We start from the raw sequence: 283,981 nt of genomic DNA on the forward strand, positions 1-283,981 counted from the left end.
CCACACGATGGACCCGATTTCCTTTGAAATCAGGTCCATTTTGCCGGCAAAGGTACAATATCGGGGGCATCGCGTCGGTCGGGACCATTAACATTGGTCACGACGCGACCGACGCGATGCCCCCGATTTTTCCATAGGCTTCAATGTTAAAATATTTTTTAACATTGAAATCGTGAGGATCGTGTCGGCAAAGGTACAATATCGGGGGCATCGCGTCGGTCGGGACCATTAACATTGGTCCCGACGCGACCGACGCGATGCCCCCGATTTTGCCATAGGCTTAAATGTTAAAATATTTTTTAACATTGAAATCGTGAGAAAATGTGAAAAATGTGAAATGGGCCAATATGACCCATTTCACATTATAGATGTCCCCGTCGTCACCCCACGATAGACGCCAACCCGAAGCGTGGCGAGCGCAGCGAGCCCGCGAGGGGCGGCGGTGCGCGTCCTCCGACCTTTTCATTCCCCTACTATCCACGTCGGCGTGGAGTGGAGAATAGAATAGTGTGGAGAGCGCAGCGAGCCACCGAGCCCGAAGCGTGGCGAGCGCAGCGAGCCCCGCGAGGGGACGCGTATAACTTCACAGGTATACGCGTCCCCACGCTTCAGGCTCGGTGGCTCGCTGCGCTCGCCACACTATTCTATTCTCAACTCCACGCGGACGTGGATAGTAGGGGAATGAAAAGGTCGGAGGACGCGCACCGCCGCCACTCGCGGGCTCGCTGCGCTCGCCACGCTTCGGGTTGGCGTCTATCGTGGGGTGGGGTTTACGTAGTTAAATTTGGGGGTGTAGGGAATATTTTACATTGAATCCAATGTAAAATCGGGTCCCAGGGACCCGATTTACATTTCATTCAATCAAAAAATCGGGTCGGTCGCGTTGATCGCATCGCATGCGACCAAATCGCATGCGATGCGATCGATGCGATTTTTCCGACACGACCACCCCGATGTAAATCGGTGTGGCCGTGCTAGGAAACAAGTACCGATCTTTTTTTACTAGGTCGTAGAAGATCCCAATGTTGTTACCTTTCGATTCAATTGGATAATATTTGGAGACTGGTTTTAACCCAGATTTTGATCTACTTTCATAGTTTTGTATAGTGGCATTCTCATTCTTAGCGAAATGTCTTTTCAAAGTCAATTTTCTTACAAATTTATTCAGGTCGATGTAGGTCTCGAATTTATTCATGCCCTCTGTTGGGGCGAAGGATAGTCCTCTATTCAGAAGGGTGGTTTCTGCTTTAGATAGTATGTGTTTGGAGAGATTGAAGATTCCTTTTGGTTGTACATCTATTGGATCGTTCTTTTTTGGGGGTCTCTCCCTCCTACCGCCCCTTTTCCCTCTTCCTCTATGAACCTTCTTTTCAGAGGGGATGCTATTTTGACGTCTTCCTTCACATTTATTCTTACGGTTTCGCGTATTCTCGTCGCTGTGTCCGTGGATAAAAAACCATCATTTCCTGTTGATTTGAGTCTTTGAAGTGGTGTGTATCGGTTGAACGTTCTCCAGTGCGGTGTTCCGGGAGAGTCGTTATTTCTGTTGTCGGAATGTTTACTTTTATTTCTTGTTGTATGGTTGGATAGCCTTTGGTAGTTTCTTTGCTGATACGGTGCGTTGATGAATCTACTCCAGTTTTTTTTATTTTTCCTTGTTCATAATCTTGCTTATCCCTTGCAAATTTCTTCTCCTTGTTTTTGATAATAAGAAGCAGCCTTTCTAATGAAAAAACCCCAACAAAATGGCCGTCGGCATTCACTCCTGAGGACACATCCACAAGAGCGATGCGAAAGAACCTCTGACAGTCCTACGACTCTCCGGCGCATGCGCACACGGCGGAGAAGGTCACAGCTCCGTCTGATCAGTGAAAAGCCGGGCATGCGCACTAGCTCTTTTTGGACGCCGGAAACGTGGCGGAAGTGCCGCGTTTCCGTACATTCTGCTTTAGATGAACTTTCCAGCCACTTAAAAATGTTGTAAATTTAGCGTTCTGCATATATGTCTTTTAATCTATCCCTGAGCATGTGTCCAGCCCCCCTTTATAGTAAAGTCACAAATCTAGCCGGAGTAATTGATTAATGAACAGGAAATTACGTCATAGCTCACACTCACAGGCACATAGGTATAAATACAGGTTTGGGCTCATTCATCTCCCACCCCTTGAAGAAGTCACACCAGACGAAACGCGTTGGGATACCTACCTCCTATCACCTCAAAAAAGTTAAGAACTTTTTATTAACACCTTTCTTTATACATAACCTTTTTTATATACAAAAATTGTATTTATTTTTTTAATTAATTTTTTCTTTCCTCTTTCTTATATATAAAACTTTTATATATATCCCCACCCCATCTCTTACCCAAACACAGTATTTTACACCTATATACCTCTGAAACCAGTTTTTATTGTGCAATATATGTCCATTGGTGTACAAATGTGTTTTTACTTTTATATTTTACTGTCATCTCATTAAATATTTGTATTATCATATTCACAATAATTAGTCGCCGATATCTTTTTCCATTGCTACCTGTAAACCCGTGAGTAAACATACCATTACTCTTACTGAAAGATAGGCTGACACCCTCTATATACAAAGGGAATATTTTTGTTTTTGGGAAAAATAACCTATCCAGCACAAGTGGCGCCCCCTATTCAGAACTAACAGACATTTTCCAGGTATTTCTTAGGAGGCTGCCTGGTGCAACCTAAGCTCCGCCAAGAACTATGTTCAGAGCTAATGAGCGCACCAACAAAAGGAATGACACTGAACCAGAAAACCCATGTGGTTTAGATGTCAAGTTTTGGACAATCGAAAGACTACTGGCCAAGGAAATGAAAACTTGGTGGGATATAAAAGGTCTTGAACAGTACATCTCAGTAGATAGAGTCCCAAGAGGTTTAAGACTGACCAAGCAACCAACTTTCGGTAACACAGACACCGAATTCATTAAAAAATGGGATACAATCTTACATGATTGCTCAATCAACCTAATGAGACTGATAGTCAGTGAGAAAAAGGAATCCTTAAAAACACTGGAAGAGGAAATCAAGAATAAGGAAATTGATCTTAAACCCTTCAATGACAAGGAGGACTACAAGGTTAACGATAAAGTGTTAAACAAAAAACTAGAAAGAATGGAGGAGGAAGTTATCAAAAACAAGGAGAAGAAATTTGCAAGGGATAAGCAAGATTATGAACAAGGAAAAAAAAAAAAAACTGGAGTAGATTCATCAACGCACCGTATCAGCAAAGAAACTACCAAAGGCCATCCAACCATACAACAAGAAATAAAAGTAAAAATTCCGACAACAGAAATAACGACTCTCCCGGAACACCGCACTGGAGAACGTTCAACCGATACACACCACTTCAAAGACTCAAATCGACAGGAGATGATGGTTTTTTATCCACGGACACAGCGACGAGAATACGCGAAACCGTAAGAATAAATGTGACGGAAGACGTCAAAATAGCATCCCCTCTGAAAAGAAGGTTCATAGAGGAAGAGGAAAAAGGGGCGGTAGGAGGGAGAGACCCCAAAAAAAGAACGATCCAATAGATGTACAACCAAAAGGAATCTTCAATCTCTCCAAACACATACTATCTAAAGCAGAAACCACCCGTCTGAATAGAGGTCTATCCTTCGCCCCAACAGAGGGCATGAATAAATTCGAGACCTACATCGACCTGAATAAATTTGTAAGAAAATTGACTTTGAAAAGACATTTCGCTAAGAATGAGAATGCCACTATACAAAACTACGAAAGTAGATCAAAATCTGGGTTAAAACCAGTCTCCAAATATTATCCAATTGATTTGAAAGGTAACAACATTGGGATCTTCTACGACCTAGTAAAAAAAGATCTGTGTGAGAAAGAATTGGAACCAATTGCACATAAAAATTTGTCTAACGCAGAAAGGGAAGCTCTAAAAAATTTGAAAGACAATCCAGAAATAATCCTAAAACAAGCGGATAAAGGGGGAGGTTTGGTGATTATGGACCGTGATGCATACGTATGTGAGGCTAACAGACTGTTGGGTGACGAAATTTCCTATGTAGCCCTGAACAAAGATCCTAAGGAGGAATTCATAGAAGATTTAAGACTACTACTCCTCCAAGGATTGCGAGATCAAATAATCACCAAGGAAGAATATCAGTTTTTAATGAGGTCCAATCCCATCACCCCTATATTTTACTTTTTACCCAAGATACATAAGTCTTTGCAAAATCCACCGGGACGTCCCATAGTGGCAGGAATCGATTCCCTGACCTCAAATTTATCAGAATATGTGGACATCTTTTTACGCAAATATGTAACGAATCTGCCAACCTATTTAAAAGACACCACCACGGTTTTGAATCTTTTAAAAGATTTTAAATGGAAAGACTCTTTTTATTGGGCCACGATTGATGTCCAGTCGCTGTACACCTGCATAGAGCACCAGCAGGGGGTAGAAGCATGCAAAGAATTCATGGAAGATGATGTAACACTCACCCCACAACACAAGACTTTTATTTGTGATATCATGAGTTTTATCTTAAGTCACAATTATTTTAAATTTCTGGACCAATTTTATCTCCAAAAATGTGGCACAGCAATGGGCACAATCTTTGCCCCGAGTTTTGCAAATCTTTTTATGGGAAGTTGGGAGAAACGTTTTATACACTCAGACCATGCTTTTAAAGACAATGTCAGGTTTTACAAGAGGTATATTGATGATATTTTAATTATATGGGAAGGTGATGAAGAACTTTTTAAAGAATTTTTAAAGTATATTGAAGACAATCAAATGAACCTGAGGTTCACATCCAAAATCAGTAAGCCAGTTCCTGGATCTGGTACTGACAGGAGAAGACTCTCAAGTGAACACAAAGAATTACATTAAACAAGTTGACACAAACAGTTATCTTCACTTCAAAAGTAATCACTTGCGCAAGTGGAAAGAAAATATTCCATACTCACAGTTTAACCGCATCAAAAGAAACTGCAGTAAAGACAGTGAATGCGAAATCCAACTGGAGCTATACAACAAAAGATTTGAAGAAAAGGAATACCCCACACATATCCTCCAAAACGCAAGGATTAAAGTAAACAACATCAGAAGAGAAAATCTGCTTGAGTACAACACAAAAAGAGAGAAAAAAGAACAAATAGCCTTCATCACCACGTACAACCAACATGAACTAACAATCAAACAGAGCCTAAAGAAACACTGGAATCTGCTACTCATGGACCCCATATTGAAGGAGCTTCTACCATCCAACCCAGAAATAATCTTTAGAAAATCCAAGAATCTGAAAGAAATTCTTGCACCGAGTCTACTGACATCAGAAAATACCCAAACTCACCCTAGTCAAAAATGCACAGGATCCTACAAGTGTGGAAAATGTAACATCTGCAGATTCGTCCACCCTATCAGAAAGAAATTCACCAACCACAACAAATTGAATTGCAACACCACATCCGTGATATACCTTCTGGAGTGCCCCTGCCATCTGAAGTATGTGGGCAAAACAAAAAGACAGCTTAAACTAAGAATACAGGAACACAGTCGGAACATAAAGAACAAAGTCGACAGCCATGCCATATACAAACATTTCCAGAATCGCCATAATGCCAACCCCGAGGGATTGACTTTTAAAGCTATCGAATGGTTTAAATTAGGACCAAGAGGTGGCGATCTGGCGAACAAACTGTCCCAGCGGGAAATGTACTGGATTTTTGAATTAAACACTCTACATCCCCTGGGCTTCAACGACAATTACGAGATCGCGCCATTTTTATAAGGTCGAATCTAATTCTTTATTCTTTTTTATCCCACCAGGGTAAACTAACATTATATTTCGTAAATATGAAACACTATTTCTCTTTTGATCAGTCTTTCACTACCCTTTCTCTTGTCTTCGTGTATTTCATTATTCACGCTTAAATGATGCAGCATATTGTACGAACCCAATAAAGTACTAAAAATCTCCAGGTGTCGCTGTATTTTCCTACAGTCAAACCACACTTGTTACGCCCAATCTCGTCCGATCTTGGAAGCTAAGCAGTGTTGGGCCAGGCAAGTACCAAGATGGGAGACCTCTTGGGAAAACCTGGTGCTGTAGTACCCAATAAGAAGCATGATATATACCGGAGTAGTATTAAGGTTCAAGCAATTTTTAGCACTTAGCACTTTAGCACTTTCCATTCTGACACACACTAATTAACTAAATAATTTACCTAATTAGTATCAAGGTTTTAAGTAACCTCTAGCACTTAGCACTTTAGCACTCTCTTGCCTTTCAGGCATATATCATAAGCAACACTATTATGTAAATCAATAATAACATTATTTTGGGTCAATTACCACAGAGCACTAAGCTGTGCACTTTATTTATAGCGATATACAGTCCTTAATAATATCTCAATGGTAACACCAGTTTTGATTTCTGTTGTCACTTCGAATTAGCCACGCAATGTATTAAATCATGTGGGCATAATATATATTCAAGCAGTCATGCACAATTGTATTTACAATCTTCTCTCTTATATTTCTATGTATGGTTTAACATGGGCGCAATGAAATAGCTACAAGACGCAATAGAAGCAGCCTTTCTAATGAAAAAACCCCAACAAAATGGCCATCGGCATTCACTCCTGAGAACACATTCACAAGAGCCATGCGAAAGAACCTCTCACAGTCCTACGACTCTCCGGCGCATGCGCACATGACGGAGAAGGTCACAGCTCCGTCTGATCAGTGAAAAGCCGGGCATGCGCACTAGCGCTTTTTGGACGCCGGAAACGTGGCGGAAGTGCCGCGTTTCCGTACATTCTGCTTTAGATGAACTTTCCAGCCACTTAAAAATGTTGTAAATTTAGCGTTCTGCATATATGTCTTTTAATCTATCCCTGAGCATGTGTCCAGCCCCCCTTTATAGTAAAGTCAAAAATCTAGCCGGAGTAATTGATTAATGAACAGGAAATGACGTCATAGCTCACACTCACAGGCACATAGGTATAAATACAGGTTTGGGCTCATTCATCTCCCACCCCTTGAAGAAGTCACACCAGACGAAACGCGTTGGGCTACCTACCTCCTATCACATCAAAAAAGTTAAGAACTTTTTATTAACACCTTTCTTTATACATAACCTTTTTTATATACAAAAATTTTATTTATTTTTTTAATTAATTTTTTCTTTCCTCTTTTTTAATATATAAAACTCTTTTATATATATCCCCACCCCATCTCTTACCCAAACACAGTATTTCACACCTATATACCTCTGAAACCAGTTTTTATTGTGCAATATATGTCCATTGGTGTACAAATGTATTTTTACTTTTATATTTTACTGTCATCTCATTAAATATTTTTATTATCATATTCACAATAATTAGTCGCCGATATCTTTTTACATTGCTACATATATATATATATATATATATATATATATATACACACATACAGAGTACCACAACACTCGCCATCCCTGCGAATGGGGTGCAAACAGCACTCGCCATTCCCAGGTTGGGGTGAAAGTGGCCTGTGACCACATGCTCTAATACATACAAATACAGGGACTCAACACTCTCCATAATGAACTAACTCACCTTAGTATACAATTAATCAAATAAATAATGGGGTTTTAGTTCATGAATTGATCAATGCATTTAAGCTTGCAGCCCATCGCCAAGGGACCCCATTTCACTGCAAGTCCTACACTAGCATTTGTTTCTCAAGAGCCTGCCAACTGCTGACACATCATAGCTAAAGTCGACATGTGCTTTTTCCTGGTTTAAAGCTCACCTGCCAAGTGCCTTATGGCTTTTAAAGATGAGGCAGTCACCTAACACAACACCTGACTTAGAATTAAAGGGGCAGCTGTAACAGGTTACAGATAAATTAGCTCATCTGGGGTGAAAGAGAAAGCTATGATCACAGTAACAAAGGTTAATAAAAATTAACCCACATATATACACACATACAGAGTACCACAACACTCGCCATCCCTGCGAATGGGGTGCAAACAGCACTCGCCATTCCCAGGTTGGGGTGAAAGTGGCCTGTGACCACATGCTCTAATATATACAAATACAGGGACTCAACACTCTCCATAATGAACTAACTCACCTTAGTATACAATTAATCAAATAAATAATGGGGTTTTAGTTCATGAATTGATCAATGCATTTAAGCTTGCAGCCCATCGCCAAGGGACCCCATTTCACTGCAAGTCCTACACTAGCATTTGTTTCTCAAGAGCCTGCCAACTGCTGACACATCATAGCTAAAGTCGACATGTGCTTTTTCCTGGTTTAAAGCTCACCTGCCAAGTGCCTTATGGCTTTTAAAGATGAGGCAGTCACCTAACACAACACCTGACTTAGAATTAAAGGGGCAGCTGTAACAGGTTACAGATAAATTAGCTCATCTGGGGTGAAAGAGAAAGCTATGATCACAGTAACAAAGGTTAATAAAAATTAACCCACATATATACACACATACAGAGTACCACAACACTCGCCATCCCTGCGAATGGGGTGCAAACAGTACTCGCCATTCCCAGGTTGGGGTGAAAGTGGCCTGTGACCACATGCTCTAATACATACAAATACAGGGACTCAACACTCTCCATAATGAACTAACTCACCTTAGTATACAATTAATCAAATAAATAATGGGGTTTTAGTTCATGAATTGATCAATGCATTTAAGCTTGCAGCCCATCGCCAAGGGACCCCATTTCACTGCAAGTCCTACACTAGCATTTGTTTCTCAAGAGCCTGCCAACTGCTGACACATCATAGCTAAAGTCGACATGTGCTTTTTCCTGGTTTAAAGCTCACCTGCCAAGTGCCTTATGGCTTTTAAAGATGAGGCAGTCACCTAACACAACACCTGACTTAGAATTAAAGGGGCAGCTGTAACAGGTTACAGATAAATTAGCTCATCTGGGGTGAAAGAGAAAGCTATGATCACAGTAACAAAGGTTAATAAAAATTAACCCACATATATACACACATACAGAGTACCACAACACTCGCCATCCCTGCGAATGGGGTGCAAACAGCACTCGCCATTCCCAGGTTGGGGTGAAAGTGGCCTGTGACCACATGCTCTAATACATACAAATACAGGGACTCAATATATATATTTATTTATTTATTTATTTTCAAATATATTTGAAGTAGGAGCCAGGCAGGCAGGCACAGGCAGGCATGCAACTTAGGTGTATAATGTGTCCAATATAATGGTCAGGAGAACTGCACGTATGTCTATGTGTTTTTTTTTATAAATGTACGCATACACATAAATGCATACAGTAAGTAATGCGAAGTACAGCTATGCGATGCCAAGCTATAGCAAGCGTTGTTTGGCGGTGCGATGTTTTAGCCGATTCTTGTAGCGCATACACACTGTGCATGTCAAAATGAATAATAAAGTTAATACCAAATACTACACTTAACAACCAATCACAGGACATGAATATTTGTCATGTGCCAGTGCTAAAATGGCGACATACCAGTGCGCAGCACCCTTTACTACTGCGGAGCTGCTGGCATTAGTCTCCGTTATGGAGCGGAGGCTGGGGCAGGCAGGTCCCTATATTTCCAATAGGGACAAGCGCCGGGCCTACGTTGCAGCCCGGCGCCGAATATTCGCCCACACAAATGTGCGGAGGACCGTCGCCCAGCTGGAGAGGCGATGGTCCGACCTGCGTCGGCAGCAGCCGGATATACTCCAGCTTTTGAGGCGGCGTCTTGAACGCTGTAAGTATTGACGCAAAACACACATAATTAACAGTGAATGTTTTCATTTTCACATTATTAAATAATTATATTACATGAGGACAATTGGGTGTTGATGATTTAGAAATGGCATATACTATATGTGTGATACTTCCTCTTTCACATGCAGTAATGTGGATATGATATGTAATTGTAATAGAAATTTGACTTTAAAATGACACTCATCCATTTTGTTTTTTAAACCCACAGCGCGGGAGAGAGCCAGACAGGCCCGTGAGGAGGCCCGTGAGGAGGCCCAGGAGGAGGCCCAGCTGGAGGCCCAGGAGGAGGCCCAGGAGGTGGTGGCCCAGGAGGTGGTGGCCCAGGAGGTGGAGGTCCAGGAGGTGGAGGCCCAGGTGGAGGTGGAGGAGGAGGAGGCGGGCCAGGTGGAGATGGAGGAGGAGGAGGCGGACCAGGTGGAGATGGAGGAGGAGGAGGAGGACTGCCATGAGGCGGAACACTTCAACTCCACTCCCCCTACACACACCCCTCCCCCTAGCCACTCACCAACCTCCTCATTCTCCCTTCCTTCCCCACCCATCTACCCTGGTCAGGATGACCCAGCCCTACCCCTACCCAACTACCCACCACCCAGCAACGTGGAGCCTGAAATGGGTGTGGAGCTGGCAGGCAGTGGTAAGTAGACGTAATGCCTCATTACTGACTTATTTAGGTACAGTTTGTTATGTCGCACAGCTGATTACATTTTGCTTTAATATAGTAAATACCAGCGGTGTAGCTAGGTGCCATGGTGCCTGGAGCAAGGGCATATTTCGCGCCCCCCCCCCCTCCTCCCGGTAATGAATTGGGGGCGTGGCTAACATGTGTTGGCATGTTACATTTGAAATATATAAGACACTGTAACGGAATCTGCCGCGCTATATAAGACACTGTAACAGAATCTGCTGCACTATATAAGACACTGTAATGGAATCTGCTGCGCTATATAAGACACTGTAACGGAATCTGCTGCGCTATATAAGATCCTGTAATGGAATCTACTGCGCTATATAAGACGCTGTAACGGAATCTGCTGCGCTATATAAGACGCTGTAAAGGAATCTGCTGCGATATATAAGACACTGTAACATCCCCCCCTCCCCCTGGCCCCACGAATCCCCCAAACCTCAAGTTTATTACTCTCTTCCAGGCAGTGGCGTAACTACAACTTTGTGGGCCCCATAGCATAATTTATTATGCCCCCCCCCATTATGCGCACACCACAATGCCATTACACATTATGCGACACACCATAATGCCCTTACACAATGTGACACACCCAGGGGCGAATTTAGGGGTCAGGCCGCCCCTAGGCACAACATTTTTGCCCCCCCTCTATTTTAATATAATCATTATTAAGGTATAAGTCTATATTATAAGGGCACGTTCGTGCCCTTATATTAAGGCTGAATCCTACGAACGAATTTTTCCCATAGGGAACTTTTCGGATGGGGGCATGGTGTTTGAGGGACTGCACCTCAAAAGTGACTGGGCGTACTGAGCTGAAATTTGGCATGTACGCGTAGAATCGTCAACCGGTGCTGCGTACCAAATTTCAGGGCGAAATATTAAAAATTGACCAATTGGGAGTGATCTAAACTTCTAACTGCCAGTTTTTTCCTGAGACTCGCGAAATGACACTATGTCACCCATGTTAGTCTATGAGGTTTTTTTTGGGAAGGCATAACTCGGGGTAGGGGAACAATTGAGACTTGGGGTTTGTTTTATTAGGTAGATATTGTCCCAGTATAGTGCCTTTTGGGGTTTAGGCTTTTCAGACAGGTACAGTTTTTTTTATAATTTAGTGAAACATGCCCCATTATAGAGATAGGGATTATCAACTTGTTGCGCATGCGCTGTGTCCACCTGCAGGGGGAGTACTCGGATAGGCTTCACTTAGGTGCACACACATGGCTGACCTGCCCGAGTAGCTGTTTTGTTCTGTGAGCAGAGGGCAATTACGATTGTTTGTGTTATGCAGGGGGCTAAGGAGTGTTATGGGGTTAAGAGGGACAGACTGTGTGATTAATAGCACTGACACCACTTTATTTAATTAGATTGATAAGCTCCGTGCAGTGCCAGAGGCGACAGGAGAATAAGTGATGTCAGTGAACTGGGCGGGATATTCAAAAGTGCTTTACCAGCACTGCCTGTCCATGTCCTCTGCGTGCAGGCTGACCATCAGCTCCATGCCTTCTCTCCCTCCAATGAGTTACAGCCTCCCTATCCTTCCTCCTGCCCGTAGCACCAGCAAGCTTTGAGTCCCCCTACCACGTCCTCCCCACTGCAGCCTCAGTAGGTGGTCTACCCCTTCCTACTTCTCCCCTCCGCCAGCTTCCTCCATCCCACTGCTGACAGCCTCCCCAGCCAGCTCCCTCTCATTTTTAAACAGTAGGTGCCGACAGGACACTGCCGATAGTGCCGAGAGATAGCCAACTATGAGCAGGGGGCGGCAGTAGCGCACGCAGGGGGGGGGGTTCTTAGTACCCAGAAACCCCCCCAGGAATCTGAGGGCCCTAGCTGAGGGTCCCCTCTTTCCATGGGTACAAGAATTTTAAAAATCGGCCCTGGGGAACCCGAGATATCTGACTTCAAAGCAGTGGTCCCCATCCAAGCCTGTTAATTGCTCTTCCCAGTCAGATATTTCAGGTTCTTTCTGACTTAGAGTTTGTCTGAGGGTATATTCCAAAAGCTGGGACTCTCTCCCTTTGATGGACACTAGTAGCTTGTCTCTACTTTTCCCAGAACCAGAGATATTAGCCTTCCAGCAGCTGGTTACTGCTCCAGCTCCACACACCTGGTATGTAGTTTTATATACTCGTTGGCAGATTGCTCTGCCTCCTGAACTCTGATCCTCTAGTCCCTAGTACCATTTGGTAGGTGGGATTCTCTAGTTTTTAATTTCATTAAAATCTAAGAAATCTATTTCCGGCAACTGTAGATATCTGCAGTCAAGCAAGCTGTCCTCCCACCAGAAAATTATGAATAATAAGCCCACTCCACTATACATCCCTCCTCTGCGTATTAAACATCCTCTACCACCCTGGAAGTTATGGATTAGGGCCTCTTCATTCAGCCCAATGCCCCCTTCTCCCACCTCATCTCCCACCATCTGTGCAGTAAAGGGGTAATTAGTGGAAATTACATTGCTATGCTCATGGGTCTACACTGCTGTTATATATATATATATATATATATATATATATATATATATATATATATATGTATATATATATATATATATATATATTATTTATATTATTTATATACATTTGGTCTATCTATAATACTTTAACTGACCTGGCATATACTGGGTCACCTAAGTGTCCATCTCCGTGCTTTGCTCCGCCCCTCTGGAAACCCCCTTCTGAAAATCCTGCGTTTGCCAGTGGGCGGGGCTACACGGGACCGGAGGGGGGGTGTCTTTCCACACCGATGCCACTCTTTTTCTTTCTATCTGTGCCAATGCATCCCAGTCTATTAGTGATACTCTGTCCCCCCTCCATCCATGCTGCTCTGCCCTTCTCGTCCATGCCACAGTTTCCTTCCATCTGTACTGCTGTCTCTCTCCTATCTGGTCCACTCTGTCTTTCCTCCAACTGCTTCACTGTTTCCCACCCAATCGCATCACTCTGTCTTACCTCCCCCAATCTGTGCCACTGTTTTCCACCCATCCGCATTTGTGAGTCTACCATCAGTGCTGCTTAGCCTTTCCACCATCTACGCATTTCTATTCCTCCTCAACTGCACCGCACTGTCTCCTCCCCCAATCAACACCACTTTTACCCCATCCTCTCGGCTCTGTTTACTGTTTAGACCTTCAGTTGCATAGACTGCATGTGTGTATTCCAATGAGCACACAAATCTGTGAATTAGCAGCTCCACCATTGTGTGAGTAACAGCAATCTCACTCTGTGAGAGTGCTGAATCTGCACTTACCCACAGGCTGTGATGGCGTACCATATCTGTATTGCGCAAGGAACACGTCCATTAAGGCGTCAGCCTTAATGATCAGAATTTCATTGCTGTTTGAGTGAAAGAGTTACAACAGGTTTCTGAAATGCCAGATCATGTGTAAGAAGCCTTAATGGGGCATGTGAAACCGTAAGGTTTTTTGTCTTTGGAATATATATATATATATAGCATGCAGTCCTGTTACCGGGGCTTTACAGTTTACAGGCACAAACCAGCAGATGACTGAATCTATGAAAAGCCTATATTAAAGATATTAGGTAGAGCTGCTGTAAGCTCACTGTGATGGACACTGCTTCTCATGCATCAAAGCTTTGATATAAGTATGGTTCTAAAAATAAGTATAGTTTACCAAAGAGTTTATGCTACTTGTAGGTAATGGTGCATGATGCTGGAACAGGTTCATGCAGGTAATCCCTGGGATTTCTCAAGCAGGAGAGATCTGTCTCCTGCCACATCACCTCCACAAAGTCTCTCAAAGCATATTTCCAAGCATGACCCATTCCAGCATGGCCATAATGCTCTATTCCTGGAATTCACACATAATTTACAATTACTATTTTTTGAACATGAATGGTATGTGAACACAGGTGATGGTAATCATAAATTAAGAGGGATGTCCAGAAATAGTGCATTCTGTCCCTCATGGAGATGTTCATATTGGGAGGAATGCCCAAAGTACGCAAATAGGATCTACAGCTATCTACAGTCACATACCTGACAGTACATCAGACTGGGGGGGTTATTCTAGTCCATTCTTTCTGACAAAATCCTTCTTAGATGGACAAAACCATGTGCACTGCGGGTGGGGCAGATGTAACTTGTGCTGAGAGAATTAGATTTGGGTGGGGTTTTTCTTCAAAGTGAGATCTATATTGAAGTGTAAAATCATGCAGTCAGTATTTTCCCTGCACAGAAACAAAATAACTCACCCAAATCTAATTCTCTCTGCACATGTTACATCTGCCCCCCTGCAGTGCACATGGTTTTGTCCATCTAAGAAGGATTTTGTCAGAAAGAATGAACTAGAATAAACCCCCCAGTGACAGATTGTCCTTGGTCCTAATGACCTGTATATACAGTATGCATCAGGCAAATAAAAACCACACAATGCTGGGTTAGTTATGCTCATGTTTTATAGATCATATTATCAGAAGGAAATATTTCCTGATATGTTATAGAACAATCATATACAAATGTATGTATATCATTACTAAAAATGGCAGGTTTTATTTAACCAACTTTACTTTTAAATAAAGCAAAAGCTTTGCCCAGAAGTTCAGGTATTCCCCTCTCATCCCTCATTTCTCCATTGTCAGCATTGTCCTGCTGTATCTCCCTTTCATGAGTCTCATGGTTGCTTTCATCCTTCCTACACCAGGAAGAAAAATGATAATATCAGCAACTACAATAGTAGTAATTCAAAATGTAAACCACGATTAGTGATATCAGAGTGAAACTAGTTTTTAGTGATGAGGCACTTTTCCGACAGCCGGAGCAGCCGCGGGCTGTCAGAAATGGAAACAGATTGTCAAAAACAAAGAGGTTTTGACAATCTAGTATCCATTTTTGACAATGCAGATTTGACTTTTTCAAAAAGTAGAATCTGCATGGCTGCAATGTGGATGAAAACGGCAGCATCTAATTGGTATGTACAATATGTAAAACCATCTGAAATATTGCCACACACTGAATAACCCCTTTAGATTTTTAAAGTTACACATTTGATGATAAGCATTGACCACCCTACTCGCACAGCACTACGGTATAAATTCACAGTCATATCCAGCACCAACAAAAAAATGATTTATGTTCAGACCCATTTCTTAGGTGTGGCTCATTAGGTTGACAATGTCTATGTAAACAATACTTATGTCAACATGAAAAGAAATACATGTAAATGATTGACGCTAGAGATCAACACAAGTAACATGTGGACATATGTCAATGTCGACACCTGAGTGCATGGACCCCCAATTAGTGTACAGCATCACCTATCATGACATTTCAGTTGCCATGCTCCAGGACCGATGCCTCACTTCACTATTGCTGCTCTTGGCACTCTTTTCTGTAACTTATAATTGTTCACATGGATGGTAAAGTGTGAAAGAGTTCAAGAAAATAAAGAAAATCGTAAAGGAATCCTGTGAAACTATTCATGTGTTGACCATTGCCGTTCCGCCATTTGGCAATGTTGACTAATGCAGATGTAGCCATGCTTATCGTGGCTATGATGCGGCCATGTTGACCCATCTGTTATGCCTAGTTGCAGCCATGACTCAGCCAACTAGGCTGCGGCAAACTGTAATGTATATGGCCATGGGTGTGACAAATATGCATGTTATGCTGGTGTTTACATGCATCTCAGCACACATGTCGCACCTTTGCAATGTCGGAATATTTTCCAATCCATACTTGAAATGTTGCCTAAAATATAGTCTGAATGATAATTATGTTTTTCAAGTAACATTTCCTCCATATATTATATTCCTAGAATATAGTTAAAGTTACATTGTGAATGGAATCTTGCATAATGACTAACACTGAAAAGGCCTGGATTTCCCATTAGGTGCCTGCCTAGGACCCAGTGGGTCCCAAGTGGGTCCCAAGTGGCACTTTAAAAATCTGTCCCATCCATGAACCATAACAGAGGCTGTCTTCTATGTAAATGTTTTACAAGGCTCAGTAATGTGGCTCATACCAGTATTAATATCACATACTGTATACTGGCACTGAGCTCCATTACTGTGCCTCTGCAAAACATCCCCATTAAAGTGCTGAGTTTAAATGCGATCTGAGTTTAAATGCAAATAGATTAAATTTTTATAAATATATAATTTAGTAATTTGTTGACTTACTTTTCTGCTTTTCCAAGTTGTACAAGACAGACAAGGGCCACAGCTGTCACCAGTATCACAAATTTGGGCATCATCTTGGCAGTCTAAGAAGCTGTTTAATAACATACATTGCAGTTACTATGTGATGTAATTTCATGAAAGAATACTCCTTTGTGGACTTTGAAAATATGAACAGAAACCAAACCTTACATACACTGGGCTGGATGCAGTAAGCATAGGATTTTGCTTGTGATGCATCGGCCACCCTCTGTACAGCATTAACTAACACTGTATGCATTAAGTACATTTTAAAAAGACATCTCTTGTGTTAAGTACTATACTTTGTGATGATTGGAATTCTAGTTTTATGTCCTGGAATCTTATTTGCAACATTGCAGCTTACCAAGTGCCTGAGATGCCACCCGCCACATGACCGAATACCGACACCCCCAACACCTAATCCCCTCAGTACAATGCAATGTTGTGTGTACTGGAACACATACACTCGCTTGCCTCCACTAGAATGAGAAATCATTCCATGGTCACCGACCATGGGATGATTTCTCCTGCCTTTGCAAATAAAAGTCAGTCAAATGACTTTTATTTATGAGTTCTAGGACGGAAACGGGGCAGGCAGCTTACATCCTGTAATGTCAGCTATCCGCCCCAGGCAGGCATCGACCCACCTGCGTACCCATAGGAATGACCAGCATATTCATGGGGACACCCTTAAATTGCTGGCCGTTTCCATGGGTGAGACCATTTTTTCCCCCTGTCTGCCCCCTGCACTTTCTCCCCACAGTGAGTGGACCTGCAAGTGTGTAACTCACTGAAGCCTGATTGAAGGATATTTAACAGAGGGTCATAGTGAATGGAGTGCAGTTGCAAGAGGGAAAGTTTACCCAAGGGGTCAGTATATTGTTTCGGGACAAATGGTATCAATATGTACTTGTACTAAACTGTCTTGTACTGTAATTTGTTATGTGTTTTTGATCATAACTATGCTATGTAAAGCGCTGCAAAATCTGTGTGCGCTATATAAGAAACTGTTAATAAATAAATAAATATGCCTTTTTTACAGAGGAATGGTCAAGAACATGCCAATTACACTATAATTCCACCGCTCTGGCAGCCGTCAATTCCAGTGGTGGGATCCGGCTGCAACCAGGCAGCCGGGCTGTGGCCGTCCCGTGTGAATGGACACAATTGTGACCATTATTAACCACTGTGTGTGGCACGGCTTTTGGCCGTGTGGGGTTTAGCTGCCCGGCTGGAGCCGAAGCATGTGAAATAGCCCTAACAAAGCAATGAGGAAGGCAAGTCATATGCTTGGTTTCATAGGGAGAAGAAACAGTAGCAGGGAAAAAAAAATAATTATAAAGGTAATGTATAGGCCACTGGTATGGCCTCAACTAGAATATCTTGACCAGTTCCAGAGGACATATCTCTAAAATGTGGTGCAAGACTTACTTGCACTACAAAACTTACCAGGAAATATCATATTATGTACAGTTTATAATAGAGATGTGCAGACTCGGATTCCAGAGATCCGAGCCCCCACGGACGTCATCATTCCGAGCCCGGTTCCGAGCAGCGCTCAGAGATTCCCGCCTGACTCGGGTCCGTCCGCGTGGTCAGAACGTCATCTCCCGGCGCCGGATTTCGCAAGGCTTTAAAAGCGGCTGCTGCGCCTGCCATCTTCACTCCAGTCTAGTAGTGGGTTGGGAGAGGGTGTGTTGGTGCTGCTGCTGGGGCTTAAACTTGAGCTTGACCTTGACCTTGAACGCAATATTTTTTAATCGCTGGGGCTGTCTCTCAGTGCTGCTGTGTAGTCTAACTGTGTACTTGTAGTACTACTGTCTCCTCTGTGCGGTCTACCTCTGGTGTGCTGTGCTGTAATTAATTATTTTATTCGCTGGGGCTGTCTCCCTCAGTGCTGCTGTGTGCTCTGTTCTCCTCTCTGCTTAGGAGAACAGTCTAACTGTGTACCTGTAGTACTACTGTCTCCTCTGTGCTGGGGCCTACCTCTGGTGCTGTGCTGTGCCTGTAATATTATATTATATATTAATAATTAATTAATTATATTATATATATATATAGTCCACTGGTGCTGCCTGCACTGAATCTGCCAGTATTATTTAGTTACTCAGTACACTGTTGCCACTGGCAGTGCTACTGCCTACCTAGTGTACCTACCTAGTACATACTAGGCTGCTATATCTAATTTAATTAAAAAATAATACTTGTGCTGTGTGGGACTGTAAAAAATAATTCCATGCTGCTGGTGCACTGACGTTTGCCACTGAGTGCCACTGCCAAGCAGTACCTAATATAAAATTAATTATTATATAAATTCTGCTGGTGCACTGCATAAAGCTACTGGTGGTGTGTAATATAATAACTACCTTTTGTGGTGACCACTGGCAGTGCTACTGCCTACCTGCCTACCTTCCTAGTAGCTAGTAGTTTATTTTCTCTACCTACTAGGCTGCTATATTTCTAATAATTAATTGAATTATATATAGTCCACTGGTGCTGCCTACCTGCACTGAATACTGTGAATAGAGGTTGCCAGTATTATTTACTCAGTCCACTGTTGCCACTGGCAGTGTTACTGCCTAAGTGTACCTACCTAGTAGTACAAGTACATACTAGGCTGCTATATCTAATTTAATGAAAAAATAATAATACTTGTGCTCTGTGGGACTGTAAAAAATAATTCCATGCTGTTTGTGCACTGACGTGTGCCACTGAGTGCCACTTCCAAGCAGTACCTAATATAAAATTAATTATTATAAATTCTGCTGGTGCACAATACTAGTATTGCTGTCTTGTGCCTAGTACTGTCTTATCTACCTGTCTGGTGCCTAGTACTACCGTATCTACCTGTCTGGTGCCTAGTACTGCCGTACCTACCGCTGCAGTGCAACGCTTACATGAGCAATGTGTTTGTGCCGCACACTTGTGTGGCTTAGCATAGTTATCCAGCTACCTCGGTGCAACCTTTTGCTCTAAAAACAATATTGTGAGGTATGAGGTGTTCAGAATAGACGGGAAATGAGTGGAAATAAATGTTATTGAGGTTGATATAGCGTAGGAGCAAAAAAAAAAAACCCAAATTCTGCGATTTTAGCAGTTTTTATGCTTTTTTAACAAAAAAATCAGAACCCAAAACCCAAAAAATCCAAACACAAAACACTTAGGAGGTCTTTTGCCAAAACCCATTAGAACCCAAAACCTCAAGGTAATCAGAACCCAAAACCCGAAAAGTGGCCGGTGCACATCCCTTGTTTATAACAGAGAAGGGAAAGGAGGACACAATGGAGATTTTCAAATTTATCAATGATTTTAAAAAGTAAAGGATGGAGACTTTCATCAAAGCAAAATAAATGTTAACACACGAGGAGACATGCTGAAACCGTAAGGAGGGAGGTTCAATGGACCTCCTCTACTTTTTTTCTATATAAAATAGCGTCTCTGCTATCTCTTTGATGTCACAGAGCTTTCTTAAACGTAGCATATCTAAGACAGACCTCATAATCTTTCCACCCTCCTGCATAACCTCAACTCCCACAATATCATTATCTGTAGATGACACAACTATCTCACCTAGCCCACAGGTGCATTGCCTTGAAGTTATCATTGACTCCTCCCTCTCAGTACCTCTCACAATCTGTATCTATCCATCTCAAACATATTAACAGGCTCAAAACCTTTCTCAATCATAATCCCAGTTAGACTCACTCACTGGTCATGTCTAGATTGTTACATCTATTCCGTAAATTGAAGTTGTGAAGATTATAAATGTCTTTTTTGCCTGAGAAATCAGCAAATTTAGAGTTCTTAGGATATTTATTCTCCGAAAGTGAAATCATACATATTAGGCAGCCAAAAATGGCTGACCCTGAAACATTGAATGGATCAGTAAGGTCCATATGATGCTTCTTTGTGTAAATGTATAAAATAGGTAAGCATAAAAGAAATAGCGTGGGTCTCTTACCCATGAGCATAGCCAGCCCCAGGGTCTTTAAACCGATCTTGGTTTCCAAAATATGGGACAAATTACATAGATGTTTCCCCATACTTCATAAACCAGCACTAGGCTCTTGGACTGGTCCTGGTTCCCAAATATGGGAACAAAATAATTAGGGGTCCCCAGTATTTTTTTAAAAAACAGCACCGGGCTCCAACATCCAGCAGGGCAATACCACAGCTGGGGGAAACTTTCTACACAAGGACCCGTGGTCAAAGCTTTTTCTCTGGGGGAATGGGGACCCCCCCCCCCCGATAAAGTTGTCCTCCCCAGGCCACCCAAGGCCAGGCTGAAGCCCCTGGATGGTGGGTGCCTGGTTAATAGCAGTATATAGGTTATTCTTGCCAATATGCACAGCAAAGTGACAGTAGTCTATCCATCATAGGCCACATTTGGGTATATATGTAGAGTGCTGCCGTGTGGCTTGGTCAATCTGCTAAGCATCTTGGAAAAACTAAAGCAGCTTTGATAAATAAAACTTTTAGCACATGGGTAAATGCATTTCATTTTGGAGGTTGTCTCTAATCTGTTATGGTCGACCACACTTAGTCTAACGCATCTAGTTATACGGTCAATTGGTCTACAGCATGTTGGTCTACAAGCATTAGGTCGACATGGATATAGGTCAACATGGGTCAAGGTCAACATGGATATAGGTCAACATGGGTCAAGGTCAACATGGATATAGGTCAACATGGGTCAAGGTCGACATGGATCTAGGTCGACATAGGGTTAGGCCGACGGGTCATTAGGTCGACATAATCATTAGGTTGACAGTGTCAAGGTCGATGGTCAAAAGGTTGACATGGGGTTTTTCACTGTTTTTTTAGCTGACATGTGCCGGCAGGTGGTATTTCATGCCCTACCATCCACAAGGGCGTGGTGGGAGAATAAAGTAATACCTTGCCTGGAGCAATGCGAGCGAAGCAAGCGATGCGAGGGGATGCGGTGCACTTTAAAATGTGTCTATGTCGACAGTGTTGACATTCGGGTCAAAAACAGTGAAAAACCCCATGCTGACCTTTAGACTGGTGACCTAGACACCGTCAACCTAACCCCATGTCAACCTAGTTCCATGTCGACCTTGACCCATGTCGACCTATATCCATGTCAACTTTCCCCATGTCAACCTATTGGTGTCGACCTAATGCATGTCGACCAACTTGCTGTAGACCAAATGATCCCAACCCTCTAGTTAGATGCTTAAAGATAGTCAACAGCGTCTAGATTGACAATAATGAAATTTAGACACAAGCGTTAGGTTGAATGGAACGTGCTCAACAGACACATGGTCGACATTAGTTTTTCACAATTTTTCACCAAAAAAATTAAAAACTCATGTCGATCTTGTTCCAGTCGATAATGTTTCCATCAACACTTGCGTCTAACTTTCATGAATTGTCAATCTAGATGCCGTTTACTACCTTTAGGCATCTAACTAGACAGGTTCTACTAAGAACACTGTTGATATGCTATACCATAACCCTTTGTTTAGTAATGATATCTATAAATATATATACACACACACATATATATATATATATATATATATGTGTGTATATATATATATATATATATATATATACATATATATATATTTCTGCATTATTACTGCATTATACTATTAATTTAATCAAGAAAGTAGTGTTTACTGTAATATAAAATAATTGTAGAAGAATAAATGGAATTCCCAGTATATGAAAAACAAAGTTCAGTAAGAACATGAGCCATACTCACTTGTCCTTGTTGAAGTTAGCACAAGCTTTTTTTCCAAGAGTGACCAATATCCATCATTTCTGCTTTTTATATTGTAGAGCTGAGAGTTATTCAACCTTTAGCTATTTGAGATAAACATGGCATACACATCACAAGCAGCTGGTGTGACACCAACACTGTAACATAAGCTTGTGATTTAAGTCATGGTGAGAACCTGAGCCCCATCCGGTTCTCACAGGATATTGTTGAATACTGTTGAATATTGTTGAAAAAAGACTTAGGGGGAATTTTACTAAAGTGCCAAAATAAGGCCGATCCTGGTTACGAACTTATACAACCGGCATTAGTCATATTTTCAGTAAAATATGAATCGTGATCAGGGAAAATTCACTAATCTGCCATATTCACTGCATTTGTATTTTCCAATGTGGTATCCATTCGTATTCATCTTCGGTGGCCATATTTATGGCTGCCAAATACCTGCAAAGTGGAAACATCACAGGAATTGGAAGCACAGCCTGGAAGCACAGCCTGGCTTCTTCAATGCAGGACGCCGGCGGCAAATTAAAATGCTGCACCGGCTTTTGAGCCAATCAGAGATTGTTTACCGTTAGCCAATCAGAGCAGCTTCTGGTACATGAGCTCTGATTGGCTCATCAGCCAGTGTTGCATTTTAATTGGCAACCAGCGTCCTGCATTGAAGAAGCCTGGCCGTGCTTCTGGACCTGCTGAATTGGGAGGTAAGTAAAAGGAGGAGGGAGATGGGGGTCTGCATGCACAAGCACTACAAACTGTGAGATACAGTATGTACAAATAAATCTACCTCCCACACTGACAGCTCATCCACCATGGGCAACTCCACAGTGCCCGGCATGGGGGGGAGGCCCAAACTGGAAATCAATTCCGGGCCCCAAAATCCCTGGTGGCAGCCCTGTAGGAAAAGACATGCATTAACTTGCACCTCCAGATACGTTGTGCACTTGCTGTCTTTCCCATGTTGTTTACACATGGGCAAGACAGTTTAGGGACCCATGGCCTAACATACTGTATGGTTGCAATCAGAGCGCCCTTGCCACAGGCTCTAGTGAACAAGCCGTGGTAATAAATTTTGCTGAAGCACAACATAACATAGCTACGTTTAGGTAACGCATTATAGATTACGTTCCCTCATGATACGAGGTGATGATAGAGATAAACATAATTTCCAGGTAGACTGTAAATGGATACTAACTTTTAATACAATCAGTCTAGGAGGCCTCAATAAGTTTCTAAATTTGAGTTGTTTACTTTAGTCAGTGTATAGTTTGTTTTATTGCATTTGGTTTGTTTTTTGTCACATGATTATACTAGAAATGGAGCGACAGCTCCGCATAAATTTAATAAGGAAATTTTATATTTTTCAACAAGCATATGAGTCCCTAGGAGTGCTACATGTCCCTGCCGGCTTGCACATGGTGACCAGAAAACTTTGTACCTGATGCAGGCACCCAGGGCAATATCTTTGATGCTACAGTGAGAGCCGGACACACCTGTGTTTTTTATTATTTTTTATTTATTACCAGTTTCTTATATAGTGCACGCATATTCTGCAGTACTTTAAAGATAATTTTCGAACACTCACATCAGTCTCTGAGCCAGTGGAGCTTACAATCTATATTCTCTACCGTATGTACATGCACACACAGACATTCTAGGGTTATTTTTGATTGGTGCCAATTAACCTACCAGTATATTTTTGGATTGTGGGAGGAAACCGGAGTACCTGGGGGAAACCGATGCAAGTACGAGGAGAATATACTGTACAAACTCCGCACAGTTAGGCACATGGTGGTACTCGATCCCATGACCTTAGTGCTGTGAGGCAGTAATTCTATCCATTGCACCATCCATACTGCCCTAATATGTAATAGTAATGTACTGAATAATGTGCTGTATGTATACTGTAATAATATGTACTGTATATACACTAAGTGTAGTAGATATAATTTACAGCAATCACTTAACTGGGAGCAGCCGGACCTGTCTCTGATGCCCCCACCCCTGGACTTTTATCCGCAAGGTGACCTTTATCCACATCCTGAGGCAGCCCACCCCCCAAGCAGCTGACCCACCCAAAGCGACCTCCTCAGCACCAGGCATACCGCCACCATCTTTCTCGGCCATATACACGCATATATTTACATATATATATATATATATGAGTTAAAGCTTTTATATATATATATATATATATATATATATATATATATATATATATATATATATATATACATATATATATAAACGTTTTCAGATATTGCCAATATTATAAATTTAGGAAATGGTTCAAAGGAAACAATATAACCCCAGGTTTTCATTAAGTCCCCTAGGGGATATCGTATCCAACCAAAAGATCCATCTACATTCAAGTTGTAGAAGCATACGACCCCTGTCACCTCCCCATTTAAGTGGGGCAATGTGATCGATAATATTTGATCTGAGGCTTGCCGCAGAGTGTCCGGCTGCCAACCAGTTTTTGGCTACCAGCTGTTCAGCCACCCCCTTAGAGAGAGCCTGACGGATGGCCAATCGATGATTGGCCATCCTCTCCCTAAAGGTGGTTTCTGTTTTGCCTACATATACCAAGGCACATGGGCACATTAACAAATAGAGAACAAACTTCAATGTGCACATCAATACATGTTGAATCTTATATTGTTTCCCTAAATGTGGGTGAGAGAATGTGTTGCCCATTGTAAGGGAATTGCAGGTTGTACACCCTGTACAATCGATAGCAACCAGTTTTCCTTTGTAAAAAGTGACCTGTATTAGTCCCAGGGTTTAAGTTTGTTATGTCCACTTTGACGAGTTTTTGCTTTAAATTACTACCTTGTGAGTATGCTGGCATAATCTGAGTATCATATAATGCCGGGAAGTCCTTGTCGGTATTTATGATGGGCCACAGTTTTTTAATCTCATGATTGGCGTTCTGGCAATCGTGAGATTAAAAAACTATGGCCCATCATAATCACCGACAAGGATACTACAGTATATATTATTGATGTGAGTAGAGGTACGCCCCTCTGAATCCAGTAGCGCACGCAGGGGGGGTTTCTGAGTACCCAGAAACACCCCCCAGGAGTCTAATGACACTAAGCTGAAAGCTGAGGGCCCCCTCTTTCCATGGGTACAAGGATTTTAAAAATCGGCCCTTGGAAACCGGAGATATCTGACTTCGAAGCAGTGGTCCCCATCCAAGCATGTTAATTGCTTTTCCCAGTCAGATATTTCAGATTCTGTCTGACGTAGAGTTTTTCTGAGGGTATATTCCAAAAGCTGGGACTCTGCCCCTTTGAAGGACACTAGTAGCTTGTCTCTACTGTTCTCAGAACTAGAGATATCAGCCTTTCAGCAGCTGGTCACTGCTCCAGCTCCACACACCTGGTATGTAGTTTTATATACAGTACTCGGCAGATTGCTCTGCCTCCGGAAGTCTGATCCCCTAGTCCCCAATACCAGTTGGTAGGTGGGATTCTCTAGTTTTTAATTCCATTAAAATCTAAGAAATCTATTTTCGGAAACTTTAGATATCTGCAGTCAAGAAAGCTGTCCTCCCACCAGAAAATTATGAATAATAAGCCCACTCCACTATATATATATATTTATTATTATTATTATTATTATTATTATTATTATTATTTATATACATTTGGTCTATCTATAATACTTTAACTGACCCGGCTCTGCTTCGCCTCTCTGGAAACCCCCTTCTGAAAATCCTGCGTTTGCCCCTGGAATCAGACCAATTCACAATTTAAAAGAAGCCTTTTGATATAATATTTGCATCCAATTTGTGTGAGTGGGGTAAAGAAACAGAGAAAACCGTTTGATTGGAATTCACTTTATTATATACTTTACTACGTTGCAGGGAAGGGTGTATGGATCCGCACAGACTTTGACTATCACTTAGAGCATTCTAAATATACCATCTATTGAACCAATATCTTGGACTACCTTTATACAATTATTGTAGTCTTGGATTGGTGGTGCGCCCAACACATTCAGTAATTGTGACTGAATACAAGGGGGTTTGTTTGCAAGGAGCAAACAGAAAGACAAATGTGCCTTTTTGGGCGCACTCTTTTGTATGTTAATTGTATGATATGATTGTTTAGCTTAAAACATAACTTTTAATGAACTCATCATGTAAAAATTAGGGAGCACTTATCATTGATTCTCGAACAGTGAGTTACGCATTATATCTTGACTGTCATTCTAATGACCATGTAAACTTTGTATCTTGCCTTGGCATATCACATACTTTACTACACATTGTGTTTTTTCAGATTTATTTATACAATATCTGAAACTTTCACTGAAAACCCCGGACTTCGCGCTGTGAGGAAACTTTTTCTCCATTCAAAAAAGAATTGAAGGATTAACCCTTTCCTCTGATAGGATACATATGAGGGAAGTATCCTCTGTTTTTTGTGCTCCTTTGATTTATATATTGCACATTTTTTCATGTTTTTTGCACTACAGATGGGGCAGGTCCCATCTTTGCAGGGGATGGCGATGGCGACGGCAGCCACAATCCCCCGCCAGCGCCATATCTATAGCGAGAAGGGGACGCGCGCGCACGAGAGGCGCGCGTGTCCCCTTCCGACGGTGCTTCCAGCGCTTCCCCCGGGTCACCGCCGGCTTGTCGGTGGTGACCCGGGGTCCCCGCTGCCTGCCCGCACCCCCCTAACCCTGTCAGTCTCCCTGAAGCAGAGACGGACAGAGTTCCCATCGCCCACCAACGGAGATTGAGACGCGCGTGCGCGTGAGACGCACACGTTTCTCAGTCAGATGGCGAGCCAGGCTGCTAGCGGATTGGCAGCGGTGACGTTATGGCAATCTGCCAGCAAAGAAGAGGCCTGCCCCATCTGTATTTCTTTATTATCAGCACTGTGGACTGTGGTTGCAACTCCCAATGCGGGAACCACTTGTGGCCAGCGTGTAACCCCATCTGCGCAGAATAACGTCACTGACATAATTATAAAAGTCCCATATCAAAAGACAGGTATTTGTAGCGCTGAACAGTGAACCTGAAAGAAAAAACTGTGTATCATATAAAAGTGGGACCGACATGTACACTGGCAGGGGCGGGGGTTAGACAGACAAGGAGAAAGATCAAATGTATAAGCAGACATGGAAATGCAAACCAGGTAATAAGACATGATCTACAACACATAGGCAAAGTTCTGGATGTGCTGATTGAGATGGATGTCAGCACATAGGCAATATAATAAAAAAAAACATAGGTGAAAGATGTCCATAAGCAGCAGTTCAGGGAAAAATATTCATTCAGACCTGCCTGGAGTAATTGTGTTTAGGCAATAAATCCATGCTGCTTCGCATTGTAAGAGGAGTTTGTTGCGGTCACCCCCTCTGTGATTGGTTGGGATCTGTTCAAGCATCCAGTATCGTAGGGATGGTAGAGAGTGGTGGTGACTCTTAAAGTGCCGGGCCAGGGGTTGGTCGGATTCTGGCCCTTCAAAGGCCAATTTGATGGAGGAGCGATGGACCGTCATCCTCTCCTTGAAGGTGCACAAAGTCTTGCCAATGTAAAAGGAGCCCACACTGGCAATGGATGGCATAAACAACAAAATGGCTGGAGCAAGTAAGTACTTGTCGTAACTTGATGGTGGCCCCAGATTGTGGGTGTTTAAATGAAGGGCAAGTCTCCAGATGCTGGAACATGGCCAATACACCAGTAATTCCCCGTTTGTTTTGTTAGAAAGTTAGTTGGCGTGTTCGTGCCCATATTGCTGATGTAACTCTTGATTAATAGATCCTTAAGATTATGTTCTCTCTTATAACAAGGTAAGATGCTTGTGCCTTGTAGACTTGGGAGATCTGGGTCTGTAGTAATCATTGGCCAAAACATCCTGGCAGTGCGTACCAGTTCATTGCTAGCTGTGAATAACATGTTAATCTGCCTTGGGGAATGTCTTTGTGGACTATGGGTACCAGAGTCAAGGTGCGTGGAATAGACAAGGCTTTGGCTTTGGCTGGTTTAAGCTGGGAGGCATCATAGCCTCTGTCAATGAATTTGTTGACCATTTGGTCCATTTGAATATGGGTCTCTGCTTCCGCGCTGCAAATGCGTCATGCATTTAGTAGCTGAGAGAAGGGTAGCCCACATTTCAGTGCTGGCGGATGGCGACTTGCAGCTGACAATATGGTGTTGCGATCCGTTGATTTATTGTTAAGTGTTGTGGAGAAACTGTCAGGAATGATGGTGACACATACAAACAGAAAATTAATTGATGTATTGCTGCAAGTGGATGTAAATTTAATGCTTACCTCAGACTCATTGAGGTGGGTGATAGTAGATTGCAGTTGGTCTGGTGGACCTGTCCAAATGAGAAAGACATTGTTTATGTAGCAAAGGTATAGAGCCAGTCTTTTGCTATTTCAAACATAAACACATTAGCGAATGTAGGGGCCATGCAACTGCCCATTGCACACCCTTTAAGTTGCAGGAAAAACTCCCCATTGAAGAGGAAGCAATTCCTTGTCAGCGTAAGTTCCAGCAGTTGTAGGTAAAAGTCCACATCTGGGCCAGTATATTTATTGCTGTCAGTGATCACTCTGCGGGTGGCTGCCAATCCTCGAGCATTGGGAAATATTGTTGTACAAGCTCACCACATCAAGAGTGCAGAATGTGCTATGAGGGGAAAATGGTTGTAAATATTGGAATTTCAGAATAAAGTTTGTGGTGCCCTTCAGATATGCACCTTGTTCCTGGATCACAGGTTGAAGGAAGACATCAAGGTATTGTGATATGGAATGGTAGAGGGAGCCTCGGGCTGATATGATCCGCCATCCAGGGCGGGTGGCAGGCATCCTTGTGGAGCTTTGGTAGGGTGTACAATAAAGGAATGATGGGAGTGGTAACTTTGAGTGTATCCATGCAGTGTTGTGAAATGATGTTATTCAAAGCAGCTGCTTGGAGGATGGAATCCATTTCCCTTTTAAAGCTCTGAGTCGGATCGCTGTCCAATTTACGGTATACTGATGTGTCCACTAGTTGTTTGTAAATGTCCTGCTTGTAAAAGGCAAGATCAAGAACAACCTAACCCCCCCCTTTGTCCTCTGGTCTGCTAATGATGTCATTATAGGTGCTGAAATTCTTCAATGCTGTAAATTCTGCTTGTGATAATTTCATGTGTTTAGGTATATTACTGGTCATGTTGCTACATGCAGTTTTATTCATGAATCGGTGGTAGCATTTAATTGAATGATTGTTAGAAGGGGGATCAAAGACAGCCAATGCGTCGGCAGGCAGGTTAAGTGCGTGGAATGGAGATGACATCACCAAAGTGTTCTTTAAGATGAAGTGACCAACAAATTTGTACATTTTTACTTTGCTTGCAAACGAGTTATGCTGGTTAGTGGGGACAAAGGACAGACCATGGTTAAGAACCAAAATCTCAGTGGCTGTAATGGCCTTGGATGATAGATTGAATACTAGGGTTTTGTTGTTATCCCTCTTGTGTATCATTTGCCACTGCTGGCCCCTCCTTGTGCAGTTTCTATGGCCCCTGTGCAGGTCCTGGTCAGAGCCCTTTTAAGGGAGTTTTTTGCTATTGATGGTAGTTGGAGGGGTGGCAGCAGCGTGGTCAGTGCACGGAGGATTCTGAGGAAGCTGCTGACCTTTTAAGGAGAGGCAGGGAAACGCGTAAATCCTTATCTGGATACTGGCCGTATTCTACCCTGCTGCCCGGGTTCTTACTCCAGAAAGGGCTGCAACAAGCGATGCATTGATTATGGGGAAGGGATCCCTCTCAAAAACTGTGGAGCTCCACTTGCAAGTATCCAAGTAATTTAATTTCATGCTGCATGATGCCTAAATAAATTAAGTCAAGACTGTAACCTCATTATAAAGTCCGGTAACTATCGGCAGAGAGTAAACCCGACTAAAGTCATTGAGAATAAAAAATAGAAGAAAACAATCGGGTGCGATAATCACGTGTTTGCTCCTCTATTCAATATATATATAATATACTAACATGTGTTAGTTTAAGGGCATTAAGGATAAGAATATCTGAAAAGCACATTATAAGTAATTAGAGCTGTGAGAAAGCTCCGGAGAACTTACTTGACTTGCCAATCCATTGCAAAGTATTTTGTGCTATATCAGTATTAATTACCATGCTGCTTTGAAAATAGTTTCTTTGAATAATTAAGTTTTTATTAATATGATTATTATTTTTCTAGCTGTGAGAGAGCTCTTTTGTATTAATTATATTGTATTATAAAGTTAATTTAAATACCGGCCTGTATATGTGGAATATTGTGTAATATTTTAATATCATACTAACTATATTTTGGTTTTAATAAATTAATTACTTTCATAAAGCACTGCTTTTTATTTTTTTTCTTTCTCCTGAATCTTAGGGGCAGAGTACCCCTAATTAGCAGCTGCATAATGAAAGTGATTGTGAATTTGCGGTCCACCATTTTCCATTTTTACTTTTTCGCATACCAGAAGGACACCACAAACTTTATTCTGAAACTCCAATCATTACCACCATTGCCCCCTCAGAGCACACTCTGCGCTCTTGATGTCTTGAGCTTGGACACCAATATTCCCCATGCCCGAGGATTGGCAGCCACCTACAGATTGATAACTGGCAGCAATAAATATACTGGCCCAGATGTTGATTTTTACCTACAACTGCTGGAACTTACGCTAACAAGGAATTTCTTCCTCTTCAATGGGGAGTTTTTCCTGCAGCTTAAAGGGTGTGCATCGGGCAGTTGCATGGTCCCGACACATGCTAATGCATTTATGTTTGAAATAGAAAAATACTTGCTTCTCTCTCAGCCACACATAGCACAATATTTGGCTCTATACCTTTGCTACATAGACAATGTCTTTCTCATTTGGACAGGTCCACCTGACCAACTGCAATCTACTATCACCCACCTCAATGAGTCCGATGTAAACTTTACATCCACTTGCAGCAATACATCAATTAATTTTCTGGATGTATGTGTCACCATCAATCCTGACGGTTTCTCCACAACCCTTTACCATAAACCAATGGATCGCAACACTCTATTGTCAGCTGCAAGTCACCATCCGCCAGTACTCAAATGTGGGCTACCTTTCTCTCAGATACTGTGTGCACAACACATTTGCAGTTTTCTTGTAGTTGGGTTTTGTACCGTGCTCTACTCAAGGAGGTGTGAATTTGTGCAGCAATTTCTGGGTCCTGTCCAGGAACCCAGTTTTTGTTCAAAAATGGTGAGGGGATAGAAATGCGCACTCCTGCAAATGATGTACCACTGTGAGGTAGTAACCTTCTATTAGTATCACTCTGTGTACCCAAAAATGTTGGTTAGGCAATACAAATTTACAAAGTATGGTTTGTACTAATGTTTGCTAGTGGGCAGCACTAACAATATGAGGATGACACATATTTATTTGGATGACACAGTATATATTTTGCACATGAACATTTAATGTACACAACAAATATAATTGTGCATGTAAAATAGAACTCTCGTGCTGTTGGGTGAGGGGGTGGGATAGGTAGTTTGGGGGGTGGTGGGTTGCAGTAGGCGACCTGGAATTTGGGGATTTGTGCAGGGGTGGTTGGAGGGGAATTGGGTTCCCTGCAGGAGACACAGGTGGATGGTGGTTCAGTTAGAATTCAATTATTTGCTAGTGTGTTGGTGCAGTAAAGATACGCAAGAATTGTGTCTAGAGTGCACTATGTTAATCCACCTGGATATGTTGTAGTATGCCAAGCTAGATGTGTAGGAAGTTCGATTGTATGTCAAAGTGTAATTTATGAGTATAGCTGTTTGTCTATGTCTAGACTGAGTGCTGTGGATGGGTTATATTGTTTGTGGCTCAGAGTTTCCCTCGGAAGGGACGGAGAAGTGAAAAAAAAAAAGGGGGGGGGGTTAAAGTGTGCAGTTCACTTATGGTTATACTATTTCGCTAATGTTGAAGTCTGCATTATGCCATCTAGGTTGCATTGTCTGAAGCGTATAGATTCACTTCAACTCTTCCTTGTTGATTCTTTTAGAATAGTCACCCCCTCTCCAGTTGACTGGAACCTGAGTGATGGCTGTGATGGACATTAGTGACGAGTCCATGTTATGTGTTTCCCTGAAATGTTTTAACAGGCTGTGCTGCTCGAGGCCTATCCTTATGTTTCGTATGTGCTCATATATTCTGGTTTTCACAGGTCTTAGCATTCTGCCCACATACTGTTTGCCGCATGGGCATGATATGACATACACTACCCCTTTGGTGTGGCATGTGATCTCCTGTTTTATTTTGTGTGTTTGTCCAGTGGTGTATGATGTTATCTCCGTTACCTTCTTTTTCCCTTGTCTGTCTGTGGTTTTACATCCCATACATGTGCCACAGTAGTGGAAACCCGGTGTTTTTGTGGTACCATCTATTCTGGTTTGTACACTACTAACTGGTGGTATGTGGTTATGTACCAGTTGCGTCTTGAGGTCAGGTGCCTTTCTGTAGACTATTTTGGATCTGTCCGTCAGTACTTCTACCAGCGTGTCATCTTCCATTAATATGTGCCAATGTTTATTGATTATGTGTTTCATCTGGTTTGCTGAGTCGTTGTACTAAGTGATGAAGTATGGACCTTGGTCTGTGTTTTTTGTTGTAGTGTTACTTTTCTTGTCTTCTAATAAAGTGTTTCTGTTTATTGACGTGATTTTCTCGTATGCCTCGTCCACTGTTTTGCTGTTGTAGTTTTTTCTTTAAATTTCTGCTTTAGTTCCTGTCCCTGGTTATTGCATTATTCGGTACTTATGTATTATCTCGGCTCCTATGTTAAATGCACCCCATTTTTTCATACCCCTACTATCCAACTGCGCATGGAGTTGATTTTATATAGTGTGGCGAGCGCAGCGAGCCACCGTGCCCGAAGCGTGGCGAGCGCAGCAAGCCACGCGAGGGGACACGGTCTCATAAGAAAAACGGGAGCCCAGATATTACTCAATAGTGGTTTTTCTTATTGCCAGTATGTTGTTTGCTGTAGAATGTGTCTTTCTTCAGTTGTGTAACGATAATTGCCTTACTACACATTGTTACTGTACATCTATTTACTTTGATGGACATCGGCTTACCCGGTTTTTCATTCATTCAGTATGCATTCTTTCATGTGACAGCATGGAGCAAGATACACACAAGTGCTACATGTGTCATGTTTTTATATTTGCTTACTTTTTTGACATTTTGATAGTGTGGGTCATAAGGTTTTGACACCGCACTCAGTCACTTCTTTTCTTTTTTTATTATTTCTCATTGTTTTATCCATTTGTCACTTTTTCCATTATGCATGTGCCTTGAAATTCCCCCTAAATTTGTGCCGGGTTGCGTAGTCTACCCACATACACACGAGCAGATATTCCAGCAGCGGCGCGGTCTTACTCTGGACCGCGCCTGTCATATTCCCCCGTCTGTAGTTGCTCCTTAGCACCAGCCGTACAGGGGCAGTCCCGTCAGTCACGGGACAACTGGACATTCCACGGATGCCAGTTGGAACATGCGCACTAGAGCGCATTTTTTTCTGAGAGGTTTGATCCTACTCTCCTCCCGGTTACAGTATGACGCTGATGCGTTTGCACACGGCAATCCACCGCAACCCAATGGGGAAGGACACCGCACAGGATCTCACATGGGTGCACTGTTTGTTCTTTAAAAGTCTGGTGAGTACCTTTGTCATTTGTGTTCTTGATAAAAATCCGAGAGGATTGAAACGTTGAACAGAATTTACCTGTGTCCAGGTGTATGATTTCTAGAAGAAAACCAGTGAGTGCCACCCTAAAAACCTTGCATATATATATATATACTGCACAAACAGGACATGCGGCACTCGGAGACTATAGCTTGGTGAAAGCAAGTGAAAAAACTTTATTGCCGAATCTACGTTTCGGGGTCGGAATCACCCCTTCTTCAGGATAAAACGCATGTGTACAGACAGTGTATATATAGTGAAATAAACTCTTACCTCCTCCCTCCATCCGTCCCCCGGCCCACCGGCGCCTGCACTGGGTCTCCGGTCCGCTTCCGGTATCGGCTCTGTGCTTCCGGCGGAAGTGACATCCCGGACCCTTGTGCGGCGTCTGCCGCAGCCTGGCAACAGGGCGGTATCTAGGAGACCAAAATGTAAACAAACAACATTATCACAGTGATCAGTGCAACACTCAAATTACAACCAGTGATTCTAGGGGCGGGTACGTGAGGCTGGATCACAGCGTCACTACTCGCCATACAATGCATAGTGAGTTAAGACTCCTGCTATGGAGATATAAAAAACAATTTAAAATTTAAAAACCGGAATGGCTGTCCCCATTTATGTTAATCTGCATGGACTAAGAAATGTTACTAATATTTTATACAAAATTTTTTTTATGCTTCTGTCAGTCTACCCGGCTCCACCCACCTTTTCATTGGTGGGGCTTTTTAACCCTCTATAGCTGCTATGGGTCAGACTGTAAAAATGCACCAATGTCGCTCCCCTGTGATCTAATACTTGCTGGAACATCTAATGACTCGTAAGGCAGCAAGCTGGGCAGATGTGCCCACCGACCGTTACAATGATGTTGACACACCGACACACCACTAATTTATAGAAAATTCGCCAGGCCTAGTGACTCATTCAATCCCTTAGGCTTAAGGGTTTCTAGGCGAAAAATCCACTGTGTCTCTAACTGTAATAACCTTCTGCTGCGGTTGCCACCCCGCAGATCCTGTGGTACATGGTCCACTATCTTATATTTAAGAGTGGCCATGCTGTGTCTACTATCCGCAAAATGGCGAGCCACCGGTTGCTCGCTTGTGCCAGTGGCTAGAGCTGTACGGATGGCACATTATCACATATATCACAAATTGCGTGCTACATGTGAGTGGCCAGTTGATCTTGACCTGCTTGCCAGAGTGGGGATGCAGTATGTAATCCCCGGGTACCAGATGGCTACATGTGGCACACCCTAGGCATTTGAAGCAGCCATTTCTTCTGCAAAGGAAGTGTGTGGGCTTAGGAATTTTAAATTTAGTGACATCCGTCTTGACTACCATGTCCCTAATGTTTTTACTGCGGGAGTAGCTGGGCATGAATTTTGTGCCCTTAAGGCCTTTTAAGTCCGGGTCACTTGTAATAATAGGCCATAACTCCTTAGCTTTTCTGCTGGTGTGCCTACTATGGGTGTTGTATTGGTTTACCCAGGGGAAGATGTTCTTCTCTAAATTTTTGTTGGACTGAGTGAGCAACTTTGCCCTATCACGTGATTTGGCCTTTTCCCTTGCTGCTGACAGTTCCCTCGGGGGATACCCCCTATCAATGAACTTTTGGGTCATTTTCTCTAATTGACCCTCCAACTCCTCGGGGTTGTTAGTTGTTCTACAAACCCTGATATATTGGGAGTAGGGCAGCCCTTTAACTGCTGCTCTGGGGTGAAAGCTATCATGTCGCAATAACATATTGCGGTCCGTGGGCTTAGAGTACATGCTCGTACTCAGTTCTCTCGTACTGCTATTGATTTTGATCTTGATATCCAAAAAGCAGATCTCAGAATTGTTATAGGTCATGGTCAGTTTGATAGGGCTACTGGACAGGTTATGTACATCAAGAAGGTCTCTTAGCTCCTGCTCCTCACCCCTCCAAAATACCAACAAGTCATCTATATATCGATGATACACCATCAGGTGTTCTGCTGTGCCACTTTCCTCAAAGAACAGGCTGCACTCGGTCTCCCACATAAATGTGTTGGCAAACGTAGGAGCCACCATGGATCCCATAGCGCAGCCCATCTTCTGGCGGAAAAACTTTCCGTTAAAAAGAAAGAAATTATACAACAATGTAAACTCAAGTAGACTCAACATAAAATCGATGTCCGGGCCCTCATATCGCGCATTCCCCGTGACCAGTCGCCTGACCGCTTGTAATCCTGCCACATGGGGAATGCACGTATATAGGCTTGTGACATCGATGGTTGCCATCACCACATCTTCAGGAATTAAACCAATGCTAGCAAAACTTTTCAACAAGGTGCTAGAGTCCTTAAGATGGAAAAAAGTATTCTGTATACATGGTTGCAAATAATAATCGAGGTACTTAGCAATCGGTTCACACATCGAGTCCCGGGCCGAGATAATCTAGCTTTACAAAATATTTTTTCTTCTAATCTATACTCATGCCCTCGCGTCCTGGATTCCTTTTTTTGTTGAAAAAAGGGTGTTTGCCAGTTCCTTATATTGTCCCCTGATATATTTGTACATGTTGAGCATGTCCCCCCTTAAATGTCTCTTTTCTAATGTAAATAATCCCTAATAAGCTTTGTTGCTCGTCTCTGGATTTTTTCTAATTCTATGATTTTTATAGTGTGGGGCCCAGAATTGTACACCGTATTCGAGGTGAGGTCTCACCAATGTTTTATACAGTGGCACAATTACCCTTGAGTCCCTAGATTCAATGCCCCTTTTAATGCATGCTAAAATTTTGTTGGCCTTTTTTGTTGCTACATTACAATGGGCACTACACTCCAGTTTTCTGTCTATTTGGACTCCTAGATCCTTTTCGAGTATTGAAATACCCAATTCCTTTCCGCTAAGGTTATAACTAGCACACTGGTTGTGTCTTCCAAGGTGCATAACCTTACATTTATCCACGTTGAACCTCATCTTTCACTTTTTAGCCCACTCCTCCAGCTTTGCAAGATCCTTTTGAAGCGTGGTGATATCTTCTGATGATTTAATAACTTTGCTGAGTTTTGTATCGTCCGCAAAGATGGATACATTGCTGAGTAACCACTGCCCAATATCGTTAATAAAAATGTTGAATAAAATGGGCCCTAACACCGAACCTTGAGGCACTCCACTTAGTACTGGTATTGTATCTGATACGGCACTGTTCACAACCACTCTTTGTTCTCTATTACACAGCCAATTCCCTACCCATCTGCAGATATTTTCACCCATTCCTAGGTCTTTTATTTTATATATCAACCTCTTGTGTGGGACAGTATCAAAGGCCTTAGCGAAATCTAGGAAAATCACATCTACAGCGTTTCCATTATCACGGTTTTCGCTTACCTCCTTATAGAACCCTAATAGATTAGTTTGGCATGAACGGTCTTTCACAAACCCATGCTGGTTAGTACTGAGAAGACGGTGACGGTCTATATATTCCTGGATACTATCCCTTACAAATCCTTCAAAAAGCTTACCCACTATTGATGTTAAACTAACGGGTCTATAATTAGCGTGATCGTCCTTTTTTCCTTTTTTGAATATTGGCACTACCTCTGCCATTCTCCAATCTTTTGGTACTTTACCTGACGATAGTGAATTGCTAAAGATATAATGTAGGGGGGTAGCTAGTTCATCCCTTAATTCCTTTAGTACCCTCGGATGAATTTCATCTGCTCCTGGTGATTTATTTGTTTTGATTTTGCTGAGCTTCAGTATTATTTCCTTGGGCGTGAAATCAACAATGAGATCAGCCTTATTTGTCCCATTTGTTGTAGATGCCCGTTCCACAGTCTGCTCTCCTTTAGTAAATACTGATGAGAAGAACTCATTTAACAGTTTTGCTTTTCCCTTATCTTCAGTAACACTTTTTCCACTGATATTCGTTAGTGGGCCTGTTTTCCTTAATTATATGCTTACTATTTACGTATTTAAAAAATTTCTTGGGGTTGGTTTTGCTTTCAATGGCTATGCGCTCTTCATATAGTTTTTTAGCTGCTTTGATTACCCCTTTACAAGTTTTGTTTGAATCTTTGTATTTGGCGAACGCTTCCTCATTTAAGTTATTTTTATAGAATTTAAATGCTCTTGTTTTATTGTTGATAGCTGACCTTACTTTTTTGTCCAACCATGGTGGCTTTTTTTATTGAATTTACCCTTGTTTACTTTAGGAATGTATTTGATAGTTAATGAATCAAGTACCTTTTTGAGAGTATCCCACATTTCCTCTGCATTTTTTCCATCCATAACCGTTTCCCACACTATTCCTTTAAGGGCTTCCCTGAATAATTCAAAGTTCATTTTTCTGAAGTTTAGTATTTTTTATGATGTAATTTACTGAAGTTGATTTCCAATGAGACCATATTGTGATCACTGCTCCCTAGTTGTTCAATTACTTTTGTGTTTGAAACTAAGTCTATGTTATTTGTTAATACTAAATCCAAGAGTGCCTCTTTACGAGTTGGAGATTCTACCGTTTGTGTAATAAACTGATCTTTAAATAAGCTTAAGAACCCATTGCTTCTTGCTGTTTTACATGTTTCGTTTTCCCAATCAATGTCTGGTAAATTAAACTCCCCCATAATTAATACCTGACCCTGCTTAGTTGATTGTTTAATTTGATTTAAAAGAAGAGACTCCTCCCTTTCACTTATGTTTGGTGGTCTATAGCCTACCCCTATTATAATTTTATTATTTGGTTTTTTATTATTGTCGGTTATCTCTGCCCACACTACCTCCGAGTTATCTTCTTCTGTATCTGTGCTCATTTTTTTCTCACACAATGTTAAGTTATTACTTATATATAGGCACACCCCCCGCCCCTTCTATTTTCCCTGTCTTTTCTGTAGAGTGTATATCCCTCCATGGTTAATGCCTAGTCGTGCGTCTCATTACACTATGTTTCCGTAATACCAATGATGTCGTAATCGTCCCTATTGACCATAGTTTCTAGCTCCCCTATTTTACCCACCAAGCTTCTTGCATTGGCCAGTAAGCATTTTAATTTATGTTTATTTTTAGTTATGTCCCTAATATTGTGTTTAATTTCTCCCCTAGACTCATTTGCGTTTGCATTCATTACTAAATTCCTCATACCTGCCTCCCCCTCAATGGACTCACTACTGCCCTTCCCCATATGCTCACTGCCCGACCTACTGTGTTAACAGATTTGTGAATACTTCCTTTGTCCATCACTCTTTCCCGTGTAATAAAGTCATCTGTACCTAAGAACTGTAATGGTGTTACATGACTGTTATTACATGACATTCCTGATGCACCCCGGGAGTTACCCCCTATTATACCCATGTTGTTTCCCAGGACATTACCTGTGTCTCTGTCCACCCCCCCTTCTCCTTCCCCCAGATGATTCTTGATCCCAATCCAACTTCTCTCACTGCTGGTCCCGTAATGTCTTGCTACCCCCCCGTCTCCTAGTTTAAAATCTCCTCCAACCCTCTAACCATCCTTCCCCCAAGCACCGCAGCCCCCTCCTCATTCAGGTGCAATCCATCACGGCAAAAAAGATGGTGCCTGACCGAGAAGTCCGCCCAGTGTTCCATGAACACAAATCCCTCTTTCCTACACCAGTCCTTGAGCCACACATTTACCTATCTGATCTCCCTCTGCCTCCCTGGGCTAGTGCGTGGCACTATTAACATTTCCGAGAAAATTACCTTAGATGTCCTCGCCTTTAATTTATTACCTAATTCCCTGTACTCTTTCTTGAGGACATCCCACCTACCATTAACTTTGTTGTTGGTACCAATGTGCACCAAGACCGCCAGGTTGTTCACAGCCCCTCCCAACAATCTGTCTACTCGGTCCGCAATGTGCCGTACCCGAGCACCCGGGAGGCAACAGACCATGCATCGATCACGGTCCTGATAGCAGATTGCCCTGATGATAGAATCCCCTACCACCACCATCTGACTTGGCACCTCACTAGCTGCCGTCCCGATTGAGCTATAGGGACCGCTCCTCTGGTTGCTAGAGGGAACAGTCTCCTCCAGCTCCGTCATTTCGTCGCTATCCTCCGCCGAAACTTCGTCCAACTGGGCAAATTTATTCTGGTGTGATAGATCCGAGATTTCGTGCCTGTCCCTCCTGTCCCTCTTGTTTCCCCTTCTGACCGTGACCCAGCTGGCTACCTGATCCTCCTCATCTACCAGTGTCCCCATCTGCAACTCCTCCACCATTCTATCAAGGCTTTGCTCAAGATTGTAAATGTCTCTCAGTCGCTGAACGGTCCGTTCTAGATCAGTGACCTGGGCTTCCAAGGCGGACGTTCGCTCGCATCTCTTACAGATGTATTCGCACTGGGACTCTTGCTCCAGGTGCGCATACATCTTGCACGACATGCACTGAGTGCGGTTTTCAATCTTGGCCCCACAATCTTGCAACTCACCCCTAGTATACAATATAAAATTAAATTACACTGCAATAACACACTACACAAAGATTTCTATCAAATAATAATCCTTATATGGAGGGGTTACAAATCAGAGTTTGACCAGTTTATGATGGAGCTGAACATAAACTCCCTCAATCTTAAGTTTACATCGAACTTTCAGTCAGAAAAAATTGAATTTTAGAATTTTTGGATCCAATACTGAGTGTGGTAAATTTTCCAAGAATCCCCTATGTACTTTTTATTTAAAGGTGTAGACAGCAACAGCTATCTGGAATATGAGAGCTGCCACTTTAAGCCCTGGAAAAACAACATTCCTTACTCACAGTTTCTCCGCTTGTGGAGAAATTGTACCAATATGGAAATTTTAATAACCAGGCATCTGTCTATGTAGAAAGATTCAGAGAATGGGGCTATCCCCAAAAAGTGGTTGAAAATGCACTTGAGAAGGCTAAAATCTAGAGAGGATGTGTTACAGTATAAGGAGAAAAAAAGAGCAAAATAAAAATAGACATGATTGCCTATTTATCACCAAATACAATGATGGTGAGCGTAATATTGCCAAAATTTTGAAGAAACATTGGCATGTATTAAAATGTGATCCACTTCTTGGACTTCTCTTAGAAGAGTCCCCCAAAATTGTATACACAAGAGCAAAAACAATTAGCGCATGGGTATCTAAAAGCCAAATGGAACCCATTGCTCCTATTGAATCAGTTGGAAATTCCTCTTTTCTCTCCCTAAAAGGATGCTTTCCCTGCGGGAGATGCAAAATTTGTCCTTTCATTCAAAAGAGTCCTGCTTTCGACCGGACCAGAAAACTTGTCTTTTAAAATTGGCCATTTCATCAATTGTAATTCTGCTTATATTGTATATCTTCTAATGTGTCCCTGCGGCTATCAATATGTAGGGAAAACAAAACGTTGTTTAAAAACCCGTATTCTAGAGCATATCAGAAATATCAAGCATGGCATCACTAATCATAGTGTGCCTAGACATTTTAAAAGTAATCACAATTGTAATCCTGCTGGTTTAAAAGTGAGAGGAATTGAAATGGTTCCTCAGAATAAAAGAGGTGGAGATCGAGATCGCGCTCTATTAAGATGCGAGACATATTGGATCCTGACCTTAAATACTCTGTCACCTGTGGGGTTAAACAAAGGATACGAGATTACTCCATTTATAAACAAGTAAATAACCATCCTCCACCTCAGATGTCTTGATAGGAAAAGTAACCCGCTGTAAAAATCTGATTTGAGCTGTCTGTATTTTTGATACGATATACCAGTGTTTGTTATGGTTTCAATATGAGTATATGTATATTCTATTACTGTAAATATCTTTGTTCATAGATGGGGTCGAGGCTATGAATAATGTTGTGTGATATGTACCATCTATAGTGTATCCCAATAATGATTCCTCCAACAAATAATTAATTATACTAAGTATGACTTATTCTCTTATACCATTTAAATATCTGAAACTTTAGTTCTAAGTATACCATCTAATGGAAAAGATATACTGTATGTGTGCAAAAGAAAATTGTCTGTGGGACCACTCGATGGTACATATTAGAAATGCGAATATGTCTCTGGTTTCAATATAAAAGATTGTGCTACTATATGTTTAAATAAGTTTTTGAAATTACACATTGTATGAGTTATAATGCATCACAGACTCTAAAGTTAAGGACCACCGATTTGTATTGTGCGCTCTATGAGCATAAACATGCTCTGATTGGTCACTGCTCCCTTCTTAGTTTGGAGCTGCCCGTCACCAGCCACGCCCTCTGACGAAGTTGATTACAAAATGCGTTAAGGCGGGGCTTGGTGACGGCGAGATCCTTCCACGCTGGGTTCCCCCTGCCGCATCTGTTCCTGACAGACTGCTCGGTGCACCGTGTCCTCCGTGGAGTGTGCGGTGAGAGTCCGTGCTGATCTGCAGCTGCCCCGGATGGTGGTAGGAGGCTTGCCTGGCTTGTAATTTTACATCATGTGGTAACCAGTCCACTACTGTTTTTTTATCGGTACGAGTACTGATTGACTGTACCAAGAGAATTTTATATGTTCTATTAAATCATCTTGGTTTTACACTATGGAGCGCTCCTCTTGTGTTTCTATTTAAACATATATATATATATATATATATATATATATATTGTCCACTACCTAATGCTGCAGTATCTACCTGTGTGGTCTGGGGCCCCTGACTAATACTGTCGTATCTACTGTCGTGTACCTAGTACTGCCGTATCTACCTGTCTGGTCTGGGGCCTACTGCCTAATACTGCGGTATCTACTATCTGGTGCCTAGTACTGCCGTATCTACCTGTCTGTTCCGGGGTCCACTGCCTAATACTGCTGTATCTACCTGTCTGGTCTGGGGCCCACTGCCTAATACTGTTGTATCTACCGTCTGGTGCCCAGTACTGCCGTATCTACCTGTCTGGTCTGGGGCCCACTGCCTAATAATGCCATATCTTCCTGTCTGGTCTGGGGCCCACTGCCTAGTACTGTCGTATCTACCATCTGGTGCCTAGTACTGGCGTATCTACCTGTCTGGTGCCTAGTACTGCCTAGTACTGACGTTTTAATTGCACTCCACTGGCACTGTCATGTGACATAAGGAGGAGGATAAAAAAAAAGGAAAGATGAAGATCCACTTCCTCATAGTTCTGAAGCTGCTGCCACTAGTCATGACATAGATGATGAAATGCCAACAACGTCGGCTGCCACGGCAGATGCCCAGTGTGATAGCAGAGGGCATGTACAATCAAAACCAAATAAGGAATCAAAATATTAAATTAAATGTAAATCGTTGGAAGATAAACTTAAACTTGGCAATATGCCATTTACGACACAGAGTGGCAAGGAACGGCTAAGGCCCCAAGGAGAGTCCTAGGGTGGCAGTGGTTGTGATGCCGGACCTTCCCATCACTGTGCGTGACGAGGTGGCTCCTTCCACCATTTGCAGTACGCCCTCTGCATAGGCTGGAAGGATCACCCACAGTCTAGTTCCAGATTTTATTAATGAAGGTGATGTTGTACCCCAGGATATTGATGTAGCTGGCACTAAGGAGGAAGTTGACGAGGAGGATGGAGAGTTGGATTGCTTAAATGATGCACCAGGGGGGAATGAGGCACCTGGGGTGAAAAAGTTGTTTTCCATGGGATGAAAAAGCCCATCGTCATGCCTGGACAAAGGACCAATAAATCCACCTCTATGGTCTGGAATTTTTTTTATCTGAATCCGGACAACAAATGTATTGCCATTTGTAGCTTATGTAAAAATCCAATAAGCAGTGGTAAGGATCTTGCCCACCTAGGGACAACCTCCCTTCGACGTCACCTGAACAAGCTTCATAAATCAGTGTTTAGTTCAGGAACTGCAGCTAGCAGTCCAGCAACACCTAATTCCCTTGGTCCTCCTTTTGGAGCCAAGCGCCTGAAAAGCACACCAACTCCCTCCTCGTCAAATTCCTCCTTGATCCGGATAGGGGGGAGTCCTGCAGGCCATCTCAACTGCATTAATGACTCCATAGATTCCTCCGGAGGATCCTGCAGTGCTACGCCTACTACTAATGCCGCTGCTGCTGTTGCTGCTCCTGGAAGTCAGTCATCATCCCAGAGGGGAAGTCGTAAGACCGCTACGTCTTTCACTAAGCAATTGACCATCCAACAGTCGTTTGCCATGAGGACGAAATACGACAGCAGTCATCCTATGGCAAAGCGGATAACTGCGGCCTTGACAGATATGTTGGTGTTAGACGTGCGTCCGGTGTCCGCCACCAAATCCCACAATGTACAGGGGCATCAGAAAAAGTGTCCTCAGTGCCCTGAAAAATGCGGCTGTACCCACTGTCCACTTAACTAATTACATGTGCACAAGTTGATCAGGGCAAACTAAGGACTATATGACTGTGACAGCCCACTGGGTAGATGCATTGCCTTCCGCAGCAGTAGCAGCAGCATCTCCTGCATGGCAGCTCCTTCCAAGGCAGGCTACGCTGTGTATCAACGGTTTCAGGAAGAGGCACAATGCCGACAACCTCTTAGAGAAACTCAGGGAAATCATCTCCCAGTGGTTTACCCCCCTTAGACTCTCCTGGGGATTTGTGGTGTCAGACAATGCCAGTAACATTGTGCGGGCATTAACATGGACAATTTCCAGCACATGCCATGTTTTGCCTACGCAATACATTTGGTGGTGCAGCATTTCATCAGAAGTGACAAGAGCGTGCAGGAGATGCTTGCGGTGGCCCTCAAAATTTGCGGACACTTTCAGCATTCAGCCACTGCCTGCCGAAGGCTGGAGCGGCAGCAAAAACTCCTCATCCTGCCCTGCCATCAGCTTAAACAAGAGGTGGTGACGTGCTGTAACTCCACCCTCTATATGCTGCAGAGGATGGAGGAGCAGCAAAAGGCCATTCAAGCCTACACGGCCACCTACGACATAGGCAGAGGAGCGGGGCTGCACCTGACTCAAGCGCAGTGGAGGCTGATTTCTGTATTGTGCAAGGTTCTCCAGCCATTTGAACTAGCCACACGTGAAGTCAGTTCCGACACTGCCAGCTTGAGTCAAGTGATTCCCTTGATCAGGCTGTTGCAGAAGCAGCTGGAGAAAGTGAAGGAGGCACTAAAGCATAGCGATTCCACAAAGCATGTCATTCTTGTGGATGAAGCCCTCCATATACTTTGCCAGGATACGAGGGTGGTCAGTCTGTTAAAGTCAGAGGAATACGTTCTGGCCACCGTGCTCGAATCTCGGTTTAAAGCGTATGTTGTGTCTCTATTTCCGGTGGACACAAATCTACAAAGGTGCAAAGACCTGCTGTTCAGGATATTGTCATCTGAAGGGGACCATGTCATGGCCCCAGCTCCTCCATTTTCTCCCACACCTGTGCCTGTGAGGAAACAGCTGCGATTTCCCACACAACCCGCTGGCAGGGATGCAAGGCAGGCAGGAGGTGGTTTTGACATCTGGTCTGGACTCAAGGACCTGGCACCGATTGCTGACATGTCTACTATCATTGGATGCTGTCACCATTGAAAAAATGATGGAGGATTACTTTGGTGACAGCATCCAAGTAGACATGTCAGACAGTCCTTACCTATACTGGCAGGAAAAAAGCCCCTGTACAAACTGGCTCTATTTTATCTGAGTTGTCCCCCTCCAGTGTGTACTCCGAAATAGTTTTTAGTGCAGCGGGGAACCTAGTCAGTGAGCGGCGAAGGAGGTTGCTTCCGCAAAATGTGGAGAAGATGATGTTTATAAAAATGAATTATCAATTATTCAATGAAGACCAGGAATTGCCTCCAGAGATTATAACGGGACCTGTAATTGTGGAGTCCAGCGGGGACGAATTGATAATCTGTGAGGATGACGAAGTACACACTGAAGGGGGCGAGGAATCAGAGGAGAAGGAGGAGGATGACGAGTGACGATGACATCTTGTTGCTGTAGAGCCAGTTTATACAGGGAGATATTATGAATAGTTTTTTTGTGTGGGGGCCCAAACAAACCAATCATTTCAGCCACAGTTTTGTAGGCCCTGTCGCTGAAAAGTTTGTTTTTTTAAAATTGTGCATGTCCTATTTTCGCAACATAAGGGTGGGTGGGAGGGCCCAAGCACAATTACATATTGCATCGCCATTCATTAATCCCACTTCCTACAGTCATTCATGGGGTAACTGGACTTGTCTTTCAATGTATACAACTGTTTGCATTCTTCTTGACAGTGGTAATAAATTTAATAAATTATAATCAATCACAGAGCTGACCAATCCCACTGCTGAGATTAATTGATTGCTGCACGAATCGCCCACTGACCCTCGGCTGCACATCATAAGCACGATTAAACCAGATACGATTAGAAAGGAAGCCAGCCATAATAAATGGTATACAGCTCCAACCCAGGGGTAAAAGTGGTCCTAGAGAGGTGGGAGAACTCTTTTCCATCTACCACCTAGAAATTGATTAGCCCCCCCCCCCCCTCCACCCAATGCAATCATTTAAGAGACGACTGGTAATAAATGAATAATAATCACAAAATTAAACAATCAGATTACAATAATTAATAATAATCATAATCACACAATCAAGACAGATAGGGGTCTTGTTGGATATTAAACTGATCAAAACAGTTACACACTTGCAGAGAAACTCTGTGCTGCATGAAACACCCACTGCTCCTTGGCTGCACATGGTAAACTGTGCACGATCAAGCCAGATAGGGGTCTTGGTACATGTTTTGAGGTTCTAGCAGGGGAGGGCAGCTACTCGTAAAACCTTGAGCGAAGATCGGTGCTTCTCTCTCCACATTATTATAGATAAAGAGATATCTTCGGGTACATCCATGATCTCCTCTTTATCCTACTTCTTTTTGTATAGGATGCCCAGGATGGATGAATGGATAGATGGGTGGGTGGGAAGAAGGAGGACTAGCAACAGCTGGGGATGGTCATCCTCTTCGACCGAGTGCGCAGCTTCGGGATGGACGCATGTGAAGCGGTGAGGGAGGAAAGGGAACACCCGCCTAGCCAGCCAGATCAGCTGAATCAACCCTAGAGATCAATTGGGTAACAGATGTCGCAGCCAGATAGCCCTCACATCCCAGATAGGGGTCTTGTTGGCTGCTTAACTGTACATGTACAGTTAGGTAGGAAGCCACTGGTTGCTGAAAAGTGACCCAGGGGTCCTAGAGAGATGGAGGAACTCTTTAATCTGCCACCTAGTAATTGATTAGGCCCCTCCCCTCCACCCATTAGGCAATGATTTAAGAGACGACTGGTAATAAATTAATAATAGTCACAAAATTAAACAATCAGATTACATTAATTAATAATAATCATAATCACACAATCAAGCCAGATAGGGGTCTTGTTGGATGTTAAACTGATCGAAACAGTTACAACTCTGTGCTGCACGAAACGCCCAATGCTCCTTGGCTGCACATGATAAGCAAGATCAAGCCACATAGGGGTCTTTTTGGGGCCTAGTTTTTTAAACTGCCATCCTGTCTGCCGCTGCAGTGCCACTCTTACATGAGTCACGTGTTTGTGCCGCACACTTGTGTGGCTTAGCATAGTTATCCAGCTACCTTGGTGCAACCTTTTGCCCTTAAAACAATATTGTGAGGTGTGAGGTGTTCAGAATAGACTGGAAATGAGTGGAAATGAATTTTATTGAGGTTAATAATAGCGTAGGAGCGAAAAAAAATTCTGCGATTTTAGCAGTTTTTATGCTTTTTTTAAAAAAATCAGAACCTAAAACCCAAAACGTTTAGGGGGTGTTTTGGCAAAACCCATTAGAACCCAAAACCTGAAGGTAATCAGAACCCAAAACCTAAAACCCAAAACGCAAAAAGCCGGTGCACATCCCTAATATACAGTACCCCTTAAAGTAATTGTAAGTTGTATTTTGCCCTTTGTGTTTTTGCAGGACACCTGAAGCTTCATTAAATAACAGTAACTTAAACTTGCGACCCTTTTTTGGGTCAGTTTAATTCGTTATTTGTTAACTGCAAAAAAACCCCATAAAAAATGCATGGTGAATTGTTGATACCAATGTCTTTATTCATTGTACATTCACTACATGTTGTAAATCTCATTGATTCTACCAACATAAGTAAAGAGATAAAAAAATAAAATAAACAGTAACATCCTGTGAAAACCGGATAGAGCTCAGGTTCTCACTATAATGTGATAAATCACAACACATTGTTTGGGTCATACCAGAGCCTTGTGCCTTGTATGCCATGTTCACCTCAAATATTGAAGGGCTGAATATCACTCACCTCTACAATATAAGAAGCTGAAATGATGTACATTTAGCACTCGTGGGGGGGGGGGGGGGGGGGATTTCAAGGAGAGAAGGTGAGTATGGCTCTTATAATTACTGACCAATTATATTATTGATATTGACACAAAATACAAAAATAACTGCATGGAGTTAGGTAGAAAAGTTCTTGATTAAAGTCAGACAGGAAGATAGGATCAGAATAAAGGATGAGTAAAAGCCAGAACAGAAATATTAATTTACTAATTCAAAAACAGAACTGATGAAAAAGTCTGCAAAAGAGAGAACACAAAATTGAAAACATTTGCCACAAGTTTTATTTTTTTAGGAGCAAAATCCTGCCAAGATGCTTAGTGGTTGTGTCCCTGACATATTGCAGCACTCTATATACAGGCCCAAATGCGCCCTGTGGTGTATAGTCTACTGTCACATTATTGTGCATATTGGCAGGAATAAACTGGGTATGCTGCAACAATTCCTCTCCATGCCCCCTCTGTTTTTATCAATAAAAATAGTTTGCAACTATTGGAGAACCACAAGTCCCAGTATGCAGGGCATTAAAGGGCTCGCTGGCACTTGTAGTTCCACAGTACAAGAAATAGTTAAATAAACACACGCTGACACACATGAAAACTAAAAGTTTAATACATACATTACACATACATACTGACACTTACCTATCTTGAGCCCATAGGTAGATCCCTGGGTCTGGGGTCCTAGGTCCGTCGTCCGGGTTCCGGGTTCCAGAGTTTGGGGGTCCTGGGCTGCAGAGTCCGAAGAAATCAATAGGGGTACCTGTGGAAGAAAATCATACTCACCAAGGTCCTTCGGCGAAGATCCCGTCCTCTTCTTTCCGACGTAGTCCTGGTCTTATTAAAAAAAAAAAACCCGACTGAACCCGGCCGGTACCCGCTCACGGACTAACCAGAGAGACGCTGAAGTTTCATCTTCAGCGCCTCTCCTCCGAATGATTCTATTGGCCGCCTAGAGGCCAATCAGGAGCCGAGAAATTCCCAGGACCCAGGGATCTACCTATGGGCTCAAGATAGGTAAGTATCAGTATGTATGTGTAATGTATGTATTAAACTTTTAGTTTTCAAGTGTGTCAGTGTGTGTTTATTTAATTATTTCTTGTACTTTGGAACTACAAGTGCCGGGCCCTTTAATGCCCCACATGCTGGTTCTCCAAGTCCCAGCATGCGGGGGAGGCTTGCTGGGTCTCATAGTTCCACAGTATAAGACAATAGTTTATTAATCTTTTTTTTACACTCCAATCAGCTCGATGCCCACCGCCCAGGGGCATTGAGGACAGCAGTCCTGGAGAGGAGGGACCCCTTTATTGGGGGGGTTCCCACTTCCCCAGGACCCCTGGCCAGGCTGACTGGTCGGTAGGCTTAATGCTTTGGCTGGGGGGACTTGTATAAAAAGTCTCCCCCGGCTGTGGCATTACCCTGCTGGCTGGTTGGGCCTGAGGCTGGTTCATAAAATACGGGGGGACCCCTAGTAATTTTGTCCCCCATATTTTAGGAACCAGCCCCGGAGCCTGGGGCTGGTTTTAAAAAATCGGGGAACCCCTATCTGGTTGGGTTAACGATTTTTTAAGACCAGTCCCGGCTCTTTCAGCCCGGTGCTGGTTACGGTATGGACCCCATGCCATTTTTTTGGTACTTGTGTAGTTTCACGGCGCCACCGCGCGCACAGTGAAACTTTGAAACTTGGCAGTCTGCCAGACTCTGTGTTTACTGTGCACGTGCCGCTCTAGCTGTTCTCAGCGCAGCGCGTGGCTGCTTTCCTTATGTAAGCTACGTTATCAGCATAGCGCTGGGCAGCAGCAGTGCACCCGGCGCTGACAGGTCACTGTGGTACTTGTAGTTCCACAGTGAAATAGGCAGTCCTGCGCACCGCTGACAACCCGGCAATTTAGACTCCTCCGGCTATTTAGAAGTCTAGATTTAGATGTCTAAATCCAGACTCCCTGCAAACCGGAAGTGCGGGTAAAAGGAAAGGCGCGAACATGGCCGCTATAAAAATGCTTGCTCTACATTCATGGGCTCAGACTGAGGAAGCCGCCGATTCCAGTGACAGGCGGAGAAACGCGTTTTTGAGCCCTATTCACCGCTGGTTCTGCACATATCCTGTAAGAGCGCATCACACGTGGATTACAAATCATTCACCCAGCTGGCTGGTCCAGCAGGAGAAGTCTCCCACTGCAGCTATTCCGGAGTACATCTCTGGTAATTCTTGGAGAGACTGACCTGAGTTCCACCTATACTTACAACAGCGCTATCTAATGGAATCAAGTGTACAGGACCCGGTAACTATAAGAAACACCTTATAAAGCCTCTTAGCTAATTTGCACAAAGCCTCATTTACTGCCACAAATATAAGTGACTGAACCAAACGGCATTCCCAGCTAATCAAGCTTTTACTATATGTTTATTGTTGTTTGTCCTGTCTGTCTGTTATTACTGTGCACATGAATTGCATATGGGGGGAAATATTAATTTTCTTGTTATGTTGTTTTAATAAAATGCTTTATATTTTTTGCTAAAAACTTGGTAATTTAATTACTGAGCAGATCAGCGCTTCTTAAAGTGACAGACGCTATTTTTAGTGTCTGCCACTTATCCTCTACATCTTGTTGACTCATATGTCATAGGTCGAGGTGTAGCTTTGGATGGCCTTTTGCTGCTCCTCCATCTGCTGGAGCATATAGAGGCTGGAATTCCATCTTGTGACTACCTCTTGCTTAAGCTGATGGCAGGGCAAATTTAAAATTTCTTGCAAGTGTTGCAATCTCCTGCACGCACTTGCAGAATGGCAAAAATGTCCACAAATTTTCCAGACAACTGCCAACATCTCTTGAACACCCCTGTCATTTTTCAAGAAATGTTGCACCACCAAATTTATTGTGTGAGCAAAACATGGGACATGTTGGAATTTGTCCAGATGTAATTCTCTCACAATATTGGTGGCATTGTCAGATATCACCAATCCCAAAGAGAGTCCAAGTGGGGTAAGCCATTGCGCAATGACTTCCCTTAGTTTTTCAGTGAGGTTTCAGCAGGTGATACACTGAAACCGGTGATACACAGAGTAGCCTGCCTCTGAATGACAATGGGAAATGATGTTACTGCTGTTGCTGCTGCTGCTGCTGTTGGTGCTACTGAAGGCAATAAATCTACCCAGTGGGCAGTAACAGTCATGTCATCTTTAGTTTGCCCTGTTCCACTTATCCACATAGCAAACAAATAAAAGCAGGATGGTAATGCTGGGCAGGCTGTTACATTTTTGTGTAGAGATTCTTTCGTCAAAAAATTCTGATGGATGCGCTGCAAGTGACGTAACAGTGAGGAGGTCCCAAGGTGCTGCACTTCCCTACCTCTAGTTACAATAGCTTTCCAAACACTACACACGACTTGACAGTTGTTGTCTGGATTCAGGTAGAAGTAATTCCATACAAGGTGGATTTTTTGGTCTTTTGCCCTAGCATGAGAAAGGGCTTTTTCATATGCCGGACAACACTGTCTCTGCCGGTGCCTTTACACAAACAACATCATCCATATAATTTAGTGTGCTAGCTTCACCTATATAATCCACATCCAATTCCTCAGAAGCATCCTTAATAACCAGGTCAGCATCTTGACTGGGGATGCTCTTCCACACACTTGCAGAGGGCACACAAATGGTGGAATGAATCTCTTCTTCAAATACAGTATTTGTAAGGTCCAGCTCACATATGGCATCTGTGGACACGCTTCGACTCATCTCTGGGATTTGTGAAATTTGTGAACTCGCATTTGTCTTCTTAACAAGGTTCCTTTTTTTGATTGTACTACCAGAAGGGCTACCTTCATTCTGAGATGTTGTACCATCAGTCATAAACAAAGGCCAAGGCCTTAGCCTTTCCTTGCCACTATGTGTGGTGAATGGCATTTTGCCAATTTTATCGTTCTCTGCAGGCAACTTTAAATGTTTTTTTTTTTTTATGGACCATTGTAAAATGACATTTCTGCTTTGATTTCACATTGCCTCTAGGCATTTGACCATCAGCTTTGTCATGAATGGTAGTAGCAGCGGGATGCGGTTAATTTGCTGGTGGTTGCAATCCCGGGGTTCAAAATCCTGATGCTGGAATCCCGACTGCCGAAATCCTGAAACTTTCTCCCTCTGTGGGTGTCCACGACACCCATAGAGGGAGAATAAATTAGCGTGCAGAGCATAGCGAGGCACCGGGCCCGCTGCACGGGGGTTCGTTCCACGTCCCCCCCCTTGTAGAGATTTCGGCGGTCGGCGTTCCCGCGTCGGGTTTTTGAACGCCGGGATTCCATACCGAATCCGTAGCAGCTTCAGCACTTCTATATGGTTGCTGATCTCTTACTTTTTCCATCATCTTTCAAAAATGTGTTTTTATTTCATTTATTCCTTTTATTTTTTTGTATTTTTAAACAAGCACTTGAATCTGTAATACAGATTGGACACTAACACTTGATACAGCTTCCCCTGTTACACTGGCCACTGCACAATTACACTGGACACAACCCCTGTTATGTAGTACACAGCTCCTGTTACACTCGACAATGCACCCTGTCACACTGGACACAGCCCCTGTCACACTACACACTGCCCCTGTTACACTGGTCAATGCACACTGTCACACTGGACACAGCCCCTGTCACACTGGACACAGCCCCTGTCACACTGGACACAGCCCCTGTCACACTGGCCAATGCATCCTGTCACACTGGACACAGCTCCTGCCACACTGGACACAGCCCCTGTTACACTGGCCAATGCACTCTGTACACTGGGCACAGCCCCTGTCACACTGGACACCTCCCCTGTACATGGTACACAGCCCCTGATACACTGGTCAATGGACCCTGTATACAGCCCCTGTCACACTGGCCAATGCACCCTGTAGACTGGACAAAGCCCCTGTTACACTGGCCAATGCACCCTGTATACAGCCGCTGTCACACCGGCAAATGCACAATGTACACTGGAAACAGGCCCTGGCACACTGGCCAATGCACCCTGTACACTGGACACAGCCCCTGTATACTGGGTACAGCCCATGTTACACTTACCAATGCACCCTGTACACTGGACACAGCCACTGTCACACTGGCCAATGCACCCTGTACATTGGACCCATCCCCTGTACACTGGACATAGCCCCTATTACACTGGCCAATGCACCCTGTACACAGCCCCTGTCACACTGACCAATGCACCTGTACACTGGACACAGCCCCTGTTATACTGGCCACTGCATCTGTACACTGGACACAGTCCCTGTACACTGGATACAGCGCATGTTACAATGGCCAATGCACCCTGTACACAGCCCCTGTCAAACTGGCCAATGTACCCTGTACATGGGACGCAGCCCCTGTACACTTAACACAGCTCCTTTCACACAGTCCAATGCACCCTGTTCACAGACACTATACACTGTACACAAGCCCATGTATACAGCCCCTGTACACTGGACACAACCCATCACACTGGGCACAACCCCTGTACACTGGCCACTGCACCCTGTTACACTGGCCACTGGACCTATACACTGGACACAGCCCCTGTACACTGTACACAGCCCCCGTATACTGGGTACAGTCCATGTTACACTTACCAATGCACCCTGTACACTGGACACAGCCACTGCCACACTGGCCAATGCACCCTGTACATTTGGACCCATCCCCTGTACACTGGACATAGCCCCTATTACACTGGCCAATGCACCCTGTACACAACCCCTGTCACACTGACCAATGCACCTGTACACTGGACACAGCCTCTGTTATACTGGCCAATGCATCGTTACACTGGACACATCCCCTGTCACACTAGACACAGCCCCTGTTACACTGGCCAGTGAACCCTGTACACTGGACACAGCCCCTGTCACACTGGGCAATGCACCCTGTATACAGCCCCTGTCACACTGGCCAATGCACCCTGTAGACTGGACAAAGCCCCTGTTACACTGGCCAATGCACCCTGTATACAGCCGCTGTCACACCGGCAAATGCACAATGTACACTGGAAACAGGCCCTGGCACACTGGCCAATGCACCCTGTACACTGGACACAGCCCCTGTATACTGGGTACAGCCCATGTTACACTTACCAATGCACCCTGTACACTGGACACAGCCACTGTCACACTGGCCAATGCACCCTGTACATTGGACCCATCCCCTGTACACTGGAAATAGCCCCTATTACACTGGCCAATGCACCCTGTACACAGCCCCTGTCACACTGACCAATGCACCTGTACACTGGACACACTGACCAATGCCCCTGTACACTTAACACAGCTCCTTTCACACAGTCCAATGCACCCTGTTCACAGACACTATACACTGTACACAAGCCCATGTATACAGCCCCTGTACACTGGACACAACCCATCACACTGGGCACAACCCCTGTACACTGGCCACTGCACCCTGTTACACTGGCCACTGGACCTATACACTGGACACAGCCCCTGTACACTGTACACAGCCCCCGTATACTGGGTACAGTCCATGTTACACTTACCAATGCACCCTGTACACTGGACATAGCCACTGCCACACTGGCCAATGCACCCTGTACATTTGGACCCATCCCCTGTACACTGGACATAGCCCCTATTACACTGGCCAATGCACCCTGTACACAGCCCCTGTCACACTGACCAATGCACCTGTACACTGGACACAGCCCCTGTTACACTGGCCAATGCACTCTGTACACTGGACACAGCCCCTTTCACACTGGACACATCTCCTGTACATTGTACACAGCCCCTGTTACACTGGCCAATGCACCCTGTACACAGCCCCTGTTACACTGGCCAATGTACCCTGTACATGGGACGCAGCCCCTGTCACACTGGCCAATGCACCCTGTACACTGGACACATCCTATGTACACTGGACGCAGCCCCTATTACACTGGGTACAGCCCCTGTTACACTTACCAATGCACTCTGCACAATGGACACATCCTCTGTACACTGGACGCAGCCCCTATTACACTGGCCAATGCACCCTGTACAAAGCCCCTGTCACACTGACCAATGCACCTGTACACTGGACACAGCCTCTGTTATACTGGCCAATGCACTCTGTACAATGGACACATCCCCTGTACACTGGACGCAGCCCCTATTACACTGGCCAATGAACCCTGTACAAAGCCCCTGTCACACTGACTAATGCACCTGTATACTGGACACAGCCCCTGTCACACTGGCCAATGCACCCTGTACACTGGACACAACCTCTGTACACTGGACGCAGCCCCTATTACACTGGGTACAGCCCCTGTTACACTTACCAATGCACTCTGTACAATGGACACATCCTCTGTACACTGGACGCAGCCCCTATTACACTGGCCAATGCACCCTGTACAAAGCCCCTGTCACACTGACCAATGCACCTGTACACTGGACACAGCCTCTGTTATACTGGCCAATGCACTCTGTACAATGGACACATCCCCTGTACACTGGACGCAGCCCCTATTACACTGGCCAATGAACCCTGTACAAAGCCCCTGTCACACTGACCAATGCACCTGTACACTGGACACAGCCTCTGTTATACTGGCCAATGCATCATTACACTGGACACATCCCCTGTCACACTAGACACAGCCCCTGTTACACTGGCCAGTGAACCCTGTACACTGGACACAGCCCCTGTCACACTGGCCAATGAACCCTGTACTCGGGACACAGCCCCTGTACACTGGACACAACTCCTGTCACACTGGTAAATGCACCCTGTAAACAGCCCCTATACACTGTACACAAGCCTCTGTATACTGCCCCTGTACACTGGACACAACCCATCACACTGGACACAACCCCTGTCACACTGAACACAACCCCTGTACACTGGCCGCTGCACCCTGTTACACTGGCCACTGGACCTTTACACTGGACACAGCCCCTGTACGCAGCCCATGTACACTGGACACAGCCTGTCACAATGGACACAACCCCTGTCACACTGGACACAACCCCTGTCACTCTGGGCACAACCCCTGTACACTGGCCACTGCACCCTGTCACACTGGACACATATACTGTACACAGAGCTTGTACACAGCCCCTGTACACTGGACACAGCCCCTTTCACACTGGACACAGCCCTTATCACACTGGACACAGGCCCTGCCACAATGAACACAGCCCCTGTACACAGGGGCGAATTTAGGGGTCATGCCGCCCCTAGGCACAATATTTTTGTGCCCCCCCTATTTTAATGTAATCATATATGTATATACATTGTTATTTATATATTTCATTAAAATTTAACTGTAGCCCACCTTAATATTTTTTTAAGCACTCTGGACTGCTCACTGTACAGAGGACCCAGAGGGAGAGAGGCACTTGTTAGTACAGTGATTAGCACAGTGTCTCTGTCAGTCTCTCTCCGGCTCACACACTGTGACTGACTGGTGGATACACAGCACCCAATAGACTGTGTGGTAGAGTAGCCAATGGGCGGGAGCCGGCAGCAGTGAGCCTGAGCCATTTCCGGACGCGCAGGGAGACCGTCGGACCCAGCCACTAAGCGGTGATGTAATGTGCATGGCAGAGTGGGTGGGCAGTGGCGGGTGACGAGCGGCGCTGCCGCCGACATATGATAATTCATGTCTGCGGCAGCGGCGCTCGTCACTGCCCGCTGCTGCCCACCCACTCTGCCATGCTGCTATTTAACAGAATTTTAGCCTGCCTGCCGCCCTTAATTGGTGCCACCCTGAGGCCGGTGCCTCACGGGCCTAGGCACAAATCCGGCTCTGCCTGTACACTGTACACAGCCCCTGTACACAGCTCCTTTTATACAGCCACTTGTACATATCCCCTTTATAGTCCCTTGTACACAGCACCTTGTACACTGGCCACTGCAGCCCCTGTACACTGGATTTGTGTACAGCAGACCCTGCAGCCCTTAATGGAGTCACAAAGCAGCAGCAAACAAATAAAATAATAATAATAAAAAATATATTATTATATAAGCACGGCATTAGAGCACAGCACAGAGTACAACCACCCTCTCCCCTCTCCTATGCTGGAGTGAAGATGGCTGTGTGCACATTTGTCTTTTATAGAATCCAGAACCCGTGAGAATCCGATGAGGACGTTTTGCCTCGTTTTCAGTCCAGAATGAGGCAGGAATTCCCAAGTCAGCTCGGATCCCGCCTCGGATCGTGATGTTCGGGTGGGTTCGGATCTCAGAGTTCCGGAACCTGCTCATCCCTAATTTATCAGTTGCTACATAGAAGGCCCTTACAAACTTTTGCTATGGGGCCTATGAATATCTAGTTACGCCCCTGGAGTTAGGGTTCTCAGATCGCCCACCATTGTATGCTGCTTGTAGATACTGTAATGATGTAAGATGCTGAAACAGCTTCATACAGGTAATCACTGGGATTAGTAATAGGCTGTGCTAAGCACAAGAGTTTTGTCCAAATTCCCTCAGAGTCTCTCACATTACTGAAAAAGAATCTTCAGAAGACTGAAGTCACATAGTGTAGCAGTACAATAGACTCAAGGACAGACTTGTCGGGGTCCTAATACCCAGCATTTAGGGGAGTAATTTCCAGAGGCAATGGACACTCCAGCCTCCGAGGTCCAAGCCCTGAAGGAGCACATGCATGTAAAACAGGACCTGTGTGATTTACAGCGGGATCCAAGTGTGATCAACGCACTTGCAATGGAGACTAGGGTTGCACCTGTAGTTAACTCCTTTTAGCGCCAAAATGTCTGTGAGAGATGTGCAAAATATCTGCTAAAAATGCCAGCATCACTCACATTAGTTATATATTCAAATAACAAATGTTGTGTAAAAAAAGATTATATTTCCTTAATAAAGTAAACATTACAGATCATTATGATGAATAAAATGTTTGCTTGCCAATTTTTACACCTATTTTGACAAATTCACTAGGCACTCAAAGGGTTAATTGACCATATACCAGAAGCCCTGATAACATCTGTAATAGGGAACAGGTAGCTCCTGCCTGGTATTACTCAGCCTGTGCTGAGCAAGCAATGCTGCTGGATTCTGGGATGATACGCATAGGTGACTGGTGACAAACTGCAACTTGCCTTCGTGCAACTTAGATTAATTTACGCTCTGCCAGCATCAATGTAACAAATAAATGGAAGACCACACATAATGCCATATTAGTTATGCTTGTATTTTAATGCTGTAGATCAATTTATCAGAAAGTGAAAACTTGGCAGTGTGCACAAGTTTAGCAAATCTTAGCACGGAATGATATAAGGTATACAAAGTCTCCTCTCAAATATAACTCCAGGTTGGTCCTGTTGTATCTCCCTTTTCTCAATCTCATTGTTGCTTTCTTCTTCCCTACACCAGAGAGAAAACGTTATTGTCAGCAAAGTACTAGTAAATCAAAATGTAATTTATACAGTATGGAATTCTGAGCAGCAGGTATGATAGAGACTAATTGGGTGATGTAAAACTTGTATTTGTAAGTTGTATTTGATCAATTAAAATGACAAACGATGTTTGAAGAAACTTGAATTGACAACAAAACAAATTGAGGACATTCACACTGTCATAAGAGAACAAGGGATACATTTACAAGTTCAATTTTAAATTCATCCAAATCAGTGGGTAGGATGTATTCATACCTCCCAACTGTCACGATTCCGTCGGGACAGTCCCGATTTTCGGGTCCTGTCCCGACGTCCCACCCGCGGCAGGCATTGTCCCGCTGCGGGGGGTGGCAGTTGGGAGACCCCCCAATCTAGTAGAATAGACGCTGTGCGCATGCGCACAGCGTCTATTCTCGTATGAAAATGAGGTTGCGGCTAATTAGCATAAGCCACACCCTCATTTGCATACGCCCCGCCCCCTTTTCGGGCGCTCGCGCGGCTTTGCCGCGCGAGTGTCCCTATTTCCTCCGGACAGAAGTTGGGAGGTATGTGTATTGAAGTACGAGTTCAGCAGCTTTGTTTACCATATGTGTTACTATTAGAGATGAGCTGGTCCGGATCCCCGAGATCCGACAGATCCGAATATCGGGGATCCGGGCCAGATCCGAGCCGGCTCGGGAGTTCCCGCCTGAATTCCGGACCAATAACGAGGCCGAACGTCATCATCGCGCTGTCGGATTCTCGCGGGAGCGGGATCTTATAAAAGACGCACGCACGCCCCGCCATCTTCACTCCAATCTTGGAGAGGGGAGAGGGTGGTTGGGAAGCTCCGTGTGCTCCGTGCTGTGCTCTGTGCCATATGCTCCGAACCTGACATGTGCCCTCACTGCCCTGTGCTGTGCTCCGTGCCATGTGCTCCGTGCTGTGCTCCGTGACCTGCCCTGTGCCCTTACTGCCCTGTGCTGTGCTCCGTGACCTGCCCTGTGCCCTCACTGCCCTGTGCTGTGCTCCGTGACCTGCCCTGTGCCCTCACTGCCCTGTGCTGTGCTCCGTGACCTGCCCTGTGCCCTCACTGCCCTGTGCTGTGCTCCGTGACCTGCCCTGTGCCCTCACTGCCCTGTGTTGTAGACTTGAGAGTCAGTGACTGTTTATAGGCCTGAGCCCTGTAGTGTGATTTAACTAACTAGGTGCTGCAGTGCTCACACGCAGGGGCTGCAGTGTCCACTGTCCAGGGGCTGTCCTGTGGCCCGTGCCCTGTTGTGATTTATTTAGCCCTAAGCCCTGTGTTGTGATTTATTTAGCCCTGAACCCTGTGTTTTTTGTGATTTAACTAACTAACTCAGTGCTGCAGTGCTCACACGCAGGGGCTGCAGTGCTGCTGAGTAGTACACTGTGTACAGGGGCTGCAGTAATACAAGGGGCTGTGTCCAGTGTGACGGCCTATATCTTATCCATTGTCCAGTGTCACGAGTCACTCACGACATATATCCTGTGTCCTGTCCTGTGTGACGACTGACGACATATCCTGTGTCCAGTGTGACGACATATATCCTGTGTCCAGTGTGACGACATATATCCAGTGGCCAGTGTGACGACAATATATCCTGTGTCCAGTGTCACAAGTCACAACATATATCCTGTGTCCAGTGTGACATGTAATGTGTGCCGGCATATATCCTGTGTCCAGCGTGACATATATCCATTGTCCAGTGTGACGACATATATCCAGTGTCCAGTGTGATGACATATATCCAGTGTCCAGTGTGACAACATATATCCTGTGTCCAGTGTGACGACATATATCCAGTGGCCAGTGTGACGACAATGTGTCCAGTGTCACAAGTCACAACATATATCCTGTGTCCAGTGTGACATGTAATGTGTGCCGGCATATATCCTGTGTCCAGCGTGACATATATCCATTGTCCAGTGTGACGACATATATCCTGTGTCCACTGTGACGACATATATCCAGTGTCCAGTGTAACGACATATATCCTGTGTCCAGTGTGACGACAATATATCCTGTGTCCAGTGTGACGACATATATCCTGTGTCCAGTGTGACGACATATATCCTGTGTCCAGTGTGACGACATATATCCTGTGTCCAGTGTGACGACATATATCCAGTGTCCAGTGTGACGACAAATATCCAGTGTCCAGTGTGACGACAAATATCCAGTGTCCAGTGTGACGACATATATCCAGTCTCCAGTGTGACGACATATATCCTGTGTCCAGTGTGACTACATATATCCTGTGTCCAGTGTGACGACATATATCCTGTGTCCAGTGTGACGACATATATACTGTGTCCAGTGAGACGACATATATCCAGTGTCCAGTGTGACGACATATATCCAGTGTCCAGTGTGACGACATTTATCCTGTGTCCAGTGTGATGACATATATCCTGTGTCCACTGTGACGACATATATCCAGTGTCCAGTGTGACGACATATATCCTGTGTCCAGTGTGACGACATATATCCAGTGGCCAGTGTGACGACAATATATCCTGTGTCCTGTGTCACAAGTCACAACATATATCCTGTGTCCAGTGTGACATGTAATGTGTGCCGGCATATATCCTGTGTCCAGCGTGACATATATCCATTGTCCAGTGTGACGACATATATCCTGTGTCCACTGTGACGACATATATCCAGTGTCCACTGTGACGACATATATCCTGTGTCCAGTGTGACGACATATATCCTGTGTCCAGTGTGACGACATATATCCTGTGTCCAGTGTAACGACATATATCCTGTGTCCAGTGTGACGACATATATCCTGTGTCCAGTGTGACGACATATATTCTGTGTCCAGTGTGACTACATATATCCTGTGTCCAGTGTGACGACATATATCCTGTGTCCAGTGTGACGACATATATCCTGTGTCCAGTGTGACGACATATATCCTGTGTCCAGTGTGACGACATATAGCCTGTGTCCAGTGTGACGACATATATCCTGTGTCCAGTGTGACGACATATATCCATTGTCCAGTGTGACGACATATATCCAGTGTCCGGTGTGACGACATATATCCAATGTCCAGTGTGACGACATATATCCAGTCTCCAGTGTGACGACATATATCCTGTGTCCAGTGTGACGACATATAGCCTGTGTCCAGTGTGACGACATATATCCTGTGTCCATTGTGACGACATATATACTGTGTCCAGTGTGACGACATATATCCTGTGTCCAGTATGACGACATATATCCTGTGTCCAGTGTGACGACATATATCCTGTGTCCAGTGTGACGACATATATCCAGTGGCCAGTGTGACGACAATATATCCTGTGTCCAGTGTCACAAGTCACAACATATATCCTGTGTCCAGTGTGACATGTAATGTGTGCCGGCATATATCCTGTGTCCAGCATGACATATATCCAGTCTCCAGTGTGACGACATATATCCTGTGTCCAGTGTGACGACATATATCCTGTGTCCAGTGTGACGACATATATCCTGTGTCCCATGTGACGACATATATCCTGTGTCCAGTGTGACGACATATATCCTGTGTCCAGTGTGACGACATATATCCTGTGTCCACTGTGACGACATATATCCTGTGTCCCGTGTGACGACATATATCCTGTGTCCCGTGTGACGACATATATCCTGTGTCCAGTGTGACGACATATATCCTGTGTCCAGTGTGACGACATATATCCTGTGTCCACTGTGACGACATATATCCATTGTCCAGTGTGACGACATATATCCTGTGTCCAGTGTGACGACATACAGTATATCCTGTGTCCAGTGTGACGACATATATCCAGTGTCCACTGTGACGACATATATCCTGTGTCCAGTGTGACGACATATATCCAGTGTAACGGGCTGTGTCCAGGGGCAGTGTCCAGTGACCAGGGGCAGTGTCCAGTGTCACAGGCTGTGTCCAGTGTAAAAAATCAGAAAAATAAATAAAAGTATTAAAAAAAAAACTAATTTTTGGAGGATGATGGGGGAGGAAATAGTGGGAGATCAGCAACCTGATAAAACTTCTGAAGCTGCTACCACCAGTAAGATTCATGATGGCAAGGCCGATGGTCAAAGGCCTAGAGGCCATGTAAAAGCAAAGCAGAAATCTCATTTTACAATGGTCCATAAAAAAAAAAATTAAGTCACGTGCGGAGAAAAATAAAATTGGCAATATGCCGTTCATCACACGCAGTGGGAAGGAAAGGCTACGGCCTTGGCCTTTGTTTCTGACTGATGGTACAGCGTCAGAAGAATGATGGTAGCCCTGCTGCTACTACAGGACAGGCCATCCTGTGGCTCTCCAGATGTTGTGAAACTGCAAATCCCAGCATCCCTTGCCACAATTTTAACACTCCCTTATAGCAAAACTGTGGTGAGGCATGATGGGATTTGTAGTTTGACAACATCTGGAGAGCCACAGGTTGGCCAGGCCTGTGCTACTACAAAAAAAAGAATGAAAGTTTTTAAGACAAAGGCGAGTTCACAAATGTCACAAATCCCAGAGGAGAGTCTAAGTGTGTCCGCGGATGCCATATGTGAGCCGGACCTTTCAAATACTGTTTGTGAAGAGGAGGTTCATTCCACCATTTGCATGCCCTCTGCAAGTGTGTGCAATAGCATCCCCAGTCAAGATTTTGACCTGGTTATTGAGGATGCTTCTGAGGAATTGGATGAGGATGTGGATTCTGTTGGTGATGCTGGCACACAGAGGAATGCGGATGATGACGATGTTAAGGATGATGTTGTTTGTTTTAAGGCACCGACGGAGACAGTTGTTGTCCGGGGTGTGGAATAGCCCATTGTCATGCCAGGGCAAAATCCACCTCGTATGTATGGAATTATTTCTACCCAAATCCGGACAACAACTGTCAAGATATGTGTAGCGTTTGCAAAGCTATTGTAAGTAGAGGACGTGCAGCACCTTGGGACCTCCTCACTGTTACGTCATTTGCAGCGCATCCATCAGAAGTTTTTGTCAAAAGAAACTGTGAACAAACATGTAGCAGCCCGCCCAGCGTCACCGTCCTGCTCCCCTTTCTCTGTTAAATCCAAGGTCCTGCAATCTCCTCAAACAACTGCATCATCCCCATCCTCAGAGATTATGGGATTGGGAAGTAGTCCTGCACCCAATGTCATGATCCTGACTGAATCCTCTCCTATCCTGGATTCCTCAGAAGCATCCTTAACAGCTACACCTGTTGCTTCTGCTGCTGCTTCCAGGAAGGGGACCAGGAATGCTAGTCCTGATCACTTAGCCAAGCAACTGACTGTAAATCAATCCTTTGAAAGGGGGATGAAGTATGCCAGCAGTCACCCCGTTGCACAGCGTATTACTGACGCCATAACAACTATGTTGGTAATAGACGTGCATCCAGTATCCGCAAATAATTATGTGGGTTTTACCCAGTTGCTAGAGATCCTGTGTCCCCGTTACCAAATTCCATCTAGGTTTCACTTCTCCAGGAAGGCAATACCCAGACTGTACACGGACATTAAAAGCGTTGTTACTGTCCTTAAAAATGCCTCTGTACCCACTGTCCACTTAACCACGGATATGTGGACAAGCGGAACAGGGCAAACAAAAGACTACATGTCTGTGACTGCTCACTGGGTGGATGTATTGCCTTCAGCAGCAGCACCAACAGTAGCAGCAGCAGCAACATCATCTCCCATTGCTATTCAGAGGCAGGCTACACTGTGTATCACCGGTTTCAGTAAAAGACACACAGCGGAAAACCTCCTAGAAAAACTACGGGAAGTCATTGCGCAATGGCTTACCCCACTTGGACTCTCCTCGGGATTTGTGGTATCCGACAATGCCACCAATATTGTGAGTGCATTACATGTGGGCGAATTCCAACATGTCCCATGTTTTGCTCACACAGTAAATTTGGTGGTGCACCATTTCTTGAAAAAGGACAGGGGTGTTCAAGAGATGTTGTCAGTTGTTCGTAAAATTTGTGGACATTTTTGCCATTCTGCAAGTGCGTGCAGGACATTGCAAGACTTGCAAGAAAAGCTAAATTTGCCCTGCCATCAGCTGAAGCAAGAGGTGGTCACGAGGTGGAATTCCACCCTCTATATGCTTCAGCGGATGGAGGAGCAGCAAAAGGCCATCCAAACCTACACCTCGACCTATGACATAGGGAGAGGAACGGGAATGCACCTGAGTCAAGCTCAGTGGAGAATAATTTCCGTGGTGTGCAAGATCCTGCAGCCCTTTGAGGCTGCTACACGCAAAGTTAGTTCTGACACTGCCAGCTTGAGCCAGGTCATTCCCTTGATAGGCCTTTTGCAAAACCAGTTGGCGAAATTGAAGGAGGAGTTGAAGCAGAGTGAATCTGCTAAATATGTAGGACTAGTGGATCACGCAATTAGTTCACTTAGCAAGGATCCAAGGGTCGTCAATCTCTTACAATTAGATCATTATATTTTGGCGACAATACTGGATCCTAGGTTTAAGTCTTACATTGTGTATTTGTTACCAATGGGAACAAATCTGCAGAGGTGCAAAGACCTCTTGCTCCAAAATTTGTCAGCTGAAGCGGAAAGTGGCAGGCACACAACTTCTCCTTCAATTTCTACCACTGGGGTTGCGAGGAAAAAGCTAAATTTTCCTAAGAGACCCACTGCTATTCAGTCCGGAAATATATTTGACATCTGGTCCGGACTGAAGGAGCTTCCTAGCATAATGGACATGTCGACTGCTACTGACTATGATGCTATCACAATTGATAGAATGGTGGATGACTACTTTGCCGATAGCATTGATATAGGTATGTCAGATTGTCCATTCCATTATTGGCAAGAAAAAAAGGCAATGTGGCGTCCTTTGCACAAACTGGCTTTGCTTTACTTAAGTTGTCCACCCTCCAGTGTATATTCTGAGAGAGTCTTCAGCGCAGCTGGGAACCTTGTAAGCGATCGGCGTAGGACAGAGGTTCCCAAACTTTTTTATATCACGGCACCCTAAAGTATCAGAATATTTTTCAGGGCACCCCTAGGCCAAAGTTTGTTACCAAGAATAAAAAAAATTAAAAATTAACAGAAATAAGTTGTGCTTTTATGTCCAGTTATGTGGTGAGGAACACAGTTCGCTTCTGTTTCCCCACATATTTTATAACTGGAAGCCCCAAGCACTGATTTTGCCTGTTTCATTGGCCATAAATAATTTGAATTGGTTCTGGACCACCAACCTGAGGCACCCCTGCAAGTGCTCCGAGGCACCCCGGGGAGCCTAGGCACACAGTATGGGAACCACTGGCGTAGGAGGTTACTTCCACAAAACGTGGAGAAGATGATGTTCATAAAAATGAATTTCAAATTCCACGAACTTGACCTCCTTCACCAGCACTTACGTCCTCCTAATACACACAGTCCTCCTGTATTGGTTGATTCCAGCGACGACGAATTAATTGTGTGTGAAGAAGAGGATGAGGCTGAGGAATCTGATGCTGAGGATGACATCTTGTAAAGCCAGTTTGTGCAATGCCCATTGCCATTTATTTTTTGTGGGGGCCCAAACAAACCAATCATTTCAGCCACAGTTGACAGTCCCTGCCGCTGAAGTCCCTGTCGCTGAAATGATTGGTTTGTTAAACTGTGCATATATCCATTGTCCAGTGTGACGACATATATCCTGTGTCCACTGTGACGACATATATCCAGTGTCCAGTGTAACGACATATATCCTGTGTCCAGTGTGACGACAATATATCCTGTGTCCAGTGTGACGACATATATCCTGTGTCCAGTGTGACGACATATATCCTTTGTCCAGTGTGACGACATATATCCTGTGTCCAGTGTGACGACATATATCCATTGTCCAGTGTGACGATATATATCCAGTGTCCAGTGTGACGACAAATATCCAGTGTCCAGTGTGACGACATATATCCAGTCTCCAGTGTGACGACATATATCCTGTGTCCAGTGTGACTACATATATCCTGTGTCCAGTGTGACGACATATATCCTGTGTCCAGTGTGACGACATATATACTGTGTCCAGTGAGACGACATATATCCAGTGTCCAGTGTGACGACATATATCCAGTGTCCAGTGTGACGACATTTATCCTGTGTCCAGTGTGATGACATATATCCTGTGTCCACTGTGACGACATGTATCCAGTGTCCAGTGTGACGACATATATCCTGTGTCCAGTGTGACGACATATATCCAGTGGCCAGTGTGACGACAATATATCCTGTGTCCTGTGTCACAAGTCACAACATATATCCTGTGTCCAGTGTGACATGTAATGTGTGCCGGCATATATCCTGTGTCCAGCGTGACATATATCCATTGTCCAGTGTGACGACATATATCCTGTGTCCACTGTGACGACATATATCCAGTGTCCACTGTGACGACATATATCCTGTGTCCAGTGTGACGACATATATCCTGTGTCCAGTGTAACGACATATATCCTGTGTCCAGTGTGACGACATATATCCTGTGTCCAGTGTGACGACATATATTCTGTGTCCAGTGTGACTACATATATCCTGTGTCCAGTGTGACGACATATATCCTGTGTCCAGTGTGACGACATATATCCTGTGTCCAGTGTGACGACATATATCCTGTGTCCAGTGTGATGACATATAGCCTGAGTCCAGTGTGACGACATATATCCTGTGTCCAGTGTGACGACATATATCCATTGTCCAGTGTGACGACATATATCCAGTGTCCGGTGTGACGACATATATCCAATGTCCAGTGTGACGACATATATCCAGTCTCCAGTGTGACGACATATATCCTGTGTCCAGTGTGACGACATATAGCCTGTGTCCAGTGTGACGACATATATCCTGTGTCCATTGTGACGACATATATCCTGTGTCCAGTGTGACGACATATATCCTGTGTCCAGTATGACGACATATATCCTGTGTCCAGTGTGACGACATATATCCTGTGTCCAGTGTGACGACATATATCCAGTGGCCAGTGTGACGACAATATATCCTGTGTCCAGTGTCACAAGTCACAACATATATCCTGTGTCCAGTGTGACATGTAATGTGTGCCGGCATATATCCTGTGTCCAGCATGACATATATCCAGTCTCCAGTGTGACGACATATATCCTGTGTCCAGTGTGACGACATATATCCTGTGTCCAGTGTGACGACATATATCCTGTGTCCCGTGTGACGACATATATCCTGTGTCCAGTGTGACGACATATATCCTGTGTCCAGTGTGACGACATATATCCTGTGTCCACTGTGACGACATATATCCTGTGTCCCGTGTGACGACATATATCCTGTGTCCCGTGTGATGACATATATCCTGTGTCCAGTGTGACGACATATATCCTGTGTCCAGTGTGACGACATATATCCTGTGTCCACTGTGACGACATATATCCATTGTCCAGTGTGACGACATATATCCTGTGTCCAGTGTGACGACATACAGTATATCCTGTGTCCAGTGTGACGACATATATCCTGTGTCCCGTGTGACGACATATATCCTGTGTCCAGTGTGACGACATATATCCATTGTCCAGTGTGACGACATATATCCAGTGTCCGGTGTGACGACATATATCCATTGTCCCGTGTGACGACATATATCCTGTGTCCCGTGTGACGACATATATCCTGTGTCCAGTGTGACGACATATATCCTGTGTCCAGTGTGACGACATATATCCTGTGTCCACTGTGACGACATATATCCATTGTCCAGTGTGACGACATATATCCTGTGTCCAGTGTGACGACATACAGTATATCCTGTGTCCAGTGTGACGACATATATCCAGTGTCCACTGTGACGACATATATCCTGTGTCCAGTGTGACGACATATATCCAGTGTAACGGGCTGTGTCCAGGGGCAGTGTCCAGTGACCAGGGGCAGTGTCCAGTGTCACAGGCTGTGTCCAGTGTAAAAAATCAGAAAAATAAATAAAAGTATTAAAAAAAAAACTAATTTTTGGAGGATGATGGGGGAGGAAATAGTGGGAGATCAGCAACCTGATAAAACTTCTGAAGCTGCTACCACCAGTAAGATTCATGATGGCAAGGCCGATGGTCAAAGGCCTAGAGGCCATGTAAAAGCAAAGCAGAAATCTCATTTTACAATGGTCCATAAAAAAAAAAATTAAGTCACGTGCGGAGAAAAATAAAATTGGCAATATGCCGTTCATCACACGCAGTGGGAAGGAAAGGCTACGGCCTTGGCCTTTGTTTCTGACTGATGGTACAGCGTCAGAAGAATGATGGTAGCCCTGCTGCTACTACAGGACAGGCCATCCTGTGGCTCTCCAGATGTTGTGAAACTGCAAATCCCAGCATCCCTTGCCACAATTTTAACACTCCCTTATAGCAAAACTGTGGTGAGGCATGATGGGATTTGTAGTTTGACAACATCTGGAGAGCCACAGGTTGGCCAGGCCTGTGCTACTACAAAAAAAAGAATGAAAGTTTTTAAGACAAAGGCGAGTTCACAAATGTCACAAATCCCAGAGGAGAGTCTAAGTGTGTCCGCGGATGCCATATGTGAGCCGGACCTTTCAAATACTGTTTGTGAAGAGGAGGTTCATTCCACCATTTGCATGCCCTCTGCAAGTGTGTGCAATAGCATCCCCAGTCAAGATTTTGACCTGGTTATTGAGGATGCTTCTGAGGAATTGGATGAGGATGTGGATTCTGTTGGTGATGCTGGCACACAGAGGAATGCGGATGATGACGATGTTAAGGATGATGTTGTTTGTTTTAAGGCACCGACGGAGACAGTTGTTGTCCGGGGTGTGGAATAGCCCATTGTCATGCCAGGGCAAAATCCACCTCGTATGTATGGAATTATTTCTACCCAAATCCGGACAACAACTGTCAAGATATGTGTAGCGTTTGCAAAGCTATTGTAAGTAGAGGACGTGCAGCACCTTGGGACCTCCTCACTGTTACGTCATTTGCAGCGCATCCATCAGAAGTTTTTGTCAAAAGAAACTGTGAACAAACATGTAGCAGCCCGCCCAGCGTCACCGTCCTGCTCCCCTTTCTCTGTTAAATCCAAGGTCCTGCAATCTCCTCAAACAACTGCATCATCCCCATCCTCAGAGATTATGGGATTGGGAAGTAGTCCTGCACCCAATGTCATGATCCTGACTGAATCCTCTCCTATCCTGGATTCCTCAGAAGCATCCTTAACAGCTACACCTGTTGCTTCTGCTGCTGCTTCCAGGAAGGGGACCAGGAATGCTAGTCCTGATCACTTAGCCAAGCAACTGACTGTAAATCAATCCTTTGAAAGGGGGATGAAGTATGCCAGCAGTCACCCCGTTGCACAGCGTATTACTGACGCCATAACAACTATGTTGGTAATAGACGTGCATCCAGTATCCGCAAATAATTATGTGGGTTTTACCCAGTTGCTAGAGATCCTGTGTCCCCGTTACCAAATTCCATCTAGGTTAACTTCTCCAGGAAGGCAATACCCAGACTGTACACGGACATTAAAAGCGTTGTTACTGTCCTTAAAAATGCCTCTGTACCCACTGTCCACTTAACCACGGATATGTGGACAAGCGGAACAGGGCAAACAAAAGAATACATGTCTGTGACTGCTCACTGGGTGGATGTATTGCCTTCAGCAGCAGCACCAACAGTAGCAGCAGCAGCAACATCATCTCCCATTGCTATTCAGAGGCAGGCTACACTGTGTATCACCGGTTTCAGTAAAAGGCACACAGCGGAAAACCTCCTAGAAAAACTACGGGAAGTCATTGCGCAATGGCTTACCCCACTTGGACTCTCCTCGGGATTTGTGGTATCCGACAATGCCACCAATATTGTGAGTGCATTACATGTGGGCGAATTCCAACATGTCCCATGTTTTGCTCACACAGTAAATTTGGTGGTGCACCATTTCTTGAAAAAGGACAGGGGTGTTCAAGAGATGTTGTCAGTTGTTCGTAAAATTTGTGGACATTTTTGCCATTCTGCAAGTGCGTGCAGGACATTGCAAGACTTGCAAGAAAAGCTAAATTTGCCCTGCCATCAGCTGAAGCAAGAGGTGGTCACGAGGTGGAATTCCACCCTCTATATGCTTCAGCGGATGGAGGAGCAGCAAAAGGCCATCCAAACCTACACCTCGACCTATGACATAGGGAGAGGAACGGGAATGCACCTGAGTCAAGCTCAGTGGAGAATAATTTCCGTGGTGTGCAAGATCCTGCAGCCCTTTGAGGCTGCTACACGCAAAGTTAGTTCTGACACTGCCAGCTTGAGCCAGGTCATTCCCTTGATAGGCCTTTTGCAAAACCAGTTGGCGAAATTGAAGGAGGAGTTGAAGCAGAGTGAATCTGCTAAATATGTAGGACTAGTGGATCACGCAATTAGTTCACTTAGCAAGGATCCAAGGGTCGTCAATCTCTTACAATTAGATCATTATATTTTGGCGACAATACTGGATCCTAGGTTTAAGTCTTACATTGTGTATTTGTTACCAATGGGAACAAATCTGCAGAGGTGCAAAGACCTCTTGCTCCAAAATTTGTCAGCTGAAGCGGAAAGTGGCAGGCACACAACTTCTCCTTCAATTTCTACCACTGGGGTTGCGAGGAAAAAGCTACATTTTCCTAAGAGACCCACTGCTATTCAGTCCGGAAATATATTTGACATCTGGTCCGGACTGAAGGAGCTTCCTAGCATAATGGACATGTCGACTGCTACTGACTATGATGCTATCACAATTGATAGAATGGTGGATGACTACTTTGCCGATAGCATTGATATAGGTATGTCAGATTGTCCATTCCATTATTGGCAAGAAAAAAAGGCAATGTGGCGTCCTTTGCACAAACTGGCTTTGCTTTACTTAAGTTGTCCACCCTCCAGTGTATATTCTGAGAGAGTCTTCAGCGCAGCTGGGAACCTTGTAAGCGATCGGCGTAGGACAGAGGTTCCCAAACTTTTTTATATCACGGCACCCTAAAGTATCAGAATATTTTTCAGGGCACCCCTAGGCCAAATTTTGTTACCAAGAATAAAAAAAATTAAAAATTAACAGAAATAAGTTGTGCTTTTATGTCCAGTTATGTGGTGAGGAACACAGTTCGCTTCTGTTTCCCCACATATTTTATAACTGGAAGCCCCAAGCACTGATTTTGCCTGTTTCATTGGCCATAAATAATTTGAATTGGTTCTGGACCACCAACCTGAGGCACCCCTGCAAGTGCTCCGAGGCACCCCGGGGAGCCTAGGCACACAGTATGGGAACCACTGGCGTAGGAGGTTACTTCCACAAAACGTGGAGAAGATGATGTTCATAAAAATGAATTTCAAATTCCACGAACTTGACCTCCTTCACCAGCACTTACGTCCTCCTAATACACACAGTCCTCCTGTATTGGTTGATTCCAGCGACGACGAATTAATTGTGTGTGAAGAAGAGGATGAGGCTGAGGAATCTGATGCTGAGGATGACATCTTGTAAAGCCAGTTTGTGCAATGCCCATTGCCATTTATTTTTTGTGGGGGCCCAAACAAACCAATCATTTCAGCCACAGTTGACAGTCCCTGCCGCTGAAGTCCCTGTCGCTGAAATGATTGGTTTGTTAAACTGTGCATATATCCATTGTCCAGTGTGACGACATATATCCTGTGTCCACTGTGACGACATATATCCAGTGTCCAGTGTAACGACATATATCCTGTGTCCAGTGTGACGACAATATATCCTGTGTCCAGTGTGACGACATATATCCTGTGTCCAGTGTGACGACATATATCCTTTGTCCAGTGTGACGACATATATCCTGTGTCCAGTGTGACGACATATATCCATTGTCCAGTGTGACGATATATATCCAGTGTCCAGTGTGACGACAAATATCCAGTGTCCAGTGTGACGACATATATCCAGTCTCCAGTGTGACGACATATATCCTGTGTCCAGTGTGACTACATATATCCTGTGTCCAGTGTGACGACATATATCCTGTGTCCAGTGTGACGACATATATACTGTGTCCAGTGAGACGACATATATCCAGTGTCCAGTGTGACGACATATATCCAGTGTCCAGTGTGACGACATTTATCCTGTGTCCAGTGTGATGACATATATCCTGTGTCCACTGTGACGACATATATCCAGTGTCCAGTGTGACGACATATATCCTGTGTCCAGTGTGACGACATATATCCAGTGGCCAGTGTGACGACAATATATCCTGTGTCCTGTGTCACAAGTCACAACATATATCCTGTGTCCAGTGTGACATGTAATGTGTGCCGGCATATATCCTGTGTCCAGCGTGACATATATCCATTGTCCAGTGTGACGACATATATCCTGTGTCCACTGTGACGACATATATCCAGTGTCCACTGTGACGACATATATCCTGTGTCCAGTGTGACGACATATATCCTGTGTCCAGTGTAACGACATATATCCTGTGTCCAGTGTGACGACATATATCCTGTGTCCAGTGTGACGACATATATTCTGTGTCCAGTGTGACTACATATATCCTGTGTCCAGTGTGACGACATATATCCTGTGTCCAGTGTGACGACATATATCCTGTGTCCAGTGTGACGACATATATCCTGTGTCCAGTGTGACGACATATAGCCTGTGTCCAGTGTGACGACATATATCCTGTGTCCAGTGTGACGACATATATCCATTGTCCAGTGTGACGACATATATCCAGTGTCCGGTGTGACGACATATATCCAATGTCCAGTGTGACGACATATATCCAGTCTCCAGTGTGACGACATATATCCTGTGTCCAGTGTGACGACATATAGCCTGTGTCCAGTGTGACGACATATATCCTGTGTCCATTGTGACGACATATATCCTGTGTCCAGTGTGACGACATATATCCTGTGTCCAGTATGACGACATATATCCTGTGTCCAGTGTGACGACATATATCCTGTGTCCAGTGTGACGACATATATCCAGTGGCCAGTGTGACGACAATATATCCTGTGTCCAGTGTCACAAGTCACAACATATATCCTGTGTCCAGTGTGACATGTAATGTGTGCCGGCATATATCCTGTGTCCAGCATGACATATATCCAGTCTCCAGTGTGACGACATATATCCTGTGTCCAGTGTGACGACATATATCCTGTGTCCAGTGTGACGACATATATCCTGTGTCCCGTGTGACGACATATATCCTGTGTCCAGTGTGACGACATATATCCTGTGTCCAGTGTGACGACATATATCCTGTGTCCACTGTGACGACATATATCCTGTGTCCCGTGTGACGACATATATCCTGTGTCCCGTGTGACGACATATATCCTGTGTCCAGTGTGACGACATATATCCTGTGTCCAGTGTGACGACATATATTCTGTGTCCACTGTGACGACATATATCCATTGTCCAGTGTGACGACATATATCCTGTGTCCAGTGTGACGACATACAGTATATCCTGTGTCCAGTGTGACGACATATATCCAGTGTCCACTGTGACGACATATATCCTGTGTCCAGTGTGACGACATATATCCAGTGTAACGGGCTGTGTCCAGGGGCAGTGTCCAGTGACCAGGGGCAGTGTCCAGTGTCACAGGCTGTGTCCAGTGTAAAAAATCAGAAAAATAAATAAAAGTATTAAAAAAAAAACTAATTTTTGGAGGATGATGGGGGAGGAAATAGTGGGAGATCAGCAACCTGATAAAACTTCTGAAGCTGCTACCACCAGTAAGATTCATGATGGCAAGGCCGATGGTCAAAGGCCTAGAGGCCATGTAAAAGCAAAGCAGAAATCTCATTTTACAATGGTCCATAAAAAAAAAAATTAAGTCACGTGCGGAGAAAAATAAAATTGGCAATATGCCGTTCATCACACGCAGTGGGAAGGAAAGGCTACGGCCTTGGCCTTTGTTTCTGACTGATGGTACAGCGTCAGAAGAATGATGGTAGCCCTGCTGCTACTACAGGACAGGCCATCCTGTGGCTCTCCAGATGTTGTGAAACTGCAAATCCCAGCATCCCTTGCCACAATTTTAACACTCCCTTATAGCAAAACTGTGGTGAGGCATGATGGGATTTGTAGTTTGACAACATCTGGAGAGCCACAGGTTGGCCAGGCCTGTGCTACTACAAAAAAAAGAATGAAAGTTTTTAAGACAAAGGCGAGTTCACAAATGTCACAAATCCCAGAGGAGAGTCTAAGTGTGTCCGCGGATGCCATATGTGAGCCGGACCTTTCAAATACTGTTTGTGAAGAGGAGGTTCATTCCACCATTTGCATGCCCTCTGCAAGTGTGTGCAATAGCATCCCCAGTCAAGATTTTGACCTGGTTATTGAGGATGCTTCTGAGGAATTGGATGAGGATGTGGATTCTGTTGGTGATGCTGGCACACAGAGGAATGCGGATGATGACGATGTTAAGGATGATGTTGTTTGTTTTAAGGCACCGACGGAGACAGTTGTTGTCCGGGGTGTGGAATAGCCCATTGTCATGCCAGGGCAAAATCCACCTCGTATGTATGGAATTATTTCTACCCAAATCCGGACAACAACTGTCAAGATATGTGTAGCGTTTGCAAAGCTATTGTAAGTAGAGGACGTGCAGCACCTTGGGACCTCCTCACTGTTACGTCATTTGCAGCGCATCCATCAGAAGTTTTTGTCAAAAGAAACTGTGAACAAACATGTAGCAGCCCGCCCAGCGTCACCGTCCTGCTCCCCTTTCTCTGTTAAATCCAAGGTCCTGCAATCTCCTCAAACAACTGCATCATCCCTATCCTCAGAGATTATGGGATTGGGAAGTAGTCCTGCACCCAATGTCATGATCCTGACTGAATCCTCTCCTATCCTGGATTCCTCAGAAGCATCCTTAACAGCTACACCTGTTGCTTCTGCTGCTGCTTCCAGGAAGGGGACCAGGAATGCTAGTCCTGATCACTTAGCCAAGCAACTGACTGTAAATCAATCCTTTGAAAGGGGGATGAAGTATGCCAGCAGTCACCCCGTTGCACAGCGTATTACTGACGCCATAACAACTATGTTGGTAATAGACGTGCATCCAGTATCCGCAAATAATTATGTGGGTTTTACCCAGTTGCTAGAGATCCTGTGTCCCCGTTACCAAATTCCATCTAGGTTTCACTTCTCCAGGAAGGCAATACCCAGACTGTACACGGACATTAAAAGCGTTGTTACTGTCCTTAAAAATGCCTCTGTACCCACTGTCCACTTAACCACGGATATGTGGACAAGCGGAACAGGGCAAACAAAAGACTACATGTCTGTGACTGCTCACTGGGTGGATGTATTGCCTTCAGCAGCAGCACCAACAGTAGCAGCAGCAGCAACATCATCTCCCATTGCTATTCAGAGGTAGGCTACACTGTGTATCACCGGTTTCAGTAAAAGGCACACAGCGGAAAACCTCCTAGAAAAACTACGGGAAGTCATTGCGCAATGGCTTACCCCACTTGGACTCTCCTCGGGATTTGTGGTATCCGACAATGCCACCAATATTGTGAGTGCATTACATGTGGGCGAATTCCAACATGTCCCATGTTTTGCTCACACAGTAAATTTGGTGGTGCACCATTTCTTGAAAAAGGACAGGGGTGTTCAAGAGATGTTGTCAGTTGTTCGTAAAATTTGTGGACATTTTTGCCATTCTGCAAGTGCGTGCAGGACATTGCAAGACTTGCAAGAAAAGCTAAATTTGCCCTGCCATCAGCTGAAGCAAGAGGTGGTCACGAGGTGGAATTCCACCCTCTATATGCTTCAGCGGATGGAGGAGCAGCAAAAGGCCATCCAAACCTACACCTCGACCTATGACATAGGGAGAGGAACGGGAATGCACCTGAGTCAAGCTCAGTGGAGAATAATTTCCGTGGTGTGCAAGATCCTGCAGCCCTTTGAGGCTGCTACACGCAAAGTTAGTTCTGACACTGCCAGCTTGAGCCAGGTCATTCCCTTGATAGGCCTTTTGCAAAACCAGTTGGCGAAATTGAAGGAGGAGTTGAAGCAGAGTGAATCTGCTAAATATGTAGGACTAGTGGATCACGCAATTAGTTCACTTAGCAAGGATCCAAGGGTCGTCAATCTCTTACAATTAGATCATTATATTTTGGCGACAATACTGGATCCTAGGTTTAAGTCTTACATTGTGTATTTGTTACCAATGGGAACAAATCTGCAGAGGTGCAAAGACCTCTTGCTCCAAAATTTGTCAGCTGAAGCGGAAAGTGGCAGGCACACAACTTCTCCTTCAATTTCTACCACTGGGGTTGCGAGGAAAAAGCTAAATTTTCCTAAGAGACCCACTGCTATTCAGTCCGGAAATATATTTGACATCTGGTCCGGACTGAAGGAGCTTCCTAGCATAATGGACATGTCGACTGCTACTGACTATGATGCTATCACAATTGATAGAATGGTGGATGACTACTTTGCCGATAGCATTGATATAGGTATGTCAGATTGTCCATTCCATTATTGGCAAGAAAAAAAGGCAATGTGGCGTCCTTTGCACAAACTGGCTTTGCTTTACTTAAGTTGTCCACCCTCCAGTGTATATTCTGAGAGAGTCTTCAGCGCAGCTGGGAACCTTGTAAGCGATCGGCGTAGGACAGAGGTTCCCAAACTTTTTTATATCACGGCACCCTAAAGTATCAGAATATTTTTCAGGGCACCCCTAGGCCAAATTTTGTTACCAAGAATAAAAAAAAATTAAAAATTAACAGAAATAAGTTGTGCTTTTATGTCCAGTTATGTGGTGAGGAACACAGTTCGCTTCTGTTTCCCCACATATTTTATAACTGGAAGCCCCAAGCACTGATTTTGCCTGTTTCATTGGCCATAAATAATTTGAATTGGTTCTGGACCACCAACCTGAGGCACCCCTGCAAGTGCTCCGAGGCACCCCGGGGAGCCTAGGCACACAGTATGGGAACCACTGGCGTAGGAGGTTACTTCCACAAAACGTGGAGAAGATGATGTTCATAAAAATGAATTTCAAATTCCACGAACTTGACCTCCTTCACCAGCACTTACGTCCTCCTAATACACACAGTCCTCCTGTATTGGTTGATTCCAGCGACGACGAATTAATTGTGTGTGAAGAAGAGGATGAGGCTGAGGAATCTGATGCTGAGGATGACATCTTGTAAAGCCAGTTTGTGCAATGCCCATTGCCATTTATTTTTTGTGGGGGCCCAAACAAACCAATCATTTCAGCCACAGTTGACAGTCCCTGCCGCTGAAGTCCCTGTCGCTGAAATGATTGGTTTGTTAAACTGTGCATATATCCATTGTCCAGTGTGACGACATATATCCTGTGTCCACTGTGACGACATATATCCAGTGTCCAGTGTAACGACATATATCCTGTGTCCAGTGTGACGACAATATATCCTGTGTCCAGTGTGACGACATATATCCTGTGTCCAGTGTGACGACATATATCCTTTGTCCAGTGTGACGACATATATCCTGTGTCCAGTGTGACGACATATATCCATTGTCCAGTGTGACGATATATATCCAGTGTCCAGTGTGACGACAAATATCCAGTGTCCAGTGTGACGACATATATCCAGTCTCCAGTGTGACGACATATATCCTGTGTCCAGTGTGACTACATATATCCTGTGTCCAGTGTGACGACATATATCCTGTGTCCAGTGTGACGACATATATACTGTGTCCAGTGAGACGACATATATCCAGTGTCCAGTGTGACGACATATATCCAGTGTCCAGTGTGACGACATTTATCCTGTGTCCAGTGTGATGACATATATCCTGTGTCCACTGTGACGACATATATCCAGTGTCCAGTGTGACGACATATATCCTGTGTCCAGTGTGACGACATATATCCAGTGGCCAGTGTGACGACAATATATCCTGTGTCCTGTGTCACAAGTCACAACATATATCCTGTGTCCAGTGTGACATGTAATGTGTGCCGGCATATATCCTGTGTCCAGCGTGACATATATCCATTGTCCAGTGTGACGACATATATCCTGTGTCCACTGTGACGACATATATCCAGTGTCCACTGTGACGACATATATCCTGTGTCCAGTGTGACGACATATATCCTGTGTCCAGTGTAACGACATATATCCTGTGTCCAGTGTGACGACATATATCCTGTGTCCAGTGTGACGACATATATTCTGTGTCCAGTGTGACTACATATATCCTGTGTCCAGTGTGACGACATATATCCTGTGTCCAGTGTGACGACATATATCCTGTGTCCAGTGTGACGACATATATCCTGTGTCCAGTGTGACGACATATAGCCTGTGTCCAGTGTGACGACATATATCCATTGTCCAGTGTGACGACATATATCCATTGTCCAGTGTGACGACATATATCCAGTGTCCGGTGTGACGACATATATCCAATGTCCAGTGTGACGACATATATCCAGTCTCCAGTGTGACGACATATATCCTGTGTCCAGTGTGACGACATATAGCCTGTGTCCAGTGTGACGACATATATCCTGTGTCCATTGTGACGACATATATCCTGTGTCCAGTGTGACGACATATATCCTGTGTCCAGTATGACGACATATATCCTGTGTCCAGTGTGACGACATATATCCTGTGTCCAGTGTGACGACATATATCCAGTGGCCAGTGTGACGACAATATATCCTGTGTCCAGTGTCACAAGTCACAACATATATCCTGTGTCCAGTGTGACATGTAATGTGTGCCGGCATATATCCTGTGTCCAGCATGACATATATCCAGTCTCCAGTGTGACGACATATATCCTGTGTCCAGTGTGACGACATATATCCTGTGTCCAGTGTGACGACATATATCCTGTGTCCAGTGTGACGACATATATCCTGTGTCCCGTGTGACGACATATATCCTGTGTCCAGTGTGACGACATATATCCTGTGTCCAGTGTGACGACATATATCCTGTGTCCACTGTGACGACATATATCCTGTGTCCCGTGTGACGACATATATCCTGTGTCCCGTGTGACGACATATATCCTGTGTCCAGTGTGACGACATATATCCTGTGTCCAGTGTGACGACATATATTCTGTGTCCACTGTGACGACATATATCCATTGTCCAGTGTGACGACATATATCCTGTGTCCAGTGTGACGACATACAGTATATCCTGTGTCCAGTGTGACGACATATATCCAGTGTCCACTGTGACGACATATATCCTGTGTCCAGTGTGACGACATATATCCAGTGTAACGGGCTGTGTCCAGGGGCAGTGTCCAGTGACCAGGGGCAGTGTCCAGTGTCACAGGCTGTGTCCAGTGTAAAAAATCAGAAAAATAAATAAAAGTATTAAAAAAAAAACTAATTTTTGGAGGATGATGGGGGAGGAAATAGTGGGAGATCAGCAACCTGATAAAACTTCTGAAGCTGCTACCACCAGTAAGATTCATGATGGCAAGGCCGATGGTCAAAGGCCTAGAGGCCATGTAAAAGCAAAGCAGAAATCTCATTTTACAATGGTCCATAAAAAAAAAAAATTAAGTCACGTGCGGAGAAAAATAAAATTGGCAATATGCCGTTCATCACACGCAGTGGGAAGGAAAGGCTACGGCCTTGGCCTTTGTTTCTGACTGATGGTACAGCGTCAGAAGAATGATGGTAGCCCTGCTGCTACTACAGGACAGGCCATCCTGTGGCTCTCCAGATGTTGTGAAACTGCAAATCCCAGCATCCCTTGCCACAATTTTAACACTCCCTTATAGCAAAACTGTGGTGAGGCATGATGGGATTTGTAGTTTGACAACATCTGGAGAGCCACAGGTTGGCCAGGCCTGTGCTACTACAAAAAAAAGAATGAAAGTTTTTAAGACAAAGGCGAGTTCACAAATGTCACAAATCCCAGAGGAGAGTCTAAGTGTGTCCGCGGATGCCATATGTGAGCCGGACCTTTCAAATACTGTTTGTGAAGAGGAGGTTCATTCCACCATTTGCATGCCCTCTGCAAGTGTGTGCAATAGCATCCCCAGTCAAGATTTTGACCTGGTTATTGAGGATGCTTCTGAGGAATTGGATGAGGATGTGGATTCTGTTGGTGATGCTGGCACACAGAGGAATGCGGATGATGACGATGTTAAGGATGATGTTGTTTGTTTTAAGGCACCGACGGAGACAGTTGTTGTCCGGGGTGTGGAATAGCCCATTGTCATGCCAGGGCAAAATCCACCTCGTATGTATGGAATTATTTCTACCCAAATCCGGACAACAACTGTCAAGATATGTGTAGCGTTTGCAAAGCTATTGTAAGTAGAGGACGTGCAGCACCTTGGGACCTCCTCACTGTTACGTCATTTGCAGCGCATCCATCAGAAGTTTTTGTCAAAAGAAACTGTGAACAAACATGTAGCAGCCCGCCCAGCGTCACCGTCCTGCTCCCCTTTCTCTGTTAAATCCAAGGTCCTGCAATCTCCTCAAACAACTGCATCATCCCCATCCTCAGAGATTATGGGATTGGGAAGTAGTCCTGCACCCAATGTCATGATCCTGACTGAATCCTCTCCTATCCTGGATTCCTCAGAAGCATCCTTAACAGCTACACCTGTTGCTTCTGCTGCTGCTTCCAGGAAGGGGACCAGGAATGCTAGTCCTGATCACTTAGCCAAGCAACTGACTGTAAATCAATCCTTTGAAAGGGGGATGAAGTATGCCAGCAGTCACCCCGTTGCACAGCGTATTACTGACGCCATAACAACTATGTTGGTAATAGACGTGCATCCAGTATCCGCAAATAATTATGTGGGTTTTACCCAGTTGCTAGAGATCCTGTGTCCCCGTTACCAAATTCCATCTAGGTTTCACTTCTCCAGGAAGGCAATACCCAGACTGTACACGGACATTAAAAGCGTTGTTACTGTCCTTAAAAATGCCTCTGTACCCACTGTCCACTTAACCACGGATATGTGGACAAGCGGAACAGGGCAAACAAAAGACTACATGTCTGTGACTGCTCACTGGGTGGATGTATTGCCTTCAGCAGCAGCACCAACAGTAGCAGCAGCAGCAACATCATCTCCCATTGCTATTCAGAGGCAGGCTACACTGTGTATCACCGGTTTCAGTAAAAGGCACACAGCGGAAAACCTCCTAGAAAAACTACGGGAAGTCATTGCGCAATGGCTTACCCCACTTGGACTCTCCTCGGGATTTGTGGTATCCGACAATGCCACCAATATTGTGAGTGCATTACATGTGGGCGAATTCCAACATGTCCCATGTTTTGCTCACACAGTAAATTTGGTGGTGCACCATTTCTTGAAAAAGGACAGGGGTGTTCAAGAGATGTTGTCAGTTGTTCGTAAAATTTGTGGACATTTTTGCCATTCTGCAAGTGCGTGCAGGACATTGCAAGACTTGCAAGAAAAGCTAAATTTGCCCTGCCATCAGCTGAAGCAAGAGGTGGTCACGAGGTGGAATTCCACCCTCTATATGCTTCAGCGGATGGAGGAGCAGCAAAAGGCCATCCAAACCTACACCTCGACCTATGACATAGGGAGAGGAACGGGAATGCACCTGAGTCAAGCTCAGTGGAGAATAATTTCCGTGGTGTGCAAGATCCTGCAGCCCTTTGAGGCTGCTACACGCAAAGTTAGTTCTGACACTGCCAGCTTGAGCCAGGTCATTCCCTTGATAGGCCTTTTGCAAAACCAGTTGGCGAAATTGAAGGAGGAGTTGAAGCAGAGTGAATCTGCTAAATATGTAGGACTAGTGGATCATGCAATTAGTTCACTTAGCAAGGATCCAAGGGTCGTCAATCTCTTACAATTAGATCATTATATTTTGGCGACAATACTGGATCCTAGGTTTAAGTCTTACATTGTGTATTTGTTACCAATGGGAACAAATCTGCAGAGGTGCAAAGACCTCTTGCTCCAAAATTTGTCAGCTGAAGCGGAAAGTGGCAGGCACACAACTTCTCCTTCAATTTCTACCACTGGGGTTGCGAGGAAAAAGCTAAATTTTCCTAAGAGACCCACTGCTATTCAGTCCGGAAATATATTTGACATCTGGTCCGGACTGAAGGAGCTTCCTAGCATAATGGACATGTGGACTGCTACTGACTATGATGCTATCACAATTGATAGAATGGTGGATGACTACTTTGCCGATAGCATTGATATAGGTATGTCAGATTGTCCATTCCATTATTGGCAAGAAAAAAAGGCAATGTGGCGTCCTTTGCACAAACTGGCTTTGCTTTACTTAAGTTGTCCACCCTCCAGTGTATATTCTGAGAGAGTCTTCAGCGCAGCTGGGAACCTTGTAAGCGATCGGCGTAGGACAGAGGTTCCCAAACTTTTTTATATCACGGCACCCTAAAGTATCAGAATATTTTTCAGGGCACCCCTAGGCCAAATTTTGTTACCAAGAATAAAAAAAAATTAAAAATTAACAGAAATAAGTTGTGCTTTTATGTCCAGTTATGTGGTGAGGAACACAGTTCGCTTCTGTTTCCCCACATATTTTATAACTGGAAGCCCCAAGCACTGATTTTGCCTGTTTCATTGGCCATAAATAATTTGAATTGGTTCTGGACCACCAACCTGAGGCACCCCTGCAAGTGCTCCGAGGCACCCCGGGGAGCCTAGGCACACAGTATGGGAACCACTGGCGTAGGAGGTTACTTCCACAAAACGTGGAGAAGATGATGTTCATAAAAATGAATTTCAAATTCCACGAACTTGACCTCCTTCACCAGCACTTACGTCCTCCTAATACACACAGTCCTCCTGTATTGGTTGATTCCAGCGACGACGAATTAATTGTGTGTGAAGAAGAGGATGAGGCTGAGGAATCTGATGCTGAGGATGACATCTTGTAAAGCCAGTTTGTGCAATGCCCATTGCCATTTATTTTTTGTGGGGGCCCAAACAAACCAATCATTTCAGCCACAGTTGACAGTCCCTGCCGCTGAAGTCCCTGTCGCTGAAATGATTGGTTTGTTAAACTGTGCATATATCCATTGTCCAGTGTGACGACATATATCCTGTGTCCACTGTGACGACATATATCCAGTGTCCAGTGTAACGACATATATCCTGTGTCCAGTGTGACGACAATATATCCTGTGTCCAGTGTGACGACATATATCCTGTGTCCAGTGTGACGACATATATCCTTTGTCCAGTGTGACGACATATATCCTGTGTCCAGTGTGACGACATATATCCATTGTCCAGTGTGACGATATATATCCAGTGTCCAGTGTGACGACAAATATCCAGTGTCCAGTGTGACGACATATATCCAGTCTCCAGTGTGACGACATATATCCTGTGTCCAGTGTGACTACATATATCCTGTGTCCAGTGTGACGACATATATCCTGTGTCCAGTGTGACGACATATATACTGTGTCCAGTGAGACGACATATATCCAGTGTCCAGTGTGACGACATATATCCAGTGTCCAGTGTGACGACATTTATCCTGTGTCCAGTGTGATGACATATATCCTGTGTCCACTGTGACGACATATATCCAGTGTCCAGTGTGACGACATATATCCTGTGTCCAGTGTGACGACATATATCCAGTGGCCAGTGTGACGACAATATATCCTGTGTCCTGTGTCACAAGTCACAACATATATCCTGTGTCCAGTGTGACATGTAATGTGTGCCGGCATATATCCTGTGTCCAGCGTGACATATATCCATTGTCCAGTGTGACGACATATATCCTGTGTCCACTGTGACGACATATATCCAGTGTCCACTGTGACGACATATATCCTGTGTCCAGTGTGACGACATATATCCTGTGTCCAGTGTAACGACATATATCCTGTGTCCAGTGTGACGACATATATCCTGTGTCCAGTGTGACGACATATATTCTGTGTCCAGTGTGACTACATATATCCTGTGTCCAGTGTGACGACATATATCCTGTGTCCAGTGTGACGACATATATCCTGTGTCCAGTGTGACGACATATATCCTGTGTCCAGTGTGACGACATATAGCCTGTGTCCAGTGTGACGACATATATCCATTGTCCAGTGTGACGACATATATCCATTGTCCAGTGTGACGACATATATCCAGTGTCCGGTGTGACGACATATATCCAATGTCCAGTGTGACGACATATATCCAGTCTCCAGTGTGACGACATATATCCTGTGTCCAGTGTGACGACATATAGCCTGTGTCCAGTGTGACGACATATATCCTGTGTCCATTGTGACGACATATATCCTGTGTCCAGTGTGACGACATATATCCTGTGTCCAGTATGACGACATATATCCTGTGTCCAGTGTGACGACATATATCCTGTGTCCAGTGTGACGACATATATCCAGTGGCCAGTGTGACGACAATATATCCTGTGTCCAGTGTCACAAGTCACAACATATATCCTGTGTCCAGTGTGACATGTAATGTGTGCCGGCATATATCCTGTGTCCAGCATGACATATATCCAGTCTCCAGTGTGACGACATATATCCTGTGTCCAGTGTGACGACATATATCCTGTGTCCAGTGTGACGACATATATCCTGTGTCCAGTGTGACGACATATATCCTGTGTCCCGTGTGACGACATATATCCTGTGTCCAGTGTGACGACATATATCCTGTGTCCAGTGTGACGACATATATCCTGTGTCCACTGTGACGACATATATCCTGTGTCCCGTGTGACGACATATATCCTGTGTCCCGTGTGACGACATATATCCTGTGTCCAGTGTGACGACATATATCCTGTGTCCAGTGTGACGACATATATTCTGTGTCCACTGTGACGACATATATCCATTGTCCAGTGTGACGACATATATCCTGTGTCCAGTGTGACGACATACAGTATATCCTGTGTCCAGTGTGACGACATATATCCAGTGTCCACTGTGACGACATATATCCTGTGTCCAGTGTGACGACATATATCCAGTGTAACGGGCTGTGTCCAGGGGCAGTGTCCAGTGACCAGGGGCAGTGTCCAGTGTCACAGGCTGTGTCCAGTGTAAAAAATCAGAAAAATAAATAAAAGTATTAAAAAAAAAACTAATTTTTGGAGGATGATGGGGGAGGAAATAGTGGGAGATCAGCAACCTGATAAAACTTCTGAAGCTGCTACCACCAGTAAGATTCATGATGGCAAGGCCGATGGTCAAAGGCCTAGAGGCCATGTAAAAGCAAAGCAGAAATCTCATTTTACAATGGTCCATAAAAAAAAAAAATTAAGTCACGTGCGGAGAAAAATAAAATTGGCAATATGCCGTTCATCACACGCAGTGGGAAGGAAAGGCTACGGCCTTGGCCTTTGTTTCTGACTGATGGTACAGCGTCAGAAGAATGATGGTAGCCCTGCTGCTACTACAGGACAGGCCATCCTGTGGCTCTCCAGATGTTGTGAAACTGCAAATCCCAGCATCCCTTGCCACAATTTTAACACTCCCTTATAGCAAAACTGTGGTGAGGCATGATGGGATTTGTAGTTTGACAACATCTGGAGAGCCACAGGTTGGCCAGGCCTGTGCTACTACAAAAAAAAGAATGAAAGTTTTTAAGACAAAGGCGAGTTCACAAATGTCACAAATCCCAGAGGAGAGTCTAAGTGTGTCCGCGGATGCCATATGTGAGCCGGACCTTTCAAATACTGTTTGTGAAGAGGAGGTTCATTCCACCATTTGCATGCCCTCTGCAAGTGTGTGCAATAGCATCCCCAGTCAAGATTTTGACCTGGTTATTGAGGATGCTTCTGAGGAATTGGATGAGGATGTGGATTCTGTTGGTGATGCTGGCACACAGAGGAATGCGGATGATGACGATGTTAAGGATGATGTTGTTTGTTTTAAGGCACCGACGGAGACAGTTGTTGTCCGGGGTGTGGAATAGCCCATTGTCATGCCAGGGCAAAATCCACCTCGTATGTATGGAATTATTTCTACCCAAATCCGGACAACAACTGTCAAGATATGTGTAGCGTTTGCAAAGCTATTGTAAGTAGAGGACGTGCAGCACCTTGGGACCTCCTCACTGTTACGTCATTTGCAGCGCATCCATCAGAAGTTTTTGTCAAAAGAAACTGTGAACAAACATGTAGCAGCCCGCCCAGCGTCACCGTCCTGCTCCCCTTTCTCTGTTAAATCCAAGGTCCTGCAATCTCCTCAAACAACTGCATCATCCCCATCCTCAGAGATTATGGGATTGGGAAGTAGTCCTGCACCCAATGTCATGATCCTGACTGAATCCTCTCCTATCCTGGATTCCTCAGAAGCATCCTTAACAGCTACACCTGTTGCTTCTGCTGCTGCTTCCAGGAAGGGGACCAGGAATGCTAGTCCTGATCACTTAGCCAAGCAACTGACTGTAAATCAATCCTTTGAAAGGGGGATGAAGTATGCCAGCAGTCACCCCGTTGCACAGCGTATTACTGACGCCATAACAACTATGTTGGTAATAGACGTGCATCCAGTATCCGCAAATAATTATGTGGGTTTTACCCAGTTGCTAGAGATCCTGTGTCCCCGTTACCAAATTCCATCTAGGTTTCACTTCTCCAGGAAGGCAATACCCAGACTGTACACGGACATTAAAAGCGTTGTTACTGTCCTTAAAAATGCCTCTGTACCCACTGTCCACTTAACCACGGATATGTGGACAAGCGGAACAGGGCAAACAAAAGACTACATGTCTGTGACTGCTCACTGGGTGGATGTATTGCCTTCAGCAGCAGCACCAACAGTAGCAGCAGCAGCAACATCATCTCCCATTGCTATTCAGAGGCAGGCTACACTGTGTATCACCGGTTTCAGTAAAAGGCACACAGCGGAAAACCTCCTAGAAAAACTACGGGAAGTCATTGCGCAATGGCTTACCCCACTTGGACTCTCCTCGGGATTTGTGGTATCCGACAATGCCACCAATATTGTGAGTGCATTACATGTGGGCGAATTCCAACATGTCCCATGTTTTGCTCACACAGTAAATTTGGTGGTGCACCATTTCTTGAAAAAGGACAGGGGTGTTCAAGAGATGTTGTCAGTTGTTCGTAAAATTTGTGGACATTTTTGCCATTCTGCAAGTGCGTGCAGGACATTGCAAGACTTGCAAGAAAAGCTAAATTTGCCCTGCCATCAGCTGAAGCAAGAGGTGGTCACGAGGTGGAATTCCACCCTCTATATGCTTCAGCGGATGGAGGAGCAGCAAAAGGCCATCCAAACCTACACCTCGACCTATGACATAGGGAGAGGAACGGGAATGCACCTGAGTCAAGCTCAGTGGAGAATAATTTCCGTGGTGTGCAAGATCCTGCAGCCCTTTGAGGCTGCTACACGCAAAGTTAGTTCTGACACTGCCAGCTTGAGCCAGGTCATTCCCTTGATAGGCCTTTTGCAAAACCAGTTGGCGAAATTGAAGGAGGAGTTGAAGCAGAGTGAATCTGCTAAATATGTAGGACTAGTGGATCACGCAATTAGTTCACTTAGCAAGGATCCAAGGGTCGTCAATCTCTTACAATTAGATCATTATATTTTGGCGACAATACTGGATCCTAGGTTTAAGTCTTACATTGTGTATTTGTTACCAATGGGAACAAATCTGCAGAGGTGCAAAGACCTCTTGCTCCAAAATTTGTCAGCTGAAGCGGAAAGTGGCAGGCACACAACTTCTCCTTCAATTTCTACCACTGGGGTTGCGAGGAAAAAGCTAAATTTTCCTAAGAGACCCACTGCTATTCAGTCCGGAAATATATTTGACATCTGGTCCGGACTGAAGGAGCTTCCTAGCATAATGGACATGTCGACTGCTACTGACTATGATGCTATCACAATTGATAGAATGGTGGATGACTACTTTGCCGATAGCATTGATATAGGTATGTCAGATTGTCCATTCCATTATTGGCAAGAAAAAAAGGCAATGTGGCGTCCTTTGCACAAACTGGCTTTGCTTTACTTAAGTTGTCCACCCTCCAGTGTATATTCTGAGAGAGTCTTCAGCGCAGCTGGGAACCTTGTAAGCGATCGGCGTAGGACAGAGGTTCCCAAACTTTTTTATATCACGGCACCCTAAAGTATCAGAATATTTTTCAGGGCACCCCTAGGCCAAATTTTGTTACCAAGAATAAAAAAAAATTAAAAATTAACAGAAATAAGTTGTGCTTTTATGTCCAGTTATGTGGTGAGGAACACAGTTCGCTTCTGTTTCCCCACATATTTTATAACTGGAAGCCCCAAGCACTGATTTTGCCTGTTTCATTGGCCATAAATAATTTGAATTGGTTCTGGACCACCAACCTGAGGCACCCCTGCAAGTGCTCCGAGGCACCCCGGGGAGCCTAGGCACACAGTATGGGAACCACTGGCGTAGGAGGTTACTTCCACAAAACGTGGAGAAGATGATGTTCATAAAAATGAATTTCAAATTCCACGAACTTGACCTCCTTCACCAGCACTTACGTCCTCCTAATACACACAGTCCTCCTGTATTGGTTGATTCCAGCGACGACGAATTAATTGTGTGTGAAGAAGAGGATGAGGCTGAGGAATCTGATGCTGAGGATGACATCTTGTAAAGCCAGTTTGTGCAATGCCCATTGCCATTTATTTTTTGTGGGGGCCCAAACAAACCAATCATTTCAGCCACAGTTGACAGTCCCTGCCGCTGAAGTCCCTGTCGCTGAAATGATTGGTTTGTTAAACTGTGCATATATCCATTGTCCAGTGTGACGACATATATCCTGTGTCCACTGTGACGACATATATCCAGTGTCCAGTGTAACGACATATATCCTGTGTCCAGTGTGACGACAATATATCCTGTGTCCAGTGTGACGACATATATCCTGTGTCCAGTGTGACGACATATATCCTTTGTCCAGTGTGACGACATATATCCTGTGTCCAGTGTGACGACATATATCCATTGTCCAGTGTGACGATATATATCCAGTGTCCAGTGTGACGACAAATATCCAGTGTCCAGTGTGACGACATATATCCAGTCTCCAGTGTGACGACATATATCCTGTGTCCAGTGTGACTACATATATCCTGTGTCCAGTGTGACGACATATATCCTGTGTCCAGTGTGACGACATATATACTGTGTCCAGTGAGACGACATATATCCAGTGTCCAGTGTGACGACATATATCCAGTGTCCAGTGTGACGACATTTATCCTGTGTCCAGTGTGATGACATATATCCTGTGTCCACTGTGACGACATATATCCAGTGTCCAGTGTGACGACATATATCCTGTGTCCAGTGTGACGACATATATCCAGTGGCCAGTGTGACGACAATATATCCTGTGTCCTGTGTCACAAGTCACAACATATATCCTGTGTCCAGTGTGACATGTAATGTGTGCCGGCATATATCCTGTGTCCAGCGTGACATATATCCATTGTCCAGTGTGACGACATATATCCTGTGTCCACTGTGACGACATATATCCAGTGTCCACTGTGACGACATATATCCTGTGTCCAGTGTGACGACATATATCCTGTGTCCAGTGTAACGACATATATCCTGTGTCCAGTGTGACGACATATATCCTGTGTCCAGTGTGACGACATATATTCTGTGTCCAGTGTGACTACATATATCCTGTGTCCAGTGTGACGACATATATCCTGTGTCCAGTGTGACGACATATATCCTGTGTCCAGTGTGACGACATATATCCTGTGTCCAGTGTGACGACATATAGCCTGTGTCCAGTGTGACGACATATATCCTGTGTCCAGTGTGACGACATATATCCATTGTCCAGTGTGACGACATATATCCAGTGTCCGGTGTGACGACATATATCCAATGTCCAGTGTGACGACATATATCCAGTCTCCAGTGTGACGACATATATCCTGTGTCCAGTGTGACGACATATAGCCTGTGTCCAGTGTGACGACATATATCCTGTGTCCATTGTGACGACATATATCCTGTGTCCAGTGTGACGACATATATCCTGTGTCCAGTATGACGACATATATCCTGTGTCCAGTGTGACGACATATATCCTGTGTCCAGTGTGACGACATATATCCAGTGGCCAGTGTGACGACAATATATCCTGTGTCCAGTGTCACAAGTCACAACATATATCCTGTGTCCAGTGTGACATGTAATGTGTGCCGGCATATATCCTGTGTCCAGCATGACATATATCCAGTCTCCAGTGTGACGACATATATCCTGTGTCCAGTGTGACGACATATATCCTGTGTCCCGTGTGACGACATATATCCTGTGTCTAGTGTGACGACATATATCCTGTGTCCAGTGTGACGACATATATCCTGTGTCCACTGTGACGACATATATCCTGTGTCCCGTGTGACGACATATATCCTGTGTCCCGTGTGACGACATATATCCTGTGTCCAGTGTGACGACATATATCCTGTGTCCAGTGTGACGACATATATCCTGTGTCCACTGTGACGACATATATCCATTGTCCAGTGTGACGACATATATCCTGTGTCCAGTGTGACGACATACAGTATATCCTGTGTCCAGTGTGACGACATATATCCAGTGTCCACTGTGACGACATATATCCTGTGTCCACTGTGACGACATATATCCAGTGTAACGGGCTGTGTCCAGGGGCAGTGTCCAGTGACCAGGGGCAGTGTCCAGTGTCACAGGCTGTGTCCAGTGTAAAAAATCAGAAAAATAAATAAAAGTATTAAAAAAAAAACTAATTTTTGGAGGATGATGGGGGAGGAAATAGTGGGAGATCAGCAACCTGATAAAACTTCTGAAGCTGCTACCACCAGTAAGATTCATGATGGCAAGGCCGATGGTCAAAGGCCTAGAGGCCATGTAAAAGCAAAGCAGAAATCTCATTTTACAATGGTCCATAAAAAAAAAATTAAGTCACGTGCGGAGAAAAATAAAATTGGCAATATGCCGTTCATCACACGCAGTGGGAAGGAAAGGCTACGGCCTTGGCCTTTGTTTCTGACTGATGGTACAGCGTCAGAAGAATGATGGTAGCCCTGCTGCTACTACAGGACAGGCCATCCTGTGGCTCTCCAGATGTTGTGAAACTGCAAATCCCAGCATCCCTTGCCACAATTTTAACACTCCCTTATAGCAAAACTGTGGTGAGGCATGATGGGATTTGTAGTTTGACAACATCTGGAGAGCCACAGGTTGGCCAGGCCTGTGCTACTACAAAAAAAAGAATGAAAGTTTTTAAGACAAAGGCGAGTTCACAAATGTCACAAATCCCAGAGGAGAGTCTAAGTGTGTCCGCGGATGCCATATGTGAGCCGGACCTTTCAAATACTGTTTGTGAAGAGGAGGTTCATTCCACCATTTGCATGCCCTCTGCAAGTGTGTGCAATAGCATCCCCAGTCAAGATTTTGACCTGGTTATTGAGGATGCTTCTGAGGAATTGGATGAGGATGTGGATTCTGTTGGTGATGCTGGCACACAGAGGAATGCGGATGATGACGATGTTAAGGATGATGTTGTTTGTTTTAAGGCACCGACGGAGACAGTTGTTGTCCGGGGTGTGGAATAGCCCATTGTCATGCCAGGGCAAAATCCACCTCGTATGTATGGAATTATTTCTACCCAAATCCGGACAACAACTGTCAAGATATGTGTAGCGTTTGCAAAGCTATTGTAAGTAGAGGACGTGCAGCACCTTGGGACCTCCTCACTGTTACGTCATTTGCAGCGCATCCATCAGAAGTTTTTGTCAAAAGAAACTGTGAACAAACATGTAGCAGCCCGCCCAGCGTCACCGTCCTGCTCCCCTTTCTCTGTTAAATCCAAGGTCCTGCAATCTCCTCAAACAACTGCATCATCCCCATCCTCAGAGATTATGGGATTGGGAAGTAGTCCTGCACCCAATGTCATGATCCTGACTGAATCCTCTCCTATCCTGGATTCCTCAGAAGCATCCTTAACAGCTACACCTGTTGCTTCTGCTGCTGCTTCCAGGAAGGGGACCAGGAATGCTAGTCCTGATCACTTAGCCAAGCAACTGACTGTAAATCAATCCTTTGAAAGGGGGATGAAGTATGCCAGCAGTCACCCCGTTGCACAGCGTATTACTGACGCCATAACAACTATGTTGGTAATAGACGTGCATCCAGTATCCGCAAATAATTATGTGGGTTTTACCCAGTTGCTAGAGATCCTGTGTCCCCGTTACCAAATTCCATCTAGGTTTCACTTCTCCAGGAAGGCAATACCCAGACTGTACACGGACATTAAAAGCGTTGTTACTGTCCTTAAAAATGCCTCTGTACCCACTGTCCACTTAACCACGGATATGTGGACAAGCGGAACAGGGCAAACAAAAGACTACATGTCTGTGACTGCTCACTGGGTGGATGTATTGCCTTCAGCAGCAGCACCAACAGTAGCAGCAGCAGCAACATCATCTCCCATTGCTATTCAGAGGCAGGCTACACTGTGTATCACCGGTTTCAGTAAAAGGCACACAGCGGAAAACCTCCTAGAAAAACTACGGGAAGTCATTGCGCAATGGCTTACCCCACTTGGACTCTCCTCGGGATTTGTGGTATCCGACAATGCCACCAATATTGTGAGTGCATTACATGTGGGCGAATTCCAACATGTCCCATGTTTTGCTCACACAGTAAATTTGGTGGTGCACCATTTCTTGAAAAAGGACAGGGGTGTTCAAGAGATGTTGTCAGTTGTTCGTAAAATTTGTGGACATTTTTGCCATTCTGCAAGTGCGTGCAGGACATTGCAAGACTTGCAAGAAAAGCTAAATTTGCCCTGCCATCAGCTGAAGCAAGAGGTGGTCACGAGGTGGAATTCCACCCTCTATATGCTTCAGCGGATGGAGGAGCAGCAAAAGGCCATCCAAACCTACACCTCGACCTATGACATAGGGAGAGGAACGGGAATGCACCTGAGTCAAGCTCAGTGGAGAATAATTTCCGTGGTGTGCAAGATCCTGCAGCCCTTTGAGGCTGCTACACGCAAAGTTAGTTCTGACACTGCCAGCTTGAGCCAGGTCATTCCCTTGATAGGCCTTTTGCAAAACCAGTTGGCGAAATTGAAGGAGGAGTTGAAGCAGAGTGAATCTGCTAAATATGTAGGACTAGTGGATCACGCAATTAGTTCACTTAGCAAGGATCCAAGGGTCGTCAATCTCTTACAATTAGATCATTATATTTTGGCGACAATACTGGATCCTAGGTTTAAGTCTTACATTGTGTATTTGTTACCAATGGGAACAAATCTGCAGAGGTGCAAAGACCTCTTGCTCCAAAATTTGTCAGCTGAAGCGGAAAGTGGCAGGCACACAACTTCTCCTTCAATTTCTACCACTGGGGTTGCGAGGAAAAAGCGAAATTTTCCTAAGAGACCCACTGCTATTCAGTCCGGAAATATATTTGACATCTGGTCCGGACTGAAGGAGCTTCCTAGCATAATGGACATGTCGACTGCTACTGACTATGATGCTATCACAATTGATAGAATGGTGGATGACTACTTTGCCGATAGCATTGATATAGGTATGTCAGATTGTCCATTCCATTATTGGCAAGAAAAAAAGGCAATGTGGCGTCCTTTGCACAAACTGGCTTTGCTTTACTTAAGTTGTCCACCCTCCAGTGTATATTCTGAGAGAGTCTTCAGCGCAGCTGGGAACCTTGTAAGCGATCGGCGTAGGACAGAGGTTCCCAAACTTTTTTATATCACGGCACCCTAAAGTATCAGAATATTTTTCAGGGCACCCCTAGGCCAAAGTTTGTTACCAAGAATAAAAAAAATTAAAAATTAACAGAAATAAGTTGTGCTTTTATGTCCAGTTATGTGGTGAGGAACACAGTTCGCTTCTGTTTCCCCACATATTTTATAACTGGAAGCCCCAAGCACTGATTTTGCCTGTTTCATTGGCCATAAATAATTTGAATTGGTTCTGGACCACCAACCTGAGGCACCCCTGCAAGTGCTCCGAGGCACCCCGGGGAGCCTAGGCACACAGTATGGGAACCACTGGCGTAGGAGGTTACTTCCACAAAACGTGGAGAAGATGATGTTCATAAAAATGAATTTCAAATTCCACGAACTTGACCTCCTTCACCAGCACTTACGTCCTCCTAATACACACAGTCCTCCTGTATTGGTTGATTCCAGCGACGACGAATTAATTGTGTGTGAAGAAGAGGATGAGGCTGAGGAATCTGATGCTGAGGATGACATCTTGTAAAGCCAGTTTGTGCAATGCCCATTGCCATTTATTTTTTGTGGGGGCCCAAACAAACCAATCATTTCAGCCACAGTTGACAGTCCCTGCCGCTGAAGTCCCTGTCGCTGAAATGATTGGTTTGTTAAACTGTGCATATATCCATTGTCCAGTGTGACGACATATATCCTGTGTCCACTGTGACGACATATATCCAGTGTCCAGTGTAACGACATATATCCTGTGTCCAGTGTGACGACAATATATCCTGTGTCCAGTGTGACGACATATATCCTGTGTCCAGTGTGACGACATATATCCTTTGTCCAGTGTGACGACATATATCCTGTGTCCAGTGTGACGACATATATCCATTGTCCAGTGTGACGATATATATCCAGTGTCCAGTGTGACGACAAATATCCAGTGTCCAGTGTGACGACATATATCCAGTCTCCAGTGTGACGACATATATCCTGTGTCCAGTGTGACTACATATATCCTGTGTCCAGTGTGACGACATATATCCTGTGTCCAGTGTGACGACATATATACTGTGTCCAGTGAGACGACATATATCCAGTGTCCAGTGTGACGACATATATCCAGTGTCCAGTGTGACGACATTTATCCTGTGTCCAGTGTGATGACATATATCCTGTGTCCACTGTGACGACATATATCCAGTGTCCAGTGTGACGACATATATCCTGTGTCCAGTGTGACGACATATATCCAGTGGCCAGTGTGATGACAATATATCCTGTGTCCTGTGTCACAAGTCACAACATATATCCTGTGTCCAGTGTGACATGTAATGTGTGCCGGCATATATCCTGTGTCCAGCGTGACATATATCCATTGTCCAGTGTGACGACATATATCCTGTGTCCACTGTGACGACATATATCCAGTGTCCACTGTGACGACATATATCCTGTGTCCAGTGTAACGACATATATCCTGTGTCCAGTGTAACGACATATATCCTGTGTCCTGTGTGACGACATATATCCTGTGTCCAGTGTGACGACATATATTCTGTGTCCAGTGTGACTACATATATCCTGTGTCCAGTGTGACGACATATATCCTGTGTCCAGTGTGACGACATATATCCTGTGTCCAGTGTGACGACATATATCCTGTGTCCAGTGTGACGACATATAGCCTGTGTCCAGTGTGACGACATATATCCTGTGTCCAGTGTGACGACATATATCCATTGTCCAGTGTGACGACATATATCCAGTGTCCGGTGTGACGACATATATCCAATGTCCAGTGTGACGACATATATCCAGTCTCCAGTGTGACGACATATATCCTGTGTCCAGTGTGACGACATATAGCCTGTGTCCAGTGTGACGACATATATCCTGTGTCCATTGTGACGACATATATCCTGTGTCCAGTGTGACGACATATATCCTGTGTCCAGTATGACGACATATATCCTGTGTCCAGTGTGACGACATATATCCTGTGTCCAGTGTGACGACATATATCCAGTGGCCAGTGTGACGACAATATATCCTGTGGCCAGTGTCACAAGTCACAACATATATCCTGTGTCCAGTGTGACATGTAATGTGTGCCGGCATATATCCTGTGTCCAGCATGACATATATCCAGTCTCCAGTGTGACGACATATATCCTGTGTCCAGTGTGACGACATATATCCTGTGTCCAGTGTGACGACATATATCCTGTGTCCCGTGTGACGACATATATCCTGTGTCCAGTGTGACGACATATATCCTGTGTCCAGTGTGACGACATATATCCTGTGTCCACTGTGACGACATATATCCTGTGTCCCGTGTGACGACATATATCCTGTGTCCCGTGTGACGACATATATCCTGTGTCCAGTGTGACGACATATATCCTGTGTCCAGTGTGACGACATATATCCTGTGTCCACTGTGACGACATATATCCATTGTCCAGTGTGACGACATATATCCTGTGTCCAGTGTGACGACATACAGTATATCCTGTGTCCAGTGTGACGACATATATCCAGTGTCCACTGTGACGACATATATCCTGTGTCCAGTGTGACGACATATATCCAGTGTAACGGGCTGTGTCCAGGGGCAGTGTCCAGTGACCAGGGGCAGTGTCCAGTGTCACAGGCTGTGTCCAGTGTAAAAAATCAGAAAAATAAATTAAAGTATTAAAAAAAAAACTAATTTTTGGAGGATGATGGGGGAGGAAATAGTGGGAGATCAGCAACCTGATAAAACTTCTGAAGCTGCTACCACCAGTAAGATTCATGATGGCAAGGCCGATGGTCAAAGGCCTAGAGGCCATGTAAAAGCAAAGCAGAAATCTCATTTTACAATGGTCCATAAAAAAAAAATTAAGTCACGTGCGGAGAAAAATAAAATTGGCAATATGCCGTTCATCACACGCAGTGGGATGGCAAGGCTACGGCCTTGGCCTTTGTTTCTGACTGATGGTACAGCGTCAGAAGAATGATGGTAGCCCTGCTGCTACTACAGGACAGGCCATCCTGTGGCTCTCCAGATGTTGTGAAACTGCAAATCCCAGCATCCCTTGCCACAATTTTAACACTCCCTTATAGCAAAACTGTGGTGAGGCATGATGGGATTTGTAGTTTGACAACATCTGGAGAGCCACAGGTTGGCCAGGCCTGTGCTAATACAAAAAAAAGAATGAAAGTTTTTAAGACAAAGGCGAGTTCACAAATGTCACAAATCCCAGAGGAGAGTCTAAGTGTGTCCGCGGATGCCATATGTGAGCCGGACCTTTCAAATACTGTTTGTGAAGAGGAGGTTCATTCCACCATTTGCATGCCCTCTGCAAGTGTGTGCAATAGCATCCCCAGTCAAGATTTTGACCTGGTTATTGAGGATGCTTCTGAGGAATTGGATGAGGATGTGGATTCTGTTGGTGATGCTGGCACACAGAGGAATGCGGATGATGACGATGTTAAGGATGATGTTGTTTGTTTTAAGGCACCGACGGAGACAGTTGTTGTCCGGGGTGTGGAATAGCCCATTGTCATGCCAGGGCAAAATCCACCTCGTATGTATGGAATTATTTCTACCCAAATCCGGACAACAACTGTCAAGATATGTGTAGCGTTTGCAAAGCTATTGTAAGTAGAGGACGTGCAGCACCTTGGGACCTCCTCACTGTTACGTCATTTGCAGCGCATCCATCAGAAGTTTTTGTCAAAAGAAACTGTGAACAAACATGTAGCAGCCCGCCCAGCGTCACCGTCCTGCTCCCCTTTCTCTGTTAAATCCAAGGTCCTGCAATCTCCTCAAACAACTGCATCATCCCCATCCTCAGAGATTATGGGATTGGGAAGTAGTCCTGCACCCAATGTCATGATCCTGACTGAATCCTCTCCTATCCTGGATTCCTCAGAAGCATCCTTAACAGCTACACCTGTTGCTTCTGCTGCTGCTTCCAGGAAGGGGACCAGGAATGCTAGTCCTGATCACTTAGCCAAGCAACTGACTGTAAATCAATCCTTTGAAAGGGGGATGAAGTATGCCAGCAGTCACCCCGTTGCACAGCGTATTACTGACGCCATAACAACTATGTTGGTAATAGACGTGCATCCAGTATCCGCAAATAATTATGTGGGTTTTACCCAGTTGCTAGAGATCCTGTGTCCCCGTTACCAAATTCCATCTAGGTTTCACTTCTCCAGGAAGGCAATACCCAGACTGTACACGGACATTAAAAGCGTTGTTACTGTCCTTAAAAATGCCTCTGTACCCACTGTCCACTTAACCACGGATATGTGGACAAGCGGAACAGGGCAAACAAAAGACTACATGTCTGTGACTGCTCACTGGGTGGATGTATTGCCTTCAGCAGCAGCACCAACAGTAGCAGCAGCAGCAACATCATCTCCCATTGCTATTCAGAGGCAGGCTACACTGTGTATCACCGGTTTCAGTAAAAGGCACACAGCGGAAAACCTCCTAGAAAAACTACGGGAAGTCATTGCGCAATGGCTTACCCCACTTGGACTCTCCTCGGGATTTGTGGTATCCGACAATGCCACCAATATTGTGAGTGCATTACATGTGGGCGAATTCCAACATGTCCCATGTTTTGCTCACACAGTAAATTTGGTGGTGCACCATTTCTTGAAAAAGGACAGGGGTGTTCAAGAGATGTTGTCAGTTGTTCGTAAAATTTGTGGACATTTTTGCCATTCTGCAAGTGCGTGCAGGACATTGCAAGACTTGCAAGAAAAGCTAAATTTGCCCTGCCATCAGCTGAAGCAAGAGGTGGTCACGAGGTGGAATTCCACCCTCTATATGCTTCAGCGGATGGAGGAGCAGCAAAAGGCCATCCAAACCTACACCTCGACCTATGACATAGGGAGAGGAACGGGAATGCACCTGAGTCAAGCTCAGTGGAGAATAATTTCCGTGGTGTGCAAGATCCTGCAGCCCTTTGAGGCTGCTACACGCAAAGTTAGTTCTGACACTGCCAGCTTGAGCCAGGTCATTCCCTTGATAGGCCTTTTGCAAAACCAGAAGAAGAAGGTAGAGGGAAGTCTGCACTAGGTGGGATTGTATAGTTCAAGTAGGATAGAAGTATAGATAATGGATAAAGATATATAAACTGACTGAAATATTTACAGAATAATTTCTAGAATTAGCATTACATGTAGGTTTATGGCCAAAGCCTTACCCTGACTATTGTAATGGTCAGTGGTGCACCCCCGAGTAGGATATACGTTTAACAAGGAAACAAAAAGAAAAAGAAACTCGGGTGGGGTGCACTCTTAATATCTTAATCACAAAAGTTGTTCAGTAAAGATAATTTTAAAGTTTTTTTGGTGTGATTTTTTAGATATTTGCTGAGTGTCGAAATTAGTAACCAAAGTTACTGTTAGTTTTAGTATTTAATTTATGCTGGCGATTTATTTAATCGTCTACAGGATTAAATGAGGTCGGTATGTGTGAATATACCTTTAATTCGAGAAAGCTGACCGTCATATATCCTTAATGCCTTTAACCAATAGGCAGTGTAGATGTGATCTCAATTGATATTTGAGATAAGGATTATAATCATTGGTCAGCATAACTCAAAAAAAATATTTCAAGGGAATAAACAAATAATTCACACATATCAGCAATCATAATATTATTTACATATATACAGTTCTAATTCTTTGTATCAATTTTAGTTTTAAATTTAAATTACGGCAGCTTTCCTAGCTTTGATTTGATATATTGGATGATATGATTCTCTCCTTGATCTAAAGTGGCAACAAAAGTGCTGTGTGGCAGACCTGCTGTCACACACAGTAGCAAACAATTTTTGTTATTTCTAAGACAAAGAGATACATGGGTTAACTTGCCTGGCTACAATGTGAGTTGATGTTTCAAAATGCTGATGAGCTTGTGAAATGCACACGCCCCATACAGCATATAATGCCAAACACAATCAATGTTAATGAAATCAATTTAGACACACACTGCAGATATAATCAACATGGGGTTCACATAGATCTCATAATTCTTTCCTAATCACTTATGCGGCAGACCTGCTGTCGCATATCAATCAAATATTATGGGATCAGGGAGTACATGCGTTTTGTTGTCTCTAACTATGATTATAATATCCTATTAGGAAGTACTGGTGGGCTTAGGTGACACTAATTGATGTTATAACTATGCCCCACAGTTGACTGTGGTTTGCTTATCGACACACACCTGTGCGCTCTTTGTGGGTGCAGGTGAAAAACTGAGCAACTTAATGTCACCCCAAAATTGAAGCAAGCACACCTAATATGATCACGTGGGATTTCACAATAATGGAGATAGCATTTTGTGGTATAATAATGTGGCTAAATTACCCCCACCTTAAAGCGCACAGCGCTAAAATATTCTGCAAACATATACAGTGCCTCGCAAAATTGTCATACAGAGTCTAAGGCTCTATCATGTGGAGTTTACAATGATACAACTGCGCTTATAGTTGTAAATGATATAGCTATATAGCTGAATTGTCCCAAACACTGAGACGTATAGCGCAGCAGTATCCTGCAAAAATAGAAATGTATGTAGCCCCACACAGGTAACCAAGATGTATACACAAATGACGGATAATTAGTTGAATAAACACAGATGTTACCACTTCACTCGTCCCAAACGCTGAGACGTATAGCGCAGCGGTATCCTGCAAAGATATAAATATATGTAGCCCCACACAGGTAGCCAAAATGTATACACAAATGCCGGATAATACACAGATGTTGCCACTTCACTATTATGTCAAAGAGAAAAAAAGTGCCCAACTATATATGCGGAAAGACAGACTGCCCGAATAAAACAGATAAAACAAATGAATAGAAAAATAGATCAAAGGACCGCTGCCCCGTGTTCAATGCCAGGCCGGTGGCCGGCACAATAGTGCTGCACGGGGAGAGGGTCCCTTGTTACCAGTCCTGTAGACGAGGAGGTCTCCTGAAGCCGCTAGCAGGTAGTTGCAGACTGCGTGCACGGAGACACTCAAATGGTCACGTGTGCACACGTAACCAGATCTGACGCGCGTTTCGCCGGAGCTTGATCACACAGGCAGCGTGTTGTAGCTGCTCTGTTGTGAAGCTTTATGGTGGTGACTAACCAATCAGCGTCTATGATTTGTAAGACGCAGCTGTACATTGCTGATAAATGGCATGCCACCATACTATTTACAACTAAGTGAGATTTTTTATGCTGAGGTTTATTTTAACACACCTGCATAATTTAAAGGTACAAGTCCTTTGTTAGAAAAACGTGAAGAACTGCTTTTTGATTTTTTAAATTTTTAATTTTTTATTGTAATTTATTATTATTATGTATATATTTTTTTGGAGATTATTTCTATTTTTTAATTTTTTAATATTTTTATATTTTGTATTTTTTGTTTGAATTAAAAAGTTATATATATATATATATATGAAAACTTTTTTTTCATTTCTTTACTGTATGATCCTATCTTGGCCCAGGCAGACCACCCTTGTCTAGTGCTGCGATATTTAAAGTAGTTACTGCTGTCATATTAATTAATGATTTTTATATAATTTTTTAAGGATGCATCAATCCATCCACGTGGGTATACATTCCCAATGCCTTATTGTTTTTTACTTTAGAATAATCAATTCAGCACCATTTATGATGCCTATTCTCAAAGCAATTTTTTTGGAAAGATTTTATTATTACCATCATTGGTGCACATGTGCACACAAATAGTGAGCTCAACACTTTATAGTCCTAATCCTCTACCCATCCTATGCCCATATCTGCCCATTACAGTGGTGATATATATAAATAAATATTAAGAGACAAGTTTTAGTGTTGTCAGATATAAGTGATACAGTGCCCATAAGCACAAAAAGAAAGAGATAAAAAGAAAAATAATTTGTGTGTGAAAAACGTGAATAAATAAATTAATTAAATAATAGTGCCAATTCATTAATACCACTCAGTGAAAAAAAGAGAAAAAAGAAGATACTAAGGAAAGGGAGAAATTGAGGGAGAGGGGGGGGGGAAAGAAAAGAGAAAAAGAAAGAAGAAAAAGGGGGGAAAAAAAGAGGGGAAAAAGGTGAAATATATAGAGAAAAAATATATTTTTTGAATTTTTTGTGAGAAAATATATATACTATGGTGCATTCTGGGTCAATTGGGAATGGGAAGTGGTAAGGAACCTGTAGGGGAGAATAGTTGTCTCCATACTCTGTGCTACTTTGTAGTATTAATATGTCGCTGCATAATATAGGGTGTGTTGCCATGTGGCCTTTACCTTCACATAATAATAAGAATTTCTGGTCCAATGTATTTTAGAGATCCCAAACTACTGGCTCCAGTTTCTAATGAAATTAAAATTAAAGTTGAAATCCAAGATATGAGATTTAGAGATATAGTGGGTGCCCATCTAATAGTTTAAACTGAATGGGATTCTGATTAGTTTAACTTGTAAGGGAACCTAGACGTGCAATTAGAGAAGATATATTGAATGAAATTATGAGAGGAATACACCATAATTGATGTATTCATTCATTCCGGTGGGATTAAGTGTGCCCAGCTCAAATGTCCATTGACTTTCTTTTTTGAGTAGGGATTGCGTGAGATCGCCACCTCTGATGCCAAGACCAATTTTCTCCAACCCACAGACCTGGAAATCTTTCAAGGAGCTTTCATGCTTTGTCACAAAATGCCTTGCGACTGATGTTATCTTCTTGTGGTTTCTCAAATCCGTTGTCCCATTCCGGATGGTCCCTACGTGTTCTAGGACCCTATGTTTGAGGGGACGTGTCGTCATGCCGACATATCTTTGACCACAACCACAAAAGATGCACTACACCACTCCTTCTGTTTTACAATTGATGTAGTCATGTAGTTGTATGAGTTTGCCAAATCTGTCGGTGATGGTGTCACGTTTTGTCATGAATTGGCATGCTTTGCACTGCCCACAAGGGTAAGTGCCTTTTATGCGATTCTGTGGTGGCGCTGTTCTTGTAAAGTGACTATTTACCAGGCGATCTTTTAGGTTCTTGGCTCTACGCCAACTCATAGACACTTTAGGGCCCAATTTGCGTGCCAATGTCGGGTCCAAAATCAGGGTGGACCAATGCCTCTGTATTATGTCCTTGATGGTCCGCCACTCTTGACAAAAGTCACCTACAAAACGTATAGTTGGATCTTTAGCTTTCTTCTTGTTTTGAGAAAAGATTAGAGCTTCTCGATCCAGCTTCAAGGCATTTCTCATAGCTTTTTTAGTAGAAGTATGGCTATAGCCCCGCTCACGAAGTCGATGGGTGAGTTCTTGGCTCTGTGCTTTAAATTGTTGTTCCCCTGAGCAGTTTCTTCTTAGTTACGTCTCAGTGTTTGGGACAATTCAGCTATATAGCTATATCATTTACAACTATAAGCGCAGTTGTATCATTGTAAACTCCACATGATAGAGCCTTAGACTCTGTATGACAATTTTGCGAGGCACTGTATATGTTTGCAGAATATTTTAGCGCTGTGCGCTTTAAGGTGGGGGTAATTTAGCCACATTATTATACCACAAAATGCTATCTCCATTATTGTGAAATCCCACGTGATCATATTAGGTGTGCTTGCTTCAATTTTGGGGTGACATTAAGTTGCTCAGTTTTTCACCTGCACCCACAAAGAGCGCACAGGTGTGTGTCGATAAGCAAACCACAGTCAACTGTGGGGCATAGTTATAACATCAATTAGTGTCACCTAAGCCCACCAGTACTTCCTAATAGGATATTATAATCATAGTTAGAGACAACAAAACGCATGTACTCCCTGATCCCATAATATTTGATTGATATGCGACAGCAGGTCTGCCGCATAAGTGATTAGGAAAGAATTATGAGATCTATGTGAACCCCATGTTGATTATATCTGCAGTGTGTGTCTAAATTGATTTCATTAACATTGATTGTGTTTGGCATTATATGCTGTATGGGGCGTGTGCATTTCACAAGCTCATCAGCATTTTGAAACATCAACTCACATTGTAGCCAGGCAAGTTAACCCATGTATCTCTTTGTCTTAGAAATAACAAAAATTGTTTGCTACTGTGTGTGACAGCAGGTCTGCCACACAGCACTTTTGTTGCCACTTTAGATCAAGGAGAGAATCATATCATCCAATATATCAAATCAAAGCTAGGAAAGCTGCCGTAATTTAAATTTAAAACTAAAATTGATACAAAGAATTAGAACTGTATATATGTAAATAATATTATGATTGCTGATATGTGTGAATTATTTGTTTATTCCCTTGAAATATTTTTTTTGAGTTATGCTGACCAATGATTATAATCCTTATCTCAAATATCAATTGAGATCACATCTACACTGCCTATTGGTTAAAGGCATTAAGGATATATGACGGTCAGCTTTCTCGAATTAAAGGTATATTCACACATACCGACCTCATTTAATCCTGTAGACGATTAAATAAATCGCCAGCATAAATTAAATACTAAAACTAACAGTAACTTTGGTTACTAAAATCGACACTCAGCAAATATCTAAAAAATCACACCAAAAAAACTTTAAAATTATCTTTACTGAACAACTTTTGTGATTAAGATATTAAGAGTGCACCCCACCCGAGTTTCTTTTTCTTTTTGTTTCCTTTTGCAAAACCAGTTGGCGAAATTGAAGGAGGAGTTGAAGCAGAGTGAATCTGCTAAATATGTAGGACTAGTGGATCACGCAATTAGTTCACTTAGCAAGGATCCAAGGGTCGTCAATCTCTTACAATTAGATCATTATATTTTGGCGACAATACTGGATCCTAGGTTTAAGTCTTACATTGTGTATTTGTTACCAATGGGAACAAATCTGCAGAGGTGCAAAGACCTCTTGCTCCAAAATTTGTCAGCTGAAGCGGAAAGTGGCAGGCACACAACTTCTCCTTCAATTTCTACCACTGGGGTTGCGAGGAAAAAGCTAAATTTTCCTAAGAGACCCACTGCTATTCAGTCCGGAAATATATTTGACATCTGGTCCGGACTGAAGGAGCTTCCTAGCATAATGGACATGTCGACTGCTACTGACTATGATGCTATCACAATTGATAGAATGGTGGATGACTACTTTGCCGATAGCATTGATATAGGTATGTCAGATTGTCCATTCCATTATTGGCAAGAAAAAAAGGCAATGTGGCGTCCTTTGCACAAACTGGCTTTGCTTTACTTAAGTTGTCCACCCTCCAGTGTATATTCTGAGAGAGTCTTCAGCGCAGCTGGGAACCTTGTAAGCGATCGGCGTAGGACAGAGGTTCCCAAACTTTTTTATATCACGGCACCCTAAAGTATCAGAATATTTTTCAGGGCACCCCTAGGCCAAAGTTTGTTACCAAGAATAAAAAAAATTAAAAATTAACAGAAATAAGTTGTGCTTTTATGTCCAGTTATGTGGTGAGGAACACAGTTCGCTTCTGTTTCCCCACATATTTTATAACTGGAAGCCCCAAGCACTGATTTTGCCTGTTTCATTGGCCATAAATAATTTGAATTGGTTCTGAACCACCAACCTGAGGCACCCCTGCAAGTGCTCCGAGGCACCCCGGGGAGCCTAGGCACACAGTATGGGAACCACTGGCGTAGGAGGTTACTTCCACAAAACGTGGAGAAGATGATGTTCATAAAAATGAATTTCAAATTCCACGAACTTGACCTCCTTCACCAGCACTTACGTCCTCCTAATACACACAGTCCTCCTGTATTGGTTGATTCCAGCGACGACGAATTAATTGTGTGTGAAGAAGAGGATGAGGCTGAGGAATCTGATGCTGAGGATGACATCTTGTAAAGCCAGTTTGTGCAATGCCCATTGCCATTTATTTTTTGTGGGGGCCCAAACAAACCAATCATTTCAGCCACAGTTGACAGTCCCTGCCGCTGAAATGATTGGTTTGTTAAACTGTGCATGTCCTGTATACAACATAAGGGTGGGAGGGCCCAAGGACAATGTCATCTTGTACCTCTTTCTGCGTCATTTGTTGGCTCTTTGTAGCGTCCTAAATTTTTAAATCTTTGATGGATGAATGGTGGGGAGATGGGTGGTTTCTCTCTCCACATCATCCATTATGGATGAAAATATGTCCTCATGGACATCCATGGTCTTATCCATTCCTATCGTACTTCTTTTTGGATGGGATGTCCCGGATGGATGGATGGCTGGGTGGCAGGGCCCCAGCAAATCTTTTTCTTGCACTTCTTTCTGCGTCATTTGTTGGCTCTTTGTAGCGTCCTAAAATTTTAAATCTTTGATAGATGAATGGTGGGGAGATGGGTGGTTTCTCTCTCCACATCATCCATTATGGATGAAAATATGTCCTCATGGACATCCATAGTCTTATCCCTTCCTATCGTACTTCTTTTTGGATGGGATGTCCCGGATGGATGGATGGATGGCTGGGTGGCAGGGCCCCAGCAAATCTTTCTTGCACCTCTTTCTGCGTCATTTGTTGGCTCTTTGTAGCGTCATAAATTTTTAAATCTATGATGGATGAATGGTGGGGAGATGGGTGATTCGCTCTCCACCCCATCCATAATGGATGAAAACATGTCCTCAGGGACATCCATGGTCTTATCCATTCCTAGACCGAGTGCGTGGCTTTGGGAGGAACACACTTGATTTGGTGAAGTGGTGAGGGAGGTAAGGGAAAACACACCTAGCCAGCCAGCTCAAACAAATTAACCTTAGCGGTGAATTGGGTGACAGATGTCGCAGACAAATTGACCCTACTACCTAGATAGCGGTCTATAAGGGTAGACTATATAGGGATCTCCTAGCCTGGGGTCCTAGAGAGGTGGAGGCCACCAATTACCCCACCCCTGCCACCAATTACCCCACCCCCCTCCACCCATTAGGTGATGGATGAGGAGGCAACTGGTAATGCTCCCAGCGTTCAGAAACCACGTGACCTCACGCCAGATAGGGGTCTTGTTAGATATTAAACTGATCTAATCAGATACTACCTTGCAGACTAAATAAGTGCTGCACAAAACGCCCACTGCTCCTTGGCTGAACATGAGGAAGAGTGCACAATAAAGCCAAACAGGGGTTTTGGTACTTGATTGGATCTTCTACCAGAGGAGCGCAGCTACTAGTATAGCTTTGAACGAAGATCGGTCCTTCTCTATTGGGGAAGAATATATGTCATCAGTGACATCCAGAGTATTTATCCTCCTTTTGGGATAGTATGGATGGATTGATAAATGTTTGGGAAGAAGAAGTCCCAACAGCTGCTGATGGTCAGCGTACTAGACCAAGTGCGTGGCTTCGGGAGGAACACATGTAAAGAGGTGAAGTGGTGAGGGAGGAAATGGAACGCACGCATAGCCAGTCTGATCAAGTTTGATAAGGAGGTAACTTCACAAACCACGTGACCTCACGCCAGATAGGGGTCTTGTTAGATATTAAACTGATCCAATCAGATACTACCTTGCAGACACAGTCAATGCTGCACCAAACACCCACTGCTCCTTGGCTGCACATGCCAAACTGCAAAATCAATCCACATTGGGCTCTTGGTACTTGTGTGGAGGTTCTAACAGAGAAGCGCAGCTACAAGGACAATTTCAACTTGCACATCTTTGTATTCTTTGCTCTTTTTTTGAGGGGGAGGTTATTAAACTGCCACCCTGTCTGCCCCTGTAGTGCTGCTCTGCTTCCAACATGTGTCAGGTTGGAAGTGTAAGGTCCACATGTATGTGATGCCCACTGCTGTCGCCTAGCTTAGTCATCCAGCTACCTCGGTATAACCTTATGGCCCTACTACAGTAAATGAAAACGATTTTGTGAGCTGTGAAGTGATCAAAATTGTCTAGAAATGAGTGGAAACTAATGTTATTGAGCTTAATAACACTTTAGGGGCAAAAACAGGCCCGAAAACTATTATTTTAGCAATTTTAAGCATTTTTCCAAAAAAATCCAGATCCAAAACCAAAACCCGCAAGGGTGGTTTTGCCAAAACCAATCCAGATCCAAAACCCGAAGGGAGATCCAGATCCAAAACCAAAACCCGAAAAAGTGCCCGCCGCACATCTCTAATTCATAGTTTCCTTACGATATGCCTATAGGCGAAAACAGACCAATGAGGTGGAATGTGAGCATTGCAGATTAGCTTTCACACCTCCACAGTTTATATTTAAGCTGTGTTTGTGGTGTGGTCTTTTGACATTTTGACTTGCTGCAGAACTGAGAAGTGCAACAAGTGAAAAGTGTCTTGTTTGCAAGTTACAGATGTAGCGCCGCTCACTATTGCCTGGCGCCGCCAGATCCCTTTCACTGGCGAGAGCAGGCAATAGGGACTGGGACGCACGTGCGTCTCACACGCACGCTCGTCCCAGTATCGCGGCGGCTGAGCAGCGTCTCCCTGCCAGTCTCCGCTTCAGGGAGACACTGCCCAATTCGGGGGGGGGGGGTCGGGGCAGCGAGGGGGACCATCGTTGATGGCGGGGGGCAGGCTGCGGGGACCCCCTTCAGGCTTCGTTGCCACAGGGCGCGCAAGCGTCTCGTGCGCCCCTGGCGGCAGCCGGCCACTGGTGGAGTGGCAGCAGCTCCATCTGTATATCAAGTTTAGTGGGTTGCAGGGCTGCTTTAGGGGTGTATGGCATGCCATGTGCCTTGGTTTGAGTGGGGCTGGTGTGTTTTTTAAATGTGTTTTGTGATTTCAATGTTTTTTCTTTGCAGCTTTTTAATGGTATAGCAAGTTTAGGTGTTGCAGGGTGTTTGAGTTGTGTGGTGCACCATGTGCCTTGTTGTGGTTGTTGTCTTTTTTTAAAATGTGTATAGTGATTAAAATGTTTTTTTCTTTGCAGGTTTTTAATGGGATATCAAGTTTAGGGGGTGCAGGGGTTTTTGGGGTGTATGGCATGCCATGTGCCTTTTGTTGGTGGGGTAGGTGTGTTTTTAAAATGTGTTTGTTGATTGTAATGTTTTTTTTTTTCCTTGCAACTTTTTAATACGATAGCAAGTTGCAGATGGTTTGGGGGTGTGTGGCATGCCATGGTTTTGTTGGGGTTGTTGTCTTTATTCTTTGTTTGGTGCTGGTTTAGGTGGGGGCAGGTGTGCTTTTTAAATGTGCTTGGTGATTAAAATGTTTTTTTTCTTTGTATCTTTTTAATGGGATAGCGAGTTTTGGGTTGCAGGGGGAGGGGGTGTTGGGGTGAATGCGGTGATGTGCTGGACCAGGGGCAGGGTGCAACATGCCTCCCAGGTCGGTATGCATTTCAGCATTCTGGGCCTGGCCTGCTTGCGTCACATGGCCGGGAGACGGGGGATGTTTCCCGGCCGCTCACTTTGCGGCCTATTGTTCTTCGTGGTCCCCTGTGGCTGAGAAGTTAGGGAGAGATCCACACACAAGGATGCTGCTACTGTTTCTCCCAGGCAGAGATTAAGCTGTCAGCCATGTACAAGTGGACTTAACAGCCTCCAAGAGCAGCAGCAGTGAGCTTGCAGATGCATAAGCGCTACCACCCTCCACCCCCCTTAACAGCAACAGACGGTGGGTCTAGAACAGGGGATGGAGCTACCTGTGCCAAGGGGCGGGGCTAAATGGTTAAAAGTGGGTAGAGTTACATGGGAGCAGTTGGATTCATATCAGGTCGGGTCAGCCGCTAAGCCAAGTAAGTGGAGCCACACTCACAGTCAGTCAGTGTATGGCCAATATGTATAGAAGCAGCCATGCTATAGGAAGCGTTATCTGTGTAGGCAGGGCTGGTCCTGTGGGCATTAGGCACTATGCATGTAAACATCTCTGCTACTGGAGGCATTACGCATGTAATCAGCAGTGCTGCTACTGGGTACATTGTCACTGCTCCTGGGACCTGGGGCATTATGTGTGTTGCTCCCAGGGTTTGTTATGCATGTAAGCGTCACTGCTACTGGGTGTGTTATGCGTATTAGTGGCACTGCTACTGGGTGATTTATGTGTGTTTGCGGTGCTGTGATTTGAGCACTATGAGACAAATCAAGAAGTCACAGGTTGACACCATCTTTTCCAGTAACTAAGATCATTCCGCACTGATTTTGAAAACTTCCATAAATTTTATGTTAGGACCACAAGGCACTTTATACATAACCAAGTACATTGCACACCCCTTTGTAGGTCCACAAGGCGCTTTTCACATAACAGATGGAGCACCTCTAAGCCAGCGCCGGGGCTCACCAGATTGCCCCCGCTGGCGAGCCGGCTCTCCATCTGACTGGGACGCGTGAACGTCCCACATGCACACGCGTCCCAGTTACAGTGCGGCGGGGGACATGAACCCTGCCTTTCTCTGCTTCAGGGAGATGGGCAGGGTTAAGGGGAAGGAGCAGGGAGGTGGGGGACTGTGTGTGTGACCATGTCGGGACCATCGGCGGGAACTCGGGGGAGCTCCGTTAGAAGTGGATGCGCGAGCATCCCTTTCCGGCGGCTGGCGGGGGCCGGCGGTTGGTGATCCAACTGCCAGCCCCTAGATATAAGAGAGATGTTCCATCTGTAGGTACATTTGCACACCCCTAGGTAGGTCCACAGGGCATTTTACACTTGAGGAGTGTACTCAAAGGATAGATACGTTTGGAAAAAAGTTGGAGAAGTAGGAAAGCGACCCTCTTTTTCAGAGTACTTTTGAGAAGTTCAAAAGGGACCTTGAGACCTATGAAAGTGTCATCACCGAACGTAAAAAGAACAAGTTTATGAGAGATCAACACGATTTTGCAACTGGAAAAATTTTCAATTGGACTAGACCACAGAGATCGCATAGGCCGACGTACAACCGAGATCAGCGGGGCACACAATCAATCTCCGAATCTGATTATTCCAGCACTGACGACAGCACCCATACTGAGGAGACCAATACCAGAGGAAACGATTTTTTAGAATTTGGCAGAGGCAGAGGACATTATCAGGGAAGAGGAAGACCAGACGAAGTAGGAAGAAGGGGAAGACGAGATTGGACAAGATGGGAGCCGCGTCAGCCGAGTCGACAATCCCAAAGGAAACGCCCACAGTAGACTCCACAGTAACGAAGTTACAAATTATTAATCTATCTGACCATTCTCTCACCACGGAACAGACTAGAGTTCTGGAAAAAGGCCTATCATTCTCACCAACCCAAACATTTGACAGATTTCACTGGGAAACCAGTTTGAATCTGTTTGGTAGGAAACTACTTCTAGCCAAGTTTCATGCTCGCCGTCAAACGGATACCCTTGACGTCCCAACGAACTGGACATAACAAGAATTACAGGCCATTGCAGATCTGGAAGGGCTACAAGGAACAGAAACTTCTGTCTTAAGCAACAGAACAATCTGCAAGAAAAAGTCAACTTTTTTCCCCCAGGACACCATATGCCCCGAAGTTAAGGTCTTTGTAAACCTGGTCTCTAAAGAATTTGATGAACTACACCGTAAAAACAAAAAATATAGAACCTCACCAAAACTGAAAAAGCAGCAATCAAAGAGATCAAAGATTGGCAAGACATTGTCATTAAACCATCGGACAAGGGGGGGAATATCGTCCTATGGCCAACAGATATGTATCTGAAAGAAGTTCACTCACAATTGGATGACAAATCCTGCTATGCCAAAACCCTATTCGACCCCACTTCCAACGTCAAAGTTGCTTTTGAAAGAATAATAGACAGGGCTCTACTAGACGGTACCATCACCAAACCGGAACACCATTTCCTGCTGAACCCCAATCCAAGAATAGCCACCTTTTATCTCCTTCCCAAGGTGCACAAGAATCTACAATCACCTCCGGGCAGACCAATTGTTTCCGGCAACGGGTCGCTCATAGAAAATGCCTGTATCTTTTTGGACGTTCACCTTCAGCATCATGTCATGAGCCTACCCTCATACACCAAAGACACAACGGAAGTCTTGAAGAAACTGAATAACATCTACTTAGACGATGACCATCTCCTTGTGTCTTTGGATGTTGAATCTCTCTATAACTGCATCAGGCATGATCTTGGGATCGCGGCTGTACGATACTTCCTGGAAATAGAGGGCATTACCCCTTTTCATGATTTTCTTCTGATCCTTCTGGACTTTGTACTACACAAAAACTACTTTGTTTTTGAACAGCATTACTACATCCAAGGAAGAGGGACAGAGATGGGGGCTGCCTGTGCCCCCACTTACGCCAACCTCTTCCTTGGATGGTGGGAAAAAGAAGTTGTTCTCCAGGATGACACATACATTGACTGCGTCCATATGTGGACACGATATATCGATGATATACTGATAATTTGGAAGGGATCACCGGAACACCTCACCAACTTCATCCAAAGACTAAATGTGAACACCCTAAACCAGAAATTCACTTATGACTGGAGCCCGGACAGTATCACCTTTCTTGATCTTCGTATACAGTATATCGGGGTGCCAACAATGCCCTATCCACGGAACTATATAGAAAAACTACCTCTACAAACAGCCTTCTACATAGGAGCAGCTTCCACTTCCCGCCAACTGTTACCAATCTTCCAAAAGGCGAATTTCTCAGATTGAGACGTAATTGCTCTGACGATGCCACATACAATACACTGTGCCGAGATCTTACCAACAGGCTACAAGAAAGGGGCTATTCGAAGAGACTTATCAAGAGATCCATGAAATCTATCCAACAGAAAACTAGAGATGACATCTTATTCAACACCAAGCCACAGGATGATACTCCACCAATCATCAGAATAGTAGGCGATTTCTGCAACGAATGGAGGGAGGTCAGAGATTCAATTCAGAAACATTGGCATGTATTATTAACAGATGAGGATTTGGCCTCCAAATTGAACCCGAAACCTGACATGAGCTGGCGGAGAGCACCTAATCTTAAGGACAACCTGGTCCGCAGCCACTATGTGGCAAAACGTGCTACACAACCTACAACAGTTGGCAGTTACCCATGTGGCAGCTGCAAAGCATGTAAGCACATTATCAACACTCAGACAATCAGAGACAGGTATGGCGATGACATCAGGATCAGGGGCTTCTATAACTGTAGATGTCAAAACATCATATATTGCATCACCTGCCCATGTCAGGCCAGATACGTAGGGATGACGTCCCGACCCCTAAAACAGAGGATTTTGGAGCACATAGGTAACATCCGTAATGCCTCCAGGGACAAAGATAATTTCAAAACCCTAACCTCAATTGCACGTCACTTCCTCAGGATGCATGCCTCAAATACGGATGACCTGAAATTCTCAGGCCTCGAACAAGTACACCTGGGCTGAAGAGGAGGAGACATCAATCAGGCACTCCTCCGTAGGGAAAGCTGGTGGATTTTCCAGCTAGGTTCACTTGCCCCAAAAGGCCTCAATGAGGACATTAAATACAGTGCCTTTTTGTAAACACCGGATAATAACAGGATTCATACTTTCTTTCCATCCCCCTCATCTCCATTTTTTACTTCCATTCATTAATGTTTCATCAATTAATTTTTCATTAATTAAAAAGCTTTCATAATATTTTTTTTAAAAATATAAAAAAAATTTTTTTTCATTTCATGGGTTTTTTCACTTTTTCATTTTACGACTTATCCCATCACAAATAGCAGGAAGCGTTTCTCCCTTGTTCCTCCAGGCCGTTACCTTCCCCCATACTGTCAACCCAGTATCATATGATAAACTACCTAAGCTGTGTGTATTACACTAAGCGTATCTGCATCGAATCTACCAATCTCTTGTCCTCTTTATTCTATATTCATGTTTCCACAGTTATGTATCCCCCCACCTACGGGTGTTTATGTATCCCCCCTTTGATCCCATACCACATAAATTATCTCCATCTGACACATTCTCCAACCCAGTATTCTCAAGCTAATTAGCATTAGTATACATATATAATAAGTGTCCAAATCTGTCATAATGTTAATAATTACTTAGTTATATTCTTGTGTCAACTCTATATTTATATTCATATATATATACACATATCCATACCCACATTAACTTTTACTCCCATTTTTACTTGCGGTTTATACACCTCTGTGGCCAATTTGTAAAATGCAACTTTACCATCCAGCCGGACAGACTTCGCTATCCCATTCCCGCATCAGCGTCCTTAACACCATCTCCTATCCTTCACCTTTTTTCATCATTTTTTCCCCCACCCTCACAGCCAGCGACATAGACAACGTAGCTACTTTAGTAGCCATGGCAACCGGACAAGCGTTCCCTTAGCAGCAGGAGGCTTACCTGCCTCCACCGTCAGACCCGCCTCCACCGCCAATGACACATACTACGTAGCCACTTCAGTAGCCATGGCAACCCGATATGCGTTCCCTCAGCAGCATGAGGCTTACCCGCCTCCACTGCCAGACCCCCTATTCTCATTGGCCCCACGAACCGTAAGTAATCCCTCCTAGTCCTCCCACTTGCACACACCCCTGTGACCAAGCTTTACGCGAAACACGTGTCAGGACACACGTGGTCACGCCCCCACCACTCCCACCAGTGCCGGCAGAGAGGAGTAACACAGACGGAGTTACTTCCTATCCGTCCCATCGCTTTTTCTCAACCCGGCGCAGCAGCACGGACGGTGCAGTCATCAGCGGCTACTCCAGCTTCTCACCTCCTCCCCCTGGATCTGACAGCAGCGATACCATCGCCGGCGTCAGCCGGCTTAGGTAACGGGGCAAACCCCCATACCCTGGTCTCCCACATGACGGATATATCGCACATAGTACTTATCTCGCTGACACCTATACGGGGATCCCAGCTCAGGGGATAAATTGTTTGTGCACTGTATATGCCGCATATGTGCTCTGTATATGTTTGTTATAAACACTGACAGCACATGTAGTCTTTGAAAACCTAAACACAGACCGTTAATAGCCTTCAATTGCACACTTAGATGGTGATTAAGTTAATAACTCTCACATGTGTCAGTCGTAAATAAAGTATATGGAGAAAAACATCCATGGGTACAAATAAGAAATATAATTTGTCTGTAAAATACCAGAACCTACCAAATCAGCAATGGATATCTATACCAGGTTGAACTAGATGGACGCAAGTCTTTTTTCAGCCTTACCTACTATGTAACTATATACTCTTTTAAAGGACCTAATCACAATTGTTCAGAGTCCTATTATCCCATTCAATATTTGGATCCCCCGGTGTGCTTTTGGTGTTCAGAGTAATAAATACACGGACACCAGGAACAACTCTTTTCCCCATCTTGGGACCGTGGGTACATTTATTCATTTTTTCAATGTTTCCAATTTTTTTCAAATCAATTTTTCTGAATATATATCCCCACATTCCCCTGTCTTTTTCATCTTAGAGGAAGCTATCGCATGACCCCTCTGACTCTCATCAAATCATCCAATGTTAGCATGATGTTTGACAGCAGAGATGAGGGCAATGTTTGTTAGCACCTCCTTCAACTAAACTATTCAATTTCGGGGCTCTCTCATTCATCCAGCCAGTGCAAGCACTCCTGCAATGCTATAAAGGTAACAGGGTTGCTCTGCTCCGAACTGTTCGAACAGCAGAAGCTTACCTTGGCTCATCCACCCTATTGACATCGGAATTAACCAGTCAGGGCTATACAGCCATACTTCACTGGACCGCCTGTAATCCATCCGAACACAGAAGCTAAGCAGTGAGAGGCTGGATCAGTACCTATATGGGAGACCTATAGGGAACATCCAGTGCTGTATTTATCCACTGGAACAGTACGCCTGTCGACACTGTTGAGGTGTAGCCACAACCCTTTTGACCCCTCCTTTCTCTCTTCCTTCATGCGTTGAACAGTCTATATCCACCAATGCAGACACTGTAGTGGATATCATAGTGGTGGTGTGCAGTGACCAGTGCCCTATTTCGTTTGCCTGAACTGTATTATATATAAAAATTGTTATTAGGCAAACGTTACTAAAACATTTTCGCTCTTGTTAAAAATATTTTCTTCTAGTAATTGTCCTAATTATCGGCAGGAGTCCATCATATATGGTGAACTTCAACAAATGCATAAACGGTGTGTCGATAAAAATATATGTATGAACTTATTTTAGTATTAAAAGCTTCCTATTAAAAGTTACGTTTTATCCTTACATCATCTGTACATCCATTATACCTCATTATATTATATCAAGCGTGCCCCAAAAACCTTCTTGGTTCTTCTTTAGTCTTTTCTTATAGACTACACCCATTTTCATTTTACACTTTGCCAGGTACAGATGGAGCCATTCTCATTAGAAGTCCTGCAGCACTATCCCCGCTCCCTGCTTATCTACCCGCTCCCTACATGCTCTGCCCACTCCCTGTCCGTCTCCCTGAAGTGGAGAATGGCAGGGATGCACCCTGTCCCTGCTTCCTGCCACCCAGCTGAGAGGGACACGTGAGCGAGAAAGATGCTCGCACAACCCTGCCACCCACCAGCTCCACCAGAAACAGCGCCATTGCAAGCTGGCAGGCTTGCTCAGAGGGGCAAAATCTGTACATTTGCATACCCCTAGGTAGGCCCATAAGGCACTTTACTCAAATTAGTACATTTGCACACACATAGGTAGGCCCAAAAAGCACTTTACACTTCACCAGGTACATTTCCATACCTCAAGTTAGGTCTAAAAGGCACTATACTTTTCACACATTTAGGGGTATATTAACTCACCTGGTACAGAGTAGGGATGGTCCATAGAGGCAGGTCCATTAGAAATAGAGGACAATCATGGTTAAGGTACAACTTGGGTTCCCCTTGAATAAGCTTCTATGGTTTAAAGGTGACCCTGCAGGGAAACAGTAAAGACAAGAAAAATAAATGTTTAAAAAAGGTAAACAAATTACACTTTGCAGAGAGAAACTTGGTGAAGCATTCATTGCAAGAAGAAAGTCCTTGCATTTAGGGGTATATTGGGGAGGTCCAATAGAAGTAGACATCAACCACGGTCAAGGTATACATCTAATTCTTTGGTTCCACTAGAATAAGCTTCCATAATACTGATGTAAAAAAGTAGACACATTTCGCTTTGCAGAAGGAAACATGTATCCTTATTGAGAATATTGAGTCAATTCAACAATGGGGAGGTATTCCATGGTTAAATGTTTATATCCTTTGGAGAATAATCAACAGATTTAGGGGATTAGTTTATTCAGGGGTGCACGGTGAGAATACTGCACTATTTTTACATTAGTTGCAGCATACACATTTATCAATAATGTGTACTGTTAAGCCAGACCACAGTCTTTGTAGCCTCAAGGTTCTACTGCATTTGAATGTAATGGTGTGGCAAACACCTGATTTGGAGGTATCTCACCCGCTGTGGGACTCCCCGTCTCTCCCTGAGCGTGGATTGCAGTCAGTGTTGGAAGGTGCCGGCTGCACAATGTGCACACAGCCATGCTTGCTGGAATTCTGTTTAGGATTCGCTGCACAGTCGCCATGTTCCAGAGGGCTGGAGCCTTCGCTGCCAGCCCTCGCTGACACAGTATTCAATGCCGCAGGGCTCGCTGCCCCGACGGCAAATGTTAACCCCTGCGGCGGATGCCGCAGGGAGCTAGGGGACGGTGGCAGGCAGGGAGATGGAAGTCTCCCTGCCTGCCCCAGAATGTATGTGAGGGGTAGGAGAGCTCCCCGGACCCAGGCAGCACAACCTGCCCCCCGGGAGAGCTAGCAGGGGACCAGGTAGTGAATATATGAATATGTAATGAGCCGCTCTCGGCTCCTGGCCCCCTGCTGGCTGTTATGTGTAAAAATAAAAATATTTTTTTTAGCCTTCACAGAATAAAATTCCTAATTTTTTTACACTAATTTTTTTTAAAAAAAAACATTATTTTAAAAGTTTACATTCCACTTCACCATGAAAAGATGGCGATTGCTACAAGGTGATACACGGTGAAAATCACATAGAAAGCAATTCGCCATCTTCTCATTGAATACACTCACGGTAAATCACATTGAAAAACCCATTGAAAAACCACAACAAATTGCGGAGACTATCAGATGGCGAATTGTTCGTCATTTACTGTTCGCTGATGGTGAAAAGTGCATGTTGAATAGGGTGATTCACTTTCTGACAAAAAAAATCACCTTCCAAAGTGAAAATAGCACAAATTCACCATGAAACATGGCGAATTGGCCTCATTGAATACTGCCCTCAGTGTTGGAAGGTGCCGACTGCACAGTTTGCACACAGCCCTGCTTGCCGGACTTCTCTCCCGCTCCCCCTCTCTCCCCGGAGTTCTCACTAACTCGTTTCCTCCCAGACACAAATCACATTTAGAAATATGCAGAATATACCAAAGAAGCACTAATGTCTGCTGGGATGTTAGAGGTATTTTCTGCCGTGGTAAATTGGGTCATCAGGTCCCCTTAACACGTTTCTCCACAATTATTAGTGGCGGTTTCTTCAGAAGGTTAGTTTGGACCTTCCCGGGGTTGATTTTTAAACGTTTTTAAATGTTTAAGACCCAATCCCGGTCTTAATTAGGATTCGTTAGGTGTAATTAGATACATATGGTTCCTTACTTTATATTTACTTAGGTAGGGTTAATATCTTTAGCACATACAGCATAGATAAAACATAATAAAAACATATGTTGCAAATAAATACAGGTTGAGTATCCCTTATCCAAAATGCTCGGGACCAGGAGAATTTTGGATAACGGATTATTCCGTATTTCGGAATATTTTAATATTTCAATGATGTATTTTGAAGTATCTTGCATTTATGCTGTATAAACACATAATATACACACAAATATATTTTATTACCACATAAAATACACACAAATATATTTTATTTGTTCAAAAAACAAGGTTTCAAAACGTGAAACAAAATGTGTGTACTATCTCAGCACTGAATTTGAATGCCAAGCAATCATTGTCTTGCACATATATAGTGCCAGTTACATATCATGTCCCCAGTGATGCTGTTACAAATGTCCCCAGTGAGTTTTTAGCAAAAAAATTTTTTTTTTTCACTTTCTGGAATGTCTGGTTTTCGGAATAATTCGGATAACGGATATTCGGATACGGGATACTCGACCTGTATATAAATCATGGCAACCCTTTGATTCATAGTATCAATCATACATAGAATATACAGTATATATACACACATACTTGTAATCTCAGTGTAATTAATTTAAAGATGAATACATTTGTAAAGTTAAATCTATCCTATGCATCTCTATGTCTATGCATACACTAGCACTAGTGTATGCATATTACGTGTATAAATGACTGGGAGAAAGTAGTTTTTAGATATATGTACTTTTGATCTTCAAAAACACTACGGGTGACATTCTATGGATTGAGATAAATGCGCATGTTTTTATATCGCACCACATCGCCGCTATTCACCCTTTTTAAATTCGCATTTTTTGTAATAAATCGCATATTTAATGTGATGCGCTTTGGAGGCTGAAAAGTGCGAAGTGGTGCGATTTGCGGCGAAGTGGTGCAAATTTAAGTCACAAAAAAGTGTGATTTCTTCCGCCGGTCATGTGCGAGTTTTGGACCAACCGGAGTGCGATTTACAAAACTGTCTCCGCATGACTAAGAACCCCTCAACCTATTGGCCCACCTCTGTCCCCTCCATTATGCATCACACCCCCTATATAAAGGGGCACTGGTGCCATTTCACTCTTTGATAGGAAGTAAGGAGCATGGAGAGGAGCAGTAGCAGTGTGAGTAGAGGAAGAGGTGTTGGTGGCAGAGTGAGGAGTGGCAGAGGGAGCAATGGCAGAGTGAGGAGTGGCAGAGGAAGCAGTGGCAGAGGGAGCAGTGGCAGAGGGACCAGTGGCAGAGGGACCAGTGGCAGCAGCCAGCCAAGTGGGAGAGCCAGCAGTGTGGCAGGCAGCATGGCCACAGCAAGGCCAGCCCCAGACCAGGCCCTGGCGGTCCAGCCCAAGCAGGAGGAGGTGGAGGATCCGCTGGCATCCCCATCCTATAGCCAAGACCATGACCATACCCCACAGCAGCTGCAGGAGGGCCACATGTCAAAGGTGGAGGAAGATGGAGGTGTGGAGGAGGAAGACACTGGCATGGAGGAGGAGGGGTACATGGCTAGAGTAGAAAATGAGGAGGAGGAGGAGGAGGAGGAGGTAGAAGCTGGCCGCACCAAAAGTGGCCGAAAGGTCAGATTCTCCTACGAGGAAAATGCTGCGCTTGTCCGGGCTATCATGCATGTGTTTGACCGGTTACTTGGGAAAACTCACCACAAGACCACTGCACAGCGCAAAAGGGCTATGTGGAAGGACATCACCTAGGCGGTGAACGCTGTAAGTCAGCACAAGCGCCTGGTCAGAAATGTCAAGAAGAAATTCAATGACATCAAAAGGCAGCTAAAAAGTAAAATGGCCATGGAGTTGGAGGAGGCCAGCAAGACTGGCGGAGGAAGCCCCACCAGTGTGTGCTACACATCCTATAAGGTGAAGTTGAAGCGCATCATATAGCCTGAGGTCCTGCCTGGCATGCACGTGGCGGATACCGATAGGCCGCAAACGCCATCCAGAGCTGGTAAGTGTGACCACATGCAATCTTAAACAAACATGCCAATGTTTTCAAACTGTAATCTTCACTTGAATTGTTATGCTAAGTAAAGTGCTGCTGTGGAACTACATAGCCCAGCAAGGTCATGCACAAGAAATTGCCTGCTCCTACTTTCAAATTGCTCATAATGCTGGGCCTTGTAGTTCCACAACTGCTGATATTGATCAACACTGTAACATTCTTTCTAGCAGCCTAACATGTATGTGGCCAAAAACACATAGGTGTACTGGTGGTTTAGCTGCCATGCCTACATACCACAGATTATCCAATAGTTGTCATGTGTACAATAGTTTAATAATACTCTAACAAAATAATCTGGAAAAAAAAATCATGTGGGGAATAAATAATGTAGTCCTTATCCAAATGAAGTATTGTCCATTAATGTCATTTCAGTGCACGTTTGCCATAAATGCTTATCCATTGCAAGGTACATAATGGCTGCCCATCTTTCCTTTCACAGATTGTCCATCCTGAAGTGCAAACGCATCCAAGACAAGAAGGCCCGTTGCTGCAGAATCTGTGGAAGCAGGTAAATGAACAAAAAACACGCCATTACACATACAGTACACACACCCATGTCACATCAACAATATCTCACACTACATTCATCTCCTGCTGCTACATTGCAACAGAAATGAATGTAATCTGAGCTAGGCATGTGACTTATTATTAATGTCAATGTTACATGCTGTATCGGGGTACATGTGTAAGTACATAAGACCCCTAGGTATGTGCGTCCAGCATCTCAAGCCCTTTCTAAAACAGTACTGAAGAGAGTCTGGCCTATATATGCATCAGTACTTACCTCCTCATCTGTATCCACAGGTACTATACAACTAGGAACAGATCAAACTGATTCTTCAATGATGTTGTTGGACGAAATGGACATCATTCTTGAACCTGTGGAGACCTTTGCGGCAGAGGAGGAAATACAGACCTCATCACAGAATGATCTTCCCCCAAGTGGGGTGTCTCCCAACCCACCCACAAACACACCCCATACAGCAACAAATCGAATTTATGGCCTCCCAAAGCCTGCAAATAGGTAACATCCAGGGGTACATGCGTGACACGTTTCTTCAATTACGAAAAATTGCACGTAGTGTACGGGTAGGTGTAGGCACTCATGTGCGCATTGCTAATAGCATTGACACCCATTTGCATATCTAACTTCTGCTGTAAGGGAACAGAATAGCCATATTGGCAGCCTTGGGCAAAGTATAGCTGCACTAAGCCAATTATGCACAGCGCAGCACAATGCCTTAATAGGTATGCAGGCCCAACTACAGCAGCTGGAAGCCAATGTCGGAGGTGGCGCAGCATCAACTCTCAGTAGTGTATCTAGCACCCCAATAAGTGGATCCCCCACTTCCCCACCCCGTCGGAGTATTAGGACCCGTGGTGGGCTGGGTGCAGGTTCTAGAAGTGGTGTAGGGTTGCCTGATGGTGGGAGAAGATAGGTCATATTTTTGATAATTTTGTAATATGCAAGACATCTTGTTACATCACCCGACAGTTTTAATGTTTTACTGGCAAAAATGCAGATTGCTTCTGACATAGTATACTGCAGTAAAAATGTCTAACCGCATACCATTGTGTCAGTGTATTATTTATCAACCAATTGTGGTGTGTATTATGACATTGTGTAATGGTATATGACAATGGGATTGCTGTAAAGTAGTGTGGGGTAACTCCTGGCCCGTCAAAGGTTGTGGAACTACATATTCCAGCAAGCTCTGACACTTATGGTTTGGACTGTAATGGTTATAGTGTGTAAGGGCATGCTGGCACGTGTAGTTCCACAACACCAGTGAGCCATGTTTTTCAGCAAACATAATTCATACATGTATCAAATGTACTTACAAGCTTGATACCAGCAAGGGATAGGTCAACACCACCAGCTGCATCTGTTGGGCTCTGTGTATTAGGCTAAATGTGGGTGGAAACAGATGGTATTGGTAAATCATTTGTTTATGAGTACACTTACAGCAAAGTTACATTTTGGAATACAGGGCACATGTGCTTACCAGAAAAGTAACGGCTGATGATGTGTGCGCACCAGATTCCCCCTCTGCGTACCCCTCACTACCCGAGGTGTGGTAGGTTGGGCTTCCTGCACGACTGCTGCATGTTCCTCCTCCACATAGGCAGGTTGGGACAGGGCTATGTTGTGCAACATGCAGCAAGCCTGGACGATCATCACTACTTTCGCAGGGTGGTAAAGCAGCGTACCCGATGACCGGTCTAAACACCGGAATCTACTCTTCAAAACGCCAAATGTGCGCTCCACCACATTGCGGGTTGCAATATGGGCTTCATTATACCGGTGCTGTGCAGGGCCCTCTGGGGAGCGCAAAGGTGTCATGAGCCAGGAAACACACCCATATCCTGAGTCACCTAAAACACAGATAGGAAGTGATTGCCTTATATGGTAAGGTATGTGTTTTTTGCAAACAGGAGACACTGGTAGAAGAACAATATGCTTGTGACACAGGAGACACACACATTACAGCAGATACAAATAAGGACAGACAGGGTAATATGTAAAAAGGTACTTACCTAGTAGCCAGCCCTCTGGCATTTGGTGGCCGGTAAATCGGTTCCAGAGGGCTGAGTGTCTCAGAATATAGGCGTCATGGCAGTTCCCAGCAAAGCCTGTTACAACACTCAGGATTTTGAGGTGAGCATTGGAAACAACCTGCACGTTCAGGGAGTGCCGCCCACGCCTATTGACGTAGACGTGGCCCCGCACGTGCGGTGCCCTAATCCCAATGTGTGTGCAGTCTATAGCTCCCAGCACGTGAGGGAATGCTGAGAGTCTATAGAAAGCCAACTTGTGGTCCTGCCACTCCAACTCAGAACTGGGGAATCTGATGTATGTCCGCCACGACTTCTTTAAAGCAAGCAAAACTTGAGTAAAATGCTTAGAGAAAGTAGCCTGTGATACCCCCAAGGACCATGAGGTCACAGACTGAGTGGAGCCTGTGGCCAAATAGTAGAGGGCACACATTAATTTGTGCAGCCCAGACACTGCATAGTTGCCTCCCCCAAAAGGGTCCAAATCATCTCTCACCTGCTCATATAAGTCCAACAGGTTAATGCGGTTCAGCCTAAACATCCCCACAACCTGTTGATCCGAGAGGTAGACCAGGTACAGCCGAGCACGATACATACGTGGGGTACGCAGTAGTCGGGGGGCTACCTGGATCTGGCGCGCAGCTTCCTCCCTCCTGCACAGCTCCTCCAAATGGGCCACATCACAGATAAGCAACTCCAAACCACTCTGCAAAATCTCCATGTCTCAAACCCTCACAGGTGTCCTTAATGATGTTGGGGTTTATGTAGGGGTGTTTCTTAGTGAAAATGAGGGCACCTGTGCTGAAATTAACCATGTGTGCACTTGACCAAAGTGAGTTCTGGGCCAAATCGCCAAACAGAACCTGGTCTGAAATAAGTGCGATTATTAGACACCTTAGAAGTGCGATTTGCGAAAACGCATTGCCTTAAATAAGCGATTTGTATACTTTTCTGTACGAAAACATCTGGATGCGATATAAATGCGAATTTATCTTGCACTTTTGGTCCGCATGCGTTAACGCACATAATATGCGATTTCAGTCCCTTAGCGCATCCTATTAAATAGGCGATTTGACGGAAAAATGCGATGTCGCCATTTTGTTTACTAATTAACGCCAAAAAACACAAATCTCATCACATAGAATGTCACCCACTATTTAGTTTAAAATAACAAATAAAAAATTTATATTGATGTGTGTGTGTTGGGTCTCGATCCCATGACTGAGGAGGGCCTCTGCTGAAGTCCTCGAGCATGACCGACAGGCAACGAGAGCCAAGACAATGATAGACTAGCAAATAAGATAGATTTAACTTTACAACTGTATTCATCTTTAAATGAATAACTCTGAGATTACAAGTATGTGTTTATATATACTGTCTATTCTATGTATGATTGATACAAAGAATTTACAAAAGATGATTGAATCAAAGGGATGCCATGATTTATATATTTATTTGCAACATATGTTTTTATTATGTTTTTATCTGTTGAAATATCTATGCTGTATGAGCTAAAGATATTGCCGCTACCTAAGTAAATATAAAGTAAGGAACCATATGTATCTAATTACACCTAACGAATTCTAATTAATATGTGCTCGGGATTGGGTCTTGACATTTAAAAATCAACACCGGGAAGGTCCAAGCTAACCTTCTGATGCGTTAAGGGGACCTGATGACCTGACCTACCACGCAAGCAAATACCTCTAACATTCCAGCAGACATTAGCACTTCTTTGGTATATTCTGCATATTTATAAAGGTGCTTTAAGTCCGGGAGGAAACAAGTGAGTGAGAGCTCTGGGGAGAGAGGGAGCGGGAGAGATGTCCGGCAAGCACGGCTGTGTGCAATTTGTGCAGCCGGCACCTTCCAACACTGAGGGGAGTATTTAATGTTTTTATTCTCCATGTGCAGCGAATCCTGTTTAAGATTCACTCCACATTCACAGGGTTCAGGAGGGCTGCAACATTTGCTGCCAGCCCTCCCTGTCACCCTATTCAAGGCAGCAGGGGCTCGCTGCCCCTGCTGGTGAATTTTAACCCCTGCGGCGAATGCCGCAGGGAGCCGGGGGACGGAGGCAGGCAGGGAGATGTAAGCCTCCCTGCCTGCCCCAGAATTTGTGGGGGAGGGCTCCCGGGGCACAGGCAGCAGAGGCTGCCCCTCGGGAATGCTGGCACGGGACAGGGGTAGAAAGCCGCTCCTCTGGTTCCACATGTAACAAGCCGGGACCAGAGTAAAGTGAATATATGAATATCTAATGAGTGGCTTCCGGCCCCCTGCTGGTGAAAGTGTAAAAAACATTTTTAAATAAATAAAATAAAAATGTAATATAAATAAAATAAAAATGTAATATATATTAATGAAGCACATGAATAAAAATAGAATGTCACTTCACAGATCACTTTCCAGTTCACCCAAAAAAGTCAAATGCAAAATGGTGAATCATGGCAAAAATCAGGGAGAAAGCAATTCGCCATCCTAGCATTGAATACAGTCTCAGCGAATCCCAGTGAAAACCCCATTGAAATACACCAGCGAATTGCAGCGAGCATGAAACGGAGAACTTTCTGGCATTCACTGTTCGCTTTCGGCAAACAGTGAAAATTGAATAGGGTGAATCATATTTTCAGTGAAAAGAGCCAGAAAACAGCCAGATTCGCCGAAAAAATGTTGAATCGGGAGCATTGAATACTGGCCTGAGAGTGGGTGCAAGCTCCGGTGACAGAGGGATCGGGAGAGACATCCAGCAAGCTATGCAGCCGGCACCTTCCAACACTGACTGCAATCCACGCTCAGGGAGAGATGGGGAGTCCCACAGTGGGTGAGATACCTCCAAATCAGGTGTTTGCCACACCATTACATTCAAATGCAGTAAAACCGTGAGGCTACAAAGACTGCGGTCTGGCTTCACAGTACACATTATTGATCTGTGTATGCTGCACCTATTGTAAAAATAGTGCGGTATTCTCAACATGCACCCCTGGATAAACAAATTCTCATATGACATATCTAAATCTGTTGATTATTTTCCAAGGGATATAAACATTTAGCCATGAAATACCTCCCCATTGTTGAATTGACTCAATATTCTCAATAAAGATACAAAGGATATCTTTAGAGCTTTATAAATTAATCTGCTGGACTGGCCGAAAAATATACACAAATATTTGTGAGTAAATTCAGGTCATCACTATTGTTTTATTTGTGTTGATCTAGATTATTTTCAAGCTGATTTTTTTATAATAAATTGTTCAATTATTGTACATTATGTATATTAAAATGTATTATATGTGTTTTATCTGAGCGCTCTCTTTGCATTAATTATTGATTGATTAATGGTGTTCCAGTAAACCATCTGGGAGCTGCCCTCTGGGTAAAAACGTTACAATACTCAGCTGTTTAGTTCTACTTAAGTGTATTTACATAGATATATTGATGTCCATGGAGCGCTATAAACCATAAAGGGAGGATATTAATTTGTTATAATCCCCCATAACACTCCCTAGTATTCAATCCATTTGCACCCAATAGTTAGTTAAAAGTGTTCTTTACCATGCTACAGTATTAAAAGCTTTGCCTTAACCACATTTGTACAGTATGTTGGAGCCGTTAACTTACAGTGTACAGGGAACCTGGAGCCTGGCATTTTTTGTAATGCAGGTGGTAAATTATGTCAAGGATGAGGGGGGTAGGCATATGTTTTGTTTGCACGGGATGCAGTCAATTTCCCGGCGGTAGGAATCCCTGCGGTCAAAATCCTGACGCCGAAATCCCGGCACTTTGTCCCTCTGTGGGTCTCCATGACACCCATGGAGGGAGAATAAATAAGTGTAGCGAGACAACGGGCCTGCTGCGTGGCAAGCACAGCGAGCCCGCAAGGGGGGGGGGGGGGGGCGGCGATCCAGCAGATGAGCATATGCAATCCTTAGCATTGCAAATGGAAGAGGAGGTACATACAGTACCAACTCCTTCCTGCATTTGTGATTACTGAAAACTGCTATGCGATCTCAGTTGTATATGAACATCATGACCATAAATTGCCATATTAATTTACGACTACAAGCCTAAATAAGTGTGACCTTACTCAGACTTGCAGTCACAGGGGGCATAACGATGCCAAGGAAACATGCCTCAACATGCCCAGAAAATAGTGGAGACACAACCCTGTTTTCCAGAATACTGGCTGCATGCACCCCCATCACTCCCTGCATATACCTCTGTCTGTCATATTCATTTCTGAGAAACGATCACAGGACTCGTTCTGTACATAATTTACACTTGCTCTAATTTCTTTAGAAATGGTGCAAAAATAATATTGCATATACCCCTTAAAGTAATTGCAGGTTGTATTTTGCCCTTTGTGTTTTTGCAGGACAACTGAAGCTTCAGAAATAAACAGTAACATCCTGTAAAAACCGGATGGAGCTCAGGTTCTCACTATATCTAATAAATCACAAGATTATGTTACATTGTTTGGGTCATACCAGAGCCTTGTGACTTGTATGCCATGTTTACCTCAGATATTGAAGGGCTGAATATCACTCACCTCTACAATTCTACAATATAAAAAGCTGACATTATCTACATTTAGCACTCTTGGGGGGAAAAAAAGATTTCAAGGAGAGAAGGTGAGTATGGCTCTTATAATTACTGATCAATTATATTATGTTGCACTGTTATTAGCACATAATACAGAAATACAGTGGGAGCTACTGCCATCTTTCTCTATAATAGGATTAAGTGAGTAATTGGATTACTCTGATAATCCCCTACTCTATTGTTCTATGTATTGTATTGCAGCTGAGAACAATAGGATAGCCATGGCTAGCCATCTTGAGCCATGGCCTAAGCAAGATAGATGAGATGTGCTCCTACTCTAACTGCATGGAGTTAGGTAGAAATGTTCTTGATTAAATTCAGACACATCTAATGTAATACTATCACTTTAATTTAAAAACAAATATGAGAAATAAGTGTCTGGCAGAAGTTTGGAAACAAACTTACAACATTATTTTGATTGGATTTGCTCATAATTATCTCAGGTATATTGTAAATAAATACAACGAATGGCATTTGATCCAGGGTTAGCAATAGAATTTTTCTGGAAAAATCTGAACACACAAGAAACATATGGGCGGTATTCAATGTGAATACCTGCGAGGTGCAGCGAATCCTTTTTAGGATTCGCTGCACATTCGCCACGTTCCGGAGCCAGCGGGCTCCGGTATTCAACGCGTCAGGGGCTCGCTGCCCCTGACAGGCGAATATGAGCTCCTGCGGCGAATGCCGCAGGGAGCCTGAGGAGGGTGCCAGGCAGAGAGATGGAAGTCTCTCTGCCTGCCCCTGAACGTTTGTGGGGGGGGGCAGGTGGGCTCCCCGGGTGCCAGGCAGCACAGGCTGCCCCCCGGGGGTGCCAGCAGGGGAGTGTATATTCACTATACTCGATCGCAACGATCGAGTGCAGTGAATATATGAATATGTAATGAGCGGCTCGGCTCCGGCGCCCCCTGCTGGCTGCTGTGTAAAAAAAAAAAATATATATATTTTTTTAAAATTAAATATATATTCATGTGCTTACAGCACATGAATAAAAGTAGCATGCCCCTCCTCAGAATAAAATTCCGGATTTTTTGACACCAATTGTAAAACACAAAACACTTTATTTTAAAAGTTCACCTTTCACTTCACCATAAAAAAATAGCGATTGCTACTCAGTGAATCATGGCGAAAAAAACCTTCAAATGTATTCGCCATGTGGTCATTGAATAGGGTGATTCACCGTTTTTGTCAAAAATTCGCCAAACAGCACAAATTCGCCATAAAAACATGGCGAATCAGGCTCATTGAATACCGCCCATAGTCTGACAAGTCGGAACAGAAATATTAATATAAAAATTCAAAAACAGAACTGATGAAAATTCAGAGACCACAAAATTGAAAGCATTTACCCATTTGCCAAAAGTTTTCTTTTTTAAGAGCAAAATCTTTTCATGATGCTTTGCGGTGTGTCCCTGCCATATTGCAGCACTCCACATACAGGCCCAAATGTGCCCTGTGGTGTATAGTCTACTGTACCTATATTGTGCATATTGGCAGGAATAAACTGGGTATACTGCAACAATTCCTCTTTCTCTATCAACAAAAATAGTTTGCAACTTTGATTTACAGAAAATATCTCACAATTTAGAGATGACAAGATTGTGGATAATAATTTTAATAGCCTCCTGGTCAAGAGAGTTTCGATACTATTAATATTATTGAGATGGGAATGGCAGGAATGTGAGAGGTATTGGATGTGTGGTTTGAAGGAGAGGGGAGTCATAGATAATTCCAAAATATTGTACTGTACTTCACAAGAGGAAATAGTTGTGTTATCAATAGATAATAACATTTGTGGGAGTTGAAATTAAGCAGAAGGGTGGTTGATCAAATCTCTTAAGCAATGTATGTTTATTGAACAGACTTTTAGAATCTCAAGATGATGCCCAAATTGGTAATTCTGGTGACAGCAGTTGTGGCCCTTGCCTGCCTTGTACAACTTGGGAAAGCAGAAAAGTAAGTTGTCCAAATTATTAAACATTATTCCAAATGTGTTTATCAAAATTAATTTTATTTAAATTAAAACAGTAATATTTGTCATATACTTTGGTATTATATGATACTTAAAGATACTCCTGGTCGTAGTCTCTAAAAGATTTAGCAAGTGGTTTTGGACAGCAACTATTATGTATAGCACACCTTTTAGGTGTCCTTGTCAGCCAAGTGTCTAAGCTTACATTTATAATTTGTTGTTATTATTATCCTTTATTTTATTAGCAGTTATTTATATAACTCATAATAAAATAAAACATTATATTTAAACATTCACATCAGTCCCTGCCTCAGTTGAGCTCCCTACCACATTTACACACAGATTTTCTAGGATAAATTTTTGTTGGGAATAAATTAACCTTCTAGTATATTTTTGGATTGTTGGAGGAAACCAGATTACCCAGAGGAAACCCATGCAAATACAGGGAGAATATACAAACTCTGCACAGTTAGGCCCATGGTGGGAATCAAACCCATGACCTCACTGCTGTGAGGCAGTAATGTAAACCATTACACTGCCCGTGCTATTGTATTAACAATAGATCATTATTGTAATACTGTATACTGGATATAATCAATTTCACTGAATACATTATTGTACCTCAAGCTTCATTTTAGGTAACACTTCAAGTAGGGGTTAGAAAATTAAAAAAGGAGGTAGAAAGAGGATGATAGGGGGTAAAAGATGGGATGCAAGTAGAGTTATACCCTGTACTCACTGCAGGCAAATTCCCGGGTCTATCATGTCGACCCGGGAATTTGCCTTTGAACACAGGTTTTTCTGCAGTGTGTTTGAGATCCGTGTATGCAGACACGGGTTGTCCCATTCACACTGCAGAAAAACCCATGTTAAAAGGCAAATTACCGGTTAGAACTTCTTCACCCAGGAATTAGCCTTGCAGTGAGAACGGTGGAAAGCCGTGTATTTCTCACTAGCAGTGAGAACATGGTATTAGATATGCCCCTTACATTTTTAGAGGATGTATTGAAAGACAATAAGCATGGTTCTTAGTTGGTAGTAAATAAAGAAGAGCAAGTAACTTTTGTTGAGGATGGATATGGATATGACTATGACTATAGCCCCAATTCAGACCTGATCACCGGACATATTTGTTCTGAAAATGGGCAAAACAAAGTGTACTGCAGCTGATACAGATGTTACATGTGCAAAAAAGAGTAATGCTATGTAAACATGGTGCAATTTTGCTTGCTTTGGATGGGATCAGGATTGAATTAAACGGAAAGCAAAACGCATTTGGAGTATACATATATATATATATATATATATATATATATAAATATATATATATCTATATATATTACATATCTGTACTATACAGTCTTGCCTGCACAGTCTATTTTACTATTTGATTTACACTAAACGGAAGCATGCATTGTGATCAAATCGGCATCCAAAGGGGCTGAAACCCGTTCAATGTCCATTGAATTTCGACATATAGTCAGCATCGAACACAATCTCACCATGTGTAGACAGCTTTAGATGGGGGTGGGGCATGAAATCTAAATTGACAGGTGAAACTAATGCAGTACTGTAAGTTTTTACCCTGCACAGAAACAAAATAATTCACCCTAATCTACCTATCTCTGCACATGTTACATCTGCCTCACCTGCAGTGTACAGTAGATGGTTTATCCAGTTTTGAGAATAAATTTGCCCTGCAATCAGGTCTGAATTAGGCCCAATGTACTGTAGTGCTGTGGCAGTAGGATGGCTAATATGGCTGACTCTTCAAATTTGTGACTTAATCATGTAGAAGTCTATGCCTGTGTCTAGTTGTAACCAGCATGAACAGAAATAATCCAACCTAGGACCCAAAATTAAATGTTGGGACACTTTATCATGTAGGAAATATATATTGGTTACATATTTTCCTTAAAATGCCCCTTTAATTTCCTAAACTGGGTACATATTACATGATAATGGAGGCAGCTGAAGCTCACTTACTGTACAGTATATTGAACGGTGGGTGTAACAGATCACCGATTAAATTCTAGTGGTTGGTGGTGCTCCCAGAGTGAGGGAAAAGAGATTATTTAAACAAGTAGAACAGAAGACTCTTTTTTTGGGCACTCATTGAGTAAGTCCTAGGATACGTTTCACTTGCACATATGTGAGTACTCTGAATTGAAGTAAAATATCACTGTTATTATTTTCATTAACAAATATATCCATTTATCTTATTTTCATATTATAAGAATCCATTTATACATAGACGAGACATAACAAAATTGAGGGATTTAGAATTATCCAGTTAGACAACCGTAACGGTTCAGACCTCAAGAAGAACTTAAAAATAAAGTATTCCACTAAATGCTTAATTGCTTGTGGAACAAATCCATTCAAATAATTTGAATAACAATCACAATCACATGCTTTATATGTTAATTATTATTGATTTCAATTGTAAAAATACATGAAGGGTGATACTGTACATTACATAGCGTGTCCTTCCTTGGTACAGATTATTAATTTAGTATGATTGTAATTCAATAATTCAATAACTCTACAGTGAGCTACTGACAGAAATCTCCCCACTTGTTCAATTATCGTTAAGCTGCATATGTCACATAGGCTTAACAGTGTCAGGTTAATTGTGGTTGCTTAGCTCATGAGTATGCATTTATATGTTTAAAACACAGCAAAATGTAAATGTAAATGTAAATGCTTAGCTCATGAATATACACAGCAAATGTAGCAAGATTATTATTCAAAATATAAGGTCTTGTATCATAATAGCATATTGAGGGGGGTGCATCTCGAATAGGACACTTTATAGATTAAAGATAAGTAATTAGATACAGATGGAGCGGGTCCCAGCTTTGCAGGGGATGGCGGAAGATTCCTCAGCCAACATCCCCCACCAGCCGCCAGAGGGGACGCGCACGCACGAGATGCGCGCACGTCCTCTTACAACGGGGCTCCCCCGGGTCCCTGCAGCCTCGCCGACGGTCGCCCGGGTCCCCGCCGCCTTGCCGCCCCCCACTAACCCTGTCAGTCTCCCTGAAGCGTAGAGGGACAGGGTTCCTGTCCCCCCGCTGACAGGAAACTGGGATGCATGTGCGTGTGAGACGCACGCGCGTCCCAGTCTCTATCGCCGGCGCTCACCAGTGGAAGGGATCTGGTGAGCGCCGGCCAAAGATGAGACCCGCTCCATCTGTAGAACCAGCTGTATACTCTTTATTTGTTACACTAGAGGGATTTTTGCATTTATATTGACAATAGACTGACACGTACACTATTCTTACTTTGAATTAAGTAGAATTTTTTTGAATATCTGTGTTTGTTTGTTTCAATGTGGTTTGTCTAAAACATCATACAGCCACCAATTGGTGACTGATAGACGTCAAATCATATTTTATTCAAGAACATAATAAGGTACAGTTTAATATTCAACTACCATATCATTAATATTTACTACAATCTACAAAAGTGTGCCCCCAAAAAAGAGAAATACCCTTTTTTGGTTGTTTGTTCTCTTACACCCACCAATTTATTTCTCAGAGTATTTTGTATCATAATAGCCTTAATTGTATCAATTGCACAATTCTGCATTACATGAGTCTGTATTTCAAAGATCCTCAGGATAAAGAATGTATCTGAATTATGGGTACTTGTTTAGTTTCACGGCGGCATGTACGTGCCGCTCTAGTTATGAATATTGGCAGCTTGCCAGACTGCCTTAAACTACGTTATCAGCGTAGCGCCTGTTTGAATCTTGGCAGCTCACCAGCTGCCTTACTTCTGTAATCTAGATTATCAGCATCCTATGCTGACTCCACGCAGACAATGCTGCTACTCCTAAGATCCTGTCAAGCCTAGTGAGCACCTCTCACACAGCGCTGGTGCCCACATGATATCCTCTCTTCTGTGGAGAGGGGATCATGCGGGCGCCGGCGGAGAGGCGCTCCATCGTAGATCTCCAGCAATGAGAAGATCTTGCCTCGGACCTCTGAGTAGCTATTGCTCAGATGTATGATATGGCAGGTGTGAATGTGTTCCTGAAACACCCCCTCTCTCCACGGCAGCCCGAAGCGTGGCGATCGGTCGCGATACACGTCCTCTCGACCTTTTCAAACCCCCACCATCCACGTCAGCGTGGAGTTGATTTTAGATATTGTGGTGAGCCCGTCTGCTCACCACACTTCGGGCAGCCGTTGATAGTGAGGGTATCAAATGGAGGCATTTGCCAGTATGTAACATGGAGCACTGGCAAATGCCTCCTTCATTGTGCATGATACGCAATTGCGTCCGCACCCCCTCTTTTGACAGGAGAGGCACGCGCTACTCAGATGCAGGAGCATCTCATTGCTGGAGTGTCTGAGACGCTCCTACGTATCACACAGATGGAGCGCCTCTCCACCGGCAGAGTGGATATCATGTGGGCACCAGCACTGTGTGAGAGGCGCTCACTAGGCTTGACAGGAGTTTAGGAGTAGCAACTCTGGGCTGCCGCGGAGTCAGCGCAGGACACTGTTAACGTAGATTACAGAAGTAAGTTAGCTGGCGGGCTGCCAAGACTCAAACAGGTGCTACGATGATAACGTAGCTTAGAGAAGTAAGGCAGTTTGGCAAGCTGCCAAGATTCATAGCTAGAGCAACACGCACTGCCGCCATGAAACTAAACAAGTACTGAATTATGAGTAACTAATACTGTAAATGTTTCCAATGCTCATAACCACAATTGTAACATAAGCATTCAAATTCACAATATAGGTAATAAAGTATAAAGGTGAAGATGAAAAGACACTCTCCTGCTGCCCTCGTTAGAGAGGTTATGGAGACATTGAGGGCACCATCCCTCAATTCAGGGATGAGAGAGCATGAAAGGATAATGCAAGATTCCTGGTTAATATGATGTAAAATATATATCCTTTTAACATTAAATGACTGTACTTTACCCAAATAGATAAAGATTACAGACTATTGGTCACATTAAACATAGCTTTTTTGGAAATGCAGCAGGTTTGCAAACATACAAATTCCTACATGGTTCTGTGAAATCAGAATAAAGTTATAAGGGCTATGATTGTATCTGTATTAGGAGACAGAATGATTCCGGTATTATATGTGGGTACAGCAATCTGCTGCAATCATATCTGCACTCAATGGCAGAGTGGTTCCCAATACAAATGTGGGTGCAGCAACCTGCTGTAGGTATAGGCAGAACTTGGTTGACTCCCCTGGTATGTGCATAGTGCACTCCTTGAATGGGGCTGCTGTAGAACAGCGCTGGAGAGGGGAGTCAGGTTACTGTAGCAGTGTGGGGAGTGGCCAAGTTGGCTCAGGTTTCTCCGGATGAAAGGACTCCACTCAATATGCAGTGAAGGGCTCCACTCAATATGCAGATGATGTGTTTCACCCTGATACGGGCTTGCTCACATCAGTGCCAGTAATTGTTTAATATCCCTAGTCTGTATTTAAGTCCCCAAAGACCAATCATGGAAAATGAACAGGAGATTGGCTTAATTAATTAATACATTGGTGAAGTGTTAAGTATAAATAAACAATTGAAGCAAAATAACCTAGTAAGGAATAGTGCTTATATTAATGGATCATTCACTGAAGTTAGGTGCTTACCAATAAAGTGGTGGAAAAACGTAATCCATGAATTTCATAAATTTTCTAGTGTAAATAATCCCAAAGTTACATTTAGCAATAATCAACAGGAGACCTATAATGACATGCACAGCTACAATAGGTTGTGGGTTTTAGTATTGACAACTTTGTTAACATATGTAAAAGACAAAATAGTATGTTTAATTGTACGCTGTAAAAGAAATCACCACATTATATGTGTGTTGTACAGTTTCAGCAGAGCAAATGAAACGGTAAAGAAGTGAATGAAAGGATGATGCTATTATTTAGCAGGATAGGAAGAGGATAATCCTACCTATGTTGGATTTAGATAATTACAAACCTTGGTAACAGTAAATGTGTAAATATAAAGATAATTATCCATAAGGGAATTATGAAAGGAATGTAATAATGAAAATGATAAACAAAATAGACATAAGGAAAGAAATATAGTCTTAATTATTGTGGACTATATAATTACAATAATAATAAATATGTTAACATTAATAATTATGGGGGGATTATGTAAAAAATACATAATGATGGAAAGGTTATACAATGATGGTTGCAAGAAAAAAGAATAAAGAAAATCCTCATTTGTAAAAAATAGATAAAAATATTATTATAGTTATTTTTGAAAAAGTTTTCTAGTCTGAAATGTGTTGGGAAATAATAAACAGAGTTGAATAGAGAGAGTTCATTGGAGATACTGATTGATTCAGGTTATTAAGACTTGATAATATATATTTGTTAAAAATAATCAAATAAAGATATTCCCACGAAGGACAGATTATAGATTAGATATGTAAAGATAGATGAAGATTATGAACAAAAAGAAACATTCATACAATTTGTATAGTTTATAAAAAAAGGTACTTTAATTGATGTACTCATTGAGTCCGTTTGGGTTTAGGGTATTTAAGGTGAAAGTCCAGCAGCTTTCGCTTTTTAGGAGCTCCCTGGTCAGATCACCTCCACGTTTGCACATTTGGACTAACTCCAGTCCAAATAATAAGAACATGTTGAGATTTCCCTTATGTTTACGGAAAAAGTGTCTTGCGACAGAAGTAAGTTTCTTGCCTTTTTGCATGTCTGTGCTCGCATTCCTTACTTAGCCAACATGATTCAATACGCATTGTTTGAGCATCGTTGTGGTGATGCCTACATATTCTTGGCCACAATTGCAGGAGATTCAATATATCACTTTTGAACCTTTTGAATGTCAGTTAATATAGTTTTTGATTGTGCGTGTTTTGCCGTATTTGTCTATGAATTATTTCTTCTGAATCATGTAGATGCATGCTTTGTATGAGTCACAGGAGAAGGAACCAGTTATTTTTAGGGGTTTGGGATCTGTACATGTGATATTAATCTTCACTAGATGGTCCTTTAGGGTTGGTGCTCTCCGCCAGCTCCTGGCAACTTTGTCTTGGATGTGGTAAAACAGATCTGCATCTGATTGCAGAATATGCCAGTGTTTCTGTAGAGCTTGGGGGGGGGGGTTAGTTTGAGACTGCTGAGGATCCAAAAGAACCAATTCAGATTGGAACCTTTTGTTTATCTGCACAAACTAAAAACTAGAAGAGGCAATTCTTAGTGTGTCTATTTATTATAGCAGCAAGAGTCATTTGGTCGGGATGCAGTAGAAATCTCGGCGGTCGGAATCCTGGCGTTCAAAATCCCGACGCCGGAATCCCGACCCCCGAAATCCAGACAATTTCTCCCTCCGTGGGGGTCCACGACACACATAGAGGGAGAATAAATTAGTGTGCCCGCTGCGTGGCGAGTGCGGATTTCGGCGGTCGGGATTCCGGCATCGGTATTTTGAACGCCGGGATTCCGACCGCCGGGATTTCGTATGTATTGCGTTTGGCCAGCTCATGTGCTCTAGAGGCGTGCAAACAGCAAGGCCTGAAGAGGACTTGGGAGATGCTCTGGCCTTTTAATACATTCTCCTGATAACTCCATATTACTCAAGTTCAGATTTTCAATCAGTGACAAGTGCTGAAGCGCTAGCTTTATGGATAGTGGTGCTGCTAGGATGTTTCTCTGGAATGGCAATTTGCCCAGTCATCTGTAGGGATTGTAAACATAAATAACAGTGTGTGGGCAGGACAGTAATCCACTTCTTGATGGTTAAGAATTCTTCCAGACCTTCTCTGGTAGATGCTGTGAGGATACAGATTCTCAGATCACTCAGGTAAACAGTTTAGTAAAATGGCAAATGCCTTTTATTGTAAATATGTACACATGGTACACTATAACAGTAACAGTTACAAGCCAGAATGGTATCTTACGTAATAGGTCTCCACAGTAGTATGTGATTATCAATGCCTGCATTCTCTTGTGGTTGCACACTGGCAGAATTCATGTGTCCCCTGGCCTGGGATACCAATTCACCTTGGAACCTTCACCACAAAACTCTCACCACTGACGGCACCACAATGCCTAGTCAGCCCCTGCACATCACAAGTGCAGCCCCTCTCCATAGTTGTGCGCACATTGAGTGTTAGAGGTGCACAGGCACCCCCTAATGCTGTGCCCACCCTTATGAACACCCCCCTGCCGCTAGCACTACCAGCAATACCTTTAACCAAAGACTTTTGCTTTGTAGAACTGTATTCTATTTAAAGAAGCGCACATCAAACAATAATGTGTGTTTGCATTGTTATTTGTACTAGACCATTGTCATATCACTACATACCTGCGTCATCCATATTACAACATACATGTGTCATCCATATGCAGTATGTTTATGACTGTATTTGCATGTACTGTTACACAGAGTAATTAGAGGATTATAACTGACATAGGCAGGAGATTATGGTGTGGCTGAAATAGGCAGGATATTATGGTGTGGCTGAAATAGGCAGGAGATTATGGTGTGACTGAGAGACGTTTTATATTGTAGCGAGTGCCAAAAGATGATGGTAGACACGCCTGATTGGCGGTGTTAGACACTCCCAATAGATGGAGCTGCGCACACCCCTTTGACAGTGCACCCCCTAATAAAATGTACTGCGCATGCCTATGCTCCTCTCCCTGAACTTTCTGTGCTGAACATTCTTCCAGTAGAGCTCACTGCCCTTGTTGTACCCTGTCCTGTCTATTCATAACAATGCCAGTTTAATCAGGATGTTAGGGAGTTTGATAAGATTTAGAGATGAGCTGTGTGGGGTCTTGTATACAATGGAGTGTACAGGATCAGATTACCTGTAGCTCCACACCTAAACTGTTTACTATTTATGCTGATAACATCTTGGCAGTTTACACTATATTATATACCACTCTGGCCAAGTCTTATTCCTATTATCAATTATATTGAACACAACATAGCCAAACAAACTACATATTCCAAACATAACAGACAAAACATAACTATACTAATAGCACAGTTCAATACAATCTTATATAGCTTACCACATGATATAAATTAGATGAGTCCATGGGCAGGACCAGGCTAGGAAAGTACCTGCAGTCTTCTAACACTGTGTGACACGAAATACAGGCCAGGTCATCACAGATGCTATACATTCTGAGAACTTGACAATCTCCCTAGTCCACTGTCCCATGGCTCCAGTGGTCCTTGGACTTTGTTGGCTTAGAGAATTTAACTTAACTGGAAGATTTGTGATTTTTTGGGGGAGTTCAGAATGTTCCTCTGTCACGCTCATTATGAGTTACATAGCCTATTCCGGAGGGCTTGCCACTAAATAGTATACCATGATTTTGTTGAGGTTTTCTCCAAAATAAGAGGTGAACTCGCTTGTACCACATGGACCTTATGATTGCCTCATCGATTTGTTGCCAGGGGCCAAACTTCCCAAACAAAGATTATATTCTCTTCCATAATCTAGAGCATGGGTCTTCAAACTGCGGCCCTCCAGATGTTGTGAAACTACAAATCCCAGCATGCCTTGCCACCGTTTTAACACTCCCTTATAGCAAAACTGTGGCAAGGCATGCTGGGATTTGTAGTTTCACAACATCTGGAGGGCCGCAGTTTGAAGACCTATGATCTAGAGCCAAGAATGTATCCAGTAAAATTTGAGAAAAAGATTTATTCACCCTTCCAATTTCTCTGTGGGAGCAGACTTCTATTTTGTGGCTAAGAAGGATAGCTTCCTCCATGTATAGATTTCAGAGAGCTAAACAAATTCACAGCTAACTCCTACTCTGAAACAGAAGACTGGAAACAGCACATTTACCATTATCAGCTAAAATGTTTTTTAGCGTATACTGTATTTCACACATCTCTCACAGAGATGTTGGCACTCAAAGATAAAGGTAATGATGTGCTATTTCTTATGAATATTTTTGCAGGAAAATTAACAGTTTAGAAGCAGTGGACCACAGTCACCATCACCATTGCAGAAGAGAACAATTGGCCATATCATGCAGGGAGCCTACCAGAAATCTCCTAGTGGACAGGGTAGAGGGAACCACCAAATCACCATGGAGTAGAATGAACTCACAGACAGAGAGACCCAGACACAGACTTAAGCACTGTTAGATCTAAAAAGCTGTAGAAGCTTTGTGGCACTGCTAAGGTCACATATGACAGATGACAGCATATGATGTAAACTCAGGGAGAGAAATACCATTGGCAATAAAAGCAGTTTATTTATTAACAGTTTCTTATATAGCGCACACATATTCCGCAGTGCATTAAAGAGTAAATTTAAAGAGAAAACATTCACATCAGTCCCTGCCCAAATGGAGCTAACAATATATATTCCCTACCACATGTACATGCACACATTCAATCTTGAGTTAATTTTTTTGGAAGCCAATTAACCTACCAGTATATATTTTTGGAATTGTGGGAAGAAACCAGAGTACCCAGAGTAAACCCCTCACAAGCATCAGTAGAATATACAAAGGCTGCACAGTTAGGGCCATGGTGGGAATTGAACCTATGACCTCACTGCTGTGAGGCAGTAATGCTAACCAGTCTGCCATCCATCCATGCTTGCTGCCAGTCTGTTGAGATAATGCCTGAGCTCTGGACAAGATATCCTGAATATTGGTTCTGATCTCTGGACTTCAGATAAATCTGCGGGCACCTATGCGAATTCCCAGGTGTTGGTATATTACCCAAATAACTGGTATTGGGAACAAGGTTGGCTGAAAAATGTCTGCCAATGGAGCTGACATAAAATGTGCTCCCTATGTTGAGCAGCCAGAGCATGGCCTATCAGTCCACATGAGTTGGCACCATCCTGGTCACATCCAATATGATGGGTAAATACTTCTAAAATACTTTCTTTAATTGTAATGTGGATTCATGGGAGCAATGTGTTTGTTATTTCAATATAGATAAAGCTGTAAAAGGATTCCTGGACCACAGCCACCAGCACCAGTGTAGTGGACCAGAGTTATTAACTCAAGGATGTGTTCTACCAGAAATATAAGAGTGCATAGCAGACAGGGAAAGGGAGGTCACCCAACCACCATGGAGAGATGTGAGCTCACACGCAGGGAGATCCAAAAACAGATTTGCTGTAAATACTGGAGAGTATGCAGGGCCGGTGCAAGCCCCCCGCCCGCCCCCAGGCAAAATAACCCTGCGCCGCCTGCCGGTGGGGGGGGTACGGACGATACTGCGGCAAGGGGGGGTGTTATGCGGGAGATACTGAAGCGGGCGATACTGCAGCGGGCGCCCGCACCCCCCCCCCCCCCCGGAGCCCGGGTAGTGCCGCGCTGAAATCCACCCACCAGGGAGCGGGGAGCAGGCGATGCAGCGTTGATTCACAGGCGGGATGGGGGAGGGGAGAGGGAGGATTACAGACTCACCTCCTCCCCGCTCCCTGCTTTCTGGTACCTCTCTATGGTACCTCGGAGGCTCAGTACCGCCCTCCAGTGGTCGGCGCCCTAGGAAAATGCCTAGTCCTGCCTAGTGATGGCGCTGGCCCTGAGAGTATGACAAGTTTTAGATGGTTTGTTTTAGAAATTGCAGTGGCTGGATGATTTAACCCAAGGGAGAGTGCAATCAGGAGCAGCAACAGCAGTTAGATAATTCTCCAGCTCTGGAGAAAATGAAGGAAGCAACAATGTGGGCAATGTGAGCAGTAGCAGATTTACAACAAGACCAAACAAATTAGCTGCTTAGGACCCTGCGGGTCCCTACTGGTCCAGGATGCTTGTCAACAGGGCTGTAGAAAGAGCATTTTTAAGTGGACTGCAAGCTCTTCCAAAAATTTTCAATAACTATGCTTGATGAATACTCGTAACAGGCTTTCAGTGATTAGACAGCTATTAGGTGCCATCTCTATTGTGCACTTGTGTATTTAGTCTTATACAGTATTATTGTGCATGTGACCCAGTATTACACATGTGTGTGTATAATGTAAGATATAAATGAGCTACACACACATATTATTATTATTATTATTATTATTATTATTTTTTTTTTTTTTTATGGTGATAAAGTACACTGGAAGACTTTGTTTTTCTCTAACATTCATCTACTTTAAATTCCAGTCAGCCAGGGGTTAAGTATAATGTATAATAACCAACTGTTATGATATACTCTATTTGAAGTACTGTACTACTGTATTCTTGAGATGCAAACTATAATCAATGGTGTACTGATATACAGTATAATCAGTACAGTCACACTGACTGAGGGGAAGGGGGTAGCATGACCCCCTGTCTCAACACCACTGGGTGGGTGCAGGGAAGGGATGATACTACAGACCCATGATACTTTCTTAAAATTAATCAGCTACAGTATATTGAGCAGCTGGACAATTACTTAAATCCACATAACTTGGCTCCATCCTGGTCATATCTAATGTCTGCAATTAAAATGCTTTCTACAATTATAATGTTGATTCCTGCAAGCAATGAGTTTTTATGTTGATGTTGTCAATACATAACAGAGACAAATACAATAAAGTGGCAAGTGTGTGACATACAGGTATAATTACTTGTCACCATTGCGCTACTAAATCATTGGAGGTCATTTTTAGTAAACCATGCCTTGTGAATGATTGCACCATTAAAAAAATGTCCAAATTTGGATGTCATCCTGCAACGCCACCACACTCAGATTTAATTACATCCTGTTCATTGATTAGATTAATTTAAAATCAAACTTTAGAAAAAGTAGCCCTTGTTCTCTTATGACAATGTAAATGTCCTCTATTTGTTTGGTTATAAATTCAAGTGTTTTCAAACATCAAATGTCATTTTAATTGATCAAATACTTCTTACATATACAAGTGTTACATCGCCAAAAATCATTCTCTATCTAACCTGCTGCTCGGAATTACTAATCACGGTTTACATTTTGATTTACTATAACTGTGTTTGCTGACAATAACACTTTCTCTCTGGTGTAGGGAAGAAGATGAAAGCAGCAATGAGATTGAAAAAAGGGAGATACAACAGGACCACCTTGGCAATGAAGAATTAAGAGATAAGAGGAAACTATGTTCAGAATATAGGGATGATCCTAGATGCCATTCATGAAACTACAACTTTTCAATGCTAAATAAAATCTGCTATTTTTAATGATATACATATATTTCTCTAAAAATATTGTATAACATCATTGGAAACGTTTTATTTTTCTGATAAGTTGACCTATTAAAATATGAGAATAACTAATATGGCATTGTGTGTGGTTATTTATTTGTTACATAGATGCTGACAGGGGCGTAAGTTCATCTAAAGCTGGTTTCACATAGCAAAAACCTGCTTTCAACTCGTTTTTGTAAACGTTTTTTTTAAATGGGTCAAAAGCCAGTTATACCCCTTTCATATTGCATGTTGTAAAGGTATATTGCAGTTTCAATACTGTTTATGTACCTTCAGATTCAACCCGTTTCACCCATAGAAAGCCATACAATGTCATTTTAAATGTTTTTTTTTTCCTGCTTGTGGGCGGGGATCAAGTGTGGTTATCATTTGTAGCAAATACCGTTTCTGAGCTGTTCAGACTGCAGGAAAAACGGCTCAGAAACGTGTAGGATCCTGCTTTTAACACGTTTCAAAATATCGGCATTCTGTAACCGGTAAATTGATTGTGGAGCTTTCATATTGCAGCTGGTACCGGCAATATGCCGTGTTAAAACTGCAATGGGAAAGGTCACCCGAAAGGCAAGATGCAGTTTCTCAAAATTCACCTGTGCGTTTTATCTCAGAAACCAGTAGCATTGCTTACTGCAGCACAGGCTGATTAATACCAGGCAGGAGCTATTTCCCTATTACAGATTTTAGAAGTGCGCCTGGTATAGAGCCAATTAACCCTTTGTGTGCCAAGTGAATATATCAAAAAAAAGAGTTCACCCTAACCAATTTGTTTCCCTAGGCAAGATTTTGTCTGGTGCCCCCTAGCACCACCATCTGTTGCACCTCTGACTCAGCACCCCTCTACCAGCACAGCACCCATCAGAAGCCAGCAGCACCAATCAACTCTCACCCAGCACCCCTCTACCTGTAGAACATATAACAGCAGCAGCCAGCAACACCCTTAACCTAGCAGCACTCCTTACAGCAGTCTGCCAGCACATCTCACTCTTACAACACTGAGCTGACTTGTGTTGCATGCATGTCAATGAAAGCAGTAGTGTACACAGCGTGGGATTTACTAACTACTTGTGGTACATCCTGCACCTTACCACACTGTCATTATTCACATATGTACTTACATATGCAATTAGTGACAAAAAGGGATGTTCTTCAAATAAGAGCTGCTGTTTATGTTGTCCACTGGTTCCTGGACTTTCGGGTTTGTGACCTAGGAGTACCTTAGCACATTCTCCTAGGTAGATATGTCCCCAGCTAATAAGATTAGAAAGGAGAGATAGATATAGGTGGATGTCTGTGTTTTTTTGTATTGGTGGTAAGATGTGGATGTGAAAGTACATGTAGAAGGTTAGTAAAGAGCTCCCAATCCCAATTGTCATGCTGGAGAGCGGAATCTTGTCTCAATACAAATCAGAGCTAGTTACATACAGTATTGCATATTTTGATCTAGATGGAGTAATGGGTATTGACTTTCTCCTCTCATAATGTTGAGTTTTTTTTTATCTTTTATTCTCACTAGCTATATTTCCTTTATGATAGAAGCTATCTTTTATAATAATCATTATCCAATACTATCAGTGGTATCCTGTTTCTGACACCTAAATACAAGTTATCCAGAATAACTTAGAATATATATGTGTGTGTGTGTGTCTTTTTTCTATTGGAGCTACTATAAATAAGCTTTATTGATACAGTTGTGCTCATACGTTTACATACCCTAGCAGAAGTTGCAATTTCGCCAGAGAATATAAATGATAACTCACAAACTTTTCTTTCATTCATGGTTAGTGGTTGGGTGCATGGCCGCCAACAGGGGGGGGTCTGTGGGTACTTCTGTCCTGGGCCCCGCTCCTTAGACAGAGAAGGGAGGGCCCGGGCTGCTCCAGCGTTAAGTGCTGGGCTCCTTCTCTTATCTCCGTGAACTGCCTTCACAGCAGATCCCTGGCAGGCAGCTGCATAGCACTGCACTTGTCCCGATCACTTCTGTGGCTAGCAGTGATCGGGCAGCTCCAGCACACTTTATGTATGTATACGCTGCTCAGACAGCGTATACACAGTGATTTATTTGGAGAGTCTGCAGAGGTGAATCTCTCCTCTGCATGCTGGTCTCCGGCAGCTGAACTCCTGACCTCACTGACACTACGGGATCAGGACGCTGCTGGAGGTCCCATGCTGCTGCTGCTGTCTACACATTTATCAACCTCTTCTGTGACTGGGAAAAGGCAGCTGAGAAGTAAGGTTAGTGATGGTGGGGGCACAGCTTAAATATATATTATTTAAGTAGGGGTACAAGTTATAGTGAGAGCAGGGACACAGCTTAAATATAGAAATTACAGGGGTCAGGTAGCACAACTGAAATATGCAAGGGGGCATGTAGCATAGCATCATTTACCTGGTTGTCTGCTGCCTGTCTCTTGAACAACCAGTGGCATTGGCAAGCCCCCATGATGATGTACCACGTGACGTGGCAATGCCATTGAGCAGAACGCAGAGGAGCGGCCATACTGGGGGGCCTGCCTAATTTCTCAGTCCCGGGCCCCAAAATTTCTGATAGTTGGGTGAAGCCATTTATTTTCAAACAACTGTGTTTACTCTAAACGACAAAAATGTAGAAAGTCCCATGGCGCTATCAGTCCTTGCAGCCTCAATTCCAAAAGGAGGACCACTTGGTAATCCTCACTTGCAAGTACTCCCGAACCAAAGAGGAATTGAAGGCGCTTGACTTGTGTGACCAGTGATATGATTTTCTCAGAATGATGAAAAAACAAACAAAAAATGTGTATAAATGACACAAAATAAAATATAAATTTGATGGGGTGGAGTGTTTTCCAGAAAAAACTATATATCGTATGTTTTATGGGTTCACCAAATGTGATTGATATACAAATGTACCAAATGGAGTGAGAAGTGGTCTAGAGTGTGTACCGTACTCACTGATTGATTAGGAGACTTAAAGCATACAAATGTATCTTTAAACAGTTACAGTTTACAGTTTAAACAGATACATCAAGACGATAACCGATCTCAATAGCCAAGATAACTGCGTACCATACTCACTGCAAATGCAGGTGTGATACACATATAGTGGTATCTTTGTGGAGATGGTCCCCTTGGAATCCACTCTCAATGTTACCCCACGTTTGGAAATGGTATACCGGAAAACAGAGAGGAGGTCCGGTCTTGGTATAAAATAATTTAATAAAAATGCCTGTAGTGTGGCCAAATGGCCATAAGCCACAAATACAGAATAAAAAGAAAGAACAAAAGTCACTTATCTTGCATGTTTCGGCAGTCCCAGCCACCTTTTACAAAGATAAATACAGTAGTGAGAAAAACTGACATGATTTAAATAGCAAGATGGAGGATCCATTTCCGGTTCACCATAATTAAGGTGAATGGGACTGATAGCTTTGAGTGAATCCAAAATTTAAATATGTAATACGAAGCTCTAATAGCGGATACTTACTGAATATTTTTTGAAGTCAGTTAAATTCTTTTATACTGAGACCGGTCCTCCTCTCTGGTTTCCGGTATACCATTTCCAAACGTGGGGTAAAATTGAGAGTGGATTCCAAGGTGACCATCTCCACAATGATACCACTATATGTGTATCACACCTGCATTTGCAGTGAGTATGGTATGCATTTATCTTGACTATTGAGATTGGTTATCGGCTTGATGTATCTGGATGTAACTGTTTAAAGATACCTTTGTATGATTTAAGTCTCCTGATCAATCAGTGAGTACGGTACGCACTATAGACCACTTCTCACTCCATTTGATATAAATCACATTTGGTGAACCCATAAAAGATACCTTTACACACTTAGATCACATCACTGCATTGTGAGTTTTGGTACGATAGATTTTTTTTTTCTGGGAAACACTCCACCCCATCAAATTCATATTTTATTTTGTCACTTATATACATTTTTTGTTTATGTTTTTTCATCATTCTGAGAAAATCATATCACTGGACACACAAGTCAAGCGCCTTCAAATGTGTTTACTCTATTTAAATCATAATGATGAGAAGTTGCGCACAAAGTAGTTACACTGGATGAATGCACAAATGAATTATAGGTATTGAAACTTGATTGTTTTTAGTAATGAGGTCAATAAAATTTAACTTTTAATAAATGTATTTATTAAAAATAGCCCTTTGTTATTTTTTCTTTATTTATATATAGACAAAGGGGAATGAATGGTTCTAGGTGAAATAAAAGGTAAAGTCACATATAACATTTATTTATAGACATGGTGCTCATACAAAGAATGAGAGAAAGTGTAAATACTGTAGTGGTTAAAAAAGTCAGAGCACGTCTTCATCTGCACTGTATTCAATTATATTTTTCTAAAGGGATTTACTGGGTCTGTTTATATATATTGTTGCCATTCATTGGCTTTCAGCCCAGTTTGATCTCCTTTAGTTTGTTTCAAAGAGATTTATACTGGTTATCCAATTTGTTTCCATCCATTGGCACATTATCCATTATATTTCCTCTAGGGAAATGTGTGTGTGTATAGCTTGTTTATTTTTATTGTTTTATCTCAGGCTCTCTTGGAGCTTAGAGTGTATGGTGATGTTTCAGGGGGGAATTAGCATATATGCATGCTATAGTCCACACTGCAATTTTGTTTGGTATGTATTAATCCTTCATTAGCCCTGTGTCAACAGGTTTATAATTTAATGCTTTTCAGCTGTATCACAATATTTCTTTATTATACTTAGGTTGACACTCTGCATACAAACAGTCAGTTTTTATTGTATACCAATATAGTGTGTGCCCCTACCTATGCTAACCTCTACTTGGGGTGGTGGGATAAAAGAAATTGTATTTCAAGAAAAACACGGAGAGTACATAGAGAACATCTTGATGTACCAAAGGTATATAGATGACATATTCATCCTATGGGAAGGAAACAAAAACTTGGAACATTTCATTTCCATACTAAACACCAATGACCTCAATCTTAAATTATCCCATGAGGACAGCAAAACCTCCATTAACTTTTTAGACCTTACAATCAACATCCAAGAAGAAGGAATCATAACTACAGATATCCACAGAAAAAGTACAGCCATAAATAGTATCTTGCACTCAACAAGTTCCCACCTACCCACAACTATCAAAGCTATACCCAAAGGAGAGCTTATACGTACCAAACATAACTGCTCAGATCCAGAAGTATACGAGAAAAGAGAACTTGATCTGAGCAAGAGACTCTGGGACAGAGGATATAGCCAGAGACTAATTAAAAAATCAAAAAGAGAAGTTGACCTGATATCAAGGGAGTCCCTACTCCAGCCTAAAATACGACAGGAAAAGGAGGAATCTGTAAGATTCATAGGAAGCTTCAACAAGGATTTTAAGGAAATAACAACCATCCTACAGAAGCACTGGCCAATATTAAATACAGATGAAGATCTCAAGAGAATACTACCACCACAAGTACAAACTAGCTGGAAAAGGGCCAAAAATATCAAAGACTGTATTGTAAGAAGTCATCTCATGAAACCAGCCACCCCCGATATAAGAGCCAGATCCACGAAATGTGGAAAATGTAAAGCATGTCAATACATGATCTCAAAAAGGACATACACTTACAGATGGGGAAAGGAGTGGAAAATATGAGAACATATCACCTGCACTACAATGGGAGTAATATACCATCTTCAATGCCCTTGCAATAAAGTTTATATTGGCAAAACTATCAGACCCCTCAAAGTACGAATACTTGAACATGCAGGAACAATACGAAATGCACAAAAAGACATGGACAACTTCAAAACGGTAATACCTGTGGCCAAACATTTCCTGAAATTCCACAAATGCAAATCAGAAGCCTTAAAAGCATTTGGAATGAGACAGGTGCAATTGGGAATTATCAAACTAAAACCCAGGTTTAAAGAAAAAAAACACATCGGGCGCAAACACTTGAATGATTCACCCTTGGAACTAGGGAATCTATAACAATTATAGTAGATGGCTGCTCCCAATTAGCAAATTGGATGGTTTGCAGAAATGGATACAATAGGGAAAATAGAGAATGTGTATGTATAACCACACACATCCAGAGAGCGCCAGACAATTGGAATTGGTACAAATTGTAATTAATTTATTTAAATATCCACAAAATAAAAACTATACCATTGGTACAACATGGAGGTTTTTGAAACGCCAATATCCAATCGTATTAACTAATCACCTGCAGTCACTAATTAGTGACTCAATACAATTGGATATTGGCTTTTTAAAAACCTCCATCTGTGTTCTCTGTTCATACCCTTCTGAAGAAACCGCTACACACAGTGACAGAGGAGAAACGCGTCAAGCCACAGAGACAAGGTCCACTCCTGAAGTGATTGTATCTCCAGCAGCATTTATACAAAGCTCCCGCAGCGTCTTCACTCTCCCAGCCAATTCTCTGCAAAACCAAGGTCTCCCCAGCGTCTACAGCATCGAATACGCTAGCCGTTCATTGGCACAAAAATCCTGGGTGAGTTTACCTGCATCATTCACTGGCTGCTCAAAGTCCCCGACAATTCAGCATGTCTCTTCTGAGCTGTTGCCGGAGGCGGACAGCTCGCTCTCCGCTTACATACAAACCAGCTGGTCGTCAACAGGCGACGACAGCTGGCGGAGTAGCTAGAGCAGTCTGCACACAGACAGAGCATATATATAATTATCGGCTATTCATGATCCAAGCATTTCTTTCACTAAAACTGTCATCCCCATAAATGTTGAGCTGGACATTACCCAAACTCTGACCTAAAGCGGAGCTTATTCTAAACACCCAATATCGGGACTATCATTTGCTGCTATAAATCACAAAGGAGTGTAACGTACCTTTTTTATAATATCATATATTTTTATTGTATGTTGTACCAATGGTATAGTTTTTATTTTGTGGATATTTAAATAAATTAATTACAATTTGTACCAATTCCAATTGTCTGGCGCTCTCTGGATGTGTGTGGTTATACATACACATCCTCTATTTTCGCAATTGGGAATTAGAGGAGGAGATCAGGACAAAGAATTACTAATAATGTAGACAAAAAGGATCTTCATGATGAATACTTTACACCCAATTGGCCTGAATGAAAACAATAGTTATACATCATATCTGTAAGAACTATGAAAATGCCCAACTGGCAATATGTACTAAAAAGAAAACAGGAAAATACAGACAAAAGAATAATAAGAAGGCAAAGATACTAGAATAAGAAGGAAAGGTAGTAAAAGAATCAAAGGAAAATACACACATAATAAATGTACATATAAGATAAACAGCAGGAGGAATAGGAATAACAACAAAATGAAAAATAATACTTACCGTGGGAGAGAATATGCAATATCTCCCTAGGAGTGGATCAATAGACAGGTATCAAAAAAGAAAAAATCTAGGATAAAACAACAGACATACAGTAGGAAGAAACATTACATTGGGCCTTATTTTGGTTCACTCTTTCTGACAAAATCCTTCTTAGATGGACAAAACCATGTGCACTGCAGGGGGGCAGATGTAAAATGTGCAGAGAGAATTAGATTTGGGTGAGTTATTTTGTTTCTGTGAAGGGAAAATACTGGCTGCTTTATTTTTACACTGCAATATAGATCTCACTTTGAAGTAAAACCCCACCCAAATCTAATTATATCTGCACAAGTTACATCTGCTCCACCTGCAGTGCACATGGTTTTGCCCATCTAAGAAGGATTTTGTCAGAAAGAGTGAACTAAAATAAGGCCCATAAAGTGTCAATTAATAATACTATGAGAACACTTTCACATTCCAACAATAACACTATAAAACTGTAAGGACAATATCATAAGGGAAAACAATAAAAAATATACACAGATATCAGAAATGAAAAGTAGGGCATAATAGTATTACACTACATAAAAATAGGAGGAAGAAAATAAATAATTAGGGATCCCATATAAGGATATTAATAAATATATATAAAAACTACATGAACGAGATCACTATAAGAATTCTTGCACATCACCATGATAAATGCACTCACATACTTATGTCCCAGATCACTATATAAATTGAATGCACATTAATCGGCAACACCAGCACTCCCAGTTTATTTTAAGCACACATATACATTTTTCACAATTATTCACAGTATTACACAATTAAATTCATGTTTTGACACATTCACAACCATCACATGACCACCAAAATGGGGAAACCTGGATACTCAATACACTTTACAATATTAAGCACATAAATCTAAATAGTGAAACTTTTATTAATAATATTATGGCAACTGACCATATAAGAAAAAGCAAAGTGTGGAGCGCTGAAAACAATTGGATCAATATGGTTGAGTAAAAAATTACAATATATTTATTACATAATATATAGTGGAATATGTCCACTCAATAGGTATAAAACGTGTAAACAATTATTACAGGTTTTAAAAAATGGCAAAAATACAAAAAGTAACACTTGAGGATAAATAAAAGAAATTGGGTATAATACTTATAGGCTGGATTCTTTTATGATTTGATGTTTTAAATTATCTTGTATATTATTATTGTTATTACTATTAGTTGTTTATATTTGTATATGATATGTAAATTAGGTGTGATGGGGATTTGATTTTTGGTTACCTCAACTGCCAAATACGTTTATAAACTTAGAATCATTATTTCCGATCCTAATAGGACATTTGCCCTTTCATGCGCCCATAACAAATATGGTGTCCGCATTATCAACTCTGTATACACATGGCCGCGCCTGATCTGAGGGTCTGGAGGTGGACCAGCAGACGCAAGGCATAGTTGCCGGACATCTGTTTTAGTGGGGACACGTCTATCCCGCAAACGGATATGACGAATACGTACTTCCGGTCTCCCTAGGCTTTTATTCCGGGCTGCAAATGCCGGCGTGTTTTGGATCTGTGGATGCAAGCGGAGGGTCCCTACAGGACCATATTGAATATACGCCTATCTACTAGTCTAGGAACGTCTGGTAAGCCATCATATACTTATGCACTTTAGCCATTGCTCAAATCTTTTTTTTTTTTATATGGGAATTTTTTATTTGAATATACCCTTTTTTAATATATATGAATTTATTGGTTACAGACACATTTTCTTGAAAAAGGCACCGCAGCGTGCCGAAACGCGTAGAACCAAGTGTCTGGTAAATTTCTTAAAGCAGCAGAGTCTTGGAGCAGTATTTTGCAGCATCTGGTACCATATTCAAATACCCGGGTCACATCTTATGTGGTATAAAGGCTGTAATCTAATTGTCCCTGCCCTGCTGTGGTTTTAAAGATTAAAAGAATATTGTTTTTATCGTGGCTGTTGAAGTCATATTTGGAAAAAGATACCTTTATGAGAGTTCGCACACCCTATCTGATGTTAGCATACATATGAGCATCGTCCCATATATGCACGAGTGTGGGGTGACCCTATAAATTACCTTGGATCGTTTTGGAAGTCCTGGGAACACACTCTCTTTTCTCTTAAACTTCACTGGGAAGAAGAACAGCTAGTGATTATATATACATAATAGTGTGTATTCTTTTTCTGTTTCTCTATATACCCGAATTGTTTGGAACGAGAGAGAGGAAAAAGAATTGGAATCCTTTTAAAGACCATCTACATACATAAGGACTTTTAAGCGCATGTGAGACTTCTCTTTTCTGTTGTACTATGGATTCTTGTTGAATTGTCCTTATTGGAGGCACTTGTGAGTTGACAAATTGTATGTGGTCTGGAGCGATGGGATCCATATACCTTGCCGGATAAGTGACGCTGGAGGAAGGATATTGGCCCACTGGAATTGTGGGTGTCCTCGACGAGATGCGCCCCTACGATCCTTAATATGCAGGTGGTGGTGTCCCAAGATGGATGGTACCAGATGGTGAAGTGTCCAGCAAACAGTCCAATAGTGAAATATGCAAGTGAATTCTCCAAGGAACAAGATATCCAATTTGCCAGTGACCCAGTAAAATCAGATCAGCAGGTGCTCCCTGACATGTTTCGCCGTCCAACTGACAGCTTTTTCAAAGGTACCTTTACTGGGTGACTGGCAAATTGGATATCTTATCCTTGGAGAATTCACTTGATGCAATGAATGGCAACAATATATATAAACAGACCCAGTAAATCCCTTTAGAAATATATAATCAAATACAGTGCAGCAGAAGACGGGCTCTGACTTTTTTAACCACTATTTACACTTTCTCTCATTCTTTGTATGAGCACCATGTCTATAAATAAATCTTATATGTGATTTTAACCCTTTATTTCACCTAGAACCATTCATTCCCCTTTGTCTATATATAAATAAAGGAAACATAACAAAAGGGTATTTTTAATAAATACATTTATTAAAAGTTAAATTTTATTGACTTCATTACTAAAAACAATAAAGTTTCAGTACCTATAATTTATGTGTGCATTCATCCAGTGAAACTACTTGTGCTTTTTCTTTCTTATGTATGATTATAGTTGCCTTGAATAGCACCCCCGCAAATTTTATTTATTTATTTATTTGCAGTTTCTTATATAGCGCAGCAGATTCCGTTGCGCTTTACAATAGTAAACAGTGATAAAACAAACTGGGTAACAACAGACAGACATGGAGGTAGGAGGGCCCTGCTGCAAGCTTACAATCTATAGGGATATAGGAGGGAAACACAAGGACAGGCACCAGTAATAGCATAGCAGTCCCAACAAGTTACAAGTCCAGAAGGGAAGCTATATAATACATAAGTGCCTCAGAGGGTTATGCGTGTAGAACTTAAATATGATAGGCTTGCCTGAAGAGGTGAGTTTTCAGGGAACGCTTGAAAGTTTGGAGGCTAGCGGAGAGTCTAATTGTGCATGGAAGGGCATTCCATAGGATGGGAGCAGCCCGATGAAAGTCCTGTAATAGTGAATGGGAGCTAGTGATCCGCTCAGATGAGAGACGCAAATCTTGTGCAGAGCGGAGTGGTCGAGATGGGAGATATTGTGTGATAAGTGCAGAGATATATGCTGGTGCAAATACAATAACATAGGGGGTAATACAGGTCCAAATTATAAGAGACCACATTTAGAGTGTGCAGACATATATCCTCCCCGTCCTTTCCCCCCCTTAACAAGAATCTAAATCATAATGATAACAGAAACTACCCAAATGACCCTGATTAAAAGTTTACATACCCTGGAGATTTTGGCCTGATAACATGCACACAAGTTGACACAAAGGGGTTTGAATGGCTACTAAAGGTAACCATCCTCACCTGTGATCTGTTTGCTTGTAATCAGTGTGTGTGTGCGTAAAAAAGGTCAGTGAGTTTCTGGTCTCCTGAAAGACCCTTTCATCTTTCATCCAGTGCTGCACTGACGTGTCTGGATTCTCAGTCATGGGGAAGTAAAAGAATTGTCAAAGGATCTGCGGGAAAAGGTAATTGAACTGTATAAAACAGGAAAGGGACATAAAAAGATATGCAAGCAATTGAGAATGCTAATCAGCAGCGTTCAAACTCTAATTAAGAAATGGAAAATGAGGGATTCTGTGGAAACCAAATCACATTCAGGTAGACCAATAAAAATTTCAGCCACAACTGCCAGGAAAATTGTTCGGGATGCAAAGAAAAATCCACAAATAACTTTAGCTGAAATACAGGACTCTCTGAAAAAAAGTGGCGTGGTTGTTTCAAAATAATAAGGAGGCATTTGAAGAAAAACGGGCTGCATGGTCAAGTCACCAGAGGAAAGCCATTACTACGCAAATGCCACAAAGCATCCCATTTACAATACTCCGAGTCCAAACAGGACAGAGACAAGCCTCAAAACTTCTGGAACAAAGTAAATTAGGAGTGATGAGACCAAAATTGAACTTATTGTCCACAACCATAAACGTTACATTTGGAGAGGAGTCAATAAGGCCTATGATGAAAGGTACACCATTCCTCAAAATTGATGGCAAGATGAATGCAGCATGTTATCAGAAAATACTGAAATCTTACACTCTTCAGCCCAGAAGCTGCGCATGGGATGTACTTGGACGTTCCAACATGACAATGAACCAAAACACAAGGCCAAGTCGACCTGTCATTGGCTACAGCAGAATAAATTGAAGCTTCTGTAGTGGCCATCTCAGTCTCCTAACCTCAATATCATTGAGCCACTCTGGGGAGATCTCAAACGTGCAGTTCATGCAAGACAGCCCAAGAATTTACAGGAACTGGAGGCTTTTTGCCAAGAAGAATGGGCACCTTTACCATCTGAGAAAGTAAAGAGCCTCATCCACAACTAACACAAAAGACTTCAAGCTGTCATTGATGTTAAAGGGGGCAACACATGGTATTAAGAACTGGGGTGTGTAAACCTTTGATCAGGGTCATTTGGGTAGTTTCTTTTGTCATTATGATTCAAAAAGAGTAAACACATGCTTCCAGTTCTGGGTCAAATGGAGTGATGAAGCAGCTGCTACTGCTCTGTTACACCCCGCCAGCATTTACCTTTCTCACGGCTGCTAGCAGCCTCTCGGGTGCTCCCCCCTTCACCCTCCTCAGCCGCCCGATACACCCGCTCCAAAAACTCAGTCAGTCAGCAGAAGTGAGGGGATAGACGCTGTGTCTCTATCTCCTTTTCCCGACAGCAGTACCTGCACTCGCGGCTCCCGCGGTTGCCAGTCTTCTCTCTGGTTTGCCCGCTCAATTCAGCTGCCAGATACACCTGCAGCTCCCACAGATATCAGGCCCCTTATGGTCAGCGATGCAATGCGATTTTGGCCCCCCTATACGATTTTTAATTGTATAAGCACCCTAATGGGTGCTTACAATGTTAAATGCACCCCCACTATGAACGCCAACCCGAGCGAGGGCAAGCGCAGCGACCCCGCGAGGGGCATCGGTACGCATCCTCCGACCTTTTCGAGGGGACACGTATTACTTTACATGTATTCTGCGTCCCCTCGCGGGGCTCGCTGTGCTTCAGGCTCGGTGGTTTGCTGTGCTCACCACACTATCTAAAATCAACTCCACGCCGACGAAGATAGTGGGGGTATGAAAAGGTCGGAGGACGCGTACCGCCGCGCTTGCCACACTATGGGTTGCCGTTGATACTGGGGGTGGAATGGGGGGTGCTTTTAACATTGTAAGCACCCATTACGGTGCTTATACAATTAATAATCTTATAGGGGGGCCATTTAACATTGAAAACACCCATTAGGGTGCTTATACAATTTAAAAGTGTATACCATTGTATATGGCATACAATGCGATGGTATACGATTTTAAATAGTATAACATTGGGTGCCATTGCATTGCATTGCATACCATTGTAAAGCTTATGGTATGCGATGCCAAGGGGCGCCGTGCTAGGAAACAAGTACCAGAACAACATATGCCTGGTTGGCCTACACAAATCAATTAAGGGTCCAGCACTAGCAAACTTTGTGCACAACACTTTACCAATGCTCCTTGGCATTGAACAAGAATGTAGGGACATGGTTATAGAAAGAGCTCACAGAGTGGGGCTGGTCCCATCCCCCAATAAACCCAGGCCGCAGGTCACGCTGTTTAAGTGTCTGAATTACCTTCACAAGCAAGTCATCTGGACTGGCGATGCAAAGATCTACAATGGGAAGGACACCGCTTATACATTTCTCAGGACTATTCTGTGGAGCTGATTAAGGCTCGTAAAGTTTGGTTTGTTGTACCCTACACACTTACGTATCTATGATGGATCTTCCCACAAAGACTTCCTATGACCCTCAGGCGCCGAGGCTTTTTTATGGTAAACCTCCCACTCCAACTTTTGCGATCAAGACATCAGTGACCCGTCAACACCGCCCCCCTCTACACCTTACCCACCCTGAAGTTTGTCCAGCTTTGTCCCATATTTGATCTTCACACTGCTATAACATGTCCACAGATAATCAAATGCAGCTCTTTTTGTCATTTTCACTGTTGAACTTAACCCTATTTTGATTTATTTTTTCCTTATTTGATTGCCTCACCACTCCTATGTCTCTTTACTCTCCCCTTTAGCTTGTTTAGTAGTTTGGTTATTTTCTTTTATTTTAGTCAATTTGGTCTCAGCTCACTACTACCAAGAGTCTTAAACCCCCTATATTCCTGTCTATGTTCTATAACACTGTACTGTCTCTCGCATTACCCCTGTAGAGCTCTTAGCCCTTTGTTCTATATACCAACATTTATATATATGTGATACGTTTTACTATTGTTTAAGGCTGGGGTAGCCAACCCTAGTCCTCGAGAGCTACCAACAGTGCATGTTTTGCAGGTCTCCTTGCAGAATCACAAGTGAGCTAATTAGCTCCATCTGTGTATCTTTTCAAATGTGATAGTGATTAGTGAGTGCAGCTGTGCAGCAGCTCGGTTGTCTGGAAAATGTGAACTGTTGGTAGCTCTCGAGGGCTAGGGTTGGCTACCACTGTTCTAGATTGTAAGCTCCTTAGAGCAGGGCCCTCTTTCCTCCTGTTCTCACAGCACTCTTCTTGCATTTCTGTTACAGCTCTCTTAGGGGTAGATTTATTAAGCTCGGTGAAGTGATAAAATGTCTGGTTTTTATCACCAGCCAATTAGATCCTTCCTGTCCTTTTTCAAACCAAGCCTGTAATTTCACAGGTAGAAGCTGATTGGCCGGTGATAAAGTACCAGCCACATTATCACTTCACCGAGCTTAATAAATCTGCCCCTTACTCACCTGCAATCTATACCTGCACTCACTTCCCTATATCGCAGCTGTATTGTGTAAGATCTGTGCTTTAATTGTGTTATGTCTAGTTCTGTTCTCCCTGTACTGTTCTAATGTATTCTATATGTACGGTGCTGCGTACCACTTGTGGCGCCTTATAAATAAAAATATAATAATAATAATAATTGCATATACCCCTTAAAGTAATTGTAAGTTTTATATTGACCTTTGGCTTTTTGCAGGACAACTGAAGCTTCATTATTAAACAGTAACATCCTTTGAAAACCGGATGGAGCCCAGGTTGTCACTATAACTGATAAATCACAAGATTATGTTACATTGTTTGTGTCATACCAGCTGCTTGTGACTTGTATGCCATGTTTACCTCAAATAGCGAAGGGCGAAATATCACTCACCTCTACAATATAAAAAGTTGAAATGATGTACATTTAGCACTCTTGGACTAATAAAAGATTTTGCTGAATTCAAGAATTCAAGGAGAGAGAGAGTAAGTATGGCTCATATAATTTTAATGATCAATTATATTCATTGGCACAATAAAGAGGGTTTGTGAACTGCCAAAATTGTCAGAGCTAGCTGCAATACTATCAGTTGACCGGCCTGACAACGACAAATATACAATTTCTAGTTGTAATGTGCTTTGCTCCTGGTGGGTATGATATGCAGTGACCATATGTCAAATGGTCTATAAAGAAGACAAAGGTAGGGTATAGTGAAGGTATCTGATATTTATTGATCACAGTGCTTGAATCAATATCACGATCAATAGTGCAATACAATGTTAGATTAACACTAAATCCCTAACAAATGGGAAAGAAAATCTTTCCTCTTTAAGTCTTGCTGCTGAGACAGCTTATGGTTGCGTACAAACTCACAAAATGGAGAGCATGTACAGTTAATGGGAGACAGTCTCTCCTGAGTGATTGACTGTTGGCAGGTGTGTAGACTACCACTGTGGGGAGAACACACAATGGATAGGGTGCAGAGAGAGAGAAGAATGTCCAGGGAGTATGGCCGGGGGATTCCCCGATGAAAGTCCCTATAAAGTAAAGATTGGTGAAGGCCAGTGGCACAGGAGGCTGGCGCCCGTTCTTCAGTGATACACCAGCAAGTAGAAAGGAGAAGGAGGAACAACTCTCTCTTTTTTGGGGCACTCTTTGGCTGAGATTACATATAGTAATCGATTATAAACATCTATCGGGATGTTTTACATGTCAGGGGTATATTGGGGGTGGGGTAACTGGTACAAGCTCAGAAATGATACTGGAAGTTCTAACCGCTCCTTTGTTGGAGCCCTTCTATGGGGACAAAGTCCTTAATTGAAACTATGTTGGCAGTGGGGGTACTAGTCACACATAGAGAATAGATGGGATGATACATCCCTAGGTAAGTTGTAAAGGTTTAAAAATTAACTTTTATTATTCTCAATAAAATAAGTACTAGATAAACATTTTCAGGCGTTAACACACAAACGTACAAACATATATTTTATCACACTTATATACCTGTGCCCAACGGCCACTAAGTCCTCTTGTATTGCCTCCGCAGGGGTTTGTCTTTACTAGTTTAGAGAGTGTGGCCTCTTAGGCTTGCCCACTGCTGGTTGTAAATGACCCACTGCTACCCAAGTGTCCCTACTTGTAAGGAAGGGGGTCAAGTAGTGTGCTGTTCCTACCTAAGCGTGTATCTTTGTGTATCAGGTAAGCTGATTACTTAGGCTTAGTCATACAGTGTACACTTTGTTACTGAGTTTTGACAGTTTTTTTTAGAAAAAAGCATCATGGGTACTGATTCCAGAGACAAAATGGACCGTATTGTGTATTTAGGCCCAAGCATATACAATTGTGTATCAAGTGAGTTGCTCCCTTAAGCTTGGTCTTACAATCTATGTGGCTTGTTTAGAAGTCTGAATGCTTAAGGGTAGAACATCAACATCATGGTAATACTGAAGTCAGACTTTAATTATTTGCTATTTTGTAACAAGCAGAGTTCACCCTTCCAGCATGGTCATATAATGTGTACAATTAGTTTCAATTCCCTAGCAGGGAGTCATACAATGTATACAATTAGTTTCAATTCCCTAGCGGGGATTGTGCCAGTAAATACTGGCTATCTTTTCTGAACAAGAGGATACTCCATACAGGCTTAGTATAACCTTACTATTGGTATTCCCTAAGAAAGATGATATTTTACTTCATTAATCAAGTATTTTCCACAGTGTCGTGCAAAATCTGCCCGACCGAGTGAAAAAGTAGGTACTTGTGTATTATCACGGAGCCCATACCACTAATTAAGGTATGCGATGGCATGCGATGGGACCGATTTGAGGCTTTTCCCGGGCAGAGTGTACAATTTTAGTATTGCGTCGCATCGCATGCCATTACAATGGCATGCGATGCGATGCAAAGCGATTTCAATGTTAAATGCCCAGCCAGACCCGATTTTTAATTGTATCCCCACCCTGATGGACTAAAGGAAATAGAGCAATCTATTGAGATCTATGACATAGCACTATAAAGTTAAATATTGAAATCATAGACTCATAATCACACACATTTGTATCCTTCTCTATCTTCTTTTAACAAAATTCACATAGATTTTCATTTCTTTATTCACAATCTATCTTTTAATATTTCACTATATCAAGGATTTCAGGTCTCCTTTCTATATGAGACATTTTAAGACAATAACATTAAAAGTTAATTTTTATGTATGAAACCTTTTTTTGGTCCTCAGTGCACCCATAAGAATACTTCTTTTCTTTGTGGGTGCTTATTGTATTACCACCAAAAAATATTATATATATCTTGGTAACGGCGGCACTCATCACATGAAATAAAGAATGACCAGGAGACTGGATAAATTCCCCAACGTTTCGAGGCGTTGTGCCTCTTTATCAAGGTGCAGAAAGTCTTTCTGCACCTTGATAAAGAGGCACAACGCCTCGAAACGTTGGGGAACTTATCCAGTCTCCTGGTCATTCTTTATTTCATGTGACGAGTGCCACCATTACAAAGTTCTACATACCCTGAGGTCCTCTCAGGTTTTCCTCATACGGGGGGCACCATATTATTTGCACCGCTCAGCCAGCAAACTTGTTGGAGTGCCGCCACACCATATTCTCTCTCTCTCTCTCTCTCTCTATATATATATATATATATATATATATATAGATATCCACCAGACGGGCGGCACTCACGGAAATAACAGGCAAGACACACAAAGTGCGCTTTGTGTGTCTTGCCTGTTATTTCCGTGAGTGCCGCCCGTCTGGTGGATATCTGTGTGTTTGGCATAGGAGGGCACCCGGAGCCAATTACACACTACAAGCGAGTGCCGGAAGCCTGGACTCCTATATATATATATATGTGAAATATGTGCACAGTAGTCGCTATTCAAAGTCCAAACCAAAAACTCTTTCTACAAATCACCCCCTGAGTGGCACACCACCGCTCTTGGACTTAGCTGGCGCCCCAACCGTATTACTAGGGCCGGGAGTGCATTATATGGGATCACGCTCCTGTACAATTATCTGTTTATAACCCCCTGGCGCACATCTCACCAAAATCTAACCCTTCCACATATATATATATATATATATATATATATAATATTCCATTAATTAAAATCATTTAACAATAATAAAAAACAAAGTCCCTAATCTCCATCGATTAAGGGGCCCAACTGGCGAATATATCCAGTTTCTACTTTTTATATATATCCTTTTAGCACCACAAACATTCTCTGTTCACGCTGCCGAAATCCTGACAGCTTCCGCATTCATCAGCGGAAACGGAAGTGACACGTACTTCCACCACGGCCTTTGGAAAGCAATTTTCCGGGTATGTGGAATGCAAGATGCTACAACAAATAAATAACATGCAGCGCCTGGGATAATAAAAACCAGTGAGCGATTGGATTAACTTTACATTAGTTTATATATATGTAGAGCATAAATGAATAATACAATTTAATCAAATAAACATACTGACACATAAAACAATTTAATATATATAAAAATTGATAACCACAATAAATATATGAAAAGAAATATTAGGTATGAGCAGCACAATTTGTCACCATCCATTCCTATGGATACCTGGAGTAGTTTTAAGGACTGATGGAAAATGATGTATATTTACCATCTGCCTTCTCGGATTGGGGATCCAAATGTTCTGAGAGTGGTTGACACACTTAAGTTCCTCCCCAGAAATTACCTGAATGCAAGACGCTACTTCACTTGCAAAGTGATCCAAAATCCTTATATGGGACTCCTCTTTCCAAACTTTATTTCCCAATGTCATTTTGTCATTATTAGCAGATGCTCCCCATATGAAAAGGATAACAAAAAGAAACACATAAATTAACTGATAAGTGCTTAAAATGCAAGCATATACAGTATATGTATCGGTAAGCTAAAATATTTGCAAAAAATGTGTAATCCTATAAGAAACACTTTAACTCAAAATCAATGTTTAAACCTTTTGGTTCTAATGTTTTCAATCCATAAATAGTCCTCATTTCCATCTGTCCCAATCTCAAATCAATATCATTGACTCGCCAATGTAGTTTTATAATTTTGATTCCACAGAAAGAAGTGAGACCATTTATTTCACAAGTATGACATTTCTTGAAATGATCTGAAACATTATGACCAAGTCCTTTTTTATATTACTAGCATGTTATGCTAATCAAATTTTGAGGACTCTTGTTGATTTCCCCACATATTGTTTTTTACAGACACATTCCAACAGGTAAATACAATGTTGCATATTACAGGAGATAAAATCCTTTATACTATAGGTTTTATTAGTATTGATGGAATGATATTCATGTATTACATAGACAGCATAAGCTGCACATGTCACAATGATAAAAACCTTTGGACTTGATCCTATTGAGTCATGATGGTACATTAATTGTACTATTTACGATCATATCATTGACATTTCTGGCTCTTCTATATACACATTTGGGAACCATCTTAATATGCCTTTCAAGGAGTGGGTCATTACCTAGTTTTTTTAATAACCTTTTCGATTTGTTTATGTTAACTAGTGTATTTTGGAATGAACATAACTCCAAGATCTTCTCCATCCTGTTTAGGGCTATCCCTATTTCGTCCTCGATTTAATAGAAAAGATTTTCCTTTCTCTTTAGCCATATAAATAGTTTCTATATCATACCCCTTACTATAGAATTGTTTCCCAGATGTTCTACTTTATCTTCATACACTGATAGCTCAGTACAGTTATGGCTAATTTGTTGAAACTGGCTATTGGGTATGCTACACAGACAATTCTAATAATGATTGCTGTTCCCCCAATACAGAAGTTACTATCTGTCAACTTAATATAGTTTCTGTTTTTTTAATGACCCACCTTCTACATATATGATGAGATCCAAAAAAATAAATTAATATTTACTAATATTAAATGTCAAATTGATATTATGACTATTTTTGGTTGAGGTGAAGGCAAAAATGAACCAAATTTGTGCCCTCCCATATAAAAACAATGTCATCAATATATCTACGCCAGGGCACCAGACTAGCACCAAATGGGTTGCCACTCCAAACAGAGTGTGCCTTCCACTACACCCTAAACAAATTTGAGTAACTTGGTGCTAGTCTGTTATCCATATCAGTTCCAATAAGCTTGAGTTAAAAGGACTGATCAAACCAAAAATAATTATTATCAGTGAGATACTGTCCAACACAAAATCTTCCATCTCCCGCGACATATATTCTTTATCAAGAAAAAATGCCACTCCTTTGAGTCACAAATCGTGATTAATTATGGTACACAATACAATGATGTGACATCCGAGGCTACCAAGATGTAATTGTCCTTCCACTCTATATTTCTATAATGTCGTTGGTGGCATTAGTGTCTTTAAGATAAGACCTACTTGGGGGGGCATGGCCTGGCTGGCAATGTGAGCGGGTGCGGGGATTGAGAGCTCCGGCAATATCCTTTTAATATATCCTGCCCCGGGACCCGCAGAAGCTCTCTACTTACCTCTCCTGGCTCCAGAGCTGTTCCTGTGCTTCCTGCATCACTCGTGGTCCTCCCTGGTGGCTTGTGGAGACCTGGGCCTTCTAGGATCCGTGTGTCCTCTCCCTTGGATGCGGGCACCATTTTAGATCTTCCGGCGACTCTTGCTGGGTGCCGTCATTCTCGGAGCGCGATCACATGACTGAGTGGGTGCCTCCTGCCAGGTGTGCGGGAGGGTGGAGGCGTCTGGTGACTCTGGGGGATTGGCGGTGAGAAGCGGGAGCCGTCTCTGCTGAGGCGCGCTGCTTGGCCGCACAGAGGGGCCAGCGCCATCTTGCCTGACCGTCTCCTGGGCCGCGGCACCTGCAACGATCTACTTCTGCTGGAGGGAACTGGTGGCGTGGACTCTACCACAACCTTCCTCTCCCTTGCTCCATTCCTGTAGCTCCCTCTCCCCTGAGTTGAGAGACGCACATTGAAGCTACAACCTGCAGGATTCCTCCCTCCTGAGGCGGCGATGCCATTAAAAGGTATCCTGTGGCACATGATTACCTGGGTGAGGTATATCTGGTTATACAGCCTGTGACATATGTCTCCTGCATCTATTGAAATGCCTCTGCTTCCTCTACTATTTGAAGGGGTGATGCACAACAATTAGCTCTCACTCCCACTATCTGGCACTCGTGTTATATAATATTGTGGCTTAATATCCACTAATTGTGTGCCAATCTCCACTGCCTGTTGTGGCCGGGACTTCCTGCAAGCAGTCAGACTAACTGATCCTTTTGTATATTTGGTTCCATGAGCTCCCCTGGATTATAATATATTAATAGTGCACTATTACTGCTTGCTCATAAAGCGGTCAATCTCCTCTATACAGTTGGCAGTGTGCTAGCCACTGCCATCTACATCTGAGGCCATTTTTCAGCTAAGGAACCATGGAATCTGCTGTCTAACAAATACTGCGCGCGATTTCTGCTTCCACTACTAGACTTCTGCACCAGATTGACAACATGCGGGGTGGCGTCCTGTCCTCTACCTGCAGTCCTGGACACTGTACTAAAATCGATCAGGGAGGCTTGCCTGCACCTCTTGTACCTGCAGCTCTTACCATCACTACTATACCGGTTAATACTCGCGATGTATACCCATCTAAGGGTCTGCCTGAAGCTGGGACTCTTTGCTGTTCTATAATTGACTACGTAGTACCTGGGAGTGAGGTTATTCAATGTCCTACTCCTGTGGGCATTGGTGATGACACGGTTTCCCTCCAAACTCCTCTCGGGCTTCCAATGATTATGAAGAGACCCTGGACTTCGTCTTATGCATGCTCTAGGTCTTGTTTTGTACATCCTTGTGAAACTGGAGCCTTGTGCTTTCGGGGGATGGAGTACTGGCCGGATTAGTGCTCCATTCTAACTTGGAATGATATCTCTTCTCATTTTTGCCCTTTTCTAATTTTTATAAATATTTTTTTAGAAATGCTTTGTATGCATATATTCTGTGATATTTATGTTCTTTTTGCTTGTGCGCTTTCTTATTGTCTATGTACTGGTGTGTGCTTACATTGTATAGTTTGGTCTATATAGTCTAAGGCTGCTATTAATGTGTATCCTGATTGTATTTTGCGGCCAGCAGGACATGCTCCTGTTGGTCAAATATATAATTTGTCCGTTTGTCGATAGGTGGGTGAATACTCTATAGCCACTGGGTTAACAGCCTATTCTTTCCACTACTTGTGTATGGCAGGAAGGTTACAGTTCCATACTGCTGCTTCACTCTACTCTGATGATATTCAATTAGTGGCCAATGGGTCACTACCCCCAACAGTCCATATGTCCTCTATCCGTTTTAGGTTGGGTGGGAGGGTTGGGTTTTAGGGTAGGCTTAGATAGTTAGTATTGCTAGTTGGGGGGAGATAGGTTATTTGGGATCCAGGTATACCTAGAGTTGGGGATAGGTCATACAGGGTGGGGGTTCTGGGGAGGTTTATTTTGGGCTTAGTGGGTTGTAGGGAGGTTTGTTTTCATATTTGGGATATTGTTCGTGGCAAGACAGCTTTTCACTATGACGTAAATCTACTACCTCCTTTTTATATACATATATGTAGTGGAGAGGCTACACTTATACCTTTTACTGTTATACTATAACATTTGAAAAATACCCCTGCCAACTTTTTTTTTGGGATGGTTCACTCGAATGGCGCCTTCGGGTTTGACTAATTTGTTTATCGTGTGTGCTGGTTATTACTTTCTCTGTTGTCTATTTGTAGATGATACCTACCAGATTATTATCATATACTCAATGTGTGCTATCTTCATTTACTATATTACTTATGTATCATTATATATGCGCTGTCTTGCTACTAAGGGTTTCGGGTTTTCTAAAAATTCAATAAAAACTACCTAAAAAAAAGATAAGACCTACTTTTTTAAACAAAGGGTTGTAAGATATTATCCAAATAGCATGAGAGATTTGATAGGACCAAGTTTGTCCCTGCAACTATAGGATGGCCAGGGGGTTTGGTCTCACTCTTATGCACTTTAGGTAATATGTATATCACCGGTATTGATGGTTTCTAAATCTTAATATTCTGTATTACCATCTCTGTTAAGACTCCTTTACTAGTATATAGGCTAAGGAACATATCTAATTTATTGCTAATAGTATCTGTCGGGTTTCCCCTTAATTTTGTATGGAGATTGTTCTGCTAATTGCCTAATTATTTCCTCATTATATTCTTCAACATCTAAGATTACAATACTGCCCCCTTATCTGTGGGTTTTATGACTATTTGGTCATTATCTCTCAGTGTTTTAATGGCTTCCCTTTCCTTTTTTGACATATTTACATTCCTGTTTGGTTTCAGTTTTATTTTCTCCAAATCCTCACATACAAGACATTCAAATGTCTCTATAAAACAACCCTTCTTATGTCTATGGTAGAAGGTGGACGTTTTTTAACACAGAAAAGTTGGTATGATCAGGAATTTCCTGTCCTACCTGAGCATTTTCTTCTAAACGTCTATAAACTTCTGAAAGTCTATATATACCTCAAATTCACTGATCTTTTTTGAAGGGGCAAACTATAAGCCCATTTGAGGACCTTTATTTAATCCTCATTTGGGGTGTATTTGCTTAGATTAAACATTTTATTTTTACTTAAATCCATCGCATTTTCTTCAGTTCTATTAATTGTGTCAAGTGTGCTGATTGTTTGTTTTCTTTTTCTTCTCTTTCTCTTTTTTTTAATTAACTGGGATTCTTTTATCCTCTTTCCCCTTCTACCCCTAGGTCTTTTTTTTTTTTTTTTGGGGGGGGGGGGGGGGGGGGGATGTCAATGTGTTATGTGATGTCTTTCTCTTTGACATAAAAAAACAATAATTTTCCCTCTGTATCAGGGGTCAGATCTATTTTGGACTCGCCAATTAAATGTATGTGTTTGCAGATTGTTAGATATCTGATAATTAGGGGTGGATGGTTCCACAAATTCTCTATTTGGTATATTCCTCCTCCACATATTTTTGGTTCATTCCACTCACTTTGGGTTTGATTGTATCTACCCTGTTTATAGCGGCGTTCCCTTAATAATTCTTGTGTATCATTTTCTTTTATCAATGAAGCACTAGTAATCTGTGTTACTGGTTTGGAATTATTTAGCCTAACATATTGAGAACCTGTTTGATAGTCCTCTATATCAGTGCTTCCCAACCTTTTTTCTCTCCCGTACCCCTCGATTAGGCTTTTCATTGATAAGTACCCCCTCCTCTCATTTTGAAATATGGACAGTAATTAGCGGTATGCGGATCCTTATGCATGTCCTTATATTAAAGAGGAGCGGAGGAGTAGTACATAGCCAGGAATCATGCCCTTCTGTGTCTAGACACTGGTTGTGTATTATCTCCAGGATTCCCGCTAACACCGGTAGGATTAATGCCGCTGCTTCCTCCACCTTTGTCAGTTCTGGGCAGATGACTGCTGATGTCTGAGGGAAGCATGGGAAGCTCCCAGTGGATTGCTGGTCAGGCATATGGCAATGGGTCTTCTTCAGACATCAAAAGACCTTTTCATCGTCCGCCATTACCAATATTATTTTCAAGTACCCCCAACTGGTCTGCAGAGTACCCCAGGTTGGGAACCACTGCTCTATATCAATGAGCTATTTTTATCTTTTTTTTTCTCAATTTCCTTATTTTTTAATTATCTGGAGGTAATTTGGTTTCCAGTTCCTTATACTCCTTAGACCCTGAGAATGGTTCTACCAATGTTTTATATATGGATATATCTTCCTTATTTTTTCTTAACTCATTTCCAGAACATGCATCCAATGTCTTATTCCATTCTATTTTAAATTCTTCAGACTTATTCTCGAAGGAAGGTGCTTTGTCTACCTGAAGGCTTTTGGAATAAGGAGGTGATTTCCCACCATAAATGACCTTCCTTCAGGAGAGATTTCTCAAGTTTAAACATTGCACCCTCTAAATCACAATCTAAGGTTTAACAATTAGTACTTTTACCAAATGTTTCACCTATCAGAAGATTTCTACGGCCTCTATGGTCAAACATTTTTTTCTGTCTAAGGGCTGCTGGTTACCTGTATAGCATATATATATATATATATATATATATATATATATATATATATATATATATATATATATATATATATATATATATATATATAATCAAAAAGAACAGGAAAATAATGTCTCTGTGCGGTAAGAAAATGACCAATTAAAATGTAACTGTTCAAAAAAGTAATGTGTACTAGACACATGTATTGTGTTCAGATCCCTCCTGCGAGCTAGAAAGTAGAAAAACACCATTCCTAAATCATGTGGAACGTTCCTTTTCTCCGCCTTTGGAAACCATAAGTATCATTCAGTTATTTTCACGTAGATCACTCAGACTATTATAGAGGTTCAGTGGTAGACCCTTCACCAAGGCTAATTTTCCCTTGAAGAAGAAAAAGGTACCATACACCCCTTATATGGGATAGGCGTCTCCTCTTCTCCGGATAGAATATGTTCTCAATCACACTGATTGAGTCTAGTCTAGTTACTTTTTTGTTTGTGTCATAAAATTGTGGTGTGGGGTCACCACACGTGTTCAATTTCCCACCAGCAGACCTACAGCGCTGAAATTCTTTCAGTTCATTTTTTTCTTGTAAAATGTAACTGTTATTAGATTAATCCAAAATTGCTTGCGAAATATGGACACACAACATCTACACATAAACACAAACTAAGTGGTTTAAACAGGATAAAAATCCTCACTTGGTGGGTCCCCTACCCCAATTTAATTCCGTAATTATATGTTATGGCAGTGGTATTATGTCCCCTATTAAATGTGCAGCAATGTTAGATCAGTTATTTGGAGAAGAAATACAGTGTGTTACTATTAGCGCAATTAGCACAATTGTTATACAATGTATCCCACCAGCCCTTCTTTCAATAAAGATGCATATGAATAGTGGATCAGTATGAATTGCAAGTTTCTGCACGAAATCAAGGTATTAATGTGATCTCACTTATACCCCTTTCACATTGCAGCTTTAACACGGTATATTGACTTTTTTTTACTGTTTTAAAATGTGAACAGCTGCAGTGTGAAAGCTCCATTGTCAATTTTGTATTTTGAAACGTGTTAAAAGCAGCACTCGTTTCTGAGCCATTTTCCCTGTAGTCTGAACAGCTCAGAAACGGTATTTGCTACAAATGATAACCACACAAGGGTGATAGGTTATCTTCCTGCATGATCCCCGCCCACAAGCAGGAAATAAACATTTAAAAATTGTATGGCTTTCTATTGGTGAAACGGGTTGAATCTGAACGGTATTGAAATTGCAATATACTGTTTACAACATGCAATATGAAAGGGATTTGACTGGCTTTTGATCCATTTTAAGACATGTTTACAAAAACAGGTTGAAAGCAGGTTTGCAATGTGAAACCAGTATGAATTTAGGGATGTTAGTGTTTTATTAAAGGGAAAAAGTTTCAGACAACTTGTATCATTTCTTCTCACAATATTATAAATTGATTGATGTGCACTAATTGCCAGCAAGTGGAGGGTCTGAGAGTATACACAATATATTTAGCCTTCTGCAGAGTATATGTTAATAGAAATGCTCAGAAGCAGCAGAGGTGTATATTTAGCCTTCTGCAGAATGTATGTTAATTGCAATGCCCATATACAACAGAGGTAGAGAATATTGATAGTATCATAAGCCTTCTACAGGCTATATCACTTGATCAAAAACCTCATGTATGGCAGAGGCACTGAGGCGGCTGTTGTAATCGCCGTGTGTTGCAGTGGGGACGACTCACGCTGAGTGTGGATTAAAATCCAATCACCCGCCTGGCCATGTCCCACTGACAATACGCCCAGTTGCCGCCGCTTTTGAGCTGCTGTTGCCATAGTATAGAGTGTCTAAGAACCGAACACTACTGCAGGTCAGCAGTGAGAGGTGGTGAAGGACATCACTTCACTGCTTCATTGCCGCTTCAATCCCAGGGAAGCTTCATATGCAGCGGAGACCCGGGAGCATCTGCCCTATCTAACATCGATCAAAATACAATGTATGTGGGGAGATGGGTTGGGGTCCGCACACCAAGTGTATGGTCTGCGTATGCTTTGCAATAAGCTTCAGCAAAAGTGTATATTTATTGAACATATTTTTAGAATCCCAAGATGACTCTCAAATTGGTAATTCTGGTGACAGCAGCTGTGGCCCTTGCCTGCCTTGTACAACTTGGGAAAGCAGAAAAGTAAGTTGTCCAAATTATTAAACATTATTTCAAAATTGTTTACCTAAATTAATTTTATTTCAATGAAAACTGTTATTTTAGTCATATACTTTGGTATTATGTGATACTTAAAGTTATTCTTGGTGAAAGTCTCTAAGATTTAGAAAGTGGTTTTGGACAGCAACTAATATGTACAGCGCACCTTTAAGGTATCCTTGTCAACCAAGTGTCTAAGCTTACATTTATAATTTGTGATTATTATTATTATTATTTTACAGCTATTTATATAGTGCACACATATTTTGCAAAACTTTACAGAGAGAATATTTGAACATTCAATTCAGTCCCTGCCTCAGTTGAGCTCCCTACCACACTTACACACAGGCATTATAGGGTTAATATTTGTTGGGAGTCAGTTAACTTACCAGTATATTTTTGGATTGTGGGAGGAAACCGGAGTAATTGGAAAAAACCCAAGCAAGTGCGGGGAGAATATACAAACTCTGCACAGTTAGGGACATGTTGGAAATTATGACCTCAGTGCTGTGAGGCAGTGATGCTAACCATTACACCGTCCAAGCTATTGTATTAACAATATATGTAATATATAGAGTCAATTTTAACATTATACATTGTAGTCCCCCAACTTGATTTTAGGTAATATTTGAAGTAGGGGGTTTGAAAATGTAATAAAGGAGTTAGAAAGAGGATGATAGGTGCAAAAATAGATTGGAGGATAGTTATATTTGCCCCTCAGATTTGCAGAGGATGTAATGAAAGGCAAAGGGCATGGTTCTCAGAGGGTAGCAAATAAAAATAGCAAGTAACTTTTGTTGAGAATGGATATGACAGGGACCGGCAACTGGAGGACCGCGGTCCATCTCCGGACCGCAGAAGCCAGATCTCCGGACCGCACAGTTATTGTGTAAATATGCCAGGGGAAGAGAGACATGACGTCTCCTTCCCCTGACGAGCGAGCGTGCTAAAGCGGCGCCTCACGTGGGTGGGGGCAAAAGACGCGCCAAGCGTGATCAGGGGGAGACGCCGCACGTGCCAAGCCCGCCAAGCCAACCCGCTGAGTGAAGGATCTGACGCTGCACCCCGGCCCATGCCTGAGCAGGGGCTGTCGCAGGGATCCCCGTCTACTGCTGGAGAGAGAGTCCAGAGAGAGGTGCAGGCAGCGGAGCCGGGAGGCACTTTTAAGTGCATCTGCGGGTTGCGGCCTGCCCGTCCCCTTTTAAAGTATGCAGAGTTCATTTTTAAAAAGGTGAGCAGAATGTGTCTTCATTGTCCCTGTATTGCCAGCATTGTCCCTGCATTCAATGCAGGGACAATGCTGCCAATACAGGGACAATGCTGCCAATACAGGGACAATGCTGGCAATACAGTGTATTGCCAGCATTGTCCCTGTATTGCCAGCATTGTCCCTGTATTACCAGCATTGTGCCTGTATTGCCAGCATTGTGCCTGAATTACCAGCATTGTGCCTGTATTGCCAGCATTGTCCCCGTATTGCCAGCATTGTCCCCGTATTGCCAGCATTGTGCCCGTATTGGCAGCATTGTCCCCGTATTGGCAGCATTGTCCCCGTATTGGCAGCATTGTCCCCGTATTGGCAGCATTGTCCCCGTATTACCAGCATTGTGCCTGTATTACCAGCATTGTGCCTGTATTGCCAGCATTGTGCCCGTATTGGCAGCATTTTTTGGACCTCGACCAAAATCATTTCAAACTTCCGGACTCCATCAAAAATTACTTGCCTACCCCTGGGATATGACTTTGACTATGGGCCTAATTCAAACCTGATCACAGGTCAAATTTGTTCTCAAAATGGGCAAAACTATGTGCACTGCAGGTGGGGCAGATGTAAACTGTGCAGGAAGCATTAGATTTGGGGGGGGAAGTGTTCAAATGAAAATCTAAATTGATGTGTAAAGCTAAAGCAGTTCGTATTTACCATTGCTCAGAAACAAAATAACTCATCCAAATCTACCTATCTCTGCACATGTTATATCTACCCCACCTGTAATTCGCTTCATTTTAGCCCCTCTCCCATCCAAGGACCTAAAAAAAGATGTGGCTGTCTGTCATGGGGGCGGGGCTTGGTGACGTCAACCCCAAAACGAAGCCTTTCCCCGCACCCCTTTCACTCCTCTCCGGGCTTCTCCCGGAGAGGAGTTTGCAAAAGTCGGCAAGTATGCACTACTAATATATCACATACCGGTATAATTACTTGTGTCCATTGCACTACTAAATCATGGGGGAAAATTTAGTACACCATGCCTTTTAAATGTTTTCCCCTTTAATTTAATGTCCGAGTTCGGACGTCATCTCACTACGCAGCTGAACTCAAACTTCATTACCTCCTTCCCATTTATTTAGATCAATTTAGAATCAAACTTTAGTTAATGTATCCCTTGTTCTCTTATGACAATGTGAATGTCCTCACTTCAAGTTTCTTCAAACATAATTTATCATATTAATTGATCAAATACTACTTACAGATACAAGTGTTACTTCACCAACAATTAGTCTCTATCTAACCTGCTGCTCAGAATTAGATATATATTACTAATCATGGTATACCTTTTGATTTAGTAGTACTGTAAATTGCTGACATTTCAGGACTAATTCTAGTTCGATAGGTGCCCGGCGTATACGCACTGGTGACCAATGCTACGGCTCTGCACATGCACCACTGTACGAATACCTTCGGCCTATGTGAGGAAGGGGGCGGACACCGGCATAGGGCAGGGGAAAGGTACCCCAGGGAAGTTTGCTGCTTACCAAGCCAATGTGAATCATCCCCTTTTTCTGTGGTGTAGGGAAGAAGAAAGCAACAACGAGATTGAAGAGAGGGAGATACAACAGGACCATGCTGACAATGAAGAAATAAGAGAAAAAAGGGGATATTGTCCACCGAAAGTTTATCATCGTGGAGGCTGTTCTGTTGGCTGAAACTACAAAATGCTAAATAAAATCTGCCACTTTTAATGATATACATATATTTATATATATATTGTATAACATCATTGGAAATGTTTTTACTTTCTGATAAATTGATCTAATAAAATATGAGCATAACTAACATGGCATTGTTTGTGGTTTTTCATTTATTTGTTACATAAATGCTGGCAGGGGAAAAGTTCATTTAAGTCACCCACAGGCAAGTTGCAGTTTGTCACAGGGCCGCCCACCTTGATCCTCTGCAGGTAGCTCATTTCCCCTGTGCTGCAGCTGCTGGCCAGTCCCCAGGAAGCTCTCTGCAGCCCTGAAGTGCAACAAGTTCAGGACCGGGGAGCAGAAGATGTACAGGGCCCAGTACAGTGTGGAAGACTACAGTAACCATCAACACCTACCCACTCAAGGAGACACACCATCCACAGGTGCATTGCACTGCAGCTTTTCCAGCAGCTGCACCAATACCGCTCAGCTCTCCAGCACTATCTGCTTAGCTCTCCAGCAGCCTCTGCTCGCCCCTCCAGCATCCACCGCTGGGCACTCCAGCAGTCCCCGTTCAGCTCTCCACTAGCTGCCACACATCTTTCCACCAGCCCCAGCATTCCTGGGACTTCATTCAGCTGCCTAATTGCTCAGCGTCTGAGTGATCTGCAGAGAGACGGCATTTAGCTCTGTCAGCCTCTGCTCCTATTTTCATGTTTTCTCCCCCATTACCCGTCTCTACCTCTCCCGGATAGTCACTGTTTGCAGTACCAGAATATCCCTATGACATAGCAGTCCAACACTCAAAAAATAAAAAAGTACTTCAGTGGTTAAAGTGCCGGTATGCCATACGTTGCATACCAGCCCACTTCAAGCACTGGTAAACCTGTAAACATACTATATGTATATGACCATTGAGTGGAGTCAATCAAATGTGAAGATGTCACACTCATATTTTCAGGTGTGAAATAATGAAATGGGGCACCCCACTGGAGTGGAAGAATATGCAGATGCTCACATACAGGTATATGCTTACATTAGCAGAGCAGGCGTGAAGCACATAAATGTATCTTTAATACACCATATGATCCAACAGATAAGTATCAAAATATTTTTAATAAGATTTAAAATCCAATCCAATGGTGTACACAGGAGTAGGTATGATGGTATAACAAAAGATATCACCTCAGATGGAACCCAGGTAATAATTGGCGTCCTTCTGTATACTATCTGTCATATACCAGGTCACCATAAATATGATTCTCAAGATATCAATGCAGTTCTGCGCACTGCAAGAATAAATACTGTCCAACTGCTGAGTTAGATCCCATTGCAGGGCTCCATTGCAAGAGCAGTGGTCACAATTGGATCTGGTCACAATTGGATCCCGCTGTGAACCAAACAGGTGCTGCTTTACATGCAGGTGTCCCTTCAGGACTTGAAGCCCAGTGACTGGAGCCTCCATTGCCTCTGGGAGTTACTCCCCTTGATGCTGGGCATTAGGACCCAGAGAAGCCTGTCCTCCAGTCTATAATTCACCCATATATTTACATTTTTCCATCTTAACATCAACTAAATAAATGATTCACAACAAAGTAGATTAGTAAAACAAAGGTCACAGCCCAAAATTAAATTAAGGTGGCGACATGAGCAGTTTCTTATTGGCTATGGCCCATAATTAAATAATTAACAAATCGGGATGGCGTATCCACACCTTGCACAAGTTATATTGGGTAGAACCATTTCCCCTTAACTGGCAGAGTGCTAGCCCCTCCATAAGATGGTGACCAGGTCCTCCCCTAAGGTAGTGATCGACTCGCCTTTCTCAAAATGGAAATGCTAGTCAAAACTTACTACAGATGGAGCAGATTTTATCGTCAGCAGCCGGCTCTCGCCAGGGGTGTGGGCGCACGAGATGCTTGTGCGCACCCCGTGGCTACGGAGCTGGCTCCACTGCCCACCACCTCCCCCAGTGCCCCTCGGCGCCCCGCTGTCCCCCTATCCCTGCCCATCTCCCTGAAGAGGAAGTAGGCAGGATGCCGCCGCCCCGCCGTCCTGAAACTGGGACCCGTGTGCGTGTGAGACGCATGCGCATCCCAGTCAGATGGAACACCTCTGCGCCGGTGATCGCCAGCGCAGGCATGCTGGCGATCCATCTGTATGCTATAAATTGAGCTGCCGAGGAGCCCTGTTGCACACCAAAGCAAGGTTACCAACCGTAGCCCGCCAACTATCCTATAAAATCTATGTCTTTGTTAAAATTTAAATGTAACCAAAGACTGATAAAAACCCACACTATAAATACCCTCACTTCAAGGCATCATAAAGGACTGTGACAAATAAGTCTAGTCCCAACGAAAGATGCACACCATCGGCCCTATAAAGCTCTGTATTTTCATAACCAATTTTAGGCTGCTTTTTACATTTACTACTCAAGCTCAGAACAGTTCTGAACACAGCTGCATTCAATTTACACCTCACCCTATTAAGCATCTTAAAATGCAGATGGGTTATCTCGGACCAATAAAGCTGAGTATCTGACCATTCGATCTCTTCACCAATAACCTGTATGTCTTGTATGATGATCTCTACACCTTTCCAGGCACCCACGTCATTAACACCTGCATGAATAATCAACATGTCTGGGGCACCCCAATTGGTCTCCTGCTCCCACAAAGCTTATATTGCCTATCCACCTGATGTTGAATTGACCAATAAGACTACTCAAATGGCTACTAGCTAAGTAAACAAATGAGTGACCTATGATACACACTTGACCAACATTTTGGCTAAACCTATATTTATCACATGAATTAAATTGAATGTTATTAACTTTATTTAACTAAACTTGAAAGCCTAGAGAAGAAAATGAAAACAATAGTTGTTTGGTTGACCTAGATGGAGTTGAAAACCACCAAATCTCATTGTGACCGGAGACCCCAGCCCACATGGCAAATGGTGGCCGTGGAGCAGAAAGGGTTGACTATTCAGCCAGGTGTCATCATGGACTCTTGGCTGAAGTGCCAAAATTCAAATGTACTCGTGCTAGGCCCCGATTGTTTAAAATGTATACTATTTTTCTTCTGTTTATTCTAAATGAGTGCCGCGGCACAGGTCCCCATCCGTAAGCCACGGCCGCCATTTCTGCGCACCCACGGGCATTGGGAGCCATGGTGTGCAGAGAGCCCGATTCCGGAAGGCACTACCCAGCTTACCATCTCTGTCAACAGGGAGCTGCAGCAGGTCAGGGAGCTGGGGGGGCGGTCGGGCACTGTGGCAAGGAGTCCGGACCCTCTGGCTCCCATTTAATTTTCAGACCAGTGAACAAAGATGGGGTATTGGTCATTCAAAATCTTCAGGATTATAAAACAGAGATCAGTTCACAACTGAGTGATATGATTACATAGCAATCACTAACCAGTGACCATACTATCAAGTTCACTAATGAATTGACTGCTTTGTTACAAGAAGGAGTGGATCGGGCATGTATTACTGATAAATTGAGAAAAGCATTATTACCGTTGCACCCAGTGGTGCCAGTACTGTGTACTACAACCAAGGTCCACAAATCCCTTATTATACCTCTCGGTAGACCGATCATATCAACAGTGAAATCATTATTGCAAACATTGACCCTATATTTGGATTCCATATTCCAATCATTAATACAAAGCCATCCAAGATTCCTACTGTATACAATCACCTTGTTGAACAAATTGCAAAACAAGAGTATAAACCAACTGATCGTGCGCTAAAGGTCAGCTTAGGGTACACAGACAATGAAGAACCACTTCACATCCAAATACAATACCAATCGATGTCTGATATTCCCAGAGCGCTTATAATAGATGATTTCTCTCTCAAATTGAGTATAATGACCCAAAACAAGAAGAAGAGAAAAGAAAACAAATAGTGTGATATTGTTTTACTTCAAACACATGTAGGTCTACTTAATTTGTAGATAATAGCGCTTGATTGAGGGGAATCTATGTTCCACCAATGGATCCTCCTCCTCTCATTAGCCCAATAAAGTGGATGTACACTCGGAAGGACAAGAGAAACTATTTATGGTGCAGTACGTTTTTAATATAAACAGGTTAAAACAAGATGACACCGGTGGATATGATCAAAGGACTCTCACCATGACTTTATGTCTACAGATGGAATGTAGACAAACATAGCATAAGGATGTTACCACAGGCGTCCCTGGATGCTGGTCGTCAAAGTCCCCTGAAATCCTCCCTTGTGTCCACAAGTCACAGGCCGACCGGTTTTGGTACCCCACCACTACTACACCACTGGTCAAACACACGCCTTGAGAAAGATACAGTGGTATCAAAACCGGAGATACTTTTTTCCATCCTCAATCAGGAAAAACCATGCATATCAGGTATCGAGTCATTTGCACTACTAAATACATGATATATCAATTGATTTGCCCGTGTGGACTGTCATACATCAGGAAAACCGATACACAGTTCAAAGAATGCATGGCAGCCCACAGATCGGCTTTAAGAGCTGCTCTTAACAAAGGTGATAGTGACCAACCGGTGGCGAGACACTTTTGTATATTTCCACATATCTTGTCATCATTGAGATATCGGATGATTCACCCTTCCTTGAGAGGGGGTGACAGGTCAAAAAAAAAATTAAAACAGCCGGAAACCAGGTAGATATTCCGGCTGGGCACGATGGCCCCCCAAGGGCCTGAATGAACACCTGGGTTTGGGTTGCTTTATTTAACAGCCCAGGATATGTTCTATACTGATATCATATCACTGGATGTATATAGTATATGCATTATTTTGGATTTCCTGTATCCCATGATTATTATTCAATAACCTTAGGTTCCTACTATATATTATACATTAACTTAATTTATTATGGCAGCTACAGTCTTCAGCGCATTTCAACTTACATTGCTCATTTTGCTACATTATTCTATGTAGTATACTTTGTAAGCTACATGCTTTTGATTGAGATATTCAGTTCAGTAGGCTGCATTTGCTTGTATGTATCATTAAGGTTATTGTGCTGCTCTGTTATAGTGCTTTGTTGATCTGTTTCCTTGGTGATGGTCACTGATGCCTCATGCTGCAATGAGGTCATCATTTTGTGCCACCTGAATGGGTCAGCTGTCCCGCCCTCCGGCTGCAGCGTGCACTGGGTGTCTGTTATAAGGTAAGCTACACTGTTTTTTCTTGTCGCCTGACGAAAATGCCCCAATAAAGGCATTGAAACATTTCTTATACATTTGCATTACTGCCTGATTTATTAAGACACCTGGAGTGCCGTACCACCCCCTCTGTACTTACATGATTTATTCTGTGTGGGGGGGACCTTGCAGTGGCAGTAGCAGTGGAGGGTGAGGAGGGCAGCTGCAGTAGTTGTGAGAACACAGCAGAGGTTAGCAACCATCACCGGGGGAGGGGAACTGACAGTCGGGAGTTGCAGGTCGTAAGCAGGGACCGGTAATTTGAAGCAGCACGGGAGCCGTGATCTGCAGGTCTTCAGCAGTGTCGGGCACTCAGCAGTGGCAGGCATTTACAATGTCACTCATACCCCGTTCTCACTACAGCCAAATTCCCAGGTCTAGCATGTGGACCCGGGAATTTGCCTTTTAACACTGTTTTTTTGGCAGTGTGAACGGGTCACATATCCGGATCTCATACACGGGTAAAACCAATCTTTTTACCCGTGTCTGAGATCCGGGTGTGCAGGCACGGGTTGACCCGTTCACACTTCCGAAAAACCCGTGTTTACAGGCAAATTCCCGGATAGAACTTCTTCCCCCCGGAATTTGACTTGCAGTGAGAATGGGTGTCCATTTTAATGCCGGGTAAAAGCCTTGTCTTTCTTACTCGCAGTGAGAACACGTCATCAGTCTCAGGCTAGTACTAGTGTGTATCTGGACTCTGAACTGGAGGAGCGCAGGAGACTAGAAGGGGCGGCTGGCACCTTAACAGTAAGGAGAGGGGTGAGACATTAACCTGACACACAGTGACATGTGCAGCTTCTGCACCACACTGAACCAGGCAGGCTGTCACACAGACAAAACATCCAATCAGAGTGCTGTCCCACCTTCTGTGACTGCTCTGCCTGGTTATGGGAGAGATGAGATTCAGGCAGAAAGAAACACATGAAAAGTAAGTGGAGTGGAACTCTCAGCTTACCCTAGCTGCGTTAGATTGGGTATTTATTAAGTTAAGGGGATATATGAGGGACAGTGGCATAACCATAATTTGAGCGCCTTCCCCCCCTATGATAATGAAGCAGCCCCCCCCCCGGCTGCCCATGACACCCCCCCCCCCCCCCCCCATCCCCCCGCAAATTTACCTGTATTCGCTGCAGTGGTCCCGGCTCCCCTCCTGGCTTCATTCTGATGCTATGAAGAATGGACCATCACAAAATGTCCGCCCCCATACAGCAGACAGTTTCAGAGAACTGTGATTTAGAAAAGTTTTCTGATTAGCATCAGCATTGGAAGTATACAGTGTGTGTAAGTAACGGAAGCATGAATAGTATTTAATGCCACAAATAGCAAATGTTAACATTTAAGTTCATAACAGACCTTTTTGCAGCAAAGACACACGCCCAAAGTTTGGGGTTGTGCCCTAGTGGCCAAGGGGCATTGCCTGCAGATCACGTTGCTCCCTTGATGCCACGCCCCTATTTTCACCGGAAGGGTTTACAGGAATAATACCTGGTACATTTTAGTGTTTTAAGTACTTAGTACTGCGAAGGATACCGCCATAATTATAACTGCGAAACTTACTTATTGTTCTTTGGTTTGGGATTTATTAGGATTTAACAGTTGAGGGATGCATCCAGTTGTTTCATACTTTAAATTGCTGTACCATATGCAGGACTTGAGCTTACTAACAAAAGGGTGGGAGTGACATAATTTAACCCTTGCTTGAAAAGCCAAGTCTGCATCGGTACAGAACTTGAAAGTTGCTAACTCGAACCCACGGACAATAAGTGAATTTCCAAAGAGTAATATACAGTATGCAAAATAAGTATATGCTGTGTTTACGTTGAGTTTGTTGCACTTCTGTTTGCCACAAGTAAAAACAGGGTATAGTGTATGAATTGCTTGAAGTTACGAGTTACTGCGCATGAGCGATATCTTCGTACATGTGTAGGCAAAGGCCTGTTTTGATATAGTGCATAGAGCAGGGGTGGCCAACCCGCGGCTCGCGAGCCGCATGCGGCTCTTCTCTTTCCTATGTGCGGCTCCCTTGCCCCCTGCGTCCAGCCGCGGCAGCACAGAGTGATGGCCCGCGGCTGTGATTACCTGGCGCAAGCACAGTCATGATAGGCTGCAGCGTCCCCGGCACCAAAGGCCGCGGCCGTGATGACCCGGCGCAGGCATGCTAGGTGGCCGTGATAATCCGGCGCAGGCACGCAGCAGCGTCCCCGGCACCATAGGTGTCCTCCCCTCTGTCGGCTCTGTAGTACAGCACTTGGTGGGCTTGAATGAAGGAGGTTACCACAAAATGCTTTCAGGACATATATATATATATATATATATATATATATAGATAAGGGAATGCCCGGCACTCTGGTTGTCCACAGGGTTTATCCTGCTGCGTGTGCCTTCTCAAAACCTCTGTGGGTCCAAGTGGTATGCGGAGAAGGAGCGGCACTTCGCAGTCTATTGCAGTAATAAAATTCCTTTATTAGCCAAACGGCGTTTCGGGGTATATCCCCCCGTCTTCAGGGACTTATAGCACAAGACTGACATAAATACATACACATATATAGGCATAGACAAGATTACAAATTTAAAACACATGGTGCCTCACCTGTCCGGTGTCACCGCCCGCTCCGGGTGCTCACTCCCTCCATCCACCCGTCGTGCACAATTCACATGGGACGGTGGCGCCATCCAGTGACGTCACCGCACACTCATTGCTCTGTTGCTAGGCAGCGTGTTCTCAATCTGTAAACAAAACATAGCGCCGCCATTATTATCTCGTCAGAGCATGATCATACATAAAAAACAAGTAATCAAAACATAGAAACATAGAATTAAAAGTGCGAGGCTGTCTTTCTGTCAATGGTGCTTCTACTGTAGGCAGGATCTCACAGACTAGAGGCAATCTAGGACACAGCTGCTGCACTGCAGTCTTAGATACACAGGCTGGAATAGGACAAAAGTAGTGTAGAGCGCCAAAGGAATTGATTTCCCTGAACTTAAATAAGTCTAAATAAATAAAAATTTGATCAATTGGGTATCACAAAGTAAAAATACATTTAATTATCATATCACTTAAAACATATTCAATGTAAATGCACATGAATTTATGATTCAAAATTGGTTATTGCACTTAGAAGAGATATGGCATACAGTAAACCACTTGTCAAAGAATAAAGTTTGTGTTGGATACTTAAGTCCCGCTTGTTCCAGGTACTGCTACCTTCTTGTTGGGATTTGATGGTCCCCAAGGTGGAAAAGGGACAGGGAGGGGCAGGGGGGATGGGGATCCGGATTGGCTTGTACTGGTGGGGGTCAGTTGATCCTGCTGGAGGCCTTGGTCTCAGTTTCCACTGGTGGGCAAGATGTTTTAAGTGATATGATAATTAAATGTATTTTTACTTTGTGATACCCAAATTTTTATTTATTTAGACTTATTTAAGTTCAGGGAAATCAATTCCTTTGGCGCTCTACACTACTTTTGTCTTTTTCTTGTACCCACCCTCAGGGGACTGAACCTCCCCTACGTGTGAGCCGCCTTACAATACACCCCATCTCCCCAGCGCCTTTAATCACCTGGTGGTGATTCAATTTTTTACACAGGCTGGAATACCCTGAACTACGGAGTAATCTCAGACAGGAGTTTGCTAGAAATCTGAGTATCACAGGAATATCTGAGGAGTAAACCATGGTTATACTCCAGTTTACTCCTCAGATATTCCTGTGATACTCTTAGTATATTTATATGTTCCCAGAGATTCTCAGATGTCTAGCAAACTCCTGTCTGAGATTACTCCGGAGTTCAGGGTATTCTAGCCTGTGTATCTAAGACTGCAGTGCAGCAGCTGTGTCCTAGATTGCCTCTAGTCTGTGAGATCCTGCCTACAGTATATCAGAGAACCATTGTATCTGGTCTGTGTCCAGTTTCTGTAAGTACCAGCGGCTTCCCCACACATTGTGGTGGACGTTGCACCCTTTCTGGACGCAGCAAAGGATTTGTTTTCTCTACTACCTTTTTTTGTTAACTTGCCTACTTTCAAGCAGAACATTATAACGGATAACATTTGGACGCAAATGTTCCTGATTACTGGACATTGACTTCATCCATTGTTTGACTAAGAAGGTTATTCTGGTTGGATCTCTCCATTGCAAATTTGCAAAGAGACAAAGGAAAGTGGGAGGTGTACGGACTGTGTTCTGATTTGGATACAGAAATCCTTCTGAAAGGAGGAAAATCTCTCCATCATAATAGTTATATTATGTTTGTGTAAGTATAAATTCATTTATACATTAAGACTATAGCGCCCAGGACACTGACTTTTTTTGCTTTTGTCTGTATTTTCAAGGGAAGAATCTTCAGAAGATTTCCCACAGATTAAATGCTCGGCTCTTGATTGCTCCCAAACTGTATGTTTGAGTGAGGAAATAGTCAAAAATGGATTACAGCACCTAGTAATAGTAGCAAATCTCCTGGCCCAGATGAAATACACTTTAGGATACTAAAATAATTGAGTTCTGTCATAGAAATACAATTATGTCTGATATTCGAGGAATCAATAAATTGGGGGACGGTACCAAGGGACTGGCGCATAGCTAATGTAGTACCAAAATGGAATAAAGGTAGCAAAACTAACCGTGAAAATTATAGAGCAGTCAGCCTTACATCCATTGTGGGGAACATATTAGAAGGGGAACATATTACAAGGAATAATAAGAGATAATAAGAGATAGTATCCAAAACGTCTTATGGTGCCCATACACGTTACAGTTATTGTATACAATATTGTATACAATATCGCATCTCATCACATCTCGGTTTTGTGCAGCACATACTTTTTGTACTAGATCTCATCTCAAAACCGAGATGCGATGAGATGCGATATTTAGAACAGGGAAAAGTGATAAGTAAGGCTCAGCATGGGTTCATCAAAAATAGATTGTGTCAAACTAATTTAATTAGCTTCTATGAGGAAGTCAGTAGGAGGCTGGGCTTAAGGCTCCCATACATGCTGCAATAGCAGCTTGCAATATAAAATGCACTATAGGCTGGATCGCATCGCAATGCATGCGTTTTGCATGCGATTTGCGTGTTATTCGATCCACGGGCAGTACAAAAAGTATGTGCAGCACATACTTTATGTACTGTGCGATGCGATGCCTGCGGGATCATGCATCGCAGCGTGTATGGGGACCTTTAGGGTAATACTGCTTGGGACAGAGAGTGGTGGTTAATGGCAGATATTCCAGCTGGCTTAAGGTCTAAAGTGGAGTCCCGCAAGGTTCAATATTGGGACCCACCGTAAGTTCAAGAGGTAAGTGCCGTTAAGCCAAAACATCCCCACCACCTCTTGATCTGAGGTATACCCTCGCAGGTACCTAAGTGAAGCACAAAGTGCTTGGGGGACCTGGATCTGGGGCGAAGCTTGTTCCCTCCTACTGCACAGCTCCTCCAAACTGGCAATATCACAAATGACCAGCTCAACTCCAGACTGCAAAAACTCAATCCCTCAAACAGGTGCCCTTGATGATGTTGGGGTATAGATAGGGGAGTTTCTGATTATAATAGGGGACACTTGTGTAAAAATGAACCATTTCCATTTTTTTCAAGTTGGTCTGTTTCAATTCAGCCCATCACAATCTGGTCTGTTGATGTGGTGATTTTTGCAATAAATCAGAGGCAAATTCCAAATTTGCATCCTATTAAATCAGCATATAAAAATTTTTTTATGGGAAAACATCTGGATGCGATATGAAGTGTGAATTCAAACCGACCATATGCGAATTGCCTGGGGAAAAATGCATTATTAAGCACAATTTGCATCCTATTAAATTGGCAATTTCACAGAATCTAGTGATTTTGGTTGTTGTTTTTTTTTACTAAAAATTGCTAAGTTGAGATATCTCATCCCATTAAATGTCACCCTAAGAATTTCCATATATTCTCTTTTAAAAGAAAGATGTTCAAGAACCCATAGTCTAACTCAGGCACTGATGATTTTCTTTAAATCTTTAAATCAAATTCTTAGGAATATGACCTCCCCACTAGGGGTTAAACCTTGTGCAAAGTAGAAGATGAGATGTTTTCAATGGAGTATTCTTTGATATATTCGAAGTAGCTGTTGTGCAGAAACTATGCAGAAACTTGGTACAAAGGTAAATGAGTCTCTAGCCTGATGGGCAAACAGAGCTACATATCCAGATCAACAATGGCTTCTAATCCTGACAACAGATACAAGTTCATTATACTGTACTGTTCATCATTCTGTACTGGGGAGTGCACATTGCACATCGCATAGGACAAGTAAACTAGTCTTTAAAGGAAAGCCTGATGTCCTCAAACTTAAAAGAGGTAGAGGCCATATGGAGAAAATTGTTACTTCAAAGAATAGACCAAAAACGCTCATCTTAGTCTTTTCAGACAATGTTACGGTCATAGCATCTTTCGACCATCAAAGGGGAGCCATAAGCAGCCCATTAATGGAGACTATAGAAAAAATGATGTCCTAGGAAGAGAAAGATTTATGTTCCCGGACAAGAGAATACATTGGAAGACTGCTCAGAAGAACAAAATCCTTCTTGGAGAATGAAAATTGAGCAACGGTTTTCCTGTGGTTCACAAACAAGTGTGGGCAGTCAGATGTGGACCTTATGGCAACCCATTTCAACAAGAAGGTAGATGTTTTCTATTCCAGATATTATCTTTCCAGAATGTCTGCAGTTGACACCTTTTTATTTAGGTGGAAGTATCCGTAGTTTATGTGTTTCCTGTTTTTTTCTATAATAAGTTGCATCCTGAATAAAATAGGATCAGGTAGAGGTTACAGCATTCCTCCAATTTTGGCCAATGAGAGAGTGGTACACAACAGCCTTGAAATTGATAACGCAGGAACCCTGGACATTACCAATCACACCAGACAATCTACCTCTGGAAGATATCTACCATCCAGATCTAGCAAGATTACACTTTGAGGCTTGGAGATTGAAAGGAACCTGTTGAGACAGAAGAGTTTTGTTAGAGCAAGTAATCCAGATTCTATTAAAAGGAAGGAAGTTTCTTCGCATGCATAGGATAAGGTCTGTTAAAGAAATATCATTTGGAGAGGGATCCTCTAAAAGATCACTGCAAGTCCTATAATCCTTGTGCAATGGTTTCTCACTAGGTATAACTCTTTCCACTGTTAGGGGACAGATAGACTCCTTTAGTGTACTCCTACACAGTAAATTTGCAGATGATATTGTTATTTAATAAATACATTTTGCTGCACCATTAAAAAATATGTGTCCACCCAAATCCTTTGTGGCTCCTTTGTGGACTTGATATTATGCATTGATGAAGAAACACTTTCAACCATTACTAGAAAATCCTCTCAAATTCCTGACTTGGAGGATTGTCTTTTTTTAGTAGCATGTATGTCCACGAGAAGAGTAGTAAATTATATGCTTTGTGGATGTAAGAACCATAATTAAACCTGTTGCTGGATAAAGTGGTACTTAGAACACCTCCTATTTTTTCTACCCTAGGTAGTTACTGCTTTCAATCTGAATCAGGATATAGTTCTGCTGGCTATTCATCCTGAGCCTAAGAACAAAAGACATGAAGACTGTTATACAATAGACCTAGTCAGAAATATTGGCATTTACTTAAACACACTAAATTACATTAGAACATCTAAACACAAACGTTGCCACAAAAAAGACAATCTCTAGATGGATTAGAGACCAAATAATATTCAAATAAATGAATGATGGCCGAAGGGTTCCATTGCTAATCAAGGCACACTGAACCAGAACTGTGGTGACTTCATGGGCTAGGAAGACTTAGTGTCATTTAACTTCCGGCTGTGCGTTTCACAGTCTGGAAGCCCGATGCAGTGCATTAAACTAATGACCCGGCTAACAGAGATGTGTCTAATACGACACTTCCGGGTCATGCGTTCCACATCGCAGAACAGCTACGCTAGTATGCGTTCCACTGTGGCGTACTTTGGATTACATGCCCCTAAAGTACAAGACGTCCCTGAGAAGGTCTCTTTATCTTGTTCGCCACTGAAGCACTTATAATAGAGCTTATGTATGCACTTTATTATATCTTTTTTGAGACTTTCTATTTTAATCAAACTAACCCGGAAGTGTTTCCTCCATATTGCTATTTAATCACTGCCAGGTCACTCACTCTCTACCTTGAAAAAGGTGGCTGTGATCGCCGAAACATGTTGGCAGAGAAGTGAGTGCTTTTATCTTTGTTTTTACTGTGTTTATTGGACCATCTGTTTGTGGCTATTGGCCAATTGGCCACATTTCAGTTGTACCAGTATTAAAATTATTTTACTGAGACCGGACCTCCTCCTCTCCTTTTTTGCATATACACCTCTGGGATGAGGTTGAGGAGAATCTGAGGGACCAGGCCTTATTTAAAGAAAACGCTATGTGTTTATCCAACCTACACGCTCAATGAGTATGGTAGGCACCTATCCTTACAATTGGATATATCACATTACTTGGTGTCAGCAAAAGAAACCTTTATAGGTGTCAAGCTCCTGTATATACAGTGAGTACGGTACGCACTTTTTGGACACCGTTCTACCATATCGGTATTCCATCCTATGTCATCTGCACGGGTGGACCCTTAAAAAGATACATTTATACACTTATACCACACCCCCTATTAGTGAGTTTGGGTACGAATCCCCCCACTAAGTGTTTTTCTTATAAACACTCTACGTTTTGGAAATACTAACATGTTTTTTTCTATATATTTTCATATTTTCTCCATATCACGAGAACCATAAATTTCGTGGGACACACAAGTTCAGCGCCATCAAGACCTTATTTTGTTCCCTAGTATCTACCAGTGAGGATTACCCAGGGGTCCTCCATTTGGGTCTACAGCTGCAAGGACTGATAGCACCTTTGGACTTTTCTACAATTTTTGCTTTTTTGGATTTTGGAAATAATGTCTGGCCATTAATTTGCCAGCTTTATCAGCATTGAGATATATTTTATGAGACTCATTTAGTAACCTACATTTTGCCATTTCTTGTAGGTGTACCAGCCAAGCACGTTGGGCCACCAACCATTCCCACTTAGATATTTCTGTCAGGTCTTGTAGATATATTTGCTCTAAATTCAACATTTTAGCTTTCAATGTCAATGCTGTTTTCTGACAAATACCCTTAGCTAGAGCTATTTTCTTAATCATTATACCTCTAAGAAAGGCTTTAAATGAGTCCTGAACAAGCCCAGGCCTAGAGGAGTCGATATTAAGCCCAAAAAAAATCCATCTATCTCTGTTTGGACATCATCTAGGTCTCCAAGTTTAGGTAACCACACTGGGTGGAACCTCCAATATTGGAATCCACAACATGGTTCCGGGTCGAGTTCAATTATCAGGGGGAGTGGTCTGAAATGCCACGGGCTTTGTATTCTATTGCTACGGTTTTATTGAGCAAATCCTTAGAGGAAAAAATCATGTAGATTCTGGAAAAGTTAATACAGGTGGAGGAGTAACAGGAATACTGCTGTTTTTGGGGAAATTTTTCCCTCCACACATCACTCCATCCCACTTCAACCATACCCTTGGCTAAGCTACTCATTACCCCAGTTGTTCCAGCTGTTAACTTTTGAAAACTTTTTTTGTACATGTTAACAAAGTAGTCACCATCCCTTTCCACGCATGTGCACCAACGCTTGAGGAGTCGTGCTAACCCTTCAGAGAAGAAAGCTGGTGGTTGTTGTCAACACCAGGACACAATTGCAGCTTTCAACTCATCATCATCAGAGTTAAAGTGTTGACCCTTAAGGTGCTCTTTCCTCTTTGTGAAGAGGGTTGCAGCGCCTACAGTTCAAAGAATTTCTGCCACAGCCATAACACATCCCTGACCTTGTGCGTGCGACTGTCATCTCTTCCCAAAGATGAACGAGCACCATAAGTGTCAACACCAACTCTGATGAAGAGGTGAAAGCTGCCATTTGGTCCTGGTGAGGACAACAACTACCAGCTTTGTTCTCCAACGGTTTTCCCCGACTCATCAAGCGTTGGCGTGGAAAGTGATGGGGAATACATTGAAAAGTGAATAGTGCATTACATAGAGGATAAACTGAGTTATCATGTACAATTTTTTTTCAAATGTGTTCACAAATAAAATAATTATAGCCATGGAGGCATTACTTTTCAATCTAGCCTCGTAATATTGCCTATACCTCTCAGTGGCGGATTCAGGGGGGGGCACCCGGGCACATGCCCCCCCTGTCATTTCATTTTGTAGCTGAGGACCAGGGCTTTCCAATGAGCCCAGCAATGTGTCTCTAGCCCCCGGGAACCAGAGATATCGCCTGGCAAAGCTGTAACATTTTTTCCCCATAGGAAAATATGGTACCCGTCAGTTCCCTAATTGGCATCACAGAAGCTTGTGATTGATCTCATTCAATTCTAAATCGCTGTGCCTTGAAGATGATACCAGGCTGGTCCATATCAGTCAATCGGTTCCAGAGATATTGCGTGTAAACCGATTTTTTTATTTTTCAAATGTAATTTCATGGCTGTTCATGTGTTTTGAGGGCAGATTACTCTGGAACCAAACGTTCCAGTTTCACTGGACCTAATTCATTCAAAGCCCACTCAAAAGTTCTTCAATATGATACTTGTCTCATGTAAATGGGTCAGTTGGTCTTGAAGATATCGCCGGTTAAATGCAGGGACTAGGATGGTGTAAAAGGGGCCAACCTGGGAATTTTCTGGTGTGAAAGGGATATTATTTCAAATAGCTGGGACCTGCAGTGCTCTGAATACAGCCAGGCTCTGCCACTGTCAGTGGCTATCACTTCTGCCTGGCGGCGGCTGTCCCCCATTTACCGCGAGCATGTATTCCCCTTTGGCAATGAGCATGTAATCCCACATGGCAATGAGCATGGAACCTCTGGCAATGGCAATGAGCATGGAACCTCTGGCAATGAGCATGGAACCATTGTGAGCATGTAGATAAGCAGCACTTATGTAGCATAATATTTTATAGGCATTATGGTGTTTGGCATAATACATAATGGACATAATGACGTGTAACGTGTAATGGACATTATGGTTTAAATGTTTAATGCGAGCCTTTGGTGGACAATGTCTCTGTTTATGAAGCGTATTGTGAATTTTGGCTTAATCTGTGTGACATTATGTGAATTCTGGCTCAATCCGTGTGGCATTATGTGAATTTTGGCTCAATCCGTGTGGCATTATGTGAATTTTGGCTCAATCCATGTGGCATTATGGGAATTTTGGCTCAATCCGTGTGGCATTTTATGAATTTGGCTCAATCCATGTGGCATTATGTGAATTTTAACACAATCCATGTCGTATTATGTGAATTTAGGCTCAATCCGTGTGGCATTATGTGCATTTTGGCTCAATCCGTGTGTTATTATGTACATTTTGGCTCAATCCGTGTGGCATTATGTGAATTTTGGCTCATTCCATTTGGCATCATGTGTAAGGGGAAAGTATTATGGGGTCTAGTATTTTGTTGCATAATGTGTAGAAGATGTATATGGTGTGGTACACTACACTCAAGGACACGCCCCCTGTTGAGTGGCCACACTCCCTTTTCCGGAGCGGGCCTTCGGCGCGCACACAACTACATCCTTCACTTTTGTCACCATGGTGGGCCTGCATACTTTAAATGCCAGGGCCTATTTTTAATCCCATTCCCACCCTCTCTCTGTCGCTCTCTTAGCATGTACACTGGCGCCACTAACACTGCCCCTCCCCCACCTAAACCCTCTTTTATCATGGTGCCCCCCCTGTCATTTTATCCTGGATCCGACCCTGATACCTCCTAAAGTAACTGTAGGTTTTATTTTGCTCTTTGGCTTTTTGCAGGACAACTGAAGCTTTATAAATAAACAGTAATATCCTGTGAAAACCGGATGGAGCTCTGGTTCTCACTCTAACTTGATAAATCACAAGATTATGTTACATTGTTTGTGTCATACCAGCTGCTTGTGACTTGTATGCCATGTTTACCTCAAATATTGAAGGACTGAATATCACTCACCTCTACAATATAAAAAGCTGAAATGTACATTTAGCACTCGTAGGGGAAAAAAGAATTTGCTGAATTCAGAATTCAAGGAGAAGGGGTGAGTATGGCTCATATAATAACTGATTATACAATTACATTATTTTGCAATGTTATTAGATAATAAAGAAATAACTACATGTAGTTAATTAGAATCTATTTTATTGATTGTAGTCAAACACATCTAATATACAGTAATACTATAATCTTAGTTTCTAAAGCAAATATCAGAAATAAGTGTCTGGCAGAAGTTTGGTAACAATGTAGCGTTCCACATAACTGGGGAAGAAATACTGTGAAGACTGTAGTAGAGTGATTGCTATAATGCAGCAATAATGCAGAATTTAAAGAGGTGACAAACAGCAGATCTCTTTACAAAAAAATTACATTGTTATTATAAATATAATTGATGACATTATTTAGATTTTTGATTGTAAATTCTCATAATTCTCTCAGATATAAATAAATACAGTGAATGATCTAGAGTTAGAAATTGACTTTATAGGTGAGAAACATTTATAGGTACTTGTTTCCTAGCACAGCGCCCACTAAGCAAATAGCTTAGTGGGCTATTCTGCAAAGGAAAATCGCATACCATGTATAGTGCTGTGCGATGCGTGCGATGCGATGTCCATATTAAGTGCACAGGAGTGCTTATACAATGACATATCGCATAGGATCGCATTGCACCAAATGTGATGCAATGCGATATTTCATTGTACAAGCACCCATGCCATGAGATGTGATGGGTGTGGCCAGCGCAGCAAGCCCTGTGAGTGGTGGCGGAACGCATTCTCCGACCTTTCATACCCCCACTATCCAAGTTAGCGTGGGGTTGATTTTATATATTGTGGCGAGCGCAGCAAGCCTCCAAGCCAGAAGCGTGGCGAGCCTCGTGAGGGGACGCAGATTACTTTACATGTATTCCGCATCCCCTCGCACGGCTCGCTGTGCTTGCCACGCTTCGGCTCGGTGGCTCGCTGCGCTCGCCACACTATATAAAATCTACTCCACACCAACGTCGATAGTGGGGGTATGAAAAGGTCAGAGGACGCGTTCCGCCACCCCTTGCAGGGCTCGCTGCACTCGCCACGCTTCGGGGTGCCGTTGATAGTGATGGTGTTTTATGAACACATTCACTCCTGCAAAATCATGCAACTGACACAGTAATGACGACATGTGTTGACTAAGAACTATAATTTATTAAATAACTCATAAACCATAAATTCAAACAATTAATGCATTTAAAACAGTAAAGATTATTTAAGAACATGTAATCAGTGAACAAATAATTGAATTGTCCTTAGGGAGAAGTGTCAGGGCATGCAGGATACAATGAAAAGGGTTATCCCCACCCAATGTTTTTCGCCACATAAACTCCTCAAGGTATGATTGTAGCATGTGCCTTGCGGTGCCCCGATGGCGTTTATTGCACCATTTACATGCGCCCCACATTCTTTCAATGTTCTGCGTATGGACCCCTGTTGATGGGTCGATGAAATTGTACCGGTGGTTAAACTGGGCTTGCTCATATCCTGCCAATTGGAGCTGATCTGTGCTATAAGCCCTCCAGCAGTCTGTGTATATTGTAGATCCAGGCTCTACGTTGTCGATGATAGCTGCCATCAACATGCTGGCATCGCGGGTGGCCACCATCATCGGGAAACACTGCCCTATTTTCCTGCATATTCCCCCAAAAACCCACTGCTGAGGTAACATCCGGCCTACATTGCTTTTTCTCCTTATGAATAAGCTTTCGTCCACCTCGACTATGCAATCTGGTTCACCGATACGGCGCTGTGGCTGCACCATGAGCATCAAGCAAGCCTCCAGCATCCACTTATTGTACAGTACAGCTGTTTTTTGGACATATCCAGCTGTTAATGACAGTACTCTATCGATGCGCCCATGAGTATATGAACCTCACCAAGGTGAGGAAGGGTAAGCGGCACCCTGGGAAAAAGTGTGCTACTCTAAGGCTCACCTTTAGGCGACAAGCCTTGACATGGCACCGCCACATACCTTCCTTCACACATAGGCGCATAATGTGTTCATTGGCGCAATTCGCCGCCACCGGTAGTAGATGATGGCGCTGAAAAAAATCAATAGCCTCCGCCTCCTTCTGCGGCAATGAAAAAAAATTCAGCAAAGCAGCCATTTCACAAAATATCACAAATTCTCAAACTATAAATCACCAGCTCACAAATACACTTCCACTCCTCTCAGAAAATCACCTCAGAATGATTTCTGTGAGGATGTGACAGGGGGCGGGATTAACAGTGAGCCAGGGAGTGGGAGACAGACAGAGGAAACGGGAGTGGTACTGAAATCATATTGCATCGCACGCATCGCATGTCACTATAACACGGCATGCGATACGATACGATACGATTTCAGTACGGTACCGTACGTACAGAAAGTTGGCACCGTGCTAGGAAACAAGTACCCATTTATAAATACTGTAATAATCTGACACAGGGATGTAATGAAGAATAAAGCCATACTTGCCTACTTTTGAAAGCCAGTTTCAGGGAGATTATAGTTGGTAATAGAATTTTGCAAAGCGCCCTATTGAGGGGGCATGTCTTGCTCCTCCCAAAGGGCATGTCTAGTCTTAAATGGAGAGATTGTAAAAAGAGATTGTGAACGTGGCACCTAGAAGTGTGGGTGTGTACTGTACATCTGAGAGAATTTTTTTTAATGACATATCCAAATATAGATGAGCCCCAAAGCAGTTAGTTAGAGCTACTATACTTGCTACAGTGCTGCCAATTCAATGTAAATGTATCTATCGCTCATTCCTTTTTTCCCAAAAAAATGTAACAGTGGAATGTGGGCTAGGTGAAATGAGGGCTATTCCTATAATGATGAGGGAGAGAGTGAGATTGCTGTTATTTCAGGGAGTCTCATGCAGGAGGGTACGCAGCTCTGCATTAAACTGGTACGTGATTTACAAGCTTACAGGACAATGGTGTTGAATATATTCAAACAATGAGAATCAAAAGTGATTCACTGAAGAAGACAGGATCATAATAAAGGATGAGTGAAATCCAGAACAAAAATATTAATTTACAAATTCAAAAACAAAACTGAAAAATATGTTTTAGAAGTCTGCAAAGAAGAGACCACAAAATGAAAAGTATTTACCCATTTGCAACAAATTTTATTTAAGTCTTAATTAATTGGAACGATTTGCAATTAATTAAGACTTAAATGTTTAGAAGTGTAGCCCTGCCATATTGCAGCACTCTATATACAGACCCAAATGTGCCCTGCAGCAATTCCTCTCCATGCCTCAGTCTCCATTAACATGAAATACATTACAATTCAGAGGTCGAAGTGGAAATTTTGAAGTGGGGGTATGGAAAAACAGAAATGTCCTTGGGCATGCACGCTCCTGAAAAGGGGGCATGGCCACATAAAAGGGAAGTGGCCATGCAAAAGACGTGTGTCCTTAAGTGTAATTCACCACACCATGTACACAAGGAATGATGCAGAATACTTATGGAATGAGCCAAATTTCACACAGATTGAGCCAAAATTCACACAGAATAAGTCAAAATTCACATTATGCCACACGTAATAAGCCAAAAGTCACATGGCTTGAGACAGAATTCACACATAATAAGTCAAAATTCACATTATAACACAATTCAAAGACACAGGGACAGTGACATCAGGGACAAAGTGACAGCAGTGACACAGAGAGAGTGACAACAGGGAGAGGGACAGTATTGACACAAGGACGAGGAGAGTGACAGTGGGGACACAGGGAAAGCAAGAGTGACAGAGGGGACACAGGGAGAGTGAGAGTGACAGAGGGGACACAGGGAGAGTAAATGCGGGGATGAAAGACTCACAGCAGTGACATAGTAGGCCTACCAGACTTCCTGGGTGCGGGGCTCCAGTAAATGTATGAATTAGCCGGGTATAGGCATCCAGTGGACTCCAGCGGTGGCTTTGAGGCGACAAGGGGTGTCCGGTGGGCTCCAGTGGTGGTTTTGAGGGTACCAGGGGCAACCAGCAGAGGATGTCAGAGGACCAGAGACACCAGCGGAGGCTGTGAGGGGACCAGGGATGGAAAACAAGGAGATGCCAATGCAGATGTCGAACAGGCTGGTCACTGCCCTCACTACCTGCTACACAGCACTGCTTCTGTGTACTTCACATTCATTTAAATAAATTTGGAATCAGGGGAACTGCCTAAATTCACAACAGTTGAGCAAACACACACACACGTGTCCTCCACCACAAACAAACATACTGTATACAGCTACCTTTGCAACAGGTGGGGGGCAACACAGAAAATAGCAGGCAGGAGTGGACGCAAAACAGAGCCATGTGACAATGGGTGCTGGACGCGTTCCCGACAGTCGGGATCCCAACAGTCATTTACCCGACGTCGGGATCCAGACTGTCAAAACGCCGATAGCTGGTGCCCGACGGCCACCTGCTATTTTCCCTCGTGGGGGTCCACGACCCCCATAGAGGGAGAATAGGTGGCTCGCTTAGCGCCCGCAGCATGGCGAGCGCAGCAAGCCCACAAGGGGCTTTTTTGCACTCACCATGCTGTCTGAGTTCGGGCAGTCAGGATCCTGACGTCGGGCTAATGACTGTAGGGATCCCGACTGACGGAACCCCATACCACACCCATGACAATTTCTGCCAGGAGTGCAAAAAGGTCGCTGATTCCAGGCCGCGCAATGCGGTGAGGAACAGATGCCGGGCTGGTCAGATATCGGTGATTGGGTGGGAGGACAAGAGGGGATTGGGGCCACAGACGCAGGTTTGAGTGGGAATGTGAGTGCACAGGCGCCGGACAGGGGACTAGAGTAGGCAGACATTGGCAGGTGGGTGGGAGTGCAAAGGAGGATGAGGGCTGCAGACAGGGGCGTAACTAAAACTTTGCGGGCCCCATTGTCACTACAATGCCCCTCAGGGAGCAGAAGATGGAATGAGGAGAGTGAGAGACAAACCAGGTGTCAAGAAAAAGAGAATTGGGAGAGAGATTAGGTGAGGTAGTGAGGATATAGAGAGATGATGAGGTGAGGGGTGAGAGAGACAGCGTGAGGGAAGAAAGATGAGGTGAGGGGAAGGGGAGAGAAATGGGGAAGGAAGTGAGGATCCTTGAAAAAGACCGTAGTCGACGGTCGAAACGCGTTGGACCTTTGCAGATATCCACAGGAGTTGGAGCACTTGCCGGGGACCGCTGTTTTGAGCCTTGTGTTGATGGTTTCCGGGACTTTATTTCCATAAGCGCTTTTGAGAACTTGGTCCACCTAGTTCTCCACCGGCTCTGATCTCTGAGACCTGGTGAAGTTCTTTGGAGGAAAGGAGTGTACTGGTACCTTTGATGTGTTTGAGAAATTTACATATTCGGAGAAGAGGTGACGCCATTCCCTATAAGGGGCGTATGGTACCTTTTTTCTTATATGAAGAAATTTGGTGAAGGGAAGGTGTATTACGTATCCATCTGGTCGTGGTTTGCATTATCCCAAATAGCGGAGAAGAGGACCGTCCCTAGTAAGGAAGGAATGTTCCTTTCCGCTCTATAATACATCTGGTTTGCAGGAGGGAATACAACAAATTATATGTGTTCTATACACATTTTCCTTTTCAATTCCAAGATACTGTATCTTGCTTTACTTGTGGGATAAATGAGATAGTTGTGTTATCAATAGATAATACAAATTGTGGGAGCTGAGATTAAGCAAAAGGGTGGTTGAGACATGTTAAGTTTAAAAAAGCATTGGTAGATCCGAGATTAGTTAGCAGAGAGACAGTTGTAAAGACAAATGAGGATAGAGGTCTGGTAAGAAAAGGCAAATTTGACTGTCCCCAGCAGAGAGTTTTTTAGAAGTTAAATGAGATAATACACTCATCTAAAGAGCATGTATATAAATATAAAAGTATATGTCCAAGTACAGAACCTCAGGGACACCTACTGTAATTGGAAGTGGGGGGAGGTGGAGTCATGAAAGGAGACAAAGAAAGAGCAGCCAGAGAGGTAGAAGAAAAGAGAGCAGAGGGCAATGTTATGCAGACCAAGGGAGTGAAGAAATTGGAGAAGAAGAGGGTGGTCCACAGAAGAAAGATCTAGCAGCAGAAAGGTCTTAGAGACTAAGCAGAGAGTAGGTGCTCTTGGATTTGGTTGTAAGAAGTGGAGTAAAGAAGATGGAAGCCAGACTGACATAGGTTAGCAGTCTGCACCTCCCCATGTATACACACACACAGGCCTACATAGGCCTATACTAGGCCTGTGTGTATACATGGGGAGGTGCAGGCTGCAGTAGTACTCGGCCTGAGTAGTTCCTCTTGGATCCATGTTTAAGAGCAGAGGAAAAGGAAAGACAGATTCTGTCCGATACACGCACTAATCTCGCTTACAGTATATGCAGGGCTATTTTTGTGCAGGCTCCAGCAGGAACTGAGGCCCTTATTCTAGTTCACTCTTTCTGACAAAATATGTCTTAGATGGACAAAACCATGTGCACTGCAGGTGAGGCAGGTGTTACTTGTGCAGAGATAATTAGATTTGGGTGGGGTTTTACACCTGCCTCACCTGCAGTGCACATGGTTTTGTCCATCTAAGAAATATTTTGTCAGAAAGAGTGAACTAGAATAAGGGCCTCAGTTCCTGCTGGAGCCTGCACAAAAATAGCCCTGAGTATATGTGAGTGCATTGTGTTTAATTAAATTATTACTACCATTCAGACAGTACTGTACTATGGTCTCTTTTTTTGTTCTCTGAGTCATTTCAGATAATGTTCTGCTGTGACCCTGCATAAGTATTGTGTAAGCTGTTACTGAAAATATCACCAGTGGGTGCACATAAATATCAATTCCATGTTTCTGTTTGTTGAGCTTTTTGGTGAAGGCTTCTCTTGTGTCATCCTGGGCAGAAATGTATTGCATTGTAGATACCAGTAAAACATTTGTTTTTGTTTCAATTTTAAGAACAAATTTGTTCTGTGGTCATGTCTGAATTAGGCCCATAGAGGGAAAAGTTAAAACAGAGCAGGTGATGGTAAAGAGAGGGGAGTGGGGAGTTGGAGCAATCGAAAATGTCCTAAAAGTGAATGTAGACCAGATCATGTGAAAGACCACTCACATGATAGGGTGAAGAGGTTCATTAGGATAGACCAAGCAATGATGTGAGTTTAATGAGTTAAGATGTAGAGGATTCTGTGGGGATATCAATTATAATTTTGAAATCACCTAAGTTAATGGAGGGAAGATCTTCAGACAGGAAGTAAGGGAGTTAGGAAGTAGTTGTTGAATAATTTGTAGTGAGTGCCATGGAGGTGATAAATGACTCCTACCCAAAGGTGAACAGGTTATAAGAGGTGTATAGCATGGACATTAAATGTAGATAATGTAAGGAATGTTTGAACATATATACTGTACATTGGTAGGTGTAACAAACCCCAACAATACTACCACCCTAGAAACCCATAGAGAGATTATCAGGGTTGCTGTAGTGTTGAGGTAATATTACTTTGGAGGCAGGGATAAAATCAGTGATGGTGCAAGTTCTTGAGCTAGGAAAGGAACCTGCAGGAGGTGGATAAGGAGGAAGCTTCAATATGTGGATGGAAGTGAGGTGATGGAGAGAGGATGGAGGGATGGAGGTTTTATGGTGGGCTAGAAGAACAATGAGTGAAAGGTGAGATAAAATGGGGTGCTGGGAAAGGAGTTGGATGGAAGACAGTGGGAGAGAGAAAGTGAATCACACGGGTGATGGATGACTCACCAACAGTCAGCATTCTGATGGTCATTTGTCCGACATTATAATCCTATCTGTTACAGGCCTGACTGTAATGGGATCCTGACTTACAAGGCATATTTTCCCTCGTGGGGGTCCACGGCCCCCATAGAGAGAAAGTAGAATAGGTGGCGAGCCACCGAGCATGCAGCATGGTAAGCGCAGAAAGCCCGCAAGGAGCTTGAAATTGCTTACCTCCCTGTTGGGCTACTGACAGTGAGAATTCTGATGTTGTAGAAATGATCATCAGAATCCCGACTGTTAGTGTCTTATACCATACCTGAAGCAGACTAGGGGCCAAATATAATAGGGTGTGAGAATAAGAAAATGTGAGATATTAGGAGAGTTTTCCCATTTTTTCCCATTACATGTGGCCCTAGGTGAGAAGAATAGGGTAGGGAATAAAAGTCAGGAGAAATAATTAGGTACAGTAGATGCTTAGTGATGAGAAGAAGCTAAAGAAAATAGGTGTGGAATTTGAAACCTTAGAGCTGGAGATATGTTGAACCAAGGGTTAGATATAGGTTATAGTCACTCAATCGCTGCAGCTTACAAACAAAACTGCAAGTTTGTTTGAGAAGAAACCAGTATAATGTGGAAAAGTAACTGCGCTGGTTAGTTAGTAGTAAAGAGACTTTGCCACTATCAAATTGTTGAACAGCAATAATAAATCCCTTTTAAATATGTAATTTAAGCTTATCTATGAAAGCATAAAAAGGAATGTATCACATTTAAATAATTATTGGGTACTTGTTTCCTAGCACGGCCACACCGATTTACATCGGGGTGGTCGTGTCGGAAAAATCGGGTCGATCGCATCGCATGCGATTTGGTCGCATGCGATGCGATCGACGCGACCGACCGATTTTCGACCCGATTTTTTGATTGAATGAAATGTAAATCGGGTCCCTGGGACCCGATTTTACATTGGATTCAATGTAAAATATTCCCAACCCCCCCCAAATTTAACGGCGTACACCCCACCCCACGATAGACGCCAACCCGAAGCGTGGCGAGCGCAGCGAGCCCGCGAGGGGCGGCGGTGCGCGTCCTCTGACCTTTTCATTCCCCTACTATCCACGTCGGCGTGGAGTTGAGAATAGAATAGTGTGGCGAGCGCAGCGAGCCACCGAGCCCGAAGCACGGCGAGCGCAGCGAGCCCCGCGAGGGGACGCGTATACCTGTGAAGTTATACGCGTCCCCTCGCGGGGCTCGCTGCGCTCGCCACGCTTCGGGCTCGGTGGTTTGCTGCGCTCGCCACACTATTCTATTCTCAACTCCACGCCGACGTGGATAGTAGGGGAATGAAAAGGTCGGAGGACGCGCACCGCCGCCCCTCGCGGGCTCGCTGCGCTTGCCACGCTTCGGGTTGGCGTCTATCGTGGGGTGACGACGGGGACATCTATAATGTGAAATGGGTCATATTGGCCCATTTCACATTTTTCACATTTTCTCACGATTTCAATGTTAAAAAATATTTTAACATTGAAGCCTATGGAAAAATCGGGGGCATCGCGTCGGGACCAATGTTAATGGTCCCGACCGACGCGATGCCCCCGATATTTTACCTTTCCCGACACGATTTCAATGTTAAAATATTTTTTAACATTGAAGCCTATGGAAATATCGGGGGCATCGCGTCGGTCGCGTCGGGACCAATGTTAATGGTCCCGACCGACGCGATGCCCCCGATATTGTGTCCTAGCCGGCAAAATGGACCTGATTTCAAAGGAAATTGGGTCCATCGTATAAATCGTGTACCTTAACTTAAAGGTACACGATCCATAAGATTGTGGCCGTGCTAGGAAACAAGTACCAATTATTGTAATGTACAGTATAACAATACAAATTCATTTATAATAAATGTAAGCCAATAAAATCATACATTTTACAGACTGGCAAAAAAATACAAATAAACTTACACATAGTAAATGCAAAATCATATGCAATGATTTTGCAATTGCTATTTTGCAATAGTAATTGCAAAATCATATGATTTTGCAATTATTATCTGATGAATTAAAGTAGATAAGAAAACCTGTCCTGCTGCTGGAGAGCCTGATCATTAAGGTATTGATATTTGTGGAACGTTTAGATGAGAGATTACTAGAGCGTCCTCGGGTCTCTCAAAGGGGGATCGTATTCCTGTCTGTTGAATGAGTACAATAGATGGTACTCTTTACCTAGAAGGGCGCCCATCGCATGTACCAAAAAATCGCATGCGATGCGACCGTCGCGATTACCGCAATTTCCCATAGGGAACAATGTTAAATGTCCCAATTGACCCTATTTTTTATAGGGAACAATGTTAAAAGGCCCACAGAGGCCAAATAGCCACCCTGAAGTGTGAAATGGCCCCCCCAATTGTTAACGCCACCCCACGATCAACGTCAACCCGAAGCGTGGAGAGCGCAGCGAGCCCGCGAGAGGCGGCGGTACGCGTCCTCCGACCTTTTCATACCCCCACTATCCACGTCGGCGTGGAGTTGAGAATAGAAAGTGTGGCGAGCGCAGCGAGCCACCGAGCCCGAAGCGTGGCGAGGGGACGCGGACACCTGTGAAGCCCGCGAGGGGACGCGTATACCTGTGAAGGTGTCCGCGTGCGCTCGCCACGCTTCGGGCTCGCTGCGCTCGCCACACTTTCTATTCTCAACTCCACGCCGACGTGGATAGTGGGGGTATGAAAAGGTCGTAGGACGCGTACCGCCGCCGCTCGCCACTCTTCGGGTTGACGTTGATCGTGGGGTGGCGTTAACAATTGGGGGGGCCATTTCACACTTTAGGGTGCCTATTTGGCCTCTGTGGGCCATTTAACATTGTTCCCTAAGGAAAATCGGGTCATTTGGGACATTTAACATTGTTCCCTATGGGAAATCGCGGTAATCGCGTCGGTCGCATCACATGCGATTTTTTGGTCGCATGCGATGCGACCGACGCAATTTTTTTACAGCTTTCTGCATCTTCTCCCAACAGCGGCGGCCCTTCTGGGTATGGCTATATACAGGAGCGGATTGGGAATTAAAACCAGCCCGGGGGGGGTGTGTCTCACTGGAGCATGGTCAACAGGGGGGGTTGTTTGTATAGTTAGGGTTATAGGCTGCAGGGTTTAATGAGTGTATAGTTAGGGTTATAGGCTGTGGGGAGTGTATGGTTAGGTCTAGGCTGTGGGGAGGGGGATAGGTGGGGTTATACTGCAGGTGGGATGTGAATGGTTGGGCTGTAGGGGGTGTATATATAGGGTTAGTCTATGGGGGATGTGTAGTTAAGGTTAGGCTACGGGGCATGTATAGTTAGGGTTAGGTGATAAGGGTATAGTCAGGATTAGGCTAAGGGGATGTATAGTTAGGGTACTTGGTGAGGAAGGTGTATGGTTAGGGTTAGTTGGGGGGGTGCAGGGAGGTGGCTCCTGATGACACTGAAGGTTTGAACACATTAACCCCACTGTATCCACTACTAACCTGATCCTCCTGTGACTTTAAATGGGCTGTTTGTGGGCAGGATGTTCTGTATTACTGTACTCCATCGGGGACCTTTGGTTCCTGGGATTCCTCTCAGCCTTGTTCTACTTCGTGTGCACTGCGCCCCCTGCTTTCATATGGCCGAGTGTCCGCACCATCGCTGGCCAGCAAATGCCCAACCTGTAGCAGCTTCCAGCAGTGGACAGCCCAGCACACACAGATAATGCGGTGGGAGTCAAGGGAGGTCCCCAAAAAATGCAGTGTCGCAATGCCATATAGGAGCCGGCCCACAGTGATGGTTTGGGGCTCCAGGTCAAATCCAGCTCCCCAGAGAAGATCTCCTCTCTTTCTCTCTACATGCTTTCTCAGTAACGGAATTATTATTCTGCACATATACAGGAAAGAACCCCTTAAGGCCATTGAGTGCGGAGCTGACAACCGCCATATGCATACTACATATGCTGTTATTTACATATACATACACTGACATTCTTCATACATGCACTGGCGCTATCATTCATACATACACTGACACCCTTATTCATACATACATACACACATACACTGACGCTCTCATTCATACATACACTGACGCTCTTATTCATACATACATACACTGACGCTTTTATTCATAATTACATACATGCACTGACGCTCTCATTCATACCTACATACACTGACGCTCTCATTCATACCTACATACACTAACGCTCTTATACATACATACATACACTGACGCTCTTATTCATAATTATATACATGCACTGACGCTCTCATTCATACATACATACATACACTGACGCTCTCATTCATACATACATACATACATACACTGACGCTCTCATTCATACATACATACATACATACACTGACGTTCTTATTCATACATACATACATACACTGACGCTCTTATTCATACATACATACATACATACATACATACACTGACACTCTTATTCATACATACATACACTGACACTCTCATTCATACATACATACATACACTGACGCTCTCATTCATACATACATACATACATACACTGACGCTCTCATTCATACATACATACACTGACGCTCTAATTCATACATACATACACTGATGCTTATTCATACATACATACATACATACACTGACGCTCTCATTCATACATACATACACTGACGCTCTTATTCATACATACATACACTGACGCCCTTACTCATACATACATACATACACTGACGCTCATTCATACATACATACACTGATGCTCATTCATACATACATACACTGACGCTCTTATTCATACATACATGCACTGACGCCCTTATTCATACATACATACACTGACGCCCTTATTCATACATACATACACTGACGCTCTCATTCATATATACTGTACATACATACACTGACACTCTCATTCATACATACATACGCAGACGCTCTCATTCATACATACATACACTGACGCTGTCATTCATACATACAGTACATACATGCATTGACACTCATTCATACATACATCAACGCTTTCATTCATACATACATGCACTGACGCTCTTATTCATATATACATACATGCACTGACGCTCTCATTCATATATACATACACTGACACTCTTATTCATACATACATTCATACATGTACTGACGCTCTCATTCATACATACATACACTGACACTCTCATTCATACATACATACATATACTGACACTCTCATACATACATACACTGACACTCTGACCCCCTCCCATCTCCAGCGGCTCTCTTCTCACTGAAGCACCCGACGACCCACAACCCTCACAGGGATCTTTCTCCCGCAAACCCCCTCCCCCCCCACCCCCAACCCTCCACAGCGGTTCCACAGCGGATGGGGCCGGGCGTCAGCAGGGTTACTGTGACTGCAGTTACTTACCCTGCTTGCCCGGCCGCCGATCCGCTCTCCCCTGCTCTGCTGCTGTAATGCTGCTCCAGAGTCCCGGCTAGCCGGAGCAGCTTCCGGTTTCCACGAGCGGCTGCGGAGCAGCAGCCCCCTGCCTGTCAGCCAGCCCCGGGACAGCCAACGGACCAGCCCGCAAAGAGGTTTATTGGACCTGCCTCCCCTGCCTCCCCTGGCTGCACGTCCCTGACCTGAACCTGAATCTTCTACACTGGTAAACCAGTATTGTTGGTTTTATTTTGCCCCCACAATTGGCTGCACATCTGGACTAATAAAACACTCCTTGAAGAGTGTAATTTTGTCTGTGTTTCGGCACGGTATTACCCTTTTTTCAGGTGAACTTGGAAGGGGATGTGGAAACATTGATTTAATGGCACATTTTAAAGAGTATTTATTAGCCCAGAGTGCCACCAATTGTGTGTGTGGGAGAGGGGGCGGGTCAGATTTTTTGCCTAGGGTGCCAAAAAACCTACCACCGGCCCTGCCTCCAGTCCCAAACTGCAGAAAAGGCTCAGCAAAGGCTGGAGTCCTACCGACCCGGAGTAGGACATCAATCATCAGGGAGGATACAGAGAACAATCTGCAGCACATCAGTGACCCGGAGCTCACACATGGTAAGGGGGATTCTAACCCTTTAACTGCCAGGGAGGGGCATTAGTGCATTAACCCTTGCACTCGACACTGCCAGGGTGCATTAACCATTGCACTGCTATATACTGCATTGACAGGACAATTGCACTGCCAGTGTTAGACAGTATTACCCTATCCCTTGCACTGGCCATGTACTGATTCATACCTTGGAAGGTGCACCTGGCAGATATAGTGGGTTTGCAGCTTGTCCCCCTGGGATGCCCAGCGGTCCCGCAGCCTCCTGCACATTACATGCACACTGCCAGCTACATATCAGCCCCCAGCACTGGCTGTAGCGGGCATTCATGGTAGGGGTAGCGGCAGGGGCGGAATTAGGGATGAGGGCGCCACTAGGCACAACAATAATGTTCGCACCCCCCCCAGCCTAATTGTATTATTTTTATTGATTACTTATAAGCCCTCAATATAATGGATTTATAAAAAAGCCACTAACTGTGACATGTTCTTCTATTATGAAAACATATTTACTAAGTAGGACAGTTTACAGGGGCAGTATCTGCATGTCCTATCCATTTACACTCAATTTAAGATGGAATATAGTACAGTACAGTGGATATTTTGCAGTTATTGGTACATTTTGGGCTGACAGTACTATCAGAGGCATCCAAGTGCCGCCCCCAAACATGTGCCTCACGTGCCCAATGGGAAATTCTACTCTGGGTAGCGGGCAGCAGTGGTAGTGGGACACGTTCCCATTTAAAAAATGCAGAGCCTCACCAGTTACTGACCTCACCGCACGTCACTGGTAACTAGACAGCGTATAGTGTGTATATATATATATATATATATATATATATATATATCATAGAAGGTATTGCGGCACTCTCGGACTTGTTCCAATAAAACACTGTACTCATGTAATACTTCAACGTTTCGGTCTTTATTTTATAAGACCTTCATCAGGAATAAAACAGCATATACCAACACCTCTTATATACCTTAACAAACTAACAAAAAAACTGTGCCTATCAGTTGCGGCCTCCCACTTCTGGTCGTGTCATGACGTGTTCACAAGGAAACACGCCCTGTAACTGATGTGTGTAATCCGGAGTCAGACTCGCAAAAAAAAATCACAGAAAAAGTGTGGTGACCATCACCATGGTAACCTATTATATATACACAGGGACTGGTTACTGCAACTGCAATATCAAAGAAAGAAATAAAGTATATTACATAATACATAATAATATTCATATGAGAGTTCAACTTATATATAAGTATATATATATAGCTTCACAGATCAGTATATCCATACCGTATCAAATTAATGCATGGCTTTGCGTAATAATGCTATGTTACTTTAAATCAGAGAAAAGAAAAAAAGTTCACCAAAGATACATTTAAGATCCCGATGACAGTTTTGTAACAAGTGAATTTTTGAAACAACAATCAATACACTATCAACTGTTATACAGCCAGTGAATCTCTAATTAAAACAGCCAAACAGCTCTGGCCCATAATACAAAGGGATCAACATCTCACATCTCTAAAAAATAAAACCCTAATTTTCATGTTTTCGCAGAGGTATAAACATTAAAGATCAAATTGTGCATACTGACATATCCGGTTTCAAAAAGAAGACAGAAACAGGATTCCTAGTTCGCAAACCAGGGGTTTATAAATGTTTGGGCTGTGCTACTTGTGCACACATGGAAATAGGCGTGGTAAAAAAATCAATATTAAACATGTACTCACCTGCAATACCCAATATGTAGTTTACTACATTAGATGCCCGTGCTCTAAATTTTATGTTGGGAAAACAAGCTGCCACTTTAAAGAAAGGATGGGACAGCATAGAAGTGCTATCAGGCAGATCCTATCTGGGAAGCAAGTGGACCAACCAGTGGCAAAACACTTTAAAATTATGGGGCACAGCTTGGCCCATCTCAAATACAAAATGATTGACCATGTACTCCCAAACATCAGGGGTGGGGATAGAGATCAGCAACTGCTGCGGCTAGAAACAAAGTGGATAGCGCTGTTGAATACAGTATAGCCATACGGGCTAAATGAATATTTATCCTTCACGAGTTTCCGCTGATCTAAGCACCATGCTAAATAGAATGTTATAACAATGTAACAGTTGATAGTGTATTGAATGTTGTTTCAAAAATTCACTTGTTACAAAACTGTCTCATCGGGATTTTAAATGTATCTTTGGTGAACTTTTTTATTTTCTCTGATTTAAAGTAACATAACATTATTACGCAAAGCCATGCATAACTTTGATACGGTATGGATATACTGATCTGTGAAGCTATATATATTTGCAAGTTGAACTCTCATATGAATATTATTATGTATTATGTAATGTACTTTATTTCTTTCTTTGATATTGCAGTTGCAGTAACCAGTCCCTGTGTATATATAATAGGTTACCATGGTGATGGTCATCACACTTTTTCTGTGTTTTTTTTGCGAGTCTGACCGGATTACACACGTCAGTTACAGGGCGTGTTTCCTTGTGAACACGTCATGACACGACCGGAAGTGGGAGGCCGCAGCTGATAGGCACAGTTTTTTTGTTAGTTTGTGAAGGTATATAAGAGGTGTTGGTATATGTTGTTTTATTCCTGATGAAGGTCTTATAAAATAAAGACCAAACGTTGAAGTACAGTGAGTACAGTGTTTTATTGGAACACGTCCGAGAGTGCCGCAATACCTTCTATGATATCTGATACCCGCATGAAGGCACCCGGCATCTGAACTTATGGTCACAGGAGTGCCAGTCCCTACCTCGATATATATATATATATATATATATATATATATATATATATATATATATATATATAGAGAGAGAGAAGAGATAATCCGGCACTCCACTAAAGAAGTAAAAAGGCAGCTTGCTCCGGTGCCTTCCCAGAACCACGCAGGTCCAACACAGGTAAATCAGGCAACAGGCGTCACTCGGAGTCTTGAAGTAAATAAAGTGCTTTATTGCATATCAGGTGACCGTCACCTGATATGCAATAAAGCACTTTATTTACTTCAAGACTCCGAGTGACGCCTGTTGCCTGATTTACCTATATATATATATATATATATATATATATATATATATATATATGTGTCTTTTTTTACTCATGTTGTATTGTTTTTATCTCACTATTATGCCAAATATCCCCCATCCCTATTTTTACATCTTTTAGTGTATAAATACATTTCCCTACTTTTTATCGATTATATTGTCCTATTTTTAGCAAATAGAGTCACCGGAACCCTATCTTTCTTTATTTATAATCTTTACCTAGCCTTCTACCAAGGCTCTTTCTTAGGGGTGAGCTGACACCTTTACTTTTGAGTTTTTTTGCACTTAAGGACAATTTTAATTATTTATACTTCTTTATTGATTTTTATAAAATAAGCATCATTGTTTGTGACATATAACGAAACATTGCACACAAGTGGTGCCCAGCAATCATTTGAAAATAATGTGTAAATGAAGTCTGCATGCAGAAAGTAATTGCAAGATTTGTTTGTTTATTGAATAGAATATTAGAATCCCAAGATGATGCCCAAGTTGGTAATTCTGGTAACAGCAGTTGTGGCCCTTGCCTGTCTTGTACAACTTGGAAAAGCAGAAAAGTAAGTTTTCTGAATTATTAAACATAATTTAAAATTCCAAATGTTGACAGAGTGCATGTCATAATCAAATCCAATTTGCTCATAAAGACTATTTTATTATATTAAAGTGTGAACAGGGTGACCACCCGGATGGTGATTAAAAAGTTAACGGCTCCTGGCTTGGTTAGCACTCCAATTCTGCCTGGTCTGGACCCACCTTTATAATGGTCACCATGGGGTTGATAGCGATCACTGGTAACAAAGAACAAAACTCCCCTTATGCATTTCTCCACCTCAGAAATTCTCTGCGGAAGCCACCGATTACCTGAGGCAGCGAAATGCGTAAGTGGAGTTTTGTTCTTTGGTACCAGTGTTCGGTATGAAACCCGTGGTGATCATTATAAAGGTGGATACCCCGGCCCAGCCTGCCACTGTACATACAGTAGCCCATTTTGAATAATAACTGGTGGTGAGTGCAGGGCCCAAACCGTTGTGCCATTCCCCAGTAAAAAGCATGGGCATGGCCAACAGAGGAGGAGGTGTGGTCACACCCCTGTTTTTTTTTTTTTTGTGCGGGCACAAAGTGGCCTCATGCACTGCATAGGGGGTGCCAGTGTTTAAACAGGTGTGCGACAGGGTGCAGGTGTGATCATACACCTGTGCATGGAGGGAGCAGATAAGCTGCTGCTGCCTCTCTCCCTAGCACTGAGCAGCATGTGCTGGGCTGGGGAGAGAAGCTGCTGCAGCAGCAATTAGTATTTTCTCACCCTGCCTGGCTCTCTGCAACAGGGGAAGGGGGTAGTGTGACCCGGGCCCCCAGCAGGCACCTCCATAAGACCCAGGCCAGGGTAAAGAGTACTCAAACCCCCATTCTTACTGGGTGCGGGGAAGCGAAGATACTACAGACCCATGCAGCTTTCCCAAAATGAATCAGCTACAATATATTGGGCAGCTGGTCAACTACATCAGACCAACTGACTTGGCTTCACCCTTGTCATATCCAATGTCATGGATAAAATGTCTACAGATAAAATATATTCAACAATTATAATGTGTTTTCCTGGAAGCAGTGTGTTTTTATATTAATGTTGGCAATACATAATAGAGACAAATACACCATAAAGGGGCAAGTGTGTCACATACAATTATAATTACTTGTCTCCATTGTGCTACTAAATCATGGGGTAAATTTAGTAAACCATGCCTTGTAAATAATTGCCCCTTTAAAAAAAGTTGGGTACTTATGTATTATCTGGGCTCCCATGTTAAATGCACCCCATTTTTTCATACCCCTACTATCCAACTACGCATGGAGTTGATTTTATATAGTGTGGAGAGCGCAGCGAGCCACAGTGCCCGAAGCGCGGCGAGCGCAGCGTGCCCCGCGAGGGGACGCGGTCTCATAAGAAAAACGGGAGCCCAGATATTACATAAGTACCAAAAGTTGATATCATACCGCAATGCAGCTGAACTCAGACTTCAGTACATCCTGCCCATTTATTTAGATCAATTTAGAATCAAACTTTAGTAAATGTCTCCCTTGTGCTCTTATGACAATGTGACTGTCCTCTATTTGTTTTGGTATCAATTCAAGTCTTCAAACATAATTTTTAAATTTAGTTGATCAAATACTACTTACAAATACAAGTGTTACTTCACCAAAAACGAGTTTCTATCTAACCTGCTGCTCGGAATTAAATATAAATGACTAATCATGGTTTCAATTTTGATTTACTAGTACTCTATTTGCTTACTATAACACTTTCTCTCTGGTGTAGGGAAGACAAAAGCAACAATGAGATTGAAAAAAGAGAGATACAACAGGACGATGCTGAATATGATGACATAATAGAAAAGAGTAAACATTGTACACCGGAGATGCGATTTACTGCAAGGTGCGCAATGGTCTTTGGTGGATAAAATTTTCCATGTTTAATGATATACAAATATTTCTAAATAAATATTGTATAACATCATGGGAAATGTTTTTCCTTTCTGATAAATTGATCTAATAAAATATGAGCATAACTAAAATGGCATTGTTTGAGGTTTTTCATTTATTTGTTACATAGATGCTGGCAGGGGCATAAGTTCATTTAAGTCGCCCGAAGGCAAGTTGCAGTTTGTCATCATTCACCTGTGCATATCATCTCAGAACCCAGCAGCATTGCTTACTGCAGCACGGCCTGAGTAATACCAGGCAGGAGCTATCTTGTACCCTATTACAGATGCTAACAGGGCTCCTGGTATAGAGCCAATTAGCTCATTTAGTGCCAAGTGATTTTGTCAAAATAGGTGTAAAAATTGCCAAGCAAACATTTTTTTCATCATAATGTCCTGTAATGTTTACCTTATATACACAACATTTTTAATTGAATTGAACAAGTGTGAGCGACGCTGGCATTTTTAGCAGATATTTTGCACATCTCTCATAGGGGGTTATTCTAGTCCATTCTTTCTGACAAAATCCTTCTTAGATGGACAAAACCATGTGCACTGCAGGTGGGGCAGGTGTTACTTGTGCAGAGAGAATTAGATTTGGGTGGGGTTTTTCTTCAAAGTGAGATCTATATTGAAGTGTAAAATAAAGCAGTCAGTATTTTCCCTGCACAGAAACAAAATAACTCACCCAAATCTAATTCTCTCTGCACATGTTACATCTGCCCCCCTGCAGTGCACATGGTTTTGTCCATCTAAGAAGGATTTTGTCAGAAAGAATGAACTAGAATAAACCCCATAGAGAAGTTGGCACTCAAAGGGTTTTACTTGCACTGTTTGTGTTACAATAATAATTCCTCGGATAAAGAAAGAATACAAAAAATAGTGTAATACTGTAAACACGTATATGACCACCTAAAGTGAGTGGAGTCAATCAAATGTGGAACCGTCACCACTGATATTTCTGGGTGTGAAATAATGAAATGGGGCACCCCACTTGTGTGGAAGAATATTTAGATGCTCACATACTGTATATGCTTACATTAGCAGAGCAGGCGTGAAGCACATAAAAGTATCTTTAATCTGCCATATGATCCAACACGGGCAACATAAGTGTCAAAATATTATTTATAAGCTATAAAATACAATGATGCATAATGGAGTAGGTATGATGGCATGACAAAAGATAACACCTCAGATGGAACCTGGGTAATAATTGACGTTCTTCTGTATTACTACCTGTTGTATACCAGGTCACCAAAAATATTACGTGTAAGATATCAATGCATTTTCTGCACTCTGTGGTGCCTTTGTCAAGATGAGTGTCCGAAGAAGAATGAATCCTGTCCAACTGCTGGGTTAGATCCTTTGCAGGGCTCCATTGCAAGAGCAGTGGTCACCCTTGGATCCTACTGTTAACCACACAGGTGCTGCTTTACAGGCAAGTGCCCCTTCAGGACTTGGAGCATGAAGGCTGGAGCCTCCATTGTTTCTGGGAGTTATTCCCCTAGATGCTGGGCATTAGGACCCAGAGAAGTCTGTCTTCCAGTCTATTGTACTGCTACACTAAAGATGGAGCTGCTCTCATTAGAGCGGCACCTGGTGATAGCATCGCCAGCCACTGGAGTCCAATAGAATGGGGTGCGCACGTATGCAATGCGTGCACACCCCATTCTTTTGGAGCCCTGGAGCCGGGCTGCCCACTCTCCCCCACTCACTGCCTGTCTCCCTGAAGCGGAGATGGGCATAGATGCACCTGGTCCCCGCTACCTGCCGATGTGCAGAGTGGGATGCGCTAGCAAATGAGCTGCTCGCGCATCCCTGTCCACAGGCCACACCTCCCCGCCAGCCTCTGCCACCACCCACCAGTGCAATGGATATGTTGCACTGGTGGGCTGGCAGAGTCTGGCTCCATCTGTATGTGACTGCAGTCATCTGTAGATCCTTTTTCAGTACTGTGAGAGACTTTGTGGGAAGTGGGACAAAACTCTCCTGCTTAGCACATGAGACCCAGGTAATTACCTGTATGAAGCTGTTTCAGCATCCTTATAGTGGCAGATGCTCAATTAGTTTAGTAATACCATTCAGGTGCATCAAAGGGAGGAGAAATACTGAGTAAGTAAAAAACGCATGACACCTGCACTGACAGGCGGGAGGAACTCGGAGTACCCAGTAGAACTAGGTATAGCCAAGGTACAGCCTCACGGTCACACTGCAGGACACATGACTGTCACAGCCCACACTCTGACTCCCATTCACAACCTCCAGGACCTGCATTTCGCAGTGTGTAACCTCTCTCTCACGTCCTCTCCGCTGCTACCTTCCATTTTCACTCACTGTTAATGGACCCTGTCTACGGGTGTGTCATTTACAGTCGATTTAGTGCAGCTGCAGTAGGGATTGTCCTACTGGAAAAAGAACCCTGGTGCACCTGGCTGTAGACATGCACTGCTGACTATAGGTTTCTATTTATTATAGGTGAAAAAAATATTAATCTTTAATAAATGACAGGCATTTGAATGTAAGCTCCTCCATAGAGCATTTGACAAATGCACCATGTAGAAGGAATGCGGTTAGCATGCCAGAAGATGGGATGTCGACAGTCATAATACCAATGCCGGCATCCCGACAAGTGATCAGAAGACTGGCACTAGAATTCCATTGATGAGGATGTCAAGTAGACGGTTGTGATGAAGGATTAAGGTTAGACACTAGCAGGGGAGGGTTAGGCTGCAGGGTGGTTAGGTATTGTCGGAATTCCCTCTATCAAGGTACTCAAATCGGTTTTCTGATTGCTGGCATATGTTTGCCAGTCATCCATATGTATTCAAAATAGAGGTCCAGACTGCAACCCAAAACCATAGATGTCGCAAAATCCCCTTATGCCCCGCAAATTATACTACACAGATCTCAGATTCCCACAGAGCATCCCCCACCCTGGTGGGAATCCAGGCTGTCTATGCGTGACTCCAGAATTAATGGAGAAGGGGATGTCATGTTGCTGAAAGGCCAGCGAATAACATGTGGGTAGCAGTGTCCAAGCACAGTACAATAGCGCTAGCACACTGGGTTAGGTGGATTCACAACAGAGCCTTTTACTAAGTTTCAGTGGTAAAAGCAACTGGGGCAGCAGCAGTAATCTCTTCTTCCCCAAATGTGGCCTGTTTATACAAAATGTAAGGGACATTAAATATCAAAGTAGTAGTTACCAGCAGAACTGCATTGATCCATGGTGGCTGGGTGCTGAGTGTCACAGGCATTACCTACATTCTGATGGGGCACTCACTGTTATCCATGGTTGTCAATGAGTGCCTTCTCTGGGGGCAGGTAATGCCTGGGAAACTTAGCACCCAATTTTTCTTCCCTGTCTCCTGTCAGCATAGGAATCTTGGGTCCGTAAACTTGTCCTGTGTCAGGAGGCTTCAGATGTATCTAAGCAAAGAAGATTCCCCCTGTTATGTAATGTGGGCTTAATGTCGGTGTGTAGCTACCGTGTAATGTACAGTAGGTGTGATGGTGTGTAGCCCTTCTGCAGGTGTGATGTCTGTGTTTAGCCTTGTCGTGCAGTGTTAGTGTGAAGTCAGTGTATAGTGTATAGCCCTGCTGTGTAATGTAACTATGATGTTGGAGTGAAGCCTTGTGAATGTAGGTATGTAGCCTTGCCATGTGATATCAGTGTGTAACCTTGCCATGTAATGTAGATGTGATGTTATTGTGTGTAGTCAGTACTGCCCTCTGTACCTTAATTTTTCACTGCAAGACACAAACCTTGGTGCCAATAGACATGCCCAAAGGTTGACATAGACGGCCCCTTTCAACAGCACTTTGCAATAGAGTTTGAGCTGTAATCTCTCCCTGCAACTATTTTTCAAAATAAGGTAAGTATGTATGGGTTTAAGGTAGTCTTCTCCTGCAAGTCAAACCCCTTGCTGTGAGACCACACACCCTTTTTTGGAATGTGTGTACAAATTCTTTATTTTTAAAATGGCTAAGGGAGGCTGATGTTACATTTTTACTGTTCACACTATTCTCTATATGTGGGGGGGTGCCAGAAACTTTTTTGGCAGAGGGGAGCAAGCTTACAACACTGGGTGACACAACAGCTGTGAGCTGAGAAGGGTGTAACAGTATATGCTGCACATTTATCACAGAGCAGCTTTCCCTCAGATGAAAATGTAAACTGAGTTGTACATTTCATGCAGGCTACTTTCTGCAGAGCCTTGGCGTTTCCACCTGCCAATATATACACTTAAACACTACACACACACAAAAGTAGGTATACTGTAGGAAACCAGAGATAAAATCACTGGACAGGAGAGACAGTATAAAGAGATGAGCTGCCAAGGGCCATCAATACTGCCATGGCATATAACACAGGAGTGCTATGATCACAGAGCCTGGGGGAGCAGCTGCAGTCATAGATGCAGTTACTGGGAGACAGGACATGCTGGAGCACAGGCCGCCCTTGCAGCAGCAGTCACGAGACTCCAGCAGTGTGCAGGGGCACCAAGTATAGAAAAAACAATGGGTTTGTTTGATTAATCATGCGCTGATAACTGAATGCAGCTGGAAATTTTGAGAAAGGAAGGTTTCACCACCTTCCAACACAACGAATACAAAAAGAAAGTTCAAAAAATCACTTAGCGCTTTCAGATAAACTTACACTAAAAAGGATGGGTAAGTGTCCTTTTGATTCATGCAGGAATCATCCTTGAAACTAACATAAGGAATGTCTGCCGTTTAACATTAAAGTCCTCCAATGTATGGTGACAAAGTGTGTCCACAATAAAATAGAGGATATGCCCACAATGGATAATTTCTAAAACGAGAAAAAGAATAGTGCAATACCGCTTTGCTGGAAAGGGATAACAAATTTTATTCATGCACTCACAATTTATAAAACTCAAGTAAACATATAGTCACCAGCCGGTGAAAGTGATGGGGAGGTTACACCCAGTCTTTCTCCTTAGATGGGCAACAAGGCTCCGGAACCTCTTCAGTCATAAAGGGAGATTCAGGGGTGAATAGCAAGCTTTTTCTCCTCCAGGTAAAACAGGTAATTCGACCAGCCACGGGAACCACTGCTTAATGCATTTCGGACCTTTGGGTCCTTCCTCAGAAGCATAGTGCTTCCCATGGCTGGTCTGGTTTAAATAGCAGAAAAAAGCGCCAAAGGAAACTCACGTTTCCAGGCGCAACATTCAAACAGGAAGTAAACGCGGCTACGCACGATCTGCGTTCCACCGCGACTTCCTGTTTGCGTTCCACAAGTCGGAACGTCACTTCCGGGCGGCCCTCCGACGTAGCTGCAGGAGGATGTGGGAGGCATTTTGGTACTTGTTTCCTAGCACGGCCACACCGATTCAGATCGGGGTGGTCGTGTCGGAAAAATCGGGTCGATCGCATCGCATGCGATTTGGTCGCATGCGATGCGATCGACGCGACCGACCGATTTTTGACCCGATTTTTTTCATTGAATCCAATGTAAATTGGGTCCCTGGGACCCAATTTTACATTGGATTCAATGAAAAAAATTCCCAACCCCCCCAAATTTAAGCGCCTTAACCCCAGCCCACGATAGACGCCAACCCGAAGCGTGGCGAGCGCAGCGAGCCCGCGAGGGGCGGCGGTACGCGTCCTCCGACCTTTTCATGCCCTACTATCCACGTCGGCGTGGAGTGAGAATAGAATAGTGTGGCGAGCGCAGCGAGCCACCGAGCCCGAGCGTGGCGAGCGCAGCGAGCCCCGCGAGGGGACGCGGATACCTTCACAGGTAAACGCGTCCCTTCGCGGGCTTCACAGGTGTCCGCGTCGCCACGGACACCTGTGAAGCCCGCAAGGGGATGCGTATAACTGTGAAGGTATCCGCGTCCCCTCGCGGGGCTCGCTGCGCTCGCCACGCTTCGGGCTCGGTGGCTCGCTGCGCTCGCCACACTATTCTATTCTCACTCCACACCGACGTGGATAGTAGGGCATGAAAAGGTCGGAGGACGCGTACCGCCGCCCCTCGCGGGCTCGCTGCGCTCGCCACGCTTCGGGTTGGCGTCTATCGTGGGGTGACGACGGGGACATCTATAATGTGAAATGGGTCATATTGGCCCATTTCACATTTTTTCACATTTTTACAGCATTTCAATGTTAAAAAATATTTTAACATTGAAGCCTATGCAAAAATCGGGTGCATCGCGTCGCATCGCGTCGGGACCAATGTTAATGGTCCCGACCGACGCGATGCCCCCGATATTTTACCTTTCCCGACAAGATTTTAATGTTAAAATATTTTTTAACATTGAAGCCTATGGAAATATCGGGGGCATCGCGTCGGTCGCGTCGGGACCAATGTTAATGGTCCCGACCGACGCGATGCCCCCGATATTGTCTCCTAGCCGGCAAAATGGACCTGATTTCAAAAGAAATCGGGTCCATCGGGGGTAATCGTGTCCCTTAAGTAAGGGACACGATTACTTAAGATTGTGGCCGTGCTAGGAAACAAATACCGGCATTTTTATTGCGCTCCAACCACTTCCACTTCATGCGTGTCAGCGCCCGGAAGTGACCTGGCGCTGTATTTATATTGCACATCTCCCATATTACACATTGTACGTTTTCATACAAAACATAACATTTTTTATAAAATCTGTTGGAACGTTCTCCTCTGATTCTTGGCCATTCTTGGGAAATTAATTCTTCCATCTTTCTCTTTAACGAAACGTCCATTGATTTAATAATAGAAACGTCCATATAGAAGGAAATCAAAACAAAGGAGACAAATGGGGATATCAATTTCAGTTTTTTCACAATAAATACAAAGCATTAAAAAGACATTAAAAAGACATTAAAAAGGCATGTAAATTCATAAAAATTCATAAAAAAGGTGATAAAAATACAAGACTTAAAAAGTACTATAAAAACCATTTTAGCTCGAATTCACTATTAAGACCGTTTGGCACTAGAGTGTTCAATTTAAAAATCCATCTCATTTCACACTGAGCCAAACGTGTATCAACAGTTTTATTGCGCCATGTTGCTGTCACAACTTCCAGGCCACGGCAGAACACGTGTACAACATTAGGAAGGGTTTAGAAACCCACACGGTTCCAGCCCACTTTAAGAAGACCCACAATATAAAAGAATGCTGTATTAAATCCTTTGGTGGCCTGGAAGTTGTGGCGGTATGGCTGGCGGAATTGCGACACAAGCTGCATGCAGCAGCGTCTGGTCACTCTGGTACAGTGGTCCCAGGAGCAGGGGACCCTGACACAAACCGCAAGCAGTGGCGCTGGGGTTCCCATTAGATTGTTATCAGAGACCTCTGTGGAGGAATATATAGATCCAGCTGATCTTAAACACTGTCCACAGTGGATCATAGATATTTAAATTACATAGCATTGATAAACAGAGTTCTCTTGCCCACTGTCTGGCCAGACAAAAAATGCAAAAAAAAGAGGAAAACAAAGAATAAAAAATAATTACAGGGAAATTAATTTCCCAATGCCTGCTATTAGTCATCCAGACACTATTAAATTAGTGCTGAAAAAAAGATCTGATCTGGCGGTGGAGAAACACATCATGTGACTTATTGCTTCCAACACTATCCTCTCTGGAGCTCTAAAAGGGGATCCCCTCTATGCCTGCCTGAAAATAAAGTACTGTTACCTTTTTTTCGGCACTATTTTAATAGTATCTGGATGAATAATAGTTAGCAGCCATTGGGAAATTCACAGCAAAACCAGTTTGATTTTGCAGTGTAAATGATTGCCGCTTTAAAAAAACTTACCAAATCTCTCACTTTCTAAATCTTTCATCCTATTACATTTCACACCTTGTGTAATTTTTTACTGAATAATGGCTAACTTTTGTTAAGGTTGGATATGACAGTGCAGTGGTGAATCTTGTGGGTGGTGAGCCCAGTTGTAAAAATATAATTTGGGCCCCCTCCTCCACTCCAGCCCAAGTTTGCAATATGCAACATAGCAGGGGCCCCAGACGGCTGACATACAATGGGCAGTATTCAATGAGAATTTTGACGATGTGCAGCGAATCCTGTTTAGGATTCGCTGCACATTCGCCACTGCCCGCCGCGTTCCGGCGCCTCGCCGGCTCCAGTATTCAACGAGTCAGGGGCTCACTGCCCCTGACCGGCGAATTTTAACTCCTGCGGCAATGCGGCAGGAAGCCTGAGGACGGCGGCAGGCAGGGAGATGGAAGTACAGGCTGCCCCCCGGGATAGCCAACAGGGGACCGGGTATTCACTACACCCGATCGTGCATATGTACTGATCGGGTGCAGTGAATATATGAATATCTAAGGAGCGGCTCGGCTCCCAGCCCCCTGCTGGCTGCTCTGTGTAAAAAAAAAATATATATATATATATATTTTTTTTTTTAAATAAAATATATATTCACAGCACATGAATAAAAATAGCATGCCCATCCTCAGAATAAAATTCCTGATTTTTTTTTTTTTTTTTAACTTTTTATTGTATTTTCAAAGTTTTTCATACAGTTGGCTTTACATAAAGACATTTTATCTTTTATAGGTTATTTGTATAATACAAAAATAAACAGTGTCACACACAACATTAACTCTTAATTGCACTTTTAGGTTCTGCCAGAGAACCTCATCTCAAGTCACAGTAAAGGGAGACCAACTCGAGTCCGTACATAATATATTCTTTTCACTTTGTCTCTAAACATAATAAAAACTTATTCTTCTGTGAAACAATTGTCTTGACTGTTTTATCTCCTTTTTTTTTTTTTTTTATTAATCTTGTGTGGAGTTGCACCAGTCATTATGCCTTCATGTTTCTATATATTTTATAAAACACATTAATTGTTTAAATTAGAATCAAAGTATAATTAAAAGAGGGGGAGGGGGAAAGTATTAGGGTGGTGATGGGGGTCACTAGGAAGACAGACAATGGGGGGGGGGGGGTAGATCTGGTTGTTTCGTCCAGATTCCATAGATGCAAATAGTAATTACCTAAACCTTGTCATCTCCGCCCTGTTCATAACAACATTGGTTTAATCATCCTGTTAACTGCCGTTGGAGGAACCATGTGGTATTTTCGAACAGTTTTTGTATATATGCCTGGGTTTCTTCGTCATAGCTTAATATCACAGTTTCCCATTTCTTATAAAACTGTAACACACCCTGTTCTATGTTTTGTAATGCTGCCTGCCTTTCATATAATATGATGTCCAACAACATTCTCTTATATTCTGTTATGGATGGGGTCTGTTTCATTATCCAATATTTGAGTATTAGCTTTTTAGCTAAAGTAAGTACCACTGATAGCGCCGGTATTATACTTCTCTTGTTTCTACCCAAGTCCCAGTCCTTAAAATATAGAAATAAGCATGGGGTTCGTTGAGCCGTAACTTTCAGATTAAATACCTTGTTTATATGAGTGATCAATTTGTGCCAGAAGGTTCTCACCTTCCTGCACTCCCAAAAATTGTGTATGAAAGTAGCGCCCAACATGCCACATTTTGGACATAACCCAAGATCCTCTGCCACGAAGTGGCTCCTTTGTTTTTGAGATATATAGGCACGATTTAAAAATTTCAGGTGAATTTTCTGTAGGGAGGATGCCCTTAGATACTTTAAAGTATTAGTATTATTCTTGAGTGCATCTTTGAGCTCAGGAGCTGAGGGGACCTCTTTTTTCCAAGATGTCTCCAGAGGGGTCCTCAGCTTCTCTACCTCACTCAATACCAGATTATTATACATATATCGTATTCTATACCCCATGACATTATGTGCGGATAGCAGCGCAAGAACTGGGTCTGGGTGGTCTTCATTATCCCAAGCTTTTGTGATTGACTGAGCGAAATGTCTCGCTTGCAAATACATATAAAAACTTTTGTCTGTGATATCATATTTTTCTTTCATCGCTGAGAATAACATTACGGTTCCACCTGGGTCAAATACATCTTTTACTGCCGATATACCTTTGCATTCTCTAGTCCTGGTTTGAAACAGGGATTCCCCCAGAGTGTAGTAAAAGGAGAGCTATCATGCCTCCTTCCTAATCTTTTATTTACAGCTAACCAAGATAAATACGTGTTCTTAAAGAGGATTGATTCAAATATGTGTGGTGGGATGAATGATTTCGGAGCATGGAGTAGAGCTGCTGGGGAAAAAGGGAAGAATATGCTTTCCTCTAGTGTACGGTTGGTATACACTGACCTGCTAGTGAGCCAATCTGTTATATACCTGAAATGTGCAGCCTGGGAAAAATATTGTATATTAGGAAGCCCAAATCCTCCTTCTGCTTTAGGTAAACATAATCTTGGAAGAGAGATTCTAGGCCTCTTCCCTGACCATATAAATTTCCTAAACATTGAATGGCATTTTAGTATGTCTTTCCTACTTAACTTCAAAGGTAACATCTGAAGTATATAGTAAGCTCATTAGCAAATATGTTTAACTCATTTTAAAGTATTGCGGTAGGGGGGTACCTTTTAAAAATGAGTTAAACATATTTGCTAATGAGCTTACTATTTTGGGGGCTAGCAACTTATAGTACTCGTTTGTTAATCCATCGGGGCCGGGTGACTTGTTTAATTTTAAATTTTTGATTATATTTAGTATTTCCTCCTCAGTGATTGGTTTTGTGAGTGGATGTGTGTCCTCAGCTGAAAGTATTGGGACCGATATTGAATCCCAAAAGGCCTTGCTAGCTTTTTCATCTATTGTGGGATCAGCATATAGCGCAGAGTAGAAGTCATGGAGGGTATTAGCTATGGATCGACCCGAACTTTGTAGATTCCCCCGAGAATCAGTCAGGGCAGTGATTATTGTTGGTGGGAATTGACCTTTGAGTAGTCCTGTCAATAATTTATTAGATTTGTTGCCTAAATTATGATAGCGACTATGCACCAGGAAGGAGCGTCTTGTTTCTTGTTGGGACAATAGATTATCAAATAGTTGTTTGTGATGTAAATATAGATTTTTATTTGCTGTAGTGGGGTTCTGTTTGAACTGTTGATAAACTTTAGTTAGTTCTGTCTGAGTATCCAGGTATAGCTTGGCCAATTCTTTATTGTTTTTCGCGCAGTATGAAATTATTTCACCCCTTAAGACAGTCTTAGAGGCCTGCCAGAATGTTTGGCAAGCATTTGTTGCCATTTCTGCATTTTCGTGGGAATATACTGTCCAGGTGTGTTCTACCATTTCTTTAAACTTTTTGGAATTGGCCAATCTAGCTGGGTATCTCCATTGGATATATGGGCCCCTATCTACCTGTGAATCCATGTCAACCCAGCATGTTGCATGATCTGATAAACAAATAGGCTCTATTCCAGAATCTCTGGTTTTTGGGAACAGAGTGGTTGAGATCAGAATATTATCAATTCGGGATAGCGTATCATGTACCTGCGAATGGCATGAATACTCCTTCTCTAAAGGATGTTGCGCCCGCCATATGTCTGTTAGGTGCAGCTGTGCTAGTAGAAGGGGTATACCCAGCTTTGGAGCGGATCTCCTACCTGGAGTATGGGGGGTTCTGTCTAAATAGGCAGAGGACACAGTATTGAAGTCACCTGCTAAAATTATGGGTTTGTCTGAGTATGGGGTCATAAGTTTAACAATTTTCCTAAAAAAATCAGCAGAAAAAACATTGGGTGCATATACATTACATAGGGCATATCGAACAGCATGTATTGTCGCATCTACTATTGCATATCTACCCTCGGGGTCGCTCTTAGTAGAGTGTATGGTCACAGGTATGCTTTTCTTTACCATTATAGCCACTCCACGTGATTTTGTGTTGTACGGGGCTGAGGTCAGCAAGGACCATCCTAATGTATTTAGCTTCAACATTTCTTAGGGGGATAAATGAGTTTCTTGGAGGAATGCTATGTCGACCTTCAATTTATTCAAGTATTGTAATATTTTTTTCCTTTTAGAGGGCAGGTGAAAGCCGCGTACATTAAATGTACCAATCCTTATCTGAGCCATCTTTTATGAAAGAGGGAGAGGATTGCAGGTAGATCACTAAAGACCGTGCAATTCAAAGTGTGCATTGGAGGTCGACATAAGGTATTCATGCTCCATATACAACCAGAGGGAGGGGGGGGGGGACATGACACAAAAGGGAAACACAGAAGGGTACAATGCAAAACATTAAGAAAATATAAAAACAAAACAAAACTTGCAGGCACTGTAGGTTTTCTGATGAGAGTAAGAAGCAGCCATGTAATCACTCCAATCACTTCCACCTCAGTGCCTACTTTAATTGAACCTATCTGACTTCCAGATAGCCAGACCGCCAAGTGGCTGCCTGGTTTTCCGTGGCCGGACCTAGTGTCCAGCCTATGTTATACTTTTAACTTAACCTTGAGCTGTTGTGGCTCGCCCCAGCCTTATTAAACTAAAATGTAACTGCCGTTTCGGCTTTAGCTATCACATGTATAAGCTTTTGCCTAAAGAAAAAGGAAAAAATATAGCTATAACTGTGACCACTCTTAAGTCAAGTGGAACAAACATTAGGTATGTAATCTCAACTGATACAGTCTAGATTTAAAAACCTGAGAGTTGGTATGAAATCGCGTCGTCATGTGTCCAGGAGGAAATTAGATCGAAGTCTTTCCTTTTGGCCTTTAGGTACTATGAATGGATGTATGACTTATAGAATTAGGGTCCATCGTCCGTTTTAACCAAAGTGTAGAGGCCAATCGACGGTTTCCAGGCTTTTGTTGCTTTTAAACTTCTGTTGTCTCCTCTGCTGCTACTCTTCTTCTTCTGGGGGGGAGGGGTTGAAAGCTTCCTGTGCCTCTTCCATAAGGAATTTGTCCGCGTCTTGGACAGTGGAGAAGTCTTTATATGAATTTCTATAAAATAAACGTAGACGGGCTGGGAACATTAGGGCAAATTTCTTGCCGTCTTGCACTAGTTTCGTGCATAGTGGGGAGAATTCTTTTCGTGCACGTAGGACTTCAGCCGAATAATTTTGGAATATCAAAATATTTTTAGAGTTCCATTGTAGGCGTTTCTGTTTGCGGTATGCGACCCAAATTGCTTCCTTATGAAGAAAGTTTAGACTTTTAAAAATGACTGGTCTTGGTCTGGGGTCAGAATCAGCCCGCGGCGGTCCTAGCCTATGTGCCCTCTCCACAATCATTCCGGTGCATTGGTCTTGTATTTGCAGTAATTCAGGGAGGGTTTGGGTGATAAAAGAATAAAGGGCCGGTCCTTTTATCGTCTCAGGGAGGCCCAAGATTCTGAGGTTATTACGTCTTGATTGATTTTCAAGACTGTCCACTTTGTTTAGCAATTGGTACTGAGTTTTCTGCATGGAGTCGGTATGAGCCTTTATTTTAGCCACATCCTCAAAAACCTCCCCCAGCCTTTGCTAAAATTCCTGATTTTTTGACACCAAATGTAAAAAATAAAACACTTTATTTCAAAAGTTCACTTTCCACTTCACCATAAAAAGATAGCGATTGCTACTCGGTGAATCATGGCGATAAAAACCTTGAAATGTATTCGCCATCTGGTCATTGAATAGGGTGATTCACCGTTTTAGTCAAAAAATCGCCGTACAGCACGAAAATAGCACAAAATCGCCATAAAACATGGCGAATCAGCCTCATTGAATACTGCCCAATGTCTAAATAGACAGTCAGTAGGTTGAAACCAAACGTTAGACATGCATTAGTTAGACATTAACAAAAGTTACAAAGGAATTAGTTAGACGTTAACTAAAGTTAGACATGCATAAGTTAGACAATAACAAAACTTAGACATGCTTTAGTTAGACATTGACAAAAGTTAGACATGCTTTAGTTAGACATTGGTGTAGGGAAGAAGAAAGCAATAATGAGATTGAAAAAAGGTAGATACAACAGGACCACATTGACCATGAAGAAATAAGAAATGAAAGGGGAATTGGTAGACTTTTTTGCAAAATTGCTTAAAATGCTAAAAATTTGCACAATGGCCTTTATTTAGATCTGATCGCAGTCTAAATTTGTTCTCAAAATGGTCAAAACCATGTGCACAGCAGGTAGGGCAGATGTAACATGTATAGAGAGAGTTACATTAGGGTGAGTTATTTTGTTTCTCTGCAGGGTAAATACTGGCTGCATTAATTTTACACTGCAATTTAGATTTCAGTTTCAAGACACCCCACCCAAATGTAACTCTCTCTGCACATGTTACATCTACCCCTCCTGCAGTGCACATGGTTTTGCCCATTTTGAGAACAAATTTGTACTGCGATCAGATCTGAATAAGGGCCAATGTCCATAAAGCTGCAACTTCAGAATGCTAAAAAAATCTGCCATTTTTAAAAATTATATTTATATATAATTATTGTATAACAAAATTGGAAATGTCTTTACTTTCTGATAAATTGATCTATTAAATATATATGAGCATAAATATTATGGCATTTTTTGTGTTTTTTTTATTTGTTACATAGCTGCTGGACATTAGGACCCAGGGAAGTCTTTCCTCCAGTATATTGTACTGCTGCACCATGGGCCTTATTTTGGTTTACTCTTTCGGACAAATTTCTTCTTAGATGGACAAAACCATGTGCACTGCGGGTTGGGCAGATGTAATTTGTGCAGAGAGAATTAGATTTGGGTGGGGTTTTACTTCAAAGTGAGATCTATATTGCAGTGTAAAAATAAAGCAGCCGGTATTTACCCTGCACAGAAACAAAATAACTCACCCAAATCTAATTCTCTCTGCACATTTTACATCTGCCCCACCCGCAGTGCACATGGTTTTGTCCATCTAAGAAGGATTTTGTCAGAAAGAGTGAACTAAAATAAGGCCCCATGTGACTGCTATAATCTGAAGATCTTTTTTCAGTACTGTGAGATACTTTGTGGAAGTGGGACATAACTATCCAATCCTAATTACCCCAGTAAATACCTTTATGAAGCTGTTTCAGCATCCTGCACCACTATATTACAATAGGGATACACACTGGTGTATGATCTGAGAACCCTACTTATCTCAAAGCTTTGATTAATGAGAACCCATGTGTATCACAGTGACTACAGCTGTATATTCTAACTATAATAAACCAACACCACTGGAAAAGTAATTGGAGTGTTCAGTGTTAGTGTTAAGGAGCCCATACACGGTCCGTTGTGTATGGCTCCGTTCTGTACTATGCGATGCGCACTCCCGCGCATCACATAGTACGGTACAAAAAGTATGTGCTGCACATACTTTTTGTACTAGCTATACATCGGATCGGATCGCAGTGCATGCACACTGCATGCACTAGGGATGCGATCCGATCCGATGTGTGCTGTTTAAGCACACAACGGATCCGATTAACGGACCGTGTATGGGGGGCTTTAGTCATCCACTAGTGTGTGCTTATATAACTCTTTGAACAACAACACCTGCACACATATAATTTCCAAAATCATATAACATGCAACATTCGTACCGTATTTGCCGACGTATAAGATGACTGGGTGTATAAGACGACCCCCCCCCAACATTTCCACTTAAAATGTAGAGTTTGTTATATACTCGCCATAGAAGACTACCCCCTCTTCTGCACACCTCCCTGTCACTAGCAGCTGTCTGGTCCCTTGAGTGGTGGGTTTTGCTGGGGCAGGACAAACCTATCAGGGCAGGTTTGTCCTGCCCCAGCAAAACCCACCACATAAAGTTTTAATACCCCCTCATCTGCAGCTTCCCTGCAGTGATGCCGCTGTCCTCCCCCCAGGCATAAAGTATTGTGAATATACCGGTATTCATTAAAGGGTACCTCTCTTCGCCCCCCCCCCTTCTTATGCATACGGTACCGTACCTTAATAATAAAAGATAGCAGTACGGTATTTGTCTGCAGCGTTTTCTTCAGCCTAACGGCCTGTCAGATAGCGTATTGATGTCGGCGGCAGGCTTGGGTGTTTTCGGCGGGGCTCGGGTGGACTCGTGTGCCTGAGCGCTTCCGAGTCCCCCCGAGCCCCGCCGAAAATACCTGAAAAATACCCAAGCGCTCAGGCACACGAGTCCCCCCGAGCCCTGCCGAAAACACCCGAGCCTGCCGCCGACATCAATGCGCTATCTGACAGGCAGTTAGGCTAAATAAAACGCTGCAGACAAATACCGTACTGCTATCTTTTATTATTAAGGTACGGTACCGTATGCATAAGAAGGGGGGGGGCCGAAGAGAGGTACCCTTTAATGAATATATGCCGCACCCGGCATATAAGGCGACATCACGCCGTGCACCCGGCGTATAAGATGACCCCCCCACTAGAAGGCACATTTTTATGGGGTAAAAAGTCGTCTTATACGCTGGAAAATACAGTACATGTGCTGGACATATGAGATGTGTGGGGACATGTACTGTGCATATGAGGGGTGGGGACATGTGCTGGGCATATGAGGGGGTGGGGACATCTGCTGGGCATATGAGGGGTGTGGGGTCATGTGCTGGGCATATGAGGTGTGTGGGTACGTGTGCTGGGCATATGAGGTGTGTGGGGACAGGTGCTGGGCATATGAGGGGTGTGGGGTCATGTGCTGGGCATATGAGGTGTGTGGGTACATGTGCTGGGCATATGAGGTGTGTGGGGACAGGTGCTGGGCATATGAGGGGTGTGGGGACATGTGCTGGGCATATGAGGGGTGTGGGGACATTTGCTGGGCATAGGAGGTGTGTGGGGACATTTTATGGGCATATGATGGGTGTATGGACATATTCTGGGCATATGCGGGGTGTGGGTAAATGTGCTGGGCATATGAGGGGTGTGGGGTCATGTGCTGGGCATATGAGGTGTGTGGGTACATGTGCAGGGCATATGAGGAGTGTATGGACATATTCTGGGCATATGAGGGGTGTGGGGACATGTGCTGGGCATATGAGGGGTGTGGGGACATGTGCTGGGCATATGAGGGGTGTGGGGACATTTTCTGGGCATATGAGGGGTGTATGGACATATTCTGGGCATATGAGGGGTGTGGGTACATGTGCTGAGCATATGAGGGGTGTGGGAAGATGTGCTGGGCATATGAAGGTGGTGGTGACATGTGCTGTGCTATGCCTCTTAGTGGCAAAATCGGGGACATGCACAGGGGTCTCAACTGGCAGATTCACAAAGTTGGGAGTTATTAGGATCCTAATGAAATGCACAAAGTCACTGTCTCTGCACCTGCACTTTTTGTTCAGCAGCCTATATCCTGAAGAAATGGCCATAGTGGCCATGAAACGTCGATAGTTTACAGTGTATATTTTTGATTTCCTTTACTATTATGGCACCTCCAGATACGCTATTATCTGCCACTTACCACAGAATTGTACATTTACCTCTATCTGCACATTTCTAGTATTCCAGTGTCTTATCCAGCCATTTGTTTAGTTCCCTTTTGTGGGGTATAGGACTTCACCCCGCCGTGGGCTTAGCTCATACTTCTATCTCTGGTACCAGTTATTTACTTCTCTTTGCATTACCACTATACTTTTCTGTCCTTGTTTTAGTTTTGGGGATTCGCTTCCTAGCCTTGTTATTATTATATGTGGAGATTCCCCGTCATATGTCTCTTGTGCCTGCGACTGGGTCGGATTCCCGTCTTTGGCCCGGTGCCGGCAGACAGGGGTACATTACAGTCAGGCCCTTTAGTAAGACCATCCTCTTGAGTTACCCCTGACGATCGCTCACCCTTTGTCCATCCATAAGACTTGGCTGCATCGGAGTTGGAGCAGGCCTAACTCGCTCCTTCGAACGCGGCAGCCACAGGTGAAGCCTAGTTCCTGCTGGGGGTTTGTCATCTGCCCGGGGTACTCAATAGAGTCAGAGTAGGGTTCGCTGTGGCCGTCCTAACTGGCGGTCCCAGATACGGGCTCAAGCCTGACCTCCCATTCCCTGCCTCCTGTAACTTTTACTCTGTGCCTAGCAGCAACCATAACATTATAACCGGCCATAACAGGTTATATAAGGGGTCTTATATAACAACTTTTTGTGTGTATTTGCCATATAGGTGCTATGAGTACCACTCCCCAGACCATCTCGGATCAACTCCAGGGGTTAACTCAAATGGTACGGGAGTTGTCTCTGAAGGTAGCCTCCCAAGAGCAGAGGATGCGTCCTCCAGATCCAGGGGTGTTGGAACCGAAGGTGAATTTTTTTTCAACTTTAGGGAAAGTTGCAAGTTGTATTTCCGACTTCGACCCCGGTCATCCAGTTCAGAGTCTCAGCGGGTAGGCATGGTTATGTCCTTATTACAGGGGGACCCTCAGACATGGGCATTTGGGCTACCACCCGACAGCCTGGTCTTGTCCTCGGTCGACAGCTTCTTTAGCTCATTAGGATTGTTGTACGACGACCCTGATAGAGAGGCCTCCGCAGAGACTCATCTCTGAGCCCTTAAACAGAGGAAAGACCCGGCGGAGGTGTATTGTACAGAATTCTACCGTTGGTCAAATGATTGCGGTTGGAATGACCCCACTCTACGGAGTCAGTTCCGCTGTGACCTATCCGATATCATCAAGGATAGCCTGATTCAGTACCCTGTGCCCAGTTCCCTTGATAAGCTGATGGAACTGGCTATAAAGATTGACTGCCATCTCCATGAGCGGAGATCTGAGCGGGGCGTACAAGCACGGTCACTTCCCTATGTCTCTCTAGTCCGAGAGGAGATCGATTAGCCCATGCAGATTGGGGCGACTCGCCTCTCTCCGGAGGAGAGAGCTCGTAGTTTCAGGTCAGGCCTTTGTTTATATTGTGGGAACAAAGGGCATATCCTCAAGAATTGTCCCAAGCCAGTAAAAGCCTTGGCCAAGTGAATGGAGAGAGGGTTCACTTAGGCCTGCAATTGTTTTCCTCTCACAAATCTTTATTAGTTGCATGTGGTGTTTCTTTTCAGGAAAATAAATTTTCCGGTACGGCATTTATAGATAGTGCTGCGGCCGGAAACTTCCTGGATATCAGTTTGGCCCAGAGATTGGGTATTCCTTGTCACATCCACCATGGCTCTCACCCAAAGCTCCTGTGCTGTGCCCAGCCCTAGGTCCTCTACCAGCATGTCTAACACTATGGCGCTCACCTCTGCTTGTGTCCCTGGTCCTGGTGGGGTACATGTGCCCGTGCTGTCACCGCGTGGTGACGGTGGTGCTGTGTGGTCCGGTGCCATGCTGGGCATGAGCGGCATGAGACCTGGACCGCCATGTGTGTTTGTACCTGGTCAGGCCTCTGACTGAGTGCTGGCAGCTGCACACACTCACTGCCGGCTGAATCCTGTCGTCCCCTCTGGTGGCCGCCATCTTTTCGGATACCTCAGCCTGTCCTGTGTGGCTCCGCCTCTCCTGTCAATAGGCTAGCCAATAGCTGCACAGCTCACCTGTTAAGTACTGACTGGCCGGGTAAGACCGGCAGTCAGTACAATGATGTCAATACCTAAGCATCATTGCTCCATTCTGGCTCCTTAGTTCCAGCTACAATCCTGTGTCTCCAAGTGAAGTTCTTCTCCTGCTGATCGTCTCACTGCTCTCCTCGTGCACCACGGACTCTGCTGCCACCAATGCAGACTGGTTAAGGTTAGCCCCCCAAAGGGGTAATATCTTATCTTTCTTTCCCGACGGTTATTATCCATGGTCACCAGACCCAAATTAAGGTCTAAATGGGCCTGGAGCTGAAAATTATCCAGGGCCTATTATGCACAATAATAGGGGTTGTGGCCAGCACCTAATAATGTGGGAGGCATGACCAGTGTTCTGTTTGGGTGGTCTGTTAATGGGTGTGTCTGTATTTGTGTAAATACTTTCAACTAATTATATATACCTGGAAAAGGCAGGGGGCGGGCATAAGAAAAATGCAGGGAGACATATTGGCGGGTGCACTCCAAAGGTGCACCCGCAGGATTCCGATGTCCTAAGATACTTGCGGGGTGATGCGGCATTCCAGTCATAAAAAAAAAATACTGAAAGCCAAAACTTGGTAGACAACATTTCAGCACCTGTTATGTGGTCACCTAAATTTACCACACCATATACCCCTTATACAAATCATGCAACACAATAATAACCGTATAACTGTACTTGTCTCTTCCACATTATGCCACATGGAATGAGCCAAAATTCACACAGGTTGAGCCAAAATTCACACTATGGCACATGGATTGAGCCAAAATACACACTATACCAGGTATATCCAAACAGTGGTCTTTCAGCTGTTGTGAAACTACACGTCCCAGCATGCCTTGACATAGTTTTAGCATTCCCTAATAGCAAAACTGTGGCAAGGCATGATATGACTTGAAGTTTCACAACAGTTGGAGGGCCATAGTTTAGACATGCATGCACTATACCAAACAGAATGAGCAATAATGCACAATATGCTTCATAAACAGGGGCATTGTGCGCCAAAGGCACGCTTTAAAAATTTACACCATAATGCCAATTACATGTTAACTCACACACCATAATCTCCATTATGTATTATGCCAAACAGCATAATGCCTATTAAAAATTATGCTACATAAGTGTTGGTTGCCTACATGTTCATTGCCAGGGGTTCTATGTTAATTGCCAGGGGTTCCATGCTCATTGCCATGTGGGATTACTTGCTCATTGCCAAGGGGGGATAAATGCTTGCGGCAACTGGGGGACAGCCGCCGCCAGGCAGAAATGACAGCCGGGCAGAGAGCAGGGGACTGCCCCGCTGTATATAGAGCACTGCATGTCCCGGCTTTTTGAAATAATACCCCTTTCACACCAGAAAATGCAGGGACTTACCCGGGAGTATGGTCCCAGGATCATGCAGGGACATTCCCGGACTGGCCCCTTTTACACCAGCCTAGTCCCTGCATTTTCTGGTGTGAGGGGGAGAGAAAACCACCCCCCGCTCCCCTTTAAACAACCAGCTATATCTTAAGAACCAACTAACCCATTTACATGTGGTCTTCAAATGATTTTGGTCCCGTGAAACTGGGCCATTTGGTTCCAGAAAAATCTGTCCTCAAACAACCATGAAATTACATTTCAGAAATGAAAAAAAAATTGGTTTACCCGCAATATCTCTAGAACCAATGAACCCATGTGGACCAGCTTGGTATCAGATTGAAGGCCCAGCGATTTGGGTTCGACTGAGAACCTCAAGCTTCTGTGATGCTGGAGGGGGAACTGGCAGCTGTTGGAACTGGGTGGGGGTCAGAATTAGCGGGTCCCATGTTATCCTATGGGGAAAACGTTCCAGGTTTGCCTGGCGGTATCTCCGGTTCCCAGAGGGCTACCGATGCGAGGCTGGGCTTGTTGGAAAGCCCTGGCCCTCAGCTACAAAATGGGCCTATTTGGAGAGTGAGCCTGGAGCTGTAGCTCCATCAGGTCCATTGTTAATCCGGCCCTGAATTGGTCACTCCTGATTGCAGCTACGATCCAATCCAGCTAGGACAGACTTTTTCATTATTGTTCTTTCAATTGTTATTCATCCAATCTTCCAACCAATCATCCAATCTTCCAACCAATCATCCAATCTTCCAATCAATGATCCAATCTTCCAACCAATCATCCAATCTTCCAACCAATCTTCCAATCTTCCAACCAATCATCCAATCTTCCAATCAATCATCCAACCTTCTAATCAACCATCCAATCTTCCAACCAATCATTCAATCTTTAACCAAACATCCAATCCTTCAACCAATTATTCTATTATTCCATCAAACCTCCAATTATTCAGTTATTCTTCAACTCTTGAATCAACTCTCCAATATCAAGCATCATCATATTCTTCAATAAAGTATTGGACTATTGACTTTTATCATTGCATAATCCACAGTATATTATTTGTGCCACCATTATCAACTTGTATTTCAGTATCTTTATTAAACCAGATTTATTTTATCCTTTTGCCTCACTCCCCTCTGTCGTTGATGCAACAACCTTACATTAAAGCGCCCAGCCTCCGTTATACTCCAGCTGGTGCTTTAAAGAACGTGACATTCCTCATCTGAAACTCCAAGGCGTTGTTACTCTTTGGGGTTTGGATGGGAATATCTTGTCCAACGGAGCTATTTCTTTTCAGACTCCCTCAGTCTTGTTAACTATCGGTTTGTTTCATAGGGAGGAGATTTCATTTCTTTGAACTTCTTGTCCTCTCGTTCCCATAGTTTTGGGATATCCTTGGTTAGTCAAACATAACCCCATTATTGACTGGAGTTCGGCGCAGATTGCTCATTGGAGTCCCTACTGTACGCAGCATTGTCTTAATACCTTGGCCTTGGTGGAGTCTGTCTCCCTCTCCGGGATACCTCCCCCTTATCAAGACTTTGCAGATGTGTTTTCAAAGGGGAAAGCAGACAGTCTTCCGCCCCATCGCCCGTACGATTGCACCATCAAGTTGGTTCCCAACGCTCCCTTGCCCAAGGGTAGATTGTACGCTTTATCCATCCTGGAGACGAAGGCGATGGATGAATATGTACAGGAGAGTCTCAAAAAAGGGTTTATCCGCCCGTTAAAGTCCCCTCATAGTGCAGGAGTTTTTTTGTGTGGCCAAGAAGGATGGTTCCTTAAGGCCTTGTATTGATTTTCGTGCCTTAAACAAAATCACGGTGAAAAACACCTATCCTCTTCCATTAATTGCAGTACTTTTTGATCAATTGTGGTCCGCAACTATATTTTCCAAGATAGACCTCAGAGGCGCCTACAATCTTATTAGAGTCAAGGCGATGAATGGAAGATGGCTTTTAGTACTCAGACGTGGCATTATGAGTACCTGGTTATGCCCTTTGGCCTCTCTAATGCCCCCGCCATTTTTCAGGACTTTATAAACGATGTCCTTCTTGATTTTTTAGGCCAGTTTGTAGTCGTTTATTTCGACGACATCTTGATTTTTTCGCAAGACTTAAACTCACATAGAACTCAGGTTCGCCAAGTCTTGCAAAAATTGAGAGAAAACCAATTATTTGCCAAACTTGAGAAGTGTGAGTTCGAATCACACAGGTTTCTTTTTTGGGCTACATTATTTCTTCTCAGGGTTTCCTCATGGACCCTGAGAAACTTCAAGCTGTGGTAGACTGGGCCCGTCGTACCAGTTTGAAGGCAATCCAACGCTTTCTTGGATTTGCCAACTATTATAGACGTTTTATTCATTATTTTTCTTCTATCGTTGCGCCATTGGTGGCATTAACCAAGAAAGGGGCCGATCCATCCCAGTGGTCCCCTCAGGTGGAAAAGGCCTTTGAATCCTTGAAACAAGCCTTTGTCTCGGCTCCTGTTCTTAAACATCCTGATCCTGACCTTCCGTTTATTGTGGAGGTGGATGCCTCTGAAGTAGGGGCAGGAGCGGTGTTATCCCAAAGGGATCCTGAATCGTTGGATTTGCATCCCTGTGCGTATATGGTCCAAAAGTTTTCTCCGGCAAAGGCCAACTATGATGTTGGGAATAGGGAGTTACTTGCCATCAATTGGGCCTTGAATGAGTGGCGTCATTGGTTGGAAGGAGCGGTTCATCAGATTCTTGTCCTCACCGATCACAAGAATCTGCAATATTTATTGAAACAGCTAAGAGGCTCAACGCTCGGCAGGCTCGGTGGGCTTTGTTTTTTATGCGCTTCAACTTCATTATGGCTTATAAACCGGGCTCAAAAAACATCAGAGCTGACGCGCTGTCTTGGTGTTTTCTTCCCCGACATGAAGACAAAGTCAGCAAAAGTCCCATCTTGCCAACATCTTGTATTCATGCAGGACTCTGGAAGGCCTCATCCGCCAAGCTCAAAATCAGGCTCCGGCCCAAACTCCTACCAACAAGTTCTATGTTCCTCCGTTCCTTAGACGCAGAGTCCTTTCTGAGTGTCATGATTCCAAACTGGCCGGCCATCCAGGAGTCTTCAAAACTTTGAAGCTGCTTTCCCGTGTTGTCTGGTGGACTGGCATGTCACGGGATACTAGGGAGTTTGTATTGTCATGTCAGGGTTGTGCTCGGCATAAAGTCCCTAGGTCTCGTCCCGTGGGGGAACTGGTTCCCCTGTCCATTCCTGTCAGACCCTGGTCACACTTAGCTATGGATTTTATTGTCGGATTACCTGTATCCACTCACTGGATTGGGTCGTTATCGACAGGTTTTCTAAGATGGCGCACTTTGTGGCCCTGAGACAATTACCATCAGCTAAGGAGTTAGTAGCCCAGATATTGTGTCTGATCGCGGTCCGCAATTTGTGGCGCAGTTTTGGAGACTGTTCTGTTCTGCATTAAAAGTTAAGACCAGTCTGACTTCTGCCTTTCACCCACAGTCCAACAGACAGACAGAGCAATTGAACCAGTCCCTCAAGAGATGCTTTGTGTCCAAATTGCAGAATGATTGGGCAAGCTTCTTACCGCTAGCCGAATTTGCATATAACAACGCACATCATTTGGCCTCCAGGACCTCTCCGTTCTTTGCAGTGTATGGGTTCCATCCACGAGCCATTTTCAATTCTTGACCTACTTCACAGTGATGCGTAACTATATTCCATTTATTTTTGTTTGAGCGAAATTGTGATTATCCATGTTTGTTTGAAGGGTCCATCTGGCCAAGGATCATCGAAGAGAATAACACTCCCCCAGCCACAGGCAATTGATAGTGTGTATTAGTCTCGTTAACATGTACAGTAGGTGTACTATATAGAATTCCACAAAGAGAGGATAGGATCCATGTATACAGTAGCAAACATCTATGTGCTCGAGACGGGCCAGTGATATAGCCAAGTCCATATTACAGAGTGTCACAAGATGGTACATAAGGGAGGCCGCAACATCATGGCAGGATCTTTGTATAAAGTCCATAGTGCAGGTACCCACAGGATAAGACATGAAAGAATCTGCAGCATCTGGAGATATACTCTGAATGGAGGCCCCTTGGTTTTGGGTACTCACTGATGCGGGCAGATCCGAAAGGCAAGCAGACCCAGGGTATGATATGATGATAACTGCAGCATCAGACGATCTTCCTTGCATGGAACACAAACATGGAGCTATATGATTGTAGGGATCCATTGAAATAGCATTGTCCACATGGCATGTAGCCTCAGGAGCCTTAGGATATTTATTAGGAGATATGATATCAACATGCAAGTTGTACTTGTCTACCATCCTTTTTGTAGATGCAGAGATAGCCCGAAGGATCCTTCACAGTGACCACCATGTTATGGAGGATCACCACAGCAGATAGTCTCAAATCAGTGTTAAAAATCAGCCTGCATCAGAATGACGGTGGCTAGCACACCGCCAGTCTAGAGGTGGGAGAATACCTCATATATATACCAGGCTTTGAATATATGGAGCTGGAGCCACCAGAAGGGTTAACAAGGGTTGTGTATAGCAGGGGAGACTCATTGTGTCAGAGCACTGAGGCAGGTATCTTCATCAGCACACCCCGATCTGCGAGTCTTCCTTCCTTTTATGTCGCAGGTACCTTTTAACGGGGATGGAACAGCACACTGCCGGCCATAGACAGGCACCAGAAGATTTATCAACAGAGCATCGGGCGCTGGGGGGAAATATCAGGCAGCAGCAGTCATCACCGGTCAGCCACCTACAGAGATGCCACACCTACGTACCCCGCCACAGAAATTGCAGAGGGAGGACTGGATGCCAGCGGAACACAGCAGGAGATGTGCGGGAGATAATCCCAGCACTGCAGCTTTTCTTTAAGTAGCTGAAGACGCTATAAAAGGATGTTTTACAGGATTTGATGTAGGAGAGCTGGAGCGCATGTCTTCCTCCTAGCTAGTCCATGCCACGCCCCTCAAGAGGGAACTTCTGAGGGGGAAACTATACTAAGGGGGAACTACTGATGGTACAACTACTAAGTGGGGATTACAAAGGGTAGTTTTATGGGGGCACTACCTTAAGGGGGGGGTGCTGCTATATGGAATTTCTGGACTGCCCATTGTCCCGTATCAGTCCAGCTGTGCTGCCCAGTGTCCCGTATCAATGCAGGAGAGCTGCCCCCCCCTTTTTTTTATTGAAAGTAAAAAAGGTTGTTAATTGTGCTGTATAATTCCTGGGGTGAGCCAAGTGTGTCATAATTTCTTGGGTGCTTCTAAACCAGCCGTAATATTCATGGGGTGAGCCAAATGTATCATATAATTTCTGGGGTAAGCTAAGTGTGTCATCTAATTTCTGGGGTGCTGATAAATCAGCTGTATAGTTCCTGGGGATCTGTCATTTTTATCATTAAAAGAATAAATAAGTTTTTCTTTTTTTTTTACTGCAGGGTGCTGCCACTGTGCTGTATAATTCCATCCGTGTTGCCATGTGTGCAGTATCAGAATAGGGGTGCCACCATTTGTGCCATATAATTCCATGTGTGCCACCATGTGTGCTTTATCAGGTAAGGTGTTGTGCCATCTGTGTCATATAATTCCATGAGTGCAGCCATGTGTGCTGTATCAGGTCAGTGGTGCCGCCATCTGTGCCGTATAATTCCTGTGGTGTGCCAAATTTGCCGTATAATTCATGGGGAGCTGCCAAGTGTGCCATATCAGTCACGCTAACTGTCCCATATCAGCCCAGGAGTGATGTTAAGTGTGCCATATAATTACAGGGGTAATGCTAAGTGCTTTGTATCAGTTGATTGTTTGTGCTGCCCACGTGTGCCGCTTAGCTTAGTTATTCAGCTACCTCGGTGTAACCTTTTCACCTAAATACAATATTGTGAGGTGTTCAGAATAGACTGAAATGAATGTAATTGAGGTTAATTATAGTGTAGGAACAAAAAATAATAATTCTGTGGCACGAAGGGAGTTCCAGATCAAAACCAAAACACAAAACATGGAAAGTGGCCGATGCACACCCCTAGTTTATACTGACAACAAATGACTAAGAAATTCCATGCACCTATCCAGGCCTAGATATCACAATGTTGTATGTTATTTGATTTTAGGAATGAAGCCTATGCAGACATTGTTGCTTACAGAGCTTTATCAGGGTTGCCTGCCTGGCCCTCTTCTTCAGGGAGAAAATGTTCTGTTCCTGGACTTCCCTGGAAATATAGGATTACCATCACCTGTGGAGAGCTAGGTAATTGATAAGAAAGACATTCACCAGAGGTAATGGTAATCATACATTACCAGGGAAGTCCAGGAATAGTGTCACAAACTTGGGTGCACTACCACTCGGGGATTGGCTAGACCTGACACAGGAGTGCGGAGTCTAACCGTGCCGGGGGGTTTTCTGCCAGTGACCCCTCCAAGCGGGATTTGGGCTTCTGCGGCTCCCGACACGTCGGTCGCGGCCCCCTGGTCAGGTTCCCTGTATGAGTGGTAGCAGCTTGTGGAATATGGAGCGTGGTCGTCAAGCCGGGTCGGTAACAGGTGAGCCGATACGGTACCAAGGAATGCAGCACACAGGGAGCGGGCAGGAGAATGGTCACAGAACAAGCCAAGGTCATACACAGGCTGTCACGGATGCAGTACACAGGGAGCAGGCAGGAGAATGGTCACAAAATAAGCCAAGGTCATACACTGGATGTCACGGATGTAGTACACAGGGAGCAGGCAGGAGAATAGTCAGGAGAATAGCCGGAATCATACACTGATAACACTGGATTTCAGACCAAGCACTGGGAACGCTGGAGCTGGTGTGAACCTATACTCTGGCAACTTCTGTCTGCCAGAGACTGCCTTTTTATAGGAAGCACAATTAGCTGGATACTCACAGGTGCTTTAATCAACGAGGGCTGAGCATGGTCAGTTTACACAGAACTTCCTTGCAGGAGAGATTCACCACGTGTTGTAACTAATTAGCAGAGCTCAGATCACACAGACTTCCCTGCAGCATGGAGTGGACCAGAAGCTGTAATCAGCATGTAATGTTCAACTATACAGAGCTGTCAGCAGCATGAGACAAAGCCAGAAGGTTTTTACAAGCAGGTAACACTGAAATACTTGCATATTGTGACATTACCCCCCCCCCCCAGGGGTGGGCTCTGAACACCCCACAAGGAAATTTTCAAGGTCGTCTGCGGTGCTTCTTCTTTTTGGAAGACTGTTTGGATTTCGTTGACTGATGTGCGACCTTTGGCTCTACAAAACGGGCTCTGGCCAACACTAGACCACCCAGAAAGGGAGCGGCATCGTGTTCAGAATCATAATCTGAGTTGGAGTCTAGTTCTGGGGTGCAGATCAAAGACTTTTTGGCTGATGATTCACTGGGACCATGAAGTGCTAAAGAGCCGACACAAATGCCCCTAACTGTTGAGTTCTTTGATTCAGATCTTGGTAAAAAAAAATTCCCAGAAGCACTAGTACTCTCAGCATGCCGTCAAGATGACCCATGGTTTTGAAGAGGCATGGACAGACTTTCAACCAAGGAAGATGAAGGAGTCTAATCCAAATTTGTCAATCACGGCCCTGGAGAATGATATCAGATCTCGCAGTCGAGGATTATTGGCTTCAACAAGTGGATTAACCCATTCTAGTGCTTCTCCTCGGAAGGATAAGATCATAAATTTTACAATATTTGCCAGATTAACCCCGGATGATGGATCAAAGTTCATGGCATCTAAGTAGTAATCAACTAAAGCCTGGTAATGGGCAATGTTCCGATCAAAGCAAATGACTTCAGAAGACTCTTCAGCTGGCTTCTGTGTAACAGCCAACCCTGGTGGGACCTTAGACACAACGGATGTCTCTTGAACTTGAGGCACTGCTGAAGCCTCATGGATGTCCAGTACAGTAGGCATCGGTACTCTAGAAATTTTTTCTTGGTTGACATGTTTAGGCCCAGGGGTCATGGAAGCAATAGACTCAGGCCCGGAGACCACAGAGAAAGGCCCGGAGGCCATGGAAGCAGACCTGGATACCACAGAGGTAATGGAGACAGGCCCGGAGGCAACGGAGGAAGGCCCGGAGGCCATGGAAGCAGACCTGGAGACCACAGAGGTAATGGAGACAGGCCCGGAGGCAACGGAGGAAGGCCCGGAGGCCATTGAAGTGAACCTGGAGACCACGGAGGCAGGCCTGGAGGCCACGGGGACTGGCCCGGAGGCCACAGAGACTGGCCTGGAGGCCACGACACACAAGTCCTCATGCCCAGGGGCAAGGGCAGACGGGTCCTCATGCCCGGAGGCAAGGGCAGATGGGTCCTCATGCCCGGAGGCAAGGGCAGATAGATCTCTACCAGGAGTGACAGACCTGGAACCCCTACCAGGGGTGACAGACTCGGAACCCCCACCTGTGGTGACTGACTCGGAACCCCCTTCTGGGGTGACGGACTCGGAACCCCCTTCTGGGGTGACGGACTCGGAACCCCCTTCTGGGGAGACGGACTCGGAACCCCCTTCTGGGGTGACGGACTCGGAACCCCCTTCTGGGGTGACGGACTCGGAACCCCCTTCTGGGGTGACGTATAGAGCCCCTTCTTGAGGCAAAGTGCTCAGTGGCCCATCTTGGGAAGCCACACTCAGAGACCCTTCCTAGGGGGTGGCAACCAGAGGATCCTTTTGGGGTACAACACTCGGAGATTCCTCTTGGGGTAATGTACTCAGAGGCCCTTTTCGGGGTACTACTTTCAGAGACCCCTCTTGGGGTACAGTGCTCAGGAAACCCTCCTGGGGCGCAATGCTCAGAGACCCTGTTTGGGGTGTGGTACTCTGAGACCCTGCTTGGAGTCTGACCCTCCGAGACCCCTTCTGAGGTAAAAGACTCTGTACCCCTTCTTGGGGCTCGCCATTCTGAGACCCCTCTCGGAACCCGACACTGAGGGTCCACTTGGGGTGTAGCACTTTGATGCCCCTTCTCGGGCAAGACACTAGGAAGCCTTTCCTTGGGCAAGACACTAGGAAGCTCCTCCTGGAGCACAATACTCGGAAGCCCCTCCTTGGGCAAGAAACTAGGAAGCTCCTCCTGGAGCACAATACTCGGAAGCCCCTCCTTGGGCTGAACTGACAGGACCCCCATCTGGGGCTATCTGGACAGAATCCCATCTTTGGGTTTGATACTTGGACTCCCATCTCGGGCCTTGATACTCGGATTCCCCTCCTGGGGTTTGTGACATTCTGAGACGCCCCCTCCTGGGGCTGGAAATGAAGACTGTGGACCCCTACTCGCGGCTGGAGACGGTGGACCCCCACTCAGGGCCTGGACCAAAATTTTACTGGTTTTAGGTAAAAAGATTTTAGTTCTTGGACCACTGTGATAGCCATGAAACTCTTCCTGAGTGGGCACAGAAGCAATAACCTTATTCCTGGCCTCTCGGAGGGAGCAATCCCCAATTAAATGGTCCTGACCTCCATAATAAAAACATAAATTTAAGGACCTGCGCCGCTGGCGTTCCTCAACTGACAACTGGGGACGAGGCCGACTCACGTACTTGTCCTTAAAGGGCACAGATGTATTTGCCAATGGGGTACCCGGAGTGGAATCTGAGGGTCTCGCAAGCACCAAACCCAGAGTAGACTCGCCGAGCAGTTTGGTGACAAGGGTGAGGACGTTAGACAGCAGCTCCTGTAACTGCTGTATTAGCAGGCGAGGCACCCTAATAGACTCTGGATCGGAAATCACTGGTGTTGGAGGGGATGGAGCGAGTTCCATTTGCTGCTGCAGAGTTTGCAAGCTTTGCATAATCAGAGCTTGGTCCAGTTCTTGCTTGTTAACCCTGGCCAGCAGGAGTTCCAGGAGTTCTTTATGAGACAAACCACTAGCGGACTCCATATTCCAGTTGGGCCAGAGTATTCTGTCACAAACTTGGGTGCACTACCACTCGGGGATTGGCTAGACCTGACACAGGGGCACGGAGTCTAACCGTGCCGGGGGGTTTTCTGCCAGTGACCCCTCCAAGCGGGATTTGGGCTTCTGCGGCTCCCGACACGTCGGTCGCGGCCCCCTGGTCAGGTTCCCCGTATGAGTGGTGGCAGCTTATGGAATATAGAGCGTGGTCGTCAAGCCGGGTCGGTAACAGGTGAGCCGATACGGTACCAAGGAATGCAGCACACAGGGAGCGGGCAGGAGAATGGTCACAGAACAAGCCAAGGTCATACACAGGCTGTCACGGATGCAGTACACAGGGAGCAGGCAGGAGAATGGTCACAGAACAAGCCAAGGTCATACACTGGATGTCACGGATGTAGTACACAGGGAGCAGGCAGGAGAATAGTCAGGAGAATAGCCGGAATCATACACTGATAACACTGGATTTCAGACCAAGCACTGGGAACGCTGGAGCTGGTGTGAACCTATACTCTGGCAACTTCTGTCTGCCAGAGACTGCCTTTTTATAGGAAGCACAATTAGCTGGATACTCACAGGTGCTTTAATCAACGAGGGCTGAGCATGGTCAGTTTACACAGAACTTCCTAATTAGCAGAGCTCAGATCACACAGACTTCCCTGCAGCATTGAGTGGACCAGAAGCTGTAATCAGCATGTAATGTTCAACTATACAGAGCTGTCAGCAGCATGAGACAAAGCCAGAAGGTTTTTACAAACAGGTAACACTGAAATACTTGCATATTGTGACAAATAGAGCATTTTCTCCTTGAAGGAGAGGGTCAGGTAGGCAACCCTGAGCTTTATATGCCAACACTTGTGGATGACTAACACTATGAGCACTCCAAGTACTTAACCAGTGATGTTGGTTAAGGGATAGAGCTGTAGTCAATGTGACACAAACTGGTTTCATTAATCAATGCTTTGAGATAAGTAGGGTTCTCAGGTCATCCACCAGTGTATGCATACCTCCCAACATGGCCCTCTCCAGGAAGGACACAATGCTCTGTTTCTGGACATCCTTCTTTATTTATGCTTGCCGACACCTGTTTTAAACAGGTTAATTGCTCATAAAGGGGTTTCAACACAGGTGATGGTAATTCTAAATAAAGAGGAAAGTCCAGGAACAGAGCATTGTGTCCCTCCTGGAGAGGTTCATGTTGGGAGGTATGGTGTATGCCTATTATAATGTAGTTGTGCAGGGTGTTGTAACCGCTTCATAAAGGTAATTAACTGGGGACTTGTGTACTAAGCAGGGGGGTTCTGACTCACTTCCCACAAAGTCTCTCTCACGGTACTGAAAAATGATCTACAGATGGTCCAGCCATAAAATATACTGGAGGAAAGACTTCCCTGGGTCCTAATGCCCAATATCTATGCAACAAATACATGAAAACCACACACATTGCCATGTTATTTATGTTCATATTTTAATAGACCAATTTATCAGAAAGTGAAAACATTTCCAATAATTATATAGAAATATATGTATATCATTATTAAAAATTAGCAAATTTGGTTTAGCGTTGTGATGTTACAGCTGAATGAATATCGTGCACAGAGCCGGCCTTAGGCATAGACAAACTAGGCAATTGCCTAGGGCATCTGGAATGCCTAGGGGCATCAGCAGCTTCTGCTGATTAAAATGATATGCAGCATGCCTATATTCTGTGTATATTTTTTCTAAGGGTATAATGTGAATAATGTGAGGAGTAATGTATATAAGGTAAAGTGGTACTACTGTGTGATGTAATGTGAATAAGGGACACCATCGCATGATATAATGTGATAAAGTTGCACTACTGTGTGGCATAATTTGAATTGGGTATACTATTGGGTGGCCATGCACCTTCCCAGCAAGAACGCACCCCTGTTTGGGCTGCGCACCGAATGTGTGCACTGTTTCTATTTAAAATATTGCGGGTAGGAGCATCAAAATGATAACTGCTATGATGAGGGTTGATGGTGCTGGGAAAGGGGAGCAGGGTCAGAGGCGGAACTAGTGGCGGTGCTAGGGGGCACCAGCCAAATTCTTGCCTAGGGCGTCATTTAGGCTAGGGCCGGCTCTGATCGTGCACAATTTTAGCAGCTTTAGCAATTTTGCCAAAAATGCGACTAATTCCCCTCTCATCTCTCATTTCTTCACTGTCAGTTTGGTCCTGGTGTATCTCCCTTTTTTCAATCTCATTGTTGCTTTCTTCTTCCCTACACCAGAGACAAAATGTTATTGTCAGCAACTACAGTACTAGTAATTCATAATGTAACCATGATTAGTAATTTCTATCTAATTCCAAGCAGCAGGTTAGATACTAAATAATATTTGGTGAAGTAACACTTGTATTTGAAAGTGCTATTTGATCAAATAAAATGACAAATGATGAAACTTTGAAATTGAAACTTTGAATTTGAATTGAAACTTGAATTGACAACAAAACAAATAGAGGAAACTCACACAAACCTTAACTTGACCTAAATCAATGTTAAGTCTGAGTTCGTAGGATGGTGGACAATCTCAGAGATTTTTTAAACAGGCAATCATTTACAAGGCATCACAAACTTTACCCCCAGGACTTAGTAGCTCAATGGAGATAATAAATTATACCTGTATGTCACACACTTGCCACTTTAGGATGTATTTGTCTCTATTGCCAGGAATCCACACAATAATTGTTAAAAAATATTTTAATTGCAGACAATACACCCATGACCAGGATAGTTAAATGGCAGGATGTAGGGGGCAGACAGCATTCTAGATGGACAGAGCAGAACAACAGATGCAGCTGTACACTACACCAGGAACAGAGAGGGCACAATTAAGCCAGGTTTGTTTAATCAGTGTTGTAGCCCTGGAATCCACCGCAGAAATCTATGCTGTGTGAGTTCAAATAATTAAGGCAAATGGTCACACTGTGAATGAACTGCAATATGAAGTAAAACTCTATACATGAAAGACAGAAACCCGGTGGGTGACGGAAGCAATGGCAGCTGCGGCGAGAGGTGTAGTTTCAACATACTATTTAAGGTGAGCACTGATGTCTTTTTTTTTTTTTATATGTAACCTAAAGAAGGGCAAATAAAGCCCAATAGCCTGTTCAACCTCTGCCTGCATCCGAATTGAGTTGTATGAAGTCCGTGTGTGCCAGCCACTGGATTTTTTATAAGAATGTATATAAAGCATGTGCAAATTAAGCCTCTATAGTGGCACATTAAAAGAAGATTGCAGAAACTTATATCTGCATTCTGTTTCAAATCTGAAAGTGCTGAAGTACAAATTTAGTGTGTTTAATAGAACCAATTGAGATGAAGATATTTTGTTAGAAAGATTGATACAAAAGCTGACTAAAATAGTGGAGATACAAAATAAGAGTTATGGCCCAATTCACAGGTCCGACTTCTCTGAGGCACAAGACAGACTTTCCCTTTCTCGGCTGGCACTTTATATGCCATTTTTTACATGCAATAAATTGGGGGGAGTTAAAGGTAAATCAGATGCTAAAGAGCACCTGGGATGTGCCGCTAATGGTCCAATTCCGGTTCATCTGATGTGCTGCACACAAGATCTCTAGGATCCAATCCGATGTGCATAGGAACGTGCATCGGATCTGATCTAATGTTGAACACCTCCAATTTGGCCCGATTTCACCCAAGATTCCGATCCATCGGAATCTGGTGAAATAGCCCAAATCTGACCTGTTTATAGACATATTTAGAGCTAAAGATAATTGTGCTATTAAAGCGGAACTGTATCCTTTGTACCTTATCATTAGAAAGTTGAAGCCTTTCCCTTTAAAATCAATTTACTAAAGCTACTAAAAGTGAAATTGGAAGATGTTGCCCAAAACAAGCAATCAAATTCTAAATAAAAATGTAATAGTTCAAAGACCACCTACTGTACTATAGCAAGGCAGCACTTCAAATAAAGATTCCTGTGTTCACTTCAAAGTACCGTACAGATGTGTCCACCTAAAGCTTTGCTGCATATACAGTAGCAGCGATCTATACAGGCAGTGGCAGTTTTTTTAGTATGGGCGGCAGGACTGTAGCCCCCCTAGGTAAAATATGCCATTGTACTCAGCCCAAGTAAAGCCAAATGCAGCCTTGTGAGACTTCACTGGCTATACTATGACTTCCAATAGGAAGTCCCATCGAACAAGGGCCATGTGCATACGCCAGTCCTGGTGCCTGTCATTTGTATTGTATAGGCACCAGGGCATGATGTAACTTGTATGGGCAGCTGCCGAAGCAACTGTGATATAAAAATAATTTATATAAATAATTATGAAATGTAGTTAACCAATTGACAACTTACTTTTCTGCTTTCCCAAGCTGAACAAGGCAGGCAAGGGCCACAACAGCTGTCGCCAGAATTACCAATTTGGGCATCATCTTGGGATTCTAAAATTCTGTTCAATAACATAAATATCAATTTATTTCTGCATGCAGACATCATTTACACACACACACACACACACACACACACACACACACACACATATATATATATATATATATATATATATATATATATATATGTACTTTTATTTTTTATAAAAAAAAATATTTTTCTATTTTTATTGGATACAAAAAAACCAAAACTTATACCCACTGTCTAGTTACACCTTGGCCCTGATTCTGGTTGACTCACTAAGCAGCATAAATATGCTGCTTAGCGAGCCATCTAATGCGGTCTGCGGGGTTAGCAAATGGCCACCAATCATTTGCCTGACTGCGCTCAGATGAGGACGCCCAGCGAACTCCCCCTGTCCACCTCAATCCCACCCCCCTTGTCCGAACACCCTGGCAACTGTGCAAGTTGCGGAAGGTGTCCACACAGCAGCCCTTCACATGGGCATATGAGAATATGTGCATGCACAGAGCACAAACATCGGTCCTTGCTGCGAATATGCCAGGGACCGAACAGACCAGAATCAGGCTCTTTGTCTGCATACAGTACATCTTTCTTTGACAAAACAGAAAGAATAAGTCCCAAGGCGCAAAGCCCTCCTTCAGCCGGATCCACAAAGATGGGTCACCACTCAACCCAAACGTAGGAAAACTTGTTCTGGAGAAAATGGACCAATGGGCGCTGGAGGGTAGTATACACAAATTCACCGATGTTCCTCTCTATATAAGAGGTATAGACGTGCCCATAAAGGTTTCTTTTTATCGGTTCACCCCACGTGCGATCACAAGGACAAATGGATGCGTACCGTACTCACAAGGGTGTATGTAAATACAGACGTATCTGGGTATCTTTCACTTTAAGAAGGTGGGAGTACTCTCATGTAGATATCACGACTCCATATAGATATATAAAAACAAGAGAGCCCACTTTCAAAGATACATAAACTTTTATTCTGAACGGATAAACAAAATAACTGGGATAGGCTGGATGGAACAAAGCACGGTACCTTGAGGCTGGGGTATTGGCCTTATACCCCAGTCTATCACCGTCTGTCAGCACAAAATCCCAGTCAGATAACAGCAAAGTCCGCTCCTCTCCTGCCAACGCGTTTCGACAGAGGACCTGTCTTTTTCAAGGCTTGGAGAGGAGTGATCATAAGCACATATTTATACCTGTGCACATTTTGTCAATTAAGCGCATATCCGCCGGAAGTGATCATAGGGCGGAAATGCACATAGATTGCATCTACGTTTCATTATAGCATATATCAGGGCATAACTGAATAAAATTTAGTAGAACAATAGACTCTACCTGCTTATTATGCAGGAGAGTCAAGCTTGGTGTCATTAAAACACATAGAACGTACGTTCCGGGTCTCCGTTACCCGTGGAACGCATAGTTTAGGCGCGTGGAACGCATGACGGCTTCCGGAGTGTGTCACTTCCGGAAGCGGTCTGCTTACTTGCGTAGGCCAATGGCGCGCATCCCATTCGGGATGCTGAAACGCAACCACGTGACCCGCTGTGACGTCAAGACGGCGCTGTGTGTATAATGGAACGCACAGACGCCGGATATATGGAACGCAAACAGGCTGATAGACTAAATCCGGAGGGGCCTGATTCAGTACTGTAACGCTAGTGTTTACAACGTGACAAAGTGCATTAATATACTTAAAGTGCCCAAATGCTTATTAAAGTGACATGTGCATAGGAAAATATGGCTTTTACAAAGTACATTTGTATTAAAAATATATAAGTACAATTGTATCAAAATAACAAGGAATTAAAAATGAATAATCCAGGGGATAAAAATGTTTTAAAATGTTTAAAAAACTCATAAAAACCACTTAAGTTCAAAATCTGCATTGAGACCATGAGGGACCCTCATGGTCTCAATGCAGATTTTGAACTTAAGTGGTTTTTATGAGTTTTTTAAACATTTTAAAACATTTTTATCCCCTGGATTATTCATTTTTAATTCCTTGTTATTTTGATACAATTGTACTTATATATTTTTAATACAAATGTACTTTGTAAAAGCCATATTTTCCTATGCACATGTCACTTTAATAAGCATTTGGGCACATTAAGTATATTAATGCACTTTGTCACGTTGTAAACACTAGCGTTACAGTACTGAATCAGGCCCCTCCGGATTTAGTCTATTAGCCTGTTTGCGTTCCATATATCCGGCGTCTGTGCGTTCCATTATACACACAGCGCCGTCTTGACGTCACAGCGGGTCACGTGGTTGCGTTTCAGCATCCCGAATGGGATGCGCGCCATTGGCCTACGCAAGTAAGCAGACCGCTTCCGGAAGTGACACACTCCGGAAGCCGTCATGCGTTCCACGCGCCTAAACTATGCGTTCCACGGGTAACGGAGACCCGGAACGTACGTTCTATGTGTTTTAATGACACCAAGCTTGACTCTCCTGCATAATAAGCAGGTAGAGTCTATTGTTCTACTAAATTTTATTCAGTTATGCCCTGATATATGCTATAATGAAACGTAGATGCAATCTATGTGCATTTCCGCCCTATGATCACTTCCGGCGGATATGCGCTTAATTGACAAAATGTGCACAGGTATAAATATGTGCTTATGATCACTCCTCTCCAAGCCTTGAAAAAGACAGGTCCTCTGTCGAAACGCGTTGGCAGGAGAGGAGCGGACTTTGCTGTTATCTGACTGGGATTTTGTGCTGACAGACGGTGATAGACTGGGGTATAAGGCCAATACCCCAGCCTCAAGGTACCGTGCTTTGTTCCATCCAGCCTATCCCAGTTATTTTGTTTATCCGTTCAGAATAAAAGTTTATGTATCTTTGAAAGTGGGCTCTCTTGTTTTTATATATCTATATGGAGTTGTGATATCTACATGAGAGTACTCCCACCTTCTTAAAGTGAAAGATACCCAGATACGTCTGTATTTACATACACCCTTGTGAGTACGGTACGCATCCATTTGTCCTTGTGATCGCACGTGGGGTGAACCGATAAAAAGAAACCTTTATGGGCACGTCTATACCTCTTATATAGAGAGGAACATCGGTGAATTTGTGTATACTACCCTCCAGCGCCCATTGGTCCATTTTCTCCAGAACAAGTACATCTTTCTTTCATCATCAGATTTCTTAATTTGCAGGGCGTTTGACTGCACAATCCTCTGTATCAGTTCCCCACTAATAAAAGCCTACCCTTGATCCTAACAACTACTGGCCCATGACTTTTCTCCCTTTGCCTCCAAATTAATTAAGTGTATTGTATGGAACTGCCTCACCGGCTTTATTTACTCACGCTCTCTGCTTGACCCATTTCTGTCTGGCTTCTATCATACTGTATCTACTAAAACTGCACTCACAGAAGTCTGTAACTATCTCATTGCAACCAAATTCAAAAGCCCCTACTCCTTGCTTATTCTTCTAGACCTTTCTGCTGCTAGATTGTTATACTGTGGACCATCCTCTACTACTGCAAATCATTCATGATCTTGGTCTGCATAATACTGCCCCCTCCTTTCTATGCCCATATCTCTCTAGCTGCTCGTTCTTTGTCTCCTCTGCTGACTCCACCACTTCAATCAAAAGTAGGTGTCCCCTGAGGTTCTCCTTTTCTCTCTTTGTATGTGCGCTATAGATGAGCTCATTAGCTTATTTAAATTTCAATACAATCTCTGTGCTGATGATATTGTAATCTACCTTCTACCTGCCAGACACTTAGGGCCTTATTCAGATCTGATTGCAGTACAAATTTGTTCTCAAAATGGGCAAAACCATGTGCACTGCAGGGGGAGAAGATGTAACATGTGGAAAGAGTTTTAGATTTGGGTGAGTTATTTTGTTCCTGTGCAGGGTAAATACTAGCTGCATTATTCTTACACTGCAATTTAGATTTCAGTTTCAAAACACCCCACCCAAATGTAACTCTCTATGTACATGGTACATCTGCCCCACCTGCAGTGCACATGGTCTTGCCCATTTTGAGAACAAATTTGTACTGCGATCAAATCTGAATAAGGGCCTTACTTTGTTCTATAAGCTAAGATCTTAATATTATATTAGGTATTTTTTTACTTTAATCAAGAAAGTAGTATCTACCAAACTACATGTAGTTAATTTTGTTTAACATGTTCTAATACTAAATAATAATAAAATAATAATAAAAAAATTGTAGAAGAATAAACTATTTTCCAGATTATGAAATACAAAGATCAGTAAGAATATGAGACGTACTCACCTTGGGGGTTATTCTAGTCCATTCTTTCTGACAAAATCCTTCTTAGATGGACAAAACCATGTGCACTGCGGGTGGGGCAGATGTAACTTGTGCAGAGAGAATTCGATTTGGGTTGGGTTTTTCTTCAAAGTGAGATCTATATTGAAGTGTAAAATCATGCAGTCAGTATTTTCCCTGCACAGAAACAAAATAACTCACCCAAATCTAATTCTCTCTGCACATGTTACATCTGCCCCCCTGCAGTGCACATGGTTTTGTCCATCTAAGAAGGATTTTGTCAGAAAGAATGAACTAGAATAAACCCCCTTATGTCCTTGTTTGTGTTAGCACAAGTTTTTTCTCCAAGAGTGCAAACTATAAATCCTTTCAGCTTTTTATATTGTGGAGGTGAGTTATATTCAACCGTTAGCTGTTTGAGGTAAACATGACATATAAGTCACAAGTGTCTGAAATTATACAATCAATGTAACACAATCTTGTGATATATCATGTTATAGTGAATATGAGCTCTATCCGGTTCTCACAGGATATTACTGTGTACTCTATGACGTTTCAGTTGTCCTCCAAGAATCCCTTTAAGGCAGTGGTTCCCAAACTATGTGTCATGGCACCCAGGGGTGCATCAGGGACACTTGCCAGGGTGCCTTGATCCAGGACCAAATCAAATTATTTATGGTCAAACTAATAGGCAAATCCAGAGATGGGGCTGCCAGTCTTGTCCCTCAACACATAACCGGATGACAAAAAAAAACCACACAATTTAGTTAATTTTATATTTTTAAAATTTCTCAATAATAATCGTTTGGCCTAGGGGTGAAGCAAACAAATTCTGAAACTCTAGGGTGCCATGGTTCAAAAAAGTTTAGGAACCACTGCTTTAGGGGATATTGTTTTTATTTATTTTTTGTTTCACACCATGAAATATTTCAGGCAGTCATTTTTTTTTTTTTTTTTTTTTTTTTTAAATATTTCTTTATTTCAGTTTTTCAAATTTTTTAAAACATACAAGACCATACAAAATTTGTAGCATATCCGTGCTCCAAACCAAAACAAGTAATACACATTACACACAATAACAATGTTACGTGTTTCTAGGTAAATTCAGCAGGAGACAAAATTAAAATGTGTACAGACAGAGATAGGTACTTAATTATAGCCCAATATGGCGTATTTCTTGTTCATTAGAAGTTTGTTCCCCCCTCCCCTTTGGGGCCCAGCTTCAGTGACTATTTTTATTTATTTTATCCTTATAGTTATGGCTCTGATTCTTTTCCCCTTTTCTTTCTTCTGCCCTGTCGTTTCCTTCTCTTCCCTTCGTTACGGACTCTATCGGTGGGTTTGCGTTTTTTTCCCACAGCTACTTCCACCAGTGCATGTCCTCCTCCCAGCCTCCCCACTTCCTTCTAATCTTAGCCTGTTGTCCGGTGGCAAATGTTTCCATTTTAAAGCTATAGTTTATTTTATTAATGGTTTGTGATATTTCTGGTGGTTTCTCCTGTTTCCATAGTTGTGCAATAGATGTTCTAGCTGCTACAAGTATCTGACCCACCAGATATTTGGATGTATTAGGTATCTCTGGGGGGAAAACATGCAACAGTGCCCCTTGTGGGGTTAATGCTATTCTCTTTCCCAGTATGTAAGAGATAAGATCTTCTATATCTCTCCAAAATAGCAATAATTTCCTACATGACCAAAATATATGTACTATATCTCCGGTCTCCTCGCTACACCTCCAACACAGGTCTGGCTGGTCAGGGTAGAATTTATGCATCTTGGAGGGGGTCAGGTAAGAATTATAGAAGAGTTTCATATATCTCTCAATATGTATATTTGATCTTGACATCCCCCATACGTCTGTAAACAGTCCAGACCATTGTTCCTCCTCAAGTGAGAATCCCAATTCCCATTCCCATTTATTTTGTTGTGTGGTTTTATTTATATCATTTGCATTTAGGATGATTTTATACCATTTTGTAATTCCTCCTCTTTTCCTTGTTAGTCTTATTTGAGCTCTTATTTCTTTCTTTATTATGTCTGTTGTTAGCAGATCCTGAGAGAAGGTTTTTAGCCAATGTCTAATTTGCAAATATTTATAAAAATCAGTGGTTTTTATATTGTACTTTTGTTTAATTTGAGTGAAGGACAATATATCCCCGTCTTTATATAGATCACTTATAGATTTAATCCCTTTATCTTTCCAGTTGTTTAGGTCTATATTTGGGATTATTTTCATGAGTGCATCTAGTGATATATATACTATTGGGACTTGGGGCAACCCCTGTTTTTTTATACAGATTTCCCATGCCTTCAGTGTGTTTCTAGTTGCTCTTAATGTTAGTTCTGATAGTCCCCTGTGTTGTGTTGGAAGCCAGATTGTATATTTTAATGGGATATCTCCTGAGAGGCTTTGTTCTATTTGTACACTACATTTTTGGTTGCCTACTTTATTCCATTCACTGATATGGTTCAAGAGAGCTGCAATTTGGTATGCTTCTAAATCTGGGAATTCCATTCCACCTTTTGTTTTAGGGAGTGTCATATTTTTTTTGCTATCTTTGGTCTGGCCTTTTTCCATACATACTGGTTGAATTCTGAGTGAAATCTCTGTATCCAGTATTTAGGGAGCAGTCTGGGTATAGCCCTAAAAAGATATAGTATTTTGGGTAGAAAGAGCATTTTTATAGCCGCAATCCTTCCTAGATATGTTATTTCATGGTTCATCCAGTCTTTCAATTTTCCCTTAAAGGAATGAAGCAGAGGTCCATAATTATATTCCAACAGGTCTTTTTACCTAGCTACTAACTGTACCCCCAGATATTTTACTGTATTATTCTTCCAATTGTATCTGAAATTTTGTTTAAGGTTTATCAAGTCCTCGGCCTGAATATTTATCGGTAATATCTCTGTTTTAGTCTCATTTAATTTATAATATGATACTTCCGAGTATTCTCTGAATATTGTCCCTATATTTATCAAAGAGCTTTCTGGGTCTGTCAAAAAAAGAAGAATGTCATCCGCATGTAGCAGTATTTTATTTTGAATATTTTTTATTATAGGGCCTTGGATATCTTCCATTTTTCTTATTGTTTCGACCAATGGCTCCATAGCAAGGACAAAGATAATTGGGGATAGGGGACACCCCTGTTTTGTTCCGTTAGTTATTTGGAATGTCCTTGATATAAAGCCATTGCAGTAAACATGAGCGGTTGGTGCTGAGTAGAGAGCCATAATTGCTGACAGAAAATCCCCGCTAATTCCATATTTCTGGAGCGCCATTTCCATGTATCCCCAGTGGAGCCTGTCAAAGGCTTTCTCCCCATCAACTGACATTACCAACAGGGGTTCCCTATCAGCAAGATGTTCCATTATGTTAATTGCTCTTCTAATATTATCTGTGCCCTGTCTATTCTTGACAAAACCCACTTGGTCTGGGTTAATCAATTGTCCCAACATGGGATTCAATCTGTTTACAATCATTTTTGCATATATTTTGATGTCTATATTCAGGAGAGCTATTGGCCTATAATTTCTTGGTAAAGCTGGGTTTTTCCCTTCTTTACTAATAGTAACTATCCGGGCGTCCAGCATCTCACCTGGCATTTTCCCTTGCTGCATTGCCTCTTTAAATACCCGTAGTAGCAAGGGTGCTAGTTCCTTTTGGAAGGCTTTATAAAAGTTACTTATATATCCATCTGGACCTGGTGTTTTATTTGGCTTCAAAGTTTTTATAGCCTCCAATACCTCGTGGATTTCCCAAGAAGCATTGAGGGCTACTTTCTGTTGATCCGTGATTGCCGGTAAGTTAATTCTATCCAGGAATGATTTAATTTTTTCTACAACAGGTTGTTTAGTTACTGTATCTTCTTTCAGATTGTATAATTGTTTATAGTATTCGGCGAATGTGTTTGAAATCCCCCAGGGGTCTGTGACTCTAATCCCTTTATCGTTATAGAGTGCTTTTACTGAGTTTTTTACTCTAGCTCCTTTGATTTTCCTAGCTAATAGCTTGGACGCTCTGTTTCCTTCAATATAATTTTTTGGTTCATCCTTTCCATTTCCCTCCTAAATTTTTTGGTATGAAGTGCGTCTAGGTCTATCTTGACTAAATTGAGTTCCTGTAGGTATTTATCTTCTAAAGTTGTTTTATGTTTTTTTTCAAGTTTTTTAATTTTTTTCTCTAAATCCTCCTGCTCTTTCGATTCTAGTTTGTTCAATCTTGCGGAAAGCTGGATAATTTTCACTCTGATTACAGCTTTTAGCGCGCACCATAGATTGGTCGAGCTTGTCTGTTGGTTATCGTTCTGGAGGAAGAATTTCTCCAGTGCGTCTCTTATCTGTTGTTTGAGGTCTATGTTACTGAGGAGGAAGTTTGGACATCTCCAGACTCTAGCATTTTTTCTTAATTCAGTCTCATTCCAGACTATAAGTACAGGGGCATGGTCTGACCAGGTTCTTGTGAGGATTTCTGCTGTTTGTATGTGTTGTAGGGTCATTTTATCTGTAAACACGTAGTCTATACGGGAAAGTGTTTTATGCCTGTTGGAATAAAAAGTATAATCTCTCATGTTTGGGTTTTTAACCCGCCATATATCATGTAATTCTGCTTCGTATAGCATTTGTTTAAATTTCTTAGAGCTGGAGAATAGTGTCTGGGAATGTTTCAATTTGCTATAATCCGATTTGTCTAGCTCAGGTTCTCTGACCAGGTTAAAGTCGCCCAGTATTAGAGGTGTCCCTTCCTGAATATCCTGAAAGTGTTTCAGAAAGGCCTTTATAAATCTAGTTTGTAGGGAGTTTGGTACATATACCACTGCTATTGTTACCTTTTTCCCATTAAGGGCCCCCTTTACAATTAGATATCTCCCCTCTTTATCTGTTATTTGGGTATCCAGGTGAAAGTTTAGATTTTTATTAAACAATAATGCTACTCCATTTTTCTTATTTATAGAGCTTGATACATATGCTTTTGGGTATTCACTATTAGAGATATACAGGGGCATTACTCTAGAGAAGTGGGTCTCTTGTATTGCGGCTATATCAATATGTAAGTCGTGAAAGGTTTTTAGCATTCTTTTCCTTTTCTGTGGGGAATTTAGTCCTTGTGCATTTATTGAAATCAGCTTAACCATTTGGGGTCCTTAGGAGCTTGCTACACCATAAATCTACACTCTGTCTGTCACACCACATATAAACATTAATGTATACAAATACAACATTTAAACAAAACCCCCCATATTCCCATTCCCTAGCTCTCTTCCTGGAGCTCATATTGCCTCCTTCTTTGAGGCTTTTTAGTATATTGGGGGTTGGCGACCTTTCGTACCAACATTTATCATTAGATGCGAGTTAAATCAAAAGTATTTCTAAATCATGTCTTTCTTTACAGATAGAAACCAAGTAATAAAAGGGTGAGATCCCCCCCCCCCCAAAAAAAAAGGAAAAGGAGGGGGGAGGGGGTAAGGAGTTAAATAGTAACTAAAAAAAAAAAAAGGAAAAGGAGGGGGGAGGGGGTAAGGAGTTAAATAGTAACAAAAAAAAAAAAGGGCAGCGTGAGGGTCTATTGATCATTCTCATTCAGTAGGGACTCTACTATCAAGGGTATTCCCACTTTAAACAGAGTTCTCTCTCTCTCCTCCCCCATCTCCCAGGTTCGGGTATTCCCTCAACAAGGGGTCAAGATATATACTCTGATAATCCCGTATTAAGCCACTGGGCTATCTCTCCTCCTTTATTCAGAGTCTTGTTACAGACATATTTTCTTCTGTTCCCTGGGGGTTAATTCTCCCACCTCTTATAAGTTCTTTTTTCCTTTTCTTCCCCCTTTCCCCTTCTCTTCCCTCCCTCCCCAGTCCTCCTCCCAGGAATCCCTGTTTATAAATGTATGTATGTATATGTGTGACCGAGAATGTATGGGGACCCAGCAACAAGTTCTAGAAGCACCCCAGCACATATGTCTACTACCTCTTATACCACCCTATGGGTATAACAGTCTATTTTCTTCGAATGCCGGTTTTTATAAACACTATTCAAGTAGAAAGAGCTTCAGTATCAAGCTTTCCCCATCTTTACGTAGTTCCAAATGGAAAGGATAAGCGGAGAGAGAATGCGGTGAGGGGGAGCAAGATACCGGGGAGGGGAAAGGAGGGGAGGCAAGAGAGAATGTTGCGCGTTTATGTGATTTCAGCTATTATTACGAGAACAAGAGTGATTAAATAGATAAATAAACAAATCGAAGGCTCCCTACCATCGTATATAATACTTTATGGGGGTTCTTCTATTCAGTACATTAGTGATTTACAGTGTGAGTGTTGTTTCCCCCTATTCACTAAATTCTATACATTGTGTACAGGATGACAGCACAGTGAACAAGACCAGATATTTTGTGAGTTCTCAGGCTGCATGCTTATAAAATTCAGCCACTATTTAAGGGGATGGCGGAATCCCCTCCGTGAAATATTTTAGGGGGTCTTTTCCATTCGGTGTCACCGAGAGTTACAGTGTAAATGTTGTTTTCCTCTATTTCCTAAACTCTTTAAATTCAATAAGTGTTTAAAAACGTAAAGACCAGAAGTGTTATTATTCCCTTTCCCTTCCCCCCCCCCCCCTTAAATGCAAAAGTGAAATAAGTCTATATATATATATATATATACTATATTTAGTGACTTAAAAATATTATCTCATCTAAATCCTCTCATTCCTTCTAGGCTCTAAAAAAAAAAAAAAAATATTTAGATAGATTCCTCCTTCATTGCGTCCAACGACCACCTTTTCACACTCCCTCTCTATCTCCACTGTTTTTATATCTTATATGAGGTAGTCGTATCTTCCGTGGGGATAGAGGGGGGGAGGTGGCAAAAAATAAATAATAAAAATACTGACCACCTTTCCACACTCCCTCCAAGAATCCCTTTAAGGCAGTGGTTCCCAAACTATGTGTCATGGCACCCAGGGGTGCATCAGGGTGCCTTGATCCAGGACCAAATCAAATTATTTATGGTCAAACTAATAGGCAAATCCAGAGATGGGGCTGCCAGTCTTGTCCCTCAACACATAACTGGATGACAAAAAAAAAAACACAATTTAGTTAATTTTATATTTTTAAAATTTCTCAATAATAATCGTTTGGCCTAGGGGTGAAGCAAACAAATTCTGATACTCTAGGGTGCCATGGTTCAAAAAAGTTTAGGAACCACTGCTTTAGGGGGTATTGTTTTTATTTATTTTTTGTTTCACACCATGAAATATTTCAGGCAGTCATTTTGTTTTTGATACGCAATTGCATGTAAAATATATAGTCAGGTGTAAATTTAGAAAACATTATTATGTTAAGGTTAAAGTGTTTTGACTTGGGGCGTTATTTAAGTTGATTCATTTATGCGATCATCTCCACACATGTATAGAAAGGGTCCTGCAATCACATCTCAGAAATGCAATTGACAGGCAGAGGCATTTGCAGGGAGGAATGGTTGGTGCAGGACGCCAGCCTTTATGAAAATTAAGGCATACAGATGGAGCGCCTATCAGCCAGCGCCGGGGATCGACAGATTTTCCCCATTGGCGATCACCATCGGAGAGGCGCTCCATCTGACTGGGATGCGTGAGTGTCTCACACGTGCATCTCAGTTTTTCTGCGGCGGGGGACAGGAACCCTGCATGTCTCTGCTTCAGTTGGACAGGCAGGGATAGGGGGGTTGCGGGGAGGCGGCGGGGACAGGCGGACAACAACGGGGAGGCGGAAAGGACCGACAAGAAGCTCCGTTGGTAGGGGATGCGTGAGCGTCTCATGCATGCGCATCCCCTTCCAGTAACTGTCAGGGGCTGTCAGTTAGCGATCCGACCGCCAGACCCCCCGATAAACGAGAGTGGCTCCATCTGTTTCGCCCCTGTTTCCAGATGTGGCAAGGCCAAGAACTGTATCGTGTTTGCAGTTTACTTGGCTTTGCAATGCCCACTGCGACTGTTAATCTGAGTAGGGTCATACTTACCCAGGCTCGCAGTTGCAGATGTATATTATAATCGATGGTCATGATGATTATTTATATGTTCATCATGTATTCTAAGCTGCAAAAAGCTTAGAATATACGGCCCAGCTGGAATCAGTGGTTCAGAACCTCTGGGAACTCACCCTCCTCCAATAAGAAATGAGGTACTTGGAAATTTTCAGTTAACTTAATTAAGCCAATAATTACATGTTATTATTGGTGTTTTCTACAAACTGCAGAATAATGTCTTAAAAGATGTGAGACTAGTATACAGAGTTGTTGTAAAGTAAGGATACAGTAGGTGTTTTGGTACTCTTTACCTAGCACGGCGCCCACGATTTTGATCGTGGGCATCGCAGGTAAAAAAATCGCGGGCATCGCGGCCATTGAATGCACTAAAAATCGGGTGCGACGCGATGCCCGCGATTTCCCATAGGGATCAATGTTAAATTTCTCAATTGACCCGATTTTACTGTTCAATGCCTCAATTGACCCGATTTTTTCATAGGAAACAATGTTAAATGGCCCACAGAGATCAAATAGCCACCCTGAAGTGTGAAATGGCCCCCACAATTGTTAACGCCACCCTACGATCAACGTGAACCCGAAGCGTGGCGAGCGCAGCGGTACGCGTCCTACGACCTTTTCATACCCCCACTATCCACGTTGGCGTGGAGTTGAGAATAGAATAGTGTGGCAAGCGCAGCGAGCCACCGAGCCCGAAGCGTGGCGAGGGGACGCGGATACCTTCACAGGTAAACTCGTCCCTTCGCGGGCTTCACAGTTATCCGCGTGCGCTCGCCACGCTTCGGGCTCGGTGGCTCGCTGCACTCGCCACACTATTCTATTCTCAACTCCACGCCGACGTGGATAGTGGGGGTATGAAAAGGTCGTAGGACGCGTACCGCTCGCCACGCTTCGGGTTCACGTTGATCGTGGGGTGGCGTTAACAATTGTGGGGGCCATTTCACACTTTAGGGTGCCTATTTGGCCTCTGTGGGCCATTTAACATTGTTTCCTATGGAAAAATCGGGTCAATTGAGGCATTGAACAGAAAAATCGGGTCAATTGAGAAATTTAACATTGGTCCCTATGGGAAATCGCGGGCATCGTGTCGGTCGCGTCGCACCCGATTTTTTAGTGCATTCAATGCCCGCGATGGCCGCGATGGGCGCCGTGCTAGGTAAAGAGTACCGGTGTTTTTTTTTAGAAAGATATTTTATTCATTTTTAAATAGTAACAGCATTGTTACAAAAATGATACCATAGTGCATCAGAAGAACAGTAATTATAGAAATGGCAATTATTCATAATACCGCTCTTACACATAACATACAAAAAACTAAATGAGAACTTAAAAAAGGCACGGTAGTGCACTAGACTAAAACAAGCTTAAAAGAAAGAAGGGGGTAAAACAGACAAAAGGGACAATATATAAGGATAGCAGGACTAGTGTCAAATAGAATCAGAGAGCAGTGGGGACAGAGGTTCTGGAGTGAAGTGGGTAAACAGTGGGTAAACAGTGTGGGTGACAGACTGTGACTATATGACAGAGGTGTGTGTACTGTATATATTTTTATCAACAGTGACAGGCTTTGACCAGGAGGGCAAAGGGTGTGGGGTGATGTCCTTTGACCAGTGGGAAGATTGTCTACCCACTGGTCACAGCCAATCACCCCACAATCTACCCACTGGTCACAGCCCGTCATCCCATACTCTTTGCCCCCCCTGGTCAAAGCCTGTCATCCCACAAAGTCTGCCTCACAGTCACAGCTTGTCACTATTGCTAAAAAAATATATACACACCTCTGTCCCATAGTCACAGCCTGTCACGCTACACTGTCTACCCACTGGTCACAGCCTTTCACCCTACAATCTACCCACTGGTCACAGGTGTGTATATTTTTTTAGCAACAGTGACAGGCTGTGACTGTGAGGCAGACTTTTGTGGGGGTGACAGGCTTTGACCAAGGGGGCAAAGGGTGTGAGGTGACAGGCTGTGACCAGAGGAATTGGTGGATGATGACTGAAAGCCATGGACAGAGGATTTGGGTGGGGAGAGAAAGGACAGTGAAAAAAATACAATAAAAATGCAATTTACCCCCTCCTACAGATATATTAATCCTTATGGGGTGGGGTACATCACACACGCACAGTGAAGGGGGGTTAAAGGTTGTCAAAACACTGAGGGGGCTAAGGGTGTACAAGGTGTACCATAGAAATATACACACAGGGGAAGAGGGGTTCACACACAGCAGGGGTTGGGTGGGATGTTTAGGTGGGTAGGATGGGTACAGGGCTCCCCGGCACTCACTGCACTATGCGTAATCAATCGCAGGGTGAACTTCAGGGCATGTTATTGTATTTTCTGTTATTACCACATCAGTTATCCCACACAAAAATCACCCACTTTTGGTGCGATAATACATAGGTCCCCAATAACCGCTTACCTACTGTATGTACTTTCACGACACTTATGGCAGATTTTGATTCCCCTGCCTAAGTCAAACCCCTGGTAAGTGCCAGCAATTGGGGCTAATACAATAGCCCTGGTGCAATAATTAGCTGCAGCAATTAACCCCTTGGTGTTGGAATAACGTTAAATTACAGGATAAAATTATGTAAACATGTTAAAAAACGAGAAAGAGAATAAAGACTGACAGATGTGTACAAGTGGTAATATTAACTGGACTGTCCATAGTAAATATGCAGGTTGTATAAAAGGCACCAATAAAGTACAAACAGTAACCACAAACATTACCACAAACATTGGCCCCAGGCTGGTCGTGACAGGAGCCCTTATCTAGATGCAGTGTAATATGACTGGGTAAAATCTAAACTCTTCTTTGCACTTCACACTCCACACACACACATACATAACCCCTGCACTCAGTCATAGCCTTACCCACAAATCTACACTCCAGCCCTGCACTCACATCACAGCCCACTTACACATGTACTCCCCCCCCTGCACACACTCACAGATTTACCCCCCCCCCACACCCCTGCACTCCCATCACAGCCCACTCACACACATACATAACCCCTGCACTGTCATAGCCTTACCCACGTATGTACATTCCACCCCTGCACTCCCATCACAGCCCACTCACACATGTAAACCCCCCTACACACACTCACAGATTTACCCCCCCCACCCCTGCAGCCCACTCACACACATACATAACCCCTGCACTATGTCATAGCATTACCCACGCATGTACACTCCACCCCTGCACTCTCATCACAGCCTACTCACACATGTACACCCCCTTGCACACTGCACACACTCACAGATGTACCCCCCACCCCTGCACTCCCATCACAGCCCACTCACACACATACATAACCCCTGCACTATGTCATAGCCTTACCCACACATGTACATTCCACCCCTGCACTCACATCACAGCCCACAGTACATTCACCTGCACTCAGTGGCGTAGCTTTGTTTGGGGCGCCCCCCCCCCCCCGCCGTTAATGGGCCCCCCCCCCCCCGGCTGCCCGTGCCCCCCATGCCCCCTCCCCCCATTGCCGCAGGCTTACCTGTCCGTCGCGCGTCCTGGCTCCCCTCCTGGCTTCAATTAGTTCTATGCAGACGGACCACGATAAAATGGCCGCCCCCATACCGCAGACAGTTTCAGAGAACAGTCTGCTTTATGGGGCGGCCATTTTATCGTGGTCCGTCTCCATAGCATTGATTGAAGCCAGGAGGGGAGCCGGGACGCGCGGACACTGGACAGGTAAGCCTGCGGGGGATGGGGGGCAGGGGGATTACTATAGCACCACAGCCCCCCCGGCGCCCCCATATGCACAGCCCCCCCCCCTCGCGACCGCGGGGGCTGCGGTGCTATAGCTACGCCACTGCCTGCACTCACTCCAGTCATAGGGCGGTATTCAATGAGGCTGATTCGCCAGGTTTTTATGGCCATTTTGTGCTGTAAGGCGAATTTTTGACTAAAACGGTGAATCACCCTATTCAATGACCAGATGGCGAATACATTTCAAGGTTTTTTTCGCCATGATTCACCGAGTAGCAATCGCTATCTTTTTATGGTGAAGTGGAATGTGAACTTTTAAAATAAAGTGTTTTGTTTTTTACATTTGGTGTCAAAAAATCAGGAATTTTATTCTGGGGAGGGGCATGCTATTTTTATTAATGTGCTGTAAGCACATGAATATATATTTAATTAAAAAAATATATTATTTTTTTTTTACACAGACCAGCCAGCAGGGGGCCGGAGCCGAGCCGCTCATTAGATATTCATATATTCACTTCACCCGATCATTACATATGCATGATCGGGTGTAGTGAATATACCCGGTCCCCTGCTGGCACCCCCGGGGGCAGCCTGTGCTGCCTGGCACCCGGGGAGCACACCTCCCCCCCACAAACGTTCTGGGGCAGTCTAATGGGTGGTCCGATGCACCCCCGGACCACCCCTTAGATTCTAAGATAGATGTGAGTGAGTCCGCACACAAAAATTTGCTCGTAAGCGTTTTTATTGATATTTTATTGAAAACCAACATAGAATCATCATGGCCTTCAATGCCTATTAAAAAGGTTGGTGGTGCTCCCAGTATAAGTTCAGAAAAAACTCTATTTTGGGGGATTTGGGGTCCTTGCAAGAGAAATGCAAGACAAAAGGCTGATTAAGTCTTTTTGGGGCACTCTTTTATTGTTAATTATTGTAAGTATGTCAAAGTTTAAGATTTAACTTTTATTTGGGTATGCCTTAAAATACAATGTGCCCTGTCAAATAAGACAAATGTTGGTCTCATTGACAGAGAAAAAATACACAATTCCCCAGTTTATTACTGAGTCCTTACGTTCAGATCTGTGTCAAAATTCTCTGACCATTCGTATTCGCCTAATTGGCACAAAACAGATCTGTAATGACTGATTAATCCTTAAGTGGTTACCAAATTTAGCGAAATTGGTGTTTTAAATCAATAATTGCTAGATAAAACAATTTCACATAATTACGTGATACCCTGTATAAATATTCAGAGTTATCACTGCTCTCTCCCAAATAGACACGCCCCTTGTCTGATTCTTGAAACGTGGTTTCTATATATTCCTTCGGTTAGATACACAAATTGAATATATAGAATCAGGGGTTTGTGTCACAACGCTGTTATCCACAAAACAGTTTATAGTTAAATACTCTGAGCAATTGTGACTTTGTTGCCATTCAAGTAAACTCTGTACCTTTCCATACAATGTTCCAATTCTGCTGGTATACAGAAAGAAGAAAAGAGAAAAAGGGTGCACTTTCTCTTATGCTGGGTCCATTCTACTTTCCAGTATCATGTAAAAATACATCGAATACTGGGTAAGAGTTGGATCCCTTCGTCCTATGTGCACTACAGTATAGATATAAAGTAGTGTATTAATTCCCTTTAGACCAAAATTGTCCTGCTCAGATTGTCTCTGTTGTAATTATTACAGCGCAGAGAATTCAATCGGCTGGTTTGGCCCAAACAGGTTACACTGAACCTCGATTGTGATAGAGGAGTTCAAAAAATGCGGATGCACCTCTTAAGGAGAAAAGTGGTTTGGGATATTCACACATACCCTTATTCTGCTGTCTGGCATCTGTTTTATTACAAACATAGAATGGCAGATGAGAGATATTGGTTGGTGTCACTCAAACAGAGAAACATAGGTAGCAGTCTTCTGCTGTTCCGACAGAAAGTGACAAATGATAGTCCTGATGCTAGTGTATTCGCAGGGCAAACATATGTACCTGTCAGAATTAGAGAGAGACCACTGATTGGAGAAAGTTTACAGGCTATACCAGGACAGAGTAGTATTAATTAAGATACAGTTATAAATTGGTACGTGTATCTGTATATCAGAGTCACAATCACTTGGGTATTAAGGTCGACACACAATAAGTGTTGACTTTCTTAAGAAAAGGAAGTGTTTTTTAGGTACATATAGAGATTCGGCATGCAGTTGGTGTGTCTATGAATTTACATCACCATCACTTAGACACAGTGGTCGACATACCATAAGTGTCGACTTTTTGAGTAGTAAAGAACATTTTTAAAGTCTAAACAGAAAAATGAGCATGTAGTCCTGGCATGGAGTTATTATACTAAGACATGCAATTCTGGTTTTAGATACAGTAGTCGACATGCAATCAGTGTCGACTTTTCATGCAAAAAAAATTGTTGTTCTTAAGCCTGTGCAAAGAGCAAGTATTATATGCCATACATTGCTGCCGGCATATCCATAGAAAACATTAAAACTTAAGATGCCTTAACTTTGTATAGTTCTCATACACCACCTTTAATAATCAGACCCTCAGGGTTATCCACAGTTGCTGGTTAGGTTATGCAATTAACACAAATTGTGAATGAGAACCACAGTTCCGTTTAATCAGACCAGAGAAAAAATTGTGTTAAATCTCCATCACAATCGTTTGGACATCATGGTTGACATACCATAAATGTCGACTTTTTATGTGGTAAAGAAGCGTTTCTAAAGTCTATGCAGGAAAATGTGTATATAGTCCTGAAACGGAGTTATTAAAGTAAGACATGCAGTTTTGGTTAATAGACACAGTGGTCGACATACAATCAGTGTCGACTTTTCATGCAAAAAGATATATTCTTAAACCTGTGCAAAGAGTTATCATGTATTTATATGCCACACATTGCTGCCGGTATATCCAAAAGACACATTAACACTTCAGATGCCTTAATTTTATATAGTTCTTATACAACACCTTTAATAATCAAAACCACAGGGTTAGCTACAATTGCTAGTCAGGTGTGTGCAATTAACATAAATTGTGAGTGAGAACCACAGTTCCGTTGATCAAATAAGGGAAAAATTGCGCTCCAGCCGCAGCCGCCACATAGACCTCTGTTGTAGGTACAATGTGCGGTGCTGCCATGTACTCACAAAACCGGTGTTTGGTCCCGTATCTGCGGCTCAGAGACAACGTGTAGGGGAGAGCAGTGTGGTCTCTGGCTTACCTCTCAGGTGAACGCCAGGACCGGAAGTGACGCGCGTTTCGCTCAGTGAGCTTGGTCACACTGGGATTAGTGTGTCTCTCCTGAGCTTGGCTTGTTTTATAGGCAGCAGGATTCATTCAATGATTAGTTAATTGCCTAATTGGCTATTCATTTAGTGCTGCTAGTGGAATGCTCTTGTTCTTATTGCCATATTTTTATTAAATACATAAATAAATTATTCTGTATGTGTAAATGGCATTGATTAAGTATCTAGTTAATCATTTTGTTCTGTAACATGGGATCATTAATGTGATTTCTCTCCTAGAGAGCTTGTCCCCTATCCTGTTAATCTCATTATCATTATGGAGGTCCTCATTGTCTTAGTATAAAGAGAAAGGGATTTTCACATATCGGTTTGGGATGATGTACTATTTGTGTGTATCCAAATATGCCTTAATTATGATAACCATATGCGAATAATTTTTTGTGTTTTAAGTATACACAAGAAACGGTTTTATAGGGTAATCTCATAGTCAAAAGAAGGAAAAAGAAAAATATATGTAAAGAGAGGGGGGGGCGAGAGATAAAATCATGAGAATGGATATATAGTATATTCTGATTTCATTTTATTTAATTTAATTTATTTCTATCGTCTGCAAGCAATTAAGAGACAGTGGAGGAACGACTGCATAGGTTGTTTCATTTCTTCCTATTCCTTTTTCTTGTTTACTTTTTTGGTTTTTTTTTGTTTTTTTTTTTAGAGATGTAATTTTATATTTTTGCATTCTTGATGAGGATCTTTAAAGTAATACTGGTTTTGGGAATAATTAGATGAAAACACCATAATTAATGTATTCGTTTAGGCCTGCTGGGTGAAGTGTCCCTAATTTGTAGGTCCACTCACTTTCTTTCTTGAGCAAGGTCCTGGTAATGTCGCCTCCTCTTATCCCTAGGGTGACTTTTTCTAGACCCATGATTTGAAGACCAGCCGTGGAGCTGGAGTGTTTTTCGAGAAAATGTTTTGCCACCGTAGTAAGTTGTCGCATTTTTTGTTTGTCTGTTCTGGCGTTCCGAATGTTCCCCATGTGCTCCAAGGTACGGACTTTTAACATTCGTGTGGTCATGCCCACGTACTTCATGTCGCACGGGCAGATGATGCAATACACTACATTGATAGTTTTACAGTTGAAATAATTTATTATTTTGATGGTTGTCCCATACTTGTCTGTTAGCTCCTTCAGTGGTGCAATGTGACTGCAGATTTTGCAATTGCCACAGGGGAAGCTACCTGTGACTATTGGTTCTTTTGGGTCGCTGCTGGTGAAGTGGCTATGTACCAGTTTGTCTTTTAAATTTGGTGCTCGCCTCCAGCTCATTTCCACATTCGGATTAAGGAGCGTATTGAGGTCTGGGTCTGACAGAATTATTGGCCAGTGCTTTTGTAATATCTGTTTGATCTCTCTCCACTGGTCACAGAAACTCCCAATAAAGCGTACTGTCTTGGTCTCTGTATCTGCTGGTTTTTTGTTATTTTGAAAAATTAAATCATTCCTTTTGATAGTGGATATGGATTTTTTTGCTCTCTTGATACACCTGGAGCTGTAGCCTCTTTCCTTGAGTCTGATGGTTAATTCTTTACTCCTCATTGCATACACCTGATCATCCGAGCAATTCCTTCGCAATCGAAGAAATTCCCCTTTCGGGATGTTAGTTTTGGTCGGGGGAAAATGAGAGCTGCTATGGTGTAAAAGACTATTGGTTGCGGTTGATTTTCTGAAAATTTCGGTGGCAAGACAATTTGTATCCGTCTTATAAATCCTAAGATCAAGAAATGAAATGCTGGTTGGGCTGCTCTCGCAGGTGAACTTTAGATTAATGTCGTTGGTGTTCAGATCTTTGACATATCCATCCAGTTCATCCTGAGTACCCTCCCAGATGATCAGGATATCATCAATGTAACGTGTCCAAAAGATCACGTGTTCATTAATGGTTTCTCGTTTTTCGTAAAAAGACGATCTCATTCTCCCACCAACCCAGGAAGAGGTTGGCGTATGTGGGGGCACAAGCCGCCCCCATCGCCGTCCCTCTTACCTGGGTATAGAAGTGGTTTTGGAATTGTGTATTTTTTCTCTGTCAATGAGACCAACATTTGTCTTATTTGACAGGGCACATTGTATTTTAAGGCATACCCAAATAAATGTTAAATCTTAAACTTTGACATACTTACAATAATAACAATAAAAGAGTGCCCCAAAAAGACTTAATCAGCCTTTTGTCTTGCATTTCTCTTGCAAGGACCCCAAACACCCCTTAGATTCGCCTATGCTTATTGGGGATCCAAGGTATATTTTGAACAAATGTACAATTATTAATCTGGGAAAAGTTTCGCAAGACACCCAGGCACTGTAGATTTCTTTTTCTAATTATTCACCATCCAATCTCATAGATTTCAGTTTGAAGTACACCCCCAATCAAATCTAACTCTCTCTGCACATGTTACATTAGCCCCACCTGCAGTGCACATGGTTTTGTCCATTAGAAAGTGATTGTGCCTTTCTGAGTGAATCAGAATAACCCCCAATGTGTGAAGAAAGATAGAAAAACATAAGAACCAAACAGAACATTATAACGGGTGGTATCAGGAAAGAGCTCCAAGGGCAAGAGGAGTTTTTCATGGATATTGCCAAGTAGCCAATTTATCATACAGTATGTTTCATGGTGTGCTAATAATGTTGTTAATGAGGGCCACGTACAGTACACATACCAGAAGGTTACTACTATATTTGTGGTCAATTATTACCAATATGAGGCAGGGGCAATTTAGAATTACCTTGTATACATGGAAAATACTGGAAATACCAACCAAAGCTTTCCACTAACACGTGATGGAGAACTCATAGCATCATAAAGGGCCTTATTCTGGTTGATGCGTAATTTTCCGAATTCTTTCAGATGGCGTTTTTTAGCCGTCTGCGCATGCGTGGGCAACGCTATGCGCATGTGCCACGCAAGGTCTCTGTACTCGTTCTCGCTAATACCGCACAGAAAAGTGCACCGCATTCACTCGGGAAATATGGGCGTAATATGGGCCTCGTTCGGAAGTACACAGGGGCATAGTTTCAAAGTGGGCTAAACTGGGCGTAAACGTGGGCGTACACGAGGAAGTGCACTAATTCTGGCAGGCGTGCATTCGGACAGAACACCGACTGCAAACAAACCAAAAGGCAGAAAATATGCGGTCTCCATAAGCAAGTATTGCTTTGCGGACACCTCTACGGCCGCATCTGAACCAATGTCAGCTGAACACAATACAATCCACTCCTCTACTCATGTCTCATTAATTACACTCTTGTCATTGCTTCAATTGGAACCATTGCAGCTTAAATGGACCATTACAAAACACACAAATATATGCTGAAAGCACGGCTGCATTTTGTACACACATTTACACTGCAAGCAATGGACAGAACTTGCTATCACTAATATAAATATCCATGTCACTTTTACATTCACCAATAACAGCACACATTTGGGGATCAAATGAAAAATTTATTACAGTTAGGGAAAACATAAAATTTTAAGAGCATGTTATTTGGCACATGCCAAAAATTAAAGGTACCATAACAGGAATTTTACAAACAAACAAAAATGTACAAAAATGTATTATTTTCATACATAGCCACAGCAGAATCATTAGGAACACATCAGGTGGCTTCACAACAAAAGTATAGCACCAACACTTCAAGTACAGCAGACAGTAATGGTAGCCGAAAGAAGGCAACAGGGGAACCAAACAAAACATTCCAACCGAGGGCAAATGTGGGTACCCTGTGCACGGGATTGGGTTGCACACATGAAGCTGACACACACAGCAAAATTAAAGATTTGGGAAGACATAAGGGTGGAGATTAATGCGGAGACAAGTTCATTATCTGGCCCGTTTGGCCCTGGTAGGGTCCTTGCCACGTGCAGCAGCTCCTCGGCCACCTCCATGTTGGGATGGTGGGGCAGGTGGAGCAGATGCTGTGGAAGGGGGGATGGTATTCCCCTTCTGCCAGCAGGGAGTGGTGGTGTAGGGAATGCACCAGAAACGGCTGACAATAGGGCCCTATTGGTGGTAAGTAGCTCCGCCACAAGCTCGTTATGGCGGAGGAGGAGGTCATTTTGGCGCAGGGCTTGCTCTGCCAACACCTGCAGGCTGCCAGCTATGGACTGCTGGGTGGCAGCCATGGCCTGCTGGGTGGCAGCGATGGTCTGCTGGGTGCTGGCAATACCCTGCATGACCTCCTCAGTCCTACGCAGCCACTCTGATGCTAAGTCTCCCTGCTGGCGAATCTGCCCAAGCATCTGCACCCACCTGTCCAAATCCTGTGTGGCCGTTGGCTCCTGCTGCTGCACATGGCTGGCACGTGTGGCAGGTGGCACTGACTCCGGCTCCTCAAGAGTTTCACTGCTGCACGGTGGGGATGATGCTGAAAGAGAAACTTACAATTACAACACATTCCGATAAAATTAGTACAAACTACTTATGCCATGCAAACAAATTGCCTTCTAAATCAGCCGCAAACACTTCCACTGGGGCCTCACTATCCATGTTGCTCACCCCCCGGAACCTCCTCAATTGCTATGCAGCCCACAGCCATCTCCTCCAGGGGGGTGAGCTTCAGGCGGCCTGGCATGGGGCCAGCCCCAGAGTTGTGGCTGTGTTCCCACTGTTTGGTCAGTTTCTTCTTGAGGTTGGTTTTGAAGTCATGCCACCTGCAATCAAAGTTTACATATTATTACATGTCAACCCTGACGTTTGATGTAGCACGCATTGTAATCTGCTACAGATTTCAACGTGTGCTTCATTCAACATAACTTACATTATGTTAAACTATAAAACCAACACTTAGAAGAAACATTCACACTCACCCTACAATAAATATAGAATAAGTGACATGGCAATCATGTCTGTTGCTCCTAGCAACGTGACCGACCATTTACCAACTCCATCTAAAATCTAATAAAAACATTACTGGTCTTGTTCTGCTCAAATGTAACACACTTGAACTTGCCTCTTTTTCACGTGCTCTGTCTCACGAACTTGTGGAGCTACCACATTAATCTCCACAGTTATGTCCTCCCAAATCTTCCATCTCCTTGTGTGTGTCAACCTCTCCTGTGGACACTCTATCCAATCCCGTGCACGGGGTACCAGTATGGCAAGCTCCTGCGGTTCAAATGCCATGTTCCTGCTAGTTGGTTCCTCTGTTGGCCTCTTTCGACCACGGCCACCAGTCGCAGTACTTGAAGTGCTGGCCAGGCTACTTCCAATGATTCTGCTGAGGCAGAAGATGGCCCAGCTGTAGGTTGGGCAGCTGTAGATTGGCCAGCTGCCTGCTCACCTCCCAATGTCTGGTCTCTGGTGAGGGCCACATTGGAGGTGATAGAGTCCAGGCGAGCTAGGAGGTGCTCCTGTTCTCCCTCTGATTGAGAACCAGACATGTTTGCAGCACAAAGTTGTTTTTTGTACACACCTACGGCGATGTACACCGTGGTGTTTGTGCGGCGCATAGTCCACGCCCATACCAGCGGAAAATCAAATGTACAAAACCAGGCGTACATTCTAAGTCTGATTTTGAACTCAATGCCAGATTTTAATCACAATGAACAACTGCACCTTTAGACAGACATAAATTAGATCTGTGAATGTTCTTTTGTACTGTGCACTTGTTTGGTATGTACAACAAATGACACTAACCCATTCCATTTGTTAATCCAGTCCACAACTCATGCATTAGTAATCACTGATTGCATCCCAATCACATGTGATAGGCCTATAAATACTGGCTTGCTGCTAGGTACATTTAAAACCACATCTATAGTGTGGGCCTGTATAAGGTAAGTGTATAAATGGCACCAATGCCTATTAATGGGAAAAGGTATAGCACTATTTTGTATGTTAGTGGTGTATTGCTTTCAGACCAATAAGCCTGTCTAATTTAGTACATTGTACAGATATATGTGCAAGTGTATATTGTGGCACACTATTTAACCTGTTGTTTTCACCCATGTTTGGTGAGTATTTTGGATCTCCTACTTCTTTCACCCTGTCTGCTTTGTATGTGTGGCGAAGGCCAGGTCAGCGATGACAACCTATGGCAAGGGTTGTTTGGCGATGCGATATTTTAGCCGATTGTTGGGCACATACACAATGTTCATGTCAATATGAATAATAAAGTTAATACCAAATACTACACTTAACAACCAATCACAGGACATGAATATTTGTCATGTGCCAGTGCTAAAATGGCGACTTATCAGTGCGCAGCACCCTTTAGTACTGCGGAGCTGCTGGCATTAGTCTCCGTTATGGCGCGGAGGCTGGGACGGGCAGGTCCCTATATTTCTAATAGGGACAAACGCTGGGCCTACGTTGCTGCCCGGCACCGAATCTTCGCCCGCACACAGGTGCGGAGGACCGTCACCCAGCTGGAGAGGCGATGGTCCGACCTGTGTCGGCGGCAGCCGGAATTACTCCAGCTTTTGAGGCGGCGTCTTGAACGCTGTACGTATTGATGCAAATCACACATAATTAACAGTGAATGCTTTCATTTTGACCTTATTAACTAATTATATTACATGAGGTCAAGTGGGTGTTGATGATTTAGAAATGGCATATACTATATGTGTGATACTTCCTATTTCACAAGCAGTAATGTGGATAGAATATGTAATTGTAATATAAATTTGACTGTTAAATGACACTCATCCATTTTGTTATTTTTACCCACAGCGCGGGAGAGAGCCAGACAGGCCCATGAGGAGGCCCAAGTGGAGGCCCAGGTGGAGGCCCAGGTGGAGGTGGAGGCCCAGGAGGAGGTGGAGGCCCAGGTGGAGGTGGAGGAGGCGGGCCAGGTGGAGGTGGAGGAGGAGGGCCACCAGGAGGCGGAACACTTCAACTCCACTCCCCCTACACACACCCCACCCCCTAGCCACTCACCAACCTCCTCATTCTCCCTTCCTTCCCCACCCATCTACCCTGGTCATGATGACCCATCCCTACCCCTACCCAACTACCCACCACCCAGCAACGTGGAGCCTGAAATGGGTGTGGAGCTGGCAGGCAGTAGTAAGTAGACGTAATGCCTCATTACTGACTTATTTAGGTACAGTTTGTTATGTCGAACAGCTGATTACATTTTGCTTTAATATAGTAAAGATTAGTAAAAACAAATGGATAACAACAGACACACTTTGGGGTTATAGGGCCCTGCTGCAAACTTAGCATCTGGAGGCTCATGTAGGTGATGAGTGATTATTTATGAAGGGTCTTTCTATGCAAGAACAAATAATACATAAATGGAGTATGGCCAGGCCTGATTTATAATGGAGTCACAAGTGGCCAGTGCCCCTGGGCCCCCCTCTAGCCAGTGGGCCTGTGTTGTTGCCATGTATTTTTTAAAGCAATTATGTAGGATGGATTTTCCTTAGAAAATGTTTGGTGCATGGGAGAGGATTAGTGCTGCACCTTCACCTATCTGGCAATGTGACAATGATTCATGGAGTAAGGGGTAGAGGGACTAGACCAGCCTTTTAATGTGGTATCTATCTATCTATCTATCTATCTATCTATCTATCTATCTATCATGCAGTTTAGCATTGAGCAGTGACATGCAGGTTTATATGGATGTCAAAATGTGACACTTTCTAGTGGATGTTGCTTTCTAGTACATTGGTGAGTGTAAAGGCAGGACAAGGGTGAGTGAGGCTCAAGTGTTGTTGTGATTTTGATACATACATTGGCAATGTTATAAGTAACATATTATGTAGTGTAAGCCACTGTGTGTGTATTATGTAGTGTAAGCCACTGTGTGTGTGTGTCACCATCATAGTATTTATTTGAATTTGAAACACTATTGGCTATTTAATTGTGGATATGTATGATTTATCATGCCGTAGGTAGTTAGGATTGAATGTAGGTATCACAATGTGCGATGTCAACCTGAATAGCTTACTTTAATGTTGAACCCCCTTTAACATGCCCACAGATGACCAGAGGGAAGAAGGGGATGGTGTGCGAGGGGCCCTCCAAAGGCTGCGCCAGCACCTGCTCCTCCTGGCAGCGGATGTGCAGGACCTCTGTGACCTGCTGCTTTAAATGTTTTTTTTTTTTTTTTTCTATTTCAATAAATGTTTATATGAAAGTTAGAAGTGGTTTGTGTGTTTTTGTATCATTTTACAGTATAGGTATAAATAGTGTTGTATATTTATGTAAGGTGCAAAAGGTATATACAGTATATAGATGGGTTTATTGCATACAAGTGCTTGAAAGTGAAGGGTAATGTAAAGATGTACATAGTTTGTTGATGTTTATTTGTGTGTTTGCATTTGAAAAATAAATTATGATGTAATATGCATACATAACACATGGGCGTAAAGGGCCAAGAAAGAATGTTTTGAACTTCGCATGATGTAAGGGTTAATCTTAAGTGGTAGTAAAGTGTTTAATTATCAATTCAAAAAATAATAGATGACCATTAAAAACAATCCCTTTTTAATGAGGTAGCCTAATTGCATAAGTGTGTCATGTGTGTGATGTATGAGTTCCGATGATAGTAGTATGTTTTGCGTTAATACACCGCATCGGTGCGTACGGGCAGGTTCCCGTCCGTTCTGACGCTGTAAGACCGTGCAGACGCTGTAAGACCGTGCAGAATATGTGTGTGTCCACCGCACACGCAAGGTTTGGATGTCGTCCGTAAACACGCCCTCTTCTTAAAGTGTGAGTCCGTCCGAATGCGGAGGACCGGTGGGCGTTTCTTCATACGATGTACGCACAGCGTGGCGTGCGGTCCGCTCCGAAAGAATTCGGAAATTAACGCACCAACCAGAATAACCTCCAAAGAGAGATCAGCTACACCACAGGCTAAATCAGTTAGGTAAATGGTTATAAAAATTAACAATAGGGCCTATTGAATTAGTCTTACAGTTAGAGGACTTTGCTGCACTATTTGACAAAGTAACTAATTGAAGGTTAGATGTTCTAGACATAACCACCAGAGCTACAATTTCAATCAAAGGTCCTCAGACAACACTAATTGGTATTTTGACAACTTGACAGCAGCATGAGGAGCAATGTGCCAAATTGGAGGATAAGCATGGTGCAACTATATTCCCTATCACTTTTCTGACCCCATATACAGCCATATAAGAAAGTTTAAAGAATGAAAGGAAAAGGCCCATTACCTTGACAAATGGGAAGGATCTATTAAATCTAATAAAGGATTTCTTGATTATGTTGCTTAATGTCTGCTAATTCCTTTAGTGCAGGGGTGGGGAAGCTCCAGCCCGCGGGCTGGATACGGCCCCCGCAGACAGTTTGCCCCGCTCCCCCGCCTACATGCATGTCTGCTTACCCTCAAGCAAAACGTCGGAGGTGTTGCTCTGCCCGCCCACCCAGATAATGGGGAGATCGGTGCAGAAGACGCGCCCGCCAATCGCTGGGGCTGTGGAGGTTATGCGCCCGCAGTGATTGGCGGGCGTGATGCGGGCAGTGGGGAGTGGGAATCTCACGAGTATTGGGATGCGCCTGCCATGCACTGCATGGGCGGGAGCATTGGAGGTCGGAGTCCATCAGCCGCAGCAGAAGTCTCCATCACGCTGTGCAGTCGCAGCTAAAACAGTGTAAAAAATAAAGGTAAATGCTGCTCCTCTTGTGCCGCTCCTCACCCAACCACTCCCTTTCCCAGTGACTGACAGATCCAGTGGTTGCCATTTACCCCTGGATTCACCCCCAAACAGGTTTATGTAATTATATCTGATTATCATAATCAGACATAATCACATAAACCTGTTTGGAGTTGACACTGTCACTTTCTCCACACTGTCACTTTTTATGAATAAATGACAACCCCTGGATCTGTAAGTCATCTATATCATCCTCACACTGCTGTGCATTAAATAGCCAGCCCTGGTGTCTCTGCAGTGGTGGGCAGAACTGTTATGTGTACAGATGGAGCCAGGCTCTTCTTTGCAGGGGATGGCGATGCCATCCGCCATCCCCCGCCACCCACCATCTGTATTTGCGAAAGGGGACGCGCGCGCACGAGATGCGCGCACGTCCCCTTCCGACGGCTTCCCCCGGGTCTCCGCCGGCTTGTCGGCGGTCACCCGGGGTCCCCACCGCCTCCCCGCACCCCCCCCCTAACCCTGTCCGTCTCCCTGAAGCGGAGACAGACAGGCGCATGGACACTGAGATGCACGCGCGTCTCACTCAGATGGCGAGCCGGGCTGCTTGCAGATCGCCAGCGGTGACGTTCTGGGATTCGCCAGCAAAGATGTGCCCGACCCCATCTGTATGTCCGCATGTATATGATGCCCACATGTATATGCCACTGCCCGTGTGTATAATGCCCACATGTATATGCCACTGCCCGTGTGTATAATGCCCACAGGTATATGTCGCTGCCCTGTGTATAATGCCCACATGTATATGCCGCTGTCTGTGTGTATAATGCCCACATGTATATGCCACTGCCCGTGTGTATAATGCCCACATGTATATGCCTCTGGCCATGTGTATAATGCCCACATGTATATGCCACTGTCCGTGTTTATAATGCCCACATGTATATGCCGCTGCCTGTGTGTATAATGCCCACATGTATATGTCGCTGTCCGTTTGTATAATGCCCACATGTATATGCTGCTGCCTGTGTGTATAATGCCCACATGTATATGCTGCTGCCTGTGTGTATAATGCCCACATGTATATGCCGCTGTCTGTGTGTATAATGCCCACATGTATATGCCGCTGCCTGTGTGTATAATGCCCACATGTATATGCCGCTGCCTGTGTGTATAATGCCCACATGTATATGCCGCTGCCTGTGTGTATAATGCCCACATGTATATGCTGCTGCACGTGTGTATAAGGCCAACATGTATATGCTGCTGCCTGTGTGTATAATGCCCACATGTATATGCTGCTGCCTGTGTGTATAATGCCCATATGTATATGCCACTGTCCGTGTGTATAAGGCCCACATGTATATGCTGCTGCCTGTGTGTATAATGCCCACATGTATATGCTGCTGCCTGTGTGTATAATGCCCACATGTATATGCCACTGTCCGTGTGTATAAGGCCCACATGTATATGCTGCTGCCTGTGTGTATAATGCCCACATGTATATGCTGCTGCCTGTGTGTATAATGCCCACATGTATATGCCACTGTCCGTGTGTATAATGCCCACATGTATATGCTGCTGCCTGTGTGTATAATGCCCACATGTATATGCTGCTGCCTGTGTGTATAATGCCCACATGTATATGCCGCTGTCTGTGTGTATAATGCCCACATGTATATGCCGCTGCCTGTGTGTATAATGCCCACATGTATATATCGCCTCCCTAATCCTCTCTCCCCACTATACCTCTCCTGTGTAGTGCGCAGGAGAATTTGGAGGGGGGATTGCGGCTGAGACAACAAGCAGAGGGGGAGACTATGGTGACCCATCCAGTGGGAGGAGAGCGGGTGCGCAGAGAAGGGGAGATTCCGCACTGCTGCTGACATTCACTGCCCTGTGTGGCAGACAAGGCTGAGAGAAAATAAGTAAATTAATGATGTGGGGGCTAATCCATACCTCCCAACTGTCACGATTACAGCGGGACAGTCCTGATTTTCGGGTCCTGTCCCGCTGTCCCACCCACGGCAGGCATTGTCCCGCTGCGGGGGGTGGCAGTTGGGAGACCCCCCAATATAATAGAATAGACGCTGTGCGCATAAGACGCATCAGCATAAGACGCATCCTCATTTGCATATGCCCCACCCCCTTTTCGGACGTCCCTATTTCATCAGCACAGAAGTTGGGAGGTATGCTAATCTGCTGTTATGGGGGAGACATATTGGTGTGCAGAGGGGACATTTCAATGTGCGGAAGATAATGTTGATGTGCAGAGGGCTTGTTGGTGTGCAGGGGTATATCGTTTTACAAGAGAAGTATGTTTTTTGGACAGGAATAGTGAATTTTAATGTGTGGTGTAGTGTGAATTTGGCTCATACTAAGGGCCAGATTCTCTAAGCTTCAAAAGTGGAGAGTGATAAACAGCCAGCCAATCAGCTCCTGTCTGACATTTTTCAAACACAGTCTGTGACATGGCAGACAGGACCTGATTGGCTGGCTGTTTATCACTCTCCAGTTTATCACTTTTGAAGCTTAGAGAATCTGGCCCTATGTGTCTTAATGTGAATTTGACTCATACCGAGTGGCGTAATGAGAATTTGGCTCATACTTTGTGGCGTAACGTGAATTTGGCTCATACTGTGTGGTGTAACATGGCCACAAGGATATACCACTACACCTGTGTATAATGCCTCCATAATCCTCTCTCCTCACTGTTCCTCTCCTGTGTAGTGCGCAGAAGAATTTGGAGGGCAGACTGCGCTTCAGACAACAAGCAGAGGGGGAGAACTACGGTGACCCATCCAGTGGGAGGAGAGCGGGAGCGCAGAGAAGAGTCCGCACTGCTGCTGACATTCACTGCCCTGTGTGGCAGACAAGGCTGAACGAAAACAGGTAAATTAATGATGTGGGGGCTAATATGCTGTTATGGGAGAGACATATTGGTGTGCAGAGGGGACATTTCAAGGTGCGGAAGATAATGTTAATGTACAAGAGAAGTATGTTTTTTGGGCAGGAATATTGAGTATTAATGTGTGGCGTAATGTGAATTTGGGTCATACTATGTGGCGTAATGTGAATTTGGCTCATACTGTGTGGCGTAACGTGAATTTGGCTCATACTGTGTGGCGTGATGTGAGTGTCAGCTCATACTCAGTACCAGCCACTTATTATATTATCCCTCTATATCCCTCTACATAAATGGCGACTACAAAGAAAAGAAAAGTTGATGCAGAGTGTCGATCTTTCCCAAAGCAATGGAAAATTAGTATTTTTTTGTTGAAGTCAAAGGCAATCCGGTGTGCCTAGTTTGTGGCGATGCATTTGCAATAATGAAAAAAGCCAATCTGGAGTGTCATTACAGATCAAAACATGCTAACCTCAATAAATTGAGTGGCCAAATGCTTCTAGATAAAATGAATTCTCTTCAGCAGAGTTTGGGAGCACAACAAGCCACTTTCACTAGGCCTCGTTGTAACAGAGATAACGTCATTCAGACAAGTTATGTAGTGAGCAAGCTAATCGCAAAGAGGCTGAGGCCTCATTTGGAGGGAGATTTTGTGAAAGAGTGCATGGTGGCTGCTGCAGAGTTGTTAGCACCAGACAAAGAAGAACCGTCTCCGATCGGATTACTGATTTACCACAAGATGTTGAAAAAACGCTGAAACATTCTGCAAAAGAATTCCAATTTTTCTCTCTAGGTAAAAGATAGAAAATAATGTATTTTTATTGGCGCACAAAGATAAATTGAGAAAAATATGTACTTGTATTTTAAAATCTCAATGTTTTAATGGGTAATATTTAAAAACTGCAATAAGTGAAATATCCACATTCACTGGAAATAAAAAAAAATATTTTTTTTAGTATAATTCTCAATGTCCTTTGTGTCTGTGTCGTATTTTTATTGGGAGAATTTTATTTACCTATATTCTATCAGAAGAGTGACCGCTATATCCCCAAATATTACATATTAAATGAGGTTCTGTATTGTATTAGATGATGATTTCACAGTTTACTGCTACATTTCGCCCTTTTCAGTTTCTGGGCACGCAGTTAGACTAAGATATCGATATATCGTTGCTTATTATATATATAGTTGGCCTTTAATTTTTGGCCATCTGCTAGGATTCAGTTCTTTATTTCAGTGTAGACCTATTATACAATATGTCAGTGGTGCAATAAAATTAGCAGTGTTTGACTGCAAACTGAATTAGCAATATATTCCTAAATTGCCACTTTTTAAATAAAATTAGCCTTAATTTTCAGGCCAGTGGTTAAAATAGGGTTATATGTATTTTTGTAGAAAGTTTTACACAGTGTATTAACAATTCCGCAACTGTTTATATATAGTGGGCCTCTTTATATCTTTGGCCTGTAGCGTTTTATCCAAAGATTGGCCTTGTATTATCGGGCCTGTGAAAAAGAACTGAATTATATATAATCTGCATAAAGTAATTTACAGGTAACTGATTAGGTTGTGTTTATAGATAATGGGAACGGTGTCAGAGCTATTCTTCTGTAATATCAAAAAATATGTTCCTCCCGCTATACTACTGGTTTAATAATGGAACAAATTCTCATTTAACCCTCCTTTGTGGATTGAGTAGATGGTGATATGACAAAACAATTTCAATTCTGTATGTCTTATTTAACATATATCACAATTGTTATCTCTCAATGAATATTGTCAGTAGCAGGTGATTAGTTGTAATATAAAGCCCAATGTGTAACATAGTATAATAGCTACACTGCATGCTGCCACTGTTTAGTGTTAAATGGCAGGCAGGAGCTTAAAAGCACAGCTTACAGCTAATATTACCGGCTGTTATTATTGTCGATGTCACACAGTGTTAGGAGTCCCAGTGGACTGCACGACTGATTGAGATATAATTGCTGGAGGAACAGACAAACGGAGGCAGGATTAATTAAACTCACTCTATTAGCAGGATCAGAAATCAGGAACAGGTATTATGAATCAGCTATCAAGCAAGCTATACCTGTACAGACATGGCATCATGCAAGCTATAGCAGTACAGACAGGGCTGAGAAAGCTATCACTGGCCCTGAGCTCAGGGCAAATGCAGTTTTTAAACCAGCACAGACCAATCGCTGCAGCACACAGAGACAGGCCCCTCAATTATCAACATGTGCTGCAGCTGGGAATGGCATTCTGAGAACAGCCCAGACCAGCTGATTACACCAGCTGGAACTGCTCTCAGAAGCCACAGTTCTCCATGCAGAACCGAACAGGTACTGCAGACCAAGAAATGATAGCAGCACCTCTGGCCACACAGAGGTACTGCAAGGTGAATATAATAACAGCAGCACCTCTGCGTAACCAGAGACACCACAGACCAAACAAACAATGACAGCAGCACCCTTGGCCAAACAGAGGCACTGCAAGCTGAACATAACAGCAGCACCTCTGTGTAACCAGAGGCACTGCAGACCAAACAAGACATGAATGGCAGTCCTGACATAATGCCCCCCTTGAGAAGGCGGATTCCAGACGCCTTCTTGAAATTCAAGCTGAGGCTTCTCTCACTGGGCAGAGCAACAGTCCATTCCAGCACGAACAGATCATCAGACGTGGACAGGACCTCCGATATGGCAGACAGTGGCTGGATCTTGGTCACTCTGAAAAAAATTTTCACCACGATTGACAGCCTTCAAGACATGCCTAACGGCAGGCGCAACCACGTCCTCATGCCCGCTGGTAAGGGCAGACGGGACCACATGCCCGAGGGCAAGGGCAGACGGGACCACATGCCCGAGGGCAAGGGCAGACGGGACCTCATGCCCGAGGGCAAGGGCAGACGGGACCTCATGCCCGAGGGCAAGGGCAGATGGGCCCTCATGCCCGAGGGCAAGGGCAGACGGGACCTCATGCCCGAGGGCAAGGGCAGACAGGACCTCATGCCCGAGGGCAAGGGCAGAAGGACCCCCTCCTGAGTCTATGATGCATGGACCCCCTTCTGGGGCTGGACCATCATACTCGGCAGACGGACCCTCGCAGACCTCTGGGACAGGACAGACAGGACCCTCGCAGACCTCTGGGACAGGACAGACAGGACCCCCTCCTGGGGCTGGACAGACAGGACCCCCTCCTGGGGCTGGACAGACAGGACCCCCTCCTGGGGCTGGACAGACAGGACCCCCTCCTGGGGCTGGACAGACAGGACCCCCTCCTGGGGCTGGACAGACAGGACCCCCTCCTGGGGCTGGACAGACAGGACCCCCTCCTGGGGTTGGACAGACAGGACCCCCTCCTGGGGCTACACCACCGGCTGTGGCATCGGTCAACCCTCCTGGGTATACGCCATCGGCCACCCCTCCTGGGTAAATGCCATCAGCTGAGGCATCGGCCACCCCTCCCGGGTACACGCCCTTGGCTACGGCATCGGCCACCCCTCCTAAGGGACACGCCATCGGCTATGGCATCGGCCACCTCTCCTGGGGACACGCCATCGGCTGAGGCATCGGCCACCCCTCCTGGGGCACGCCATCGGCTGAGGCATCGGCCACCCCTCCTGGGGACACACCATCGGCTGAGGCATCGGCCACCCCTCCTGGGTACACGCCATCGGCTATGGCATCGGCCACCCCTCCTGGGGACACGCCATCGGCTGAGGCATCGGCCACGCCTCCTGGGGACACGCCATCGGCTGAGGCATCGGCCACACCTCCTGGGGACACGCCATCGGCTGAGGCATCGGCCACCCCTCCTGGGGACACACTATCAGCTGAGGCATCTGCCACCCCTCCTGGGGACACGCCATTGGCTGCGGCATCGGCCACCCCTCCTGGGGACACGCCATCATCTGCGGCATCGGCCACCCCTCCTGGGGACACGCCATCGGCTGCGGCATCGGCCACACCATCGGCTGAGGCATGGGCCACCCCTCCTGGGTACACGCCATCGGCTGCGGCAACGGACATCCCTCCTGGGGACCCGCCGCTGGCTGCGGCCTCGGTCACCCCTCCTGCGGCCAAAACATCGGATGCGGTTTCAGGGAAGTGCACATCGGACACCGCTTTGGGGGGCTGCACCTTCCGACACAAGTCTGACAGAACACGAGTCAAGGCCCTGATCTGATCTGCAAGGACTTGATTACGGAGATCAGGCTCCATAACGACACAAGGCAAAAGTTCACTGTTCCCCCTCCAGCAAGTCAGTATGGCCAGTGATAATGTTAGGAGTCCCAGTGGACTGCACCACTGATTGAGATATAATTGAAGGAACAGACAAACGGAGGCAGGATGAATGAGTCTATGATGCATGGACCCCCTTCTGGGGCTGGACCTTCATACTCGGCAGGCGGACCCTCGCAGACCTCTGGGACAGGACAGACAGGACCCTCGCAGACCTCTGGGACAGGACAGACAGGACCCCCTCCTGGGGCTGGACAGACAGGACCCCCTCCTGGGGCTGGACAGACAGGACCCCCTCCTGGGGCTGGACAGACAGGACCCCCTCCTGGGGCTGGACAGACAGGACCCCCTCCTGGGGCTACACCACCGGCTGTGGCATCGGTCAACCCTCCTGGGTATACGCCATCGGCCACCCCTCCTGGGTAAATGCCATCAGCTGAGGCATCGGCCACCCCTCCCGGGTACACGCCCTCGGCTATGGCACCGGCCACCCCTCCTGGGGACACGCCATCGGCTATGGCATCGGCCACCCCTCCTGGGGACACGCCATCGGCTGAGGCATCAGCCACCCCTCCTGGGGCACGCCATCGGCTGAGGCATAGGCCACCCCTCCTGGGGACACGCCATCGGCTGAGGCATCGGCCACCCCTCCTGGGTACACGCCATCGGCTATGGCATCGGCCACCCCTCCTGGGGACACGCCATCGGCTGAGGCATCGGCCACCCCTCCTGGGGACACGACATCGGCTGAGGCATCGGCCACACCTCCTGGGGACACGCCATTGGCTGAGGCATCGGCCACCCCTCCTGGGGACACACCGTCAGCTGAGGCATCTGCAACCCCTCCTGGGGACACGCCATTGGCTGCGGCATCAGCCACCCCTCCTGGGGACACGCCATCGTCTGCGGCATCGGCCACCCCTCCTGGGGACACGCCATCGGCTGCGGCATCGGCCACACCATCGGCTGAGGCATGGGCCACCCCTCCTGGGTACACACCATCAGCTGCGGCAACGGACATCCCTCCTGGGGACCCGCCGCTGGCTGCGGCCTCGGTCACCCCTCCTGCGGCCAAAACATCGGATGCGGTTTCAGGGAAGTGCACATCGGACACCGCTTTGGGGGGCTGCACCTTCCGACACAAGTCTGACAGAACACGAGTCAAGGCCCTGATCTGATCTGCAAGGACTTGATTGCGGAGATCAGGCTCCATAACGACACAAGGCAAAAGTTCACTGTTCCCCCTCCAGCAAGTCAGTATGGCCAGTGATAATGTTAGGAGTCCCAGTGGACTGCACCACTGATTGAGATATAATTGCTGGAGGAACAGACAAACGGAGGCAGGATGAATGAAACTCACTGTATTAGCAGGATCAGAAATCAGTAACAGGTACAGGAACAGGTATTATGAATCAGGTATCAAGCAAGCTATAGTTGTACAGACATGGCAGCATGCAAGCTATAGCAGTACAGACAGGGCTGAGAAAGCTATCACTGGCCCTGAGCTCAGGGCAAATGCAGTTTTTAAACCAGCACAGACCAATCGCTGCAGCACACAGAGACAGGCCCCTCAATTATCAATATGTGCTGCAGCTGGGAATGACATTCTGAGAACAGCCCAGACCAGCTGATTACACCAGCTGGAACTGCTCTCAGAAGCCACAGTTCTGCATGCAGAACCGAACAGCAGCACCTCTGGCCACTCACAGGTACTGCAGACCAAGAAATGACAGCAGCACCCCTGGCCAAACAGAGGCACTGCAAGGTGAACATAACAGCAGCACCTCTGTGTAACCAGAGGCACCACAGACCAAACAAGACATGAATGGCAGTCCTGACACACAGTGAAGAACAATCAGATTGGGATTAATATATAACACAATGTTATTATTTCCCAATATAGTGTCCAAAAATGGTGTGGTAAAACAACTCCACTGCGTACGGCTGCTATTTAGTATTAAGAAGCACGCAGGGGCTTATCACTGTAGCTTACCTTTGATATTGCCGACTTTGGTTACTGCCGACATCACACAGTAAAAGACAAACAGGTTGGGCTTTATATACACATAATGTTATTGTCGCCCAATATAGTTTCCAAAAATGGTGTGGTGTACTATCTCCACTGCGTACTGCGCTATTTAGTATTAAGAGGCATGCAGGGGCATATCGCTATAGTTTGTGGCTAATATTGACGACTATTGTTGCTGCCGATATCACACAGTAAAGCACAAACAAGTTGGGCTTTATATAAACCAATATATTCGATAGGTAGTAATATTTCTCTCTGGCTTGTGATGAAACAACAGACATAACAAATACTGCCCAACTGGCCATTTTTGTTTGTGGGATCACTGCAGAGTTTGACACGGGAGAGGAACTGCTGTCACTGGAAGCCATGCATGGCACTACAAGAGGTGAGGACTTATTTGAGAGACTTGTTTTATCAATGAAAAAACTTGAGCTAACATATGAAAAGTTAAGTGACCTTACTACAGATGGAGCTCCAGCCATGGTTGGCTCACAAAAAGGGTTAATTGCATTTGTCAATAAAGAATTGTTGATTCATCTCAGTCTTGATCCAAGTGATTTAATTATATGCAATTGCATTATACACCAAGAAAGTTTCTGCGCAGTCACTGCGGCTCAACAGT

General features: G+C 43.6%; 3 long non-coding RNA genes and 1 other non-coding gene across 4 annotated transcripts; 2 read left to right on the top strand and 2 right to left on the bottom strand.

The window, feature by feature from the left end:
* Window positions 1–6,002: 6,002 nt before the first annotated feature.
* On the top strand, window positions 6,003–6,121 carry LOC146061922 (5S ribosomal RNA). Its single transcript, XR_014471315.1, has one exon. It is a non-coding gene; the product is annotated as a 5S ribosomal RNA (ribosomal RNA).
* An 8,783-nt stretch (window positions 6,122–14,904) lies between these two features.
* On the bottom strand, window positions 14,905–22,397 carry LOC146058833 (uncharacterized). The gene is made up of 3 exons (XR_014469987.1): window positions 22,368–22,397; window positions 16,619–16,709; window positions 14,905–15,132 (listed from the first exon to the last, which is right to left on the bottom strand). It is a non-coding gene; the product is annotated as an uncharacterized LOC146058833 (long non-coding RNA).
* Window positions 22,398–58,568: 36,171 nt separating this feature from the next.
* Window positions 58,569–179,081, bottom strand: LOC146058835 (uncharacterized). Its single transcript, XR_014469989.1, has 3 exons — window positions 179,005–179,081; window positions 117,116–117,230; window positions 58,569–58,707 (listed from the first exon to the last, which is right to left on the bottom strand). It is a non-coding gene; the product is annotated as an uncharacterized LOC146058835 (long non-coding RNA).
* On the top strand, window positions 128,140–143,264 carry LOC146058834 (uncharacterized). Its single transcript, XR_014469988.1, has 3 exons — window positions 128,140–128,202; window positions 130,036–130,129; window positions 143,108–143,264. It is a non-coding gene; the product is annotated as an uncharacterized LOC146058834 (long non-coding RNA).
* Window positions 179,082–283,981: the final 104,900 nt, after the last annotated feature.

This window comes from Crinia signifera, chromosome 2, assembly GCF_055691185.1.
Source record: "Crinia signifera chromosome 2, ASM5569118v1, whole genome shotgun sequence".
In the NCBI taxonomy this organism is placed as follows: domain Eukaryota; kingdom Metazoa; phylum Chordata; class Amphibia; order Anura; family Myobatrachidae; genus Crinia; species Crinia signifera.